At 45.2% G+C, this 243,793-nt stretch overlaps 1 long non-coding RNA gene across 1 annotated transcript; it reads right to left on the bottom strand.

Moving 5' to 3' along the window:
• Positions 1–334: 334 nt before the first annotated feature.
• Positions 335–140,907, bottom strand: LOC144753750 (uncharacterized). Its single transcript, XR_013594508.1, has 2 exons — positions 140,771–140,907; positions 335–2,650 (listed from the first exon to the last, which is right to left on the bottom strand). It is a non-coding gene; the product is annotated as an uncharacterized LOC144753750 (long non-coding RNA).
• Between the last annotated feature and the right edge of the window lie 102,886 nt (positions 140,908–243,793).

Raw genomic sequence — 243,793 nt, 5'->3', positions numbered from 1 at the left:
ATTTCAGAAAATATGTTTCTTAACTGCTTCAATGGCAGCTGATCGTAATCCATGAGGCAGATTTCTGGACATATACTCGGCTAATGTTTGCTTTGCTTTTCCTCAAAAGGTATTTTAAAGAGTTAATATTCTGTATTGAACAGCTGTGAGTAAATGGAAATAATTCCTTCTGAATGTAGTGAAATGCAATGTTAATTTAGCATAAGGACAACCATAACATTTTAAAGTGTTGTAGCTTTCCTGGATGTTAAACATACAATTGTTTTCTCTGTGACAAAAGGAAAATTGAATTTTCACCATTGTGGTTATTACATAATATTAAATAATTCTTCTCTGTACCATATTTTTATTTTTGAAGTTTCGCAAAGTTGTTTGGCAGTTATTCTACAAACAAGTATGCTGACACAGCACTCTCAAAACAATACCACTGTGAGTTCCAGTTGCCCTTCTTTTTTATCATACTTATTTTTCTTTTTATTCCAGTTTTTGCCTATGTTCAGGATAGTGGTATGCTAAATTCCCGTACCTTGTGTTGTTACTTATCCTCTTCAGTTCTGTTTGAAGTACATTTAGCATTCCCACAATAGTTTTGCAATGTTATCATTTTCTCACAATTATGTTTTTTGCATAAAGAAGTTAACATTCTTCTTTGTGTAAAATTACATCTATGCATTTAAAATTTTATTTACACAAGTATAAATATATTTGATAGCCTATTGAATATTTTCAAATATTTTCTTTGACTTTCTTTGATATAGTGATATACATTACTGTCACCTGATTTCTTTACTTGGCACAACCTGATCCATTTTTTCTTCCATTAGCTGTGACAACTGTTTAGTCAGCTGTCTAATTGACAGTTTAGATTGTTCAACACATGTCAATTACATTTTCTTTTTAAATCTTACATTGTGGTTTTTATTAGTAATTTATTCTTGTCATTTTTTTATTAAAAAGGCAAATGTAATATTTTTTTGATTTTTATTCTGATCCTTTTTCATATAGTTTTTTTTTTTTTTACAATTTAATGTTAGTTACCCTTTCCGGTGATTTCTACTACAATTAAACTCGTATGTATAATTCATGTTAGATTACATTTGTGGAATGATAACACCTAGAATCACTGAAACTATACCAGGGTGCTTTGTGGTACACATATACCACAACACACCCCGTTGTACTGCCATGGAGAGCCAGACTACTTTTAATCTAAATTGCCTAACCCGGGCCCTCAATCCAGCCCATTGCAGAGATTTATGATTTTGCTCTTTAGCATTACCACAAAATGTACAATGAACAGAAGCAGAAATAATGCATACTTTCTCTTAGGACACAAACACCCAATTCTAAATACAAAAAACGATGAATCCTTTAGCAGGTAGAAAATGACTTCAGTTCATTAGAACATAAAAGAAACTACAGATTTTTTTTTTAAAGTAATAATAACAAGTGCAGTATGTGAAGAGTCTTCGTTTTATGATAGTCCTTCACCTCTCCTTCCAATACAGAAACAGACTGGCAGCCAGTCGAAGGTGTTTGTAAGCATCTACAGTCGCATCTTTGCTGAGCAGGACATATACCAGTGGGTTCACAATGTTCCCCAGGGTCGTTAAGCCGAGGGTGATCTGGATATACAGTAATATAGATGCCTCGAGCCTGCAGAGCTCTGCTTGGTTGTTGATATTGATGATTTCCATTAGGTGCTTGTAGAAGCTGGTGACCTGGTAGGGCCCCATGATCAAGAAAAATGTCACAACAGTTAAGATTGTCAAAACAAAGATCCTTTTTTTCTCCTCCGGTGGAATAGACTCCACCTTTCTCAGCTTCAGAAGGATGCTGCTGTAAAAAAAAACACCATTAGGAGTGATGGAACAACAAAAGAAAGCCACACTGTGGATAATTTAAAGATTGTATAGTTCTTTCCAGTGGGATAGCCCTCATAGCACAATGTGGAGTTCTTGTGAACAGGGTCATTCCTCAAGATGATGTACCCAAGGGCGCACAACAGAGCTACTAACACCCAGGCACAAACACTGATTTGAGCAGCTCTCAGCAGAGTGTTCCAGCTGCGGTACCTCATCATGTGGACCACCCCAATGTACCTTTCCAAGGCTATGAGGCAAAGGAAGCCTTGCTTGGTATAGAGGTTGGTGACAAAGCCCAGGCCCACAGAAGCACAGGCTGCTGAGCCCATATCCCAGACGCGACTATGTTGGAAGTAGTAAATCCAAAATGGCAGTGTGATGAGTTGCAGGAGTTCCGCCAGAGCCATGTTGGTCATGTATACAAAGAGCACTATTTTCCTTCGGAACCCTGAGATGAGGACCCACAACGCAAGGCAGTTGAGTGGAAGTCCGATTGCCAAAACCAAAGAGTACAGGATGGTTAGAAAAACATCAGCAGTGGCAAAATCCAAGTCACAGGAGGTCACGTTAAAAGAATTCATGCTTTAAATGTCAGAACAGATGCGATGTAGCTTGTAGTTCTGTATGTATTGATTAATTGAAGTTCTGCAAGGCTTCTTTTTGAAGTGGATGCTTTTAAGTGCAGTCTGCCAATGCAATACAGCTGGGTGTTCTTATTTCAAAATCCCATTCAAGCTTTGCCTTGATGGTGTTTAATTATGAGAACTTTTCCCCAACGAAAGAACCTGCATGAAAGAAGAGAGGAAATAGGAGGAGGAATATTAACTGCCTTTGAAACTCTTTGTACATATGCATGCACCATCAACCCATGTGGCCATCCAAAACAAATAATATACCGAAGTTCTCATCACCAAGAGTAAATTCCCATAAGAAACGTGACCAGTAAATGAAATCAGCTTTCCGCAAAGTCTCGCTGAATTTGATAAAGACTATAATGATGCATTGGTTACCAAACTTGTGGAAATGTTTTTTAAAGCCTTAACTTTCTGTATCCAGTCTTTGGCCACTCATCACTCTGCTTCATAAACCTAACAAACCATATGCTGACCAGTGATCCTATCGCCTATTCACTCCAATAAGTACCAATAATAGGTTGCCGGCAGCAAGAACGAAACTAACTCCAGTAAAAGCCAATATTGATCTTTCCGGCTCAGCCTCATTTCATTTCAGGATTCGCAACACAGTAAATGTACCATGCACAAGATCGGTGTAGGGAATTATCTTCTCACTAGGGAAATTCCTAAGTAGTGCCACACTTGCTGGATTCAGGACTTTTGAAGTGATTTACAAACCTCTTACACTGTAGAGTAGGAGGTTTAAATAGGGTTGTCACCCATTCACTACTTTTTGCTGTGTCCATACTGCCCCTTAACTCTCTCAGTCTGCAACAAGCATATACACAGAGGTATTAAACCCATCGGCATGACTCAATAGTATAATCATATACTGATACTCTGTTATGGAGTCTTGAAAACACTGATAATAATACACTCCCCAATGTGGATAAACATGGAAAGTTAAGAATTACAAGTTGTCTCTTCTCGGATGCAACAGACTAGCACAAATACTCCACAAAATGGGGTATGGTCCACTCATAGGTCTAGTAACATTACTATCAGAAGAATTACAGAGTCACACTTGAACTGCTGAAAGTCATGGTACCCACCTAGGTCGCATTACATGTAGCCTTGATGGTCCTTGGTTAATTATTTAGGGACCTACGCTCTGCTCCACTTTCCCTCACTTTCATTGACATCTGCTGATCCTTCTTCATGATCTGAGTGACCTTGCGTTTTCAGATCCTGAGACCTTTCACTGATGGCTCAATGCGCTAAATAGTGAATTCACTATTAAGAGCACCTCTACCTTTGGTTTTAGGAAGGACAATTACTTAAGGGTTTACTATGTTCTATAGGGTGATACAACTCATGATGATAATAGGTATAGCATAACATAGCTTAGTTGCTACTAGAACAAATACTTTGAAAAATTATCAAGAAATCTGTAATGCTTCCCCACATAACCTTGATTTACTCTTTAGAACCCACATCATCTTGCCCATACATTGGAACCAGCATTTGTCATTCTTAGGGTATGTATACAGTCCTGAGGAAACCTGTTAATTAATAATAGATTATTCTTTTTATTTATAGGCATTGTTTTTGCAACACACTAATGCAACCAGTGGAAGCTGCAGAGTAGAGGATAGCCAAGGAAGAAAGGAAGAAAGAACCATATACCAGGTTGACAAGTCATTCAGGTACAAGTTGTTGGTGGAAAACGTAGGTTTCAGGCATTTGTTATACTAAGTGATGTCTGACGATGCTAAGGGGCCAATTACGAGTCTGGCAAGCCTCGGACCACCAGACTCATGGTGTGGTGCCGGTGTTGGTCTTGCCACCACCACATTACGACCATAGTGGTGGTGCCGCCCTGGGTCTGCTGAGACCGCCATTCCCAGGCAGTGGTGTGGTGGTCCTGATGCATCTATATGCTTGGTGGAACTGCCGTGATCCCGCCAAGCATATAAGGCGTTTCCTCTCTGCCAGGGTTTTTATTTCGGTTCCTTCTCCATGAAAACCCTGACGAAAAGGAAACCAAGGGGTCCCTAAAGGGCCCCCTTGTGCCTCATGCCCATGGATGCACACAGGAGGGCACATATGTTATGTTGTTATTGTTATTGTTAGGTAGTTTTATAAAGTGCGCAGCTGCCCCAGCAAAGGGGTGTCCCGGCGCCGACATATGTGTCCCCCTGTGTGCAAGCACAGATGTTCCAGCACATTGTGAACTTTTCAGTCCATGCCGTGCTGGAACTGTTTTTGAAGTTCCCATGGCGGTGCCTATTTTATAGGTACCGCCATGGGAACGCCATAGGAATCGTCCGCTAATGACTAAAAAAGTAATTATAGGGCGGACAGTTTTCATGCGGGTTTGGAGGTGCGGCGGCTGAGCGGTCCCGCCACAGCACCATCAAACCCGTAAGAGGCAATGGATGGGTGTTCTAGCTCATACTGTGTAGTAATCTTCCCCAATATCATTTGAATCTCTAAACTAAAAGTGGTTTACTGCTTTAAGCCCTTTTATGACCTTTCACGTCCATAGTTGCTTAAATACCTTGCTGTTTGAATGTTTATGTTTTTTTCTTTGGATATCGCCCTCACATGCAAGGTGCGTGTGTGTGTGCTTGTGTGCGTGTGTGTGTGTGTGTGTGTGTGTGTGTGTGCGCGCACGCATCCCCCTCTTTCAGTAAAGGTCATTATAAGACCCAGAGAACCCTGAGATCCTCAAATGCAAATCTGCTGAGGCCTCCTCCCTTTAGACTAAAAACTCGAGGTGGAAAGTCCTTCACGGTGTTAGGCACCAAAGCCTGGAACCAACTGCCAACCTATCTCTGTTTCATTGATGCAGAAGAAAAATTAAAATAATATTTAAAGACCTTGCTCAGATGCACTCTGCCACGCCCTTATTTATATTGATCCATCTAGGTTTCCATTAGGGTTCACAGTGTTCCATAGCATAGCGCTAATTACGAGTGGCAGTGCTCTTTAGAAATGCAACATTTATTCAAAGTGAATTGCATATAAATTTCATAGTTTTCAAATTAAATATATATAACGTAATACAAAAAAGTGTAGGGGTTATAGACTTTTTAGAGTGAGCTGCAAAATCGAGCTTTAAAATCTCTCAGCTGAATTGCCTATTACACTCTGCATTATGGTCTGATTTAGCAGGTAACAAACCAACGGGATCATTTAGATTTTTCCCAGTCTTAGTTACCCTTGCTGTTGTCCTGAGTATTGGCTAATGGGACAGTTTGGACAGTGTACTTCGTGCAGAGCTGGTCTAAACATGAGAGCCACTGACTGTGAATTCGATATTGGCTTCCTAAGACACAAACCTAAGAAAGTCTCCCTGCCTCTCACTCCCAGAGAATTTGGAGCTTTAACTGTCATAGAACCTGGGCTGTTGGCTGGTTCAGCTAAATTTGCTCTAAATGAAATTCTTCAACTTAATTATGGCCCGCGATGGAAACCTTGACGGACAGGATAGAGAGATGGCTGAAATTACCTCTGACAATGGCGGGGAGAATCGCCCTAATTAAACTGGTGGTTCTAGCGCAATTTTAATATGTATTTCAAAACATTCCAATATCCTTAAATAAGAATTTTTTCGCCACTCTTCGAACGCACTTAATACGGTTGGTATGAGGGGAAACAGCCCACGGTCAGATGGGAAGTTATGACACAACCTTATGAAAGGGGTGGGTTTGGTATCCCCAATTTCCAAATTTACTATTTGGTCACCCAATGCAGTTTCTCTAGACAATGGTTACAAGCTGACTCTCGTATACTTATCTTCGCCCAGAAGCTGACATTTCTTACCCTACTCCATTGTCTGCTCTGCTGCCAGTGGGTCTAGCTAGGGACCCACAAGATCTTCAAACGCTGTCAACGACTAGCTGGGCCTGGAAGCAATTGACCCGTACAACCGGGATGCAGCTTCTTTATTCTTCCTCGCTCCTACTATCTGGGAGCCTCCCCAGAAGAGAGCGGTAGAGCGCACTTTGTCTAAATATAATTTGGCTGCATTTGGTGATATGTTCCCGGACGGCCATATATACTCTAGGACAGAAGATATTCGCTTTAGAGATGGCACCTTCATGGATCAATTCACGCTTTGCAGATTGCAAAGAGCCTTTAGATCACAGTTACGTAGTTATCCTATAGAGCCCCCGGACTTCCCACCCAGGCCCGGTTCTAGCGGGTGGGCCGGGTGGGCCAGGCCCACCCAAATATGAGCCTGGCCCACCCAAGCAGGAGCCTTGGCCCTCGCAGTGAGGGCTTGAGGCAGGCGCGCAACGGCATTGTGTTCAAAGGGCTGTCTGTGTGTCTGTGCGCCCGGTTCAGACAGCTTCCCGAGACAGTTTTTGAGATGATCGCGCACCCGAGTACTTCACAGGGCATTAAAGACCATTTACATATTAACGAGGCGTTATTTATTTTTTCATCCTTTCATCTCTGCACGGCGAAAGGCAACAAATCCTTTCTTTGACATGAGTAACCTTTGCCTCCTGTCCTGCTGCGTTTATATTTCTTTTTCTATGCAGCGCAGGAGAAAAGAAGTTTGTTTATTTCTATTCACCTTTCCAAACCCCTGCAGTGGCTTATCACATCAGGCTGTGACACAAAGTTTGACTACTGGAGTAGGTAAGAGAATGTGTTACTACATTATTTTCTTTTTTAAATCTACGCAGGCCCAGCAGGACACATACTTCGTGTGTGCTCCATTTAAACAGTTTTTATCATTATCATGGCTAATGCAGGACAACAATAAGACAATAAAAAATGCCCAGATAATGCTGGTGATTAATGATCCTGCTGGAGAGCAATCATTTTTCTGTTAGTAGTTTTTAAATGCAGATGAACTATATTTTTTATTTGGATAGCTCAGTGGGTTATTGCCTTTGTCACAGAGATCCTTGTGTTACTTGCAGTTCAGAAGTTACAATCCTATCATAGGACGGTGACCTATGAACTGTCACCAAAGAGCTGCATACAAACATGAATGGTATAGTTAGGACTTCGCTTTTTTTGTTTTGTGATATAGTTAGAACTTCCCCAGTCTTTCATTATTCTAATGTTGGTAAAATGAGTATGTTTGGACAGATACACATTTTTATCAGTAAATCTGACCCCCATGGAAAACTCTTTAAATCCTAAGGTTGTGTTTTCCCAGACCAAACCCTCTTAAAATATACTGCCCACCAGTATGGATGACATGTGATTCCTACACCTTGTAATCCTCATTGGCTTTTGTGACATTCCCTGTAGACAGATTTACATACTTTCATGATTGATTGTCTCTGTATAATGTGTGCGTGGTGTAAAGTACTGACATACACTACACTGAAATGAGTAGCGCTATACAACAAATGAAATGCATATGAGAGAGGGGCTACGTAAAGATGAGGGGCGCTGCTGGAGGGTGGCAGTGAGGGAATCTGAAGAGGAGGTAGTGGGAGGGGCAATGGAGCGATGAGGGGCACTGTTGGAGGGTGGCAGTGAGGGAATCCGAGGAAGAGGTCATGACGTGGAGGGAGGAGCTAGGGAGAGATGACGGGCACTGATGGAGGGTGGTAGTGAGGGAGTCTGAGGAGGAGGTCATGAGGGGGAGGGGCTCCAGAGAGATGAGGGGCACTGGTGGAGGGTGGCAGTGAGGGAATCCGAGGAAGAAGTCAATAGGGAGGCCATGGAGGGATGAGGAGCACTGTTGGAAGGTGGTAGTAAAGGTATTTATGGAGAAAGAGGTTATTGGCAATGCACCAAAAAAGACTTACGCATCAGCGCTGAAGCCGGCGCTGTCATGGCCTTTCTGTTTTTGTTTATTTAATTAGCAGTCGGGCCATAAGGACTACTGCGGAACATACCTTGAAGTGTGTGCTAATTATATTTACTGCCATATTCAATGTTTTAAGAAGGTGATTTTACTAATGTTTTTACCGGGAATAATGAAAGTGGAGCCTGATGGTACCTGATATGGGGCTGGGGCCCAAGGTCATCTGTGAGATAGGCGCACTGGAGAGGAGTAATGGATAATCAAGCCTGTAAGGGAGTGCGTTGCGGAGTCCGTGGTCAGGTGCAGGTAGTAATGAAGAGGGATTCTGCCTGAAAGCTTGCACAGAGTATAAGCCCAAGAAATGTTACTTGCCTGATACTTCCACCTCAGAAACCTCCTCTTACCATCAAAGGAACATTACATGGGAAAAACACGTTTTGAGAGTGATAACATTAAATAGAGATTTGGAAAAGAGTGAGTTTTACTGGGCTTTGTACGACTAAGAAGAGATCAAGGAGGGCCCTGAAGCAGGCCTGCCTAGACATATATGCGACAAATTAAGCCCGCAGCGGCCCACCCAAATAAAAATTCCTGGAGCCGGGCCTGTTCCCACCACTGACGTTACTTATTAAGGACACTGAAGGGTGACACTTAATGTCCCAAATGTACTAATCTTCAATTGCACTACTCCCACCCAAGGACGACAAGACACGTTCGGCGTGGGAAACAGACTTAGGACAACCTATAACCGACTACATTTGGGGTTACAGCTGCGAACAAACGTGCAAAGTCTCCTTCAATCACAAACATAAAGTATTGCATTTTAAGTACATTAGGCGGCCATGTATTACATCAGCCAGAGTGCACCGCATGGACTCGGCACGCACACACACCTGCCCTAAGTGAAACTCCCAGATGGCTGATTTGGCACACATGACTTTGACATGTGGGGGGATAGCTAGATTCTAGGTAGAGGTGTTTGACGATTCATCACGAATGGTAGAAATCCCCATCCCACCCTCACCATTAATGGCTTTATTGGGATATGTAAAGACCCTCCCAAGATCTGTATGCCGCTTCTGTGCACTAGCGCTGCTGCTAGCAAAAAGAGAAGTAGCGTTGAAATGGGGAAGCCAGTACTTGCCAAAGGTGAAGGATTGGTTGTTTAGCATGTCATATTGTAATACGAACAGTGAGGTGTATGCACAGCTGCAACCCCCGAGGTCACGGCCTTTAGACATATGACAACCATACAAGTCATACTTGTGAAACTACATTAACCTCTGTGGGCTCGCAGACAGATCTTGACCTACCAGAGGGAAGCCCCTAGAGGAGATGTGAAGGGACTAGTCAAGGTGCAGGGAAGGTTGGGCGAGACGTCAGATGTGGTTTCTCTTTCGTACACTAGGACGTCAAAAACTGCATAATGCATCAATTGTAATGTATGTATGTGATTCGACTAACACTACCATGCTTGTTTGCTTTTGTTTTGGTTTTTGTTGTGGGACAATATAAATAAAACTTTTAAAAAAATAAAAAATGTGCTTAAATTTATGCCTTGGGTAATTATAACTTGTGCTAAGAAGAGTTGTCTTTGGAGGACTCTTCAAGAAGACTGGGGAAATGGATCTATGGGTCAATGTGTCGTGAGGAGTCCAAGCCAAGATCCTTCATGTTGTGTCCCTGCTGAGATTCAGGACTACAGGCTTTCCCCTATCTTTTCATGGTCTTTTTCCCAGAGTCAGAGGGGCACTCAGATGAGAAACCTGAAAACAGCACACACGGCAAGTGGCAGCCTGATCTATCTAGGCAGCGGGGTACAGGCAGAATCCTATAGTGTGCCCAACTCCTGCTTGTAAACAAGATAGATGTGCTCCACTGTGGGCATGGGGAGCCCGGCTGCACAGTGCGAAAAGGAATAACCGGGCATATTTACAAGGAATTGTCAGAGTGCGGCGCTGCAACAAATTTGGCAGAACAGCGCTCTGACATTTCCAAAACGCAGGGATGCACAGTATTTACAACAACACAGTGCACCCCTGTGTTTCGCCTAGCGCAGGCGCTAAAATGTGCTGCTTATCGCGAACGCAAGCACCTTTGCACCATAGTCCAAGGGTGCCTGTGTTGCAGGGAATGATTGTTTATTTGCAGAAAAGTTTTCCTTCCTGCACATAAATAATCAATAATGGTGATTTGTTACTTGTATGTGTGCTGCAGAATGCAGCACACATAAAAGTAGAAAATCATCATTATTTAATGATTGTTTATGTATAGGAAAGGACACCTTCCTGCACATAAATAATCATTCATGACATTTTGCTCTTTCTCGTGCAAAACCGAGGAGAAACGAAAATATTTCTCCTCGTTTCACCATTCTAACGCCTGATTTTGCATGGCGATAATTGTTGGCGCTGCCTTGGATTTACACATCCTTGTAAATCTGAGGCAGCATCAAAGAGCAATGGGTGTTGCGGTGGAGCACCCACAGCAACATCCATTGCATGTCCCTTTCACGCAAAGTGATGCGTGTAAAAGGCCATACTTACAAGGCAGCGTTAAGCCACAAAAAGTGGCTTAACACAGCTTTGTAAATATGGAGAAAGGCATAGCGCCACCAGAACGTCGCTAAAAGTGCCACTCTGGCGGCGCTATTCCCTTGTAAATATACCCCAAATGATTCTGGTGATGCCCCCGTGTATCCTGACAAAGGTAATTATTTGAAGGGTGTGGGAACGGGTGGGAGTGGAGAGGCAGCAGGAGTGAGTAGGAACCTGACCATGGAGAGGAAGTGGGAGGTGTCCATGAGGACTGCGTCCTCAAAGAAGAGCCTGCACAGCAGGGTCATAATATAGGGTACCACATTCCCGCACAAGTGAGGCTGAACAGGATATACCCGAGTAGGTCATCTGCATGCCCGAAATGTAAGAGTCCAGATACCTCATTGGGATATTTGGAGGCAGTAGTGACCAGATTATGGCTTGTGTCGGCCACTGGTATAGAGACCTCTAACAAACACAGGGGTTTATTTACAAGTCCCTTGCACCACTTTTGCGTCATTAGGTCTCACCTGAGCCAGCGCGCATGCGCTGCTCTGTGAGGCTTCTAGTAAGGTCTTTTAACTCGGAGCACACGCTTGTGCGTGTGCTTTTTTTTCTCACACGAGGCCTTTGCGTGTGTCTTTCTAAGAAAGAAAGACAGCACGCAATTGGCCAAAGGCAGGTGCATGTCCCGCCTTCTCTCTCTCCTGGTCTAGGGCTTGCGAGAGCGAGCATCAGCGCCATCGGTTTCCAATTATCGCGCCCACGTCTCGCGTTCTCGTTAATTGGAAACACATGGCGCTCGCGCTGGCCCTGGCTTTTTTCCCCTTTCAATGGCAGTCGCTTCACTTTTGTGGCTGCTTGTTCTTCCAAGGAGGTAGCGTGTGTGCTTTTGGTGTCGGTGCGCATGCTTTCATGTTTCATCACCTCGCAGCTGTATCAGCTTCTCCTTACTTTATTAATTGAACACGAGCGGCCAGTCTTATGCAGGGATTAGCTCAGATCAGAGCGACCACTGCCAGGCAGATACTTAATACCTGAGACTTGTAACGTAGATCACAAGAATGTGGCGGAGGGCAAGGCTTGCAAAATGAAAAAGAAACGCATTATCTCTCATCGGACTAATAAATTCAACTGGATTTTTAAGTGATAAAGGGGGAGATCAGCGCCTGGCAAACTTTCTTACACATCTCTTGGACCCCTGCTAAGATCCTCACCCTTGCATATGGACCCCTTGCCGGCTCAATCGGTGTTTATTTTAAAGACATTAACAGCTACATCCAGCAAGCTTTTTTTGTGTGCATGCCACATCGTGCTGCACTCATGTCACGTGACCTTCTAAATTACACCTTATTTCAAGAAATCAGTTAATGTCAGCGATCAGTGGCGTTTTATTTGTGTTACCACGCACCACCAAGGGAGACTGACCTTTCAAGCCACAGAAGCACATACATTATGCACTCTGCAATCCCTTTGTGAGGAGCAGTCAACGAGCTGGCAGTGAGTGCACCAGAAACATCTTTGAAGCGGGGACTGTGCATAGGCCAGCATAGAAAAATAAGAATGATTTTGGGAACACGGTCAGTTGACAGGACTGGTGTAAGAATGAAGAACTCTTACTTTTAATGTTTACTGGATGCACTGATCAAAATGCAGCCCAGCGCGTTCTTGTGGTGTAAAATCCCAGCCTAGTATATTCATTGTATAGAATACAATGTCCTGAAAGGTAAAAGTCAGTAGACAGTTATACATAGCATGCACATAGCATTGCTGAAGTAGACAAGAAGGAGATTATTCATTATTTATTTTTTAAGTAAAAAGACAGTTCGTCATTTTTAGGGAATGGCATTCATTTCATGGTTGGAATAATACAGTTGGGAACAGCACTGCATTAAATGTATTGACAACCGCAAAAAAAAACTTGGTGCAACAACAAACGTGAATAAATAGTGCAAGTGGCGACGCAAGTGAAAGAAAAGAGAACAGCGTGGTCGGCGCACTTTGTGTGACGTGCAGATTATCTACAGTGAGTGGCTAAGGGCGGCGCATGTGACATAGTGATATCACATAGGACACAATTAATTTGTTAGGTTTGGAGCCACTAAGGAGAAGTGCGCCTATTGTTTAGGCTGTTGGGTCGACGGCGTTTCGATCCGTACCATTTCGGATCATCATCAGGACTGGTTGTCTGAATGAAGTGGTGCTGTGAAGAAAGGGAAGGAGTGTTAGGACGGGGAAGGAGGTGTGGGTGGGCGGAAGGTGACGGGACAGGGGGGAGCACTTGGGCGGGCTCAGGGTTACCTTTTGCCATCCTTGTAAATTCGGAATCTTGCGCAATCCTTGAAAAGAACACGTTGTTGCTATATTCAAGCTACCACCCACGTGGATTACGAGATGGTCTACCCTATGGACAATTCCTCCGAATCCGCCGCAACTGTAAATGGAAAAAAGATTATTTCAGGGAAGCGGACGTATTGACCGAGAAAATAATACATCGTGGCTACCCCAAACGGTTGGTCACAAGAGCAAAGAAAAGAGCGTGGTATTGCCACAGGGAACATCTTTTAATCACTCAACCCAAGAAACCAATGTCAAGGATCCCGTTTGTCTCAAAATTCAACCCCCATAGCAACAAAATAAACAAAATTATCAGAAGAAATAGGTCTTTGTTACGCTCTCATGAACAATTTAAAGATGAACCTTTGTTCTCATACCAACGAGGTAGCAATCTAGCCAACCATTTGGTACATGCCATAACCTGGCCACAAACCCAACAAGACAGGAACACCATCACAGCTGCTTGGGGCCTCGACCCTATAGTAGGACATTACAAATGCCAATCTTGCAGCGTTTGCTGTCTCACCACTAACACCAAAGATTTTGTTGCCAACGGTCGAACCTACAAGCTTAAAAAACACACGAATTGCAGATCACATAATGTAATCTACGCCATCAGATGCCCTTGCGACCTGATCTATATTGGACAAACGACACAAATGATCAAACAGCGTATCATCCAGCACAAGAGCCGCATCAACTGTAAAACCATGTCACTGTAGATAATCTGCACGTCACACACACAAAGTGCGCCGACCACGCTGTTCTCTTTTCTTTCACTTGCGTCGCCACTTGCACTATTTATTCACGTTTGTTGTTGCACCAAGTTTTTTTGCGGTTGTCAATACATTTAATGCAGTGCTGTTCCCAACTGTATTATTCCAACCATGAAATGAATGCCATTCCCTAAAAATGACGAACTGTCTTTTTACTTAAAAAATAAATAATGAATAATCTCCTTCTTGTCTACTTCAGCAATGCTATGTGCATGCTATGTATAACTGTCTACTGACTTTTACCTTTCAGGACATTGTGTTATAGTTGTAACTTCCTACCCAGTCCTGACCTGGTCTATGGGTTTTACTCCTGTCTTATCTACAACATTGTATAGAATAGCATTATTAAAACACTGTCATTCACTCCGTATAAGTTAAGATACACCAGAACATATTATAATGGCACGATTCTTTAAAAAAAAAAAAATATTTCCAGTACTTGTCAATTACCGTGTATGATGAGCAGCAACGCCCTGAGTTAAAATGTTTTTAAAAAGAACATTTAAAAATGGTGTGTTATAGCGTTCGGAGTCAACACATCAATAAATAATATATTTTGCGACTGTTTATAGAATGGTATACAATATAGGATCACTTTCTCTTGAAACAAGATGCCCACACTGACACTCACTTCTAATGTTCAGTAGAATCGGCAGTCAGGACACACTCCATCCTCGAGTCCAATAGCTAATAGTTGCAGGGCCACCTAAACTGTGTCCCTGTCCAGCAGTCCCCAGAGTCTCCCCCTCTACCTGGGGGGGGCGCTCACATAGTGGCAGTTGTGCAGTGCATCGGCTCCCGAGCCCTCTGGGCTGCTTCCAGTCTCTTAATGGCCCCAAGGGGACTTGCGGTGTCCCCCAAGTATATGGAGCACTCTGCACCTCTGTGTACAATGGTGGCTGTCCATCATCCTCTGTGCTCCCACCATCTACTCTGTGGCCCAGGCCAGCTTACAGGCCAACCAGCAGCCCCCCCTTAGTCACAGTGCTGCACTCCTCCATCCAATGCGGCTGTCCACGGCCCCCGCAGATGGCCATTTGAACGGGTGGCCCTTTGGTGGCATTTGGGCACAAATGCCACCCTACTGGCCAAGGGATGGACTCAGGAAGGAGCCCTTTGCCGTCGGCGCGCTAGGCGCGTCACTTCCGGCGGACAAGGGTCGGGGGAGGGTACTTATACCTTCCCCCCACCTCTCTGGTGTCCTCTTTGTGCCAGACATGCAGTCTCCCACCCTACCACTTACCCTGCATGGGGTTGGCAGGCAATGTACGTAGAACGTTGTAATGTTTTCTTTTTTCATTGCAGGCGGAGTTACAGGGCGATCTGGAAGCAGACGGGTACAGTAAGGGTACCTCTGCGGCAGACGGGTACAGCCAGGGTACCTCTGCGCGACACAGTAAGGGTGCCAGAGCCAAAGACCTGGAGCCTCAGGGCAGGGTCAGGGCCGGACTGGGAACTAAAACCGGCCCTGGCAAAGTGCTCGGCCGGCCCCCCCGGGGGTGTTGGAGGTGCTGCCGAGCTCTTTGGCGGGGCCGGTTTTCGGGCGATTTTGTTGCAGGGCCGATTTTGCAGCTATGCTGCAAAAACTGCCCTGTAACAAAATCGGCCCCCAGGGGCTCAAAACCGGCCCAACCCTTCCGGCGCACCGGGGGATTGCCCAGGGCCCGCTATGGCCAGTCCGGGCCTGGGCAGGGTACTGGAAAACCGCGACGGCGCCCCGTTAGTCCTTCGGGCGGTTGGGTGCCTGACCAACGTGGGGTTTGCCCTGCTATGCTCTGCCCCGAAAAGGGCGTGAGTAATAAGAGACCAACGTGTCACGTGATCCGGAAGAGGATCACCAAAGGTGTAGCACTGTCTGGATGTCCACAGAGCTGGCTCATCAGGCGGACGGGGGCAGCATAGGTTGGTACAGCTGCCGGGCCTTGGATCGCCCATAAGGTAACCCACCATATTGCATACTTTGTATGGAATAAACCTGCAGCAATATTTTCCCAGGTGGGGGTAAGTTGCCGATAATGGCACTATGTTCAGTAGAATCCGGCCAGATTTTTCAATTTACTCACTTCAACTATGACCAGGTATTATTTTAAAACATGTATGATTTTATTGTGAAGTAGATGATGTTTCGTTCTAGGGCCGACACCTTTAAAACATCTACAAGTTCATATTTAAATCCGTCTCAACTGTTTTCTTTGCAGAGATAGATTGTGTTTTTAATAGTTCCAGCCAGCGAACAGGCGAAGGCACACACTAATGAAAGTCTGTTTGACAAAGGTAGCTTCCTCATTCATATTCATTGTTTGGTTTTATAAATGGGGCACGGTACTGTTGTTTTTACATAACGCTCTATATAACTGATGTTGTTTATACCTGTTCCCCCGTTCCAAAGATGTCATCTCTGGCTTTTATGTTACATCCCCTTTCACAAACAATCACCATTTTTGTATCCTAACGCAGCGACTTTAACACCATTCAGATGTTTAACAAATGAAAGGTTCAATCCCAACCCTACCGGCCTGTTCAAAATGATACGGTATTTACTTCTTGAACTTGCCGTGTCTCTGCCTTTTTTTGGGCGGGCATTTGGGGGCAGGGGTGATTTGTACGGGGAGAGCACAGCAAGACTTCTTGGACCCAGTTCACCAATTTCAAAGTAAGCAACTCTAATTTCTTCATTCTTTATCCCAAATAATTGTTATTTATGGCATCCCACTGCAAGTTTAGTAAGTACTGCAGCAATGAAAATACAGTATTTACATTTTTCATATAGGCATGTTTCTGCCAGTTTTTTTTAGAGGGGGCTGGCACGGGGAGAGCACGCCAAGACTTCAACCCAGTTCCTCTGTTCCAAAATCAACACAAGCCAAACCTAACCTTCAAACAGGTTCCCCTGTTCCAAAGAAGGCAGGTCTGGATGTTATGTTACATCCTATTTCCCAAACAATCTGCATTAATTGCATCCAAGCGCGGCAATTAAAAAAAAATCCAATGTTTAACAATTGACTGATTCAATCCCAGTCCTACCGTCCCTTTCAAAACCATACGGTATTTATAAGTTTGATATTGGCATGTTTCTGCCTTTTTGGGGGGATTGGCATGAGGACAGGATGCTAAGATTTTAACCTGGTTCCCAAATTCTAAAGTCTACAGCTCTGGTTGCTGTGCTGCATTCTTTCCTCTAACCAATCGTCCCCATGTATTCACCCGACGGTAATTTAGCAAGTATTGTCTACTGAGGTACAATATTTACATTTTTGATATCGGCATGTTTCTGCCTTTTTTAAGAGGGGGGTTTGGTAAGGAGAGAGTAAGCCGAGACTTACACCCGGTTCCAAAATCGGGCGCTCTGGATGTTATGTCACATTATCTGATCATTCCCAAATAATCGTCATTAGTTGCATCAAAAGCACGCTGACAAACCTGACTCTGGTTCCCTCAAGTCAGCAAGTCTGGATGTTATGTTTTCTTTTCAAACAGACGTCATTATTTGCATCCAAAGGTCACAACTTTAAAGGCATTTAAATGTTTAACAAATGACTGATTCTATCCCAGCCCTAGCGTCCCTTTCAAAACCATACGGTATCTATAGTTTTGATATCGTCATGTGTCTGCCTCTTTTTGGGGGCTGTCACGGGGAATAGGGTGACAAACTGGCATGGGTGCAAATTCAGGACAGTAAGTGTAAAAATTCAGGACAAAGGGTCAAAATTCAGGACAAAAATTCAGGACACAAGGTCAAAATTCAGGACAAAACTTCGGGACAAAAGGTAAGTTTTACAGACACATCAGAGGAAGTTGCACAATAGTATAAAAGTGAGTAAATAGACAACCATTTAAGTACTGGGTTGTCCAGTCCGATATTTTGTTTACAACTCATGGTCCTGAGCAGGCATGTTTGGTGAGATAAGTGGTCAGGAAGATCTGCCCGGATAGTCTTTGTTACTAGCATCTCATATCTGAGTGCCATTGTGAGATGTAATGCGGCACGCATAGGCCAACTAAAGGGAGGATTGCTGTGATGAACCCGCTGTAGGGAACGCATTATGGGTGTTTCAGCAAGTGGAAATTAAAATATGGAATTTGACTTTGCTCATGGGGGCTTCGCAGAGAGTTGCACTAGCTGGTGAAGTCACATTGGTGCTTTCCCCTGCAGCTTTCTTAAAGAAGGAACTGTCGATACACTATTACATCGTTTATTTTTTACGCTTTGCCTTTTGGTACAAACACAATATAAGCTCTCTTGTCCAAGGATCTAGCCATCCATCCTTCCATCAAACTCCTGATATCCACCATTTCAAATTTACATTTTGTCATCTATGAATTCTTTCATCCATCATTTAATCTTTCATCATTCATTCTGTCCTTCCATCTGTGTGCCCATCTATGTCCAAACATATTCAAACATTGGCAAACTTGTCCATCATCTATCCTTCCATCCATCATTTCACTCATCCATCCCTCCATCCACCCTTTCACTCATCCATCCATCATCCACCCACCCTTTCACCCAATCCATCCTTTCACTCATCCATCCACTTTTCCACCCATCCATCCACTCATCCATCCAGCCATTTACCCTTTCATCCAAGCCAACCTTTCACTCATCCATCCACTCTTCCATACATCCACTCACTCATCCATCCACCCATTTACCCTTTCACCCATCCAGCCATCCTTTCACTTACTTATCCATCACCCAGTCACTCATCCATATACCCATTCAACTTCTCACTCATCCATCCTTTCTCCCAGTTCTCCACCCTCCCTTTCACTCATGTATGCATTCTTTCACACATCCATCGTTACATTCCTCCTTTCACTCATCCAGACACCCATTCCCCCATCCATTCTGCCAATCATTCATCCATGCTTTAACTCATCCATCCATCTAGCCTCCCTTTCTCGCTCCATTCCCCTTTCACTTAGCCAGTCATCCTTCCATCCTCCCTTCACCTATCCACCCACTCATAAATCAATCCATTGACCCTATCACTCATCCATCCTTTCTCTCATCCATCCACCCTTTCACTCATCTATCCATCCTTTTTTCTATTCTCCCTTTTACTCGCTCATGCATCCACTTGTCCACCCATCCATCCATTCACTCATCCATCCAACCATTTACCCTTTCATCCACCCATCCATCCTTCCTCTTACTCATCCATCCACCCAGTCACTCAGCCATCTACCCATTCAACTTTTCACTCATCCATCCATCCTTTCTTCCAGCTCTCCAACCTCCCTTTCACTCATGTATGCTCCACATTCCAATGTTCTAATGTTATTTATTTCTTCTGCAAGCATAAGCAATGTGGAAAAAATAGCAAACATATTAAAAAGTAAAATAAAGGTGTTGCCTAGCAGCCCAGGTGCAAAGCCCAGGCACTGAAGCGCACCCCTTTTTGGGCTGTTGTGCACATATGATTTGTCACTTGCTGTGAAGAGACAGAGCCACTATGGGTTCACTCACTATGTATAAATTCATGTTTATGATAAACTTTTGAGAAAGCATGAGTTGGCCCAAACCTAAAACGAACGCATCATTTTGAGAAAGCATGAGTTGGGCCAAACCTAAAACGAACGCATCATTTAACGCGCAAGAGACAGCCAAGTCCAACAAAGGTGTTTACCAACCACAGCGTCCCGCAGAAGCACCAACTTCTCCCCAAAGCTTCCAATTGCCTTTAAGAAAATACACTTCAAGAAAGTTAGGGAGCATCCTTCATCAGTGTTTATTAACTAAGAGCCATTGATAGATTAATTCTAAAGCATCTGTGTATTGAAACTGGTGAGCACGGGGTCAACTGTTTACAGACCGAAAGTGCGGAACAGTTTGGAGGGGCAGGAAAGTATGAATTAACATCTCTTAAAAAATAACCATGAAGCCACAGATCACATCAGGCTTAAGAGTTGGATATGAAGTTATTAAAGCTAAAAACATGAGCGCATAATATTCAAAGGGAAGAACTGCCGTTTTGGGATCGAGAAAGCGTGTTGGAGGCAAATCTGGATGTTGGTGACCTGGTGAATCTGCAGCAGGCACCAATTGTGCGGGAGCAAGGTTTGTCAAATTATTTGATCAGCGCTGCTCCTGCCGCCCTGGCCAGCCTGAGTCAACTTGTGTGAAACACTGGGCATTAAACAGATTGCTCCAGGGTAGTCTTCACAGCATGTGCATAATGAGCGTAATCACGACACTCACAGGAAGAAGACCAGGGCAGACCAATGGGGGCAAAAGGACAGCTAAAGAGAGCAGGGTGTAACAGCTTAAACTGGCCCATTGTCATTCTGTATGGGGCAATCAGCCGCAGACAGAATGAGAATGGGCGGGGTGGGGCTGCTCTTATCCTCGAGGAAGAGTTCGAGGCGCCCCATCAGGGGCCTGAGGCTTCTCACAGGGAGCAGTGCTGCTCCCTGCAATGGCCAGAATTACGAACAAAAGGCGTCCGTAAAAAGGACTCTCACGGACAACGGACGTGAGGTCCAAATTATGGACCGTCCGTGAAATTTACGGACAATTGGTCACCCGAACGGGGAGAGCACACCGAGATTTCAATCGGGTTCTCCATTTCTAAAATTGTCAGCTCTGGATGGTATGCTACATTCTTTCTCCCAACTAATCGTAATTTTTCGAATCCAAATGCGATCATCCTGTGGGAATTTAGCAAGCAATGCCACAATCAAAATACAGTATTTTAATTTTTAATATCAGCATGTTTCTGCCTTTCTGTCTAAGGTGGAGGGTAGAAGGTCCCAAAGGCGAGACCTATTGGCTATGCAAAGGCTTGTTTTTAATATGGGAAAAGTAACGTACGGGTGGCGCAAGGGGCTTGTAAATAAGCCCCACTGTCTTCTAGAAATAACCCCTAAACCCAAGAAATAAAATGCAATATAGGTTTGCGGTGTTGGGTTGCTTCTGACGAAATGGAGGATTGCAAGATATTGGTTGTCCCTCAAGCGACTCACAATTCAAGTTTGGGAGAGGGATTTGTTGGAGCGGTCTCTGGCAGAGGGGAGAAGAATAAAGGAAGAATGATACAGTGGAACAGGATGTATAAGTATGGAACATTGGGCCAGATGTAGGTAATTTCAATTTAGCAAGTCCTTAGTTAATAGAGATTTTTACTGAATAGCTATTAAGGACTCGCTAAACTGAATGTAGGTAGGAATCGCAAAAATATTTGCGATTCCTTAATATTCCTTAATTGCAAATCGCAAATTGAGATTCTCAATCAAGGAATACCATCCCATTCTTTCCTATGGGCCAAGAGGCCCATATGAATGAATAGGATTTGCGCCCGCAATTTGGGAATAACAAAGAGGCACTCGCAAATTCCTGGCGCAATTTCGAGGGTGCAAGGGTTCCAAAAGGACACCGATGCACCCCTGGAATGTGACGCACATACATGCCCTAAGGGCATGAATGTGTGCCACATGGCACTTTTAAAAAAGCAAAAAAGTGCTTTTTTAAAGGAAATCGCTAATTACCATCAACTTGAAGTTGGCGGTAATTAGCGATTCCTTAAGGCTAAAGTGCACTTTCTTTTGTGCTACTTACATAGCATTTAAGTAATCGCAATATGCGATTCTGTAAATGCAATCGAAAAAAAAAGGAATCGCAATTGTTGCAATTCCTTATTTTGCGAGTAGGTTTAATCTTACCTACATTGCTCAAAGCCAAATTGCGATCGCAAAGACTGAAATTCTGTGATCGCTATTTGGCTTCCTACATCTGGCCCAATGTGATCAACAAACTAACTCAACATCTGCAGAATTACATGTCATCACAGATGATCAGGGGGAGGAGAGAGCAACTCTAGTGCTGAAGATAACTAATAGAGATGGAGATCCGGCGAAGATGGCTGACCTAGAACTGTCCAAAGATGGAATATTTTGATGGATGATGGGAGATTTCGTGGAATGAACTGTGTACGATGAAGTTGTTTATGCATATACGAGTAAAAGGGGGGCAAATGATGTATAAAGAAGTTTTTAAAAAGTTATAATGAGCCCTTGTGGGATGAGGATGAGCACAACGAAGAAGACGCTATTGAACGGAGCGTTTACCAGCATCAGGGGTGGAATGTGTGTTTCTCTTTCCAGCTTTGGTTTTTATGTTAGAGGACACGTTCGCTCATTGATACGTGTACGTCGAAGTCTGTGCAGCGACATCATGAGCCCTCTGACACCTGCCGAGGCCCTTCACCGTGGCGCTGCTGGCTGATTCCACCCAATCCCCGCTGTGTTTTCCACCCCGTCCCCACGCCTACTCCGGCCTTCTCCGTGATGGCTGTGCGTTGAATGAAGGTGAACTCCGCACCACTTCCTTCCTGTGCTTATTTATGTCTGGGTTGTCTGCCTTCGTTTGCGGCCTGAAAACAGGCAGCTCGGGCCACGGTCGATGCAAATTATACAGGGGACGTTTACATCTGCACGTACACAGAGAACGTGACATAAACTCCTGCAGACAAACGCATGCATGGTGAGACTGGCCCACAGGTGCACACACACACACACACACGCAAAACTAATACCGAAAAAACGGAGAATGCGAGGGGTGACGGTCTACATAACCTCGTACCTTATATCCCCTCATCAATTCATGCAGCCAAAGAGGGTCGGGGCTCTGCCTTCCCGCAACCAGGCATGCTCCATTGGACTAAAACGGCTCTGCTCCCCCCACGTCTCCCCATTGTCTTAGTACACACACGGCTCTTCAGCTGGTGCATGCTGGACTGCGCTGGAGATGGTGCCTCAGTGACACACGTGTGCAAATACTGTGCGGTTCGTCCGCAGTTTGAAGTCCATACAAAGTATGGGATCTTTATTAAAGTAATTAATGGGAAAAGCATTATATTTATTTTAGGAAAGTTCAGTTGGTTAATGCGATCAAGGCAGATGTCTGAGTATGTAACAAATCACGGCACTGAATTCTGGATGGTGCACTGGAGAAATGTATAATTATAGTGCTATTAAGGCCCCATCTTGCGACTGAAAGCACTGTAAATATCCAAGTTATTATTTTAAAACTGTAATTATACACAGTATAAAATAGGCTGCTTCAAAATGTACTGTAAGTACTAACATTTCGGGGGGGGGATTTTTGTGACACTAATATCGTCCAAAATATACAAAATATTGTTTTAAAAAAAATATAAATAGAGTTTAAAGTAGTAAATGTGAAATATTTCACTATATAAAAAATTGTTTTGTTTTTTTGTCCTCATCCCGCCATCTTTCTTGCTGACGCAGCTCTCATCAACACTATGGGAGAGGGTAAGCTTGTCCGCGCAAAGATCATGCTGTTTCCACCTTAATCTCCCTCATATACATCGAAAAGAGAAGGAGAAAGCAGAGACCTCCAGCATATATGGCTTTATCATTAGAACCTCTTGTTTGTTGCCAATTTACGTAGAGCCCCCAGAGCCTCTCCAAACTTTTCGGGTCGCTAGCAATAACAACTTGACTTTGGTGCTTAATTCTATTAAGGCAGTCTGTTATAAGTGGGGGATTTACATATTTCCAAAGCCTACATATCTCCCGTCTCACCAACAAAATCACAAAAATTACTTTTTTATTATGGGAGAGCATGCCCGCAAGTTTGCTTCTGGTTATAGCCCAAAAAATATAAGTTGAGGGCTTACCTCTATCTGATATTGAACCACCTCGCTGATAAAGTTCAATACTGATGTCCAAAACTGGGCTATCCTTAGACACTGCATAAACATATGTACATCATCCGCCATTGGGAACAAACACTTCGGGCATCCAATTGCTTTTCCGGTGACTCTTGAAAGATTGGCTATACCCTGTGTGTGGGAAACCGATGATTCCTCTTGAGTGAGGCAGGTTTCACCATTACATATAAAGTAGAAAAGGATACTTGCCAAATTAGCTTTAAATTTTCCTCCAAATCCCCCTCTTCCCATGTGTTGGTTATATCTGGCAAGCTCTTATCTGCTGCCTCTAAAAAGGCCCATTACCAGATCGAAACTTCCTTCTTGAAGGGACCGACTCTCATCACCTGTTCAAGCCGTGGTTAATCCTCTTCTTCAGCCCATTCTTGAAAAGCCCACCATGATCGCCGCTGACAGTAGTTTAATCTTATTAGCTGATCCTTGGTGCAATTCCTTAACACCTCCCACCCCACCATGCCTGACCCTGCTCTAAGATCCACCCAATAACTTAAACCTGCTGATTTTAAGAGTTGGCTGAGCTGGTCTGTCAAGCAATCTGGGATACCCGGGAAGATCTCAATTGGTGCGGAAGACGTATAATAAGGAATACCAAACCTCCTACGGACATATAGCCATGTTCTTAATATCATTTCAAAACCTTCAACCTGACTTTTTTAAAAAATACTTTGGGTCACTATATTTGAAGAAAAAGTGACTCTGGTCCAAGTCCTCAACATTGCCCCACAATGTCTCCCCACTGATGAAATATCAGGTATGTTTGCTAACATACGAACATTCTTAAAGTGGAAAGCATAACAATATATCAGCAGATCAGGCAGAGATAAACCCCCACCCCAAGCTTTCTCCTCAATTTTTTTCAGGCTATCCTAGGTCCCTCCACTTCCCAAATAAAACTCCCTATTTTGCCCTGCAACTGTCAAAAAAATAATCGGTATAGAATTAAAGAGAAATGTGATTTTTGGAAGAATAACCATCTTGATAAGGTTAATTCTGCCTTAGATGTTTAATGGTAAGTTGGCCCATCTTACCAGAAGTCTCTCCCTACCGCTTGGCAAACTTTTTTACAGTTGACCCGTGGAATATCATCCAACCTCTGAGTTATTAGAATGCCCAAATATCTCATTTGGGATTTCGCCCCCTGACTAATCATTCCCTGGTTCCAATACATAACTTCAGTTTTATCCACATAAACCTTATATCCTGATATTTTGTCAAAGCTTTCCGCCCTCGCCATCAGCCTGTGCATTGTCGTCTGTGGATTTGGTGTATATACCACAATATCATCTGCATACAGAGCTAGTTTAACCTCCAACCCTGCTGACTTAAAAGGGGTTATGGTGGTATCTGTTCTAATCTGATGGGCTAAAGGCACAATATAAAAGTTAAAAAGTAGAGGAGACCGGACAACCCTGTCTTGTACCTCTAGTAATGGGGAACCACTCTGAGAGCTCACAATTAACCAACACCCTTGCTATGGGCAACCTATACAGTTTTTGCACTGCAGTTACTAAATTTTGTGGGGATCCAAAGCTTTTAAGGGTTTCCCACAGATATTCCCAGTGTACCCTTTCAAAGGCTATAGCCGTGTCTACCGCCACTACTGTTAAGGGGGATTTCTGGACTTCCACCATATTGATGACCCCCTACATCAAATATGTGAGCTCATTTAGATGTCCTTCCGGGATAAAAGCCCTCTGATCTGTGTGAATAATGCTCTTGATAACCTTCGCTACCCTTGAAGCTAATATCCCAGAAAAGATCTTATAATCAGTATTCAATAGGGATATTGGTCTATATGATTCTGTTCTTACAGGGTCTTTATCATGTTTCAGAATGAGAACTACAGTTGCCTCTGACCAAGATGCAGGGCTTCTTCTAAATATTTTACAGTAAAAGCTCCCTTTAAATATGGGATTCACATCTCGATAATTCCTATATAGAGCTCTATTGGGAGCCCATCTGGACCTGCCGCCTTCCCACCCCTCATTTTCCTACATTGTATCCTTATCTCCCACTCAGTGATCTCCGACCCTAGTAGATCCACTTGCCCCCTAGTTAATTTTGGAAGCTCTATCGCCCTTAACCAAGCCCCTATACTCTCATTTCCTGGATGCAGATCCTCTCTATATAAACTACTCGTATACCTCTATGCTTACGCCCTGATATCTGCATTTGTTTTAAGAGCACCCCAGTCTCTAAATTCATCAGATTCTGTTTGAAATTCCTGGCTCTGTCTAGCGTAACCTTCCAGGCCAAAAGTGAGCTACACCTCTCGCCATAGGGGAAATGCTGTAGCTTGCTGACTTTCCATCTGTCTTGTATTCCTTTTGCCAATTGGGTTGTTATATTCTGTATAGGTACCCTATTTAGGCGCAGGTAACACTGCAACCTTTCACCCATATCCTTCCCTACATTACATACCTAACTGTTCATAGGGACTGACCTTTTACCTAGATACGACACTGCATTCAAAACGCAGGTTTTTCCCTAGTTCGAAACTCATACATTATGCATGAGGCTTCTTGGAAGCACAGCAGGACGACCATCTTGTGTATAATATCTATGTATAAAGTTCAAGCCCAACGTTATTCTTTAGGACGACACAGTAACACAACGAGGTAGGACCCCTGGGGAGACCTGTGGGTATATATACATCATGTCTTGCTTAGATAGACAGAGGCGACCGTGACTTCCCGGCTGACACACTGACCAGAGACGCTGAGGTTCCTGCATGGAGACACTCGAGCTTGCAGTGGTCAAACATCCCTCACGGGGTCTCCAACTCGAGACCAGGACGGGGTCCCATATTCTCTCCTTTCTCAGGTAATGGGGTTGACTAGACCTTAGAGAGATTCTTGGCATAACACCTATACAGATGATAGGTATATTTAGGTACATCTGGTTAGGAGGCATTATAGGAGTACGCACCTTCTTATCATGTGGTCTATGTACTTGTATACATTCATGAATACTACAAAATGGTACAACTGTACCATCCCTTTACTTCCATTGTACTGATAATCATATATCTCTGCTACTGTCTATTGGTTGTTACAACAAATCTAGTCTACACTAAAATAACAACTATTCAATAAATCCTTATTGAAACACACAGACTGGTTTATTCTGTGTATCTCTGAGACAATCTCAGGGAGCCTGAGTGAGTGAGCGAAAAGTAGTTTATTGTTTCCACGATCCTGGGGGATCAGGGTTGTCATGTTCTCAGGTTTCCAGAAACTATTCTCTCCCCGATAAGAGGAGATTCTAGTGGTACTGTGAGCTAGCTTATGCAAACAGGCTAACATATTCAGTGTGGGTGCTCGCAAACAGTCTGCCACTAAACCCACAGTTAATGTTATCCAAACGTGCAGATCCTGTATAGGATATATAGGAACTACACAACAGGGTCTCATACTCTGCTTGCAGGTCCTCTAATTCTCTTTGGAGCGTTGGTATCCTTTATGTTCCCTCTAATGAGGACTTCTGAAGTTCGATTTCTTTCATCTTGATTTCTGCTATAACACCCTCATCTCTCACCCAGCTCGCCTCTTACCTATCATTATGGCACTTATTATTGCCCTTAAGTATGCTCTGTATGAGTCCCACACAATTTGTGGCTTAGCAGGATCTATTTTAAAATGGAAGAAATCGACTTTCTCATCTGCCAGGCCTACTACCACCCCTACCTCTAACAATATAGTTCTGTCTAGGGTCCACCTTCTCTGCCCGAGTTATTTACGGTCCTCTAAAAATAGAACCACAGGAGAAGGATCAGAAAGCACAGCAGGAACAGGGACCACAGACTCAACCTCATCGTTCAGGGCCTGATCCACCAAGAAATAATCTATGAGCGAGTGGTGGCCAAATTTTTTACTATAAAACGTAAAGCCTCTAACTGCACCCATCCTTCTGCGCCAGATGTCTGTGAGGAGAAAAACTGGATAGTATTGCGAAGCATACTGCAACTCTCGAGGAAGATGTGAAGGTCCTGTCAGCAGGGGTGAGCCAGGCTTCTTGAGACATTGAGGCACTGAAAATGCAAAATAAAACGTTGCAAGAGGATGTGGAAAGACTGGAAACCCAATTCAGGTGAATTAACCAGAGGGTACTTAACATCCCAGAAGGTGCAGAAAAGGGAGACATGAAAGGTTTACTTTGTAAACTAATAAGAGAGGGGATTTTACTAGACAGGAAGGATGTCAATCTCGAAAATGAAATCCAAAGAGCGCATAGAGATCTGTATACCACCACACTTTGAACAGTGGACCACTCAAAGAAAGAAAAAGGCACCAATCCTAATATCACCAAATACATTTGTTTACAAAATCCAGCGTGCACTTTCCAAATGCTCCCTGTCCCAAGAGCATCACCCAATCCTAGGGTAAAGAGTCAATTTTTGTCCTGGATGGAAAAGCACTGCTATACAAGTTGGTCTCTTCCAGTTACCAGAGACTATTCAACTTTTCAATTGTCCTCATATATAAACGCTGAGTCGTGATGTATAGTTGCAATACTCATTTAATAATCCATTCAGTGAAAAAACATCAGCCAACGCGTTTCGTTCTGAAACCAGAACTTTTTCAGGGCGCAATAGTTATATCGAGGCGTGGTTGGTTTCCAAATTCGGTGTTTATCACAATCGATAGAAGCAAAGACTTATATGTCTTTTCTCTCTTCTAATTTAATTTTCTATTTTTTATTTTCCAGCCTTTGAAATAATTCCATGAAACGGAAATCCTTGGTTTTCCCACAAGTTTTGTTATATATTTTATCTTAAGCGAAAATAATCCGTCCTGTGTAATTATTATCTTTCGTCTCTTATTTATTCCAGAGATGCTAGGTATCCTTATGGTAGTTGCCTGGTATGTTGATCCCGATAAGTCAACCCTTCGGCGTCTTACTATCCCGACACGCCGTCGTCTCCACCGCCCCAAGGATTTCCGTTTCCTGGAATTATTTCAAAGGCTGGAAAATAAAAAATAGAAAATTAAAATTCTGGCCTGTCTCCCCACTGAATAAAGAGAAATTCCCCTATGGCCTTATGATTACATATGCGACATAGTTCAAACTATAATGATATATATAAATAGAATCCCAAATGACACACAAATTACATGAGCAACTATTTTTTATTACTTTCTTTTATTCATTTACTTTTTTTGCGCATGAGTTACCTTCATTTTCTACTTTTTTTTGTGTTAAGCATATTCATCGTATACAAAATCAATAAATACTATACATAATCATAAAAAAATTTTTTAAACAATACTAAAGGAAAAACCCTGTTATCCACACATACAACAACAATCACTCACTATTCATGCATACTTGATACTGTTACCCACACAACATACAATACAATCAAACATTTTCTGTGCATGAGGTAGTCCAGATGGCTTAGAGGACTAAGTACGCCAGGTCTACGCGTTTCGGTGGATTGACACCACCTTCCTCAGGACCAACAGATTTTCTCCCTTAAAATCTCGTGGAGACAGGGTTTCTATAATATCTCAGGAAGAAATTGAATCAGGGAAGGTGAATATGCTTAACACAAAAAAAAGTAGAAAATGAAGGTAACTCATGCGCAAAAAAAGTAAATGAATAAAAGAAAGTAATAAAAAATAGTTGCTCATGTAATTTGTGTGTCATTTGGGATTCTATTTATATATATCATTATAGTTTGAACTATGTCGCATATGTAATCATAAGGCCATAGGGGAATTTCTCTTTATTCTGTTTATATTGTCCTCTCTCTTCCCTGGCCAAAAGTAAGTCTCAGAGGGGGTCCCATTATTTTGCTGCTGTCTCCCCACTGACCCAGAGAGGTTGTATTGTTTATCCTTATCTTTTTTCTTTTTTATACACCGTGTAGTACCGAGCACTTTTAGGTCCTGAAGAATTGCCAACCAGGCAAGAAACAAGTCGACCACTGTAGAGGGTTGAGTCTCTTGCAGTCCCTATCTCCCCTCCCACCCTTTTAACCTAGGGAGCCAGCCACGCGAATAAAAGTCTTTGTGGACTGACTCACCTAATTTTAAATCACCCCACCTTCACGACTACACCTTCACCAGACCCCTCACATGCACTCAACCATTGGCTGGAACAAAAGTACAGTCCAGCCCGAACTGCCAAGCCATGTCTTCCCAGGACCGGAAACACTCATCCTGGGACCGGTTTCGGGTTCATAACCCTCATCAGCCAGGCTATCTTGAATCTAGTGGCAAAGTGAGCAAGGGACAGAGAAAAGGTGGTCAGGTCCAGGTGAAATTCCCAGCGATGTTAAACATCATGTGGAGGAATAAGATGTACAACATCCGTGACCCTGAGGAGGTGGATACTTCCTTAGAGGGTAATGAAAAATGAATAAAGTAGGAAAGATTCAAATTACAACCTGGAATGTTAATGGTTTGAAATCTAGGAAGAAGCTGGCATTGGTGGCAGAATATCTCAAGAATAGTGGGGCACACATCATAATGCTCCAGGAGACTAATTTGGAGTGGGCATAGTGTAGGTCCACTTTTAGTAAATTACGTTGGGTACAGAATGTAGGGTGTTCGGATCAGAGAGGTACTGCCAGAGGAGTGAACTTAGTTATAAGGAAAACTTCAGAAAATAAAGTTACTGAAGCATGACTCGGATATTTCTGGTAGATGGCTGGTGGCTAACATATTGATTCAGGATAGGCTGATATCGTGTGCAGCTTATTATGGTCCAAATAACGATACTCCAGAAGCTCTGGAGAAGCTACAATCCTGTGTGAGGCCACACCCCTTTAGGGTGTTTGTGTTCAATGAAAAAACAATAAAAGCACGAACACAGCACAAAGTCGTCATGTCCTTAGTTGAAGCGTGTCCATGATTAAGGGGCGTTCCAAGCCTCGAAACGCGTCGGATGGCAAGAATTGAATCAAAGCAGTCTGCAACCAAGCAACAGCGAGGCTTATACAGCTGGATGGTGAGAGGCAGCGTCGTGTTCCCTCCCAAGCTCGAGGGCGTTTGCATAAACAATTAATACACGGCTGCCCTGGCCGTGGGGAGGTGCACCAGTTTCTCCGAGGACTACACTGTCAAACGAGGAATGGCTTCGGAAATGAACTTTTCATCTCCGTGATGCGCGCTATCTCCAAAGGGGGATTGTACTTGGATGCAAACAGCTTTGTCCTACTCAAGGTGAAATACAAAGCGCTAACAAAAACAACTGAGGAACTGAGCCTACTCAAGGTCAATACTTACTTTGTGCCGTTTTGGACTCCAAACACCAGCATGCCAGGCGGCATGTGTGAGGCCACACCCCCTTAGGGTGTTTGTGTTCAATGAAAAAACAATAAAAGCACGAACACAGCACAAAGTCGTCATGTCCTTAGTTGAAGCGTGTCCATGATTAAGGGGCGTTCCAAGCCTCGAAACGCGTCGGATGGCAAGAATTGAATCAAAGCAGTCTGCAACCAAGCAACAGCGAGGCTTATACAGCTGGATGGTGAGAGGCAGCGTCGTGTTCCCTCCCAAGCTCGAGGGCGTTTGCATAAACAATTAATACACGGCTGCCCTGGCCGTGGGGAGGTGAACCAGTTTCTCCGAGGACTACACTGTCAAACGAGGAATGGCTTCGGAAATGAACTTTTCATCTCCGTGATGCGCGCTATCTCCAAAGGGGGATTGTACTTGGATGCAAACAGCTTTGTCCTACTCAAGGTGAAATACAAAGCGCTAACAAAAACAACTGAGGAACTGAGCCTACTCAAGGTCAATACTTACTTTGTGCCGTTTTGGACTCCAAACACCAGCATGCCAGGCGGCATGTGTGAGGCCACACCCCTTTAGGGTGTTTGTGTTCAATGAAAAAACAATAAAAGCACGAACACAGCACAAAGTCGTCATGTCCTTAGTTGAAGCGTGTCCATGATTAAGGGGCGTTCCAAGCCTCGAAACGCGTCGGATGGCAAGAATTGAATCAAAGCAGTCTGCAACCAAGCAACAGCGAGGCTTATACAGCTGGATGGTGAGAGGCAGCGTCGTGTTCCCTCCCAAGCTCGAGGGCGTTTGCATAAACAATTAATACACGGCTTCCCTGGCCGTGGGGAGGTTAACCAGTTTCTCCGAGGACTACACTGTCAAACGAGGAATGGCTTCGGAAATGAACTTTTCATCTCCGTGATGCGCGCTATCTCCAAAGGGGGATTGTACTTGGATGCAAACAGCTTTGTCCTACTCAAGGTGAAATACAAAGCGCTAACAAAAACAACTGAGGAACTGAGCCTACTCAAGGTCAATACTTACTTTGTGCCGTTTTGGACTCCAAACACCAGCATGCCAGGCGGCATGTGTGAGGCCACACCCCTTTAGGGTGTTTGTGTTCAATGAAAAAACAATAAAAGCACGAACACAGCACAAAGTCGTCATGTCCTTAGTTGAAGCGTGTCCATGATTAAGGGGCGTTCCAAGCCTCGAAACGCGTCGGATGGCAAGAATTGAATCAAAGCAGTCTGCAACCAAGCAACAGCGAGGCTTATACAGCTGGATGGTGAGAGGCAGCGTCGTGTTCCCTCCCAAGCTCGAGGGCGTTTGCATAAACAATTAATACACGGCTGCCCTGGCCGTGGGGAGGTGAACCAGTTTCTCCGAGGACTACACTGTCAAACGAGGAATGGCTTCGGAAATGAACTTTTCATCTCCGTGATGCGCGCTATCTCCAAAGGGGGATTGTACTTGGATGCAAACAGCTTTGTCCTACTCAAGGTGAAATACAAAGCGCTAACAAAAACAACTGAGGAACTGAGCCTACTCAAGGTCAATACTTACTTTGTGCTGTTTTGGACTCCAAACACCAGCATGCCAGGCGGCATGTGTGAGGCCACACCCCTTTAGGGTGTTTGTGTTCAATGAAAAAACAATAAAAGCACGAACACAGCACAAAGTCGTCATGTCCTTAGTTGAAGCGTGTCCATGATTAAGGGGCGTTCCAAGCCTCGAAACGCGTCGGATGGCAAGAATTGAATCAAAGCAGTCTGCAACCAAGCAACAGCGAGGCTTATACAGCTGGATGGTGAGAGGCAGCGTCGTGTTCCCTCCCAAGCTCGAGGGCGTTTGCATAAACAATTAATACACGGCTGCCCTGGCCGTGGGGAGGTGAACCAGTTTCTCCGAGGACTACACTGTCAAACGAGGAATGGCTTCGGAAATGAACTTTTCATCTCCGTGATGCGCGCTATCTCCAAAGGGGGATTGTACTTGGATGCAAACAGCTTTGTCCTACTCAAGGTGAAATACAAAGCGCTAACAAAAACAACTGAGGAACTGAGCCTACTCAAGGTCAATACTTACTTTGTGCCGTTTTGGACTCCAAACACCAGCATGCCAGGCGGCATGTGTGAGGCCACACCCCTTTAGGGTGTTTGTGTTCAATGAAAAAACAATAAAAGCACGAACACAGCACAAAGTCGTCATGTCCTTAGTTGAAGCGTGTCCATGATTAAGGGGCGTTCCAAGCCTCGAAACGCGTCGGATGGCAAGAATTGAATCAAAGCAGTCTGCAACCAAGCAACAGCGAGGCTTATACAGCTGGATGGTGAGAGGCAGCGTCGTGTTCCCTCCCAAGCTCGAGGGCGTTTGCATAAACAATTAATACACGGCTGCCCTGGCCGTGGGGAGGTGAACCAGTTTCTCCGAGGACTACACTGTCAAACGAGGAATGGCTTCGGAAATGAACTTTTCATCTCCGTGATGCGCGCTATCTCCAAAGGGGGATTGTACTTGGATGCAAACAGCTTTGTCCTACTCAAGGTGAAATACAAAGCGCTAACAAAAACAACTGAGGAACTGAGCCTACTCAAGGTCAATACTTACTTTGTGCCGTTTTGGACTCCAAACACCAGCATGCCAGGCGGCATGTGTGAGGCCACACCCCTTTAGGGTGTTTGTGTTCAATGAAAAAACAATAAAAGCACGAACACAGCACAAAGTCGTCATGTCCTTAGTTGAAGCGTGTCCATGATTAAGGGGCGTTCCAAGCCTCGAAACGCGTCGGATGGCAAGAATTGAATCAAAGCAGTCTGCAACCAAGCAACAGCGAGGCTTATACAGCTGGATGGTGAGAGGCAGCGTCGTGTTCCCTCCCAAGCTCGAGGGCGTTTGCATAAACAATTAATACACGGCTGCCCTGGCCGTGGGGAGGTGAACCAGTTTCTCCGAGGACTACACTGTCAAACGAGGAATGGCTTCGGAAATGAACTTTTCATCTCCGTGATGCGCGCTATCTCCAAAGGGGGATTGTACTTGGATGCAAACAGCTTTGTCCTACTCAAGGTGAAATACAAAGCGCTAACAAAAACAACTGAGGAACTGAGCCTACTCAAGGTCAATACTTACTTTGTGCCGTTTTGGACTCCAAACACCAGCATGCCAGGCGGCATGTGTGAGGCCACACCCCTTTAGGGTGTTTGTGTTCAATGAAAAAACAATAAAAGCACGAACACAGCACAAAGTCGTCATGTCCTTAGTTGAAGCGTGTCCATGATTAAGGGGCGTTCCAAGCCTCGAAACGCGTCGGATGGCAAGAATTGAATCAAAGCAGTCTGCAACCAAGCAACAGCGAGGCTTATACAGCTGGATGGTGAGAGGCAGCGTCGTGTTCCCTCCCAAGCTCGAGGGCGTTTGCATAAACAATTAATACACGGCTGCCCTGGCCGTGGGGAGGTGAACCAGTTTCTCCGAGGACTACACTGTCAAACGAGGAATGGCTTCGGAAATGAACTTTTCATCTCCGTGATGCGCGCTATCTCCAAAGGGGGATTGTACTTGGATGCAAACAGCTTTGTCCTACTCAAGGTGAAATACAAAGCGCTAACAAAAACAACTGAGGAACTGAGCCTACTCAAGGTCAATACTTACTTTGTGCCGTTTTGGACTCCAAACACCAGCATGCCAGGCGGCATGTGTGAGGCCACACCCCTTTAGGGTGTTTGTGTTCAATGAAAAAACAATAAAAGCACGAACACAGCACAAAGTCGTCATGTCCTTAGTTGAAGCGTGTCCATGATTAAGGGGCGTTCCAAGCCTCGAAACGCGTCGGATGGCAAGAATTGAATCAAAGCAGTCTGCAACCAAGCAACAGCGAGGCTTATACAGCTGGATGGTGAGAGGCAGCGTCGTGTTCCCTCCCAAGCTCGAGGGCGTTTGCATAAACAATATATATATATATATATATATATATATATTCATAGTATTACATTTTAAATATTGAAAAAAGAATATGTATATAGAAATGAATTAAAAAAATTAAAACATCAATATAATGTGCAAAAATATTTGTAGTAATTATGTTACCATATATATATATATATATATATATGTATCACTGAATGACTCCTTGCAAAACCAGGAATGACTACGCCATGTGTGGTGCTTCAAATCTCTTTATTCAGCCCCAGTCTAACGCGTTTAGGAGCTCTGTGCTCCTTGCTCACCGACAAAAGAGGTTAGAAAAGCGGCCATTTTTCAATGTGCCTTTTACGTGTCACGTAAAACTACAAACCCATAGAGAGTGAAAACAGACCTGTAGTTTTTATATAGTTCCCCATACTTTAGCATAATTTCGTGCCAAATTTAAAAATACTTTGTGTATTTCATTGCAAAAATTATACAATTTTTACATACATTTCAACTTTATAAAACCTAAACAAAATGAATATTTATATTGTACATACAGTTTGTAAATCCTGGTTTTACATGGAGCAATTCAGTGATTTTACCGACCTACTACCTGGGTGTCCGACAGACCGACGCAACGCTCGATTTGGAGGCGGCGATTTTTGTTGAGGGAGAAAATAAAAGGAATTTTTATATATATATATATATATCACGCTCAGTTTCTCACCAATCAAGGTTTAGAAATAGGCACTCACGGGGTTATACAGCCATCATCATAGGTTTATTTTCATAATTTTCAGGCACAAAACATGAAAAACAACGCGTTTCGGCTACGCCTTAGTCTTGTATTTCATCAATTAGATGCCATTGAAGCATACATTTTGAAGCTCAGCATCATTACGGCCACATAATTGGAACATTATAGCAATCATAAAAGGACTAACAAATTAATTCCATAGCGGCCATCTTAGCATTGTGCAATGTAACTTTATCAGTAAACCCAAATGATAACAGTAGCATGATTTTACAAGTTTATTTCTCGTTTTCATCAATGTCTACCTGCCCGACTATCGGGCCCCTTGAACTGGTTATTGTTCAAAAGACAAACTTGATTTTGCCGTGTATCGGCGAAAGTTCGCTAGCACTTTAGATAATTTAGCCGTGTATCGGCAGGCCCTACTGAATAACCATCAATTGTTAACCAATAAGCTTTTTGACCCAAAAAATGGTTAAACATATAATGTAGTGAATGTGACCCATAATTATAGACATTTAGCAGATAACTATTTTCAATGTGTTACATATATCAACATTATAGATGTAAATTACCCGGTAGCAAGGCATTTTGGTGAGAAACATAACAGCAATAGGGAGCTATTGCATCATTATGAGGTAGATCACGTTCCATCTAACATAAGAGGGGGAGACAGAGTCAGGAAACTCCGTAGGCTGGAATTGAGATACATAATAGACCTAGGAACTAAGACTCCAAAAGGGTTAAATATGAGTGAAGAAATGACGGTTCACTTAGGAGACTAGGAAATACTGGGTCTATAATGTTGATATATGTAACACATTGAAAATAGTTATCTGCTAAATGTCTATAATTATGGGTCACATTCACTACATTATATGTTTAACAATTTTTTGGGTCAAAAAGCTTATTGGTTAACAATTGATGGTTATTCAGTAGGGCCTGCCGATACACGGCTAAATTATCTATAGAAATTGGCAAATCATCAAAAGCGACCCTGTTATTGGCTCCAAAGTAGCTAGAGTTCCGCCTATCACCTTTAGGAAAGCGAAGTCAATGCACAGCAAATTAGTGCGCAATGCACCAAGAGTTAAGAAAGGGATAGATTGGCTAATAACACGCAGGGGCTTTCAAGAGTGTTCTAAATGTAAGGCCTGTCACCACAGGGTGCACACATAACAGGTAGTAACCCCATTTAGGAAAAGACCTTTTGAAATTCGTGGCAGCTTCACCTGTAAAAGTGATTTCGCGGTGTACATCTTACAATGTACCTGTAACAAAAAGTATGTGGGGTCCACACTACATCCCGTTCATGTAAGGATCCTACAGCACCTGTGGGCTATCACTAACAACGACTCCAGTTACCCAGTCACCAGACACATTAACTTATATCATGGTGGCAATACAAAGAACTTAACCTACTTTGTAATCGACTTCATCCCCAAGAACCCCAAAGGTGGCAATAGACAATTGGCATTTAGGAGTTTGGAATCTAGATATATTCTAATGATGAAGTCTAAGATTCAGTTTGAGATGAATGCAGATGAAGCGCTATCAGTCCACTTGTAACCTGCTCACAGTCTTTCTCTCTCTCTCCTGTATGACCCCTGTGGGTTTTGTAAAAATGATGCCCATATTTTTAATATTCACATATTTAGATAATATTTAGGTTTAATTTTGTAATTTTGCCTGTGGGTAGTTTTTTTATTAATTACGTTAGCACTTACTCTTAGTTGACAGCCTTCTTAGCCCACTTAGGCAATATCGAGTTGCCCCTTTTCCCTTTATGCACGACCAAGCAGTCCACTGTGACCTGACATTACGCACATGCACTATGTATTAAGGGAATAGATATTCCAATCTTGACATCTTGTATTCTTTCGTATCGAACACAAGCACCTGCTGAGTCACAGTATTCTCGGGCCGACATAAGGCCTATCATTATAGCAATAGAGTACGCGCTTCACGTACAGTCTTTATATTACCCTCTTATCTACAGTTGCTTTACACGCAAAGAGTAGACTGATGTTAAGTCTTTCTTTCTTCCTCAGTTTTTTCCTAAATAAAGTGTTTTATGCTATTCACTAATTTACTGCATATACTGAGAATTATATCCCTGTATGCTGTATAACTTGCATTTTATGTTCACTAATTTTCTTTATATCAAAGGTTAAACCTTTATGTCCATTATAACTTGCGGTTGCTGTGACAACCCTGTTCAGTGACTTTGTATTTAAGGATGGATTTCAATGGTACCCAACATTGTGAGATAGGCGGTCCGCCACCGAAACGCATCAAGGCTTTTATTTTGTGAATAATAAATCACAGTGTCAGATCTCCACGGTCTCGGCGCCTATCATTTGGATGAAAGGATAGGTTTGGTTGTATGTATTGTATTCTATTGTATTGTAATTGCATTTATATAGCGCTTACTACCCCTGACGAGGCATCGAAGCGCTTTTTCGGCAGGTAGCACGCTACTCTGGGACCCATAGAGGATTAGTGTTGAATTAGTATAGTGAAACTTGCAAGTACATTTTAAGTGGTGGATAGGTTAGAGGGCGCTAGAGGGCCCACGTACAGAATGGCCGCCTTCTGGTGAGGCTCCTGTAACCTGGATCTATCATCCTACAATAATCCTTCTTAACTGGGTCGCGACTCGGCAGTAATGCAACCTGACTGCTAAGCATACCGTCCTCCACCCTCGGCGAAAGTTTGGCTCGGATCGGCTGCTGCATGTCCGAGAACGGAGGCGAGGACGTTTTGCCGGGGAAGACGCTGGCGCTGTGACCATTAGGCAGAGCGGATTCGAACGACAGGAAACTCCGTGGTCCCCACGAGGTCAGTAGGCCTCAACGGTCCGAGTCGCACATTGCGGAGGCAGGGGCTACGAACTCCCAACAAAGAGGGACCGTTGTTGGCGCACCACCGGTCAGCTACGACGCTGCAGCATAGCATTTCACACTTACACGGTGAGAGAGAGGTGGAATCAAGCGGCGACATGGGGACTTGAGCACGGCTGTTGATAATTACTGTAAGGGCCTGAAGCGCGATACGCAGGCTGCGACATCGCCGCACAGCAGGAGAGAGTGAAGCCGGACAAAAAGCCCCCCCGCGACGACATAAGGGACTGATCGTTTGTGGCGCCAAACAGCTCCCTGCAGCACCGTCTACCCCCACTGCGACGGAGGCTGCTCGGAGTGCTGAATGTTCTGGGCTTACACGAAAAGACGGGACTGTACTACTGACGGTGTCTGGTTCTTCATATACATATATTGATTGGACATGTGGGTGTGCTGAGGCTCTACAACTGTGGTGGGTTTCCATCGTGTAGGGTTGCCGTTCTAAGCTACTGCCAACAGCGACGTAGGAACTGTGACCTCACACTAAAAAGTGACTACACTGTCTCTATCTCACTTACCTGTTGATGTATTGCAGCTGAGGAGCCACACAGTGAATGGGCGCCCCTGATAAATAGGCTTCCGGTGCTAGTTTTTTACAAACAGGGGACTGCTATGCGCCCGGATATCATATATAAGCTGCCTGTCTCTTTTATACCTCTACACTGGCGGTGGTGCGCCCAAGAGGCCTTGGGACCAGCGACAGGATGGTGAGACAAGATAATCGCCAACCGAAGCTGTCATTTGAGGCTGGGAAAAAAAGTTCGAAAACGAATCCAGCGGGTGCCGAGAAAGTCACTGGTGAAATGGCGGGAGGCAGTGACGCATCCTCGGACTTGGATATGCGACAGCTTCTGCAAGAAATGAGACAGGGGTTTGCCACAGTGGTTGATAAGGTAGATAGAATGCCCTCCAGAATGGATGCCATAGTCCACAAAGTAGACCAGCATGAAGAGAGACTCGTGGAAACCGAAAGGCGCATCTCGGACAATGATGACACAACTGCAAGACACACGACACAACTTGCACGTATGGATAACCTGCTCCGCACCATAGCTGCGAAAAACGAGGATTTGGAAGCTCGCAGTCGGCATAATAATATACGCGTCACGGGAGTACCAGAATCCACATACACAGGCCGGATGGAAGAGTACATAGAGAAACTACTCCTGGCTTCCATTGGAGCTGAGGCCTTCTCTGCGCAATTTATTGTTGAGTGAGCGCATAGGTCCCTAGGGCCTATACCAAAACCCGGGACCCCGCCGAGGCCTATCATTGCGAGGCTACTAAATACCAGGGACCGCGATGTGGCACTGAGGGCAGCGCGTACCAAACAACACTTGACATATAACGGAGTGACTTTCTCGATTTTCCCGGATTTTACTCCTCTGGTACGAGAAGAAAGGCGCAAGTTCCTAGGCGTAAAAAAGAAGCTGCGCAAAGCTCAAGTCGATTATGCGCTGCTATACCCTGCACGACTGCGGGTGACGCACCAAGGGAAACAACGTTTCTTTACAAATCCGCAACAGGTGGAGGACTATCTACGTACTCTGAGGAAGTCGCAACGTGGAGTAAATGATCGTGATCCTACCCAGCGGGGCGCTGTGCGAGACACAGATGAGGAAGCTTGATATGGAGATCTCCTTGCACGTGCTGCTTCTTAGTCACACCGAATAGCTTACACGAACTAATGCAGAGTGGAGAGGTGGGGGACTTTACAAAGAGGACTTGCTGAGGACTTTGTGATATACCCAGTGGTAATGTATCCCAGGGCCCACTATCCCTCCTCGGGCGTGGTCAAGGGACAGGACAGTTTTGGAGTTTGAGGAGGAGGTAGTGGTTGTGTTGCACTCTAGTAGTTCCCCCAACGGGTAAACCCAAATGTTGAAATATGTCACTCGGGGTCTGTTGAATAATGTTTGGGGTGTGGGGGGATTGTTGGTAGGGATTGTGGGGAGGGGGTGGGATACTGTTTCTGGCAAGTTGGGGATGCTTCAGTGGGTGAGGCTAGACAGCGGAAGATATGGAGGGTGGCAATTGGGGGTGTTTGGTCAGCACTGAATGCACCTGTGGACACTGTACATGAATTTGAAAGATGGGCAGAAGATGTCGTTGTGCAGTCTGGATGGTATCGTTTGCATATTGATGTAACTCTTTGGTAGGGGCGAGTCACCTAACAAAACCCTGGGGGTCTTGTCCTGGAATGTCAGGGGTCTTAATGATGCTCGTAAATGCAGGCAGGTACTGTTGGATGTATGACATTACAACGCATGCTTTTACATTGCATGCTTTTACAACACGGTTTTTACAACGCATACCATTACAACGCATAGTGCTTTTAGGCGCTGGATAGTGAATTGTTTAATTTACTATTACAACTCCAGTCCCCATGGATAGTAGGGAAGGTGTTGGATAGTACATTAAACCTATTCCCTATCCTAGAGCGCCCCCAGCGCAATGCGTTGTAATGGTTTGCGTTGTAAAAGTTGCGTTGTAAAGGCCTTGCGTGGTAAAAGTTGCGTTGTAAGGGTTGTTTACTGGTACTGTCGTATCTGGATCGACATAAAGCACAAGTGGTATTATTGCAGGAAACGCACATCTCTAGGCAGACAAATCCCTCCTTTGCTAGCAGATGGGCTGTTAACAGATATTTTTCATCGTACTCTTCTTATGCTAGGGGTGTTGCAATATTGATTAAAAAAGCTGTTCCATTCACACCCTTTGGTCATCAGGCCGATGCAGAAGGGCGTTATTTGCTTGTGTGGGGGAGGCTGGGTGATAGCATGGTAACCATTGTCAATTGCTACGCTCCCAATACTGATACCCCAGATTTTTTCATGGTGCTATGGGAAAAAATCCTTGATATAGGCTCTACACACATAATATGGGGTGGGGACTTCAATGTAGCATTAACTCCGACGTTGGATAGGGCAGACGGGCTGGCACAATACCATCCAAAGGCGAGGGAAGCCCTAAAGGGTATCATAGAAGAAGGTTCCTTGGTAGACGGTTGGAGACATAAACATCCAACACAGCTGGAGGGCACACACTTTACGTCATACACAGGCACATGGGAGCGTCTGGACTACTTTCTATTGACGCAGGGGTTGGCGGCCGGGGTGTCAGCTGCGGGGCATCTCGCTCACACTTATGGTCCTGTGTGGGTCACACTGGTAATACCTGGATTTGAATGCCCGAGGCCGCCCTGGCGGCTACAACCCTCGGCTTTGCTTGATACAGCCTTTAGAGAAGAACTGCGTACAGACATACAGGATTTTTTCCCACGCAACAAGGATACTGTAGATAGCGTGGAGGTAGTTTGGGAGGGTTTTAAAGTTACGTAGCGTGGATGGTGTATAGCGAAAGGGTTCGGTGTATTACGAGATATCCAACACACTCTTAAACGATTGGAGGGAGACCTAAAAGACTTAGAGAAGAAAATGCGCAGTGGGGACGAGGGTGAGGTGCATACCGAGTTCCGGACTAAATTGTCGGAATTGGAGGAGGAAGCAAACTGGGAATTGAAATTTCGAAACAAGTATTGGGTCGCCCGTAAATATGGGGAAGGTGAGCGACCAGGAAAGGCTTTAGCTGGCACCATAAGGAACACACGGGGCTCCAGAGCTATACTTGAACTTGCTGACACTAATGGGGGGATTTGTGGAGATAATGCACATATTATGGAAACACTCGTTGAACACTATCAGAAACTATACACCTCACGAGGCTCTGGTAGTGGAGATTTCGATGGCTTTCTCGGTGACGTGGCCTTGTGCTGGCTAAGTGATGTACACAGGCGGTTTTTGAGTGCTCCACTGGAGATAGATGAGATTAGGGAAGCAATTATGTCCCTGAGCAATGGGAATGCACCGGGATTAGACGGTATACCGGCTGAATTCTACAAATGTTATATAGATATTATGGCCCCGGTGCTGCGCGAAGTGTTTGAAGACTCCTTTGAAACGGGCATTTTGCCACAGTCTATGCGGGAGGTGGTGATCACTTCTCTCCTGAAACCAGGTAAAAATCCCAAGGAATGTGATTCTTTCCGCCCCTTGTCTCTTCTAAACTGCGATGCTAAAATACTGGCCAAAGTATTGGCTACAAGGCTGTCGTTGCTGATGACACAAATAGTGTTGCCAGATCAATCAGGATTCGTCCCATCCAGAGTAACCAGTCATAACCTCCGGACCCTCTTGTCTCTCACGCAGACCGTAGCGCCAGAACTCCCACTAGCTGCTGTCTTTTTGGATGCCTCTAAGGATTTCGACTCCGTGGAGTGGCGATACCTCTTTACCGTGCTGAACAAAATGGGCCTTCCGCCTGTGTTTATAGCGTGGGTCCAATTATTATATAACAAACCTACTGCGAAAATCCTGGTTAATGGTCAGCTCTCGACTGCAGTCTCTATATCCAGAGGCACACGACAGGGGTGCCCGCTCTCTCCCCTCCTTTTTGCTATTGCGATAGAGCCTCTGGCTTGTAGGAAACGGCAATTGCATAGTGATAGTGCCTTCCGTTGTCTTCAAAGACAGATATCGATCTCGCTCTACGCGGACGACGTGACGCTATATGTCACTGATCCACGGAATAGATTAAACACCCTGTTGAGGGAATTCTTGTTTTTTTGCGGGCTGTCAAGCATTACAGTAAACTGGAACAAATCGCAGATCTTCCCACTTACACCAGCGGTGACTGAATTCCCATTAGACTATCCTATTGAATGGTGCCATTCTGATCTCAAATACTTAGGGATCAGAGTATCGAGAGACAAAGATGAGATGTTACGGAATAATTATGGCACGGCGGTGATGAAATTAGCTGATACCGTTACCCGGTGGATAGCACTGCCGCTCACCATGGCGGGCAGGGTCTCACTGATTAAAATGGTTGTACTGCCTAGGTTTTTATATTTCTTCCTTAATATACCGTATTATCCTGGGGCGTTCTTTTTCAAAACAATAAAAACGGAAATGACTGCAATGGGATGTTATGACACAGCCGTATAGCAAAGGGGGCTTCGGTATGCCAGAGTTCGAAGTATATTACCTGAATTGTCAGGCGCACTATCTCTATCATTGGGTGCGGCCGACAAAGTATATGCCCCAGATAGCGGTCGAGGACTGGATTGTACAGCCACTACCCCTCAGTGGGGTTGTTCATGGACCTGCCACGGCCCTGGAGACACCACCAACCACGGTATCATGCACCATTGATGCCTGGCAGCGGATGGTGCATAAGTTACTGCTCCCCGTGCTGTATGCGCCGATGCTGCCCCTGACGTATCACCCGACAGTGTCCGTTATACAGGAAACTGGTTTCCAGAAACTACGCAAGCGTCTTCTCCTGGCAACGTGGGGAGACTTATTTGTAAATGGAACATTTCGCACTCAGGAACAATTCTTTGGTGATATCGCACAGAGTCCTCTAGACCTTTTTTATTATGTACGGCTGCGGGAGGGTATAAAGCAGCCGCGGGCCGTGGAGGGAGTTACGGTGGGGCAAGGAGGCGGGGAGGGGGAGGGGCGGGGTGGAGGTTGCTAAAAACAGGCATATGGATCATTGCAGGTAAGTACACAATTTAATTAATAAAACGAAATTCGTAGCACGCACTGCATGGCAAAAAGCAATGCTGTGCGCACTACGAATTTCGTTTTATTAATTAAATTGTGTACTTACCTGCAATGATCCATATGCCTGTTTTTAGCACCCTCCACCCCGCCCCTCCCCCTCCCCGCCTCCCTGCCCCACCGTAACTCCCTCCACGGCCCGCGGCTGGTATAAAGGCCCTCATACCTGACTATCACCGGGAACCGGAGACTACACCACCACTGAAAGTTCTATTAGGTAGCACTGACGGCAAGCATCTGGTATCAGGCATGTACAATAGCTTCCGTAGTCATGCCCCGATCGTTCAGAGCTCGGCCAGACGGCACTGGAGTACAGACCTAGGGCAAGACATTACGGATGACCAGTGGGAGTACTGCTGCGAGATGACAGGGCGCATTACATCTAGTAGTAGATTCAAAATCATACATTACAAATTTCTACATAGAACTTATTATACGCCAGTCAGGAAATATAGATTTCGGCTCTCAGACTCAGATTGTTGCGAACGAAGGAAATGTCCGGGCGCAGGGTTTTATCACCTGGCTTGGGACTGTCCACAGATAGCGCTATACTGGGACACGGTGCATACCGCATTGGAGAGTATGTTGGTTTCGAGAAAAGGCCACTCACTATGCTTCTAGGTTACACGGCACATATACCCAGGAGTGGCAGGAAATTCATGGACACTGCGTTATTGCTGGCTAAACGGAAAATCGCTTGCAGGTGGGGGAGGGGGAGAGCTCCTAAATTTAAGGATTGGCTAGAGGATATGACTTATTGTCAGGATTACTACCGGGATACCTTTAATAAGGTTCACGGCACCGACAGTTCCTTCGTCCGTGTTCCATACTCCTCTTGGCAACTTATACAGATGCTACCCGGCAGTGCGCTCATATCCACATAAGGAACCCCCAGTATACAGGACCTACCACAGCCCTTTGGGGTTAAGAACTCTTATTCGTCTTGTTTACAAGCACTACCTATTCCCACACACGGAGGAACGGACTGGAATTCTCCTTGGGATATCACCTTTTATGAAGGTACTGGACAGTCGGTATTTGATAACAGTTCGTCTGCGCCTACAGTGAGCCTTTCCCTTCAACCACGGGATCGAGACGATGAAATTATTGCCCTGACGAAATTCCCAAGGCACATAAAAAAGGGAATGAAACGCGTTGGCTGTGCCTCTGCATTTTGTAAAGAACAGAAATAAAGAAACGAATAAAGAAGGAACGGAAGATCCATATTAATTCAAAAACATTTGTCTGTTAATCACATTATTGAGTGCTCCTCTCATATTTTGATAGTGTTTTGCGACAAATAGACATCCTTGGCAGTGGATGTGGAGAGCGGGAGCACCACAACAACATAAGAAACAGAGGAAGTTAATGTGCTCAACCTTGGTCATCTGCTGTTGACTTGTGTTTTTACATAATTATTTTACATGTTTTATAAAGTAATACACAAAGATAGGTACATATCTATAGTGAAAACAAATGCTTATATACAGAGGGATATGCTGTAAATTTCTGTTGCCGTACGGTGCTTATGTGGGGAAGAGCCAGATCTTGAGTACTTTTCTGAAGATAAGGTGGTTGTCGGTGGATCTTATGTTGGGGGTAAAGAGTTCCATAGTTTGGCTGCTTGAACAGAGAAGGATGTGCCACCCATGGGTTTTTTCTTGTCTGGTGGGATTTTGAGGAGAGATGCTACTTTAGAGCGGAGGTTCCTTTGTTGAATGTGTTTGGTGATTTTATTCCTGATGAAGAGTGGTCCTATTACATGTATTGCTTTGTGAGTAATACAAAGCAGCTTGAACGTGGATCTTCTGGCAACCGGTAACCAATGCAGGGCTTTCAAGGCAGGGGAGATGTGGTCTTGTGGTTTGATATGCAAGAGTAGTTTGGCAGCCGAGTTCTGAATCCGTTGTAGTCTGTTCATGGTCGTTAAATGTGATCCGTGGTAGAGGCTATTGGCGTAATCGAATTTGGATAGAACAAGGGAGATGGTAGCTTGGACCTTGTGTGGAAATCCCAAATGAGGGAAAATTCATCACAGCGTTTTTATAGTAGCAAAGCTTGATCTTGCTAGTTTATCTACTTGGACATTCATCGACAGCTTGGATTCCATGGTCATTCCGAGGTTTCTTACTTCCTTCGATACTTTAGGCAGTGATCCCAGTTCATCAGGCCATGCGGCAAGCGGGTTGTAATTTTTCCAATCGCCACACGTGAGTATTTCAGTTTTTGAAGCATTCAATTTGAGACGGCTCCAAGTCATCCACTGATCCACGGCTCTGAGACAGCTGAAAATTGGTGATTTTCCAATGTCTTTGGGGCATTATAGTTGAAAGAGTATTTGCATGTGATCTGCACTTCCTTCCACTCATTAGAAGATGGACTAACCCCCTCCAGTTTATGTACAATACTAGCAAGTGTGGCGGCCATTTTATAACGTGCAAAGTTCATTCAATGCATATAGAACTCTTAGGCCATAAATATATTTAACATGTATACAATCAATACATTTGATGTATTAAGTCTCAGTTAATGATGAAGAGTGATCCCGTGCATATTGCTGCCATTTGAGGATATTATGCAGGAGTCAATCTATAGCATGCAGCAAGTCGCAATTATGGCGGCCTCGCCCAAGTGGGCATGAAAAAGAGGAATCCAATGCATAGTTCTGGTACTTTGGAATACTGTACAGAAAACAATCTTTTCTCTGCAAAGAAACACAATCGTAACGTCTAGCCCAAGTGGGCCAATGCCTAATACGTATTAAAAGGCATAGTAATAGGGGAATAGCCCAACAGTATGGCCCATGTGGGCATTAATATACATCAAGTCCTAGTTATTGTAATCCAAAGTGTCCCAGTAAGTTCATCATCATATGCACAAAGCGAAATTAGTCACATATGGTTCTTTAAACAGTTGATAGGTGAAGTGCCCAAACCCAAAATATAAGAGATTAAAATTACTAAAATCGAAAACTGCTGCTATATACATAAATTTAGTTCAACATTATTAGTCATACAGATGGATTGCCAATTCCTCACTTGAATTTAAACCTTTGGATGACATACTCTCAAGGTAAATAATATACTATGATTCAAGCTTTCTTAGTGAAAGTTCCCTATTGGCCCTTCTGATTCCCAGGGTCACTGAGTCAATGACAACAATACGGACAACAGTCTCATCTTGAAAGTGACAGGCATGAAAATGGCGAGCTACGGGGTATTGCTTGTTGTTAGTCCTTATTGCACAAATGTGCTCCAGTACCCATTTCTTAGCCCGATGTATCGTGCTCCCCACATACCATTTATTGCAGGGACAGATCAACACATATACACAATAAGCTGTATTGCACATTAATGATTTTCTAATCACAAACTCCCTCTTGGAGTTGGGTACCAACAGCCTGTCACAGTCAATACTACCTTTGCATGCTTTACAGTTCCTGCAATATCTAAATCCAGGTGGCCCGCAGTGCCCCCTCTCGCTGCTTCTGTGACATGATTGTGGCTCAGCTCTTCTCTTAATGAGCAGCTTTTTCTGAAAGTGATCTGTAGATTACCACCAGGATTTTTCTTCAGATGATCATCTATCAATAATACATGCCAATGTTTCTTAAAAATCCTGTGCACTTCACTGGCCTGACCTGAAAACGTAGTTATGAATCGTATACATTCACTTCTCCCTTCCTTTCTGGTGGGAAGTAGCAGTTTGTTCCTAGTCACACTTTCTACTCTGGATACAGCCTCAGAGATGATTTTCGCACTGTATCCCTGTTCCTTAAACCGTTTGCACATGATGTCCTCCTCACACTTATAAGCAGCACCAGAGCTACAGTTTCTTTTGGCGCGTAACAGTGCCTAATAGGGGATACTTTATGAGGTTGCGAGGGTGTGGGCTATTGGCACTGAGAATACTATTCCCATTGTGCTCCGGCCCTGGTCCACCACAGCTGACGCTGCTTGAGTGGAGGGTGGACACACACGGCTTGACACACCCCCCTGGCACTTCTGACGATTGTTGCTAGACTGAGGTGGACTAGTATTTAAACCGGCATGAGACGAGAGCGCAGCGGGCACGCCAAAGCCAAGCCCGTCTGCGCCCGTACGAGCCCGACCGGGACCAGGGGCCACAACCCCTGGTTCTCACGAGGGGGCACCCCGTCTATACAAGGCTTAACAGCTGGCCTGCCTTAGGGGTACACAGGTTTGCCACCACAGCCTTTGGCCTCCTTCTAACTAACAAATGCCTGCACTGCCCCCTAGTTCTTGACTCTGGTCACTCAGACGATAAGACCCCTCCACCTAACCTAGATTTTAAAATGCTTCTGCTTAAATGTCGATCAATGACCAAACATGCCATAGAGATTAGGCTAATCCTGGAAGAAAAGAGCCCAGATGTGATGTTTCTGACAGAAACATGGCTCAACAATTGGTCAGATCCAGTGGTAGTCCAGGCACGTCTACCAGGCTATGCCATACAAAGGCAAGATCGCTTACTTAGCAGAGGAGGGGGTCTCGCCATTATACATAGGGATACATTTAGCTGCCGTCTGCATGAGGGGTCAATTCGTGATTGTGAAAATCTCTCTTTCGCGATCGGCTTTTCGCAAACATGCACCTTTTTTGGGGTCCTAATCTACCAACCCCCAGGAGCCTCTGGAAACTTTAACACTGAACTTCCTGAAAACATAGCTATCTTAGCAAGCTCCCTGTCCAACTTCTCAGTACCGTAGATCTGAATATTCATTTTGATGATGCCTCCTCAGCTAGTGTAGAGAAATTGATTGACAACCTAGGGGCCCTATCCCTTAACCTGAAAGTGAATGGCCCGACCCGCCTCAAAGGACATTTACTTGACCCTATTTTCACTAACACCAACCTATTAGTAGATAGCCCCATCCCTCTACCCTGGAGTGACCACTATCTGATACCCTTTACTTGGTGTGCACCGACCAGCGATCGGACTGAGGCTTCCCTAAAGAAACTTAGTCGGAATTGGTCTAGGATTCCTGTTGAGCCTTGGGCAGATATCCTTAATAACACTCGACGAACTTTAAAAGGTGACCCAAAATTAGCAAACCTTGAACTTAATGGATGGCTTGAAGCCTCCTTTGACGTGGTGGCCCCCAAGAAGTTTAGGATCAATAAAAAGGGCCTGAAAAAGATAACGTGGTATACTCCCGCCCTGAGGTAACTGAAACTGAAGTGTAAACAAATAGAAAGACTGGTGAGGAAAGATTTCTCAGAGGAAAAAAAGCAAATTTACAGAGAAGCTGTAAAATTGTACAAATTAGATATCTGCAAAAACCAAGCCAAGTATTATGAAACTAAAATCTCTTCAGCCTCTAATGTCCCGCGAGAAATGTTTAGGATTTTTAAAACACTCACTATCCCTGTACCACCATCACCACTTGTAGCTGACACACTAAAACGCTGCAATGATATAGCAGAATTCTTCGACATCAAGATTCAATCCATTTACCTAACATTTCCATCAGCTACCACCCCCCAAAATCCCCCTCAGATGGACAATGGGGGTAGCCGGTTAGCAACAGATCTGAAGGTCTTTCCACCCTTGGATCTGGAATCTCTTAAAATCTACTTGAATAAATTAAAATCAGGCTCCCCGAGAGACATGGCCCCACCTACTGTTCTGAATCAAGTCTCCCATACAGTCGCCCTTACTATATTAGAACTCATTAATGTATCCTTGAGCACAGGGAAGGTCCCATCCTCATGGAAACAAGTCATGGTTAGAGCACTGCTTAAAAAAGCAGGAGTCGACCCAGAAGTATTCTCAAATTATCGCCCCATTTCATTGCTGCCAGGGATTGCAAAAATCGCAGAGAAACGTGTAAATTCCATCCTGTCCACATATCTGGAAGAGAACGGCTGTTTTCACTCTACGCAAACAGGATTTAGACCCCAGCAGGGCAGAGAGACAGCCTTGATTGCTGTCACTGAGGAAACAAGTAAAATTATGGACTCTGGAGGCTCGGCAGCAATTATCCTCCAGGACCTGAGTGCAGCCTTCGATACCATTAACCATCATCTGCTGATCTCTAGGATTAGAGAGGCAGGGATATCGGGAGCTGCACTGAGGTAGCTGGAGTCTTTCCTAGACGGCCGCTCGTCCAGGTCTTCGAGGAAAACTGCACCTCCAGAAGCATGCCTTTGAGGTGTGGGGTGCCACAAGGCTCATCGCGAAGCCCCACCCTTTTTAATATTTATATGAGCCCCCTGGCCAAAATGGTTGAGCCCTTTGGCATCGTTACAATCTAGCCAATTGTCTCAAAACAATCTCAGCCTGGATGGAGCGCTCCTTCCTTCAACTAAATGGAGCAAAAACAGAATTGATGCTTCTGGGTAAACCTCTCCGAGGGGGGTCCACTCCCCTATGGCCTAATTGTTTGGGCAGCGCACCAACACCCAAAGACCAAATAAAAAGTCTGGGATTTTGGCTGGACAAGAAACTAAACATGAAGGTCTAAGCGCAGCAGGTTGCAGGATGCTGCTTTGGATTACTAAGGATGATGAGGAAAGTTTTTCCGATATTGTCCTGGGAGGCTAAGAAACTAGTAGTTCAAGCTTGAATCCTCTACCGCTTGGACTACGCGAATGCCCTTTATGTCGGATCACCACGATCCACAATAATGAGACTCCAGGCAGTGCAGATTTGTGCAGCCAGATTGATTCTGAATATTCCCCGCAGAGAATCAGCTCAAGCAGCTATAGCTTCGCTGCACTAACTGCCTGTTGCGGAGAGGATTTAGTTTAGAGCCCTCGGTGTCACCCACAAGCTTATGGCTGCTAAAAGCCCGCCAATTTTACAATCAATTATTGTCCCATATCATCCCAATAGAGCTCTGCGCTCTGGAAACAAATGCATGCCTACCGTCTAGAGAATTCACAAGACCATAAGTGGAGGTCAGCAATTCTCTTATGTTGCCTCCAGAAGGTGGAACACTTTTCCTGACTATATTCAGTTGGAAGAAGACCATCTGGCTTTCCGTAGGCAGTTGAAGAGGTTCTTATTCCCATCTAGTTAAGGTGCGCACTCGCAGGCTAGGTTCTTAGCACTGGGAGGCCTTATGGTAGCCATGCGCTTTATAAGTACCATTTTCCTTTCATTTCTTTTTTCGAAACAATCTTGTTACTAAGGTTTCATCTTTCACCTCTAGGTGTACATCCAAAAATTCCATGGGCCTCTTACTGATATGTTCAGTGAAGGAAAGGTTAAACGTATTCACATTCACAGTCAACTTATCAATTAAGCATCTCGGTGACTTTTCATCTTCCGCTATTGTGAGGTCACCTGCTCCTCCCACCAGCACCTGAGTATATTCGAATAGCTGGGGGCGAAGCAGGGGCCCATCGCAGTGCCCTGTGACTGCCTGTAGATGGTGTTATCGAAGATAAAAAAGTTGTTAATCAAACAAAACTCAATCATGTTTAAAATCTTCTGAGAGTGGTGAAGCAATGAAATAAATTGTGTTTTAAAAAATGTCGGATAACCTGAAGTCCTAGCTCGTGTTGAATACTGGTATACAAACTACTCACATCAAGAGTAACTAAGGTGTAATTGTTCTCCCAATGTATCCCATCAATAATGGTCAGAAAATGTGTAGTGTCTCTGAGGTAGGCGGGCAGTGCTACTACATACGGTCTAAGGTAGTGGTCGATGAACATGCAAGTATTCTCCAGTAATTAACCCATAGAAGAAACTATGGGTCTCCATGGGGGACTCTGGGTATCTTTATGTAGTTTCGGGAGTAGGTAAAGAATGGGGATCCTAGGGGTGTGCACACTGGAGGTAGTTGTACTCTTCCCACTCTAACAGTTCCTTGTCTCTCCATTCTACCAATAATTCTCTGTAGTGTTAGATCTTAATATTTCCGCCATGCTAGATTCACAGTAGCATTTCACATCACTCATCTGTCTTTTCCCTTCCGCCAAGTACTTGTGTTTGTCTAAAACCACCACGTTCCCACTCTTATCCGACTGGCGGATTACAATGCTGTTGTCGGCTTTCAGGTTATATATATATATATATATATATATATATATATATATATATATATATATATATATATGTATATATATATATTTTCTCCAATCCTGTCACATAGCATTTAGCAAACAGGCACTGACTCCGTGGGGTCTTTCTTCAGAAACAAAGTTTATTTTCTTTTAGTGCACAGATCGACGCGTTTCGACGGTCACAGCCGTCTTGCTCACAATACAGATAAACATTACGTCAGTGCTTTTAACATGTCAGGTGCTCATTGGATCATATGGTGGTTTACCTGTCGTCATGACAACCAGTTTTTCAAGCTCACTGGAAAAATACAGCGTTATTTTCGTTTTTAACACAATTGTTGCTTTAATCAGCTTCTCTTACATTTTCCGCCGCTAAATTTAGCATCAACTTAAATAAAAGACAATTATATTATCATTGTCGATTACTAACAAATACATAATTATTGTTTTGCCAATTGTTACCCATTTATGTACAAATTCTTATGTTACAATGTGTTCGGGTTATTCATTCAGTTACCGCATTATCGCATTATATATAATATATAAATACGGGTGGTGGTAGGGTTATATAGGGTCTAGTGCCCGATTGAAATAATTAATTTGGAAACCCTCCTTTGCAAAGGATTACTATAATAAAGCCCAAGTGGGCATAAATCTATTGATTGCAGTATCGAACCCAAATGTAATACTTTCTCCTCTGTACATTTCCTTTATCTTAGTGAATGCCTGCAAAAAGAAGCTAAATCTTGGAAACCATCAATAAAAGTTTGTGAACATGTATAATATTTCTTATGACAGCTGACATGTATTTATTAAATCACATTCATTTATACGATTCTGCTCACGGAGGAAAGGTTAGGGGAACACTTGGAAGCTACTATGTAGCCAGATTAACTTTTTGTGTTTACAAATGTACACTTAGCGCTTCGTCCGCATTCAAACCTTGTGGAGCCTTACTGTCTAAGAGAATAATATATCTCGATTCTAATCTTCGGAGGGCTAGTTGTCTATTTCCCCCTCTAATGCTTTTCTTCACATGGTCTATGACGAAGTAATTGATGTTTTCTGCTTTACCCTCATGTTTCAGATTGATGTGTCTTGCCACCGGATACGTTGGGTCATTATTTTTGAAGGCCCTGAGATGCTGAAGCACTCTCACGTGGACAGGATGTATTGTGCTTCCCACGTATCTTTTTTTGCAACTACATTGCAAAACATAGACTGCAAAGTCTGTCTTGCAAGTGTAGTTTGCTCGTATCTCTAGTGGTTTTTTCCTATATGGGACATCTACCGTAGTGACATTAGTTCCATATTGGCAGGCTTTACATTTTGTACATTTGTAAAAACCATTTTTGGTTTTTAGCCATGGTGATTCTTTTTTCTTTAACACTGGGGCATTGTCTACCAATTCTTCCCTCATACTTTTGGCTTTCCTAAAAGTAAGTTGCGGTACTTTGTTGCAACTTCTTCCTATCACAGGGTCATTGCGGACTATTGGCCAATGTCTATAGATTATGTTTCTTAATTGCTTGTGATATGCATTGTACCCTGTGATTAGACGTGGAGTCCCTGTATTCTGTTCAATTTTGGGTTTTTCAGTTTTGGCGGGAAACAATAGGTCTTTCCTCTCCCTCAGGTCACATTTCTGTTCTGCTGCTTTCAATGTGGTTTCTCGATAGCCCCTGAGTCTGAGCCTGCTGAATAGATTTGTCTTAGAATTCCTGTAGCTTGTGGTTGTGCTACAATTTCTTTTCATTCTAAGACATTCTGCATAGGGGATGTTGTCTATTAAATTAGGAGGATGGAAACTGGTGGCGTGCAAGATTGTGTTTCCCGCGGTGGGTTTACGGTAGGTATTAGTTTGTATTTCATTGTCTACCACCCGTAATTCTAAATCTAAGAAATTTATCTTGTCTTTACTGATATCGCAGGTGAACTTCAAATTCAGGCTATTTTGATTAAGTTGTTCAGCAAAATCTCTTGCACTTTCTTCACTTCCTTTCCAAATTACAAAGATGTCATCTATGTAACGACTGTAAAGTGTTACATTATGCGTCATTTCCTCCATATGTTTCACCCTGAGTACTTGCTCCTCCCACCAGGCCATATGCAAATTAGCATAGCTGGGGGCGAAGCAAGTACCCATGGCAGTCCCCTGTGTCTGTCTGTACAGCAGTTTATTAAAGGTAAAAGTATTATTCTCCAAACACCACTCCGTCATATGGAGCAACATTTGCGAATGTTTGTACATATCAAGGCTTCTACGTCCCAAGTAATACTTGATGGCATGTAAACCATCATGGTGTCTTATACTTGTGTATAGGCTTTGAACATCCAAAGTCATAAAAACAAAATCTGATTCCCATTTTACATCATAGATTTTTTTTCAGAAAATCTCCACTGTCTCTTGTGTATGATGGTAGAGTTTTTACAAAGGGCTGTAGAAAGGAGTCCACAAATCGGCTGGTGTTTTCAAAAAGGCCCCCTATAGCGGAAATTATGGGTCTACCAGGAGGGCAGGTTGGATTTTTGTGCACCTTAGGAATTAGGTATAGGTTAGGGATAACTGGATAATTGTTCTTCAAAAATTCAAATTCGTTCTTTGAGATAGTTCCCGCACTTTTCCAGTCATACAAACTCCTATGATATCTCTCTTGGATATTGAGGATATTGGTCTCACTAATCCTTTGGTAACATTCTTTTTCGGATAATTGTGATAACGCTTCAGTATTATACATGTCCAGAGGCCAAAGGACTACGTTACCACCTTTATCTGACCAGCGCACAACTACATCGCTTCTTCCCTTTATTTTGGTCATAACTTTTTCATATGCTGATCTTTCATTAGCATGTGTCTTGAAAAAATCATTACTGCTTGTCCACGATAAGGATTTTAGTTCACTTATGACTTTATCAGAAAAGATGTCAATGCAGTCTTTGGGCATGATGGGACAAAACGAGGATCTTGGTTTGAATTGTGTTCTCGATGTACCCGCAATATAAACTCCAGCGTATTCTGCCGCATCTTGAGTATTCATCATGCCATTAGTTCCATCTTGATCCAGGTCCACCATTTCCCTGATGAAAGGCATATCATTAATTTGCCAGTTTGTGTCTCCTGTAGTTCCCTTTTCAGTGTTATTCATCTCTTTACAGTTAAAGAAATGTTTTCTCAATTTCAGTTTACGTGTGAACTGATGCAAGTCTATCCGAGTTTGAGTGTAATTAAAATTGGTTCGTTTACAGAAGGATAATCCTAGTGATAAAGTTTTTTCTTCTTCGCTTGTTAAGGCCATATTAGTTAGATTGATTACTGTGTTTTTGTCTTTTTCTTCTTCCTCATTTCGTGTGTCCATTATCGTTTGTAGTTCCGTCTGTAGTTCTGTTTCTTTGTATTGTCTTTTGGCTGTCTTACATTTTCCCCATCTCCTGTTTTTCCGTTTCCTGCTTTTTGTATTGATGTTTTGTCCTTGGTGGAATTCTGTCGACCTCGCAGTGGTCTTAGGGTTCTCAGTCTCTCTTCGCGTAAAAAAGCAAACTCATCTGCAGGTGTGGGTACTACTTCGCCTGCGGCCATCGATCCCGATGTGCCCGGTTCTGATTCTGCTCCAGAACTTACTTCGGATTCCTCAGGTGTTCTATTGTCCTCAACATTTGAGGTTGTTTGTTTTCTTTGTCTTATGCCATCATATTTTCTCGCAAACGTATAAATGCGCCCTTTCATGTAGTCTGCGCGGTCCCTTTGGAATTTTTCAGCTTTACGTTCCTTTATCGTTTGCTCATATTTATTCACACGTGTTTGGATGTCACTCATTTGTTTAGATATGTAATCTTGATCTTCTTGTTTTTCAAGTTCATGTGCAACATTGGCTAATTGCGCCAAAAGTTTTTCTCTATCCGTTACAGCATACTTTACTAATATTTCCAACATATTTTTAGATGACTGTGCATTGTTATTAGCCCACTCTTCCAACATTTTCGGATCCGGGTTGTCATATGTTGGTGCGATAAGAACTCTCAGGCCTCTCGGTACTCTATTTACTTCTAAGTACCTCCGCAATGAAGTACACTCCCACCACTTTGAGATTTCTCGTTTTCGAAGTTTTTCATACTCTCTTAGCATTGTTTTGGTATCGGATTCCTTGGTTGATGGTTTACTTTTACTACTTCCCTTTCCAGTGTTTATGTCTTTGTCAACATCTTCAAAGATATCACGCGCTGCTTCCATGCGCTCTCGTTCCCATTTCTCCGCCATCCTGCACTTAGTTTTTCAAAAATTGCAGTCGTTTCTGACACCCACTGTCCCCTTGGGTCTTGCGTGCAAGCTCCTCTTTAGACTACCTCTCCCATAAGCCACCTGGTCGGATACGCAATGCGCTAGCTCTCAGCACTCGCAGGCTTACCTGGATTCTCCGATGCCCTCCGGCACACAAAGGATCCCGCTCACCGTGTCCGTGCCGAGTGCCCTCGCGGTCTTTATCCGATGCGTTCTGGCTTGGGGGGCACTTCCCTTTCCTCTCCTCGAAGAGTTTACAAAAATCGTTCTGCCCGTCAGAGAAGTGCTCCAAATCGAGGTGGGTCAGCGTGCGGGAATCAGGCTTTTCCCGTAATACTTTCTCCAATCCTGTCACATAGCATTTAGCAAACAGGCGCTGACTCCGTGGGGTCTTTCTTCAGAAACAAAGTTTATTTTCTTTTAGTGCACAGATCGACGCGTTTCGACGGTCACAGCCGTCTTGCTCACAATACAGATAAACATTACGTCAGTGCTTTTAACATGTCAGGTGCTCATTGGATCATATGGTGGTTTACCTGTCGTCATGACAACCAGTTTTTCAAGCTCACTGGAAAAATACAGCGTTATTTTCGTTTTTAACACAATTGTTGCTTTAATCAGCTTCTCTTACATTTTCCGCTGCTAAATTTAGCATCAACTTAAATAAAAGACAATTATATTATCATTGTCGATTACTAACAAATACATAATTATTGTTTTGGCAATTGTTACCCATTTATGTACAAATTCTTATGTTACAATGTGTTCGGGTTATTCATTCAGTTACCGCATTATCGCATTATATATAATATATAAATACGGGTGGTGGTATGGTTATATAGGGTCTAGTGCCCGATTGAAATAATTAATTTGGAAACCCTCCTTTGCAAAGGATTACTATAATAAAGCCCAAGTGGGCATAAATCTATTGATTGCAGTATCGAACCCAAATGTAATACTTTCTCCTCTGTACATTTCCTTTATCTTAGTGAATGCCTGCAAAAAGAAGCTAAATCTTGGAAACCATCAATAAAAGTTTGTGAACATGTATAATATTTCTTATGACAGCTGACATGTATTTATTAAATCACATTCATTTATACGATTCTGCTCACGGAGGAAAGGTTAGGGGAACACTTGGAAGCTACTATGTAGCCAGATTAACTTTTTGTGTTTACAAATGTACACTTAGCGCTTCGTCCGCATTCAAACCTTGTGGAGCCTTACTGTCTAAGAGAATAATATATCTCGATTCTAATCTTCGGAGGGCTAGTTGTCTATTTCCCCCTCTAATGCTTTTCTTCACATGGTCTATGAGGAAGTAATTGATGTTTTCTGCTTTACCCTCATGTTTCAGATTGATGTGTCTTGCCACCGGATACGTTGGGTCATTATTTTTGATGGCCCTGAGATGCTGAAGCACTCTCACGTGGACAGGATGTATTGTGCTTCCGACGTATCTTTTTTTGCAACTACATTGCAAAACATAGACTGCAAAGTCTGTCTTGCAAGTGTAGTTTGCTCGTATCTCTAGTGGTTTTTTCCTATATGGGACATCTACCGTAGTGACATTAGTTTCATATTGGCAGACTTTACATTTTGTACATTTGTAAAAACCATTTTTGGTTTTTAGCCATGGTGATTCTTTTTTCTTTAACACTGGGGCATTGTCTACCAATTCTTCCCTCATACTTTTGGCTTTCCTAAAAGTAAGTTGCGGTACTTTGTTGCAACTTCTTCCTATCACAGGGTCATTGCGGACTATTGGCCAATGTCTATAGATTATGTTTCTTAATTGCTTGTGATAGGCATTGTACCCTGGGATTAGACGTGGAGTCCCTGTATTCTGTTCAATTTTGGGGTTTTCAGTTTTGGCGGGAAACAATAGGTCTTTCCTCTCCCTCAGGTCACATTTCTGTTCTGCTGCTTTCAATGTGGTTTCTCGATAGCCCCTGAGTCTGAGCCTGCTGAATAGATTTGTCTTAGAATTCCTGTAGCTTGTGGTTGTGCTACAATTTCTTTTCATTCTAAGACATTCTGCATAGGGGATGTTGTCTATTAAATTAGGAGGATGGAAACTGGTGGCGTGCAAGATTGTGTTTCCCGCGGAGGGTTTACGGTAGGTATTAGTTTGTATTTCATTGTCTACCACCCGTAATTCTAAATCTAAGAAATGTATCTTGTCTTTACTGATATCGCAGGTGAACTTCAAATTCAGGCTATTTTGATTAAGTTGTTCAGCAAAATCTCTTGCACTTTCTTCACTTCCTTTCCAAATTACAAAGATGTCATCTATGTAACGACTGTAAAGTGTTACATTATGCGTCATTTCCTCCATATGTTTCACCCTGAGTACTTGCTCCTCCCACCAGCCCATATGCAAATTAGCATAGCTGGGGGCGAAGCAAGTACCCATGGCAGTCCCCTGTGTCTGTCTGTACAGCAGTTTATTAAAGGTAAAAGTATTGTTCTCCAAACACCACTCCGTCATATGGAGCAACATTTGCGAATGTTTGTACATATCAAGGCTTCTATGTCCCAAGTAATACTTGATGGCATGTAAACCATCATGGTGTCTTATACTTGTGTATAGGCTTTGAACATCCAAAGTCATAAAAACAAAATCTGATTCCCATTTTACATCATAGATTTTTTTCCGAAAATCTCCACTGTCTCTTGTGTATGATGGTAGAGTTTTTACAAAGGGCTGTAGAAAGGAGTCGACAAATCGACTGGTGTTTTCAAAAAGGCCCCCTATACTATAGCGGAAATTATGGGTCTACCAGGAGGGCAGGTTGGATTTATATATATATATATATATATATCTATATCTATATATATATATATATCTATATCTATATATATATATATATAGATATAGATATATATATATATATATAGATATAGATATATATATATATAGATATAGATATAGATATAGATATAGATATGTGTGTGTGTGTGTGTTCACTGAAAAAACCATAGGTTTCACACATGTTATAGTTAGCTGGACATTTCACTCATACAAAACCATTGAAATTCCCCCGTTATAGTTAGTTCAGCTAACTATAACCTGCACTGCTGATGACGTCACATATTACATCTATAGCCAAAATGATGCACAAAGTTCCCCAGGGGGTAATGTTAGTATGATGGGGTGGTCTCTCTTCCTCTCTCTAAATAAAGGTATATCCAAGGGTCAGGGAGAGGTATCCCTTATCGGAACTAGGGATGCCTCACACAACTTGCTAGCTTAACGGCTGTTGTCATTTTGCCAGCTAGTTGTCTCATTTCATCATCGGCTTCCTGCTCCAACGTCAAGCCGGCGCTGCAATGCCTGACGGGTAGCACACAGTGCTACACTTTTGTGGAGTTCTTTTGTTCCTGGCCGTTGATCGAGTGCGTGTGAGGGGCCCAAGTAGTGAAGTAGTGAGCGTGAGGGGATGTGTGTTAAAAAAGGTCAGTGTAGTCTAATCCGATCAATTTATTCATGTAGCTAACTACCTTGCTAAAATAGGTGAAGGGAGGGGTACCGGGACTCAAACAAGTTATGTGGATTGGTCCCGTTCAACCCTCGTCTGTGATCAGGTCAACATGTTTCATGCCCTTTCGGCAATTCTTCAGGACCTAGGTTGTGCTCATAAAACTTGTGGTGAGCCCAATGTGGGCTGAGGAGTGTGTGGAATATACAACCTGGGGGGTCGAAGACCGGAGCAGGAGGAGTTCCTGCGTAGGAATCCACCCCTCAGTACCTGGTGCTGGTCCCCACAGACTGTTCTCGTGGGACCTGCGCTGTAAGGTAAGTATCTTTGTAGCGCGAGGACGTTACCTCTCTACACCTAATCCCACACACCGACGTGGCTCGGCACGTAGACCAGCTGGCACATATTACATCACTCATGACATGGTCAGTGACATCACTCATGACATCACTGATGACATCTCAAATGACATCACTGATAACATCATTGATGACATCATCCAGTGAATGTGTGTCTTTCTCAAAAATAAATATTTTTTATATATGAATATCTAAAGGTCGATGGAAGAATAAATGGGTAAATAAGTGTTTAAATGAATTATTTTGTGTAAAATTGATTGTATAACAGACTTATTAAGTGTATCTTAGTGAATACATGTATTAGCGAGTAATGTTTAAATATGTAAATATTGTATCAGTGTCTCACCTTGTGTATAAGTGGCTGCATGGGTTGGTGAGTAGCTACATGAGTGTCTATATGGGTTATTAGTTGTTTTTTTGAGTGTCAGTATGAGTGTCTGAATGGTTTGGTTGGGGGTATTACTTAGCGTATAGATCAGTGGTTCCCAAACTTTTTTAACCTGTGGCTCCCTTGACCTAATTGGTAGTTGGCCGTGGCTCCCCACCATTTTTTTACCGGTGGGCGGGTGGGGGGGGGGGTGTAAGCAAGACCTCGGGAATACTTCCTGTTGGCTTCCTTAAATTAATTGGGATGCAATGAAGGTATTAGGGATAACAAGCAATTGCAATGTAATAGGTCTCGCATTTGCAAAAGTTTGAGCTATTGGTATTGTAAATTACATTGAGGAAAGGAAAGAGGATAGTCCCACTCACTTGAGTGTGTGCTGTCTCTTTCTAGTAGTCCTGCATAGATAGCCAGGCCCATTTTCTGAAATGATGAGACCTGGCCTACAAAGGTGGAAGCACTTCTCCTGCGTCCAGCTCTTGTAATGTTAGGTTGTTATGAAAAGTTGTAAATTCTTTATGTAGTTCACATTCACCAATTACCTGGGCTGTCTCTGCTTTGGTATTGAATTTGTCTGCAGCTGTAGGTTGTTCCGTGGGGCACGCCTCAGTAGAGGGTTGCATGGGGGCTTGCCCTAGTTCCATGAGTAAGTGTGGTGTGGAATACGTAAAGGGCTTACCCTTCAGATGGAGTCTGTGTGGAGTGGGGTCTTGCGATCTGCCATCCAAACCTGGGTGGCAATTCGACTGGACATTGGTGTAATGGTGACCATACAAGCTTCTGAGAACAGGCTCTTGCACGATCATCAGTGTCACTAGCATCCAGCCCCAGGGACAGTCACTTGGACTTAAAATATATTATTATTACACAATTCAATGGACCTCGTTTTATTTACATTATAAAGGATGCTCTGGGGCAGCCATGCTGAGAGTAAATAATGACCTGCAGGCGCGCACAGTGCTCTGCAGCAGACCTGCCCTTTGAGTCAGCCACTGGCAGTGCCTGGCCTCTTCCACAGCACTGGGGCCCCTACGCTGGATCCCGGATGGAAAGTATCTGGAGCAAACAGAGATGCTAAACTTATTTTTCCCAAACAGTCCTCCACCGAGTAAACCGGGTGGTGGAATAAAGTTCACTGAGTAGAAAGGTGCGTAATCAGGAGGACACAGAGGTGTCGATTCCGATCCGGTAAAATGCGCTCCGAATGGTCATACGGAGAGTTTTTTCCCCGTACGAATCGTATCCGTAGACGTCCCGTACGTACGATGAAGTACGATCCGTACTAGGTGCCGAACTCCGTACGAGTCGTACAGGACTCCGTACGACTCAAATCTCCATACGAATCTCACTCGGAACCCGCTGTACGCGACATCGCGGCACGTTTTTACGACCCAGCAAGTACGATTCGTGTCGGGTACGCGCCGTACGACCCTTTTCCTACGGGAGCCGAAAACAGTCGTAAACGCAGAGTTCGCGCCGAAACAGGTACGGAACGCCCCCCCCGGGTACGGCACGTACCCCCCATGATCGCAGGGGTACGCGGCGTACCCCTCTGGTCATGCGGGGTACGTGCCGTACACCCAGCGTACATGGGGTACCCCATGTACAGTGGGTGTACGGCACGTACCCCATGTACGCTGGGTGTACGGCACGTACCCCGCATGACCACAGGGGTACGCCGCGTACCCCTGCGATCATGGGGGGTACGCACCGTACGGTGTGTAGGTGATCGTGCGCTTTTCCGTACGAATCGACGTGTACCGTACGAATCGCGTACGGGTCGGACGATCGGGATCGGAATCGTCCGGTCGTACGGCGTCTGTACGAGTCGTACGGAAACGGCTCCGGATACGATTCGTACGCCGGATTATTTTACCGGATCGGAATCGACCCCAGAGCTACCATTTCCTCCTGGGGTGATTTCTCCTTCCTATCCCTTACTATTCGGCAGACTGCCAGGAATTAGATTTATCACAGTGTAGTTTTTACAGTAAAATGTAGCGTTTCGTTTTCAATGATGTTTCCTTCAGCGACGCAAAAACAGATGTGTTGAGAAGCAAAACGCCTCTCAGTGCTGTGGTTCTGTGGTTCTCAGCCTCGGGGCACATCGTGCGTGGCGCCCCTGGCTACTGATAACGGCGCACCAGGGCGCCGCGGCGCACAGTTTGGGAACCACAGCCATAGATGCATGAATGACTGACTCACTGTATGTGTTTTGAAGACAGCATGTGTGCAGGACTATATGGGTGGATGAGTGTGTGTATGGGTGTGTTAGTGAGTGGATGACTGTCTCAATATTATCTTTATGAGTAACTACATATGTTTTAAACTAGTACATATGAGTATTGATGTATTTAAGTGAGTATATGTGAGAGTGAGCGATTGGAAGAGTTCCTGTATATGTAAGTATGTGTTTCTATAAGTGATTGTTTAAGAGAGTAAGTATGTGTACGTTTCTGTAGAAGTAAATGTAGGGGTGTGTGTATAGCTGAATATGCAAGTAAATGGATGTTTGATAGTTTATTTGCATGTGTGAGTATGTGTGTGAGTAACTCTATGGATGAGTACCGATGTGTAACAGGATGTATAGGTGTATGAGTACATATGATGAGTGAGTACATGTATGAGTGACTATATAGATCTGTTGGTGAATGAGTGGATGTGTATGTAGATGCTGTAATTACTGAATAGGTTGTTGTAACTGGCATTGGTATCTCCATTTTTTTAAAAATGTTAGTTTCTATTTTTGAATGTGTGTATCAAAGGTTATATTACGGTGAGAGGAGGTCGGCCACTCTTTCACAAGGATGATGTCATCAGTGATGTCATTTGAGATGTTATGAGTGATGTCATCAGTGATGTCACTGACCAAGTCATAAGTGATGTAATATGTGACGTCATCAGCAGTGCATTGCAGGCGCGCGAGTTATAGTTAGCTGAACTAACTTCAACGGGGGAATTTCAATGGTTTTGTATGAGTGAAATGTCCAGCTAACTATAACATGTGTGAAACCTATGTTTTTTTCTGTGAATTTCTAAGGTTTTTTAAATGCTAATTCCTAACTTTAACGTGGCTGAAACCTATGGTTTTTTCAGTGAATTTCTAAGGTTTTTTAAATGGTAATTCCTAACTATAACGTGGCTGAAACCTATGGTTTTTTCAATGAATTTCAAAGGTTTTGTAAATGATAATTTTTAAATGTATTGTTATATTTTTTTATACTGATTTACTACATTGTTTTAAAGTATTTATTTTTAGATTTTTTTTATTACATTACATATTTTTAATATAAATTGAAAAAAATGTTTTTAAAAATATTGAAATTGTAATATTTGCTTTTTTTATTTTAGATATTTTTTAATTTATATATATTTTATATAGCAGGCAATTATATCCTATGGAAGGAAATTCAAGTTACTGGTAAGTACGGTTAAAATTACTTTTCAGGATCAGTACTGGGCTGAAAGATGCAGCACTGAGGTCTCTCCTGATAACAGGTTAGTATATCGGAATTCGTAGTTTGGCTGATTTTAGAGGAATTTTTTAAAGCTCCAAAACTCCACACTTCGAAGAATTTCCAAGTGAAACCAGTCAATGTTAGCATATGGAAGGAAATTCAAGTTACTGTAAGTATGGTTAGAATTACTTTTCAGGATCAGTAGTGGGCTGAAAGATGCAGCACTGAGGTCTCACCTGATAACAGGTGAGTAAATCGAAATTCGTAGTTCGGCTGATTTTAGAGGAATTTTTTAAAGTTCCAAAACTCCACACTTAGAAGAATTTCCAAGTGAAACCAGTCAATGTTAGCCTATGGAAGGAAATTCAAGTTACTGTAAGTACGGTTAGAATTACTTTTCAGGATCAGTAGTGGGCTGAAAGATGCAGAACTGAGGTCTCTCCAGATAATAGGTGAGTAAATCGGAATTCGTAGTTCGGCTGATTTTAGAGGAATATTTGTACGTTTCAAAAATGGACACAAAAACGTTTCTGGTGAAAAACACACAATGGACTCCTATGGAAGGAAATACAATTAACTGGTAAGTACGCTTAGATTTACTTTTCAGGGTCCGTACTGGGCTCAAAGATGCAGCACTGACGTCTCTCGTGATAACAGGTAAGTAAATCGGAATTCGTAGTTCGGCTGATTTTAGAGGAATATTTTGCTCAATAGCGAAGGAAGGGGGCGGGCCTGAGGTGACATGTGTGCATTAATTCCTCTTCAATCCTGAGGTCCCCTGTGGGCCAACTAGCCCACTAGGTACCTCCAGTATTCGCGAGGGAGCTGCGTTGCAGAGGGGTGTTCAGAGGCAACGCCCCCTTTTTTTACAACACTCTGCAACGCAGCTCCGTGGTGCTTGCTGGAGGTACCTGTTGGGCTAGTTGGCCCCTAGGGGACCTCTGGATTGAAGAGGAATTAATTCCCCAACTTAAAACGCGCCACCGGGCATGTTTGCACACATATCACCTCAAGCCCCGCCCCCTACCTTCACCACTGTGCAAACGCGCCCTGTAGCACGTTCTAAGTTGGGGGATTAAGTCCCCTTGCATACTGGGGGTCCCTGGGGGCCACCTAGCCCACCAGGAACCTCCAGTATGTGCCGGGGGCTGCATTGCAGAGAGGTGTCAAAAGGAGCGTGGCCTCACTACACCTCTTTACAACGCAGCTCCCTGGTGCTTTTCCAGAGTGGGAACTAAACCCCCTTGAATACTGGGGGTCCCTGGGGGCCAACTAGCCCACAAAGAGCCTCCAGTATGCGCCAGGGGGCTGCGTTGTAGAGAGGTGTAAAAAGGGACATGGCCTCATTACACCTCTCTGCAACGCAGCCCCCTGGCACGTTTCCAGAGTAGGAACTAAATCCCCTTGAATACAGGGGGTCCCTGGGGGCCAACTAGCCCACCAGGAACCTCCAGTATGCGCCAAGGGGCTGCGTTGCAGAGAGGTGTAAAAGGGGGCATGGCCTATTTACACCTCTCTGCAACGCAGTCCCCTGGCACGTTTCCAGAGTGGGAACTAAATCCCCTTGAATACTGGGGGTCCCTGGGGGCAAACTAGCCCACCAGGAACCTCCAGTATGCGCCAGGGGGCTGCGTTGCAGAGAGGTGTAAAAAGGGGCGTGGCCTCATTTCACCTCTCTGCAATGCAGCCCCCTGGCGCGTTTCCAGAGGGGGAACTAAATCCCCTTGAATACTTGGGGTCCCTGGGCGCCAACTAGCCCACCAGGAAACTCCAGTATGCGCCAGGGGGCTGCGTTGCAGAGAGGTGTGAAAAGGGGCATGGCCTCATTACACAATTGAGTATTTAATTCCCAAATTATATTTAATTAATTATTGCTTAATTAATTTTCTACCATATACCCCTACAAATCTAACATCCTGCGACTAAAATATAAGTAAATTAAATAAGTATTTTATAAATTGCATAATTAAAAATCAAATAAATAATGAATTAACAATTAATAATAATTGTGAATTATTTACTTAATGAACGTTCCACCCTGGACCCCTACAGACCTAGCAGCCCATATCTAAAATATAATTAAAATAAATAAGTATTCCATAAATTACATAATTAAAAATCAAAATCAAATTTTATTATTAATGAACAATTAATAATTAATTGTTATTTAAATATTACTTAATTACCTTCCCATCCTATACCCCTACAAATCTAAGAGCCGACAATACCAAATCAAAATAAATTGGTATTACATATTTTACATAACTATCAATCATATAATTGCATGACATTCATTAAATAATTAATATTAATTATTACCTAGATAATTTCCTACCCTAACCCCCTGCAAACACAACACCCTCCGACACTATAAATTACTATTAATAATTATATGAAAAATTCTAATTCACTTAAAATCACAGGCTATATTTAAAAAAAATACCATTTAAATATACAATAGTAAAACAAAATAAATTAATATATCACTAAAATACATTAAAATAATTTTAAAACAATATTTGTAACCACTATATTACTGAAAGTAATATTAAAAACATCAATATTATTTAAAACGATAACTCCGCAAAAAACTATATTCATCTCAACGATATTCTTGCATCATGATATTTATGTCTCACAATATTTTATTTCTAATATTACTGTCTCCTGATATTTGCAACTAGATATTTTGTCCAAACACCTGGAAATATTCTGTAGTCCTTTGGCTCTAGCAAAGCACTCCTGGCACTCCAGGTGATGAGTTCAATATCCATGTGTGAATCCCTTGAGAAAGGCAAACCAAGAGGATAAATTATTAGTATCCAAGTGACCATCATCAGGGCGTCCCTCCATCATAGAGGTGACTCATCGCAAAGCTTGTGCCAATCTCCATGTACCGATCTTCAGAGGCCCTGATCCTAAAGGTGACTGATCTTTAGAACTGTGCCAGCCTTCCTGTGCCAATCTTTAGAGGCCCTCCATCCTAAAGAGGACTCTCTCTCTAGGCCTGTGTCAATCTCCAAGTACTAACCTTCAGAGGCCAGACCCTCGATGATATAGGCGACTCTGTCTAGACCTGTGCCGATCTCCATGTGTCATGAAGCTGACACCTGATGGAGAGTCTTTGGCTGTGGCCTAGTCCATTTTCACTGTCATTGTCTGCCAGAGGTGACCCTTTTCAGTAACCACTTTGCTGCTGACCATAAGTGCCTCCCATTAAAGGCCCTGAATGGAGGAAAAAGCCTGAAGGCAAAAAAACTCAGAGGTTAAATGGAAGTCCTGGACTGAAATGCTGCCCAATGCTGACTAGGACTCGAGGTCGGAGACACCACTGGCGAAAAAGAGATCCTTCGAGAAGAGTTCCAACGAATACTTGCGCTGCCTTGCGTTACTCCAGATTTACTAAGCCACACAGAGCCATGCAAGGTGATGCAATGGCAATGCATGGGCTTTGTAAATTTGTGCCTCAGTTGCTGCTCTGGATTGGATGAAAAATTTGTAAATTTGTGTCTTGGTTTATCCACAGAATCCAGAGTATTTAGTCCTAAATGGGGTGGGGGCGTGAGCTCTGAAGTAACTTTAGTACTGAAGTAACTTTACTACTGACTTAACTGCTCAAATTTGGTACTCTGTGTAGTTAACTTTTTTATTATGCCCCAATACAGGGAATTGCAATAACTCAAGTGTAAATCTGTGCAATGGCTGCCTTTTCGTCATAATCTCCCGTGTGTCCTCCAAGTAATGCTGGATGTCCACATCTCTTCATACTAGTTTATTATTGAGCAGTTTAGAAATGATGGAAAATTGAAGAACCCTTAATGACCACGCACATTGCTATAATTGAAGGGACTTTGTAAGAGTCGATGCAAATTTGTGGTCTCCCATCCTCAAGAAAGCACACAAACCTTTCAGTTATTTTACAATTTTAGTTGCAGCTGTAAAACCCTGGCTTGCTCGTTGCAACCCCAGTCACTTCCTTTGCAACCCCTGGCCTCAGAGCTTGAAAAAGCAGTGCCAAGAACACAGGCGAGGATCCACACTCCTTATTTTCTGCCCATTATTCATTACACTAATGGTGAACAATGTTGTAATGGTCACTACTAGTGTAATAAATAATGGAGCACAATTAACAGGAACAGCATGTACGCTGTGTGTGTGCTAATGGGTGAGAGTGTGCTTATGTGAGACAGAGAATGTGCATGTGCGAACATATGTGCTGGTATGTGTAAGCATGTGTGTGAGTGAAACTGAGAGAGTCAGTGACAAATAGTAAGTGAGAATGTGTTACATCGCATCTCAATAAGTGAGTATGAGTGAGTCAAGTCAAAATTTCCTTAGGGTGAGAACCCCCTAGAAGAGGTCCTGCTCACTTGCTTTGCTCACTACAATTCAGGGGGCGATTATGCCCCAAAACAGTCAAAGATCAAGTTAGGACCCTAAAATAGGTGCTATCGAAAGCAGACGTCTGTCTGTGTTGTGTAGTTATGTTTGATACATCGTTATTATGGAACTTCAGCTATGTCAATTATTGTGATATCATCGGGTTTACAGTCATGTAACCGAACATCCTGGAAAATAAAGCGTCAAGAATCATAAGCTGCCCCTTCCTGTGTGTCATTAACGTCAAACAGTATGGGGCCGATTCACAGAACTAATCTGAAATAAAATCCTAAACTTACTACTTTTAGTATTCATAGAAGGCATTTAGTAGTACTAAAGTTAGGACTCCTAACTTTACTACTACTAAACTGAGACAAAATCCTAAACTTACTACTTTTGGTATTCATTGAAGGCATTTAGTAGTAGTAAAGTTAGGACTCCTAACTTTACTACTCTTAAATGCCTTTTGTAAATACCGAAAGTCGTAAAGTCAGGATTTTCTCTCAGTTTAGTAGTAATAAAGTTAGGAGTCCTAACTTTACTACTACTAAATGCCTTCTGTGAATACCATAAGTAGTAAGTTTAGGATTTTATCTCAGATTAGTTCTGAGAATCGGCCCCTATGTGATTTCACCTCTGCTCATCCTGGCATGCTGGTGAATTCTCTCCAGGGTTAAATCGGGGTTATTTTCTTTATTTTACAGACGGCCTGGACTTACTTCTTGAGGTGAATATTCTGCTAATTATATGTCAAGTGTACATCAGGCATTTACTCAGAGTACCCACAGACTGCAGGTTTAAGTACTGGACTGCGGGGTACAGGATGAGTGCCGAACAGATACTTAGCACCAATACCAATGTAGTAGCATGGTGACTTCACTGAATCTCTGCGAAAGTTGGGCAATACACGTTCCACTTAAATCACTAGAAACATAATCACACTTATGCCATAAATGTAGCTCAGTAAGTTAAACTCCAGTCTCGGACATCTAGTCAACTGGAAATCAAGCTTTCCATCAATCCGAGGTCAATGAAGCAAGTGCCATTGAGTTGGATAATAGTATTCAGTGAGTTAAAATGCTTAGAAATGGCAAAACTGTTGTATGAAGCGCTACATAGAACACAAAAGGTTGCTATTACTATAAGGTGAGTATTGGTGGAACACGGCATGGAGAAAAGTAGACTAAGATTGCTGCAGGGCACAGACTACCCACATAATGGTCGGTTTGAGGTGGGGTCCAAACTTCCAAATACGTTTCCATTCATCAGAGCTGGACATTCAGCGGTAGGATTGTAGACACTTGACGACGACCTCGACAGATGGGATGAGATATCTGTCATAACAGGCTTGCTCATCTGTCAAAATTGCTGTGATGGTGTGTGTGAGGGATCAAATGCATTTCTAATAATAATAATAGTTTATTGTATGGTTTGTTTAAAACCTTTGCAGCTGTGTACAGAGACTAAAGGTCATTCATTAAATACTGCCTTTGACAATAAGGTTAAAAATGTTATTGTGTCATAAAATCTAAAAATTAATTAAATACTAGCTTTTAATTATTGGGAATTAAAAATAGAATAATTGTAACATAAAAGCCTCTATTACTGAGGCTAGGTCCAAGATGCTGTTTAGATTGTACTCGTTTAAACGAAGAGGGTACGGCATCTTCCTAAAAGAAGGGAGGGAAGTTATGGAGGGAGTCCTAACTTTACTACTACGAAATGCCTTCTGTGAATACCATAAGTAGTAAGTTTAGGATTTTATCTCAGATTAGTTCTGAGAATCGGCCCCTATGTGATTTCACCTCTGCTCATCCTGGCATGTTGGTGAATTCTCTCCAGGGTTAAATCTGGGTTCTTTTCTTTATTTTACAGACGGCCTGGACTTACTTCTTGAGGTGAATATTCTGCTAATTATATGTCAAGTGTACATCAGGCATTTACTCAGAGTACCCACAGACTGCAGGTTTAAGTACTGGACTGCGGGGTACAGGATGAGTGGCAAACAGATACTTAGCACCAATACCAATGTAGTAGCATGGTGACTTCACTGAATCTCTGTGAAAGTTAGGCAATACACGTTTCACTTAAATCACTAGAAACATAATCACACTTATGCCATAAATGTAGCTCAGTAAGTTAAACTCAAGTCTCGGACATCTAGTCAACTGGAAAGCAAGCTTTCTATCAATCCGAGGTCAATGAAGCAAGTGCCATTGCGTTGGATAATAGTATTCGGTCAGTTAAAATTATTAGAAATGGCAAAACTGTTGTATGAAGCGCTACATAGAACACAAAAGGTTGCTATTACTATAAGGCGAGTAGTGGTGGAACGCGGCATGGAGAAAAGTAGACTAAGATTGCTGCAGGGCACAGACTACCCACATAATGGTCGGTTTTGAGGTGGGGTCCAAACTTTCAAAAATGTTTCCATTCAACAGAGCTGGACATTCAGCGGTAGGATTGTAGACACTTGACGACGACCTCGACAGATGGGATGAGATATCTGTCATAACAGGCTTGCTCATCTATCAAAACTGCTGTGATGGTGTGTGTGAGGGATCAAATGCATTTCTAATAATAATAATAGTTTATTGTATGGTTTGTTTAAAACCTTTGCAGCTGTGTACAGAGACTAAAGGTCATTCATTAAATACTGCCTTTGGCAATAAGGTTAAAAATGTTATTGTGTCATAAAATCTAAAAATTAATTAAATAGTAGCTTTTAATTATTGGGAATTAAAAATAGAATCATTGTAACATAAAAGCCTCTATTACTGAGGCTAGGTCCAAGATGCTGTTTAGATTGTACTCGTTTAAACGAAGAGGGTACGGCATCTTCCTAAAAGAAGGGAGGGAAGTTATGGAGGGAGTCCTAACTTTACTACTACGAAATGCCTTCTGTGAATACCATAAGTAGTAAGTTTAGGATTTTATCTCAGATTAGTTCTGAGAATCGGCCCCTATGTGATTTCACCTCTGCTCATCCTGGCATGTTGGTGAATTCTCTCCAGGGTTCAATCTGGGTTCTTTTCTTTATTTTACAGACGGCCTGGACTTACTTCTTGAGGTGAATATTCTGCTAATTATATGTCAAGTGTACATCAGGCATTTACTCAGAGTACCCACAGACTGCAGGTTTAAGTACTGGACTGCGGGGTACAGGATGAGTGCCGAACAGATACTTAGCACCAATACCAATGTAGTAGCATGGTGACTTCACTGAATCTCTGTGAAAGTTAGGCAATACACGTTTCACTTAAATCACTAGAAACATAATCACACTTATGCCATAAATGTAGCTCAGTAAGTTAAACTCAAGTCTCGGACATCTAGTCAACTGGAAAGCAAGCTTTCTATCAATCCGAGGTCAATGAAGCAAGTGCCATTGCGTTGGATAATAGTATTCGGTCAGTTAAAATTATTAGAAATGGCAAAACTGTTGTATGAAGCGCTACATAGAACACAAAAGGTTGCTATTACTATAAGGCGAGTAGTGGTGGAACGCGGCATGGAGAAAAGTAGACTAAGATTGCTGCAGGGCACAGACTACCCACATAATAGTCGGTTTTGAGGTGGGGTCCAAACTTTCAAAAATGTTTCCATTCAACAGAGCTGGACATTCAGCGGTAGGATTGTAGACACTTGACGACGACCTCGACAGATGGGATGAGATATCTGTCATAACAGGCTTGCTCATCTGTCAAAACTGCTGTGATGGTGTGTGTGAGGGATCAAATGCATTTCTAATAATAATAATACTTTATTGTATGGTTTGTTAAAAACCTTTGCAACTGTGTACAGAGACTAAAGGTCATTCATTAAATACTGCCTTTGACAATAAGGTTAAAAATGTCATTGTGTCATAAAATAAAAAAATTCATTAAATACTAGCTTTTAATTATTGGGAATTAAAAATAGAATCATTGTAACATAAAAGCCTCTATTGCTGAGGCTAGGTCCAAGATGCTGTTTAGATTGTACTCGTTTAAAGAAGAGGGTACGGCATCTTCCTAAAAGAAGGGAGAGAAGTTATGGAGGGAGTCCTAACTTTACTACTACGAAATGCCTTCTGTGAATACCATAAGTAGTAAGTTTAGGATTTTATCTCAGATTAGTTCTGAGAATCGGCCCCTATATGATTTCACCTCTGCTCATCCTGGCATGTTGGTGAATTCTCTCCAGGGTTAAATCTGGGTTCTTTTCTTTATTTTACAGACGGCCTGGACTTACTTCTTGAGGTGAATATTCTGCTAATTATATGTCAAGTGTACATCAGGCATTTACTCAAAGTAGCCACAGACTGCAGGTTTAAGTACTGGACTGCGGGGTACAGGATGAGTGCCGAACAGATACTTAGCACCAATACCAATGTAGTAGCATGGTGACTTCACTGAATCTCTACGAAAGTTAGGCAATACACGTTCCACTTAAATCACTAGAAACATAATCACACTTATGCCATAAATGTAGCTCAGTAAGTTAAACTCCAGTCTCGGACAACTTGTCACCTGGAAAGCAAGCTTTCCATCAATCCGAGGTGAATGAAGCGAGTGCCATTGAGTTGGATAATAGTATTCAGTCAGTTAAAATGCTTAGAAATGGCAAAACTGTGGTATGAAGCGCTACATAGACCACAAAAGGTTGCTATTACTATAAGGCGAGTATTGGTGGAACACTGCATGGAGAAAAGTAGACTAAGATTGCTGCAGGGCACAGACTACCCACATAATGGTCGGTTTGAGGAGGGGTACAAACTTCCAAATACGTTTCCATTCATCAGAGCTGGACATTCAGCGGTAGGATTGTAGACACTTGACGACCACCTCGACAGATGGGATGAGATATCTGTCATAACAGGCTTGCTCATTTGTCAAAACTGCTGTGGCGTCATTTGAAGAAAGCTACACTCTTTGCCTACTATGGTGTGTGTGGGGGTTAAATGCATTTATAATAATATTACTTTATTGTGTGATTTGTTAAGAAACCTTTGAAACCGTGTACAGAGACTAAAGGTCATTCATTAAATACTGGCTTTGACAATAAGGTTAAAAATTTCATTGTGTCATAAAATCTAAAAATTCATTAAATACTAGTTTTTAATAATTAGAAATTAAAAATAGAATCCTTGTACCATAAAAGCCTCTATTGTATGAAGCTAGGTCCAAGATGCTGTTTAGATTGTACTCGTTTGGAAAAGACGGTGTGGCATCTTCCTAAAAGAAGTGAGAGAAGTTATGTGGAGAGAACAATTTGGACAGATAATCTCCTATTATGCCATGCACTGTTCGAAAGTGGAAAGCATATCTGTTGATCAGTAACCAGAGGCGATAGTCTCAGTGAGGGCGAGGGCACAAGTTGCCTGTCTGTCTGTTCCATTCACATCTCACCTCCTCTAACTTCTTGGAGAAGCGATCCATAAATCTGACCAATGCACAATTCAAAGTAGTGTTCAAGGGATCTTACAAGGCCGAGACCGCTCCTCTGCAGGATCTTACGTCTTTTGCAATCCAACCCCTTCGTAGCAGAGCCCTTCTATCTTCTGAGAGGTTGGGGCATAGACACACTACGTGTGTTATATCCTCCTTGTATTCGTTGCAGAGCCGACACATTTCCTGAGCGCAGTCTCTTTTCCATATTGGGTGGTGACAGGATAGGGGATGACCCCCATTCTCAGATTTATAAACTGTGGCTTCGTTTGTTGAAAGTATTCATTGGGTAGCACTGGGGTTTCAGTTGCATGAAAGCCTCTAAATGCATTTGGTTTATTCCTGAGAAGCACCAAGTTTGAGTCTTCTCTAATTTGTGCTGGCAAAGCAGTCCGCCTTTTAGCACCCTCAAGCCCATGTATCTTGCTCCACTAGTTGCTCTTAAACCAGCGGATCTGGAGCGCTTCCTGTCATGCAGAATTGGGGGATAATCCTTGTCAAGAGAAGCACATTTTCTTGCACCAATTTCACGGGGCTCTGGTATGAATCTTTTTGTGACTCATGCTTCATTATTGTGTGATCTGTGTGTGAAACCCTTCCGCTCAAATGATAGGCTGCACAGGGAGATCGGTAGACTGCCACCGAGCAGTCAGTCCCATGCTGCTCCTGCAGCCTGCTGCACCTGAGACGTGTCCCCTGGTGCCTCGTGACAGCCCCCACAAGGTCCCTCACTTGAGCTGTCTCTGGCTGTCCTGTGGCCTCCTGCCTTGTTACCCTTGAGTTATCCCAACCGTGACTCAGTCCACTCGCGCTCCTCTCCCAGCACATCACGCTTGCATGGAAAGGAGGTGCTGCCGCCATCTTTGGGATTTCCTGGCAATGGACATCCCACACAGAGCTTGTGCAGAGTTTCGAAGATGCACCCCTGGTAATCCGATGTTTTAATAATAATCCAATGGGTGCGTGCTATTGTGGTTGCACTTTATGTCCATAAGTGCTAATATAATGTGATCCGGGTTAGTCATCGGGGCAAGGGGTCTCCAGGAGCAAGTATTTTCACATCGCAATTTAGCAAGGAAAGGGGCCGGTAAGAGTCACATTTGTTCGCCGGTTTCCCGGGTTTCAATAGCGATGTAATAACTGCTACACGCATAGAGGGCGGCAAGTGGCCCACCTCAAGGGCATCTTCGTAGACCTCCCATAGTACCGGAGCCATAAAGTCTATGTACGTTTTATAAAACTCTATCGGGATCCCGTCTAGTCCCATAGCTTTTCCCGGCCGCATACTCATGATCGCGTCTCGCACCTCGTCCAACTCGAAAGGGGCACTCAAAAAGGCCCTCTGCGCATCACTAAGCCAACCAAGGGAAACATCGGCCAGATATTCTTGTAAGTGGAGGTCACCAGCCCTAGTGGAAGTGTATAGCGTGCTGTAGTGCGTCACAAAAGATTTGAGGATTTGTGCGGTGTCTTTAAACACCTCCCCCATCCGGGTTCTCGAGCTCTAGTATAATATTAGGTGCTCGTGCCAGTCTCATCGTCGCAGCCAAGGCCTTCCCTGGTCTCTCGCCTTCGCCATATCGACTAGCGATCCAATACTTGCCCCTAAATTTCGATTCCCTAGCGGCTTCATCAGTGTACTCAGAGATTTTCTCACGTATACTCGAGAGGGTGGCATCATCAGGACCTGTAGCCAATGACGCCTCAAGGCTTTTAAGTTCCGCCTCTAGTGTCGTCAATCGTGTCACGATGCTCTTTAAAACTCCGGATCCCTTAGCAATACAAAACCCTCTCAAAGTTACCTTGAACGCGTCCCAGATAGTTTCTACGTCATTAACAGAATCCTTATTCCTATTGAAAAATTCTAAACATTCATCGCGGAGCTCTTCCTGAAATGCAGCATCAAGTAACATTGTAGGTTGCAATCGCCAAGCAGTTGTCGGGGGGCCTAAGTCTGCCGAACGTAGAGTGATTTTCACAGGGGAGTGATCAGAGTACATTCTGGGGAGATGCTGTGATTTAACAAGTGAAGTATAAAGCTGTGGTGCTAGAAATATATAGTCAAGCCTCACCCATGAACGTGCTTGTGCCGTAAAATGTGTACCTTCCTGTGTGTCAATGTGCAAGTGTCTCCAGGTGTCTATCAAATTGTGATCCGCGAGTGCCGCACGCAGTGCCGTCCTTGCCCTAGTGTAATGGTGAGGGGATGGGTGCGACCTGTCCATGGCAGGGTCTAGGGTAGTGTTGAAATCTCCCCCCCCAGATGAGGTGTTGCGGACCCGTTCCCACAATTGCCGCCCACAGCTCCGTGAAGAACTGAGGATCATCAATGTTGGGACCATAGCAGCACACCAAGGTGACTGCAATGTGTCCTAGTCTGCCCCACATCATACAGTACCTCCCTTGAGCGTCCACCTTGGTACCAGCCATAGTAAAGGGCGTACATTTCTTTACCAGTATCGCTGTACCTCTAGCATATGTCGAGAAGGACGAGAATACCGTGTGAATCGCCCATATGTTGGCAAATGTGTGGGCAGTCTGTACCCTGAAGTGAGTTTCTAGGAGAAAGGCTATGTGCACCGAGTGGCGGTCCAGGTATGATAGAATTTGACGCCTTTTCCTAGGGTCTCCCAAGCCACTCACATTCCAAGTCAATACATTTAAATCAGTGTCCCCCATGAGTGGTGCGGTCTCTCAACACTAGGTGACCTATTTGGTACATCCATGAGGGCCTAAGGCCATGAGCAGCCGCTTCTGTGATCTGCTCTGTCACTGTAGGCCAATGATCAAGCATTCCGGGCCCTAAAGTAACATACATGCTAGTGCAGTCATGTGGATCAATGCTTGTGTGTACAAATTGCACCGCGAGAGTATTTTCCCGCATATCATCATCACGAAAGCCTGTCGGATCTAGGTGTAGCAACTCTTCGATAGTCATTGCGCCCAAATTTATATCGTAATCTGTAAACAACTACCCCTCCCCTTCCCCAATGAAACAACCCCAACACTCCAAAAGAAGAAACTCCAACTGCAGTTCTAATTGTTACTGCAATAAGTCCTACCCAATACAATGCAAAGTCTGTACCAGCGCTTTCAAACACCCCTCCCCCTCCCCCTCCCAGCTGAAACACCTCTAACTGGGCAATAGCAGAAACCTTCGGCAAATTGCATGTCTTAATTCCAGGAAACATATCACAAAGCAGTACAAGGTCTCGAGTCCTGCCCTGATCGCATAGAGGCAACTGTGGTCCTATTCCTCCTCCTCCTCCAATCCTAATGACCAAAACAATTGAAGCCCGAGGACTTGGCCTCTTCTTCCCACTTGCTAGTATGTTACGCTTCTCATTTTCGGACCATTTATAACCACAGATTCTTGACAGAGATACATCAATAACACTCCTGGAAGCATAAAGCTTTGAATCGTGCACAGAGGTCCCTCCCCCACCCACCTCCCACTGAAGCAGCCCCAACTTGCCAGAATCCCCATCCCACCATCCACCCCCAACAATAAGTAAACACCCCAACATCTGCAAGCAGTCAACATGTCCAATGGGGTACACCCTATGGGGGTCATCTAGGGTATGCACATAATCACCCCTACACCTTGCCCTTCGTCCTGTTCGGCCTCAGGTGGCCACAATCAAGGGAAGGGGATGGTGCCTGGAATACATTACCACCAACAGTCCAATACCTGTCCATGGTATTCTCGATCAGCAGCGGTGACTTTTCACAATTGAAGTCCTCCTGTGAGCCCCAGGCCAGTGGCAATGGGACATCACTGCACCTCATCAATCAACACTCCAGTTTAAATGTCTCCATTCAGCGATTGTTCATCTTCCTGCCCTTCGTCGCCATTGTTTCTATGCCCAGAACGGGCCCGCTGTAGAGTTTTCAAAAAATCGTCCACTTGTTGCGGATTCGTGAAGAAATGTTGCTTTGCTTGGTGGGTCACGCTTAGTTTTGCTGGGTACAGCAGCGCATAGTCAATTTGTAGTGCAAGAAGTTTTTTCTTGACATCCAGGAATTTACGTCACTGTTCCTGCACCATGGGCGTGAAATCTGGGTAAATGGAAAAGTTGACACCATCACATGTGAGATTTTGGTTGGTGCGTGCTGCCCTCAATGCAGTATCTCGGTCTCGGTAGTTTAAAAGCCGTGCAATGATGGGTCTTGGTGGGGCTCCAAGCTTAGGCCGAGGGCCAATCGAGCGGTGCACTCTTTCAGCGATGAATTGTTTAGAAAACGCTTCATGTCCGACTGCAGCAAGAAGTATCTTCTCCACGTATTCCTCCATGCGCCCCATGTTGGTGGATTCCGGCACGCCTAACATGCGAATGTTGTTTCGCCGGCTGCGAGCCTCCAAATCCTCATTTTTCGCAGCAATAACTCTTAGGACGTTGTCCATTCTCGAGATTCGCGTGGTATGCGAGGCCGTGGTGTCGTCATTATCAGATATTCGTCTTTCCGTTTCCGTGATGCGCTCTTCGTTGACGTCCATTTTCTGTGTGATGGCGTCCATCCTCGACGTGATCCGGTCGACTTGGTCTACTATTGTGGCAAACCCCTGCCGCATCTCCTGCATCAGTTGTTGAATGTCCGACGTTGAGGAGCTAGAACTCGCTCCAGTTGTCGATGGGTTTTGGGAGCCCCCTGTGTATGGCGCATTTCGCAGCCCTTTTTTGGGAGCGGTGGATTCAAATGTCAGCTTAGATTGCCGGTTATCTTGCTTACCCATAGTGGGTCTCTTGTAGGGACTTGCGGCGGTTGGTGAGGGTCGCTTTCCACGTTCTTCCCGGAGAGGGCAGGAGCCTGTACTCATGAGCACAGTGCAGTGCAACTGGGCGTCCCCACCACTAGTGTGCAGAGAAGTCTGAGCTGGTGATATTCGCCGTGGCGCGCAGGTGGGAAAAGAGGCTCAACACACTCCTTCTAGTAGAGTAATCTCAGCCTCATACAGCCCCGTGGTAATTATAACAGTGTCAGTGGGGGGGGTGGCTATAAAGGCAGCAAGTGACCCCTACCGCAATGTTACAGCAAATCAATGAGGCACCTGGAATAGTCGCTCACGGTCCAAGGCAGCAACTAGGGCTTGTCCACCCGGCACCTTAGGTAGCTTCTTCACGCCGTGGACGAATGAGGGAGTAATGTGGGTCATACGTTCGTAGGCCAATAAAGTGCGGCCAGAGCATGTAGAGCCCGAGTCACAATAGTACCTCCACTATGTCCGCATATGCCAGCACGTAGATTTGTAGCACCAGCAACGTGCGGTATTGCGAATGGTGTGCCACCACTGCCACTCCGCTTTATCAAGGCGTATCTCAGCTAATGTCCAGTGTTTCCTGGGCCCATCTGCACAGCCGCGGCACTGTGTCAGGCAGCGCCCTGGGGCATATGGCATCCCAAACTCGCGCCGGTGCATGGCGCTCCTCTCCTGCGCAATATCTCAGCTCCTGGGTGTAATCCGGCCGTTGAGGCTGCCAAAGCGCACATGCAGGGGTAGTGCAAAGTCACCTCATTGCCCCCACGTTACCTACCACTGTTGTAATAAAGCTCGTGTAGTCACCTTATCTAATTATTATTAGCCGCACCACGGCCGTGCATTGTCTCTGTGAAAGTGTTGCAGGCCCCTTCAGCGCGTATATCCTACTTTCAGCAGCTTTTCGCACCCCTTGTTACGCACACAGGCAGCTCAGACGTGCTGGGGCAGCACAGCAGGGGGGCCGCGTCGCGCTCAGATCAGCCCCCGCCAATGTTCAAAACCTGCTTATTGATTGCCAGTTGCGCGGGGGGGCAGCTATTTGTGTCTGTGCCCCATTGACTGCTGGCCGTCACCCAAGGTGTCGCCTTCCATTCGCGGTATGCAGCCGCCTGTAGTCACTCCCGTCGGCTGCGCTCCTCACCGCAGTCCTACGATGTCCAGCCTTGCACAGTGTAGTCGCCTGTTGTACAGGAGCCCCGCTGGGCGCCTTAACCAATATCGGCAGCCGGCAGTAGTGCTCCGGTGCCGTGTGATGTGACGTCCCTCCGCAGCGCCGAAAGGTGGGCGCTTTCCCGGCGTTCTGTCGTCCTGAGGCCTGTGCGCCTCTTGGAGCGCCGCGGTCTGGCGTAGTCTTCCGGTCCCCTCAGCTCTCCACGCCCAGCTCCAGCCCAGGTCTCGGGAAAAAATCCGCTGCCTCTAACTTTGTCGTAGTACGTCGTGGAGCTTCCAAACTTTCGCCGAGGCTACAAAATTGTATTCCCCGCACTCGTGTGTTGTTTCTGTCGGGTAAGGAGTCGGTTTAGCCGGATAAATGAAGGATTATTGTTCCAGGCTGCAGGAGCCTCACATTAGTGCGGCCATTCTGCGTGCGCGCCCTCTAGCGCCCCCATGGTGATTCCAACACCTTGTGTTAGAAATAGTGTTTCTGGTTGGCAGAGGTATGCGCCCTGTCCAAGCAGGAACCACAATCCTAGTCAGGGTGAGTCACAACCACAGAATAAAGAATATTTTGAATTATACTGTTAAAAGCATAAAGCATCAACCAGAACTATCTGGTTGTGCTAGACCGAGTCAAATCCAAAAGTTCAGGCCGACTGTGATGGATACAGGAACCAGCCTTGGCCTGCTGCCAAGCACCTTATTTGTGTCATTGAAAAAGCCGAGAAGCAAAGAGGTGGTGCGTTGACACCGAAACACAGGATGAAGGTGATGTGTCGCCATTAAACCACAGGATGAAGACAATGCATCTGCTCCAAGCCGTGCAAAATTGAGGATGCATCGGTGGTGTCAATGGTGCCAATGCGTTGATTTCTGCTGGATCATCACTTTATTCCCACGTCCACGGGCCCAGGACTTGGGTGCCACCACTTGGCAGGGCAAGACTCACAGATGGCAGTGTCCAGTTGCTGTAGCAGGAAAGTTGGAAGCCTTTGATGTCCATGAGACTTCAGAACAGGAGGCAAGCCAGCAAGGTCTTGGAATCATTTTGGTTCTGGGTTCAAGTGCTGTGCATCCAGTCCTTTTCACCCAGGCAAGGACGACAGCAAGCAGCAGGTATGCACAGCAGAAAAGCAGTTCTTCCAGAGCAGCAGTACAGCAGAGTGACAGTCCTTCAGCAGCACAACAGTCCCTCTTCCTAACAGAGTATCCGCAGGTCCAGAAATGTACTGAGTTGAAAGGGTCAGACGTCTATATCTTATACCCAGTGGTGCCTCAGAAGTGATGGAGACTTCAAAGAGGGGCTTTGAAGTGCACAGAGATCTCCCCTTCCTGCCCTGGCCCCAGACTCACTACATGTGGTTAAGCAGACCTTTGTGTAGAAAGAGGACTAGTCTTGGGGTATATTTGTTGATTACCCCTAGTTCTCCCTCTTTTCAATCCTGTCCTAGGAGACCATAGAATAAAATAGATACAGTTTTAACCATTTTTCTTTGCACTCTGCCCCACATTACCCCTATCCCTTCCTTAAAACACCTCAGTTCCTCTTCAAGCCCAGAAGAGTTGTAGCCCACATCAGTGACCTGGCGGTTCTGGCGTGAGGAGGGAACCCTATAATGAAGCATGCCACCCTTGGGCGAGTGAGGATTCTTGTCCTAAAATAGGTCTTCTCCCATGAATAGGGCACATTCTGGGACCAGTACCTTTACTACATCATAACCAGGGATTTTTCTTTCTTTCCCCTCTTTGCAATTTTTGAGATGTACTTTTAGTGAATTTACATTCAGACAGGGAGTAGTACTGTCTCCCATACAGGGCCTCTCCCCTTGATTCCTAGTGTGTATCAAAACGAACACGTTTGCCTCCCAGCTGAAAGTGGGGGGAGTTACCAAACCTCTTGGGAATTCTCATCACTAGAGGGGAAGAACCTTGAGAAACCATTGGCACTGGTGTGGTCTTACCCAGATCTGTGTTCCACTGTAAAGTCCATTCCCTGAAGGGAGATGGACCACATCAACAATTTTGGATTCTCACTCCTCATTGGCATGAGCCACCTGAGGGGACTGTGGTCTGTCTGAATCCAGAAGTGAGTACTAAACAGGTATGATCTCAACTTCTTGAGTGCCCAGGCCACATCAAAGGTTTCCTTTGCAATAACACTCCTCCTCTATTCCCTGGGAAGTAAATTCCGAAAGATGAAAGCTGCAGGTTGAGCTAGGCCTTCTTCATTAAGCTGTGAAAGTACTTCCCCTATGCATACTTTGAGTCATCCGTTTGAACAATTAATTCCCTGGAAAAGTCAGGGGCCTGGAGCACAGTGACTTTGCACATGGCCTGCTTTAGGGAGTCAAATGTTAATTGTATTGGATTTAATCAGCACATGGCTACCCAAACATGGACAGAAGGATGCTTTCCAGCATGCCTCTATCCATGTCACCACCTGGGCTGCTTCTTTGAAGTCGGCTCAGTCAAGGCTGCAATAATGGTGACATATCCCTTGTCAAACCCCCTGTAAGATCCTGAGAGACTTAAGGAGGCTCTCACCTCTGTATGAGTCTTTGGCATCTCCTTGGCTGTGATGGTTTCTATCTTGGCCTAGAGGGCTGCACCTTACCCCGCCCACCAGGTGTCCCAAGTACACCACAGACCCCTGCCCTTTCTGGCATTTACTGGCCTTGATAGTCAAGCCTGCATTTCGCATGGCTTGAAGTACTTCCTGCAGGTTTAAGAGGTGGTCCTTCTAGCTGTTATGTAAGACAGCTATGTAATCCAAGTAAGCAGCAATGAAGGCCTCCATACCAGCGAAAACCTAGTTCACCACCCTCTGGACATGTAGCAAGGGCATTCTTGAGTCCAAAGGGCATCATTCTAAATTAGAAGTGGCCCTCTGGAGTGGATCAGGCTGACCTTTCCTTGGCTCCTTCAATTAGGGCAACCTGCCAGTACCCTGAAGTAAGGTCAAAAGTACTCAGGAACTGGGCAGCCCCTAACCTGTCAATCAGCTCATCAACCTGGGGAATGGGATGAGCATCATTCTTGGTGACTCAATTCAGCCCTGTTATCTACACAGAACCTGAGTTCTGGTGTAGTGCCCAGTGGGGCAGCTTTTGGTACTAGCATCACATGGCCGAACCAGGGGCTACTGGAGGGTTCAATCACCCCTAACTCCAAATTCATGGATAACTCATCCTTGATGCTGGCCCTCACTTTGTCAGACAGCCTATAGATTTTATTCTTGACAGGGAGGCTGTCTCCTGTGCCCACATCATGGGTACACAGATGTGTAATCCCAGGAGTTAGAGAAAACAGATAAGGGAATTAGTCCAGCAACCAGTGACAGTCCCTCTGCTGTTCTGAATTCAGGGTAGGGGAAAGGTTTACTCCTTCCATTGACCCATCCTTCTAATTGGAGGCTAGGATGTCAGGGAGAGGCTCACTCTCCTCTTCCTTCCTACCATATGTCACCAACAACATTGTGACCTCAGACCTCTCAATGTGTGGTTTGAGATGATTGAGATAGAGAACCCTTAGGGGGTGCTTGGGGTTCTTGAAGGCCACCAAGTAGGTGGCCTCTCCCTTCCTTTCAACAATCTCATCGGGCCCAGTCCATTGGTCTTGGAGGGCCCTGGGCTCCATGGGCTATATCACCCACACCTCCAGCACATGCTGACATTTAACAGTGGCAGCCTTCTGGTCATACCACTGTTTAATCACCTCCTGGCTGACCTCTAAGTTTTCAGAAGCTCTCTCGCTTGCAAAACTTGGCCATCTTGCTCCAGAGGGCTAGCATGTAGCTAATCTCATCCTGGGGAGGTTTCCTAGGAGCTTGCTTCCACCACTCCTTGACCAGACCGAGAGGTCCCCTAACAGAATAACCATACAGAAGCTCAAAGGGGCTAAAGCCAACCCCTTCTGTGGTACCTCTCTGTAAACAAAGAATAGGTGTGGTAAGAGGATGTCCCACTTATGCCTCATGGCATCAGGCAGGCCTTTGATCATACCTTTGGGGGTCTTGTGGAATCTCTCAACAAACCCATTGGTTTGTGGATGATATGATGTGAAGAATGTGTAGGGAACATCACACTCCTTCCACTTGAACTGCATATATGCAGGCATGAGGTTGGTGCCCCTCTGGTAAAATTACCCATCAGGCCTCAGCCACTGGACGGTATAGCTGCAGTCCTCAGAGGTATGACATCTCTGTATCTTGTGGCATGATCCACCAGTACCAAGATAAACCTGTTACCTAAATCTGTCCGGGGATCTATGGGGCCTATAATGTCAATCCCCACCCTCTCAAAGGAGGTGCTAACAACAGGCAAGGGATTCAGGGGAGCTTCAGCTTCCGCCCCATCGTCCCGCTGGCCTGGCAGGTCACACAAGCCCTACAGAATGTATCTGAGGAAATCTTCATCTGGAGCCAATAAAAGTAGGGAACAAGCCTGCCAAAGGTCTTGTCTTGCCAAGGGTATCTCAAGGGCCAGTCCCAATAGGAAGGCCCTGTAGCATTGGAAAACTACCAGTGCCCTTGTTGCCCTATTCACAGGTGTCTTAGACTCACTATACAGATGTCCCTCCCAGTGCAAGTCGTGATTACCAGAGGCATCACCAGGAGTCTTGGCATCGGCCAGTTGTCCCATGCCCTCCAGGTTTAGGTAATCCTTCTGTGCCCTGCAGAACTCCTCCCAGGTGGGTCTCCCTTCTACTTGACATTCAGCAAGTTGAGGTAGGTCACCAAGAGAGGCCATGTCCTCCTCAGTGGGCTCCAGGGCAACCTCCTCTGGCGCCCCATCCACCTCAGCTGGAAGACATTCAGGTGTTGATTTCCCATGCCACTTGCCCTTCCCACTTTCGGCTGCTGTGTGGACCATTCTTCCAGGCTCCAGACTTCCTTGACTCACCACTAGGCAGCCATGGACCTTTTGATTGCAATAATCCACTCAGGCAACCCCAATATCTCCAGGTGTGACCTGAGCTCCACTTCCTTCCAAGTAGTGTCCTCCATGTTATTCCTTAAAAAAGAATCCACAGGCATGGCAGGGCTCATTGCAACTTTTAGAAACCTGACCCACCCCCACTCAAATGGAACAAGGGGCACTGGGTAGTGACCCTCACGGTTTTCATCTATTACAACCTGGTGGATTTTATTGGGTAAAATGTGCTCTGTGGCCACCAGCCGACTCCTAACCGTAGTCATCGTGACTCCTGTGTCCCTCAGAGCCTCAACATCTTGCCCATTAATGGTGGCTCACTGCCTATACTTTGTAGTATTGGAAGGCATGTGGGCTTTAGGAACCATCTCCATGTCATCGGGGACACTAGAGTAACCTCACTAACTCCCCTCCCACTGAGTGGGACAAACTCCCCCCCGAGCAGTATACTTGTCAACCCTAGCGTCCCACCCCCAGTGGGAGGCTATGCCCTCTTGGGACATTTGGGATCCCTCTTGTAATGCCATACTCATAGCACTCGGAGCACTCTAGGGATTTGTTCTGACTTTTGTCAGAGAAGCTCTTTTCTAGGTGGCCAAATTTTGGTTGCCCTGAGAACTGGTTTGGGGCCTTGTGAGAACTCCTTCTTTGTATCCCTCCCCTCCTTCTTTTGGTGGGAACCCTGACCACCATTTTGGGAGTCCCCGCAGATGCCTTCTTGGACTCTCTGGGCCTGACCCAGAGGTCTGCCACGTCAGCAAGGTTCCTGGGGTCGGTCATACTCATACATCAGGTAATAGTGCAGCTCTGGAAAACAAATATCAAACATGTGCTCCCTCAGAATGAGGTTGTACAGACCAATGAAATCATCTATCTTGCTGCACCTCATCCAGTCCTTCAGTGCCTTGCTAGAATAGTCCATGAAATCCACCCTGGTCTGTGCAGGCAGCATGTGGCTACCCCTGGAAACCTGCCTATATCTCTAAGAGGCTCCCCAAATTGCCTCATAGGAGTGTACTGTGTCTGGTCCTCCGGTGTAAGGAGTGTGTCTCTCCCTACAGTGGGCATGTACCTACACAAGATATCCCCCCAGTACTCTTCAAGAACCCTCTGCACCATCAGAGCCACTCCATGAGCTGAGAACCATTTGTCAATATCGTCTTGCACTAAATACATAGGCCACAAATCCTTTGGTATGCAAACCATTCCCTCTCCATGGGACACTGAAGGTATGCTGCCACCATTGCTGCTAAACTCCAACTGTTTGGCTTAGATGTCCTGATCCTTCAGTTTAAGTTCTTGTGCCATCCTTTTCTCTTCCATCTTTAATTTGGCTAGTTCTAGCTCCCATTTGAGCTTCCTCTGCTCCCTCCGGTCCTCCAGTTTCTTTGGGGATATGTCTCTAGCAGATACACTGCTCCCGACTCTATCCTGAGCATCAGGGGCATCCATGCCATCTACTGGGGATGGGTTGGGCTCGCCTCTGATAGTGTTCCCTCCTTCTCCTCATTGTCAACCACCTCATCCTCCTCTGAGGCAGCCTGCCATCTTTGCACCTCCTCAATGGCCCTGAGGACTAACTGCAGTTCCAGTTTCGTAGCCTTCTTGTCTGCTCTCCTCAATCCCTTCTGTGTGTAGAGTTTCAGCAGCTCAGGCTTGCTGAGGGTATCAAAATTGCAGGCATCCATGTTGCAAAAAGGAGCTTTGGGGGGGACCAGTTAAAAAACTTGGGAAAAATTAAAAAAAATATTAAATTGTCTTTAGATGTGGAACATTAGTGTTCACCAAGTCACTGTAAGGCACTGCACAAACACAAGTCCTATCCTCACCGCTGATCTCCAATGTTAGAATTTTGGTTTCTGATTAGCAGAGGTATGTACCTGCCCTAGCAGGAACCCTAAACTAATTGGTGTTCACCCCCTAGAAGCATTGTCACACAACAGTCAGGCTTCACTTAAGAGTCAATGTGTAAAGTATGTGTGCAACACTTTAAACAGTAAAACAGTGAAAACACCAAACAAAAAGATACCGCACATAGAGCTCAATTTACTGAATAAAAGAAGACCAAAATGACAAAAATCTAATAAGTAGGATTGGAGTTATGAATTTTGAAACAATATATAGAATTATAGTGTTTAAGAGCATAAGCTCCGGCCAAACATGATGGAGCAATGGTCACATACAGGGACCAGTCTTAGCCTGCTGCAAGGTATCTTAGTTGCGTCGTCGAAGGAGCCAAGATGTGAGAAGCAAAAAGCTGATGCATCCGTGTCAGACCACAGGATAAAGGCGACAAGTCATCTTCCAACCGCAAGACGAAGGAGATGCATCTGCTCCAAGCCACGCAGAGTTAAGGATATGCCGGAAATGGAGGTGATGCAACTCAGTCCGCGATGTACTTGATCCTAACGATGATGCATCAACATTGAAGGAGATGGGTGAATTGCTGATGGAGAAGCACCTTATATCCACTTCCAAGGGCCCAGGACTTAGTTGGCACCAGTACTCATAGATGGCAGAGTCCAGATGCCATAGCAGGAGAGTTGGAAGTCTTTGATGTCCCTTACACTTCAGAGCAGGAGGCAAGCCAGCATGCCCTTGTAGGCACTTTGGTTCTGGGTTCAAGTGATGTGAGTCCAGCCCTTTTGCCCAGTCAAGGACGACAGTAGGCAGCTGGTCAGCACAACAGAAAAGCAGTTCTTCAAGAGCAGCAGTCCAACAGAGTGACAGTCCTTCAGCAGCACAGCAGTCCTTCTTCCTGGCAGAGTATCTACAGGTCCAGAAGTTTACTGAGTAAGTAGGGTCAGAAGTCCAGTTCTTAACCCCTTCCACGCTCATGACGAGCTGGGCTCGTCATGAGGTAGCCTCCTCGCACGCTCATGACGAGCCCAGCTCGTCATGAAACATGGGAATGATCAAATCTCAGCACAGGAGGGGAAAATGCATAGCATCGATGTGGTTAAGTGGGTGAGACTTCAAAGAGATCCTTCCTGCCCTGGTCCAGACACTACAGGTGGTTACGCTGTACTTCGTGTGGGGACAGGACACAGCCTATTCAGGTGTATGTGTGAGGCTGTGCCCAGCTACTCCTGCCCAGAATGGCCCATCAGATATGGATGGCCCATAAGTCACACCTAAACTCCCTTTCTGTGTGGCTGTCGACAGGGAATGCACAAGGCCCAGCTGTCACCCATATCAGACGGGTACTGGAGACAGCTGTAGGCACAAAGGACAAAGAGAAGAAAAATGCAATCTTTCTAATAGTAAAAAACACAATTGATGGACGGAATGCCCGAACAATGTCAAACATTCATCCCAGTGCAGAGATCTGTGCCTAAATTCATTGTTCTTTTGCCCACCATGCCATTTCAGTTTGGACCCAATCATATGCAAAACAGTATTAACCATGCTTCCTATAGAGAGCAACGGACCCATGTCTGGGCACATCCATCCCACTCAGGGTGACAAAGAAAGAAAAATTGAGGGAAAGAATGCAGAACAACGTCAAACCTTCACCGCCAGTAATGAGATCTGGGCCTAAATCCATCCTTTCTTTGCTCACCATGCCATTCCAGTTTGGACCCAGCCGTATGCAAATCAGTCTTGACCGTGCTCCCTATGGGAATAGTCCAGCCACACTGCCAGGCCAGGACCTCCCTGGACCAGATGGGACAGGTTTCGAGGTATCATCCCTCATCAGCCAGGCTAGCTTGACTCCAGTGGCATGGAAAGCAAGGGACCCAAGTCTGGGCATACCCATCCCACTCAGGGTGACAAATGCAAAAAGAACAGTTGATGGATGTCATGCTGAACAATGTGAAACATTCACTCCCAGAAGAGGGATCTGGGCCTAAATCTATCATTTTTTACCTCACCATGCCATTCCAGTTTGGACCCAGACCTATGCAAATCAGTCTAGCCCTGCTCCCTATGGGACCAGTCCAGCCCAAACTGCCAGGCCAGATCCTTCTTGGATGGGAAACAAGCATCCTGGAACCGGTTTTGGGGTATCACCCCACATCAGCCAGGCTAGCTTGACTCTAGTGGCATGGAGAGCAAGGGACTCACATCTGGGCATACTCGTCCCAAGATGCTTTTTTTCTGGCCTGGCATTTCAGGCTGGACTGACCCAGATCTGTGACTGGGGGTGCCGGGACCTACCACAGCTGTCAAAATGTCCAATACCTGCCCTACTCTACGCGGACGACGCTGTAATTATGGCCCGTACACCAATGGGACTCCAACGGGCTATTGATAGCTATAATGAGTTTATGAGAAACCTAGGCCTGAGAATAAATATTTCTAAAACTTTTATAATGAGCTGTGGGGCAAGTGGCAAGAAGCAGAGGGACACCTACATAGAGAACAAAAAGATGGAATCCACTATAATCTACCCTTACTTAGGAATTTTAATTGACCATGAGGGCCAATGGTGTCAGGCTATCAAGGCTAGGAAACTCATTTTTATGAGAACAACAACAGCCCTTGTGAATTTCTCCAAGAGGCTAGGAAAGAGACCCCCAATAGAGCTGACCCATATGGATCAAGCTAAATGCCGCAGCACAGCCACCTTTGGTGCGAGGTTATGGGGGTACTGCGACGTAAATGTAATTCAGAGGGTGGAGAATGCTTTCTTAAGGTACCTGTTGGCGGATCCACGAGGCACATCAACCTACATCTGTCACACCGAGCTGGGGCTTCCATACATTACGGACATAATAAAAATACAACCAGTGCTGCTATGGCACTGGATCTCGACTAAAACAACGTTTAACCGCAATGTTTTAAGTTACAGTCTGAAACTAGAACACACATTAGACATCAGGTGACTGAAGTACATTAAAGTTTTTATGTCTGATTTAGGCATGCCAGAAGACTACCATAATCCCTCTCTGATGGGCACTATCTTGTGAAAAGCGCTCAAAAAACAATGCATGACCCATATGGAGGCCAACAGATTTGCCACCGAGGCATCGCGGCCATCGGTCCAAACTAATCATTTGATGAGGTCAACCATTTGCATGCCACCATACTTAGCCTACACATTAAGCGGGTACAATAGGTTTGTCCTTACACGTCTCAGACTCGATGTATTTCACAGTTTGGTAAGTTTTCAGACCATAAATGATGATTGGTCCAAAAACCTAACAAACTTCCCCCAGTGACGGAGTTTCCCCGCAAACATCAATTCACATAGTCCTGCTCTGTACATTTTATTTAGAACAAAGGAGAAGGTGGATCAAACCCATTTTAAAACTATGGGGTTTAAGGCAATGTCGTCCGACCTACCGTGCTCTGCAGCTTCTAGATAATTACTGTTTTACAAGATATATTGCCCTATTTCTGAAGTGTACCATGAAACATAGGAAGCATATATGATTTTTGTCCTACTTAAACGTTTGCTGTTATATCAGATTTTAATTATTTTTAGAATTTCAAAATGCTGCTAACATTTTTTTATAAATTGTATAATAATGTGAAATGTGATTTGTAAAATTGTGCTTTTATGGTTTTTCTGTGTTTTAAAATGAAAACCGAATAAAGCAAATTGTTGATTTGATTTGACTGGGGGTGAATGTTTGACAATGTTAAGCATTCCGTCCGTCATTGTATTTTTTTTTTGTGTTGCTATCTTTCTAAAAGTACTAAGAGGAAGGGGTCCCAATGAAATAGAAAACATGAATTGAAGCTAGATAAGAACAATAATCACGGAAAAAATAAATTTACCCACATTGTTTTAATCACAATGGGTACAACATGATCAAATAACATCAATCGTTAAATAATTAGTGAAGGTGGAGCAGGGCCCCGGAGAGAGGGAAAGGGGGGGTACGTGATGTGGTGAGGATTCAGTGATAGGAAAGGGTTGACAAGTGACAGAATAATCAGTTTTTCAAGCAAGTGATTTCGGTCTTTACAAATTATGTACAGAACACAAACTGAAAAGAATCTTAAATAAAGTAACACGACATCATACTCCAGACAGTACAGTCTATGAACAATTGGGGTGTGGAGTTGATGATTGAAACAAATAGTTGTCGACGTTTCGACCCTCGTAACTGAGCAGGTATAGTATTGTCCTTGCGGTGGGGTCTTCTTCAGGACAGGAAAAATGGGGGGTTGGACCACCTATTTGATGTATACAAATGCTAATATTAGTTAAATGATTGATTAGACTAGTGAAAATAGATCACCACCATTAATTGGAGAAAGCACAGGGGTTTGATAAAAATGGACAGGGAAGGCATGTGGGATTAAGGAAGCAATTTATCATTGATCAAGAATCACCCATGGTTGGTGTAATCTGCTTCAAGAAGCGCGGAGAAAATCAGAGAACCGCCACCAGGGGATGTATGATTGGCAAGGAGGTTCTGAGAAGGTACCAGGATTGTCAAGTCTATAATCGTGGGACTATATCGGTCAATGTCTTAAGAAGGGGTGTGTAATCCCCGTGATTGGATGGATAGTGAAGCATGCAGCAAAGATAGTGATCTGCCACCATCCAATGTGTAGTTCACACGTTATGTCTATTTGGGAAACTCGAAGATTACCTTATCGGAATGGTTTCGGGTATTGGGCCATCAAGGGGCACCAAATTGGAATTCCTAACCGGGAAAAACATATGATTAGATGTCACAATCAGTGAGTTGTAAACGGATTTCGTTGGCCGAGCGGGTTGCACTGCCAGACTAACCCCGTCAAGTTGTTTCCGTGATTATTGTTCTTATCTAGCTTCAATTCATGTTTTCTATTTCATTGGGACCCCTTCCTCTTAGTACTTAGTAACCCAGGTCCCACTGACTACTTTTGGGTATTACCCCCCTATACTATACTATATCTTTCTAAAAGTGGCATTTTTTTAATTATAATGGTAAACTGAATGTTACCATTAAAGAGGATTTATCATTCCAATTCCATATGTTCCAAATGAGAATTACAGCTTATTGAATGTAACAAGGAATCCCTAGTGTGGGGGATTTGGGGAACATGGCGGCCAACTAATAGCACGGTCAGGAGCTCCGGCATTCTGCAGCACCGCACAACATACGGGAAATATAATTGAATTATCAGATCTTACCGTTGGCTTTTTCAGCATAACAAGCAGCGGGCAAAGCGGTCTACCCTAGCGGAGAGTAAAAATTACCAAAATTAGACGCAAGAAGCAAAAGTAAACCTGTGGCGGATTATATGACTCTGCGGAGCCGGGTGTCCGAAAGCTTCCCTTGACCTTGGTGCGGCGGCAGAGCAAAGGAAGTGTGCGGCCACGGCCATAGTCGGTCTGTCGTGGTGGCGTGCGGCTCAGCTGTTGTGTGGGAGCCAGCGCGTGGTGGTGAGCCTGGACATCCGGGTCCGGCTCTCGGGAGGCGGAGCAGGCGGGATCTGTAGAGGCGGAGGCAGAGTGGGAGCAGGTCAGAAACAAGCACAAACCCAGGAACGGACGGGAGCACCACGCAGGGAGAGTAACGTGAGAAAGAGAGAAGTCTGAAGAGTGTAATTATCAGTCCAGGTGGGGGGAAGGACTGCTTGCAACATAAGGGAGTAACTATTGATTCCCCAGAATATTAGTAAGGGAGAATACCTGAATCACTGTGTGGACTGCCATATGACCCCAAAAAAAGGAGGCAGAGTGGTTTCAAAAAGTTAAAAATATATACAGATGGACATGGTGAAGTAGAGGGGGAAAGAGGGCTACTAGATCAATCAGGGCAAGGTAGAACAGTTAGGACAGGGGGAGGACGAACAATCCCTGAGACAATTTGCAAAACAACGTCTGAATTGGCCACCGGAACATTAAAATAACACTTATAAAGTCACTTCCAAAGTGGGTCCAACACATAGAAATACGGGCTCGGCAAAAAACAGATATTCCTTGAGGAATGCGGAATGTATGCAGTTGCTAACTGAAGGAGAAGGGGCCAAGATAAGGATAAGGGGATAGTTAGTGGTGCAGCATTGACTCGAGTTTCACCTCCCTTGGCAACACAAACACCCTTAAACCGACAACAAGACAGCGCAAATAAGCCGAAGAAAACTACAAGGCAAAATAAAATTTACACAGGGAAACCGAGAGTCACTCCAACCCTGAGGTCATATTTTAAATTAAAAGAAGCAGAACCCTAAGACATATCAACACAACTGAGGAATAAATCTGTGGGGTCATTATGGCAACTACGGCAACTATCCCGGGGGATAAGCAGACAGTGACTGAAACTAACTTAATCACCTCAAACAGATACTCTGTATTAGAACATAATATAGATGACACAGATATACCCGTGGAAAAACATCTGTTGTATATCTCTCCAGGAAGTGAATGCACAATAAATACCTGCAAGACGAACTTATGCCCAAACAATTAGACGGACGAATAAAGAAAAACTCTGTTGATGTAAGTTCAATGTTAGCTCAGCTTTCAAAGGAGATAAAAGATAAATTTTCCATATTGGAGAATAGTCAAATGAAAATACAGGAATCTTGTGGAATTTGGAAGCCAAAATGACTGCTATAACAGTAAGATTGACAGCAATGGAGACAGCGTTCGAGGGGCTACAAGAAAAGGTAAAGTTCAATCAAAGAGAGATTAAAACATTAAAAAGCAGCGAAAAGGAAATCAAGGATGAGCTGGAAGCGCTAGAAAACAATTCTAGACGGAACAATTTAAGATTCTTGAATGTTCCAGAAGGTATAGAAAAGAGGAATATAAAAGACTTTGTGGTGACCATCATTAAGGAGGCCATGCCAGAATTTCAATCTTGGGATCTGGAACGAGACATACAGAGGGCCCATAGGATCCCTTTAGACGGGATCCAAAAAGGGACAAACCAAGGAAAATATTAGTAAACTATCATACTTATGTCATCAAAGAGGCAATACTTTCAGCAGCCCTTAAAGCAAAAACATTCCAAAAAGATGACTGGTCCTACTCTATAAGATCAGACATAACCAGTACTACATTAAATCGACTGTGGAAGCTAGGGAAGCACATCAAAACCCTTGAGACACTAGGGGCAACAGCGTAATTGAAATTCCCTGCCACCTTGAAAGTCACGTGGAAGAATAACTTCAGAGAAGTCAAAGAGGTTGAGAACCTGATAGACCTCATAAATAGTAAAAAAGGCACACATTCAAATTAAGAAGAGATATGTATGTATGTATAGCGTACTTATATAGCGCATACTGTCACCCGGAGGGTATCCTGGAGATAGGAACGTCGGAGCTTCAAGGGGTGCAATGCAACACCCCGTATTGAAAAAGGGAGGGTTCCCTAGGGTGGGAGGAGGGGTTCATCGAGAAGAATGCACATTTTCACTTGTAATTAGGAGCATTGGGTGGGGAGCATTTGAAAGAAAAATAAAAAAAGATATCCTCATACATGACGCTAACAGACATCAGAAAGAAGGCTTTAAAGAAATAAGGCGAGGACAAAGGGGAGAAGAAAATGAATTGGAGTGGGTGCGGGGTTGTGGGTTTTCTTTGCTTTGATTTTGGGACTGTTGGGATGGGACTGCTGGGTGATGTTGGGCTCATCTGAACAGTTAAAATTGCTTGTGCTGTACTCACACTCACTTTTGCAAATCCTGATTCATGATTTGTGGATGGTTAGGTGGGGAGAGGGGGTCTGGGGAGGGCGGTGCATTGGGTTTGCCCCGCGTTATACTGGGGCCAGAGCTCTGATGTTCCGTGTTTACTGGTCCTCTTGACCTTTCTCTTCGATTTGCTGGGGTGGGGTTTTCGGGGGGGGGGTTGGGCGACAGGTGCAGATATTGTGGCCAGCACCTTACCTACCTTTACTTGGGCACCCCCTGAATTACAGTTCACCAAAGGTACTGTGTTGTGGGTGGGGTTGGGGTGGGGGGTCCGTGGGATTGCCCCGCAGTTCACTGGCATCTGGGTTTCGCTTTACCTGTTTGCTAGTAATCAGATTGCATCTCTTTACTGCCACTCCTGTCTTCCCCTGCTGCAGGAAAATGTATGACATTCCTCTCTGTTCAATGTCACTGTGTTTTCCCGATAATCACTTCTTCCTTGGTACCTGCGCACCGGGGGTTCCCGTGAGGACTCGACCGGCCTATATACCTAGCTCCCAACCTGCCCAAGTGTTGGCTGGGGATGACCAGTCTGCTTCCCGCGTGTTCCGCGCCCTTGTGTCACTGCTCGCCAACCGGCGTCATTCGGTATCTATCCTATTTGTTCAGAGACACATCGCTCCCACGTTGAGTAGTACATGACTGACACCATTTGTTGGACCTGGAACATCCGTGGTCTTAACGATGACCGGAAAGCTAGGCTCATCCACTCTCACTTGCCGCAACATAAGGTAGACATTCTCTAGTACTGCTGCTCTATACTGAAGATGGGCTCAACCCAGAAACACGTGTCTACACTTTAAATCAGAATGGTTACAGAAACTGCAAAGTGATTTGACCAGCTTTGTGTTGAAAAACAAAGCAGTGAGAATAGCATGAAAAAACGACGCAAAAAGAAAGTGGACTTGCCTTGCCGGATTTTAAACTATATCACTGGGCTTTCTTTTTTTAAAATATAAGGCATCTTCTTATGGACAATGTACAAAATTCTCCACCCCACTTACGGGTGTTAAAACTGAATCTCCCAGCGGAAGGAAATTTCCTCTTATTCAAATATGGTCATCCCAATTTTTTTTTAAAGATCAGGTTTAAGATTTTGCTAGCTGCCTGTGAGGTTTGGGTACAAATTAAACGAGTCATGGGTATACGATATTACAGTAGCAAAGCTCCAATCTGGAACTCCCCAGGCACACCAGAATGTCTCTCGGAAATCTTAGCCCTCCCTTTACTGAGGACAGGCCTGAAAACTTGAGGAGAGTTAATTGAAGGAAACTCTCCCATTGCTTGGGATACACTTGCCTCAAAAACGAACTACACCTTGGCAAGAATTAAATACCTTCAATTGTCAAGTTGGGCTCAGAACAAACAGCAGTTTAGCTCGGACTCAGAATGGGAGGGAGAATTCATGAAAGATCAAGTATTCAAAAAGGAAGTGTCCAAGTGGTACTGGATGCTAGTGGAAGCGGAGGATGACAAGCTACCTGCACCAGAGGAGATATGGAGAACGGACAGACCAGATGCTGACATCCACACTTAATGGCAAGTATCATATGCAGCACTTTGGTCAAATATCAGACCTGCACCTTTAAGAAGAAATCATCTTTTCACTCTATATAGAGCTTATTGGTCCGTAAAAAAGCTGGCCAAAATGGGAGGAAGCACGAGAAGATCCTGTCCTATGTGCGGGCTGGAAAATGCAGACGACGTGCACATGTTATGGCGATGTCCCGTAATCCAAGTCTTCTGGTGCGAGGCGGGTGAGTTTGCCTCCAAAACACTAGGAATTAAAGTCCAGGTAAGCCTTGAACTTGTTATTTTTGGGATAATGCACAGAGGCAACAAAAATTATTTAGCGAACATACCTCAAGCACATTTGTTATTTGCTTTAATAATCATGGCGAGTAGAGAAATATGCATGAAATGGGTAACACAGTCAGCACCATCATTAAGAGAATGGATTTTATATGTTAAAAATACTTGTAGGCTAGATTGTGCTAACGGTTTATATAGACGGATTAAAATGTGGAGACCAATTTGGGAGATGCTTCCAGCAGAAGCCACGTATGGGTGACTCATTATTTGGACATTTTTTTAAAGAGGAGACGATATAGTAAAGTCCAGTGATTAAGGCATATTAAACTTTGCTGGAGTTTGGTCAGATCGCATTTATCTCCAGATACATAGTTCAACTAGGCCTTGGCTTCCCAGGCAGAGGCGAAGTGCGGGTTACCCCAGTTAGTATTTATTTATGCAATTTTATATAGCGCGGACTTTACCCAAAGGTGTCAGAGCGCTTCACAAAAGGAACAGAAATGATACAGGATGAAAACATTACACGAGAACAGATTACAAAAGCAGCTGTTAAGTTACATACGGTACAGTGACAATTGTGAGCAAATAAAGATACATGAGGTAGTAAAAATTGTGAGCAACCAAAAATACATGAGGTAGTAAAAAGTGCACAAGAGTAAAAAAGTGACAAGTGTGCAGGTTACAAGAGAAAACAAAGTATAATTTGAGGTATAATACTGCAATATATGCTAGACACTCAGGCACAAGAACAAACGTTACGTAGGTGAAGGAGGCACTTGTGCAAGTATCAAAGGTAAAAACATGAGAGAGGTAGAAAACCGTGTGTGGCAAAGTGGTGAGTGCATGTTGCAAGAGGGTACCAAACACAAGACATGGATAATACTGCAGTAAAAGGCAAACACTCCAACCACAAGAACACACTGGGAAGGCACTTCCATGGTCATGGAAAGAAGAAATTTTCAGTAGTGGGAGGTCTTCCTTCCGGCCTCCTTCAAAACTGGGCAGGTCACCCCTCTGCTTCAGAGGGGACGTGAGTTACTTTTGGAGGTGTCTCTGGATGAGGAGAACTTTGAGGTCCCTTTTGAAGGCCTGGGCGGAGGCGGTGGTCCGGAGCTGAGGTGAAAAGGAGTTCCAGATTCTCACTGCGTTGCCTGAAAAGGATTGGGCCATCGTTCTTTCCTTCTTGAAAGTGGGAGGTTCAAGCAGTAGCTTCTCCGCATTGCGTGAGGGTCTAGAACCTCCAGAGAGTTTCAGTTTATTCACCAGGCAGCGAGGAGAGGAGGAGTGCAAGGCTTTGTGGGTGATACAAGCGGTCTTGTAGATAGCTCTAGCCTCTAGGGGAAGCCAGCGGAGGGTAGATAACATCGGTGTGATGTGATCGCTTCTTTTGGCCCCATAAATGAAACGAGCTGCTGAATGGAAAACAGACTTAAGTGGGGACAAGTGGGATTTGGGGAGGCCAGTAAGAAGAGAATTGCAGTAGTCTAGTCTGGAGAGGACCAGCGATTGCACCAGGGTTATAAGGTCCTGCTCCGGGAAGAAGCGACGGATTCCCCAAAGAAGGCACAGTTGGTATCGAGCAGATTTTGCAATGGAATTGATGTGTGGAATTAGATTGAGTTTTTTGTCCAGTATGACACCAAGGGATTTTGCGCTGTCGACAATGATGGGATTATTGGTTAGTAGATTCATCTGATCCATCCATGATTGAACCGGGGGAGGAGAGAGTGAGGAGGAGAAGAGGAGGAATTCAGTTTTGAAGGGATTCAGAATCAGTTGATGAGTTGACATCCAGTTTTGAATGGAGTCGAGAGTGGAGCTTAGGATGGAGAGATTGTGAGTGGAGGCTACCTTGAGGTAGAGTTGAGTGTCGTCTGCATAGAGATGATAGTGAATCGCTTATTTGCTTAGGAGATTTCCCAGTTGTTCTAAATGGAGATTGAACAATGTGGGTGCAAGTATAGAGCCTTGGGGAACACCTTGACCTACAGCCACAGGAGATGAAAGACTGTTCGCTATTTTGATCATTTGGGATCTGTCAGAAAGGAAGGATGCAAACCATTTAAGCACTGTGCCCTCCATGCCCATTCTCTGTTGAAGAATATTGAGGAGGGTGTTGTGATTGACAGTGTCAAAGGCTGCGGAAAGGTCAAGGAGAATTAGAAGACAGGACCCCCCTGAATCGAGTATCCTCAGCGCGTCATCAACCACTTGCAGTAGGGCTGTTTCAGTGCTGCAGTTTTAAATGAAGCCGGACTGACAATTGTCAAGAAGATCATTGTCCTTGATATGACGAGAGAGTTGTTTTGCTACACATCTTTCTGTGACCTTCGCAAGAAAGGGAAGGTTAGTGACGGGGCAGAAGTTGTTGAGGTCATTCGCGTCAGCAGTGGGTTTTTTAAGCAGAGGGGTGACCTGCCCAGTTTTGAAGGAGGCCGGAAGGGAGCCTTGCCAGAGGGAGAGGTTGATCAGAGTGGTCCATTAGGAAAGGGAATGGGTATAGAAGTCAATGGCAATGGCACTGGGGATAGGGTCAAGAGAATGGTTGGAGGGCTTTGTTTCGCGTATGCACTTGAGAAGGGCATCTTCAGATATTGGGTCAAAGCTCTGCCAAATGGCTAACGATTTGCACTCCTCTGGCGGGGTAGGTTGAGAGACCTGATCCACAAGTGATTTTACTTTTTCATCGAAGAAAATAGCAAAATCTGCTGCTCTCTTTGTAGAATCATCCACCTTGGAGGTTGGGGGAGAGCAGTCAGGAATCTTGATGAGATCGAAAAGTTTTTTGGGTCTATTTTTGGCGGAGTCAAGGAGGGTTTTGAAGTGCGCAGCTTTCCCAAGGAAGATGTGCTTGTGGTACTTGGATCTTGCTGAGCGAAGCATGGCCAAACTGTCGGTGGAGGGCACTTGCCTCCATTGTTTCTCCAGGAATCTTAGCTGCTTCCTTTCCTCATAAAGGGATTTGTTGAACCAAGGTGCTGAGGGAGTGGGCCTTAACCTTTTGCTTTTGAGTGGAGCGACATTATTAATTTCAGCTGCAAGAACTGTGAGGCATTGGGAGGTGAGTTCGTCAACATCTATGTTCGGGTCTAGCCTTGGAAGTGATAACAAAGCTGATTCACAGAGGGGACCGACATCAATATTTTTGGCATCACGGAACCATGAGATGGGTTGGCCAAGAGTTATAGAGTGTGAAAGTTGAAGAGAGAATGGGATGAGGAGGTGGTCAGACCAATCTACATGAATTGGGGTAGTGGTAGAAAGCATGTCTGCTTTGGAAATAACAAGGTCCAGGATTGCGCCCTTAGAGTGTGTTGATTCAGTGCAGTGTTGGATAAGATCATTTGCAGAGAGGAAGGTGGCCAGTGAGTTCGCAGAGGAGTCTTGCGGTACGCCCCAGTGGAGATTGAAGTCACCCACGAAGGTCTGATTGTCACTTCGTGAGTATTGGTCGCTGATGAAGTCAGTGAGTTCTTCCATAAACGAAGGGCCACTACGAGGCGGGCAGTAAATGACATGGAATCTGAGGGGTGAGCGGTGTTGCAATTGTAGCTCAAGAGAAAGGCATTCAAAGGTGTGGGAGGAGCTGTTAGGAGAGGCCTTAAGTTGGAGGGCGTTTCTAAAGATGACTGCAACACCTCCCCCCGTGTTGTCAGTTCTGTCATTCCTAAATAAAGAATAGCCTGGGGGTAATAGGAGATCAAATATAGAGTGAGAGGTATCTTTGAACCAAGTCTCTGTGAGGAAGAGCATGTCAATCTTGTGAAGGGGGATGGTATCGGAGATTTCAAGTTTGTGTTTTACTGCAGATCTGCAGTTGTGAAGCATGCAGCGCAGCTCTGTCAGGACTGTTTTGGTGACGGGGCACTTGGGCTCTGAAGGGTGATCGGGATATTGTACTTATGCGGGGGTGCTCGGGAGGGTTTAGGTGGATGCTTTGTTCTGACAGAGGTGATGGTCGGAATAGTGTAGATAGTGGGGTTGCTAGGGTATGCCTGTTGAAGAAGGGTGGCATTCAAGGGCTTGTGTGAGTTAATGAAGTTTTCAGACGACAGGTTGGGCTTGGCTGTATTGGTGTGAGGGGGCGAGGTGCATCTCGTGGGAAGTTGGGAAGGAGTAGAGATGCTTATAGGGGTAGAGATCTTAGAGCATAAGAGTGAAATGGCAGCTGTAAGTTGGGAGATGGAGGTGATAAGAGAGCCTAGCATATTTTCCAGTGAGAATGAGGCAGAGCACGGGAGGTTGGGTGGCTCGATTGAGACAAGGGGGGGTGGAATTGGTGGTGGAAGGCAGGGAGAGGTGGGGAGACCGGAGGTAAGTTGGGGTGTGGGGTTCATGATTGGGGAAAGGTGGAGGTTGGGTGCGGAAGTTAGTGAATCGGAGGTTAAGGGAGAGTTGTCTTTGTTGGTGTTGCAAGAGGGAGAGGAATTAAGGACAAATTTAGGGGGAGAGGGGTGCGGAACACGGCGGTCAGGTGGAAGGCGAGGGGAGGCCTGTGTGGAGTCATGAGAATATAGGAGGTTTGGGAGGAAAAGAGGTGGTGTGGTTGTGGAGGTCCTGCCAGCTAGGAGAGGTGGCTGTGAGGGAACGGGCATCTGGCAGAGTGAGGGGGGTTGAGAGAAAGGGAAGTTGAGGAAAGGAAGTGGTTCTGCTGGGCCCGAGGGAGGGAAATGGAAAGGGTTACTAGGAGGGGAAAGGGAGTAGTGCAGCATTACTGGAGGAGTAGGAGGGAGGAGAGAGATGCAGTGGGATTGTGGAGAAAATGGGGTGAATAACGAGGGGAGGAGGGGGTGGAGAGGAGGGATAAGGGGAGCATAGGGAAAGTTCACTGGGGGAGAGGGTTGGAGGAGAGGTGGACTAAAAAGGGGGGTCATGGGCAGGAAAATGGGGGAGGAGAAGAGATTGGAGAATCGGGATGGTGCAGATGGGACGAGGAGCGTATTGGCTAGTGGTAAGGCTGAAGTGATTTGGGAATGGACATACTGTGAGGGGGAGGAATAGGAGGGGAGGTTACAAGGGAGGGGGAGGGAAGAGGGCCGACCTGTGCTTCTCGAGAGAGCAGCCAATTGTAGTGAGGTGGGGTCGGCGGAGGAGAAAGGGAGTAATGGGTGGAGCAGGAAGGAGAGTCAGGGGGAAACCCGGTTGCAGAGGAGGGGAGTAGGGAGGGGAAGAGGTGGTCAAATAGCGCAAAGAGGTCAAAGAGTTAGTATACACACAGCCCCAGCCATATGTCGAATGCCATGTATGAGGACAAAAAAAAGAATCCCTAGTGTTAACCTACGCGAGGGGTATGCCTCATAGTAGTGAATAATGTACTTGGGGCTTTTTCACTACCAGGATATGAAAAAACGTAAAAGTACATGTCCTAGCTTTTAATTACACAGCATATTGACCTATGGGCTACCTAGGGCATACCTTAGGATTGACTTATATGTTATAAAAAGAAGGTTTAAGGCTTTACAAGGGATTTTAAATATGCCAATTATCGATAAGTCAATAAAACCATGTTTAGGAAGAGAGGACATGCACTTTAGAACTTGTTAGCTGTGGTAAAATGCCCAGAGTCATAAAACCGCTGGTTAATTTGTAAAACAATAAGTGCCATGGCTGTCGTCAGGAGGCAGCTTGCACAAGCCTATTGGCGTCGCCTAAAACAGAACCAACTACTAACCATGAAAGTGGGAAGAGGATGTAGCGTAATGGCCAGAGCTGCCGACTTTGTAGATGGGGAATCAGGTTCCAGTCTTGGCATTGCCTCAACATCCTGTGATTCTGGGCAAATCACTTAATTTCCCAGTAAGTGAATGTATCCTTACCTGGTGCTCATGAAAAGCACTGGTGTTGATGATTAAGTGTCATTGCTGACCACCGGAAACCACTGGTTCAAATTAAACACTGCCTAAAACCCACAAAACAAGATCAGCAAAGCTGGAGGCAAGGAGGCAGACATGTCTTAACACCTTGTAATCCTCATTATGTTATGTTACATTGCCTGAACATTTAATTCGTACTTGTATGAGTTATCGTGTCTCTGTGTGATGTAAAGCACTTTGCTACCCTATTCTAGGATGAGTGGAGCTATAAAGTAATTAAATGAAAAATAAATGAATAGTTGCTTTTTAAGTCCTTATTTGTTTAATTCCTCGTAGACACAGATACATCCTGTATTCTAAATTTTCATGCACATTTGTTACATATGAAATTGAACAAAGTGAAAAACAGGCCTCCAGGTCATCGTTTTTCTACAGTACTTGTACAGTGATAATCTATGTGTCTTTGTTTCCTTCCATTGCATTGTCATCTAGGTGTTAGGCTCCAGATGGCTGCCTGCACAGTGATATTCGAACAAAAGAAAGGCTAGTGTCCCTTTAATTCGGGCCTTTTGTTTAGGGCCCAGCTGGATGTGTAAAAACAGAAAGTTCCTTTTTTGCTACCTGGAAGTTGTTGCTGTGAAAGGAATGCGGACAAGATGCGAGAGCTGCAGAATTGTGTACCAAGGTGTTGGAAAATGACCCCAAAACCAATTCAGCATATTTCCCTGGGCCCAGAAATAGCTGCCACTGGGAACCATCGGGTTTTCCCTACTTTCCAGCACTGCGTAACTGTATTCTATCTCATGGGGGGGACGCTATTCTGCTTGAATATCAAGCGGCACATCACGATTGAAGACGATACTCCTCCGCCTTTGATGGGTTTAGGGCTAAACCGAGCACCTCCAAGGAGGCAGCAGTCAGGGCAGAGATGGGCTGTCCTTTCTTGCGTGCTCTTTGTGCCTCCCCGCTGCGCCTTGCGTGCATTGAAAGTAACCGTCCTTCCATTTATGGCTGATAAGAAGTGAGTTTATTACCCATCTCGCATTCTGCACTTTAAGGCCCGGTATTCTATTGTGTCCCAGATAACAAGAGCCATGACGCCGTTCAGCTGTACCACGGAACTGCCTATTTATAACCTGCCGGGAACGCTGTTTATTGCTGTAATAGTTATTACAAATACAATAATCGCAAAGGACGCTGCGTTAATGATTTGTAATATTGACAAACACTTAGACTGAAGATATGCAAATGGTAATGACTAGAAAGGTTGATATGACAAAACGAATAGTAAGTAACTATCCGCGCAATGCTTTTTACTCTGTGAACTGTTAATACTTAAAACAATAAAAATATATTTTATTAAAGACGGGATGATGGCCCCATGCAAATGAGATAATGACATTGGCCCTGGACTGCGCCATATTCCCGACGCAAGCGCACTGACAACAAGGCCTTCGCAGATGCGCTACTCTACCTCCTTTTAGATGGTGCATGTGTATAATGTAGCTCAATCAAAAAGTTGTCCCTCGAGAGCGGCATGGAGGGTCGAAGGGTAAATTTCATTGGTCTTACGCTCATGGGGAGGCACTTATATTTTGTTCCTTTTTAGGTCGAGCCTGGGCAACGCATACCCTGCTCTGTGAAGCATGCTGTATTGACCATACAGCCCATTTCCGGCCCATCTTTTCAATTGCCTTCTGTTACTGTCCTTGCAAAATCGTTGCTTTTCATTTGTGAATAGGCTTAGTAGTTCCTCCTTGGTACCGCCTTGTCTGCATTTGTAACCTCCCATAACGACTGGACTTTTCACTTGGGTTGTTACGCCGTCAGCTTTATAAGTTGGTGAGCACAATTTTTTGTAATTATCTTCCCCTATTCCACCCACGACATCGCAGCAGGCCGCCTGCTTTTATATTATTTGTATTTAAATTATAGCCCGGTCCGCTTTAACTTTAGCGGCCATGTTTATTTAATTATTTAATTTACTGCATGGGCCGCTTTCACTTTAGGGGCCGCACTTATTTCATTATTTAATTTACAACATGCGCTGCTTTCACCTTAGCGACTGCGCTTATTTATTTAGTTAATTAACAGTGCAGGCATCTTTCACCTTAGTGGTCATGCTGCAGAACCTTTTTTAAATTAATACATATTTTTTTGCTTTGGGTGAAAGCCCACCATACTTGCTTTCAGTCAAATGTTGGCCGCGTCCCTTTCTTTAGATGCTGTTCGTTGTAACCTGAATACGGCGAGCAGCGTCTAAAGAATGGGGCATAGCCACCATTAGAGTGGTCTCCTTTTTGCGAGAGTTTGAGCTATTGGCATTAAAAGTGACAATGCCTTTTATATATGTGTTGCTTTAAAAAACACATAAATGAAAGGCATTGTCATTTACAATACCAATAGCTTAAACGCTGCCAAATGCGAGACCTATTGCATTGAAAATGCTTGTTGTTGCTGGTGAAAGGTCCCTGGTTTCCTCCCAAAAACATGCTGGAATTTCCCGGACAGTGTAGCAGAACCCCTTATGTCAGTGTGTTTGCACAGGGGTCTGCAATACAGCATCTCAGTTGCGTTGTTAATACCACGTAAAGGGCCCAGAATGTGGCAGTGGTTCAAGACACCGATCCGCATTGCTCTCTTCAGTGTGGTGCACATTAGCCGATGCGTTGCAGGATGCTTCACTTTCACAAGCCCTGCACACAGTTGACATGCGCAGGGCGCTGCCTGTAGCGGGCACATGTATAGATAAGGGCGTTGCACCTGTAAGCTGTCTTACCCAGGGGCCTAGCTTCAGGAGGGGTGTTTGGGGTGTTACACCCCCCTAATAAATGTATTTTCTGATGAACAGTTGAGTTTCAGATGCTTTCAGTCAGGCATGGTGAAGTGCCTGTAGGATTTCACCTGGAGTTTTTACATGCACGCACTGACAAAAACATACACTCAATCAATCAATCAATCATTTGTAAAGCGCACCACATACCCGCGAGGGTCTTAAGGCGCTGGGGGGGGCGCTACTGATCGAACAGCCAGGTCTTGAGTATCCTCCTGAAGGTCAGCAGGTCATGGGTTTGTCATAGGCTCAGTGGGAGGGTGTTCCATGTCTTTGCGGCGAGGTGGGAGAATGATCTCCCACCGGTGGTTGTTCTTCGGATGCGCGGGACGGTGGCGAGTGAGAGGTCAGCGGAGTTTAGCTGGTGGTTGGGGATGTAGAAGGAGAGCCGTCTGTTGAGGTAGGCTGGGCCAGTCTTGTGGAGTGCCTTGTGTGCGTGGGTGAGGAGCTTGAAGGATATCCTCTTGTTGACGGGGAGCCAGTGCAGGTTTCGCAGGTGAGGGGTGATGTGGCCGTGGCATGGTACGTCGAGGTTCAGTAGTGCCGAGGTGTTTTGGATGCGTTGTAGTCGTTTGATGAGCTTGGTTGTGGCTACCGCATAGAAGGCGTTTCCGTAGTCGAGTCTGCTGCTGACGAGGGCCTGGGTGGCTGTCTTTCTTGTATCTGTCGGGATCCATCTGTAGAACTTGCGGAGCATGCGAGGGTAGTGAAGCAGGAGGAGGAGACGGCGTTGACTTGCTTGGTCATTGAGAGCGTTGAGTCGAAGATGATTCCCAGGTTGCGTGCGTGATCGGTGGGTGTTGGGGCTGCCCCCAGTGCCGTCGGCCACCAGGAGTTGTCCCAGACTGAAGGGTTGGAGCAGAGGATGAGGACCTCCGTCTTGTCCGAGTTCAGCTTCAGACGGCTGGTCTTCATCCAGTCGGCGACGGCCTTCATTCCTTCGTGGAGGTTGGCTTTGGCTGTGATGAGGGCCTTTGTGAGGGAGAGGATCAGCTGGCGTAGGAGATTATGTTGAGGTCGTACTATGTGTGCGAGCGGGGCCATGTAAATGTTGAACAGTGTTGGGCTGAGGGAGGATCCCTGGGGTACGCCGCAGATGATCTCGGTGGCTTTGGAACGGAATGGGGGAAGGCGGATGCTCTGGGTTCTGCCAGATAGGAAGGAGGTGGTCCAATCAAGAGCCTTGTCTCGGATCCCTGCGGCGTGGAGGCGTGCGAGTAGTGTGCGGTGGCAGACGGTGTCGAAGGCGGCAGAGAGGTCTAGGAGGATGAGTGCTGCATTCTTGCCGTTGTCTAGCAGGGTCCTGGAGAAGTGTGGCTCACTGGTTAGAGGAGGCAGACCTGGAAGCAGAGGTCAGCCCGGGACCAGGGTTCAATTCCCGGCTCTGCAGGGTCTTGAGTCCTAAAATGTCCATGGACTCGACAATTCTCGCCCCGGTGCCTCCTCGACTCACGGGTTCACACTCTGCGACTCTGGGCAATAGCTTGCTTAATCTCCACAACGGCCCCTCGCGGCGGGATGCCTGGCTTTCACCTTGCGGATACCCTGCTGGGGTTATCTCACAGGGGAATACCAGGACGGGTTCCCTAAGCAAGCGCTTAGAAACCGCTCGGTGATTTGCGCTATATAAATTCCTGTACATTTACATTTACATTTACATTTACATCCTGATGTCGTCAGTGGCGGCGATGAGGGCAGTCTCAGTGCTGTGGTTGCTGCGGAACCCTGACTGGGAAGGGTCCAGGATTCTTCTTTCTTCGAGGTATCGGGTTAGCTGTCTGTTGACGGTTTTCTCGATGAACTTGGCCGAGAAGGGGAGCAGAGATATGGGCCGGAAGTTCTTGAGGTCTCTTGGGTCTGCCTTAGGTTTTTTGAGTAGGGCGTTGATCTCGGCGTGTTTCCAGATCTCTGGGAAGGCCGCGGTCTCAAGGGAGAGACTGATGACGTTGCGCAGGTGGGGTGCGATGGTGCTGCTTGCTCTGTTGAAGACGTGGTGCGGGAATGGGTCTTACGGAGAGCCGGAGTGGATTGAGCGCATGGTCTTGAAGGTGTCATCGATGCTCACACTGGCCCAGGCTAGCAAGGGGTCGTGGTCGATAGTGTACGGAGAGTCTGTTGGGGCTGCCTGGGTGTTGAAGCTGTTGTGGATGTCTGCTATCTTGCAGTGGAAGAAGGTGGCGAGGGAGTCGCACAGGTGCTTGCGATGGCGGGATGTCGTTGGTGTTGGAGCTGGGGTTGGAGAATTCCTTCACGATGTTGAAGAGCTTCTTGCTATTGTGTGCGTTGTTGTCGAGGCGTGATGAGGTGGTGGTGGTTGCGGATGGCGTCTTTGTGTGCTGCGTGGCTGTCCGGAGTTTATTCACTGTGCCATTTCTTCACTAGTTTTCATCAGGCTTGCTTGGAGGCTAGGAGTTCTGGGGTGAACCAGCTGGCCCTCTTGCTGTTTTCTCTGTGGGGGGTTTCTTCAGCGGGGTGTGGGTGTTGGCACAGTCGTCTATCCAGCATCTGAGGCTGTGGGCAGCGTCGTCGGTGTTGTAGGGTTCGGTGGGTGGGCTGAGAGAGAGGTTTGCGTGTAGTTGGTCTTTGGTGATTTTGCTCCAGCAGCGGCGGGGAGTCTGTTGGGTGCGGTGGTGTGTGGTGAGTTTCTAGAAGGCGAAGTGGAAGTTGCGGAGGTCGGTCCAGAGGAGTTTGGTGGTGTGGCTGATGGAGATCTACTGGCTTGAGGATAAGACTGGGTCGAGCGTGTGGCCGGCGGAGTGGGTGGGCGTAGTGACTAGTTGCTTCAGTCCGAGGTTGGCGAGGTTATCGATCAGGGTTGTGGAGTTGTTGTCGTTTTTGTTTTCAAGGTGAAAGTTCAGGTCTCTGAGGAGGATGTAGTCGGTGGAGGTCAGGGCGTGCGTGCTGATCAAGTCGGCAATGGAGTCGCTGAACTGGGCGCGGGGTCCGGGGGGTCGGTAGACGAGGGTGCCTCTGAGGGTAGAATTAGGGTCTGTGTGGATCTGGAAATTAATGTGTTTGGCGGTGCGGAGCACGTCGTCGGTGCTAGTCGAGACCCTGGTGCTGTTCTTGTGGATGTATGACGTTACAACGCATACTTTTACAACGCATACGTTTACAATGCCTTTTTTACAACGCAACATCCATTACAACGCATTCCATTACAACGCATGCCATTACAACAAATTTTTAAAACTACCTTTACAACGCATTCCTTTACAACGCATACTACCTTTACAAAGCATACCATTACAACGCATAACATTACATTGCATGTATGGTAAGTATTGGATAGTGTAGGGGTAAAAATTACTATTCTAACTCCAGGGGGGTGCAACAGTAGGGTAAGTGTTGGATAGTGTGGGGGTAAAAATTACTATTCTAACTCCAGGGGGGTGCAACAGTAGGGTAAGTGTTGGATAGTGTAGGGGTAAAAATTACTATTCTAACTCCAGGGGGTGCAACAGTAGGGTAAGTGTTGGATAGTGTAAGGGTACTATGCGTTGTAATGTTATGCGCTGTAATGGTATGCGTTGTAATGTTATGCGTTGTAATGTTATGCGTTGTAGTGGTATGCTTTATAGTGTCATGTGTTGTAATGGTTGCGTTGTAATGGCATGCGATGTGATGGATGTTGCGTTGTAAATGTTTTGTTTAGTAGAAGCTGGGAGGCGGGAGGTGGGGCAGCGAATGGGCAGTGGACAGTCAGGGGGCGGGCCGCAGGGGACGCAGCGGCGAGGGTGGTGAGGGACAACGAAGGTAACAGGAGGAAAAAGGGGCACAAAAATCGAGGGTAAAACGAGTGGCACAGAGGGCAGAAAGGCACAAAAAACGAGGGGAAAACGAGTAGAACAGAGGGCAGAAAAGCACAAAAAACGAGGGAAAAAAGAGTGGATCAGAGGGCAGAAAGGCACAAAAAACTAGGGAAAAACGAGAGGAACAGAGGGCAGAAAGGCACAAAAGAATTAGGGGAAAACGAGTGGAACAGAGGGCAGAAAGGCACAAAAAACGAGGGAAAAACGAGTGGGACAGAGGGCAAAAAGGTACAAAAATCGAGGGAAAAACGAGTGGGACAGAGGGCAAAAAGGCACAAAAATGAGGGGGAAACGAGTGGCTCAGAGGGCAGAAGGGCACAAAAAACGAGTGGAACAGAGGGCACAAGGGCACAAAAAAACGAGGGAAAAACGAGTGGAACAGAGGGCAGAAAGGCACAAAAAACGAGGGAAAACGAGTGGAACAGAGGGCAGAACTCTCATTTCTGTTTTGAAAAACCTCAAAATTGTGGTTATTTTACAAAATATAGGGGCATATTATCAACACAGGCGATAAAATTATCGCTGCTTTTATCGGCAGAAAACTGCCGCAAAAGCGGCTTTAGCGGCAGTTTTCTGCCGCAAAAGCGGCTTTAGCGGCAGTTTTCTGCCGATAAAAGCAGCGATAATTTTATCGCCTGTGTTGATAATATGCCCCATTGTTTTTCTCCAACTTTGTATTCCTATCAATCTGCCTTCCTCTCCCATCCCTCTCATGCAGCCTGATAAGCCAGCCTGATTTTTGAGAAATCTGAAGGCCCCCCCCCCCCCCCATCTTACTGATCAAGCTATACCCCTGCCTGTACCTGGGCACAAATAAAGGCGGGGTGCTACTTGTACTCGGGCATACGCACAAATAAAGGCAGGGCGCCCCGCGCGCTGCTTGTACTCGGGCATACTCACAAATAAGGGCAGTGCACCCGTGCTCTGCCTGTGCCTGGCATATGCTATGAAATGTTCACCACCTGACACCTGTACAAATGAGGGTCGTGCACCAGCGCGCAGCCTCTCCCCGGGCACACACAATGACATGTCTACCAGCACACTTACGCGCTGAGTGACCAGGGAGCACAATGACGTCATTTGGTACAAATAACGGAAGTGCACCAGTGAGCGAATCCAGCTCAATGTCTTTCGGGCAGGACTTTATAGGGCTGCAGCGCTCTGGACTCTGCACAGAGAAGCGCAAAAAGGTACTTTCCAGTCGCAAAGAACAACCACATATCCAGTTTCGCAAGGTGTCTGATGCAACCAACCTGCACCCCTGCAATCGGCAATGGAAACGGGCTCTGTGCCATTCCATTACGGGAAGAATGTGCTCAGGGAGGTTCTGTAGTGAAAAAGAATCCAGCGATGGAAATGAACATGCAGCCTTGTATTCAGTTGTGAAAAGGGATTACTGGACCTCTCAGAATTCCAATATTTGTATTAACAGTTGAACACCACATATCTGGGGTATTTCACTAGCTGACTTTGAAGAAAACTGCCCTATTCGGTACGGAAAGTGACAGCTTCTGCAAGCTACTCCCACGAAACATGGAATGCCTATAATTACCTGGCCTCCGTTATCAGTCATTCTGGTGGAGGGGCGGGGTGTGTGTGTGTGTGTGGGGGGGGATTCTGGAGGTTATTCAGGGCCACTGTAATGTGGATCTGGGTTTACTTCAGGGAGGGGCATGAAAAAATATTTGGGGACACTTACATCATTTTCATAGTTTAGCCAGGAAAAAACAAGGACTATCATGGAACATACACCTTGGGGTCATGTTATCCATGTACCGTTTGATCCTCATCTAGATATGGAAAAGACCTTACAGAACCATCAAGGGTTCCTGGTCAGTGATTAGAACTGGGTTACTTACCTGACTACCAGGGAATAGAGATTGGCCCTAGACTTTCTACAAAATAGATGGATTCTATTTGGCCAGCTTAGCACCTGCAGTAATAAAAAAGATCCATTGTAGACGGAATTTACTTAAGAAAGAGGTATCTGCTGACATCTGCACACCTTCCGATGGTCAGGGTGATGGGGGCATCTAACCTCTTGTTGGACAGGCCCCACGAAGGGCTCGCTCCCTCCCCGCATGACAGGGCCCAGACATCGGCTCTCCGGGGGCTACCCGCAGAAGCAACCCGCAACCCGTCCCCCTCCGGGACGCCTGCCCCCGGACATCTCTGTGCCACGGGCCCAGGCCCCCGTCAACCCCATTGCCCGGCCCAGCCGCCATCTTGGACACTGCACCACGCGGCCGCGTGGCCTCGGCTCGACCCCAACCCTGGGCCTGGCCGGGCCCCGACATCCCGGCACCACCATCCACCCAGGAGGTGAACGGACCACTTGGCAGGTTAATGGGAGAAAGAAGTGTCGATGGCTCTCCCCCCGCCAGGGGCCGATCGCCCCCAGCCTCCCCGGGTGCTGGCTCCACCCCCCTGCTGGGTGTCTGGACTCCCTCATCCCGGACCTCCCGACCTCCCAGTGCGAGGATCCGGACATCAAAGGGCGCCAGACCTATAACTGAGGCAGCCCCAGAGCAGGAAGGAGTTGTATCCTGGAGTCGAGAGACACCGAGAAGAACTCATCCTTGACGGACTGCTGGTGCTGCCGCAGCCCTGCCTTGTGAACTATTGTCCTGCCTGCTGGCGCTGCCGCGGCCTTCTGCAACCTTCATCCTCGTGGGACCTGCTGGCGCTGCCGCGGCCCGTTGTAACCGTCATCCTCGTTGGGACCTGCTGGCGCTGCCGCGGCCCGTTGCCACCTACGACCTCTTCGGGACCTGCTGGCGCTGCCGCGGTCTGACCCGTCCGAACGCCGAGCTCGAGGATTGTGAGCTACCACCGTTTCACCTCAGTACCTGTAGGTACCAAGACTGTCCCGCTACCCCCTTTCCCTAATAGAGACTAGAATTGAGAGGATCATCGTGTCCTAATCTCCTTGTATCGTACCACCTTACTCAAAGAATTGCCTATAAAAGGTGTTAAGCTGATCTTCGTGTGGCATCCATCTGTGGGGGGGAAGTTACTCGTCTGTACGATCGCTGGAGACGGCCCTCACCGGAGGCCTCTCCCCTTGTGCTCGGCCGACCCTCCAGGTCCCCGTCTAACATTGGTGGCCAGCGGCGCGATCCGAACCAACGCGTAACCGTACAGAGAGTAACTCACCCTACGACTAATCCACAATGACGACCAGAGAGAGCGTATCTGCAGAGAAATTCCAGATGGAAAAACTGGAAGAGTACAACCACCGAGAGCTAAAACAATTTTGCATAGAACTAGGCATTGCTACCACCGGTCTGAGCACGAAAGAGGACTTCAAACACGCCCTAGAATCCTGGGCAGAGACGAATACCGCCGAAGCCCCGGAACCAAACACCACTCTGACAGAAGAAAGGAGAACGGATCTCTCCCGGGAAGAGATCCGAGAACGAGAGAAAAATAGACTTCACGAGTTAGAGCTGGCACGGCTCAAATTAGACGGAGAATTGAAACTGGCAGAACAAAAAATGAACTTAGAACACTTATGGCTCCAAGAAGAGCGAGAGGAGAAGCAGAGACAGAGAGAACTCGAAGAAAAAAGACTGGCATACGAACACGAGTGCAAGCTAGCGGAGATAGAGATGCGCAAACAGAACAAAGACCTCGGGGTGCCCGAACAACCGCGCCCCCCAGGTACTACCGAACAGAAGGTCCACATCCCCAAAGATGTGGTCCGGGAATATTTTCGGAACGACGACATACAGCAGTGGTTCAAGGCCTACGAGATCGCCATGACTGCCCACCGGATCGCTCGAAGTGACTGGGGAGCCGGTCTATGGGGGAGATTCGTCAATGAAGGCCGTGATGCCCTGCTGCAGCTTCCGGACCATCAAATGACGTCCTATGACCACATGAAGGCCGCCCTCCTCAGTCGATATGGGCTGACGTCCGAGATGTACCGCCAGAGGTTCCGCAACTGCACCCGCATCCCGGGTACAACCTGGATAGAATATGTGAACTATTTCAGCCGAGCCTTCGAGGGATGGATCAAGGGTAGCAACGTAACAACCTACGAACAGCTCTTCAACCTCATTGTGTGGGAGCACCTCTCCAACAACTGCTTCGTCGAGCTCAGGCAGCACCTCCTCGACAGTAAATTGACTGACCCCCGGCAGCTCGCCGCCGAGGCTGACCGATGGGAGAGCACCCGAGTGGCCCGAAGTGGGCCCAACGAGCAGAACAGAACCAACCAAGGTCATCATCGTCCCCGAGGAGGAGGAGGAGGCCCGGGCCGGGGGAGAGACGCCGTCCCAGCCGCTCCCGCAAACTACACCCCGCCCCCGGCCGGCCGGGGCAACCCCCCGATGCGCCCGGGGTTCCGAGCCAACGTTACGTGTCATCGATGCCAGCGAGTCGGCCACTATGCCAGTGACCCGACCTGCCCAAAGAACCAGACCCCCGGGCCCCGCCAGGTGGCTGCTGCCGCCCTAGGAGAAGAGCAAGTCTCCGAAGGACCTGAAGAGTACGAGCAGGAGCAGCCCGAGTGGGAACCTGCCGCCATGACCCTGGCCTACCTAGGGGGGAGAGACCTGATTCCGCGGGCTCCCCTACCAGCCAACACCAGGAAGTACAGCCAGTGGGTGAACATAAATGGGCGTAAGGCCGAAGCCCTGCGTGACACAGGGGCCAGTGTGACGGCCGTCCGTTGTCACCTGGTGACCCCAGAACAAATCCTGCCAAATGTTCTTTGCCCCGTCCGATCGGCCGACAATTCGGAGAGCCTGTGTCGGATGGCCTGCGTCACCTTCGAATGGGGAGGAGTGTCCGGGATGCTAAAAGTGACTGTCCGCGACGATGCCCCCGTGGACTGCCTCCTGGGGAACGATCTCGAGAGTTCCCCGTGGGCAGCCGTTGAAAGAAGAGAGCACCTGGGGATGTTAGGCCTCCCGGGCTGGGCGTGCGTAACAACCCGGTCCATGGCCGCCGACACCATCCCTAGATCTGAAGAACCCGCATGGCCAGCACCTCCTCCCCCGATCGCTCCGGAGGGAGACTCCATCCCTACCGACAACCCGGAACAATCCCAAGAAGAGCCCGCTCAGCCCCAAGACCTTCCGGACCTGGCTCAGTGGCGTCAGGAAGGGGGGCCCACCCAAGAACAATTCCGGCAAGAGCAAAAGACATGTCCCTCCCTCGAGGGACTGCGACAGCAAGCGCTCGCCCAGAGCGCAGGAGACACCGCAGGGGCCCACTGGATCTATTGGGACAATGACCTACTGTACAGCGAACAAAGAGTAGCGGAGCTGGGGACCAGTCGAGTGCTGGTGGTGCCCCTCCGCTTCAGAGACTTCCTTTTGAACCTGGCCCATGATGTCCCCCTGGCTGGACACTTGGGGCAAGACAAAACATACAACCGCCTGGTGACTCACTTTTACTGGCCGAGAATGAGAAATGACGTCTCCAACCACTGCCGGTCCTGCCCGACCTGCCAGGCCAGCGGGAAGAGCGGCCGCAAACTCAAGGCACCCCTGCAACCATTCCCCGTTGTGACCACCCCGTTCGAAAGGGTGGGAATAGACATTGTGGGGCCCCTGGACCCCCGAACAGCACAAGGGCATCGCTTCATCCTGGTCCTGGTGGACCACGCCACCCGCTATCCTGAGGCGGTTCCCCTTCGAACTGTAACAGCCCCCGTGGTAGGGCGAGCCTTAATGGGGATCTTCTCTCGAGTGGGCTTCCCCAGGGAGGTCGTCAGTGACAGGGGCACGAACTTTATTTCAAAATATATGAAATCCCTATGGCAACAGTGCGGAGTCACCTACCGATTCACAACCCCCTATCACCCGCAAGGAAACGGACTGGTCGAGCGATTCAACCGCACTCTCAAGGGGATGATCATGGGGCTGGAAGAACCCCTACGCCGCCAGTGGGACGTGCTACTACCGTGCCTCCTCTTCACCTACCGAGAAGTCCCCCAGAAGTCCCTCGGCTTCAGCCCCTTCGAACTCCTGTACGGACACCCTGTTCGCGGGCCTCTCAGCCTAGTTAAGGAGGAGTGGGAAATGGCCCCCCTGAACACCCCCCCAGACGTCTACAAGTACCTCCTGACCCTCCGCAATCAGACCCGGCGATTCAGAGAGCTCGCCAAAGCCAATCTTGAGGCCAGTCAGGAGGACATGAAGAAGTGGTACGATCAACATGCCTCCTCCATCGAATTCGAGCCTGGCCAGCAGGTATGGGTGATGTCCCCCATCGAACCCTGTGCCTTACAGGACAGGTGGACGGGGCCCTTCAAGGTGATCGAGCGTAAGAGCCCCGTCACCTACCTCATCGACATGGAATCCCCCCGGAACCCCCTCCGGGTCCTCCACGCCAACAGACTCAAACCCCACTTCGTGCGCTCGGAGCTCAGCCTGCTGATGGCCACAGACAGTGGAGCTGAAGAGGACTCCGAGCCCCTCCCTGACCTGCTGGGGACCGGGGAAAAAGATGGTTCAGTGGACGGGGTCCAACTCTCCGAGGCCCTGACCCCGGAGCAGCGCCAAGACTGTCGGGCCCTCCTGCTGCAATTTGCACGCCTATTCTCCCTCACACCCGGGGTCACCCCCTGGTGCCTGCACGACGTGGACACTGGCGACAGTCCTCCTATCCGACACCGGCCGTACCGAGTACCAGATCGGGTACGCACCTGCATCCAAGAAGAAGTCTCCAAGATGCTCGCCCTCGGAGTCATCGAACCCTCGGACAGCCCCTGGGCCAGCCCGGTTGTACTGGTCCCCAAAGCTGCGGCCCCGGGCACCACACCCGAGCTCCGGTTCTGCGTCGACTATCGGGGTCTGAATGCTGTCACCCGAACCGACGCTCACCCCATCCCCCGAGCCGACGAACTAGTTGACCGCATGGGGGCGGCCCGCTACCTCAGCATCTTCGACCTGACGGCGGGCTACTGGCAGATCGGCCTCACCCCCAGGGCACAAGAACGATCCGCTTTCTCCACCCCGGATGGACACTACCATTTCAGAGTGATGCCCTTCGGCATGAAAAACGCTCCAGCCACGTTTCAACGACTTGTGAACCAGGTATTGGCGGGCCTCGAAGAGTTCAGCGCCGCATACCTGGACGACATCGCGGTGTATAGCCGCCACTGGTCTGACCACCTCCGCCACCTCCGAGGGGTCCTGCAGGCCCTCCAACAGGCCGGCCTCACAATCAAGGCCAGCAAGTGCCAAATAGGCCAGGGGTCCGTGACCTACCTCGGACACCAAGTGGGGAGCGGTCTGGTGGCCCCCCTCCAGCTCAAGATCGCTGCCATCCAGTCCTGGCGGCCCCCCGTAACTCAAACCGAGGTCCGAGCCTTCCTGGGGCTCACCGGATACTATCGGCGGTTCGTGAAGGACTATGGCAGCATTGTTCGGCCCCTCACGGAACTCACATCCAAGACCAACCCAAAAAACGTCAACTGGACCCCCGACTGTCAAGCGGCCTTCGAGAGGCTGAAAGCCGCCATGTGCACCGCCCCTGTGCTCCAGGCCCCCGACTACAGCCGTGAGTTCATCGTCCAGACTGATGCCTCAGACCATGGCATCGGGGCCGTCCTCTCCCAACTGAACCCCGAGGGAGTCGACCAACCAGTGGCCTTCCTCAGCAGACGCCTCCTGCCCCGAGAACAGCGCTGGAGTACCATTGAGCGAGAGGCCTTCGCAGTAGTATGGGCCCTCAAGAAGCTCCGGCCTTACCTCTTCGGAACCCACTTCCGGGTACAAACAGATCATCGGCCCCTGCAGTGGCTAATGCAAATGCGGGGAGAGAACCCCAAACTATTGCGATGGTCCATCTCCCTGCAGGGGATGGACTTCACTGTGGAGCATCGCCCTGGCCAAGACCACGCCAACGCGGATGGCCTGTCCCGCTTTTTCCGCCTCGACGAGGAGAGTCCCCAAGAGGATGGGTGACTCTCCCCGCCTTCAGCTGGGGGGGACGCATGTTGGACAGGCCCCACGAAGGGCTTGCTCCCTCCCCGCATGACAGGGCCCAGACATCGGCTCTCCGGGGGCTACCCGCAGAAGCAACCCGCAACCCGTCCCCCTCCGGGACGCCTGCCCCCGGACATCTCTGTGCCACGGGCCCAGGCCCCCGTCAACCCCATTGCCCGGCCCAGCCGCCATCTTGGACACTGCACCACGCGGCCGCGTGGCCTCGGCTCGACCCCAACCCTGGGCCTGGCCGGGCCCCGACATCCCGGCACCACCATCCACCCAGGAGGTGAACGGACCACTTGGCAGGTTAATGGGAGAAAGAAGTGTCGATGGCTCTCCCCCCGCCAGGGGCCGATCGCCCCCAGCCTCCCCGGGTGCTGGCTCCACCCCCCTGCTGGGTGTCTGGACTCCCTCATCCCGGACCTCCCGACCTCCCAGTGTGAGGGTCCGGACATCAAAGGGCGCCAGACCTATAACTGAGGCAGCCCCAGAGCAGGAAGGAGTTGTATCCTGGAGTCGAGAGACACTGAGAAGAACTCATCCTTGACGGACTGCTGGCGCTGCCGCAGCCCTGCCTTGTGAACTATTGTCCTGCCTGCTGGCGCTGCCGCGGCCTTCTGCAACCTTCATCCTCGTGGGACCTGCTGGCGCTGCCGCGGCCCATTGTAACCGTCATCCTCGTTGAGACCTGCTGGCGCTGCCGCGGCCCGTTGCCACCTACGACCTCTTCGGGACCTGCTGGCGCTGCAGCGGTCTGACCCGTCCGAACGCCGAGCTCGAGGATTGTGAGCTACCACCGTTTCACCTCAGTACCTGTAGGTACCAAGACTGTCCCGCTACCCCCTTTCCCTAATAGAGACTAGAATTGAGAGGATCATCGTGTCCTAATCTCCTTGTATCGTACCACCTTACTCAAAGAATTGCCTATAAAAGGTGTTAAGCTGATCTTCGTGTGGCGTCCATCTGTGGGGGGGAAGTTACTCGTCTGTACGATCGCTGGAGACGGCCCTCACCGGAGGCCTCTCCCCTTGTGCTCGGCCGACCCTCCAGGTCCCCGTCTAACACCTCTCATATGGTCTGATTATTTATTTAGCAGTGTTAGATAGTAGTCCTGCAGTAAAACGGTATTAGAGTGGTTTACAAATAATACTTTGAATCACATCGTAGAAGTAAATATAACATGAGAGCAAACATAGGGTATAATGCACTTGTAATAAAGCAGATGTGACAGCCACCACATGTCTGATGAAGCACCAAACTCACAATCAGGCTCAGTTGTGTGTCAGTTAATTGTTAGATAAACACAGATACATGAGCCATCTTTGATGAGGAGATTCAATACTTCCAGAAGAGACAGAAAAGATGGGGTCCTAGGCATCTCCTAAAGTTAAGAAGGATGGGTGTTGCTCTATTATCAAGTGACAGGGAGGTCCAAGCAGAGGCCGGCTTCGCAGGGCAGATAATATTATTTGAGATTCGGATTGAGTATGGAGCCTCGTACATAAATCCGTAATGTCATAGTTTTAGGCATGCCGTAACTTGAATGTCAACTCCCCTTGCTCATGGACACACTGTATTCCGAATATGAACGAACTCCCATGCGGTGCGGTACACAGACATAATATCGACTCCAAAATATCGTTTGGACATAATATCGACTCCAAAATATCGTTTGGAGAAAATATCGACAGGACAGAATATCGAGAGCCAAAATATCATTTTTAAGGTAAGTGAAGTAATATCGTTTTTAAGGTAAGTGAAGTAATATCGTTTTTATTTTTAGGGTTCAGGGTCAGTTTTGGGTTTTTGGGTAAAGGGGTATTTTTAGGGTTCAGGGTTAGTTTTGGGTTTTTGGGTAAAGGGGTATTTTTAGGGTTCAGGGTCAGTTTTGGGTTTTTGGGTAAAGGGGTATTTTTAGGGTTCAGGGTCAGTTTTCAGTTTTTGGGTAAAGGGGTATTTTTAGGGTTCAGGGTCAGTTTTCAGTTTTTGGGTAAAGGGGTATTTTTAGGGTTCAGGGTCAGTTTTCAGTTTTTGGGTATTATTTTATTATATTTTATTACTATATATATATGTTTAATAAATATGAAATACAAAAATATTTATTTAACTTTCATTAATTATTTAATTATTATAAGTTAATTTAAGTGATTTTAAGTATATTTTAGTAATTAATTATTAATATTAATTTAATTTAACACTGTTTTTAGTAAATACGATATTTTTTACAACTATATTTTTGTAAACGATATTTTTAACTCGATATTTTTGTACTTACTTCTTTGTAGATAGAAACTCGATATTTTGACTGTCGATATTTTCTCAACGATATTTTTGATGGTCGATATTCTTTCAGTCGATATTCTTTCAGTGATCCATGCGGTGCATATGGACACTGTACCCCGAATAAGAACAAACTCCCAAGCTCAGCACATTGACACAATGCACCCTGCATTCAAAAACCTCCCCATGCTCTGCAGAGGTACACTCTGTACCCCGAACATTAATGAACTCCCATGCTGTGCATATGGAAATGCAGTACCCCGAATATGAACAAACTCCCATGCTCTGAACATGGACGCACTGTATCCCGAAGATGAACATACTCCCATGCTCTGCACATGGACACTGTACCCCGAATATGAACAAACTCCCATGGTCTTCACATGGACGCACTGTACCCCGAATAAGAACAAATTCTCATGCTCTTTACATGGACGCACTGTACCCCGAATAAGAACAGACTCCCTTGCTCTTCACATGGACGCACTGTACCCCGAATATGAACAAACTCCTATGCTCTGCACATAGGCGCACTGTACCCCGAATATGAACTAACTCCCATTCTCTGCTCATGACGCACTGTACCCAGAATATGAACAAACTGCCATGCTCTGCACATGGACGCACTGTACCCCACTTATTAACAAACTCCAATGCTCTGCACATCGATGCACTGTACCCCGAATATGAGAAAATTCCCATGCTCTGCACATGGACGCTCTGTATCCCAAATATGAACAAACTCTCATGCTCAGCATATGGACACACTGTACCCCAAATATGAACAAACTCCCATGCTCTGCACATGGACGCTCTGTACCCCAAATATGAACAAACTCCCATGCTCAGCACACAGACACACTGTACCCCGAATATGAACAAACTCCCATGCTCTACACATGGACACACTGTACCCCAAATACAGACAAACTCCCATACTCGGCACATGGACACTCGGTACCCCAAATACGAACAAACTCCCATGCTCTGCACATGGACACACTGTACCCTGCATACGAACAAACTTCCCATGCTCTGCAGAGGGACACTCTGTACCCCAAATATGAATGAACTCCCATGCTGTGCGTATGGAAACTCAGTACCCCGAATATGAACAAACTCCCATGCTCTGCACATGGACACACTGTACCCTGAATATGAACAAACTCCCATGCTCTGCACATGGACACTCTGTACCTCGAATATGAACAAACTCCCATACTCTGCATATGGACGCACTGTACCCCAAATATGAACAAACTCCCATGCCCTGCACATGGACGCTCTGTACCCCAAATATGAACAAACTCCCATGCTCAGCACATAGACACACTGTACCCCGAATATGAACAAACTCCCATACTCTACACATGGACACACTGTACCCTGCATACGAACAAACTTCCCATGCTCTGCAGAGGGACACTCTGTACCCCAAATATGAATGAACTCCCATGCTGTGCGTATGGAAACTCAGTACCCCGAATATGAACAAACCCCATGCTCAGCACATGATTACTCTGTACCCCGAATATGAACAAACTCCCATGCTCTGCACATGGACACACTGTACCCCGAATATGAACAAACTCCCATACCCTGCATATGGACGCACTGTACCCCAAATATGAACAAACTCCCATGCTTTGCACATGGACGGGCTGTACCCCGAATAAGAACAAACTCCCATGCTCTCCCAATGGGCACACTGTACCCCGAATATGAGCAAACTCCCATGCTCTGCACATGGACGCACTCTACCCCGAATATGGGCAAACTCCCATGCTTTGCACATAGACACTCTGTACCCAGAATATGAACAAACTCCCATGCTCTGCACATGGACACGCTGTACCCCGAAAATGGGCAAACTCCCATGCTCTGCACATAGACACTCTGTACCCCGAATATGAACAAACTCCCTTGCTCTGCAATTAGAGGCACTCTACCCTGAATATGAGCAAACTCCCATGCTCTGCACATGGACGCTCTGTACCCCGAATATGAACAAAATCCCATGCTCTGCACATGGACACACTGTACCCAGAATATGAAGAAACTCCCATGCTCAGTACATGGACGCACTGTATCCCGAATATGAACACACTCACTTGCTCTGCACATGGATGCTCTGTACCCCAAATACAGACAAAATCCCATGCTCTGCACATGGATGCTCTGTCCCCCAAATATGAGCAAACTCCAATGCTCTGCACATGGACACACTGTACCCAGAATATGAACAAACTCCCATGCTCAGTACATGGACGCACTGTAACCCGAATATGAACAAAATCCAATGCTCAGCACATGGACATACTGTACCCCGAATATGAACACACTCACTTGCTCTGCACATGGATGCTCTGTACCCCAAATACAGACAAACTCCCATGCTCTGCACATTGACACACTGTACCCAGAATATGTACAAACTCCCATGCTCAGTACATGGACGCACTGTACCCCGAATATGAATAAACTCTCATGCTCTGCACATGGACACACTGTACCCCGAACATGAACAAACACCCATGCTCTGCACATGGACGCACTGTACCCCGAATATGAACAAAACTCCCTTGCTCTGCACACGGACACACTGTACCAAGAATATGAACGAACTCCCATGCTCAGTACATGGACGCACTGCACCGCGAATATGAACAAACTCTCATGCTCTGCACATGGACAATCTGTACCCCGAATACAGAAAAACTCCCATGCTTTGCACATGGACGCACTGTACCCCGAATATGAACAAACTTTCATGCTGTGCACATGGACACTCTGTACCCCAAATACAGACAAACTCCCATGCTCTGCCAATGGATGCTCTGTCCCCATAATATGAACAAACTCCCATGCTCTGCACATGGACGCAGCGTACCTCGAATATGAACAAACTCACTTGCTCTGCACATGTACACACTGTACCCAGAATATGAACAAACTTCCATGCTCAGCACATGGACTCTCTGTACCCTGAATATGAACAAATCCCCCCATGCTCTGCACATGGACACACTGTACTCCAAATATGAACAAACTCCCATGATCTGCACATGGACATACTGTACCCCGAATATGAACACACTCAGTTGCTCTGCACATGGATGCTCTGTACCACAAATACAGACAAACTCCCATGCTCTGCACATGGACGTTCTGTACCCCGAATATGAACAAACTCCCATGCTCAGCACATGGACATACGGTAAACCGAATATGAACACACTCACTTGCTCTGTACATGGACGCTCTGTACCCCAAATACAGACAAACTCCCATGCTCTGCACATGGAGACTCTGTACCCCGAATACAGACGGACTCCCATACTTTGCACATGGATGCACTGAATCCTGAATATAAACACACTCACTTGCTCTGCACATGGACACTCTGTACCCCAAATACAGACAAACTCCCATGCTCTGCACATGGACGCACAGTACCCCGAATATGAACAAACTCCCATGCTCAGCACATGGACACACTGTACCCCGAATATAAACAAACTCCCTTGGTCTGCAGATGGACACTCTGTACCCCTAATATGAACAAACTCCCTTGCTCTGCACATGGATGCACTGTACCCTGAATATGAGCAAACTCCCGTGCTCTGCACATGAGCGCTCAGTACTCCGCATATGAACAAACTCCCATGCTCAGCACATGGACATACTATACCCCGAATATGAACACACTCCCTTGCTCTGCACATGGACGCTCTGTACCCCAAATACAGACAAACTCCCATGCTCTGCACATGGATGCTCTGCCCCCCAAATATGAACAAACTCCCATGCTCTGCACATGGACACACTGTACCCTGAATATGAGCAAACTTCCATGCTCAGCACATGGGCGCACTGTACCCCGAATGTGAACAAACTCTCATGCTGTGCACATGGACACACTGTACCCCAAATATGATCAAATTCCCATGCTCAGCGAATGGGCGCACTGTACCCCGTATATGAACAAGCTCTCATGTTCTGCACATGGACACACTGTACCCCGAATATGAACAAACTCCCATGCTCTGCACATGGACGCACTGTACCCCGAATATGAACAAAACTCCCTTGTTCTGCACATGGACACACTGTACCCAGAATATGAACAAACTGCCATGCTCAGTACATGGACGCACTGTACCCTGAATATGAACAAGCTCTCATTCTCTGCACATGGACACTCTGTACTCCAAACACAGACAAACTCCCATGCTTTGCACATGGACGCACTGTATCCTGAATATGAACACACTCACTTGCTCTGCACATGGACACTCTGTACCCCAAATACAGACAAACTCCCATGCTCTGCACATGGATGCTCTGTCCCCCAAATATGAACAAACTCCCATGCTCTGCACATAGACGTAGTGTACCCCAAATATGAACAAACTCCCATGCTCTCCCAATGGGCACACTGTACCCCGAATATGAGAAAACTCCCATGCTCTGCACATGGATGCTCTGTCCCCCAAATATGAAAAAAACCTCCCATGCTCTGCACATGGACGCAGTGTACCGCGAATATAAACAAACTCCCTTGCTCTGCACATGGACACACTGTACCCGGAATATGAACAAACTCCCATGCTCAGTACATGGACGCACTGCACCCCGAATATGAACAAACTCTCATGCTCTGCACATGGACACACTGTACCTCGAATACAGACAAACTCCCATGATCTGCACATGGACACACTGTACCCCAAATATAAACAAACTCCCATGCTCTGCACATGGACGCAGTGCACCGCGAATATGAACAAACTCCCTTGCTCTGCACATGGACACACTGTACCCGGAATATGAACAAACTCCCATGATCTGCACATGGACACAATGCATCCCGAATACAGACAAACTCCTGTGCTCTGCACATGGACCCACTGTATCCCAAATATGAACAAACTCCCATGCTCTGAACATGGACACACTGTACCCTACATAAGAACAAACTCCCCATGCGCTGCAGAGGAACTCTCTGTACCCCGAATATGAATGAACTCCCATGCTTTACACATGGACGGGCAGTACCCCGAATAAGAACAAACTCCCATGCTCTCCCAATGGGCACACTGTACCCCGAATATGAACAAACTCCCATGCTCTGCACATGGACGCACTCTACCCGGAATATGGGCAAACTCCCATGCTTTGCACATAGACACTCTGTACCCAGAATATGAACAAACTCCCATGCTCTGCACATGGACATACTGTACCCCGAATATGAACACACTCACTTGCTCTGCACATGGATGCTCTGTACCCCAAATACAGACAAACTCCCATGCTCTGCACATGGACACACTGTACCCAGAATATGTACAAACTCCCATGCTCAGTACATGGACGCACTGTACCCCGAATATGAACAAACTCTCATGCTCTGCACATGGACACACTGTACCCCGAATATGAACAAACACCCATGCTCTGCACATGGACGCACTGTACCCCGAATATGAACAAAACTCCCTTGCTCTGCACATGGACACACTGTACCCAGAATATGAACGAACTCCCATGCTCAGTACATGGACGCACTGTACCTCGAATATGAACAAACTCTCATGCTCTGCACATGGACAATCTGTACCCCGAATACAAACAAACTCCCATGCTTTGCACATGGACGCACTGTACCCCGAATATGAACAAACTCTCATGCTCTGCATATGGACACTCTGTACCCCAAATACAGACAAACTCCCATGCTCTGCCAATGGATGCTCTGTCCCCATAATATGAACAAACTCCCATGCTCTGTACATGGACGCAGCGTACCCCGAACATGAACAAACTCACTTGCTCTGCACATGTACACACTGTACCCAGAATATGAACAAACTTCCATGCTCAGCACATGGACGCTCTGTACCCTGAATATGAACAAATCCCCCCATGCTCTGCACATGCACACACTGTACTCCAAATATGAACAAACTCCCATGATCTGCACATGGACATACTGTACCCCGAATATGAACACACTAACTTGCTCTGCACATGGATGCTCTGTACCACAAATACAGACAAACTCCCATGCTCTGCACATGGACGCTCTGTACCCCGAATATGAACAAACTCCCATGCTCAGCACATGGACATACGGTACCCCGAATATGAACACACTCACTTGCTCTGTACATGGACGCTCTGTACCCCAAATACAGACAAACTCCCATGCTCTGCACATAGAGACTCTGTACCCCGAATACAGACGAACTCCCATACTTTGCACATGGATGCACTGTATCCTGAATATGAACACACTCACTTGCTCTGCACATGGACACTCTGTACCCCAAATACGGACAAACTCCCATGCTCTGCACATGGACGCACAGTACCCCGAATATGAACAAACTCCCATGCTCAGCACATGGACACACTGTACCCCGAATATAAACAAACTCACTTGGTCTGCACATGGACACTCTGTACCCCGAATATGAACAAACTCCCTTGCTCTGCACATAGATGCAATGTACCCTGAATATGAGCAAACTCCCGTGCTCTGCACATGAGCGCTCTGTACTCCGAATAAGAACAAACTCCCATGCTCAGCACATGGACATACTATACCCCGAATATGAACACACTCCCTTGCTCTGCACATGGACGCTCTGTGCCCCAAATACAGACAAACTCCCATGCTCTGCACATGGATGCTCTGTCCCCCAAATATGAACAAACTCCCATGCTCTGCACATGGACACACTGTACCCCGAATATGAACAAACTCCCTTGTTCTGCACATGGACGCACTGTACCCTGAATATGAGCAAACTTCCATGCTCAGCACATGGGCGCACTGTACCCCGAACGTGAACAAACTCTCATGCTCTGCACATGGACACACTGTACCCCAAATATGAACAAACTCCCATGCTCAGCACATGGGCGCACTGTACCCCGAATATGAACAAACTCTCGTGCTCTGCACATGGACACACTGTACCCCGAATATGAACAAACTCCCATGCTCTGCACATGGACGCACTGTACCCCGAATATGAACAAAACTCCCTTGTTCTGCACATGGACACACTGTACCCAGAATATGAACAAACTGCCATGCTCAGTACATGGACGCACTGTACCCTGAATATGAACAAACTCTCATTCTCTGCACATGGACACTCTGTACCCCAAACACAGACAAACTCCCATGCTTTGCACATGGACGCACTGTATCCGGAATATGAACACACTCACTTGCTCTGCACATGGACACTCTGTACCCCAAATACAGACAAACTCCCTTGCTCTGCACATGGACACACTGTACCCAGAATATGAACAAACTCCCATGCTCTGCACATGGATGCTCTGTCCCCCAAATATGAACAAACTGCCATGCTCTGCACATGGACGCAGTGTACCGCGAATATGAACAAACTCCCTTGCTCTGCACATGGACACACTGTACCCGGAATATGAACAAACTCCCATGCTCAGTACATGGACGCACTGCACCGCGAATATGAACAAACTCTCATGCTCTGCACATGGACACACTGTACGTCGAATAAGACAAACTCCCATGATCTGCATATGGACACACTGTACCCCAAATATGAACAAACTCCCATGCTCTGCACATGGACGCAGTGCACCGCGAATATGAACAAATTCCCTTGCTCTGCACATGGACACACTGTACCTGGAATGTGAACGAACTCCCATGCTCAGTACATGGACTCACTGCACCCCGAATATGAACAAACTCTCATGCTCTGCACATGGACACACTGTACCTCGAATACCGACAAACTCCCATGATCTGCACATGGACGCACTGTACCTCGAATAAGAACAAACTCCCATGCTCAGCTAATGGACACACTGTGCCCCGAATATGAACAAACTCCCATGCTCAGCTAATGGACACACTGTACCCCGAATATGAACAAACTCCCATGCCCAGCTAATGGACACATTGTGCCCCAAATATGAACAAACTCCCATGCTCTGAACATGGACACACTGTACCCTACATACGAACAAACTCCCCATGCGCTGCAGAGGAACACTCTGTACCCCGAATATGAATGAACTCCCATGCTTTGCACATGGACGGGCTGTACCCCGAATAAGAACAAACTCCCATGCTCTCCCCATGGGCACACTGTACCCCGAATATGAACAAACTCCCATGCTCTGCACATGGACGCACTCTACCCCGAATATGGGCAAACTCCCATGCTTTGCACATAGACACTCTGTACCCAGAATATGAACAAACTCCCATGCTCTGCACATGGACACACTGTACCCCGAATATGGGCAAACTCCCATGCTCTGCACATAGACACTCTTTACCCCGAATATGAACAAACTCCCTTGCTCTGCAATTAGATGCACTCTACCCTGAATATGAACACACTCACTTGCTCTGCACATGGATGCTCTGTACCCCAAATACAGACAAAATCCCATGCTCTGCACATGGATGCTCTGTCCCCCAAATATGAGCAAACTCCAATGCTCTGCACATGGACACACTGTACCCAGAATATGAACAAACTCCCATGCTCAGTACATGGACGCACTGTAACCCGAATATGTACAAAATCCCATGCCCAGCATATGGACATACTGTACCCCGAATATGAAGACACTCACTTGCTCTGCACATGGATGCTCTGTACCCCAAATACAGACAAACTCCCATGCTCTGCACATGGACACACTGTACCCAGAATATGTACAAACTCCCATGCTCAGTACATAGACGCACTGTACCCCGAATATGAATAAACTCTGATGCTCTGCACGTGGACACACTGTACCCCGAATATGAACAAACACCCATGCTCTCCACATGGACGCACTGTACCCCGAATATAAACAAAACTCCCTTGCTCTGCACACGGACACACTGTACCCAGAATATGAACGAACTCCCATGCTTAGTACATGGACCACTGTACCCCGAATATGAACAAACTCTCATGCTCTGCACATGGAGAAGTGTGGCTCACTGGTTAGAGGAGGCAGACCTGGAAGCAGAGGTCAGCCCGGGACCAGGGTTCAATTCCCGGCTCGGCGGGGTCTTGAGTCCTAAAATGTCCATGGACTCGACAATTCTCGCTCCGGTGCCTACTCGATTCACGGGTTCACACTCTGCGACTCTGGGCAATAGCTTGCTTAATCTCCACAACGGCCCCTCGCGGCGGGATGCCTGGCTTTCACCTTGCGGATACCCTGCCGGGGTTATCTCACAGGGGAATACCAGGACGGGTTCCCTAAGCAAGCGCTTAGAAACCGCTTGGTGATTTGCGCTATATAAATTCCTGTACATTTACATGGACAAACTGTACCCCGAATACAGACAAACTCCCATGCTTTGCACATGGACGCACTGTATCCTGAATATGAACACACTCACTTGTTCTGCACATGGACACTCTGTACCCCAAATACAGACAAACTCTCATGTTCTGCCAATGGATGCTCTGTCCCCAAAATATGAACAAACTCCCATGCTCTGCATATGTACACACTGTACCCAGAATATGAACTAACTTCCATGCTCAGCACATGGACGCTCTGTACCCTGAATATGAACAAATCCCCCCATGCTCTGCACATGGACACACTGTACTCCAAATATGAACAAACTCCCATGATCTGCACATGGACATACTGTACCCCGAATATGAACACACTAACTTGCTCTGCACATGGATGCTCTGTACCACAAATACAGACAAACTCCCATGCTCTGCACATGAAGACTCTGTACCCCGAATACAGACGAACTCCCATACTTTGCACATGGATGCACTGTATCCTGAATATGAACACACTCACTTGCTCTGCACATGGACACTCTTTACCCCAAATACAGACAAACTCCCATGCTCTGCACATGGACGCACAGTACCCCGAATATGAGCAAACTTCCATGCTCAGCACATGGGCGCACTGTACCCCGAATGTGAACAAACTCTCATGCTGTGCACATGGACACACTGTACCCCAAATATGATCAAATTCCCATGCTCAGCACATGGGCGCACTGTACCCCGTATATGAACAAGCTCTCATGCTCTGCACATGGACACACTGTACCCCGAATATGAACAAACTCCCATGCTCTGCACATGGACGCACTGTACCCCGAATATGAACAAAACTCCCTTGTTCTGCACATGGACACACTGTACCCAGAATATGAACAAACTGCCATGCTCAGTACATGGACGCACTGTACCCTGAATATGAACAAGCTCTCATTCTCTGCACATGGACACTCTGTACTCCAAACACAGACAAACTCCCATGCTTTGCACATGGACGCACTGTATCCTGAATATGAACACACTCACTTGCTCTGCACATGGACACTCTGTACCCCAAATACAGACAAACTCCCATGCTCTGCACATGGATGCTCTGTCCCCCAAATATGAACAAACTCCCATGCTCTGCACATAGACGTAGTGTACCCCGAATATGAACAAACTCCCATGCTCTCCCAATGGGCACACTGTACCCCGAATATGAGAAAACTCCCATGCTCTGCACATGGATGCTCTGTCCCCCAAATATGAAAAAAACCTCCCATGCTCTGCACATGGACGCAGTGTACCGCGAATATAAACAAACTCCCTTGCTCTGCACATGGACACACTGTACCCGGAATATGAACAAACTCCCATGCTCAGTACATGGACGCACTGCACCCCGAATATGAACAAACTCTCATGCTCTGCACATGGACACACTGTACCTCGAATACAGACAAACTCCCATGATCTGCACATGGACACACTGTACCCCAAATATAAACAAACTCCCATGCTCTGCACATGGACGCAGTGCACCGCGAATATGAACAAACTCCCTTGCTCTGCACATGGACACACTGTACCCGGAATATGAACAAACTCCCATGATCTGCACATGGACACAATGCATCCCGAATACAGACAAACTCCTGTGCTCTGCACATGGACCCACTGTATCCCAAATATGAACAAACTCCCATGCTCTGAACATGGACACACTGTACCCTACATAAGAACAAACTCCCCATGCGCTGCAGAGGAACTCTCTGTACCCCGAATATGAATGAACTCCCATGCTTTACACATGGACGGGCAGTACCCCGAATAAGAACAAACTCCCATGCTCTCCCAATGGGCACACTGTACCCCGAATATGAACAAACTCCCATGCTCTGCACATGGACGCACTCTACCCGGAATATGGGCAAACTCCCATGCTTTGCACATAGACACTCTGTACCCAGAATATGAACAAACTCCCATGCTCTGCACATGGACATACTGTACCCCGAATATGAACACACTCACTTGCTCTGCACATGGATGCTCTGTACCCAGAATATGAACGAACTCCCATGCTCAGTACATGGACGCACTGTACCTCGAATATGAACAAACTCTCATGCTCTGCACATGGACAATCTTTACCCCGAATACAAACAAACTCCCATGCTTTGCACATGGACGCACTGTACCCCGAATATGAACAAACTCTCATGCTCTGCAAATGGACACTCTGTACCCCAAATACAGACAAACTCCCATGCTCTGCCAATGGATGCTCTGTCCCCATAATATGAACAAACTCCCATGCTCTGCACATGGACGCAGCGTACCCCGAATATGAACAAACTCTCATGCTCTGCATATGGACACTCTGTACCCCAAATACAGACAAACTCCCATGCTCTGCCAATGGATGCTCTGTCCCCATAATATGAACAAACTCACTTGCTCTGCACATGTACACACTGTACCCAGAATATGAACAAACTTCCATGCTCAGCACATGGACGCTCTGTACCCTGAATATGAACAAATCCCCCCATGCTCTGCACATGCACACACTGTACTCCAAATATGAACAAACTCCCATGATCTGCACATGGACATACTGTACCCCGAATATGAACACACTAACTTGCTCTGCACATGGATGCTCTGTACCACAAATACAGACAAACTCCCATGCTCTGCACATGGACGCTCTGTACCCCGAATATGAACAAACTCCCATGCTCAGCACATGGACATACGGTACCCCGAATATGAACACACTCACTTGCTCTGTACATGGACGCTCTGTACCCCAAATACAGACAAACTCCCATGCTCTGCACATAGAGACTCTGTACCCCGAATACAGACGAACTCCCATACTTTGCACATGGATGCACTGTATCCTGAATATGAACACACTCACTTGCTCTGCACATGGACACTCTGTACCCCAAATACAGACAAACTCCCATGCTCTGCACATGGACGCACAGTACCCCGAATATGAACAAACTCCCATGCTCAGCACATGGACACACTGTACCCCGAATATAAACAAACTCACTTGGTCTGCACATGGACACTCTGTACCCCGAATATGAACAAACTCCCTTGCTCTGCACATAGATGCAATGTACCCTGAATATGAGCAAACTCCCGTGCTCTGCACATGAGCGCTCTGTACTCCGAATAAGAACAAACTCCCATGCTCAGCACATGGACATACTATACCCCGAATATGAACACACTCCCTTGCTCTGCACATGGACGCTCTGTGCCCCAAATACAGACAAACTCCCATGCTCTGCACATGGATGCTCTGTCCCCCAAATATGAACAAACTCCCATGCTCTGCACATGGACACACTGTACCCCGAATATGAACAAACTCCCTTGTTCTGCACATGGACGCACTGTACCCTGAATATGAGCAAACTTCCATGCTCAGCACATGGGCGCACTGTACCCCGAACGTGAACAAACTCTCATGCTCTGCACATGGACACACTGTACCCCAAATATGAACAAACTCCCATGCTCAGCACATGGGCGCACTGTACCCCGAATATGAACAAACTCTCGTGCTCTGCACATGGACACACTGTACCCCGAATATGAACAAACTCCCATGCTCTGCACATGGACGCACTGTACCCCGAATATGAACAAAACTCCCTTGTTCTGCACATGGACACACTGTACCCAGAATATGAACAAACTGCCATGCTCAGTACATGGACGCACTGTACCCTGAATATGAACAAACTCTCATTCTCTGCACATGGACACTCTGTACCCCAAACACAGACAAACTCCCATGCTTTGCACATGGACGCACTGTATCCGGAATATGAACACACTCACTTGCTCTGCACATGGACACTCTGTACCCCAAATACAGACAAACTCCCTTGCTCTGCACATGGACACACTGTACCCAGAATATGAACAAACTCCCATGCTCTGCACATGGATGCTCTGTCCCCCAAATATGAACAAACTGCCATGCTCTGCACATGGACGCAGTGTACCGCGAATATGAACAAACTCCCTTGCTCTGCACATGGACACACTGTACCCGGAATATGAACAAACTCCCATGCTCAGTACATGGATGCACTGCACCGCGAATATGAACAAACTCTCATGCTCTGCACATGGACACACTGTACGTCGAATAAGACAAACTCCCATGATCTGCATATGGACACACTGTACCCCAAATATGAACAAACTCCCATGCTCTGCACATGGACGCAGTGCACCGCGAATATGAACAAATTCCCTTGCTCTGCACATGGACACACTATACCTGGAATGTGAACGAACTCCCATGCTCAGTACATGGACTCACTGCACCCCGAATATGAACAAACTCTCATGCTCTGCACATGGACACACTGTACCTCGAATACCGACAAACTCCCATGATCTGCACATGGACGCACTGTACCTCGAATAAGAACAAACTCCCATGCTCAGCTAATGGACACACTGTGCCCCGAATATGAACAAACTCCCATGCTCAGCTAATGGACACACTGTACCCCGAATATGAACAAACTCCCATGCCCAGCTAATGGACACATTGTGCCCCAAATATGAACAAACTCCCATGCTCTGAACATGGACACACTGTACCCTACATACGAACAAACTCCCCATGCGCTGCAGAGGAACACTCTGTACCCCGAATATGAATGAACTCCCATGCTTTGCACATGGACGGGCTGTACCCCGAATAAGAACAAACTCCCATGCTCTCCCCATGGGCACACTGTACCACGAATATGAACAAACTCCCATGCTCTGCACATGGACGCACTCTACCCCGAATATGGGCAAACTCCCATGCTTTGCACATAGACACTCTGTACCCAGAATATGAACAAACTCCCATGCTCTGCACATGGACACACTGTACCCCGAATATGGTCAAACTCCCATGCTCTGCACATAGACACTCTTTACCCCGAATATGAACAAACTCCCTTGCTCTGCAATTAGATGCACTCTACCCTGAATATGAACACACTCACTTGCTCTGCACATGGATGCTCTGTACCCCAAATACAGACAAAATCCCATGCTCTGCACATGGATGCTCTGTCCCCCAAATATGAGCAAACTCCAATGCTCTGCACATGGACACACTGTACCCAGAATATGAACAAACTCCCATGCTCAGTACATGGACGCACTGTAACCCGAATATGTACAAAATCCCATGCCCAGCATATGGACATACTGTACCCCGAATATGAAGACACTCACTTGCTCTGCACATGGATGCTCTGTACCCCAAATACAGACAAACTCCCATGCTCTGCACATGGACACACTGTACCCAGAATATGTACAAACTCCCATGCTCAGTACATAGACGCACTGTACCCCGAATATGAATAAACTCTCATGCTCTGCACGTGGACACACTGTACCCCGAATATGAACAAACACCCATGCTCTCCACATGGACGCACTGTACCCCGAATATAAACAAAACTCCCTTGCTCTGCACACGGACACACTGTACCCAGAATATGAACGAACTCCCATGCTTAGTACATGGACCACTGTACCCCGAATATGAACAAACTCTCATGCTCTGCACATGGAGAAGTGTGGCTCACTGGTTAGAGGAGGCAGACCTGGAAGCAGAGGTCAGCCCGGGACCAGGGTTCAATTACCGGCTCGGCGGGGTCTTGAATCCTAAAATGTCCATGGACTCGACAATTCTCGCTCCGGTGCCTACTCGATTCACGGGTTCACACTCTGCGACTCTGGGCAATAGCTTGCTTAATCTCCACAACGGCCCCTCGCGGCGGGATGCCTGGCTTTCACCTTGCGGATACCCTGCCGGGGTTATCTCACAGGGGAATACCAGGACGGGTTCCCTAAGCAAGCGCTTAGAAACCGCTTGGTGATTTGCGCTATATAAATTCCTGTACATTTACATGGACAAACTGTACCCCGAATACAGACAAACTCCCATGCTTTGCACATGGACGCACTGTACCCCAAATACAGACAAACTCTCATGTTCTGCCAATGGATGCTCTGTCCCCAAAATATGAACAAACTCCCATGCTCTGCACATGGACGCAGCGTACCCCGAATATGAACAAACTCACTTGCTCTGCATATGTACACACTGTACCCAGAATATGAACTAACTTCCATGCTCAGCACATGGACGCTCTGTACCCTGAATATGAACAAATCCCCCCATGCTCTGCACATGGACACACTGTACTCCAAATATGAACAAACTCCCATGATCTGCACATGGACATACTGTACCCCGAATATGAACACACTAACTTGCTCTGCACATGGATGCTCTGTACCACAAATACAGACAAACTCCCATGCTCTGCACATGAAGACTCTGTACCCCGAATACAGACGAACTCCCATACTTTGCACATGGATGCACTGTATCCTGAATATGAACACACTCACTTGCTCTGCACATGGACACTCTGTACCCCAAATACAGACAAACTCCCATGCTCTGCACATGGACGCACAGTACCCCGAATATGAATAAACCCCCATGCTCAGCACATGGACACACTGTACCCCGAATATAAACAAACTCCCTTGGTCTGCACATGGACACTCTGTACCCCGAATATGAACAAACTCCCTTGCTCTGCACATAGATGCACTGTACCCTGAATATGAGCAAACTCCCGTGCTCTGCACATGAGCACGCTGTACTCCGAATATGAACAAACTCCCATGCTCAGCACATGGACATACTATACCCCGAATATGAACACACTCCCATGCTCTGCACATGGACACACTGTACCCAGAATATGTACAAACTCCCATGCTCTGCACATGGACACACTGTACCCCGAATTTGAACAAACTCCCTTGTTCTGCACATGGACACACTGTACCCTGAATATGAGCAAACTTCCATGCTCAGCACATGGGTGCACTGTACCCCGAACGTGAACAAACTCTCATGCTCTGCACATGGACACACTGTACCCCAAATATGAACAAACTCCCATGCTCAGCACATGGGCGCACTGTACCCCGAATGTGAACAAACTCTCATGCTCTGCACATGGACACACTGTACCCCGAATATGAACAAACTCCCATGCTCTGCACATGGATGCACTGTACCCCGAATATGAACAAAACTCCCTTGTTCTGCACATGGACACACTGTACCCAGAATATGAACAAACTGCCATGCTCAGTACATGGACGCACTTTACCCTGAATATGAACAAACTCTCATTCTCTGCACATGGACACTCTGTACCCCAAACACAGACAAACTCCCATGCTTTGCACATGGACGCACTGTATCCTGAATATGAACACACTCACTTGCTCTGCACATGGACACTCTGTACCCCAACTACAGACAAACTCCCATGCTCTGCACATGGATGCTCTGTCCCCCAAATATGAACAAACTCCCATGCTCTGCACATAGACGTAGTGTACCCGGAATATGAACAAACTCCCTTGCTCTGCACATGGACACACTGTACCCAGAATATGAACAAACTCCCATACTCTGGACATGGATGCTCTGTCCCCCAAATATGAACAAACTCCCATGCTCTGCACATGGACGCAGTGTACCGCGAATATGAACAAACTCCCTTGCTCTGCACATGGACACACTGTACCCGGAATATGAACAAACTCCCATGCTCAGTACATGGACGCACTGCACCCCGAATATGAACAAACTCTCATGCTCTGCACATGGACACACTGTACGTCGAATAAGACAAACTCCCATGATCTGCACATGGACACACTGTACCCCAAATATGAACAAACTCCCATGCTCTGCACATGGACGCAGTGCACCACGAATATGAACAAACTCCCTTAGCTCTGCACATGGACACACTGTACCTGGAATGTGAACAAACTCCCATGCTCAGTACATGGACGCACTGCACCCCGAATATGAACAAACTCTCATGCTCTGCACATGGACACACTATACCTCGAATACCGACAAACTCCCATGATCTGCACATGGACGCACTGTACCTCGAATAAGAACAAACTCCCATGCTCAGCTAATGGACATACTGTGCCCCGAATATGAACAAACTCCCATGCTCAGCTAATGGACACACTGTACCCCGAATATGAACAAACTCCCATGCTCAGCTAATGGAAACACTGTACCCCGAATATGAACAAACTCCCATGCTCAGCTAATGGACACACTATACCCCGAATATGAACAAACTCTCATGCTCTGCACATGGACACTCTGTACCTCGAATACAGACAAACTCCATTGCTCTGCTCATGGCCACACTGTCGCTGAATATAAATAAGTTTCCTATGCTCTGAATACGGTCGCTCCCTGTGCTGCATATGGATTGTGCAATGCATGTGGGCTAACTGTGTGATGCATCAATGTTCACTGCGCCCTGCATATGGTGTTAGCGGATCACTGACATAATATCGATGTCATAAATATCGATGTAGCAAAATATCGATTAAAAAATATATAATACCAAAATATCGACTTCCTATCTCCAAACAGGTAAGTACAAAAATATCGAATCAAAAATATCGATGTAAAAAATATAGTTAGTCAAAATATCAAAATTTTAAAATATCTTAAAAGTAATGTAAAAGTAATGAAATAATAAATATAATTAACTTAAACATACTTAAAATACTTAAATAACCTTAAAATTAATAAATAATTAATTTAAGTTAAAAATAAATAAACATACAATTAAATTTTGTAACACATATATATATATAAACATAATAGTAATAAAAAATATACTATATTTTTACCATAGGGTAGCAGGAGAGTAACATTTACTATTACCACTCCAGTAAATACAACAGTAGAAAAAGCGTTGGATAGCGTAGGGGTAAAAATTACTATTACCACTCTAGAGAGTGCAACAGTAGAGAAAGCATTGGATAGCGGGAGGGTAGAAATTACTATTCCCACTCCAGAGAGTGCAACAGTAGGGAAAGCGTTGGATAGCGGGAAAGTTAAAATTACTATTCCCACTCCAAAGAGTGCAACAGTAGGGAAAGCATTGGATAGCGTAGGGGTAAAAATTACTATTCCCACTCCAGAAAGTGCAACAGTAGGGAAAGCGTTGGATAGCGGGAGGGTTAAAATTACCCTTCCCACTCCAGAGAGTGCAACAGTAGGGAAAGTGTTGGATAGCGTTGGGGTAAAAATTACTATTCCCACTCCAGTGAGTGCAACAGTAGGGAAAGCGTTGGATAGCGTAGGGGTAAAAATTACTAATCCCACTCCAGAGAGTGCAACAGTAGGGAAAGCGTTGGATAGCGGGAGAGTTAAAATTACTATTCCCACTCCAAAGAGTGCAACAGTAGGGAAAGCATTGGATAGCGTAGGGGTAAAAATTACTATTCCCACTCCAGAAAGTGACACAGTAGGGAAAGCGTTGGATAGCGGGAGGGTTAAAATTACTATTCCCACTCCAGAGAGTGCAACAGTAGGGAAAGTGTTGGATAGCGTAGGGCTAAAAATTACTATTCCCACTCCAGTGAGTGCAACAGTAGGGAAAGCGTTGGATAGCGTAGGGGTAAAAATTACTATTCCCACTCCAAAGAGTGCAACAGTAGCGAAAGTGTTGGATAGCGTAGGGGTAAAAATTACTATTCCCACTCCAAAGAATGCAACAGTAGGGAAAGCATTGGATAGCGTAGGGGTAAAAATAACTATTCCCACTCCAGAAAGTGCAACAGTAGGGAAAGCATTGGATAGCGGGAGGGTTAAAATTATTATTCCCACTCCAGAGAGTGCAACAGTAGGGAAAGTGTTTGAATAGCGTAGGAGTAAAAATTACTTTTCCCAATTCAGTGAGTGCAACAGTAGGGAAAGCGTTGGATAGCGTAGGGGTAAAAATTACTATTCACACTCCAGAGAGTGCAACAGTAGAGAAAGCGTTGGATAGCGGGAGGGTAAAAATTACTATTCCCACTCCAGAGAGTGCAACAGTAGGGAAAGCGTTGGATAGCGGGAAAGTTAAAATTACTATTCACACTCCAGAGAGTGCAACAGTAGGGAAAGTGTTGGATAGCGTAGGGGTAAAAATTACTATTCCCACTCCAGTGAGTGCAACAGTAGGGAAAGCGTTGGATAGCGTAGGAGTACAAATTATTTTTCCCAATTCAGTGAGTGCAACAGTAGGGAAAGCGTTGGATAGCGTAGGGGTAAAAATTACTATTCACACTCCAGAGAGTGCAACAGTAGAGAAAGCGTTGGATAGCGTAGGGGTAAAAATTACTATTCCCACTCCAGAAAGTGCAACAGTAGGGAAAGTGTTTGAATAGCGTAGGAGTAAAAATTACTTTTCCCAATTCAGTGAGTGCAACAGTAGGGAAAGCGTTGGATAGCGTAGCGGTAAAAATTACTATTCACACTCCAGAGAGTGCAACAGTAGAGAAAGCGTTGGATAGCGGGAGGGTAAAAATTACTATTCCCACTCCAGAAAGTGCAACAGTAGGGAAAGCGTTGGATAGCGGGAGGGTTAACATTACTATTCCCACTCCATAGAGTGCAACAGGAGGGAAAGTGTTGGATAGCGGGAGAGTTAAAATTACTATTCCCACTCCAAAGAGTGCAACAGTAGGGAAAGCATTGGATAGCATAGGGGTAAAAATTTCTATTCCCACTCGAGAAAGTGCAACAGTAGGGAAAACGTTGGATAGTGGGAGGGTTAAAATTACTATTCCCACTCCAGAGAGTGCAACAGTAGGGAAAGTGTTGGATAGCGTAGGGGTAAAAAATACTATTCCCACTCCAGTGATTGCAACAGTAGGGAAAGCGTTGGATAGCGTAGGGGTAAAAGTTACTATTCCCACTCCAAAGAGAGCAACTGTAGAGAAAGTGTTGGATAGCGTAGGGGTAAAAATTACTATTCCCACTCCAAAGAGTGCAACAGTAGGGAAAGCATTGGATAGCGTAGGGGTAAAAATAACTATTCCCACTCCAGTAAGTGCAACAGTAGGGAAAGCATTGGATAGCGGGAGGGTTAATATTACTATTCCCACTCCAGAGAGTGCAACAGTAGGGAAAGTGTTGGATAGCGTAGGAGTAAAAATTACTTTTCCCAATTCAGTGAGTGCAACAGTAGGGAAAGCGTTGGATAGAGTAGGGGTAAAAATTACTATTCACACTCCAGAGAGTGCAACAGTAGGGAAAGTAAATACTTCATATATGAATAAAAATAAATTAAATATTAATACCAAATACAAATTAATTAAAAGTAATTAACAATTGTATATAATATAATAATTAATCAATTAAAAATACCCCCAAAAATATTACACATAATTACCTGTTAATACAAATTATTTACTAATTAACAATTAAAAAATTATAAAAAATTACAACAAAACAAAACCAATAAATAAATAACAATATTTAATTAATTACAATTAAATTACTTCCCACCCTATTCCCCTATAGACCCACAACCCACTACAGAAAATACATTAATAAAATGTACATAATTATCAATTAATCAATTAATTAAAATTAAATACCAATTATATTTTAATTAATTACCAATTAAACATTTTAATATCAATTAATTCAAAATAAATACCAATTAAATACATTTAAAAATTTTAATATTTATATTTAAATTACTTCTCACCCTATTCCCCTATAAACCCACAACCCGCTACAGAAAATACATTAAGAAAATTAACATAATTATCAATTAAACAATTAATTAAAATAATTACCAATTATATTGTAATTAATTACCAATTAATTATTAATTAACAATTAATTCAAAATAAATACCAATAAATAAATTACCATATTTAATTAATTATAATTAAATTACTTCCCACCCTATTCCCCTATAAGCCCACAACCCGCTACAGAATTATATTACGCAAAAATTAAATACCAAACAAATAATTAATTAAAATAAATTATAAAATAAATATACACTTTTCACACATATACTAACATAAAAAATACTTTAAAAAATTAATATTAACTTACTTACCTCAAATTCGATATTTTTGTTGTCTATATTCTGTCCATTCTATATATTTGTTGTCTATATTCTGTCCATTCTATATTTTGTCCATTCTATATTTTTGATTCGATATTAATGCTATTCTATTAGATATTTTTGTAGTCTATATTCTGTCCATTCGATATTGTGTCCATTCCATATTTTTAACTCGATATTAATGTAACTCGATATTAAAAACTCGATATTTTGTGTGTATACCGGTGTGGGCATGCTGCACATTCTGACTTACTGTTCCCTATATATGCCCTCACTGTCCCTTTCAAAGGAATTTCAGAAGCTCAAGCATACGGACTCAATGCACTGTGCCTGTGCTGTGGACTGACTACCTACATCCTGCGTATGGACTCACTCACTGTGCCCTTCGTAAGACGTTTTCTCCTCTAGTCCCCAGCACTCGCTCTTGCACCAATATTTGGAACTCAACCACAGACGTCCGTTCATTGACTTTTAAAATGTTGCGCCCTATATGACCCCTCATTTATCACATGAAGCTCCAGTATTCCACCTCGTCGCGTGCCCCCTTCGCCTTGCTTCCAGAGAACCCGCGCGCGTCGCCTCAGCTGCGCCCTTCTCTCTCACCTCGCGCCCCTCCTCACGCCCCAGACGTACCTCTGCTCATCTCCACAAGGTATCTTGCATGTGGCCCCGCCGGTTATGGCGCCACGCACGAGCCGTGCTGCGTGTTGCTTTTTGTTTCCCTTTCTCATGTCGCCGAGTGTCCCGCGGCGCCAGATGTCACAGAACTCACCGCTCGCAGGCGTCTCTTCCCCTGGAAGTGGTCAGGTGAATGAGCAGTCAGTTTGCATAGCGGGCGGGGGCTGCAGCGGTTCCCTCTTAAACAAACATTCTACCTACCTTGGCCTTGTTTGCGACAACAAGCATCACCGCGGTTGTGCTGCAGACACTTCAATGTGACACGTCTGCCCTGAAAGAAATATACCCAGTAATCCTTACAACTACCCCAGATATGGCACTTGTATTGAATAAATCCTATCCTCTACCCTCTCCTAAATAGTGACTGAGGGGCTTATTTACAAGCCCCTTGATCCACTTTTGCGTCAATTTTACAATGTTAAAAGGGACGCAAAAGTGGCGCAAGGGCCTTGTAAATAAGCCCCTGAGGTTTTTTCTGAGCTCTGTGGCAGTCTTTGGATGTTCCTGTTTTGGCTGCTGGACTGACCTGTAACGGGTACTCTCAGTTACCACTGGTATCCTAGTACTGCAGATACTCCCGCACCTCGGTTGGATAACCTTCCTCCCCTTGGGACCCTTGGCTCTCCGTGGTAGGGATGTTGCGCAGTGAAGGCGGCACCCTTAGGTGGTAGTCTTTCTGGTTTTAAATTTCACACGCTTGTGTTAGTTTGTCTTCATTTACCAGTAGCCTCACCTGTAGGGGATACATCTAGTATAATGGGGTAACCCAGTGCCCCTCAGAACCTCCGTGTGAACATAGGTAGGAATGTTGGTTCTGTCGGGTATTCTCAACAGAACCAACATTATCACCTGTAGGGGAGTCTGTAGGGCGGAGGCGGGATTTGCTGGAACCAAGTTTGTGTTTTTCTTTGGCCTCTCGTTCTCACCGCCTTCTGGCGTTTTGACATTTGCATGGTCAGGTCACTCCCACAGCCACGACCACAGGTTGGCCTACTGGATGACCATGCGGACACGTGCAGCATGCGCGCTGCTGGTGTGCCAAAGGCGTATCAAAGGCAAGCCCGTCTCTGTCCATCCGTACACGGTCCACGCCAAGCGCCAGGACCCCTGGCCGTTTGAGCTCGTACACTAAACAGGAACTTCTGGTCATTGGTCAGTGCAGTTAAGTTTAAGCACTGTGAGCATTTTGATTGCAACAGGACCGCTAGCTCTTTTAAATGCCCCAAATGTGGGTTATTCCTGGGCCTGGTTCTTAAGGATAACTTGGTTCAGACAGAGTCGACACCAGTTACTCATTACCCACAACTGCTAGGGAGTCGTACTAACCCCCCCCGCTTTATACGTTTGAATGTCAGATCATTGGTAAGGAAGAACAAGGAATTCACAGAGTTTGTATCTTTTCATTCACCCAATCAGGTGTTTCTTACTGAAACTTGGTTGGCTACTTCATCTGACCCAGATTTGGAAACTGCTATACCATAAGGATACAAAGTATCGAGTAGATAGACGATACGGAAGGGGTGGGGGAATTGCAGTAATTTATTGTAATCACTTTAAATTCTCCTTTAGTCCTGTCCCTCTCTTGCGCAATGAAGCCTTGCTGTTCTCTTTCAGTTTCAATGAAGCTTCTACCTTTACTGGGGAACCAGCCTATCGCCCGCCTAGCCCTCACATGTGTTTTATTTCAGCTGTCCAGAATATTATGGAATCTCACTTTGAGTTTACTAACTTTACTCTATTAGTAGTTTTTAACTTTCATTAAAAAAATGTAGAATGCCCAGATTAAGCTCATCTGCGTTATTGTTTAAAGAGAATTGATTGGGATCAATTAGTGAATCAGTCCACCCACATAGCCACCACATTTTGGTTGGATTTTTTACGAGTAATCCAGAGCTATGATTTGATAAAGTAATTTCCCTGGCCTGGACAGACCACTATGCGGTCTGTTTTAACCTGAATATCACCACTAAAGATATTGGCATCTCTTATTCCTTGAAGATTATTAATAAATGTCTTTGGCAGAAATTGGATGGCAGAGCTTTTGATCAGGTACTGAATCAACAAAAAACAGACCTTAATGGTAATATTGATGTTGTGATTGATAATTTCAATAATTGGCTAGACTCGATATCCCCTAAGAGTGCACCGCCAAAAATTACTAAATGTTTTCAGAAAATTTCTACTGCTCCACGGTACTCCCTGGAGTTGCAAAAACTCAAACAAAAATGTAGGGCACTGGAAAGAAAATGGAGAATTGGCTTTGAGAAGAGTTAAAAAGTGCAATACAAAGCAGCACTAGTTGAGTATAAAAAACTGATTACGGTGGAGAAATCTGAATATTTCACAGAGAAAAACTGCTTGCCCAAAGACTCTACCAAAGAATTTTTTAAGACAATCACATTTCTATCCAACTATAATAATTATCAGCCTATTGCTCCGACACAGGAGCTTTGTAATAGCTTGGCAGAATATTTCCAATCTAAGGTGTCAGGAGTTTACGATTAATTTTCTATCATTTCTAATAGATCTTGTCTAGAGAAGGCAGTTGGTCCCTATCTCCCCTCTCAAGGCAATCAATCCAATCCCTCATTGCTAGATCATTTTAACCCTTTCTCTCAGGAAAGGGCCGTGTTTTTTTTTGGAACTATTAAATCGGGGTCTCCTTTTGATCGATGCCCTCCCTCAATCTTGCATTTAATATCAGTAATGGTGGCTGAGCAGCTCACCATTTTATTTAATCAAATGTTAATATCAGATGTGCACTCTACTAAATGGAAGCTGGAAACAATTTGCCCACTGCTGAAAAAACCTACTCTGGTACCTAATAATACTAAAAGATACCGACCGATATATAGATTGCCTGCTAAAATCTTGGAAAAAGCACTCAATTTGGAATTAATGGCCTTTCTTGATACCCAGAATATCTTGGGTCTTTCTCTGCATGGTTTCAAGCCATCTCACAGAACTGAATCATCCCTACTGGTTGCTACAGAGGATATCCACAGACAAGTGGACTCAGGCAGACAGGCTGCGTTGGTTCTCCTCGACCTCTCAGCCGAATTCGATACAGTGAACCACTCTGTGTAAATCAATAGGCTTGAGAAGATGGGGGTTAAAGGAAAAGCCCTCACCACCATGAGGTGTTTTCTTTCAGGCAGGGAAAACACTGTGGCTCTTGGAGACTTTACCTCAGGTTCGTTCATCTTGCCTTGTGGGATAACCCAGTCTATGTCTATAGCAGGTAATAATAATAAACTGAGACTTGTGGAGTGCACGGCTACCTCCGCTGAGGTGTCCCGGCACTAATAACGGCTTCAGTGGGGGAGTTGCGCTGGTAAGTTAAGACTACTTAAAAAGCCAGGGTTTTCGAGCTTTCCTAAAAGCCTGTTCTGATTCCAACATGCGGAGGTGGACAAGCATAGCATTCCACAGTTTTGCTGTTTTTACAGTGAAAGATCTGCCACCTTTCCTGGGTTTAAGAAAACATGGCACCCACAGAAGTCGCAGGTGGTTTGATCTCACATCCTTTAAGGTATACAATTATAAAAGCTCAAGCTGACTTACTTTCTGGAAAGGTATTCACAATTTGATCAGCAGTCAAAAACGAACCTTGAATTAAAGTATCCGTCTGGTACCTCAATTACGAAGAAATTTTTCAAGATTGACTAATCACACTTCTTGCCTTTAGCACACCTTCACCAATGCCCCTTTCTCAGTCACCAACCTTACATTAACATCCACACAAATTTTAATCAAAGTCAATATTTCTGTTTTTACACAAGATTCCCCAACAACTCCTCTGAAGCCAAAAGTCAATGAGCTCAACCATACTCCCAGGCCCTACAAAATCTCTACACTGGTAGAAAACTGTTAGAACTCGAGGTCTCTAGTTGGCAATGGTATACACCTCTGTCCAAATAGGGACTCTTGTCTCTAAATCAGGGAAAGGGGATTACACTACTGGATAACCCCTGCGCACCCCCTTGGTAGCTTGGCACAAGCAGACAGTCTTACCTCAGAGGCAGTGTGTTAAGCATTCGTGAACACATACAGTAATACAGTGAAAACACAACAGACGGACACCACACCGGGTTGTATAAAAATAAGTATTCTTTATATATACTTATCACAAGACCACAAACGACAAAAATCCACAATAGTGTAATCACAATTAATACTTCGCGATAGTAAAAGTAATTCAAAAATAGCTCATTCACTTAATCAGTCTTTAGCAACAGATAACCCCAACGGGAGTTATCACGGCGTCAAGGTCATAGAGTTCCCAAACAACGGCGCTGACCGTGAGGTGAGCAGCATCAGGCCCGGAGTCAAAACAGACCCACAGAGAACAGAACCTTGGAAAGCGAAACAAAGACGGGGAGATGCGGTGTTGTTGGCGCAATGCAGCTTTGGTTCCTTGCTTCGGGGGAGAGGATGCGTCGGTGTCCTGGATGCTTGCACAGGCAGGGGAGGCGTTGGTTCCTGACCAGAGAGGAGGTGACGTTACGATGGCGCCAAAACCACAGTTCCTTATGATGTCACGGTGTCGATGAGTTCTTGGCCACCTTCGTCGAGGACCGGCTCCGCGATGATGTCGGCTTCGGAGTCGATACGGCACAGCAGAAGGCGTCGGTCTATGTGTATAAATCGGAGCAGCGCTCACGACTTCGATGCAGATTGTGGCGATGTTTGCTGGCGTTCGTGTTGCAGATTCCTTCGGTAGCGATTGAAACAGCAAGTTCCAGAAGCAAGCAAACAGAAGTGGTGAAGTCTTTTGTATCCCTGAGACTTCAGACAGGAGGCAAGCTCAGTTCAAGCCCTAGGAGAAATATTCTGCAAGATGATGAAAGTTCTGTAAAAATTCCTCTCCTTTCCTCCGCAATGAAGACACCACTGCAAGCCAACCCAACAACAGCACACTGGCAGAGGGGCAGTCCAAACTCCTGCAGCTTCCTTTGGTTCTTCTCCTCGACAAAGGTTCATCTTGTGTTCCCAGAAGTGATCTAACTTCTTGGGGTCTGGGTCCCCATATTTATACTCAGAAATCCTTTGTCCTCTGAAGTCAGAGGGTCCTGTACATAGTCCAAACCAGTTCTGGGTGCATTCTGCCAATGCACAATTTCTTCCTTTGTCAGAGTAGGCCAGGGTCATGAGACGCACCACAGGAGGTGGAGCCAGCATTGTGGGAGACAGGCATAGCTCTATTCATGCCCAGGTGCTACTACTCCCACCACTCCTCAGGTAGATCGGCCTATTCAGCCTAGTGCTGACTCACCCTGTTTCCTGGAGCCTCCCAAGACTCTGTCACTCACAAAACCAGACACACAATACATACGCTAGCAGGCAGGCTGGATGGTTAGGTAAGAAAATACTGACTTACTAAAAGTCAGACACAGAATGCTAAAACCAACTTCACTAAAAGATGCATTTTATCATTCTGAGTTCAGGCATACTAAACTTGAATCTCTACCTCGTCCCCCGGATCAGTTAGGATTATAAGATGTTATAAACAAACCGCCCGTTCTGGCCTATGTGGACAGGTAGCCTTGCAATAGTGAAAAATGAAATAGGCTGTAATTCACTATCTGGCGCTATCATGCCACACACCTCAGGGCATGTCCTACCTTTTACATACTACGCACTCTGCCCAAAGGCCTACCGTAGGGGTTACTGATATGCAGAAAAGGGAAGGTTTAAGGACTGGCACGTGGGTGCACTCGCCAAGTCAACTACTGCAGTACGAGACTGCAGACAGGTTCTGCAGTGGCAGGCCCGAGTTGCATTTTACGGGCTGCTTCGTGGGTGGCAAAATCGGTGCTGCAAACCCACCAGCAGCATTTGATTTACAAGCCGCGGGCACATGCGGTGCACGATACAAGGGTCTGATAGTAAGCCAAATAAGTCAATCATGGAGTCACTAATCAAAATATCATTTTAACACAGGGAGCACTTGCACTGTGGAACTGAAGAGCAGTGGCATAATGCCCAAAGCATTTAAACCAGCAAAACATATCAAAAACAGAGGAGACAATTAGTAAATAAATGGAAGGGAGACTCACGTCAATGGTACCAGGTCTAACAAAAACTAAAATACACCCCACGATCTCTGTTGTCACCAATTCTCCCTCCTGGGAGACATAGGGTGAAACTTTTTGCCCATCTCAGGTGGATTACGTTAGTCCCACTAGTGCCCCTGGGGGCCTTACACTTCCTAGACTTTTCTGTGACGCTCTAGTCTTCTGGGGCACCACCTCAGGCCGTGTGGACATTAAAAACACCTAAGGTTTACTGGTCACTGCTTCGCTGGGCCAGTAAGTTTATATTTTTGTTTCTTATAAAACTTTTGATGTGCCTGCCTGGCTGGTGTGTTCCTCGTGTGAGAGACCTACTTCCCCTTAAACCCTTACCTGTGGCTGTAGGTGGCCAGGCAGAGAGGTGGCCTCTATGGGTGTGGGAAATAAGGCAACAGAACTCCCCACCCCTGGAGCACCTCTGCAAAAGGCCACCCAGGGAAGCTCTCTGGGCTTTCCAGGTGAGTATATGATGCTGGTGCCTTCATTTGTAAGTAGGTGGGTCAAATTAGATAACCAGCATGGATGAGGTTCGGTACCCCAGGAGGCCCTGACAGATCACAGGCTCCCTTGGGGCTGACTCCTGACCCGGGTAGGGATTTGCCATTGTGGTATATGCCCATTATCCCCAGGCACCTCCAGCATAGATGTAAGCACCACATACAAGCAGCTTTGTCTTTTTCTACTTTTTCAAATCCCGAGGGGCTAATTTGCATAGGGATTGTTTACTCTGATCTTCTGGCGGCACAATCCTGCCACCAGTAGTAAGCATATGGTACCTCCTGACCCTTAAATGTCTGAATGTTAGCCGGTGTTTTGTCTATGCCTCTGGCATGCTGCTGTCACTTACTGTGCAGAAGTGGGCTGTAGATCTGCCGTCCTGTCCAGCGCCGCTGGGGTTTGGTTCTGTGCTCTTCCTTGACGGAGCCCCAGGAGTGCTTTAGGCAGACTCCTGTCCCTGCCTGCACTCACCACGCAACCGGCCTGTGTGACAAGCAGGACCCGTGGTCGTGGCCAGTCGCCCTAAAGCCTGTCCAAAGGGACCACTTTTGGAGCGCGCCCTCTTATGAGCCAGGCTCCACCGAGGTCTAGTTTCTTCCTTCCAAAACTTCAAAGAAACCCTCCGTGGGTCCGAGAGGCCTTAACCTGTCATCCAAAGATGTAACACTGAGGCCCTCAGCGAGGAGGCCCCGATGAATCCCGATTTAACTGCCAATAGGGGTACGGGCCGAATATGAGGGGGGAGGGGGGGGGGGGGGTGAGGAATAACCAAGGGCCTTAATTGCAGATTCTCTTAGTCATTCCTCATTCGTAAAATGGCGGCCGGAGTTGCTCTTGCAATCGCAGGTAGCTACATCCTTCACAGTACCAGATGTCCTGTAGGCCCGGGGTGGGAGCAAGAGTGAGATCCTGTAATGAACCTGTAAGAGCCTCGTATGGGCAGACATGCGGCGGCAGTTTTTACGACTTTGTCAAACTGTGCTAAAGCCACATTGAAAAGCAAAATAGCGCATATATGTGTGTGTACACGTCACTAAATCGCACCAGTTCACACTATGCAACTTCATGTTATTAAAATCAATAACGCATTAATGCTGAACGCTAAGAACAGCGGACAGATTGGTTTTGTTAATGTGTGTTACATTATATTTAAATTGTCTTTTGTTTGTCGCTGTTCCTCTAGCCCTGTGAGAAGCTCAGCCGCATCCGCCACGAGGCCGCACCGCTCGGCTTCTCTAAGAAGCTTCCCTGCTTTAACCCCTTCAGTGCTAATGACAAGGGTAACTCGTCATGGAGTTTCCATTGATTTCAATGGAAATTACATGAAGAAGAGCAAATAGGCTTAGCATCCAAGTGGTTAAGGGAGCTTATCCCGCCCTGCCTCGGTGGGCAGAGCCCAGCGAGACACGCTTTTGTGTCCTTGCAGCGGGCAGGAACGCTGTGCCAATGGGCAGTGACTTTGGACTGAGTGCAGGAACTGTTATGTTCTGGGCCCATGATCCGCCCCTGGCGTAAGGGGCGTGCAGTGTTAGAAGTCATGTGACCTGATATAATAAAGGGAAGCTCCGCACGCACGTACGCTATTCTGAGACGGGCGCACGGAGAGCCAGCAAGTTATTCCCAGTGTCTGATTCCTTTATTTCTAGGGTCACGTGTTAGGCCTAGTGCCGATTAGCTAGGCTGTTCCAGCCACGCTACAGGACGCAACAATTGGCGACGAGGGTGGCTGCTGAATCCTCGCTGGGTGAGGGTATCTGCCTCCTGCCCCGTGTGGCGGCCGCGAGCCTGTCCTTCGGCTCGTGGTGCTCGTGCCGTGCGGCGTACCCCACCCCCGCGCGGACCGCCGGGAGGAGCGGACTGGTGCATGGACGTCGAGTAGGTGCTTCCAACCCGAGCGCCGCACAGCTCACATCTGCACGGTGATCCGAGCGGTGCCCTGTTTCAGCACACGCATCAGGTGGTCGCGCGGAGTGCCTGATCCAGCACGACTGGGAGGATGGCGACGATTCCGCCCATTGAACCCTTTGTGGTGGAGGGTGCGCCCTCAGCGCTCGCTCCCAAATGGAAGGAGTGGGTGGATAGACTCCTAGTATTCTTCGAAGCTACGAAAACGCACAAGGAACAGAAACGGGCCATGGTGTTACATCTCGGCGGCAAGGACATCCATTCCATTGCTCGGACCCTCCCGGAGGCGACCCCCAGAACACATCACACGCTGATTAATGCCCTCAATGCCCACTTTGAGCCCATGGCCAATCAAGATTATGAACGATTTGTGTTCAGACAAGCGCGCCAGTTGCCCGAGGAATCGCTGGACACATATCACACCAGGCTCAAAAGGTTGGCGCTCACGTGCGGGTTTCAAGATACCACTGAGGAGATTCGGGGACAAATCATACAGGGATGTGCGTCGGCCAAACTGAGGGAACGGATTCTAGAGGAGTCTGGCAAGCCGCTGACGGACATCCTAACTCTTGGCCGCACGAAAGAACTCTCCAAAGCTAGAGCTGCGCACATGGAAGCTGCTTTGCAGGCATCGGTCAAAGTGGAACCGGTTAACAAGATACAGACACACACACCCACCAAGTGGCACAAGAGACCGCCCACTCAGGGTGGAGCGTCGGGACAGTCATGCGGTTATTGTGGAGGTCCGGGACACCAGATGGCAGAATGCCCAGCACGGGGTAAGCGGTGTTCGGGATGTGGCAGGCAAAATCACTTTGAAAAGGTGTGCCGGTCGAAGAAATTCCGCAAACCACGCCCCGCTGTGCAGGCCATAACGGAGGGGGAACAGAGCCACAGCGACATGGATGACGATGAAGAAGAAGAACGGTCGGTGCACAAGGTGCACATGATCGGCACCGCTGCCCGCCGTACCAGGCCACTGCCTCAATGCGCCATACAGGTGGCGGACCAAGATCTAATAGCAGTAGTGGACACGGGCGCATCCATAAACCTTATGAGTGTTTCCCTTTACAGGACCATGACCACGCCTCCGGCGCTGCGTCCCACCCCCATCACCGTCTTCGCGTATGGGCAAGACACCCCTCTCAAGATTCGAGGGAAATTCAGAGCGGTAATCCGCCATGGGAACAAGACCATCAAAACCAACATCTTTGTGTCGGAAGAAGGCCAAGGTATGCTGCTGAGTTGCAAAGCGGCCGAAGACCTGGGTGTGGTGACATTTGCCTTTGGGGTCCATGAGGAATCCGTTCAACATCTCCTCATGGAATACCCGGACCTTTTTGAGGGCATTGGCAAATTCAAAGGTCGAGAAATTCATCTACACATTGATCCAACGGTACAGCCGGTGGCTCTGCGACACCGCCGCATTGCGTTCCATCTACGGCCGCTGGTGGAAGAGGAACTCCACAAACTGGAAGCGGCGGGCATAATCGAAAAGGTCTCGGGTCCCACCCCCTGGGTCTCGCCCATCGTGGTCACCCGGAAGCCGAAGCAACCCGGAGCGGTCAGGATCTGCGTGGACATGCGCCTCCCGAATGCCGCCATAAAACGGGAGCGTCACATTACGCCCACTATAGATGACCTCATCGGAGAGATGGCAGGTGCCCGCTGGTTTTCCAAGCTGGACTTGCGATCAGGGTATCACCAGTTGGTGTTGGACATGGAGTCGCGCAACATCACTACTTTCTCCACCCACATCGGCCTTCGACGATACACTCGGCTCAGTTTCGGAATTTCCAGTGCAGCGGAGGTATTCCAGAATGTCATTCAGGAGCTAATTGCCGGAATACCTGGAGTGATAAATGTCAGTGATGACATAATGATACATGCCCGCACCATCCCGGAGCACAATCAATGGCTGGCCCAAGTATTTCGAAGACTCAAAGACGCAGGACTAACGCTCCACCGAGAAAAGTGTGAATTCCTGCGGGACCGGATAGGGTTTTTTGGATACATCTTCTCAGCCGATGGTGTCAACCCGGATCCGGACAAAGTGAAAGACATTAAAGACGCGCCACCCCCGCAGACCGTCACTGAAGTCCGGAGCTTCCTGGGGATGGTCAACTATTGTGGCCGGTTCATCAGAGACTTGGCTAATCTCATGATCCCCCTACGGGACCTCACCAAAGACTCCACTCCCTGGCACTGGGGACCTGGGCAAGAAAAAGCTTTCCGAGACATCAAAGATTCCCTGTCCAACAATACCACCCTCGCCTTCTTTGACCCACGTAACTTCACGCTCATTGCAGTGGATGCTGGGCCTGCCGGACTGGGAGCGGTTCTCATGCAAAGGAAGAGGGACGACATCGACTGGACGCCTGTTGCTTTTGCGAGCAGATCTCTCACGGACACGGAACAACGGTACTCGCAGATTGAGAAAGAAGCAATCGCCATTCATTGGGGGTGCCGACACTTTCACCTATACATCTATGGCAAACCATTCACTGTGGTGACCGACCACAAACCCTTGCTATCTCTGTTTGCGGGAACCTCATCTAAACCCCCGCCTCGCATAGAGAAGTGGCTGCTCCAACTGCAGGAGTACAACTGTACAATTGAGTATCAGCCCGGAGCAAGGAACCCGGCAGACTATCTGTCACGACATCCCAGACCAGCCACGGCCGAGGAGATGGAGGAGGCTGAAGAAACGGAGGCCTATGTCAGGTGGGTGGTGGCGCGATCTTGCCCTCGTCCCATCTCTATCAGTGACATTGTGAGTGCCACAGCACAGGACGCATGCCTCCAGAGGGCCAAAGAACTTATTCACACGACTAACTGGCATCGGGCCAAGGAGGGGTGGAAGATGCTCACGTCCGAAGCTCAGAAAATAATGGAAAGCCTGTATCACGTCCGGGAGGAGCTCAATGAGGATGAAGCAGGATGCCTTCTGCGGGGACATCGTTTGGTGATACCTTCAGCCCTCACTGATCAAGTAATACAGTTAGCGCATGTAGGTCACCAAGGAATAGTCAAAACCAAGGCACGCTTACGGACAAAGGTGTGGTTTCCCCTGATGGATGACATGGTGGAGCAGGTGGTGAGGACATGCGCTGCGTGTCAAGTGACCGGGGAAGCTCCTCGTGAAGCCCCGATTGCCGTGGAACCTCGCCCACAACAGCCATGGGAAAAGGTCAGCATGGACTTTGGCAGTCTTCCGGATGGAAAGTACACGCTGGTCATGATTGATGACCATTCTAAGTATCCTGAAGTAGAAATAATAGCCCGCACCAGTGCCGAGTGTGTAATCCCGAAAGTAGAAAAGATCATTGCCACACATGGGGCCATGTGTGAAATCCGCACAGACAATGGACCCCCATTTCAAGGACAGGAATTGGCCACCTATCTATCATCTCTGGGCATTCGGCATCGACGTATCACTCCCCGATGGCCACAAGCGAATGGGGAAGCGGAACGCTTCATGAGGACCCTCAATAAAGTGATTCGCATTGCCCATGACAAAGGACAGTCCGTGGAAATGGCCATCTTCACTTTTCTCCGCAGCTACCGGCAAACCCCACATTCAACTACGGGGATAGCCCCGGCGCATCTCTTGATGGGACGGATAATACCCGATTCCATTCCTCACCATCCCCAATGGGCACCAGCAACCGCGAATGAAGAAACAATTGCACGCAAACGAAAGACTGTTTTTGCTAAAATTAGTCAAAAGAGAAGAGCCATGGTGACACAATTCAGCAGAGGAGATGTGGTACTTCTCCGCAACAGGGTGACCAGTGGAAAGTTCCGGTTGAACTATGAAAGAAGACCGTGGCGAGTAATTGGTGTGAAAGGAACCCGCATCACTGTGGTCAGAGGAAGAGAGACTGTAACCAGGAATGTGTCGCACTTTAAACATTTCCATGGGGGTTTGAGAGCATCTGATTCACCAACTCTGTCGACAGAAACTGAAACTGCACAGGACTTGCCAGGCAGGAAGCCGACGCCTAGTCTCGAGGTCACCCAGAGTAACACTCCGAGGGCGGTGATCAAGGAGACTGAGGGCGGCGCGGAGGCCCAGGAGGGGGTGTCAGATCCGGAGGAGCCCGACATGGAGGCGCCTGAGACCAGCACCGCCCCAGAAACAGACTGTTCAAGCCAGAGGGGCGTGGATCAAAGGCTGAGAAGAAACCCGACGCCTTCCTGCCGACTACGCGATTACCTCACGTAAGACTGTTTCATGTATCAGTATTGAGTACAATGTTCAGTAATGTGTCCTACTTGGTGGTAGTGGTTTCGGAAAGCGGACTCGAGGTCTATGAAGATCATTGCAATAGACTGTCCATCGAGACTGCAGGGTTGCAGCTGTTTTTGAGTTTATCTTTGAGTTTTTCTTGTTTTAGGAGGAATGTTATGTTCTGGGCCCATGATCCGCCCCTGGCGTAAGGGGCATGCAGTGTTAGAAGTCATGTGACCTGATATAATAAAGGGAAGCTCCGCACGCACGTACGCTATTCTGAGACGGGCGCACGGAGAGCCAGCAAGTTATTCCCAGTGTCTGATTCCTTTATTTCTAGGGTCACGTGTTAGGCCTAGTGCCGATTAGCTAGGCTGTTCCAGCCACGCTACAGGACACAACAGGAACCACCTGCGATTTAGTCGGCGGAAGACTCTGCAATTTAGTTTGCGAGGAGTGAGTTGTAAATTGTACTCCTGAGCTAGAGAATTGTTCTGCTGCTCAGCTCTGTTGACATGTAACAAGGTCAACCGATGAGGGCGAATTACATGGGGGATTAGTGTCCATCTGCTCCCCAGCCCCCAGGCACTCACAAGGGCACCACCAGCCAGCTCACCGGGGCATTCAAGCCTTGCCGCCGGGGCACAAGCAGCTCGCTGAGCTAGCTGCATTCAGCCCAACGGAGCTCTTCCTAGGCAACGTGCAGGCAGCTAAAGACGGGTGCAGGGCCACAAGGTGAGTCAGGATCGTACCTCTTAGAAAGCACTTAGATCTTCTTGGGGTTCCGGGGTACCAGGTGTCCCAGCTACCAAACTAAGAAGTCCCCCTCTGTCGATGACTGAGAGGATGATCGGTTGAGTCGATTCTGCCGTAATTCAAATGAGCGACCTACAGATATCGCAGGAGCAGGCACATCAACTCACTCAGCTACCTCACCCGGGTCAGTATCACCAGATAGCGTTAACCTACAGGAGAATTGCAAGATTTCTTCAGCAGGTGAGTGCCTCTGAAAACGAAAGTAGATGCTGGGTAGGGGAGTAGTGCTTGCCTGTATCAGCTCCAGCAGGTTGTTGGCTTATGTTATGTGTGGCATTAACCTAGTATGGGAACGTAAGCCACCGAACGTTAATGGCGGCGAGGAGGAGATCGGGCGCTTCGAGGAGTTTTCACATCTGATTTACAAATTCTCATGCCTCCCAGTCTGATGTTTAGGCAGTGTGAGGTTGAGCTATTGTTTTAGTAGCCACACAAATGTCTTGTTCAATTGTCCGGGTTTAGAACACAGGTCCCATTGTCAGCAATTTAGTACTGAGCCCGTATGTCGGATTTCTCACTGGCAAGGTTGCATGAAGGTGTATTTTTTGTGAGAATATCAGTCGATTACGAGTTTAGGTGCTATTTATCGCACTTGATAAATAACAATACCAGAGAATACACCGGCTATTTAGAATGCCCGACCCCTACGGCGGTATTTCACTGGCACTGCTCATTGCACTTGGTGTTGGATTGCACCCCAGGTGGGCGCTCCTTTAGAGTGCTCGCACCCAAGCTGTGGAACTCTCTTCCTGCCCATATTCGTGCCATGGATGAGCTACTTGCATTTAGGAGAGATGTGAAAACTTTTATTTTTCCTATTGGATCTTAGGACTCTATTTTTAATTCTCTGCCTTTACTGAGTTGTGTTTCTTCCCCAGGTACAGCGCCGGGACGCCCCTTTGCTGGGGCAGCTGTACGCTCTAGAAATGGAAATAACATAACATAACATAACATAACCCAACCCATCGCTGCACATGGCCCAAGGCCACAGGCAACAGTGTTCAGGGCACTTGCCCACGCTGGGCGCAGCTTTTGGTTGTGCACGGTCTGGAGTTGCTGGCCTCCAAGACACATGCACTGGAAGTGAAACCCCATGAAAATTCTACAATACCTGTTCCAAACTCATCCTGACAGGAACATGTGAGCACCCAGGAGTAGTAGAATATAAATATGCTGAACTCATCCCAATATAATCTCCAGACACCAGGACACATTCAGCAGCACCTGCATGTTGTCTGCTTTAGTTCTGAGCAACAACATGCAGGCGAGGGCGCTTTGTTATTTTAAATTCCAGCTGGGTCCAAAACAAAGGCCTCCTATTGTTGGAGTATCCTTGCTGGGAGTAATCTGAAGTCTCACACCTAGATGCAAATGCATTGGAGGGAAAATAAAGGCACACATCTTGTTATTACTTCACAAGTACTTAAGAGAAGCATGCTTTTGACTCCCCCCTATCCAGTGCTTTAAATGGAAAAAAACAAGTGCAGGTACTCATTAAAACAAGCTAGAGGTGTAATGAGGGGGTGGGGCTAGGGGGGTGCTAAGCGCAAGACATGATGAAACTTAACAACTGCTATATTAGTTGCAGCACACAACAAAACACATACGAAATGTGTTTATATAAACAAAGCAGGTTAACTCATTACAAAAAATGAAAAAGAAATGAGATAATGTGTTAACGTGTCTTTTTTTTGCAATAGTTGCACCTTCTTAATGTCATACTGTTAATTGCTGTTGTTTGGCACAATACTTTATATTTTTGAGCATGCGAATAAAATAAACTGAAAATACTACGTCGCACCAAAGCTCTTATGACACCAAGCAAATGAATCAACTCATCATGACCCTCCCCAGAAGATATGTCTTGTCTCTTCCATCAAGCTATCCATTCATCCTTTCACCCTTCCCTTCACACCTCTCACGCTCACATGCCCCTCTCTCTATCTCACACCCAAATGTGCTCTCTCTTCAATCCTCTCTTTCTCATGTTCACTCTGTATCTCTCGGTAGCCTCTGTAGCTGACGTCGTCACCCTTGCCTCGATCCCAGCTGCTTCTCTTTCTGTCTTTCACTGGCACCCCTCCCCTCCTGTTTTACACACGCCAGGAGCCCTTCTCTGTGTCTTTCACATCTCTTTCGTTTTCATTTACACATCGGATTCTTTACCTGCTTCGCGCTCTTTCGCTGTCCACCCTCTCTCACCTCTCTGCTAGCCTGAACGAACCCTGCTCCATCAAGCACATCACAGCGTGATGGCGAGCACCTGGACCATATTCAAAGGAGCCCTGCTGAATAGGTCAGCAGGGGCTCAGATCGGCGAGACAGAAGCGGAGCCTTGGCTGCCAGAGACACGTTCCACTCCTGCTCCCCAGCACAGCCAGTGGGCCTACCTTTTTCATGAGTACCAGTACTCTCAAGGGCAGTAGAGAAGTGCCGGTACTCAGAGTGATCATTCTAAGAAGTGCCGGTACTCAGTACCGGTGAGTACCGGCCCATTTAAAGCACTGCCCCTACCAAGTCCCTGTATATGAGAGATTTGCATGCACTGTGGGAATGATAGAGGAAGTTAGACTTCGTATATTTGTGTGCTCCCAAATGATTATCACTATCACAACAGGCAAACTAATCTAGCATGAGGCTATATAAATTGCCTCAGTATCTTTGTTATAGGATAATGCAACTCTACTTGAGAACACACCTATGCCCCTACTACCAAGATACAAGTTTAAAGGAATATATTATGAATAAGACAATAATTGTATTAAGTGTATAGCGATCAGTATCCATACTCATATACAACCCATGTTTGCAACGTTACATTTGGGAAAACTCTAACCATTCCAAAATGGCCCCCACAGATGTTGTTTGGACTATGTTGAAGTTTGGCCTTAGTCCTTCATCTATGTTGATGTACTTAATTTGTACTGGGCGCGCTTTTTCAAATTTACTGTGTGCTATTTATATGTGAATGAGTCCATTCCCACGCTGACAGTGAGCAAGGGCGTTCACGCCCGAAACGCGTCTGTTCGACGTTTTTTGCACCCCTGCACTTTATGTTTGAAAAATAAAAGCAAGAAGCATAACCTGAAGACTGGCTTGGACATTTTTATCGTTGTCTGCGTACTGGAGAACGTGCATGAGGTGTTGTTTGCACAGTGACCAGTTGGAGTTACATATATACACTTGGTGTCTGTTACCAATTGATAAATCTGGCTATACTACTTTCTTTTCCCCAGCGATAAGCAGAGGGAAGGGTAGACCAGCAGGAGGTCTTTTAGTCTGGTTAAGAATTGATCTAGATTGGGACATGGTTTCCAATGACACTCAGTGTAATGACTTAATGCACCTTTCTTCTAGGGGTCACATCGAGGGGATTAGGCTTGAACTTTTTAATGTGTATGCTAGAGGGGCTGCGGGGGATAATACTTCAGCAACCATAACGAGCCTAGATTCTGCTCTAGCTAATTGCCCTCCCTCAGCCAGAATTATGGCGGGTGGTGATTTTAATTGTACGTTCGAACCCCTTCTTGGTGACGATCCCCTAGGCACTGAGGAGGACGACTCCAGGTGGTCTATCCCCCCCTTGACGGTACCCCCCATTCGGAAATGGTCTGCTAGGGCAATCCAATTGAATGCCCTTACCAGGGAGCACAAATTAAGAGCCCTCAATGGTAGGACCCGGTCTGATATATCAGGCGCAATGACTTTTAACAGGCTATCGGCCCCGTCCAGAATTGACTACATTTTAATGAGCGTTAGTATGTGGTTTGACCTTATTGATATGGAGGTGGTACCCACCCTGGATAGCGACCATAACCCGCTTTGTAGCAAATTTAAATGGGGCAAAAGTAAAGAGAAAGGGGTGAGTGCGCCATTGAAATTAACCAAAGAGATCATCCCTTACGAAAACAATCGTAGATTGAAATGGGATAAGGCTCAGTTAAATGTAGACCAACTAGGGACCATTAAATCTACCATCGAAGACCTGCACAGGGACTTGGAGGCAATGGAACGGGTGGTTGCTAGTTTTCCGAACCTTTCCTCAAGCCTCGATTCTGCTTACAAAGGCATGATAGACCAAGTGAGTCACTATTTTACCTCTAAAAGGAAATCCTCTAGACCAAACAGGACCCCCCCCATCTCCAGCAATCCATGGTATTCGGCGGACTGCAAGGGGAAGAGGAAAAGTTTGTCAGTTGCCTTGCTCTCAAGGAATCCTACTCTGGTTAGAGCGGCCAGGAGGGAGTACTTGAGAGCAATAGCACTGGCAAAGCGCGATTGGGAGGAGGAGTACTGGAGGGAAATAACAGACGCTGTGAGCAGGAGGGATTCGACGTTATTTTGGGATTTAATCAATAGAGCTAGGCAGGGTAAAACCCAGCCCTTAGCAACCCATATAACTAGCCTGCAATGGTTTAATCACTTCTCAGCTCTATATGACGGCAGTGAAGATACAACTGGCCCCTTGGTTGCTTGTGGGGAGGGAAGGGAACCTGGCGGGGAGACTGAGTGCTTATTCACGGCCTCTGAAGTAGTGGCAGCAATTAAACATTTGACCCCTAAGAAGGCAGCTGGGCCGGATGGGATCCCTGGGGACCTTCTGATCGCTGAACCCCTAGCCTGGGCCAATCTTATAGCTACCATAATGAATTTGTTAGTAAAGGGACACCCCGTGCCAGATTCATGGAAGGGTGCCGAGGTGGTCTCAGTGTATAAGAAGGGGGCAAGAGATGACCCTGCCAACTACAGACCGATTAGTCTGATAGACATAATCCAGAAAGTGGTTGGCAGGGTCATTATCTCCAGGGTAGGCGACTGGATGGAGGAGGAATGTATTCTCTCTCATCTGCAGGCCGGATTTCGCCAGAGGGTGGGCACGATGGACCAGGTCTTTCGGCTGTTTGGGATCTATTGGAAGGCAGTTACCATCAAGAAGGGCAGCCTGTATATGGCCTTCATAGATCTCAAGACGGCCTTTGACCTGGTCCCCCGTGCTAAACTGTGGGAGATTCTGGAAAGTATGGGCTTCCCTGGCTCACTCTTGAGATTAATTGTAAGACTCCATGAGGGGACATATGCTAGGATCAGATGGGGTACACAGGGCCAACTGACAGACAGGGTACCAGTGAGGAGTGGAGTCCGTCAAGGGTGTGTCATGGCCCCGACTCTCTTCTCCTTGTTTGTGAATGGAGTGGTGGACCATCTGAGAGGAGAAGAGATGGATGCCCCAACCCTGGCGGGGGAAAAGATTCAGACTCTGCTCTTCGCTGATGACACCTTACTGATAGCTAAATCCCCGATAGGCCTGCAAAAACTTTTGCAGCGATTCACCTCATTTTGTACAGATAGAGGCCTAACCATCAATACCACCAAAACCAAACTGATGGCCTTTTCGCCCTCCAAAAATTTTAAAAATAATTTTCTGCTTAACGGGACCCCCCTGGAGTTGGTCGAGGCATTCGACTATTTAGGGGTCCGGATAAATAGCCGAATGACCTGGAAGGATCACCTGGCTAAAATGCTATTGGGCCACAAAAGAGTGTCGGGGGTGACCTTGCGAGAGTACCGGGCATCAATTAGTAAACCAGTGTCTCCGGTAATGGCCATCTACGATGGCCAGATACTCCCGGCTGCACTATACGACTCCGAATTATGGGGGTTCGACAATGTTAATGAGCTAACCTTAGCAGAAAATAAGTTTTTGAGAGATGTGGTGGCCCTCCCTGTTGCCACCCCGCTGATCCCCCTGCGGTTAGACCTTGGTAGACGTGCCTTAAAGGATATAGTGAGGCTGCGCCCACTGCTCTTTTGGGTCCGCCTAAGAAGGACTAAGGAGCTGGCCAAATATGCCGAAGGTCTGGATGACCTAATTTTACTAGATACTGGGTTCAAAATTGGCTGGTTGAAAAATGTGAGGCTATTAGTCTCCCAATTGGGTTTGAGAGATGTATGGGAGTCCCAAGCTCCCCCGCCCAAAATGGTGATCAAGAAACTATATTGGGATTGGGTTCAGGCCGAAGCATCACGCAGTATAACAGGGGGTTCACTTACTGAGTGTTTTCTTGAGTTCAAGTGGGCAAGGAAATTTGAACCCTTTTTTGACCTTATAACCAAGCCACTAGACAGGGCCCTCTATTTAAAATTAAGGTACGGCACCCTCCCGGTACACGAATTTACTTCAAGATGGTCCAATCAGGACGGCCCCTCACGATCTTGTCCCGGTTGTGCGGCTCCCAAAGAGTCTGTGGCCCATCTCTTTTTTGCCTGCCCCGCGTATAAAGTGGCTCGGAAAAACTGGCTGAAACCAGTTTGTAAAGGACTGGGGATGAGGTGCCATCGTTCGGCCCTACGAGTGATTTCAACGGATCTATCATCTACCTCATTGATATGCGGGGTGGCAAAGTTTTTAAGTAGTGCCTGGCTTACTAGATCAAGATCTCTGGGAATGATTGCCAGGCCACTATCTACTCAGAGTGGAGTTATCTGAAGCCACCTACTCTGAGTGTCCGGAGTACTTTTGCCCGTGGTCTTATTAATTGTGACAGTGTTCAGTTATATTTTAATTATGGTTATCCCTTGTTGCTGTTAGTACATCTTGATGAAATGTATTTTAAAATGTATATTGTTGTCTTTTATGGTGAGCAATTTTACCGAATAAAGATTTACATCGAAAAAAATAAATATATATATATATATATATATATATATATATATATATATATATAAATACCATATATGAGATAACCTCACACTCCACCCTGGGTGTCATGCTTCATCATTGGTAATACCGGTGTAAGAGACTTTACTGGTTCTTACATCCAACAGGGTCAACATGTTTAAGCCCTCATAGTGGCCAAATGAGCCCAGGGCTTTCTTGAGGACCGGAGTGGAGATTCGTAGGGAGGAGAACAAATGCACAAGTAGGTTGGCAAACAGGAGAGACCTTTGACGAATGTGTGACTACAAGGATCATCTCATTATTTCCTACATAATGCTTGAAAATCCTATAATGAGGGACCTCATGAATACTAATTGATGAGTGAATCTCCACTCCCCAGCAAAACATACTCTTTGGTACTATATGTATGTGTGCTGGTGATGTGTGCATGTAGCTAGGGACTCATTTTAGGGAAAGTAGGATTCCGGTCCTGATAAAGCCCTGGGGCATGTTGGGCCACTATGAGGGCTGACCCAGTTGGATGTAAAAACCAGTAATGTCTCTTAGACATCCCATATCCCCTTTTTAACTGCCTCTTCACCACCTGTTTAATGAAATGGAATAACCTAAGAGTAGGCTCAATTCATTTCAATTCATGGCATTCTTAGAGTACACAGTTGTCTCCTAGGAGGTGTCCAGGTGTTGGCTGAGAGTTCCTAAGAAAATGGAAGGAACTATCAGTCTACACATCCATTAGACAGGTGTCAACAAGTAGGGTTTTGAGATGATGTCTTAAAACTGTGATTTTCATTTTCTATCTGGATCCTTCACATCTTCTTCCCTATAGGTACCCTCAATGCAGCCAAGGGCCACCCACCATTAGAGGATACTTTAGGGAGCACAGGATGACCGATGATGAAGCATGTGAGGTCAATCGGTATACCGGTCTACTTAACGAGGATAGACGGTCTCTCAGATCTCATGAACGCACTTGGAGATCAGTCCCATATTCTGATCACCTCAAGTTACTAAGGAAAAAGAGAAATGCTTATTATAGAAAGATCAAGCGCACGAAAGCTGACTTTTTCAGCCACCAACTAGACCAAGCAAGAAATCGCCCCAGAAAACGTTTTGAGCTAATCAGAACACAATCTAAGGACGCCCCTGAACGGATTCAAGACATAGCCCGCCCACAACCAAATTGTGCCTTCTTTAAGCAAAAGACTGAAAACATCAAGAAGGATCTCCTAAATGACTGATTACTACTCTGCGACCCTGCTACAAACACCTCTCCTTCACTCCCATCTGCACAACATCAAATCCCCTTTAAGCTTGACCTAAAAAACGACGCAGCCTGGTCATCCTTTACTACTTACACTGAAGAAGCTTTAGGCAAGATTCTTATGGCCCTGAAGCCGGCCAATCACCTCACTGATTCCCTTCCGGCTAATGCTATTAAAGACTTAACCCCTTGGCTTCTGCCTCTATGGACCAAAATTATTAACAGTTCCCTCCAACAAGGCTGCATCCCAGACTCCCTCAAAGTCGGACAGGTATCACCCATCCTAAAGAAACCTACAGCCGACCCCACTGACTTAAGCAACTATTGTCCTCTCTCCAATATTCCTACCTTGGGCAAACTACTCAAAAAATGTGTACACCACCAATTGACTAAACATATTGATCACTTTGACCTCCTTAACAAACACCAATCAGACTTCAGAGCAGGTCACAGCACAGAATCAGCCCTGACGTACATCATTGACGATGCGCTACAAATCCTTGATCAGAACAGATCATGCCTTCTCATCCTGCTAGACGTATCCTCAGCCTTTTATACGGTCAAACACGATAATTTGATAGACCTGCTGCAACATAGAATGGGTTTATCGGGATCAGTGCTAAACTGGTTTACTTCGTTTCTCCATAACCGGATGCAAAAATTCAAGGTCAACAACACTCTTTCCAAGCCCGTACCAGTAACTTTGGGGGTACCGCAAGGGTCCTCACTGTCTCTGACATTGTTTAACCTGTTTCTGGAGCCTCTCACCGAAATGCTACATGCTTCGTACGTGCAATATCATATGTACTCCGACGACACACAACTCTACCTCAAGATCCACACCCTTGAAGACATTAAAGTGCTTAACACAACACTCCGGAACACCCAGACTTGGCTGGCAGAAACCATCTCAAATTGAATGCTTTGAAGACCAAATTCTTCCTTATAGCCCCTCCCGCCAAAGTCCCCATTATGCAAGACCTGATCAAACTTATTACTGCACTCAGCGTTCAACCAAACTCAGCGAAATCCCTAGGAATAACTCTTGACAGCAACCTCACTATGCAGAAACACATTAGTAATGCTACAAGGGGAGCTAACTTCCAGATAAACACATTGAGGAAACTGAAACCGTTTCTGCCAGTCAATGACTTTAAGCTGGCAGTACAAGCGCTAGTTATCCCTCGAGTCTAATACGGAATTGTCTCTCTGTGTGGCCTCCCAAAAGCTACAACAGCACCCCTTAGAGCCTCAATAAATGCGGCAGCGAGACTCATCACTGGCTCGAAAAGAAGCTCCCACATTTCCCCAGACCTAAAAGCTCTAAATTGGCTACCATTTGAACCCAGAATTCACCTAAAATAGCGTGCATGACCCATAAGGCTATACATCACAAGACTCCCAGCTATCTAGCACAGAAGCTGACGATATCTGGTGGGACTGGATCCTCAAGAAGTGTGGAAAACCTGCTGTTGAAACCACATAGATTCAGAAAGATCACATATAAACAGAAAGAAAACATATAAAGAAACCTTCTCTGGGATGGCGCCCAGGATATGGAATAGTTTCCCCCCAGAAACCAGACTGAATGCCTCTATCGCATCGTTCAAAAAGGAAGTAAAAGCAATTCTTATGGCAAAATTCTTCGGATCTTAGACCAAAGAAACTCTGAGTTTATTCGTACCCTTACTGGTAATCCTCAATGCGACAAGGGTCCATTCATTCACTCTAGTCACTTTATCTGACGCTACTTGATTCAGTGGACTTTCTGTTTCTGTTTGTACCCTACTGCCTCCCTTTGCACGAGTTTTTTTGTAAATATTACTTACATGCATCTATCCTTTTTTTATAATAACCCTGATGTAACGTAAAGCGCTCTGATATCCGCAAGGATCTTGTTCGCGCTCTATAAAACTTTCAAATAAATAAATAAAAATAAATAAAATCCATATATATTTTTTATAAATATCCTAGGGTCTTGTATCTTGGCATTAAAGGCATAGGAGCATCCTCAAGGAAAGTGGTATTATCCTATGTTAGAGCATTGGAATGTGGAGAGCTCCATTGTAGACAAGAGAGTGCTTCGGGTTTCTAATGGCCGGTAAACGCCCGGAATTACAACATTTTAATGCTTGTTGTTCACAGTGTTGCTGTGAACAAAGGCCACAGTGAGCCAGAGGGGATTTAGATCCCCTCAAGCACACTGAGGCCTTTGCTATTTGTTAGAACATTCTGACCTCTAATGTTCTAATAGTCTTATAGCCCACTGCCTTCGGCTTGGGCCTTTAACATTAAAGCGGGCCTTTAATGGCCAGGATAGCCCACTACGGTGGTCTACATGGCTATAATAAGGACAGTGAGACAATTTACTTAGCTGCATACTAGATACGTTTGTCTGTTGTGATACTGGTGCACTGTAAGAATGCCCGATGTGTTGGTCTGTCCAAATATTTGCAAAAATAACAATTTAACTATCACTATTTTGTGTTATTTCTTTTATAGCACTACTCATCACAATGCAGAGTGTCAGAGCTCTTTACACCATACATACATATTGTACATTGACAAAAGTGTGTAAATCAATATACATGATGTGTTACATAACACAGTGAGGGTTCCAAGGTGGAGGAATTGAATTGAATTGAAATTATATTACTTGTCCTTCATAGCTCACTTTGTTATATTAGAGGGATTACAGTTTATGAACTGCAAGTAACAAAATGATATCTGTGCTAAAAGCAGTAACCCATTTACCCTTTTTCATAACATAAATATCTGCCATCTGTGAGTTGCATGATGTGCTTTGCAAGAGACATATTGACCCATATTGATGCTTTTTTAGTTCAAAACTGAGAGTAGACAAAACACAGATCTCTCCAGCAAATATGTTAACCACCAGAGTTATCTTACCATTATTATTATTATCTGAGATTTACTGGACACACAAAGATCCCTGATGCAGGTGCCTTAACCCCATAAGATATAATAAAATGCAGACTCTGTAACCAATTAGGCACAACAGATTTACTATGAATATTGTGGCCGGGTTTGCAGTCACCTGGACACAAGCATGCACAGCTTAAATGATATACTTCATTTTTTCAGAACCTGAACCATATTACATTGAACAATACAACAGTATTTAATAGCACACATGCCAGAATCAGGGGTGCAACAGGGTTTACAGAATCTAGAATACCGAATCGGTAAAATTCAGTATTCTAGAGTCGGTAAATCAGATTTACCTACATCGGGCCCTTAATGTTCAGTCAATGATGAGAGGTTTGATGAAGTTTTTAAAATTGATTCGTATTTTTGTTCTTTTATTCAGGTTAGTCAAATAAATCAGTTTACAGAAATAGTAAATACAATATTGTAATTTATTTATTTATTTATTTATTTAAAACACTTATAAAGCGCAGCTGTCACCTAACAGGTATCTTGGCGCTGATGAGCTTACTCCTAAGGTAGATAGAGACGGGAGGCTAAAAAGGAATTAGAGGTGAGCGGACTTGGGGAAGAGCCAAGTTTTAATTCGTTTTCTGAATGGCAGGAGTTGTGGGGTTTGGCGAATGTCGACCGGCAGACTGTTCCATAGTTTGGCGGCGGCCACTCTGAAGGATCTTCCCCCGGTCCTAACCTTGTTAAATCTGGGTACCAACACAAGGCATGCTGAGGTGGATCGGAGAGTTCTAGTGGGGGTGTACCAAGAGCACATTTTTTGTAGGGATCTGGGACCCATTCCGTGTAGTGCCTTGAATACAAGGCAGAGTGCTTTAAAAGCTATTCGCTGCTTCAAAGGTAGCCAGTGTAGTTCGGCTAGGGCTGCTGTGGCCGAAGATCTCCTGGTCCAACCAAGGGCCAGTTTGGCAGCGGCCGACTGGACTCTTTGGAGTCTGTCCAGAAGAATGGCTGGGGACTCGAGTAAAAGAGCATTACAGTAGTCAAGGCGACTGAGGATAGTACACCTGACTATTAGTGCTCGGGCCTGGGTGGGGAGTAATGGCATGATTTTACGTAGAGAACGCAATAGGGCCGAGCAGGTAGAGACTGTTTTGGTTACCTGCGTTTGCATGCTAAGGTTGTTGTTTAGCATGACCCCCAGATTGCAGACATTAGTGACCGGCAGTGGTTTTTCTAAATTTTCCGGGGGCCAGAATTCAGTAGGAAACAGACGAGGAATCCGGCTCCCAGAGCAGAATAGAACCTCGGTTTTGGAGGAATTGAATTGCAGAGAATTCGAGTGCAGCCAGCCGGCTGTGTCTCTTAAACAGTCATGGAACGATTCCATAGGGATTGAGTCTTCCCCCTCCCAGGATAGGATGAGCTGGGTGTCTTCCGCGTAGTTTACAGTTTTCAATTTGTGGGATTTGATTAAGGTGACCAGTGGTTTTAGGTAAACGTTAAAAAGGATCGGGCTGATGGACGAGCCCTGGGGTACACCGTGAAGCACTGGAGAGAAGGCGGATTGAAAAGGGGGGAGGGACACAGCCTGTTTCCTGTCCCTCAGGTATGAATGGAACCAAAGCAAGGCGATGCCGTCGACCCCTGCCTCTCTGAGCCTTTTCAGCAGAATCCCATGGTTAACCGTATCGAATGCGGCAGACAGGTCCAGTAAGATCACATAAGAGACAGCATACAAAATACCAGCATGTTCCATTAAAAAATGTGCCTGTATCTTAATCTAATGGGCCTAACCTACCCTAGCAAGAGCCCATAGAGATTTTCTTTGGAAAAGATCAAGTACATTTAAGAAAAAGCTAATAGTTATGAAGGGGGGAACTCCTCATAAAGAGTAGTTCTGGAAACACAGCCAAACTCACTAGTAGCTGCCGTAGCAACCTGTAAATTAAGTAAAAGAAATATTCACAGCAGTAGCTATGATTAGCATAAAGATTGGAAAACTCCTCACAAAGGGTAAGGAAATCAAGGAAAATCACCGTTAACAATAGCTGACAACAATCCTGGGCTAGAGTAGCACAATACAATGCAAAGGGGCATTGCAAGAAAGATGTGCATAGAAAACATTGACTCTCTAGCTAGGAACATGTACTATATAGAAAAGCACAAATCATGTTGCAAAATTGAATTGTTGACTTCATCCTTGGTCATTCCGAAAGGTTCTTCCGCTGGTCTGTCATCTTCTTCCTTGATTCCCACGGTAAACGTCCATGTCGACATGTTGCTGTTTGAAAGTGGCAACAAAATGTTACAAAAGATACATCTAGGAAAGTTCTCATGAGAACCTTCAGCAAGCATACTCTGTCAGCTGTTCAGTGTCCCATAGTGTAAACATAGTCTGCTCTATCAATATGAACCATTAATATGTGGCATGTCATAGTTAGATCATGAAAATCACAGCTTATAGCAAGCATCTTCTTTCGTTAATATACATGTTAATTATAAGCATGTGGCAGAGAAAACTATCTAAATTTGATGAAATCCTATTGTGTGAGGTGAAATAAAATCCATTTTCCTGCAAACAGCACATTTCATGAAGATGTCAAGTTCTGCAGTTCAATTCTAACGTTAATTCAGCATTTAAAGAAAATCATTTTTTATTATAATGGAACAGTAAAGAAGGAAAATAATTTTGAGGGCAAGTAGAAAGAACAACAGAAATGGGAGCTTTCTGCAAAAAAAAAACCCTGCTTTTTTTATGGGACATGTTTAATAAAAAAGCATTTTCTCCTACCACTAAATGGACAGGTAATTCCGACGTTAACATTAAAGCACATTTCTATATTATTAATAGGCTAAATTTAGGTAAAAATGGTAAACTTCCACAATAGCATCCCTGTAATCTTTTTTTTTTTCACTGAAATTCTATGGTTTAAAAAAATGATTCCCTTACGATAATGCCCCTGTAACCTTGGTTTTTTAAAATATAAATTGTCCCACAATTATGTACTACGAGTGTGTATTGTGCCCAAGTACGTAGCCACCCTGGTCTGAACACAAGACCACCAAACGGCCAGAGGGAAGGCCATCACACTGACTAAGAGGGGCTAGGTCACTGGAACACATACGAACCATCACCCACAAGTGGCACTGGCGGGAGCCAAGACAAGGACAAGGACAATCAGAGAGCCCTGCAGGTTCCGACTTGAAGGACTAGGCCCAAAACAACAAAGGGTCGACAGGCTCCATACATTCCTAGCCAGAAGAGGGGTCGCAAAGATGGCAGGACAAGACGGCAAACCCAACAACGACACCAAAAAGGTGCGGAAAGACACACTGAAATCCCCGTCAAAGCTTAACCGCATGCGTGCGGGCGGAATTCCGCCCGTACGCTGGGTTTTTAAAAATCGCATGTTACGTGACGAGCTGGGCTCGTCATGAGCGTGCGAGGAGGCTACGCCATGACGAGCCCAGCTCGTCATGAGCGTCGAAGGGGTTAAGATCAATCAGAACAGCGAAACCACTCTAGACACACTCCTTAAAAAAAATAACCGAAGGAAATGAGCTCGCTAAAGCCACGAAGAAGACAATAGACAATATGCAGCTGGAATTAGCGGCCATAAGAGCAGATCAAAGAAAAACTAATGAAAGGCTGACAGCAGCAGAAAAAAGGGTCATCAACCTAGAGGATAATAGCGGGCAAACGCGCAGAGAGCTGACACAGGTAGCAAAGACCACAGACTACCTCCAAAAAATGACGGCAGAGCAAGACGACAGGAATAGGAGGGGAAACATACGCCTCCTGGGCATCCCGGAAGGAGAGGAGGACCGGACCGGATCCTGCGTGGCACTACTAGAAACACTACTGCCACAACTAACAGGAATAAAGTTTGATAGGCAGTTTGAAATCTATAAGGCATATAGAATACCGGCCCACAAACCCCAACATGGCCGAGGACCGCGCCCAATCATTTGCAAACCGCTTCGCAGCCACCATACAGAAACAATTTTCGCCATCGCAAGGAAGAACCAAAATTTGACATGGAACGGGAATAAAATCATAATTACACAAGACTTCTCCAAGCTAACAGTGGAAACCAGGAAGGGCTTTCTGGCCCTAAGAGACAGGATGAGAAGAGAAGGCATAACCTTCAGCTTCGCAGGCCCGCCGAGAATGAAGATCATGGACAGGAAGGGCACCACGCTGTTCGACGACCCGGGTAAGCTCAGGAGATATCTGCAAGGCCCCACCACGGAGGAAATGGAGGCCCAAAGCACCGGCACCGGAAAAAGACGGGCCCCATCGGACAACGGCGAAGAAGACAACAACGCCATATGACCACGAACACTTCCACTAGCTAAAACTCAAGCCGACACTACCTCGTGGCCCTGCGCCACCCTCTAAACTAAGACATACTCAGGAAGACGCATCTACCTCAAGACTGTTTCAGCTCTTCACTGAGTGAACAAGGAAGCTATACGCACACACAGCCAACATACCTACCTCAGCACTGAAAATGAACAGACCTACCTCAAGATATGCTCCATACCAGCGACAGTCCCAAGGGAAAAAAGACTAGGACTCCCTGCCCCCAGACGATGGGTGCAGGGATGTATATCCTTTTGAATATGCTAAGCAATCATTATAGCTGCTCATTACCGGAACAATTAAGGGGTAGAGACTCTGAATAACTGAACATTTATGCCTAGCGGGACCATCTCAAAGTCTAATCTCGGGGAGGGGGAGAGGGGATCATCACTGTCGCACGCCTACAGTACGAAGCACGGGGGTGGGGGGAGGGCGGGGAGGGGGGGAGAATGGGAGGGGGCTTCTACGAGTACGGTGGTACACCACTATTGATTTCTATGCCTATTTTCTCTTTTCTTTCCTCTTTCCTATCCAAGACTTTCTATCCTTACACCACACTCATCTCAGAGACAGAACTGACAGCGCAGCGACTTGGCTCAAGAACAGGGGGCAGAGACCTAGAGCGCTGAAACCAGGGACGAATAAAAGGAGGAGGCACAGGCACGACCGACTTACGGGATACACACAACTAGACCGCGGTAAACACACAAATACATGGCAACAATAACACAGACACCTAGCCAGCTGAACTCAGACATCAAGGTACTGTCCCTAAATGTCAAAGGCCTCAACCATCCCGTCAAGCGTAGAAAAACACTAGAACACCTGGCAAAGCTCAAGGCGGACGTGTACGTCCTCCAGGAGACTAAACTCTCAGAAGAAGATGCGCTGCGCCTCAGGGCGAGCTGGATAAGTGGCACCTTCTGCTCACCAGCCGTACGGAAATAAAGAAGAGTCATCACACTGATACATAAGAAAAGTAACTTAGCCATACATGAATGCCACAATAACGAGCCTTAAAAAAGGGGATGAGACCATACACATAGCCAATGTCTACGGCCCTAACGCTGAAAACAAGGAGTTCTGGACTGATATAGGGAGCAGGTTAGACAAACTCCCACACGACGACCTGGTATTATTGGCCGGAGACATGAATGAGGTACTAGACCAAGCCATTGACAGACACCCAACCACGCAAAGCCACAGAACTCAAGAGCAGAGCACCCTGCAAAACCTATGCGCAAAGCTACACCTTAGAGACCCCTGGAGGTTACAACACCCAGACGCGAGGGAATACACTTTCTACTCGCACCCCCACAACTCATACAGCAGAATAGACTACATATTCATGTCAGCCACACACACGCACCTCATTGACCACACAGACATAGCACCCATAACAAATCTCAGACCACGCACACATCAGTCTCTCCCTCAGCGGCAGGCACAACGAACGCCCAAGCCGCAGATGGAGGCTAAACAATGACATACTGCAGAACCCCACACATGCCACAGAGATTGAAGAAGCGATTAAGGAGTACCTGTCCTTCAATGACAATGCAAAGGTGGACAAAGGCGTCATGTGGGACGCCCTCAAAGCCACCCTCAGAGAGAAGTTCCTTAGTATCAAGGCCAAGATGAATAGAGAAAGGAACAAAAAGATCAAAGACCTCGAGAACGAAATCAGAGTCCTAGAGACAGGCCACTGTGCAAATCTCACAGACGCAAACACGTTGACTGCCCTTACAAAAAAGAAATAGGAACTAAACAGAATCCTGAGTGAAAGGGCAGGCACGTGGATAAACAAATACAAAGCAATTAACTTGTGCACGGCCAACAAAGCAGGGAGAGCACTAGCGTCTTACCTAAAAGCAAAACAGAGGCAGCACTCCATAGTCGCAATCACCGACAGGGCGAAAAAGACCCACACGGCCAACAAAGAGATTTTGGAAACATTCAAAGACTTCTATGGCAACCTGTACAAGGCGGACAATAACCTACAGCAGACGGGGGTGGGGCAGACCTTCTAAGCAAACTAGACCTACCCACACATCACCAAAGGTCGCTACTAGACCAAAACATAACAGGGGCGGAGATTGAAAAAGCGGTAGAGTCCCTCAAAGTCAACAAGGCACCAGGGCCAGATGGATACACAGCGAGCTTCTACAAGCTCTACCTCCAACAGCTGAAGTCCACCCTGGTAGAAGTATTCACACACTGTGCGCAGAAGGGACAAATGACAGACACCATGGCGGAGGCCAACATTATAGTAATAGCAAAAGATGGCAAAGACCCACAACACCCACAAAACTACAGACCAATCTCGCTGATTAATGTAGACTGCAAAATTTACGCTAAAATTCTAGCAAGCCGACTGAATAACTATCTCCCCCACCTCATACACAACTCACAAGTAGGCTACATCAAGAATAGACTCTCCCAGGACAACACAAGACTTCTCTGCCACCTGATCAACCGTATGGCCACCAGTACAGACCCAGCGGTCATGATAGCACTGGACGCCGAAAAGGCCTTTGACAGAGTGTCGTGGCCAATCCTAGAACAGTGCATGAAGAAGTTTGGTCTAGGTGGGGCCTACAGAGGGATGGTGATGGCCCTTTACAACAAACCCAAAGCAAGAGTGGTAGTTGTAATAATGTGGAATATACACAGTATTGTGTCCAATTGGTTATATTTATTCAGCCCCAACCAACAGTCAGCTCACAACTGACAATCCTGGAATGACCAGTTATGGGAACCTTGGTGTCATGTGGTTCCAAGCACTAGGTTCCAACATGGAACCAGAATACAGAGGAAGACAGGTCATCACACTTCTCCCTCTTAAACATTAAACAGGTTTACATGTCCAGCAATGAAGTAGACAACAAAAAGATAAGAAAAACAAAGCAGAAACTACCTAGACATAATCACGTAAGTGAACAGGAGGCTTGCATACTCTCACACTCTTGCGAGAATGATTAGAACGCAGATCAGGAACAGCAACAATATCATCACATTTCCCTTTTCCCCCAAAATGAGAAACACGACTATTGTTCCAGATACGACCATCCTCCGTCTTTACAGCATTTTTGAAAATTTTTACAATGATTCTAGGAACAGAAAACTTCGACCAATTTTGACAGCCCACAGGAGCCCTGATCTTAACAACCTCCCCCACCACGAATTTGGAATCCTTTGCAGAATTTCTCCTATCCACATATATTTTCCTTTTCCTCTGTAGTTCCAATTCCGTTTCTCTCCATGCACCCACCTCATTATTTTTTACACCCTTGTCTGCAGCCATCCAGGCAGGACATAAACAAGTGTTAGGTGCCCTACCCTTAAAAAGTTCAAACGGAGTTTTTCCTGTAGTTGAGTGAGGAGAGAATCGATATGCTGAAATTCTATTCTGTAACTCCTTTCTCCAGTCCAAATTGTTGACCCTAGCCAACTGAATGCTTTCCTTCAAAGTTTTGTTGAGTCTCTCCAAAGCACCATTTGCCTCAGGATGATACAAAGAAATCTTCTTGTGAATAATGCCGCACTTACTGAGATACTCCTCAACTTTCCCTGAACAAAATTGTGGCCCATTGTCAGAAAGTATGGAGTTCGGAAAACTCTCACGTTTAAATACTGGCTCCAAAAAGGAAATAACAGATTCACTTGTAATCTCCCTTACCAAACTAACCTCAACCCATCTAGAATACAAATCCAATAAAACCAACATAAAAGGAGTTTGATGCTCACCATGTAAAGGCCCCACAATATCAATTGCGATTTCATCCCAGGGGGACCTAGGCAACCTCCTGCAAACCATTGGAGAAGACCTAGTCCTCAAAACTTTATCACTCGCCTGACAAGAAGAGCAATCTCTAACAGTGCGTTCCACCAACAAATCGATACCAGGCCACCAGAAATCCATTCGTATGCGTTCTTTCGTCCTTGAAATACCCAAGTGTCCCTCATGAGACATGTCCACCAGCACACTTCTGAGATTAACTGGAGGGACTAACCTAGTACCTCTCATGAGTAAACCATCTACCACTGCCAACTCATCAGCAATCAAAGACCAAGGTTTCTTTAAAGAACGAGACCTACCACCTTCCAACAATTTAATGACTTCCTTCAAATCCTCATCCTTACTCAGCTCATCTCTCCAAGCATCTTCCTTCACCGCCCCCAAGGTAACATCACACACCTTTAATTCACTCTCAAAATCGTCTGTTAAAGCTTCCTCAACATTGTCTACAACATCCACCAGCCTAGATAGGCAATCTGCTGAGACATTAGTTTTTCCTGGGATATACTCGAACCTGAACACAAACTCCTGCAAAGAAATTACCCATCTCCTTATTCTTGCCGAGATGGAGTCTAACCCCTTTTTTTCAAACACTTCCTTTAGTGGTTTGTGATCAGACCCGACGGTAAAAGAGGAACCCCAACAAACTTCCTGAATTTATTCACAGCCCAATATATACCTAGCGCCTCTTTCTCTATGACAGAGTAATTCAACTCTGCTCCCTTCAAACATCTCGAAGCACAAGCTATCAAGACCTCCTTGTCTTTCCTCACCTGTAACAACAAAGTACCCAGACCCTTACTGCTAGCATCTGTTACAATAAACGTCGGATCCCCTGGAACAAACGCCTGTAAATTTGGTGCATTCCTCAGATCCATCTTCACCTGAACAAACTCTCTGCTGCACTCCTCAGTCCAATTAAACACAACATTTTTATACATGATTTTCCTCAGATTGACAGTCTTATCTGCGAAGTTTCTGACAAACTTATTGTAAAATTCTGCCATGCCCAAAAATTATGAAACCTCTTCTTTTGAACATGGTTCCTTCAATTTTTCAATAGTTTCCACAAGATCCTTCTTTGGAGATATGCCCTTCCTTGAAATGTGGTGGCCCAAATAATCTAGCTCATTGACACCAAACTTGCACTTGCTCTGACGCAGACTTAAACCAACTTCCAACATTTTCTTCAACACCAGGCAAACTCTCTCATCATGTTCCTGTTCATTCTTACCAGAAATGAGAACATCATCCTGATAACATCTTACCCCCGGTATTCCTTTGAACAGGTCTTCCATAATTCTCTGGAATACCGAGGCAGCTGAAACCAGCCCAAAAGGCATTCTTAAGAACTTGAATGCACCCATAGGTGTAATGAAACTAGTAAGCTCTTGACACTCCTTTTTTAACGGAACTTGGTGATAGGCCGAAGCCATATCTAAGGTGGTGAAATAGCATGCACCATCTAATGTAGAAACCAACTCCTCTATGTTTGGCAAAGGGTACTTGTCAACTATCACCTCTTTATTTAAAGCACGAAGGTCAACACACAGCCGAATCTCATTATTAGGCTTTCTAGCGACCACAATTGGTGCGAGCCACTCAGTAGCTTCTACTGGTTGTATAACCCCAGTTGCCAACAACTTCTCAATTTCTTTACCCACGGCATCCTTTACACAAATTGGAATGCGTCTTACTTTAGCAGCCACAGGCACCGCACCCAACTTCAGTTTGATGTTGTGATTGTACCCCTTTATACATCCCAGTTTTTCACTGAATAACTCTTTGAAGTTCTTTATGAACTTGTTCTCCACATTGTCTACAGCTTGTACTTGAATAACAGGATGAGCATTTGGATTGAGGCTTACACCCAACCTTGCCTGATGAGACCAACTCAACAAGTTGTCCCCCCTGTTTACCACATAAACTTTTGCTTCTGTGTACCTCCCCTTATATTCAATGCAGTCAAAAAAGTAACCCATTATTTTTATGGGATGTTCCTGATAACCTGTTGGTCTTATATCTGGTTTACACAAAGACTTTTCCTTTCCAAACACATTTTCAAACACCTCGTTTGAAATAAAAGTAACATGTGAGCATGAATCAAATTTCATCAACACACTTGCTTTCCCAATCAACACATAATCAGAAGGATGTTCAAAGACATCATCATTAATCTGAAAGCTAACCAATTTAGTCTCAGTCTTCATATCTCTCCCAACTCTTGTTCTGCAATTTCTACCAATGTGTCCCTTTCTACCACACACATTGCAATTGAATTTAAGAGCAGGACACTCTCTCGCATTAGCCATATGTCCATATCTCCCACATCTATAACAAGTTCCTTGAAAAGGAGTTGTGAACTTCCTACTTGTCTGTATTTTAGAAGCACCACCATCAACCTCCCCTTTCAACTTTTCCTCCACACACACTTCTTTTTTTTTCTTCTCATCCTCTCTCTTCACAGCCTGACACACCACTTCCTGCGTTGAAGAACTACTTGACTTTTCCTCCTTTTTTTCCTTGCTTAGTTCTCCAACGCATTTTAACATGTGCTCAACCCTTTTTGCAATACCTACCACCTCTTCCAATGCAGGTTCATCCTTTAGCCACAACTCTTCCCTTATCTTATCACTCACACATCTCAAAACAAACTGATCTCTAATTCGTTCTTCCACCAAACCCCCAAACTTGCAACTTGAAGCTAACTTTCTTAGTGCAGTAATGTACTCCTCAACACTCTCTTCCTTACCCTGCTCCCGTAACCCGAAATAGTACCTTTCCATGATTGTACTCACTTTAGGAAGATAATGTAAATCCAACTGCCTAGCACACACCTCATACTCATTCAATCCTCTTTGTTCTGCTTGAGGAATGACTGGAAGAGTCTCCAAAATCTCCTGGACTTCTCCGCCCAAACAATGCATCAATAAAGCATGCTTCCTTTCACCACTCAAATTTGCACCACACACCCTTGCGTAATTTTCAAATATTTTTTTCCATTTTTTCCACCTAATGAGTGGTTCTCCTGGTTCCATCAGAAAGAAGGGGGGTGCAGTTACATTCTGCATTTTACTGCCCAAGCTCCACTCAAAACTCTTACTCTTATTCCACTTTTTAACCACAAACAACAATGATCCCCCACCCTTCCCTCAAAGGTGTGCCTATCACCGTCGACAGGCTTCAAATTCCACAATGTAGAACTTAAAAAAATGAGTCTGATTTTCCTTTTCGGCAGTTCTCAGTACTACTCCAAGTTCGAGTCACTTACTCCATCAACCTTGCTCTCACAACTTTTCTCTTCTTCCAGTTTTCATTCGCTTTCCTTGCAACAGGTCCTTCTGTCCTCCTTCACCATTGAGGATGATACCCTTTTAATGTCTCACTCCAAACTGTTGTTTCACCGGATGCAATCCTCTTGAAATATCAGAAAAACGAGAAAAAAAAACGATAAAAAAAATCCAAGATGGCCGCCACTAATCCATCACAAACAAACAGTCTTGTTTCCAAAGTGAATTGGGCTTTCTTTTCCACTTTTTCCCAAACCAAGTCAAAATGGCCGCCACAACATTAAATGTTTCTTTCTTTGGCTATTCGAGCTTGTTTTTTTTTATTCTTGAAACTTGCCCATTCCAAGATGTCCGCCAACTTTTCTTCAAAACAATAGATTTTTTTCTAAGGGAAATCACCCTCGAAAACTGGTGTCAGTTACAAACTTCGTTTTTTTCTTAATTTCTTCCAAAAATCATTGTAAAAGTCTACCTTTGCCGATTTTCGTCGCGTTTTCGACGTTCTCCACCTCCTTCACTGCGTTTTCTTCGCTGGGTGACAGCTGTACCATGGAGATGTTGATCAATCTTCCTTCATCGACATACCAGTCACGTGAGGTTTTCTCTTAGTATTTAGCTAATCTCCTGTTGTTGAGGCTGTCCTGCACGAGTAGATCCCATCCACAAGCGTCGCCAGTGTAATAATGTGGAATATACACAGTATTGTGTCCAATTGGTTATATTTATTCAGCCCCAACCAACAGTCAGCTCACAACTGACAATCCTGGAATGACCAGTTATGGGAACCTTGGTGTCATGTGGTTCCAAGCACTAGGTTCCAACATGGAACCAGAATACAGAGGAAGACAGGTCATCACAGTAGTCAATGGGGGAACATCGGAGCAATTAGTACTAGAGAGGGGAACGAGACAAGGCTGCCCACTATCACCAGCCCTCTTCCTACTGGCAATAGAACCACTCCTCAGCATGATCAGGAACAACCCCGACATTGCAGGGGCAGACACACACGGGTTGACAGTGAAACTGGCTGCATACGCTGACGACGTCTTGATAATAACTAAGAAGCCAACAGAATCTAGTTTTGAACTGGGATGGTGCAGTGAGCTAAAAAACGGTGATGGATCAAGCCCTGATCTGTTGACTGGGTAGGAGTGTTCTGATTAACTCAGATACTCTGTCCATCACCACCCCCTTTTTGTAATTAACAGAATCTATTGCGGCACTAATGAATACCATTGAGACTTACGCAAAAGTCTCCGGGTACAGACTCAATAGGGACAAGTCTGAATGTAAACCTATGAACGTCCATACAACGAGGGGGGTCCTGGGAGATTCAGGTGTAGCATGGCAAAGGAAGCTCCTTAAATACCTAGGTCTATACTTCGGGAGGGACCTCAGAGACACCTTAGAAAACAATGAGAACACCACCCTAAAAAAGGTCAAGGATAAACTGACCGCCTGGTTGCCCAAATATATTAGCTGGTGGGGAAGAGTAGAATCCATCAAGATGATGATAACACCTCTAATCAACTACCTGGTAGGAATGCTTCCACTTACACTCACAATAGACTTCCACAAACAACTAGACGCCATGATTAACAAATTCATATGGAAGGATAAAAAGCCCAGGATAAGTCTGCACAAACTAAGGCTGAGTAGAAACTTAGGTGGACTCAACATATCCAACTTTAAGACATTCCAAACCGCGTGCTTAGCCAGACAAGGGACCAGGGCTAGCCCCTGATGAGAATTACACACCAGTATGGTTATAGCTAGAGAGAGCCATGCTAGGAGGTCTGGACTCCATAGCATTGCTTACGGCGAAAAAACACCCAGAGGCCGACAACACCATCCTTAAAAACACTGAAATAGCCCTATTAAAGGTAGACAAAAAAATGGACCAGAGCATATGCGACACGAAATGGGAGTCCATATGGTACAACCCCAAAATTAACAACAAGGGGAAAGCCCTAGCCAACACCACCTGGGCTGGGAAGGGCATATCCACCCCTCAACAGCTGGAAAAGAACAACACTCCCCTGACCTTCGAGGCCCTAAAAAACATTAACAACCTAAAGGAGGTAGACTTCTATGAGTTCCTCAAAATCAAAGCTGCCATCAAGAAAGCCAAATTGAACAAGAATACACCCTCAATCATACAATACATGAGGAACCTGAACAAGCTAGGCCACCACACTTCCCACCTATACAAACTACTAAGTCCTACAACGTCAAAACTCAACAACAAGACAATAGGATTCTGGGAAGAGCTCCTAGGGAGACAACTAAACGAGAGAGAAAAGAGGCGCTTGTGGCTGTCCACATCCCAAAATAAAATATCACCCCAACTCGAAAAGACAAAATACTGGCTGATACACAAAGCTTACTGGACGCCAGCCAGACTCGCAGAGGTAGGAGTCAGTGAAACGGTCACCTGCTGGAACTGCAAGAGAGAGAAGGGAGACCTTGCACATCTAATCTTCCACTGCACCCGAGTCAGAACCTTTTGGGCCAGAATCACTGATTTCATCACAGAAGTGGTAGGAAGGGACATACAGCCAGGCTTTGTAGGTCTAGCGACGGCTTTCATGGCCCCAGAAATCCAATCAAAAGAGGACGGCGACCTGATAGACCTCCTCCTCACGACAGCAGTCAAAATGATACTGGCTAATTGGAAGAACACAGGGAAAGCCACATTCAAGGGCTGGGTTAACTGGATTACCTTCCTGAGGGGGGGAGACAACATAGCGGCAGCACACGCCCACAACCACACGGCGAGAGGCGGAATGTGGACATCCCTAGACAGACACCTGGGAACTTACGAACCCCTGTGAGATGGCCAGATGGGGGACCCCCACCCCACCGCCGACCACCTGTGTTTTTTGCACAGCATAACCAAGCGACAATCTGTCTCTATCGTCACCCCTTTCCTTTCCTTTCACCCTATTCTTTTCATCTCTTCATTTCCATGTACAAGGGTGCAACAACTCAAAAGCGTGCATATACAATCGAGCCCGCCAAGCCCGTTGTAACCCCTACGTAGCCCGCGAGGCAAAGCTACCACTGTACTGTATGTATATATGAAAAATTTGCTAATAAAAACTGTTGAAATAAAAATAAAAAAATAAAAAATATATATATTTATTCTCACATTTATTATTATTATACTTCTTAAAAGTAACAATTCACAATTGAAGGTAATCTGAGTTATATAGTGTTTTTGTATATGCAGTAAAACAAGTTTTTCTCCTTTTTCTAATCATTGTATGGATCTGCGGATCTGCTGCGAATTTGAGAAAGGAGCCCATATGGCTACTCTATGGTTACTAGTTCCTGTGACAAAATTGCTGCAAATCCGTGTTTTTCGTTAAAAAAAAAAATGAATTACATACAGACCTCTCAAATATTAACATTGACATGGAGAAGCGTGGCTCAGTGGTTAGAGGCGGCAGATCCAGAAGCTGAGATTGGCCATGGACCAGGGTTCGATTCCCTGCCTTGGCGGGTCTCGGGCTCAAAAATTCCACGGACTCAACAATTCTCACTCCGGTGCCTACTTGACTCATGGGGTCACACTCTGCGACTCTGGGCAATAGCTTGCTTAATCTCCACTACGGCCCCTCGTGGTGGGATGCCTGGCTTTCACCTTGTGGATACCCTGCTGGGGTATCTCACAGGGGAATACCAGGACGGGTTCCCTAAGCAAGCGCCTTGATGCCTTCGGGTGATACGTGCGTTATATAAGTCGCAATACATACATCAGAAAAAACATATGCATTCATTAGGGTCAAATCTACCAATTTCTCATGCAGCACAGTGTAGAAGCTGCAAATGCTGCACAGCACTGGGAGAGCAGGGAGAGCAGGAGAGTGCAAAATTTCCTGAAATAAGGCACTCTCCTCCCCTCTCCCTAGTGCCAGTGCTGAAATTAGCTGTTGTGTGCCACTTCGACATCTCTGCGCCATAGTGTAAGGGTGTCACTGTGAGTCAAGCATAGGTTTCGTACTGTACAAGTGTGGTATTTGTGGAACTCAGCCGCAAAGTCAGATAATGATACTTACTCTGGCTGATGATTATGGATTGTATATTATATACTCAATGATCATTCCAAGTGTGCCATATAGCAAAGTCAGACAATGATACTTAGTCTATATTTCTGATATGTCATTAATGCATGCAAATTTTAGGAGTAGAGTTGCATGCGACAGACTCAAAAATGTCTTCAAAGTTTTACCATAACATGACAATAGGGGTCTGTTTAAACACAGGAATATCATGGGGAAACGTTTTTCTACCATAACATAGAATATTCATCAAACCCAGACTATATTATTGTGTACTATGTGAGAATTGCTACCTAGTAGGAATATGTTTGTAAGATAACACGATTCACCAATGAATGATGCTTTAATTCAAGGTTTACAAATCATAACTACGATTTCCACAATGCTCATAATGGGAGTAGTGGGAGAAAGGTATACAATGGTAAAAGTAAAGATGTACTAATGCTATGTACCGTGACCAAGACCTGGGTGTTTGAAATGCGTAGGTGGAGTGAGATGGTTTGCACATAAATGAAATTACCAAATACCCAGGAGAGTGCGGCGTTATCCTTGTCTTTGGTGAACAATATATATATTCACTGGGAAAAAAACAAGGTCAAAATGACATTATAATTAGGAGTTGAAATAAGCCAAGAAGTAACATTTAAAACCCAACATACCCCTGAAATTAGCCAGTTATAGTTTACTGAACTAACTATAACTTGCACCCCTGTCATGCACTGCTTATGATTTCATATTACATCACTCATGACATGTTAAATGGCATCCCTGATTATTTTATCCATGGTACTACTATTCACATGACTCCAAAAGCACTTACATCTTTAAAAAAAAAGAAAGTTGGTAGTAAAGGGCTAATAGTCATATGCAGCATAGAGTTACTGTGTGTACTCGTGTGTTTGCATCGAATGGACATAGCATGATCCCTGGGGCAAGTGTGGTTGTTGTATTTTGAAAATTATATGATGGTCTGTTTAAAAAACGCAATATTTGGGGCACTCCATGTTAAAAAAGATAACGGTTTTGTGTGTCTGATGTGGGTTGCAGAGGCATGTTTCAAAATAGGTTGTGGCTTAAAGCCAACGCATGTCCCTAATATATATATTATCCAGCAATTAACAGATGCATACTCATGTAAATAGTTGATAGACTGTGCTATAGACAAATTCTATGTGTAAGGACATTAATACGTTATGGATGTTTATTTCCATAATTTTGCTGAAGAGTTTGAGGCATTGCAAATTGTGGACAAATGAAAAATATAGGGAGATGGTTTATCTCATATTGTGTTTGCAAGCATGGCTCTAAGGCTGCACCCCATTGTGCTCATCTCACGAATATGTGCAGTGTCGGTACTGTATTGTAGCAAGCTATATGGAGGGATTGTTCATAGGGCCTAGCAAAAGGTGTCTTATCAGTGGTATATGCATACCTGTCAACCACTTGACTTAAAATTGTGGGTCATGTGAATTCTTTAGGAAGGTGGTCCATTTAAGGTGAGAAGAGTAAAAACATTTTCGGGAGGGTGTTTGAGGTGTAAAAAGGGGTGACCCCATTAAAGCCTATGGAGGCATTTTGTTTTTTTATGTGGGTGAAAATCAGTAAAAAGAGTGTACCATCCACCAAATTATGCACAGATATGCTATGTGCCTAGCATGTGTCCAGTATGTGGTCAAAGGTTATGTCAGGCTTTTCCTTCCAGCATCCTCAGGACAATGCTGATGCGCAAGGGGGTCCACCTCTCGACTGCCCCAAGTCTGGAATATAAATACACACGGGTGAACGAAAGGGTAGGAACAGGTTGGAGGGAGATCTGAGGATGACACAACAATACCAGGTAAGTACTTTGATTGAGTACCCAAACAACACAGGTTATCGAGACGCCAACATTTGAATCATATTTTAGCCTGGTTCACACTACCTGTTAAGGAAGAGGGTGAGTGAACGATGCCAGAAGAGAGAGAGGGAGTTTGCAAATGTCCAACACGTAACTATAACAATAGAAAACAAATATTAAAATAAACAGGTCCTATCCTGATATAGTTTAAGAACGTTGTGAACAGGAAACAGAACCACCTCCACACCTACCAAGGGTCAACTGTGGAGTAGCTTGGAGTGCAAGGCAGAGATCTACTGCAACCCTCTATCTTTCCTCACTCCGAGACAAGAAAAGAATAACCAAAAAACGTAAAAAAGTAATAACAGGGCAGAGTAGTTACTATAAATATGGAGCTCAGGTTTGTTTCAAATCACAATACCACGAGGCAAGTCCTGAAGTCTTCTGCGCTTCAGAATACTTGATCCTCTGCTCTCCTTCTAATTGAACCTTAGGGAGAGGAGGTCCAAATCTAAATGAGCAATAAAACCTTTTTTTCTTTTGTACAGGGAAACTCAAAGGTCATCAATAAAGTTTTGAAAGAAAGGTGCTTTGCGTTTACCACTTCAACAGGATGTAATATCCAATAGGGGCTCCACGAAAAGTGTTCTGTCGGTATTCACTATAGGCCGTACGGTACGGTCTGCTCGTTTTCACTATTCTCCCCACATAAGACCGCCAACGGGGCAAGTCTCGCCAACAGGGAGAATACGAGGATACTACCAAGCCCCAGGCCGGGAGATACAAGCGCTCCTCTGCAAGAGAGAGCTCAAACCGCACTCTCGTCCAACAGAGGAGGGATGAATATGCCAGTGAGGAGAATTCCTACCATCCAACACAAAACGAATGTCTGGCTGTCGGAGAATAGTGCCAATGCACTCTTACCGCCTCTGGTCAAAGGAAATCGACGGGAACACTGGAGGTAATCCGCCAGGATAATCGGCGGCGCTCCGAGCTTCTGCTGCTGTGTTATTGAATTTCCGGCATTGTGTCCGAGTCACGTTGGGTGTGACATGCACAATGAATGCCGGGAATTGTAGTCTGGTACTCTTTGACGTTACCCGATGCCGCACAAAGAGCAGTCAGTGCGTCACCACAATTTAGACTCTGACAGGACATTTTCCTCCCGGGGACACTGACTGCCCATAGGTTTACCAATCCGGGCAGATGAACCCCCTCAGCCGGTTCCCATGAGTCCTCCTCAGGCCCATAGCCATTCCATGCAACCAAGTATTTCAGTTTCCCACGCACCCACTTGAAGTTCAGTATCCCTTTGACCTCATACTCCTGATCCTGCTGTACCCAAATGGGCATGGGCTTCTTCTTTACGGGGCAGTGAGAGGGCTTCAACAGAGAAACATGGAAAACCGGATGGATACGGAAATGCGCCGGTAGCTGTAGCTTCACAGCCACCGGATTTATGTGTCTGATCACTGGGTAAGGATCTATGAATTTGGGGTTGAAAACACTATACTTCTTACATTTGATGTGTCTCATTGACAGCCACACCCTGTCCCCTTTCTTACACATAAGACCCGGCCTTCGGTGTTTGTCAGCCTGGGTTTTGTACCTTCCCTTGGCACGGAGCAGATTGTCTCGTGTCTCAAGTAAGGTTTTACCAATATAGGACAACCTCTTGTGCAGATCAGGAAGTTTGGTATTTGCAGTAGGAAGGATCAAAGCGGTGAAACGGGGATGGAACCTATACGTACTGAAGAAAGAAGTTTGTTGTGTAGAGGAATGTTTGGCACTGTTGTACGCTATCTCAGCCACCCACAACCACTCTACCCACGCTTCAGTATTGTGGTTAACATAGCACCTCAGGAACTAAAGGGTTTGATTTAGCCTCTCCGTTTGGCTGTCGGTCTGAGGGTGAAAGCTAGTGGATAGGGAAGGGGCTATCTGTAGTTCGGAACACCAGGTTTTCTAAAAAAGAGCGGTGAATTGGGCCTCTCTATCGGAAACAATAACTTTGGGAAAGCCATGAAGTAGTACAATGTTAGTCAATAGTAACCTAGCTGGCTGCCCAGCGGATGGTACTTGCTTGCATGCGATGAAGTGACCCATTTTGGATAGGTAGTAAATAACCACCACAATCGCTGTGCATCCCTGGTCCTTGGGCAACCCTATAATAATGTCTACTGTGAAGCTTTCCCATGGTGCATCTGGTGAGGGCATAAGTTAGAGAAGTCCCTGAGACTGCCAGTGGCCGGTTTTCATCTGGGAACATGTAGAACATCTCTTCACCCATGAAATGATGTCCGGGCGGACTGTTGGCCACCAGAATTGTCTCAATACTTTCTCCAATGTTTTCATTCCACCATTTCGTCCTGCGCAAGGAAGGTCATGAAACCAGGAAAACTCAGTTTTGCGTAAACTGACGATAGGGTTCAGAACTTGTTGACTTTTCATGGGGAAGCCTTGGTGTAGTCGCTAACCCAGGTGGAATATAAGCCAGTTTTTCCAGGTAAAAGACCGTATACACTGCTTGATTTGCTGCAGGAATTTGTGAGTTTGTACAACACATAGCACTCTGCTAGGTTCTATAATAGCAATTTCTAAAGCGATGGATTGATGCATAGGGTTCTCCTGTCTTGTGAGGGCGTCTGCCTTTTTATTGTCAATGCCTGGTCGAAAAGTGACAATAAAGTGGTATTCTGCAAAAAACAACATCCAACGGAGTTGGCGTGGAGTGAGATGTCGTGCGGCTCGCATGAACTGGAGGTTGCGATGGTCCGAGTAAACCGTCACCTTATGTGTGGCTCCCAACAACCAGTGTCTCCGCTCCAGAAATGCATCCCGTATAGCCAGAAGTTCCTTTTCATCTATAGTGTACTTCTGTTCTGCGGCATTAAGCTTCCTGGACATAAACGCGATGGGGTGAAGAAATCCCGTGGTCTCGTGTAGTTGGGATAGTACTGCACCGACCGCTATTACAGATGCATCAGCCTCTACCACGAAGGGTTTATCAAGGTTGGCATGCGTGAGAACCTGGGCCGACGTAAAGGCCTTTTTTAGGAGATCAAAAGCTTTCTGGGATTTTCTCTCCATATGAAGGGCGTCTTTTTCCTAGTTAATCGGGTAAGGTGTGTCACCAAATCGGAGAATTGCCAGATAAACCCTCTGTAAAAGTTGGCAAACCCCAGCAGACTTTGAAAGTCTTTTAAGTTCTGTGGACGCAGCCATTCAACGATTGTTTTAACCTTCCTTTCCGCCATGATTTGGCTAGATGGGCTGAGTATGACCCCTAGGAATTCCACGGTGGTCACGTGGAACTCACAATTGGTGATTTTACAAAATAACCGATGTTCAGGTAATGCTTGTAGTATCCGACACACATAGATAACGTGTTCTACTTCGTTTACAGAATATATCAGAATATCATCGATATAAACCACAACGAAGTGATCCAGTATTCTCTGAGGACTTTGTTGAGGAAAAATTGGAAGGTTGCAGGGGCGGTGCAGTGCCCGAAGGGCATCATGAGATATTCAAATAACCCATACCGCGTCTTGAAAGCTGTCTTCCACTCATCGCCTTCACACATCCGGACCATATGATACGCCCCTCTGAGATCTAATTTGGTGTATATACCAGCTGCTCTCACCTGTTCAAGATGAACAGGGATCAATGGAAGTGGTATTGATTCTTAACGGTGATGTTATTCAACGCTCTGTAATCTATACAACATCTCAGATCCCCATTAGCCTTTGGAATGAAAATGAGGGGAGAAGCCGCAGGAGACCTGGAAGGGCGAATAAACCCCAATGCAAGGTGTTTGTCCAAATAAGCCCGCATAGGTAAGGTCTCAGGTGTCGTAAGGACATATATTCGGCCGCATGGAACCACAGATCCTGGAACCAAATCGATCCGACAATCATAATCCCTATGTGGGGGAAGCTCTTCTGCCATGATGTCGCTGAAGACATCAGTATAAGCTTTGTAACACATGGGTCTTTTCTGCTGCCGTCGCTATGTGGTGTCTAGCCGCCAGGACCTTGGATGGATGAGTGGGTAGCTGGTTACAATGGTTTTGACAATAAGTAGACCGTAACTGCAAAGTCTTGCTGGACCAATCTATGGTAGGTTCATGTTTTTGTAACCAGGAATGGCCTAGTGTCACTCCGTATTGGGGGGCCTGAATGATGTTGAATGATAACCGTTCTCGATGGTATCCATCATAGGTAAGCTCGTATTCTGGTGTGGTGTGGCTTATTGGTCCTGATTCCAGCTCTTTACCATCAACTGCATACACCAGTTCAGGGGTTTGTTTGCAAATGAGTTGCACCCCTAAACTTTGTGCTTCCTTTCTGTCCATAAAACATCCTGTGGCCCCAGAATCCACCATGAATCATATTTGTTTTTGTTCTTGATTAATTCCCATTTCTAATGGGATAAAAAAGTGGTTTGATTCTTTGAAAGCAAAGAGGTTTACTGAAGGGATAGTACTTCTGCTTGAGGGTTTCTCTTCTTGTGCCCTCAAGCGTTGTAGTTTTCCACCCCTTTGTCTGCTATTATCATAGCTACTTATCCTTGTCTGAAATGTCCGTACTCCGGTTTAACAGGACAGTCACAGAGGTAATGCCCTTTTCTCCCAGAATACAGACATAAGCCATGTTTGCGTCGGTGGTCCCTCTCGCTTAGTGTTAATGATGCCCTTACCGCCCCTATCTTCATAGGTTCGGGCTTTGCTGAAGTTTGCTCTAAGGGATGAGCATGATCATACAGAGGGGCATATCTCTCCTTCCATTTGGGTTCCCCCTTCCGTTCTCATAGTCTGTGGTCCAGTCGTAGAGTCAGCTCGATGAGGGCCTCACAGGTTCGAGGTTGGGGGTCAATTTGGGCAAGTACGTCATTCAACTCGTCCTTGAGTCCCTGATAGAAAATGGCAGCTTGCTTGGTTTCTGGCCAATCGGTTTCTGCTATCAGTCTTCTAAAGTTATTTAGGTAACTGACCAATTCCGAGTTGCCCTTTCTGAGTTCCAACAAGTCCCTGTCTGCTGAGAACGTTTCTGCACGACGATCAAACATCTTCTCGAATACTACCCCAAATTCATCCCAGTCATACAGCAAGCGGTTGTCCCTTCTTACTATGGGGACTGCCCACTGCTCTGCCTCGCCACCCAAATAGGAGATCAGAATGCTACCTGTGACTGATTTGTTGTGAACGTCTTGGGTTTGCAGGTGAAGTGTAGTAGGGCTTGTGTCATGCATACCTGCACTTTCTTGATATTGATGGAGCGAGATAGAAAACAAAATTTTGTTTAAACTCGCAAAGTCACATTTCCATAACATGAATAATAATATTAATGATTTGTGATGTATTGTATTAATACAACCTAGATTAAACTTTACACATGGGGGGACTAACATGTGTGCTCATAAACGTGCATAAATGTTGCATCTTTTGTTCGTGCAAAATAATAAAAAATAATTTGTCGTTTTCGTTTTTGTCATTACTAACTGCAACAAACTTAAAGAAGCATGTGCTTATTTTGCTTTTCCTTGTCTATGTGATGTCATTTCTACTATTCTAGGTGCACATAAGTCTCATGGATTAATGAAGACTGGTAGATATAAACGCTGCTTTATTTGTTTGCATTTGCTAGGTAACATTAGACTAATCGGGAGGGTTAATTAATTAGTAGACTTAGGGTGGATACAGAATCAACATTATTTCTTACATTAATACTTTTCTTGTGTTTGTTTTATACTAGAAAGCATAAGTTGCCTGCTTTTGGGCCTAGTTTACTCGAGTTTACTAAAGCTGAATTTTACTTCTGCACAAGTCACGAGAAGCCCATTCTGAAAAAAGTGTTCGTCAAAGCTGCATTCACAAAGCAAAAAAACTGATGTGCTGTCATCATTCTGTCGGACGTGGCCAAGGACGGATATGTGATAAAGGACAATTTTGTCAGCTTTAACTTGGCATCCGCGGAAACGAAATGAACACTGTGAGAATATTGATTTACAATTGTTGCAAACCAAGGAAGCTCCTGGTTGCATTCGGAAAAGACAATGGTCTTTAAGAAACGTGACCTAATGGAACTTTTGAAAAGTGGGTGACATGTCACTTGTCACTCTCAACCAATGGGACTTCGAGGATTTTTGAAAACTTTCCTTTGCTCAGTTTAGCTAGCATAGAAAGGTATAAAAAGTCATGCCCCTAGGGATGGGCTGGCTGCTGCTTTCTGACTTTCCGATGAGGGTGAAGTGCTGCTGGACTTTGTGTGGAGCACGTAAGAATCCTCAAAGAACTTTTCTATATTTTCTCTTTTATTTAGCTTAGCTAGGGACTTAGGCTTTAGAAATGCTAAACTTTTAAAATCTTACTTAAACTTTGAATTTCTTACTAAATTGTATTTTTCTTATGAAACTTTTCAAACATGCTTACTTTAATGCTAATAAAAATGTATTTATAAAATTACATTTTGAAATACCATAATTTAGTAAATAAAATCTTACTTTTGACAAACAAGCTGGTCTTAGTTATTCAGAAGTACAGGTTACTATTAGCTAGATCCCATCGCCAATGGTGGTCGTTTAAATGGTTAGGATTTATTCTAATGACAATATTCTTTCCACAGATGTATAAAATTGTATATAGTTTGTAGATAATGTGTATAAAGATTTAGTCTGACCACCTGATTCAGTAGGCCCAAAATATGTCATGTTTATAAATGGGTCCATAAGTTAGTGTAGAATTTTGTGTATAGGTTATGAAGTTGGGTAGCGTTGTTTATGATATATTTTCTATAGGCCGCTGGATCAATTCTCTGGTAGCAGAAATTGATGGTTGCTAAGGGTAACCAAGGTAATATGTTGGTTGCTAAGGGTTACTAAAGTGTTATGGTATGGAAATAGGATCGATGTTTTAACACATGTCGAGTTCGTTTTTCGTGCTATCTGTAAGCTATACCGGTATAGATTGTGTGGCGAGAAATTAGTCACGCAAGTCATCTGTTCTGTTTGCAGTGATATCGCCGAGTATCACAAGAGGTATCGCCGTGTACCATAGTGTTGTCGCCGTGCAGCACAGTTTTAGGGCTAGGTATGAATCTTGTATAGTGAGGGTTTTCTAAGAAATTAGAGCAGCATGAGAATAGGGACAAAGCGCCTTCCATAAAACTCACTGTGATAAAAGTATTAGTTATATCCGAGCTTGAATGAAGGGTAGGATAACGTCGGTGCATGATTATCTATAAACAGGTTAGAGTCCTGTAGGGGTACATGTTTTATATCTATAAACAGGTTAGAGTCCTGTACGGATAACGTCGTTATTTTGCTAACGGTGCATGATTTCTATAAACAGGTGAGAGTCCTGTACGGATTTCATGTGTGTTTGAAATTAGGGAATTTTCCGTGTGAAAGTGCGAATTTGATTTGTAATTTATGTTCAAGTGGAACTCTTAGAACTGTCACTTCGCGGTGCGTTCAGAGGAAAACGAGTTCATAATTTTACGTGTTAGAAGGGTGGGGTAAGAGTTACTCTACTGACAATTGAAAATTATCCTTAGTGTGAATAGCGCCGACTATTCCGAAGTGTGGATACTTGAATGTATGTAAACTATCCTAAATAGTGAAACGAACAGATGAGTCCTTATTGTCATTGTTAAAGAATTAATTTACACTGAAAAGTGCCCTTAAAATGGCGCTGTGAAAAGATTTTGTGAAGGAGGGGTAAGCGCTAGGAGTGAGAAGCGAGAAACCGCAGCTGCTGTGTACGTCACAGAGCCGCGCTGGGATTGGGTGACCTACGTCACAAGCTATATTCTGATTGGCTCTTGAGTCTCTGACGACCTGTAAGCTGATTGGTCCTTCAGAAAAACTCCAATTTTATTCGTTGAGCAGGAAACTGACGTAGCTCAACTGTTATTGGCTTGTTGGTGTGTTTCGCGCACGGATTGGTTGCTTTGCGGAACATCCCGGAAAATTTTACGAACGATTTTGCGAATTAAATTTAACTTTTAAAAATGAGTTATCATTTTAAACATGTTGAGAAAAAGCCAACATTATTTCAGAAACTTAAAAACTTATTCTCACCTGACAAGAAAATCGAAACGCGAGGTGGTAAATTACTTCATAAGTATAAAACACCTGCAGCGTACATGGAAGGTGAATATGGATATCATACCGTTTTATGGTTTGATAGCTGGAAACGTTATACTAAGAACGACGGTATTTTAACTTGGCCTGATGATGGTTCATTTAATGTAAAAGTCTTGAGAAATTTACGAGAGAAAATGAATGCTCTTATTCCAAAACCGAGACCAACTCAATTTGAAGCTTTAGTTGAGTGGGAAGATGAGATGTATCAGTTACAAAGAGAAGCTAGTGGAATCAAAAGACCTACTAAAACTCCACCTTGGAGAAGAGAAACTCATGAAGACAGATTGCGAATGTGGAGGCAGGGAAACATGAGTGAAGGATTATATTTAATTCAGGAAATGGTTATGGGTACTCCTGCTGGGAAATCTATAGAAAGCGAATCTGAAGATGCAGTTATGGAAGAAATATACACTACAGCTAGAAAGAATCAACCTTTGAGACCTCCTAGATCATGGTCTACTCCGGTGGTTTCTACTGAAACTTCACCGAGTGCACCTCCAATTAATGAAGCTCCAAAACTTTATCCAAATAATTGTGAAATTATTGAAACCCCAAGAAGAACAGAATTTGATAATGTTCGAAATGAAGGTAGACATTTTGCAATGACCCCAAGAGCAAGAGAAGCTCCAAAAGACTATGCAAGAGAAACAAGAAATGTTGAGGCTGTTGATTCTGCTGAATATTTTAAATCTAAAGAAGAATTAATTAAACGAATGACAAAAAGCATGGAAGCTGTGACAGTTCCAGTAACGATTGGTCCTGTTCAGCCTGTATTTGACCAAAGAGAATCAAACAAAACAGGGTTAACTATTCCTTTAAATGCAGAAATTCAAAAAGCTGCTGAAAAATTTTACTCAGACATATCCGAAATAAACTCTTCGAGATCGAGAATGCCAGATTTAACTTTTAATGAAGATTTATCTCCAAAAACACCAATGGGTGCTATTTCAGACGTAGGGAGTCCTGAAGTTAGGGTAACTACTCCAAAACTTGATGTGGCTAAATTAAAAGCAAATATCGAAGAATTAATATTTGGAACAATTGGTCCAGATAGTTTAAACTATTATCGAGATGATGAACTACTGTTCATTTGTAAAAGTATACAGTGGAAAACTAAAAATAAATATGATCAATTAGAAGATCTAGCAGCGGAACTTGAAATTGATGTGAGTAAACAAAAGAATTTTGCAAAACATTACAGACTAGACTTTTCAGAAAGTGACATTGAGAGTTTGAACTCAATGGGAAGAATAGTACATATAAAAGATTTGATTGTTTACATCAAAAAGCTGGGAGAACTCAATAAGTGGAGAGTAAAATGGACGAAAAAGAAGGAAGATGAAAGATTGGAAAAATTGTCAAAACAATTTCCAATGAGAGAGATTGCAGGTGGAGGATATGTTCATGTCCCTTGGTCAAGACAGGACATACTGCTATTTACAAACGATTTTCCAAAATTGAGGGAGAAACCGGTAGAGTGGTATAGACAAGTGGATAGATTTATCAAAGTGTCAAAAGTTCTGTGGATTGATTTAGATGGATTTTTCGACATTGTCGTACCATCAGATCTTTGGACAGAATGTAAAATATCAATAAGTTGGCCAAAAACAGAACCTGAACGAATCAAAGAAACAGGTGCCCCAAATCCTCTTGTAATGGATTTTTACGAAAAAGTGATCGTTTGGATGAAAAACAAAATTCCACCCAAAGAAGTTGATTGGGTTAAAATAGAAAGGACAAATCAGGAAACAAAAGAATCAGTTCATTCCTTTTATGAGAGGTTACTGTTAATTTTTAAACAATACAGTGGCTATGAAAAATTAGATGAAAAGGACATGAGTCATTTTATCTATAGATTCGTTTATGGACTAAAACCTGAAATTGCAGACATGATCAGGAATAGCATTGTAGGATGGCAATCACTTTCTGTGGATGATATTCTGAGAAAAGCTAAGTATTGTAGCGATGAATTAGAGTTAAGACAAAAGAAGCTCAAGGAGAAAGCCATGTGGGCTCAGGTAAAAGTAGCTGAGCAACAAATTGCCAGCATGGGTAATAAGAACACAAATTTTGTTCAAACTGGAAATACGAACCAGATACAAGGAAAGCTTAAAGGTAATATTTTTCCAAGAAAATTTAGCCCAAAGATTGAGGAATTGAAACAAAGATTACCTTGTTTTAATTGTGGCGAAATTGGACATTGGAGAGACGAGTGTCCTAAACCTCCTAGAAACTTAAAGAATCCCTTATTAAATCCACAGATGCAGAATGGTGTTGACCTGCAGCAACAGCTACAGATGCAACAGGGGTTAAACGAGTTAAACATTCAGCGACAGCAACAACAACAGGTGAATAACTGCCAGGATCAATTGCCACAACCACCATTTCCAAATTGTGGGGGAGTCCAAAAATATAATCCAAATGTGGGATTTCAGGGAAATGAACAGGTAATAAGACCGCAAAAACAGCAAAAGCAACAAAGGGTGCAAATGCAAAATGTTTCACAACAATTTTTGTTAACAGAAAGCCAAGACAGTGATTCTGATGATTATTGCTGAAGGTGCCCGAGAGAGGAGGAAGAGTGTGTTGTTGGAGCCACTCTTGAGGTTGACCAGTCCGGTCCATTTGTAAATGGGAAAGTTAACGATGTAGACATCACTTTTCTAGTGGACACTGGTGCTACCCGTTCTACTGTTAGATCAGTAGAAATTGAAAACCTACCTCTCTCTGGGGATACCATCCAAGTTGTTGGAGTAAGCAATCAACAAATTAAAACTGATTTAACTGATCCAGTTCCAGTTGAAATTGGAAATTATAGAGACAAACACAGATTTGTGGTTTGTAATAGTAGTCCAGTAAATTTACTAGGCAGAGATATTCTGTGTAAAATGAATTGCAGAATATATTGTTCTCCTGATGGAGTTGAGTTACAAACAATGGAGGAAGATGGTTTGTACAGAATGACAATGATGATGATGGAAGCAGAAGAAACAAAATTGTTTCCTGCATTTGAAGAGAAAGATTTGCCTGAAGAGCTCAAGGAAACAGTAAAATCTGATATATGGGATTTTACTGGAAACGAGATGGGTCTGATGAAAAACGTAGATCCAGTAAAAATTACATTGAAACAGGGAATAGAATTTCCTAACATTCCACAGTATAAAATGAAAGCAGAAACAATCGAAGGTATTACACCTATAATTGAAAAATTAATCAAACAAGATGTATTAAAAGAAATGGAGAGTAGTCCTTGTAATTCACCAATAATGGGAGTTAAAAATTCAAATGGAACATTTAGAATCGTACAAGATTTGAGAAAGGTTAATCAAATAGTTGTTCCATGTTGTCCTGTGGTTCCAAATCCAGCAGTAATTCTGTACCAGATTCCACATGATGTTGAATGGTACACAGTCATAGATCTTTGCAATGCATTCTTTACTGTTCCCTTACATCCAGATAGTTATGAAATCTTTGCTTTCAGATTCCAAGGTAAGACCCTCGGATGGTCAAGAATCCCACAGGGCTATACAGAAAGTCCTTCAATCTTTAATGAGTTGTTAAAAAGATCTTTGGAAAACTTGGACTTACCAGGTAGGTCTACGTTAGTGCAGTATATTGACGACTTGTTGATAGCTGCAAAGACAAGAAAAAATTGTGTGACAGACACAATAATACTGTTAAATCGCCTTGCAGAAGAGGGACATAAAGTGTCTCCAACAAAATTACAATTTTGCAAACAAGAAGTAAAATATCTTGGTCACAGAATTGCAAAGGGAAAAAGACAAGTAACAATTGAGAGAATAAAAATGATACAAGCAATGTTACCTCCAAGAACACAGAGACAGGTCAGAATGTTCTTAGGAATGGTTGGTTACTGTCGACAATGGATAAGTGGATTCTCAGTAATTGCAAAACCACTACAAAGACTGACAAAATCAGATGTAAAAGATCCAATTATTCTCAATGATGCTGAGATGGAATCTTTTGAGAACCTGAAAAAGAGCTTATGTCAAGCTCCTGCTTTAGGTATGCCGAATTATGAGAAAGATTTTGAACTGTATTGCAGTGAGAGAGAAGGATGTGCATTGTCTGTATTGATTCAGAGACATGGGAATTTAAAGAAGCCTATTGCATACTTCTCTGCAGTCCTAGATCCCATTGCAAAAGCATTACCAGGTTGTTTAAAAGCAGTTGCAGCTACAAGTGTTAGTCTTGAACAGAGTGAAGGAATCATTATGGGATTTCCTGTAAAAGTTTTTGTGCCTCATTCAGTTGAAATATTGCTGACAAGAGGTAAAACTCAGCATCTGACAAGTAGCAGATTGACAAAGTATGAGAAAATCATACTAGGAGCAGATAATGTTTCAATTTCAAGATGTTTGAATCTGAACCCTTCTACATTACTGCCTGATTCTGAGATCATTGATAACATCGAAACAGAACATGAATGTTTAGATGTTATGGAATTCTGCACGAAACCAAGACATGATATCAAAGATAGACCTCTACCTGAATCAGATTTTGTCTACTTTGTGGATGGCTCTTGTTTAAGATCAGAAGGAGGTGTCTTGAAAGCCTCATATTCAGTCTGTACAGTTAAAGAGGTTGAAGAAGCATCATGTCTTGAAGGAGTTCGTTCAGCACAAGTGGCTGAATTAATTGCTTTAATTCGTGCTTGTGAAGTATCAAAGGATATAAGAGTTACCATCATTACTGATAGTCAGTATGGGTATGGAGTTGTACATGATTATGGACAACTCTGGTCTCAGAGAGGATATATGACATCAGCAGGATCTCCGATTAAAAATGCAGTTTTCATAAGGAGATTAATTGAAGCAATACAATTGCCGAAAGAAATCGCAATTGTCAAGTGTGCAGCGCACACTAAAGGAGTTGATTATATCTCAAAAGGCAATGCATTTGCAGATGAAACGGCAAAGTTCTGTGCAAGAAAAGGTTATTCTTACAATCGGGAAAGGAGTAAAGAAACTGATTCAAATTCATTAATGCTAACAACAGTTGTAGAAACATGGAATGAGATTAGAGAATTACAAAATGAAGCAGATGATGAGGAAAAAGATCTGTGGTTAAGATCAGATTGTAGACCACGTGAAGAAGATGGAGTGTGGGTTTACAAAGATGGCAGAATAGTCTTACCAAATTGTTTAATTGCAGATATGGCCAGATTATATCATGGTCCAGCACATCTTGGAAGAGATTCTATGATTAGACTTTTCAGAGAAACTTGGTTCAATACTAAATTCAGAACAATTGCAGAATCTTTTTGTCAAAGGTGTTTGTCTTGCCAACAAATGAATCCAAACAGAAAATCATTGGTGGGGACAGGAATAATTGGTCGAGAGGGTGGTCCTTTTACCAGGTTACAGATGGATTTCATTGAAATGCCCTTACACAATTGCTTAAAATATGTTCTTGTAATCGTTTGTTTATTTTCAAGATGGGTAGAAGCATTTCCTACAAGACATTGTGATTCAATTACAGTAGCAAAACTACTGCTCAGAGAAATTATCCCAAGGTACGGTTTTCAAGTCACTATTGAGAGTGATGGAGGAAGCCATTTCGATAACAAACTAATGAAATTAATTTGTGAAGCTTTGAGCATTGAGCAGAAAATACACTGTGCATACAGACCAGAGGCATCAGGGGTAGTTGAACAGATTAATGGAACAATTAAAAACAGAATTGGAAAAATGTGTCTTGAAACAGGTATAAAGTGGACAGATGCTCTTCCACTTGTTTTGATGTCATTAAGAAGTACACCAGATAAAAAGACAGGTTTGAGTCCTCATGAAATTTTAATGGGAAGAGTTATGAGGCAAGCTTTTGTACCTGTAGGTAAACTGTTGAGCATAAATGACAGTGCTATTTTGGATTACTGTAAAAGGTTATCTGATATAGTGACTTCTGTGTCTAATCAGGTGGGAACTGAAGCACAATCAAATGAGAAAGTTTTGACACATGACCTGAGACCTGGTGACTGGGTCAGAACAAAAGTACATCGGAGAAGAAATTGTTTGGCTCCTAGATGGCAGAAACCTAGGCAAATAATTTTGATCACTACTAATGCTGTAAAATGCAAAGGATTGAAACGTTGGATTCATCCTAGTCATACTATTCCAGTACCAACTCCTGAGAGTTCTGATGTTGAAAGTGATACTACAGATGATTCTGATTCTGAAGCAGAAGGTGAAATAAATCCAGATCCTGAAGATCGACAAGAAGGTCGACATCTGGAACCTGTATCTGTGAATGAAAATTCAACAAGAAAAGACTTGGAAATTATTGAAATAGATTCTGAAGGTGAAGAGAATCTGTTAAAAGGAAAGATAACTGAAGATTCAGTTATTTCTATTGAAGACAGAGAAGAGGAACAAAAAGAAGTTTCAGACCAGGAGAGTATCGAAAAGCAGAAAACAAGCTCTGAAGTAAGGAACAGAAATCCAAAGTCTGGGAAGTTGGAGGTAATTGAAGAAGAAGAAGAAGACGAATTACCAAGTACCAGTATTGGAAATCAGAGAAGTGTTCCTGAAGGAGTAAAACTGCCGAATAGAGAAGTTCCTGAGTCAATTGAAATTTCAGACAACGAATCTGAAGAAAGTGACGTGGATGGTGCAAGTGAAAACAGAAAGAAAAGGGCTTGGAAGTCAGAATCAAATGCTTCTGAACCAAAGAAGAAATACGTGAGAAAAGCAGACTACTGGCCTGGTGGAAGATTGAGAGTTAGGTTGATCAAGAAACCTAAAGAGCAAGTGGAAGAAATCAGTAGTCAAAAGAGTCCTGGAAAGGAAGTGGGAGTTGGAAGGAAAATTGAAGTGGTGTCGAGAAAAGGAAAAAGAATAGTGAGACCAAACCAGAAATACAAGTCTCCTGAGTGGACTTATTTAGTAATTCCACCCGTTATTGACATTTATGGTAGTAGTGAAGAAGAAAACGAAATAGAGGAAATTAGTGAAAATGATTGAAGTACAGAAATTTTAATTTGGCAAAAGGCTGAAGAAATTTTGTTAGCTGACATAAGGTCGAAGAAAAACTGTTTAGTTGAAGAAATCTTATGTATGACATAAGGTCGAAGAAAACTTGTTTAGGGTTTTAAAAATAAAATTATTTTAAAAGGGGGGTATAAATAGTTTAAGTCAATTTTAAAATTAATTTTCTTTTTAATTTTGTGGCAAAACTAAAACTAACCAAAAATGCCTTATGTTAAGGAGAGCACTTCAAAGTGTTCTGTTTTTAAGAGATGCTGTAAGATGACTCTGGTGTGTCTGCTCATTTTAATACTGCTCTGGTTAGTTTTAGCTGTGATCATCCCATTAGAGATGAATAGAGAATTACACAAAGTTAACATGACAAGAAAAGCTTTAGTTAGTCAAACTAAACATAGTGCATCTGCTAAAGTTATTGATCATCAACCTAACTTTCATCAAGATAAATCTATTAGTGATTTTTCAAGTAATACATTCACAAAGCTTTTGAGTGAATATGTCAAGGTAATGGATGCAAAAGACTGCTATGTCTGTGTCAAGTTACCTGCTTCTGTTTCTGAGGGAGTGACATACAATATGCTTCCTCTCACATATGGTGTAACATGTAGTGTGTTAACTAGCTTATTTTATCAAACTGGACGCTTAGAATATTACTATTCAGATTTTGACGAGATTTTTGCGAATATAAAGATTGATGGTGCTTTAAATAAGCACAAGAAAGCAAAACAAATGAGAGAATTTTTCCTTGTTACTAATGAACTCACTTACGAGTATGCTTACAAGAATAATCTAACATGCAAATTGAGTGCTGGGGAAAGAAATTTTTGAATATGGTTGAAGAGAGAAGAGCAATTTACAAAAGAAATGAATTAGTCAAGCAGACTAAGTCAAAATTCTGGCAAAAAGAGGATGAGAAATTAAATGGCAAAATGCTTGAAAATGTTGCTATTCACATAGATAAACCAGTTAGTGGAAAGCTTTGCATTAGAAGAGATAATACACTTTTTGATAATTATTTTGTAGGTGCAAGTAACTGTGAAGATACTTATCAGATATTGGGAGGTTGGGGATTCAAAGGTGGAAAAGATCCAATCTTCCCTGGGATTTATTTTGTTTGTGGTGACAAAGCCTACTACAACCTTCCAGACCATTGGTATGGAACTTGTTATGTGGGAATTGTTTTTCCTAAAATGTTTCATGTTGATAGAGATTCAGAAGGATTGTTCAAAATTCATAATTATGTAAATAGAGTCAAAAGAGAAACTTTTACAGAAGTTCTGGGAGATATTTTTCAAGCAGTGATACCTTTTGTTGGTATAACCCTAAATGCAGGGAGAATTAGAAAATTGTCCACAATTGTTGACAGATTGTCAACAGACACTGCTGATGGATTCCAATTAGTGAATGTTGAAGTAGTTGCAATCAGATCTATGGTAATTCAAGATCGTCTTGCTTTAGACATACTCCTAGCAAAAGAGGGAGGAGTCTGTGGCATTTTACATGTACAACATTGTTGCACATATATACCTGATGAAAGTAAGAATATTGAGATGTACATTAAAAACATTACACAAATGCATTCAGAGATAATTCCTTTAGAAGAAGATGATTTTACAGGGAAACTTTCAAAAAGATTCCAAGCTATTAAAAATTGGTTTCATGATATTGGTAGTTCAATTCTTGGCAAGATTTTGGCACCTTTGATTATAATAGTATTCATTTTTATTTTGACAAAAATAGGTTGTTTGTTGCATAAGAGAAAGAAGCAGTTGAAAGAAAAGAAAAGAATCTATAAACTTAGAAAAGAAGAAGAAAGGGAGATCGAATTACAGGAGTTACATAGAGAGCGTTATGCTAATTCCAAAGATTATGCAGAAACAGATTTTTAGGATTATTGATACAAATGAATTTGAATCAATTTCTCGGAAATCTAAATTACCAAAATTTTGGGTGTTGGTGTGGTGATTTGTTAATCACCAGATGAGGGAGTTGATGGAGCGAGATAGAAAACAAAATTTTGTTTAAACTCGCAAAGTCACATTTCCATAACATGAATAATAATATTAATGATTTGTGATGTATTGTATTAATACAACCTAGATTAAACTTTACACATGGGGGGACTAACATGTGTGCTCATAAACGTGCATAAATGTTGCATCTTTTGTTCGTGCAAAATAATAAAAAATAATTTGTCGTTTTCGTTTTTGTCATTACTAACTGCAACAAACTTAAAGAAGCATGTGCTTATTTTGCTTTTCCTTGTCTATGTGATGTCATTTCTACTATTCTAGGTGCACATAAGTCTCATGGATTAATGAAGACTGGTAGATATAAACGCTGCTTTATTTGTTTGCATTTGCTAGGTAACATTAGACTAATCGGGAGGGTTAATTAATTAGTAGACTTAGGGTGGATACAGAATCAACATTATTTCTTACATTAATACTTTTCTTGTGTTTGTTTTATACTAGAAAGCATAAGTTGCCTGCTTTTGGGCCTAGTTTACTCGAGTTTACTAAAGCTGAATTTTACTTCTGCACAAGTCACGAGAAGCCCATTCTGAAAAAAGTGTTCGTCAAAGCTGCATTCACAAAGCAAAAAAACTGATGTGCTGTCATCATTCTGTCGGACGTGGCCAAGGACGGATATGTGATAAAGGACAATTTTGTCAGCTTTAACTTGGCATCCGCGGAAACGAAATGAACACTGTGAGAATATTGATTTACAATTGTTGCAAACCAAGGAAGCTCCTGGTTGCATTCGGAAAAGACAATGGTCTTTAAGAAACGTGACCTAATGGAACTTTTGAAAAGTGGGTGACATGTCACTTGTCACTCTCAACCAATGGGACTTCGAGGATTTTTGAAAACTTTCCTTTGCTCAGTTTAGCTAGCATAGAAAGGTATAAAAAGTCATGCCCCTAGGGATGGGCTGGCTGCTGCTTTCTGACTTTCCGATGAGGGTGAAGTGCTGCTGGACTTTGTGTGGAGCACGTAAGAATCCTCAAAGAACTTTTCTATATTTTCTCTTTTATTTAGCTTAGCTAGGGACTTAGGCTTTAGAAATGCTAAACTTTTAAAATCTTACTTAAACTTTGAATTTCTTACTAAATTGTATTTTTCTTATGAAACTTTTCAAACATGCTTACTTTAATGCTAATAAAAATGTATTTATAAAATTACATTTTGAAATACCATAATTCAGTAAATAAAATCTTACTTTTGACAAACAAGCTGGTCTTAGTTATTCAGAAGTACAGGTTACTATTAGCTAGATCCCATCGCCAATGGTGGTCGTTTAAATGGTTAGGATTTATTCTAATGACAATATTCTTTCCACAGATGTATAAAATTGTATATAGTTTGTAGATAATGTGTATAAAGATTTAGTCTGACCACCTGATTCAGTAGGCCCAAAATATGTCATGTTTATAAATGGGTCCATAAGTTAGTGTAGAATTTTGTTTATAGGTTATGAAGTTGGGTAGCGTTGTTTATGATATATTTTCTATAGGCCGCTGGATCAATATCCCCGTAAAACCTATCGGGGGGGCTAACAGAGCCTAAACCGGCATTTCAACCACTACTGGAAGAGGTGTCGGGGTTGGGTTCCCCCTGCATCGAAAGGGTCCCTGTGCATTCTGTCTACCCTAGCCTGTAATGCTGCTGTTTTAGTGCGCAAGGCAACAAGTTCCGTCTGAACCAGAGCCAGTGCCTCTAAGACATCCTCTAAGGTGGCCATCCTTGACACCAGCACACCCAAGAGGAATAGAATTCGTGGGCCGCTCATTCTGTCAGGCTTTTCCTTCCAGAATCCTTGGGACCTTGCAGATGCTCAAGGGGGTCCACCTCTCGACTGCCCCAAGTCCGGAATATAAATACACACGGGTGAACGAAAGGGTAGGAACAGCTTGGAGGGAGATCTGAGGATGACACAACAATACCAGGTAAGTACTTTGAATGAGTACCCAAACAACACAGGTTATCGGGACGACAACATTTGAATAATATTTGAGCCTGTTTCACACTACCTGTAAAGGAAGAGGGTGAGTGAACGATGCCAGAAGAGAGAGAGGGAGTTTGCAAATGTCCAACACATAACTATAACAATAGAAAACAAATATTGAAATAAACAGGTCCTATCCTGATATAGTTTAAGAACGTTGTGAACAGGAAACAGATCCGCCCCCACACCTACCAAGGGTCACCTGTGGAGTAGCTTGGAGTGCAAGGCAGAGATCTTCTGCAACCCTCTATCTTTCCTCTCTCCTAGACACGAAAAGAATAAACAAATATTTTTTTAAAGTAATAACAGGGCAGAGTAGTTACTATAAACATGGAGCTCAGGTTTGCTTAAAATCACAATACAACTCCTGAAGTCTTCTGCGCTTCAGAATACTTGATCCTCTACTCTTGTTGAACCTTAGGGAGAGGGGGTCCAAATCTAAATGAGCAATAAAACCTTTTTCCTTTGGGCGGGGAAACTCAAAGGTCAGCAGTAAAGTTTTGAAAGAAAGGTGCTTTGCGTTTACCCCTTCAACAGGATGTAATATCCAATAGGGGCTCCACGAAAAGAGTTCTGTCGGTATTCACTATAGGCAGTACGGTACAGTCTACTCGTTTTCGATATTCTCCCGCATTAAACCGCCAATGGGGCAAGTCTCGCCAACAGGGAGAATACGAGGATACTACCAAGCCCCAGGCAGGGAGATACAAGCGCTCCTCTGCAAGAGAGTGGTCGAACCGCACTCTCATCCAACAGAGGAGGGAGGAATATGCCAGTGAGGAGAATTCCTACGAGCCAACACAAAACGAAAGTCTGGTGGTTGGAGAACAGTGCGGATGCACTCTTACCGCCTCTGGTCGAAGGAAATCCATGGGAACACTGGAGGTAATCCGCTGGGATAATTGGCGGCATTATGAGCTTCTGCTGCTGTGTTATTGGATTTCCGGAGTTTCGTCCGAGTCACATGGGGTGTGACTCTCGCAATGAATGGCAGGAATTGTAGTCTGGTACTCTTCGTCGCTACCCGATGCCGCACAAAGAGCAGTCAGTGTGTCACCGGTATTCAGACCCTGACAGGTTATGCCCCTTTTCACGTGACTGGTGATGGAAAATTGGACATATGTGTAGCGTATTGAATTGCTTCAAGTAATATAGCAAAGTGAAGATCTCTATCAACTAGAACCTGAAGGTACCCTGCTGTGGTGCCCTCTGAAGTTAGAGTACTGCTAAGTATTATACTTTGCTGGACCTCTTCTGCCCTTTCTTAGTAATATAACAGTATGTATCTGAATTCAAGCCCCAACCAGACTAGGACGTCCATGGCTGTAATCGATATTACTAAAAAAACTCAGTCTACTCTATCATGGACCAGTGTGGGAGTACCAGTGAGGTTGAGCTGACTGATAACTGTGGTGACTGCCTTGCAAACATAGTACCTCCCTCTATCAATGGTATTGTGGCAGAATATCAGTGTCTAAATATAATTTAACAAAATATCGCCCTATTGAAATTATCAATAGAAAATCTACACCCAATGGAACTATATTTTGTAAATAACAGTTATGCCATGAAATTTATGTCAGTGGATATTTTCTATTGATGTTCTGATACACAGCTGTACCATAGCTCTCTCTGTTCATGGAATGCACCCCACCCACTTGTCCTGTCCTGAAATCACTGGTTGTAATCTTTGTCAGTATAGGTCTTGCACTACGATTAGGTCATGGGTCCCAGGAAAAGCTCCAAAGAAGTCATGAATGGTCCCTGGATGTGCTTTCTGTGACTGTAGGCCCACACCCTAATTGACCATGAGGGTCAGACTCTTGCCAACCCACTCCAATACCAAAATCTGCACCTCCATTCATAGCTATACACAAGGAACATGTTAAATACATGATAAATACCAAATAGATTGACCTTAAAATGATTCTATACTTGATGGGCCTTCATCTTATCAAATTATACATTGCCATGACACATTAGCTATAATTATTACATTACCATGCTACCTTGGCAAGTGGTATTACAACTAAAAAGTTAATATTATCTATCCAATCCACCACCGTTGCCCAATCCAGAGTTCCCCGCTTTCTCTGCTCTCCAGGTGATACATAGTCAGCAATCTGGCTATCCATTGATGATATGTAGGGAGTTCCGGCTTCAGCCAAGGTGTGCAGATGCTGATATGAGCCACTGCCAAGGCCATAACAATGAAATATAGTTTCCTTTTGTCATTAGCGAAACCTTCACTAACCCCACCACTCACATTTAACTACCCCCACTTGCATCACACACACCACACATAGTCCAACTCTAAGTGCTCCCGCGTAGTCGTAGGTCGCAGCACGCCGCATCCCGTTAGAGGGGTGCGAAGACCCCAATGATGAAGCATGACACCAAGGGGCCTGTTGGTGTGTGAGGGGTATTTAACACAACACTGAGTGTACCCACACTTGTGGTACACTCGCCGTCCCCTTCACTGTGAGTAGGATTCTTTTTCTTTATGTAACAGTGCCCGTGGAGTAAGAATCCTACATCTACACTCTACCTCCCTCCAATTGTTTTGTTTATATTGATAGAAGACCTCAGATAGCTACGAATTCCATTCTTATTGGCCCCCAGTTTTACACAATTGCAAAAAGTGTTTGTTAGATCCGCTTCATTACCTCCACATCAGGGGCAACAAGAGTCAGGCATTTTCCCCCAGTTATACATCTTAGCAGATGTTTAAAATAGCCTTAAAGCCTTCAGTAGCAGGCTCTACCGGGCATTAAAGGTCTGCCACAGCGTTATAGGCCAGAGTCAAAGGCAAGGGCCTTTAACAAGGGAGCGGTCTTTAGTGGCCGGTAGACCCCGATACAGAGGGCTCTCAGGCTATTAGAACATTCCGTCCATAGAGGGCAGAATGTTCTAAATAGTAAAGCAAAGGCCCCGCGAAGCTTGAGGGGATTGAAATCCCGCAGGCTCTGTAAGGCCTTTTGTTCACAGCAGGAGCTGTGAACAAGCATTGGGTTGTTGGAGGATCTGGGCTTCTACGCCGGTTAGAAGCCTGGAGCAACCTTCCAATGTTCTAATAAACATTAAATACTGTTTTATAATGTTGGCTCTTCAATCCTGCTGATAATGGAACCTCCTGGCCCACCTCCAATGATTTCTGGAAATTTATATTACTAACAAATAATCTCCAGGCCCAGTTTTCTGCTTGCATTTCTGGATCATCTGGCTTTCAATCAATTAATAGTCTATAAATAGGGCTCCCAGTTTTATGGTATTTACTTTTTTAACACTTCCGTCTATATTTATCCATATTTAGTTTTTTGCATTATTATTGGTATTTATCCATATTTATTTTGTGTTTGGGAATACATGGAGTGGTAAAATGGTATGTTTCCACATTAATTTACCTGATAAACAGGCTCTCATACTTTGATACCTGTCGTGTATTAGCAAATTCAACAACCAAATATAGCAAAAAACTACACACATCTGCAAATATTAGCAGTATGTACAAATATAAGTTACCATATGCATTTGTCTAGGGAAGTATAATCCTGGTTTTAACTACCCATGTTATCTATCTGCTCAGCTGTTGGCCTGGAATTCACGAAAGCCATCATGGATATTCACTCAAACAAAGCACAATTTGCTGTATTTTTCCACCTAAAAAAAATTAATATTGACATGAAACACATTGTTTTCTGTCTGTATTTACCCGTAAAAATCATTAAAAACAAAAAACTGGAATCTTTGTTTATAAATAAGCCTAACCCTACCTCCCCTATACGACTTAGTGATTCAACAAGTGGAACCGGCTCTGGTGAAAACAAATTATTGTCTAAACCCCTAATATGCAGATACTTAAAGAAACTTTGTGTGGTCAAACCAAATTTCTGCTGCAGTTCCTCATACACATGGTCCAGACTCAATAAATCACCTGCTTGCTCCTAAATTAGACAATTATTTTCCTAGTTGGGAAAATTAATGAACCCCAGAGGGGCGTATAATAATTATATATTTTTTTGTAACATATTTTTAATGGCATTTAACGGTTACATTTATAGAGTACACTTGGACATCATACATTGCATTGTAATACTTTCCATTGTTATATGGTACAGTGCTATTCATGCTCTACTTAGTTCATTATTCTGGCAATGGTGGGGCGCTGAGTCAGTTGACTGCCATGTAAAACTGGAATAAGAAACTGGGGTTGGTCATGGAATTCTCTGTACTGTTGTCGGAGGAAGATAGGGGCATTGTATACACAGTGTTCGGTGCAGCCATGTCCCACTAGGGAGAACGGGGATCCACACGTTGACGCAGCCCGGCGTCTGGCATTCAGATGTGACGTGATGTAAGGCACTATGAGTTAGTGACTCTGCGTGAATGCAAAGAGAGGGGAGCCAGGGTGTGCATTTGTGGGTTGGTTTGGTGGTTGTGAAGCCCGAGGAACTTGTGTGTCGTGATCTGGGTCATCATGGGGCGGGGACTGTTTGAATTGGTGCAACAATAGCGCCCATTCCATGGAAATGGGGATCTTGCGTATCCCTTTCACCTCTTCCTTGGGCAATGTTTCTTCCTCTGCCGCAGCTCATTTGAGTACTTCTCCCACCCATGCCGCAATCGGGGGACCCGTGGGGGAACGCCAGTGCATGGTTATGCTTTGTTTGGCCAATAAAATGGCCAGTGAGATAAATCTTGTGGGTACTTTGTGTCGCTTCTGCTTCCGGAAGATGCCCAGGGCACAGGATTCCCAGGTGGTCAGGTGTGTGAGCCCAGTGAGTTCGCCAAGTGTTTTGTGAATATTTTGCCAGTATGTTTGTAGATTGGGGCAGCTCCAAAACATATGGAAATCTGCTTCCTGTGTGTGACATCTAGGGCAGAGGAATCGGGTATCAGGGTAAAATCTTTGGAGGCGGGCCAGTGTCAAATATGCCCTGTGTAAGATAAGAATTGTATATTTTTGAATTGTGCGTTCGTGGAGACTTTCTTAGGGAATTCAAGTTCCCTCTCCCATTCCTTCTCATGTAGGGGGCACCATATTTCTTTCTCCCAAATGGTCCTTAAGGTCTCTAGGGGTCTGTTAGTGAGTTCCCGTATGGCTTTGTACAGCCATGTGGTTAGATGTCGTCCCACCCCCATGTGTAATATTGTGTGGATGACCGGGTGTGTGGTTGGTTCCCCCGACGATAGGTCATGGTACTGTCAGTAGATTTCGAGTATTTGGCGATGGAGTAAAAACCTGGCCAGGGGGAGATCATAGTCGTCTATGAGTAGTTGGAACGGTCTAAGTTGTCCGCCTTCAAATAGCAACTCTGCTTCGGTGATACCACAGGTCGTCCATGTGCGGAGTATGTTGGGTGTGTAATAGTGTTTGTGTTTGGGCCAGTCGACTAGCGACAGCAGGGGTGAGATACCAGGGCCTTCCTGGTGACATACGATGTATTCTTTGCATGCACTTACAGGCCGCCGCTACTTGTAGGGAGTATGTCCGTCTTGGTGTTGAACCTGGCATTAGTAGACGGCATAATACCGGAGTGGGTACCCGCCAGTTGTGGTGTATGTCTCGCCTAGGTGTCTGCCTGCTGTCCAGTAGGACAGCCACTGCAGCTGTGCCGCAAGGAAGTAGGATTCGAAGGACGGGGCTCCTTGGGTGGTGGGTTGTTTCAGCTTAGCTAATGCTATCCTATGTCTGCTTTTCCCCCATATTAGTGAGCTGAGGAGTGAGTCTAGGTCTCTGAAAAAGGTTCTGGGCGGAATTATTTGTAGGTTAGTGAAATGGTATAGGAGTCTTGGGACTATTACCATTTTGGCTAGGGCCACCTCTCCACTCGGGGCAAATGGGCGATTTCTCCAGAATTCAACCGCCGACCTTATATCGACCAGTGCCCTACGGTGATTGCCCTCGAATATGTTGGTTGGAGAATGGTAAAGACGGATCCTAAGGTATCGGGGGGCCTCTGCGGTCCAGGCCACTTTCTGTTCCCCGAACCATACGTCCTGGGGGGGAAGGTTCGGATCCTGTGGGGTATACTGTGTATTTATCCCAATTCACCCGCAGCCCTGAGGCATCTGCAAATTCTGTGAGCGCTGCCCAAATGGGAGTGAGATCTGCAGTGATATACCGAACATAGAGAAGGAGGTCATCAGCGTACATGGACACGCTGTGCACGGTGTCTGCGAGTGAAATGCCCCAGTGCTGTCCCTCCTGGCGCAGCCGTATGGCTAAGGGCTCCACCACTTGCGCAAAGAGCAAGGGTGAGAGCGGGCAGCCCTGTCTCGTGCCTCTCTGTACCATGAACTCTGACGAGATGTACCGCCCAATTCGAACGAGTGAAGTGAGTTTGGTGTACAAAAGCCGCGTATACGCTATGAGGGTGGGTCCCAGTCCTACTCGGTGTAGGACCGAGAAGAGGAATTGCCATGTAAGGGTATTAAAGGCCTTCTCGAGGTCCAGGATCAGACAGGCCTCTCGAGGGTACTTGTCACTGACTTGATCTTGAACATGGAATAGTCAGCGTATATTTTGGGATGTATTCCTGCCTGGGACAAAACCGCATTGGTCTGGGTGTACCAATGGTCATATGATTTGCGAGTATCTGTCCGCTAGAATCTTACCTAGTATCTTCCAGTCGGTGGACAGAAGTGTGATAGGACGGTAGGAGACATTTGCTGAGGTTCGCGGTTTGGCTTCAGGAAAGTCGCGATAACGGACTCCCGAAGGGATCTTGTCAATTCTCCAGTCTCCAGTGTGACCGCGAACATTGCCACCAGTTGGGGGACCAGTAAGTTGGAGAAGGTGGTGTAATATTCTAGGGGGAACCCGTATGGACCTGTAGCCTTATTGCGAGCTAGGGAGTGAAGGGCTTGTGTGATGTCGGTAGACTGTATCTTCGCATCTAATGTTGTTCGGTCTGCCTCTGATATTTTGGGGATCGTAAGAGCATCTAGAAATCTGCCTGGTGCGCCCTGCGCGGTCGGTACTGGGTTACGATAAACCTCTGAGTAATAACATCCTCTACCTGGGTCTTCCTGAATATCTGCTGACCCACCTGCAGATAGTCCAAAATTCGGCAGCCAGGGCAATCTTTGGTCTTACCAGAAGGGCCAGGGCGAGCAACCTCCTTGTGACTCTGCACTGGCTGCCGATTCGGAAGCGCATCGCTTTTAAGACCTTAACTACAGCCTTTAAGGCGCTTCACAATTTCGGCGCTGGTTATTTGCAGAAAAGGGTCAACTTCTATCTACCATCTAGACCCTTGAGGTCGGCTGCCCAGGCCAATGCCATTGTGCCGGCAGTGAGACGTGTGCGCTGTGGAGGCCGCTCTTTTAGCTACCTTGCCCCCCGTCTCTGGAACACTCTGCCCCTGACGTTGCGAACGTGCTCCAATTTGTTTGCTTTTAGAAAGGGACTTAAAACCTATCTCTTTGCCCTGTAAGCTGTTTTGTGGTGTTTGGTGCCGTAGGGCTGTTTTTTGTTAGTTGCTGGTGTTTGTGTGAGGATCTATAGCGCCGGGACGCTCTTTGAGCAGCTGAGCGCTTTACAAAACCCCCAGTAACATAACATAACATAACAATATCGATGAAACACCAGAAGGATCTCATCCTGGGACCTTACCAGATTTCCGAGGGGGTCTAATATTTCGGTTATGGGCCGCGTGTCAGTGTCTTGTTTGGCTAACCATGCCAACAATGTGCCAGTTTTATCACGTTCCTTGTGCATCCGGGTAGCGTATACTCTAAAGTTATATCGCCGGAGGTCTGCACAGGCTGCTTGGTACCCTGTCTTGGCATTAGCCACTAGTGTCACCGTATCAATGGAGGTGTCGCCTCATTTAGTAGCAGTAGCAAGCTGCGTTTCGGCCTTGGCAGGGGCTTGTTCTAGTGTCCGCTTTACCCCGGCTCTTTGTTTGATGCATTCTCCTCTAGCCACCACCTTGAATGTGTCCCACTCTACTAATGTCGAGGACACTATCCCCGTGTTATGGGCAAAGTAGTCTTGGATACTTAGTACTTGTTTGTGTGTAAAGGTTTGGTCTATTAAGCAGTCCCGTGGTAGCCGCCTTGTGGGGGCGGGGGGTTGTGGAGGTCTCCAATTAAGTCTCAGGACCTGGGTGTCATGGTCAGAGATGATCCTACCCATGTAATCCGAGTGGTGGATTTTGGGGAGTATCGCCGCTGAGCATAAGAACCGATCTAAGCGAACCTGTAGGTTATGTGGGATGGAATGGAACAAGTACAGCCGAGTTTTTGGATGTTGCAGTCTCCATGCGTCTGTGAGTACCCTTTCTGTGACGCAGCCCTTAAACCTTTCAGTTGGTCTAAATGTGGAGGAGTGCGCAAGAGGGGGGTGGGATCAGTCCAAGTTGGGGTCCAGTATACAGTTGTAGTCCCCCCTAGGATCCATGGAATTGGGCAAAAGCCTTTGTGAGGTGGTCCCAGAACTTTTCCTGTCCGACACTCGGGGCGTATATGCTACCGAGTAGAACAGCCTGCCCATCCAGGAGTCCCTCTAACAGGGCATATCTAACCTTCTTTATCTACCACCCGTCTGATTTCCTGGAATGGGGTCCCTGGACGAACCCAAATCAGTGCCCCGCGGGCGAACACCGAGTATGACGTGGCACATATGGTTCCTCGCCATTTGGCCTGTAGTTTGCTCACCTCTACCGAAGTGAGGTGTGTCTCTTGCAGAAACACAATCCGTGCTTTCTGGCGCTTTGTGTATGAATATACAGCATAGCGTTTGCTCGGTGTGTGTAGGCCTCGAGCATTGAGCGTGAGGATACTTTTGTCTGTGTTCTGTGTCATCTTTGCTATGTATGGTTGTTATCGCGCGCTAGCGGGGTAGTATCCACCAGGCCGTGTTGGCCAGTGAACCCCCCAGTGGTGTGATGCACCTGTGTGACATACATTGTCACCTCTATGTACTTTGCGGGTACCCTGTTATATGAAGTTCCATGAAGGGACGGGATATTTCTAAACAGGGGTAGTAAACAATGGGGTCGGGAAACAGTCCCAATACTGAGGACCCATAGTTGGCGACGATGCATCCAAACTAGCTCCCTCGAGAGAACGGGGGGAGGGCAGTACTACAATATGTGATGGGGTTGGCAGTGCATGAATGCGAGGCGGGCTGCTGATCGGGCTTTGGGAGGATCACTGTGCGTCACCTGAGATGTGTCAGGCGGTGTCAAGGCAGTGTGTGCTCAACAGAGGAGCCTCGTCGAGGCAAGTTCTCACTGTAGTCTTCATCGGATCGACTCATGGCAAGGGGTTAGACCTGTGGTTCCCAAAGTGTGCGCCGCGGCGCCCTGGTGCGCCGTGATTAGAAGCCAGGGGCGCCGCGGCGCCGCGCAGGATGTGGGTCGTGGAAACTGCTGCCGCAATTCCTCCCCCTCCTTTGTGCTGCCAGGTCACTCTGCATCTCAATTAGTGATTGATGGAGAAAGCCTTTAATTCTCACACGTGGCAGACATTGCCCCAGGGCACGCATCTCCCAGTGTTTTCTTCTCGCTCCTATCTGGACTGTTTCTCTGAGCACGGTGCAGCAGCCTGTCCTGTTTCTCTGAGCTCCTATGTAGCTAACTGTCCTGCTTCTGGGACCCTGTGGAGCAGCCTGTTCTTTTCTGTACCTCGGTGGAGCAGCCTGTCCTTTTCTGTGAGCCCGATTGCGCTGCCTGTCCTGTTTCTCTGCCCCCAGTGCAGTTCTTTCTGTGAGTCCAGTAAAGCTGCCTATCCTGTTTCTGTGCCACAAGTCAAAATATAATTCCCTTTGGGCGAATTACCGTAGAAAGACAAGTTCTTACAGACAGGCACATATAGACTCACCAATACCAAATCATAACAAGGAAGCAATATGAACAATATAAAAAATGGTGAAAACACTATAATAAAAGTAAATCTAGACAGTTTATTGACATACACTATATTTTGTTAAAAATGGGAAACCTATACAAGACGAAACACTATAAAATAAATACATCCAACATTTCAATAAAAAAGGAGCTACAGGTAAAGGACTAAATTCCAACAGAAATTCCGAATTTTCCTTAATTTCTTATTCCAGTATTTCTCCTTAGGCATCGACGCGTTTCGGTGGAGTAGTTAATGTTTAACCACCTTCATCAGGACAATTGCAATAAATGTTTCCCAATGGTTCTGAAAATTCAAACAGAACCAATCTTAATTACACATAATAATGACATAACATTTTCTTTTTTTTTAAAAACCATAATGTATATTGATATTAACATCCCTAAACATACAATAACATTGCTTCCATGTTACACTAAACAGACAATACATCCTGTTACAACATAACAATATAACAAAAAAAAATCATAAACAATACATTCATTTAATTTGGTTACATAAGGATATTCCTCATGTTGGCAATATCTCATAAAGCTTATATATATTTTGAGCTTCAAACTTAACGTTCCCTGCACAGTGCTCCAATCACTAAATCAACAGCATCAAATCCACATTGATCTGTTATGTAAAAACACACTTGAGCTAAAAAAGTTTATTTTGGACAAGAGAGGCGGCTGTTGAGATGAACATGATATATCGCCTACCTCAGTTATTAAATGTCACTCAGTATATGATAAGGGGTGCTCTGCCTCCTTCTCAGTCAAAAAAAGATATTCGTCCAGCGAATTATCTTCTCAACGTTAAAAACAGTGTTATCCTATATAGGGTAGATAAGCAACTTATTTTATTATCAGCGAACCCCAATGTGTAAAAAAAGATGATGCTTATTAACAAACTCTGATATATTCCAAAAGCTTGCGAGTTCTATTAAATAGTAGCCCAAGAGATATATGCGCATCAGACTCCTAATGGACTGTACTAATGACAGTCTTTACATAGGTTTAGAGGTAACAATATCGTACCTGCGGCTTTTAGATTTAATGTCACAATATCTCGTACAGTGTATGCATGCTAGTAATCTAAAGATCAATGCCCTACATACTGCTCCAGTCACTAGAGGCTAGCGAATTTTAGCCTCGTCGAATTTCTGTCAGACCGAAAGGACAGGTTAGACAGCTCCGATAATACGATCCCATTCTTCTCTCGAGTTAAGACCCCTTCTTACTGTATCGAGATAGGAGATATACCATTGTTCTCTTTCTTTCCTTCTGGAAACAATGTTGCCACCTCTCTTGCCTATTTTGATTTTTTCCAAGATAAACCAGCTGAAATCTGATTCTCCATGTCCTTTTTCCAAGAAATGGGCCACAATTGGGGAATTCGAAATATTTTTTGCGGCATCAAAGTAAAAAATTTTAAAACCAAAAACTTTCGGTATAACTTCCGGGTCAAGTCGGGCAGAATCAGCATAAAAGCGCCGACCTAGAGAATTAGTTTACCCTTTGAATGAACACGAAGGCGAACGCACGGAGGAACAGTAAAGGACTAAATTCCAACAGAAATTCCGAATTTTCCTTAATTTCTTATTCCAGTATTTCTCCTTAGGCATCGACGCGTTTCGGTGGAGTAGTTAATGTTTAACCACCTTCATCAGGACAATTGCAATAAATGTTTCCCAATGGTTCTGAAAATTCAAACAGAACCAATCTTAATTACACATAATAATGACATAACATTTTCTTTTAAAAAAAAAACATAATGTATATTGATATTAACATCCCTAAACATACAATAACATTGCTTCCATGTTACACTAAACAGACAATACATCCTGTTACAACATAACAATATAACAAAAAAAATCATAAACAATACATTCATTTAATTTGGTTACATAAGGATATTCCTCATGTTGGCAATATCTCATAAAGCTTATATATATTTTGAGCTTCAAACTTAACGTTCCCTGCACAGTGCTCCAATCACTAAATCAACAGCATCAAATCCACATTGATCTGTTATGTAAAAACACACTTGAGCTAAAAAAGTTTATTTTGGACAAGAGAGGCGGCTGTTGAGATGAACATGATATATCGCCTACCTCAGTTATTAAATGTCACTCAGTATATGATAAGGGGTGCTCTGCCTCCTTCTCAGTCAAAAAAAGATATTCGTCCAGCGAATTATCTTCTCAACGTTAAAAACAGTGTTATCCTATATAGGGTAGATAAGCAACTTATTTTATTATCAGCAAACCCCAATGTGTAAAAAAAGATGATGCTTATTAACAAACTCTGATATATTCCAAAAGCTTGCGAGTTCTATTAAATAGTAGCCCAAGAGATATATGCGCATCAGACTCCTAATGGACTGTACTAATGACAGTCTTTACATAGGTTTAGAGGTAACAATATCGTACCTGCGGCTTTTAGATTTAATGTCACAATATCTCGTACAGTGTATGCATGCTAGTAATCTAAAGATCAATGCCCTACATACTGCTCCAGTCACTAGAGGCTAGCGAATTTTAGCCTCGTCGAATTTCTGTCAGACCGAAAGGACAGGTTAGACAGCTCCGATAATACGATCCCATTCTTCTCTCGAGTTAAGACCCCTTCTTACTGTATCGAGATAGGAGATATACCATTGTTCTCTTTCTTTCCTTCTGGAAACAATGTTGCCACCTCTCTTGCCTATTTTGATTTTTTCCAAGATAAACCAGCTGAAATCTGATTCTCCATGTCCTTTTCCCAAGAAATGGGCCACAATTGGGGAATTCGAAATATTTTTTGCGGCATCAAAGTAAAAAATTTTAAAACCAAAAACTTTCGGTATAACTTCCGGGTCAAGTCGGGCAGAATCAGCATAAAAGCGCCGACCTAGAGAATTAGTTTACCCTTTGAATGAACACGAAGGCGAACGCACAGAGGAACAGGGAGGCCGTCAGAAAAACTACAGGTATGTGAATGTGTAGTGTTCCTAGTTAAGAAAAACGGGAAAAGTAAGGGGGTAATTATGACCGTTTAAGAAAGAGACCATACCTCTAGATATAGAAGGGGAACTCAGTCCTTTGGAATAATAGACCTCAACTCTAGAACTTTATTAGAATAAGATTGGCATATTGTATGTGGGAAGGATACAAACGTCTAGGGATATCTTCCCTAGTGAAGCCTTTCTAGAATCGATGGGCGTTTACAGGAAGAAATTCAGGATGTCTCACATGAGAGCCTAGACAATGCTAACTAATGCACAAAAATATACCACTCTTTATGAGGCATAGCCAAAAACCATGAGATGATGAATACACAACCCCTGTATAAAATAAAAAATAGTGAAAAAAGAAAGGAAGGAGTAAATAATACTGATCAGGTAGAACATAAATATATAAAAAATCTTTTCCCTGTAGACATCGCTATCCTGGAAAATTAGACCACCAAGTGGAGGTGCACAATTGAAAGAGCACACCGCCACACCTAACCAATCCCGGGTTGGTGAGTATTTTTTGGAGGGACTATAAGTATCCCCTTCCCCCCCCTAACAAAGCCCCACCCCCTCCCCCCCCACCCCCCGTTTTTCCTTTTTTCTTTCTTTTCTTTCTTCCCCCCTTTTTCTTCACTTTTTCTCCAACCCCCCCCCCCCCCCCTTCTCCCTCCCTTCCTTCCCCTCCCTCTTTGTTCCTTTAAGTTAACTGAGGGAAGTCATGTGTTCCTTTATCCACATAGGGTAATAAAAATATCCTGACTTTAGAGATCCTTTTTACCAAGAACCGGTGGTTCCTCCGTGCAACGAGAAAACGATGTGGCTAAAAACATAAGGTAATTGGTCCATTGAGAATTCTTAAGTCATTAACATATAATGAATTGAGATTTGACACTAGAGCAAACACAGGATTCTGTTGCTATAATACATCCTTTTATACTTCTTGTACTTTCTAAACGTGGTACAATCATCATAATAAAGTCCACGTCGAGATAAAAGACTTGAAGAAATTGATAACCTTTAGTCTGTAGCCGCAATACAGGTATTTGAACTCTTTTCACGAATCGCAATATAGTGAAAATATGCAGAATTGTGGGGAATGAGAAAACTGCACAGGTGACACGGTGGCTCTGTGAATGGTGACAGGTAGCCTTAAGGGGATGTGAATAGACTTAAATAAATTGAGCAAGCTGTGTTGCAATAAAAAGAGAGACATAGAATGGCACTAAATCTCTGTTGTTTAATTTATAGATACTCCAAAATATTTTTGTTTGTCCTGATGAAGGTGTAAAGACTGAAAGACACCGAAACGCCGCGTCGACTTTTTTGGAAATTTTACTGTAAATGATTGAATGTGATACCTTTCAGAAAAGGTTTTTTAGTTGATTTTAAGTATATTTTAGATTGTAACCCAGTTGGGAGGTTTGAATAAATTTCGAAATTAATTTTATTTCTTGTATGTGCCCATTATTTAGTCACAGTGCATCTCTGTTGCTTGCATATAGTGGATTGTTGTTTAGGTCACCTCTTGAATTGTGCAGAAACCCCTCAGGGATTGTTTTCCCTCAGCAATTATAGGCTGCCACGTACTACAGGGATTTTCTTGATACATGAGCGTTGGATGGGTACAGGGTCAGAGGCCTGGTGGAGAGCGTTGGGTGGGTGGGTGCGGGGTCAGGGGCCTGGTGGAGAGCGTTGGGTGGGTAGGTGCAGGGTGAGGGGACTGGTGGAGAGCGTTGGGTGGGTACAGGATCAGACACCTGGTGGAGAGCGTTGGGTGGGTACAGGGTCAGAGGCCTTGTGGAGAGCGTTGGGCAGGTGGGTGCGGGGTCAGGGGCCTGGTGGAGAGCATTGGGTGGGTGCAGGGCCAGGGGCCTGGTGGAGAGCGTTGGGTGGGTGCAGGTTCAGGGGCCTGGTGGAGAGCGTTGGGTGGGTGGGTACAGAGGGGAGAAGGGTGCAAGGCAGAGGGGAGAAGGGTGCAAGGCAGAGGGGAGAAGGGTGCAAGGCAGAGGGGAGAAGGGTGCAAGGCAGAGGGGAGTAGGGTGAAAGGCAGAGGAGAGAAGGGTGCAAGGCTGAGGTGAAGTAGGGTACAAGGGGAAGGGGTAGAAGGGTGCAAGGGGGAGGGCGAGAAGGGTGTAAGGCAGAGGCGGAAGGGTGCAAGGGGGATGGTGATGATGTTAAAAATTCCCCCCCCCCCGAAAAAATTTCTGCGGATGCCCATGATCAGAGCCCACCTCTCGTAAACTTCTTGTAACGCCACAGAGCTCCTTGAGCCTTTCTCTAGCCTGGTTACTTTTAGTGGGAGTGCTTTAAGCTACTCTATGATGGTGTTGTATGCATTGAGATGTACTTTATAAGATCTTTGTGATTGCAAATAAGGTTTTATGACAGTGATGGCTACTCTCTGAATCCTTCATCACCTCTTGAATTGTGCAGAAACCCCTCAGGGATTGTTTTCCCTCAGCAATTATAGGCTGCCACGTACTACAGGGATTTTCTTGATACATGAGCGTTGGATGGGTACAGGGTCAGAGGCCTGGTGGAGAGCGTTGGGTGGGTGGGTGCGGGGTCAGGGGCCTGGTGGAGAGCGTTGGGTGGGTAGGTGCAGGGTGAGGGGACTGGTGGAGAGCGTTGGGTGGGTACAGGATCAGACACCTGGTGGAGAGCGTTGGGTGGGTACAGGGTCAGAGGCCTTGTGGAGAGCGTTGGGCAGGTGGGTGCGGGGTCAGGGGCCTGGTGGAGAGCATTGGGTGGGTGCAGGGCCAGGGGCCTGGTGGAGAGCGTTGGGTGGGTGCAGGTTCAGGGGCCTGGTGGAGAGCGTTGGGTGGGTGGGTACAGAGGGTAGAAGGGTGCAAGGCAGAGGGGAGAAGGGTGCAAGGAAGAGGGGAGAAGGGTGCAAGGCAGAGGGGAGAATGGTGTAAGGCAGAGGGGAGAAGGGTGCAAGGCAGAGAGGAGAAGGGTGCAAGGCAGAGGGGAGAAGGGTGCAAGGCAGAGAGGAGAAGGGTGCAAGGCAGAGGTGAGAAGGGTGCAAGGCAGAGGGGAGAATGGTGCAAGGCAGAGGGGAGAAGGGTGCAAGGCAGAGAGGAGAAGGGTGCAAGGCAGAGGGGAGAAGTGTGCAAGGCAGAGAGGAGAAGGGTGCAAGGCAGAGGGGAGAAGGGTGCAAGGCAGAGAGGAGAAGGGTGCAAGGCAGAGAGGAGAAGGGTGCAAGGCAGAGGGGAGAAGGGTGCAAGGCAGAGAGGAGAAGGGTGCAAGGCAGATAGGGGAATGGTGCAAGGCAGAGGGGAGAAGGGTGCAAGGCAGAGGGGAGAAGGGTGCAAGGCAGAGGGGAGAAGGGTGCAAGGCAGAGGGGAGAAGGGTGCAAGGCAGAGGGGAGTAGGGTGAAAGGCAGAGGAGAGAAGGGTGCAAGGCTGAGGTGAAGTAGTGTACAAGGGGAAGGGGTAGAAGGGTGCAAGGGGGAGGGCGAGAAGGGTGTAAGGCAGAGGGGGAAGGGTGCAAGGGGGATGGTGATGATGTTAAAATTCCCCCCCCCCCGAAAACATTTCTGCGGATGCCCATGATCAGAGCCCACCTCACATAAACTTCTTGTAACGCCACAGAGCTCCTTGAGCCTTTCTCTAGCCTGGTTACTTTTAGTGGGAGTGCTTTAAGCTACTCTATGATGGTGTTGTATGCATTGAGATGTACTTTATAAGATCTTTGTGATTGCAAATAAGGTTTTATGACAGTGATGGCTACTCTCTGAATCCTTCATCACGTCTAGACTTGATTCTTCATGTAGACCAGTGGTTCCCAAAGGGTGTGCCGCGGCACCCCGGTGTGCGGGTAAAAAAATGGTGGGGAGCCATGGCCAACTGCCAATTAGGTCAAGGGAGCCACGGGTCAAAAAAGATTGGGAACCACTGGGTTAGACGATTGTCCATCCAATATGGCATCTGCTGTCTGAGGGGTGACCAGGGGGGGTGTGACCGAGTCCACTGCAGACAGTGTTCCGTCGCTGTCCTCCTCCCCATCCGATGAAAAGATGTGTTGGGGTCGATCTATGTCCTCCGTGTCGGGGGAAATCTGCAGGTCAATCACCACCTGCAAAACCTCCCGGCTTTACTTCATGATCTGTTCTAGATCTGGAGAGTCTTGTGTGCCAGTAACTTTGTTTGATCTGCCACGCTGCCGGTTCGCGTTGCTGGTTCGGGTTGCGTCTCCTGGTGCGTGGCGCCTTGAAGGGCGAGCCTCGTGTTGTCTCAGTACTGGGTTGCTGCGCGCAGTGTTGATCCGCCCATTCATGTGCTTCCTCAGCGTTTGCAAAAAAGATGGCGGAGCCATTGAAAAGGCGGGCTGGAAAGAGCAAGGAATATTGTATGTTATTCCCTCGCAATTGACGTTTCACTTCCAAGAATGTTGATCGTTGTTTTTGCACCACTCACGCGTAGTCAGGGAAGACCATTACCTGCTTATTCTCCACCCTTAGGGGTGCCGCTTGCCTGGCCACCTGAAGCACTGCGTCTCGATCTCGGAAGTGTAAGAATTTCACCAGCATCCGGCTGGGAGCTGATCCCGGTGAAGGTTTACGGGCTGGCACTATGTGGGCGCGTTCTAGGGAGAACAATATTGTTCGGTCAGACGTGGGGGTGAAGGTTTTCACTCATGCTTCTAGATACTCCAACGTGTTTGCGCCTTTGACGCCCTCGGGGAGATCCAGTACGCGTATGTTGCAGCACCTCGGGCGTCCCTCCAAATCATTTGCGCTTTCCTCCACTGCAGATAGGCGGCTCAGGACATCTTGCAGTGTCTTCTGGTGTGCCTTGATAGTAGGCTGCATGTCAGCTAGTGTCTTCTCGTCTTCTCTCACTTTGTCTGCCAATTTACGGTAGCCATCTCTGATTAGGTTGACATCTGTCGGAAGGGTGCTGAGTCGCTCCTCCATGGATAAACTGGTTGGCATGTTTTCTGGGGCGGTCTCAGGAACCGCGGTGTGTTGCGATGTTCTCGGTTTCCCCATTGTTGCGGCGACTGAAGGAGTGCAACCCAGTGTGGTGCCCACTGCGTGTATGCAGGGTTGCGTGGACCTAGAGAAGGAGTGGTGTCCTCCTGTGGGAAGAGGGAGCACGCAGCTGACTGGGAGCGCAGGGGGGTCCTCGCTCTGGTCACCTCAGTGTTGCTCTTACCAATTTGTCATCGCAGGGGGAGGCGGGTGCTGCCCAGGATGCTGTGGCACAGTTTGCGGGCTGGGCAGACTTTGGAGAGACCCCACGTGATCAAGAACTGGTTTGCGTGTTTCTCCAGTACCCCAATGGGTTACAGGGCCGCCATTTTAGGGTCAGGCAGTTACCCTCGTGGAGCCTGCATGCCTTTGTAGCAGGATGAGAAAGTCTCTCTGGATGTGCCCCTGGTTATGTGCAGTCCGCTCACCTTACTCTCCTTGATGCCCCCAGGAGCGCCCAGGTGTTCAGAAACTGCTCTGGTGGTCGCGGTCAGTGTTGGGTGCCATTTTGAGGTCAGGTGGGTCAATCGGGGGTTAACTCACGTTTCCCCGCGATGTTGAGGACCATGAATGATCCTCCACTGTAGAAGTTGCCGCTAGATTGCGTGTGGTGCCTCAGCTGTGTTCTGTAGGGTTACGGGGTTGCTGATTTACTGTGCCCAGACCGCAACAGCCAAAATGGCGTGACGTCACCAATCTCCGTTGATCTCCGCCGCACTTCTCAGAGCTCCTAGTGGACTGTGGTGCTATCGGAGAGCCTCTGCTCCCCTGCCGCTCCCTTGCTGCACCCCCACCGCAACGTGCAACTGTGGCTGCAGATAGACGGCACGGGACACCGGCCCGCACTCCTCAAGTTCACGGTCAGAGGTCCGCGGGCGCCATTTTACTGCCGGGGGCCTGCAGGCGGGTTTTCCCTGTCGTCATCCTCTTATAGTGCAGGAAGCGCCTCCAGATGCTGTTCGTCAACGGGCCTTCATACAGTGAGTGTTCCGACACAACAATGGCTGCATTTTATATCCATATTTTCACTAAGCCCGCGCAGCGGATCTTAGCGCTGCGGCGGGAATATCATCAAACAACTTCTTGCCGCCATTACCGGCACACTTGATGGCCACGCCCCATTTTTGAAGCCACGCCCCCTGCCCTAACTACAAAAGACGCTGAATGCTAGCGTCAGGCAGAAGTCAGTTTCTCCTGAGGCGGAAAGCCGGGAGCTTGACGAGCGATATTTTTTAATCTTTTGAGAGTCACTGTTGTGTTGTATTGTTATTAAATCCCTCACCTGACCCACAGACCTCGCTCTTCACTAAGCCCGCGCAGCGGATCTTAGCGCTGCGGCGAGAATATCATCAAACAACTTCTTGCCGCCATTACCGGCACACTTGATGGCCACGCCCCTTTTTTTAAGCCACGCCCCCCGCCCTAACTACAAAAGACGCTGAATGCTAGCGTCAGGCAGAAGTCAGTTTCTCCTAAGGCGGAAAGCCGGGAGCTTGACGAGCGATATTTTTTAATCTTTTGAGAGTCACTGTTGTGTTGTATTGTTGTTAAATCCCTTACCTGACCCACAGACCTCGCTCTTCACTAAGCCCGCGCAGCGGATCTTAGCGCTGCGGCGAGAATATCATCAAACAACTTCTTGCCGCCATTACCGGCACACTTGATGGCCACGCCCCTTTTTGAAGCCACGCCCCCCCGCCCTAACTACAAAAGACGCTGAATGCTAGCGTCAGGCAGAAGTCAGTTTCTCCTGAGGCGGAAAGCCGGGAGCTTGACGAGCGATATTTTTTAATCTTTTGAGAGTCACTGTTGTGTTGTATTGTTATTAAATCCCTTACCTGACCCACAGACCTCGCTCTTCACTCAGCCCGCGCAGCGGATCTTAGCGCTGCGGCGGGAATATCATCAAACAACTTCTTGCCGCCATTACGGCACACTTGATGGCCACGCCTTTTTTTTGAAGCCACGCCCCCCGCCCTAACTACAAAAGACGCTGAATGCTAGCGTCAGGCAGAAGTCAGTTTCTCCTGAGGCGGAAAGCCGGGAGCTTGACGAGCGATATTTTTTAATCTTTTCAGAGTCACTGTTGTGTTGTATTGTTATTAAATCCATTACCTGACCCACAGACCTCGCTCTTCACTAAGCCCGCGCAGCGGATCTTAGCGCTGCGGCGGGAATATCATCAAACAACTTCTTGCCGCCATTACCGGCACACTTGATGGCCACGCCCCTTTTTTGAAGCCATGCCCCCCGCCCTAACTACAAAAGACGCTGAATGCTAGCGTCATTCAGAAGTCAGTTTCTCCTGAGGCGGAAAGCCGGGAGCTTGACGAGCGATATTTTTTAATCTTTTGAGAGTACTGTTGTGTTGTATTGTTATTAAATCCCTTACCTGACCCACAGACCTCGCTCTTCACTAAGCCCGCGCAGCGGATCTTAGCGCTGCGGCGGGAATATCATCAAACAACTTCTTGCCGCCATTACCGGCACACTTGATGGCCACGCCCCTTTTTTAAAGCCACGCCCCCTGGCTGTCCCCAATCAACATAAATTATGTGCTTTTTTCGTACGCGCAGCGGACGAGTGCAGCGGGCGTGTCGTTTGCGCGCCGAAGGCGTGCCTAAGGCAAGCTCGTCTGCGCCCGTCCGCGCCAGCTCCGTGCCTAGGGCCAGCCATGCTGTTAGTCCGCTCCCCGCCCAGAGACTAACATGGACCAGAACACAGCTCCTAGATCTTGGTAAGACATCCTGCTCATCTCCTACGTCTTGCAACTTCCCCCTACCCAGCCCTTTTCTCCACAAATGCCTAAACTGCCCTTTTTCTCTATGCCCCGATTGGACCCACCCCGCAAACCCGCAAACAATATGTCCCCTCCCACCAAAACCTACTCTATGGGATTAGTGAACTGCCGCTCACTATCCTGCCACGCCAATGACATCTGGCTTTTATTGTCCTCCACATCCTGGGACGCATTATTCTTAACTGAGACCTGGATTAAAGACTCCTCCAACCCTGACATTGCCCTAGCAATTCCTACTGGGTACAGCTTCACTGGATTAAACCGTGAAGGCTCCAAACTAGGTGGAGGAATCGCTGTGATTCTAAAGAATCACCTGAAAATTACTTCTAGGAATATTACAAACATCAAGCCTATAGAAGCCCTTTATTTCTCAATCACGGACTCCACCACCGCCATCTCCTCAGGGATCTTGGTTTATAACCCCCCCAACACTCCCCAACCTGCCATTCTAGAGCTACTGGCAGTCACGGCTGATCTCTCCCTTAAACACCCTCACTTCATGGTACTGGGAGACTTCAACCATCATGTGAATATTAGCAGCTGCAACCGTGCCTCTCAGCTCTTGGAATCTATGCAAAACCTAAATCTGCTACAAAAGGTAAAATGCCCCACTCATACCGCCGGGCACACCCTTGACCTTATCTTTTCAAACTACGAGAAACTTAAAACCCTCCCCCCCTTACCTTTGACCTGGTCCGACCATTACTTAATACCTTTTGAGGTTCCCTTAGCCCAAATTGTCAAACAGGTATCCGCCATTAGGACACAAGGCAGAAAATGGCACAAGCTTTCCTTAACAGCCCTAGAGCAAAAATACCTCAACAGTCTCAACCCGCTACCGGACGATCTTGACGCAGCGGTGCGCACACTTAACAAAGACCTCACAACCGCCATAGAGAAAATCGTCCCATTACATACCCTTACTTCCCGCAGACTAAAACCCTCTGCCCCATGGTTCACACAAGAACTTAGGGCACACAGAAGCATGTGCAAAAAGTTGGAACGACTCTGGAGACAGAACTATGACCCGGGAGCCAAGGCACAGTACAAACAAGGCCTTAAAGAGTTTCGCAAACTCAAACACCACTCCATGAGCACCTATTTTTCCGACACTATTGCCAAAGCAAAAAACTCCACCAAGGCCCTTTTCAATATAGTGAAAGATTTCACTCATCCCAGTGCATTGACGGCTCCAGTACCCACGTCCCAAGCACTGAGTGAAAATCTATCTAACTTCTTTGAAGAAAAAATAGCCAACATTGCGGCAACTATCCTTCAGAACGATTCCAACAGTAACGAAAACTTGGACACGAACTGCAAACATACATTCACAGCATTCCAACCACTTACTAAGGAACATGCCATGAAATTATTTTTGGAATGTAAATCAGGTTCTCCCCTGGACCCAGCTCCAGCCTTAATCTTGAATGAAATTGCCCCCTTAATCATTAACCCCCTACTCGAAATCTGGAACTCCTCCTTAACCACTGGTGTAGTCCCTTCAGCCTGGAAACACGCATTACTAATCCCAATTAAAAAAAAACAGGCATAGATCCTCATTGTCTAAGCAACTACCGACCAATTTCACTTCTGCCCAAACCTGCCACAGTACTTGAGAAAGCTGCTCAAATACAACTATCGTGCTACCTTGAATCAAACTCCTTGTTTCACGATACCCAATCAGGCTTCAGACCGGACTATAGTACCGAGTCGGCGCTCCTTGAGGTATCTGAGTCAATCCGTGAATGCACGGATAGGGGTGAGGAGGCCATGTTGGTCCTCCTCGACCTATCCGCTGCATTCGACACCATCTCGCACGACAAACTACTGACTCGTCTACAAGAGTTAGGTATCAGCGGGCCCCCCCTTTCATGGGTAAAATCATTTCTCACAAACAGAACCCAACAAGTGATGCTGGGATCCTTTCTTTCCTCCAAAAAACCACTGATTTGGGGAGTTCCGCAGGGTTCCTCCCTAGCCCGCTCCTTTTCAACGTGTACCTCAAACCACTGGCAAAAGTGGTCGAATCCTGTGGCGTCAAAGTTACCTTCTACGCCGACGACACCCAACTGGTGTTCTCCTTCAAAAACCACGCTGAAAAATCATTCGACAACTTTCGCCAATGTATGCTGAATATCGCCTCATGGATGTCTGAGAACAACCTTACGCTCAATACTGATAAGACTGAAGTCTTATTTTTTAACCAGAAATCACCCTTACCTCCCAATCTCTGGTGGCCGGCCAAACTCAACCCTCCTCCAGAACCAGTCCAAGCCGCCCGAAACCTAGGCTTTCAATTTGACACTGCCCTCTCCTGCAAAACCCAAATCAACAAAGTTACCTCAGCCTGCTTCGTGAAACTACGAATGTTAAAAAAAATCATCCCCTACCTACCGCTAGACTCTCGAAAAACAGTAGTCCATGCCCTGATCACTTCCCACCTGGACTACTCCAACAGCTTGTATGTAGGCGCTCCTACATACCTCATTAACCAACTGCAGAGAGTACAGAACGCAGCAGCCAGGCTGATTTGCAATATCCCTTATCGCCACTCAATTTCACCACACCTGATCAGACTCCACTGGCTCCCAATAAGACTGCGCATCCAATTCAAAGACTTAACTCTGGCTTTTAGAGCCCTCAATGACCGAGGCCCTACATACCTACGTCGCAGAATGAGGTTCTCACAAGCACCGCGTAACCTCAGATCTAACCATCTCCACCTCATGAAATGCCCCCGTTTTCGTCTTGCACGAACGGGAGGAAGGGCCCTTGCAGTTGTCACCTCCAAACTTTGGAATCAGCTGCCCACAGAGTTAAGATTTCTGACGTCAGAACCCCTATTCCGGAAAAAACGAAAGACCTGTTTTTTTTCCCAGATCTAATTCTACCTCCTCCTCACACTCCCCCGACCCTCCTGAGATAATGTCTTCAGCGCCGGGACACCTCCGTCGGAGGTAGCTGCGCGCTCTACAAAATACTAAATAAATATATTTTAAGTAGGGGTGTGTGTAATTTATGTAATTCCGTGTAGAATGATCACACTGAATTTCCTAAGAATTCCCCGAGATTATGCTGAAATTTCACAATACAAGTAATTCTGAATTTGGTACTCTTTCATAGTGCAAAAATACCCCCCCCCCCTGCATCCAAAATGTATTTGAGGATTCATTTTGCGCTAAGAAATAGCGCTAAATGCAACCAAACCCGAATAACGAGTGTGACTGGCTGCTTGTGCTCGCTAAATGTGCTCTTGGTATAGGATTTTTCCCCAACTTACTACCGACATTCAGTGCTATTTTCTTATCATAAAATACCCCTCCCATCCAATATGGATGCAAGGATGCATTTTGCGCTCAAAAACAGCACTAAATGCAGCAGAACACGAAAACAAGTGCGAGCTGTCTCTTCCGCTCAGTAACTGTGTTCTTGCAGTAGGATTTTCCTTCCAAATTACTCTAATTCAAGGAATGAGGAATAATCGTGTAATTATCTGTGATTCTCCGATTACTGCAGCATAATTGAAATTCGACCCAGGTACGATAACTGTGCTATGATGCACATACTCTCAACCTCTAAGCCACCTCCTTTGAACTTGGCTTCACTGCTCGTCCAACACTCATGGAAACTAAGGAAGCCATCTTTCCACCACAGACAAAGCCCAGTTTCCTAATTTGTAAGAAACTCTTACAATCTCCTTGTTGATACTGCCTAGTGGTTCCTGTGACTCTGGGGTCGAGGAAAAAAATCTGGAAAATTAATGTGAGAAAATCTGTGTTAATTGGCATTCAGCACAATTACGTTTCTCTTCTCTCTTAGGTTGTTTTTGGCTTTGAAAGTCTAAAAAAGTATTCTCATAGGGAAAGGGTTACAATGAGAAAACATCAGGAATAAGACAACCAATGAAATGGAATAGGATGGAACAACTGGAAGGCTGAAGGTAATAAGCAGAGCTCAAAACAACAACTGAAGCTATCCAGTAAGGAATAAAAAAATAGTACATAAGACAGGAAGAAGTAAGACAACCAGAGGTGGTAAACAATATGACGGGATGAAAGAGCAATATTGAGAAGAGATAGATAGACTGTGTAGAAAATTGCATGGAGGCGAAATGAAGGAAAAAGTAACAGAAAAGAAAGGTGGATACACTCTTCCTCTCCTACTGTTTTTGGGAGGCCTCTCCTCCGGCTCCATGTTCCTCCTTCCTAAACTATCTTCTTCTTGCAGGTGCCAAGTACCGTTATGTCAGTGAACCTGATGGAAGATACAGAGGACGTGCCCGTGAGAGACACTGACTCAAAAGTAGCTGTAATCAGGGCCATCCAAGGTAAGAAGAAAGAATGGCCATTACAAAATTAGCGATCAGAATAATATGTATACTACCTTACTAGAAATCTAACTAGACATTAAAACGTCACAGATTCAATATCTCTATTTCTGATCATCCCAAAAAACAATGGGACATATTACCAACAACGGGCGCTAATTACTGCTATGCGCGAGTAGCACGATGTTAATTATCGCTGGATTTTATCGCCTGGGTAGTGCATTATTAACACCGATTATCATCCAGGCGATAAAAATCCAGCAATAGCCGGCGAAATGCGGGAATATCGCAGGAAATCCAGCGATATTCCTGCTGCGATAGGGAATTACTTACTGAATAGCCCATGGTGGTTGTAGCCTGAGATTCCACCCCCATTACACATATAGCTAAGTCTGAATTTCAGCATATGTTAGCTTTCAGCGATAACTGCAGTAAGCGCGGGTTTTGACATCGCTATGTGTGTCAGGGTAGGCCTTGTAAATACCGCGATGTGCAATTAGCGACTTATTCCCTGTGGTTTTGCTTGGGAACGCCTACTTTGCATCTCATTAGAGATGCGTTGCAAGGCGTAAGCAAATCCGGTGCTACGACAAGGAAACACGCGCTAGCGTGTCCTTGCTGATACTGCAATGCCATTATCGCCACTTTGCGGCCAAAAACGGATGCTAAAGCGGCGATAATGGGCTTGTTAATATGCCCCTATATAAAGTGTTTCCTGTGCCTCTTAAGGCACCAGCTGGGCGCAATTCAAGGCACCCTCCCCTTTTACTGGGAAGCTGGAGAGCCCTGGGTGAGGCACATGGAGGCATGTCTCATTCTGCTAAGCACCAACCCTGCCTCTCCCTGAGGACCAGCACGTTAATGATCGACCAAGCACCACCCATCGACTGGGGACAGCATCACTCAGTTGAGGGACCTTCTTGAACAGTGATATTGCACATTAAAATTAAAAACACTGACAAAACCTTACAGAAAATGGAGGGAAGGCAAGGGATCCCTCTGGTAAATAAAAGAACATATACCTACGTGGTGTTTGGGCCGTGTTGGTGTAGTTGGTTAACTGTGGAGATGCCACGTTTGTACCAGGAGTGCATGTCTAGTGTTCTGTCTCTGTATTTGATTCTGGGGTTGTGCCATATGGACTCCAGCTGCGACTTCTTCACGCTTGTGTCTAGTAGCCTGTCTATCTTAAGGAGGGCCATCCTAGTGTTCCTTAGTATAGGGTTCTGCCTAATTGCGGGGTGTCTGGTTGCGGTGAGTAGTGGCAGGGGGGGAGGGAGGGAGAAACAGAAGACTATCGAATGGAGGGCATGAACTAACGAAGGAACAGACTGCTGGAACTGCACAGGCGCAATCAAAAGTTTTATTTGCCAAAGATAATCGAATTATGTGCCTCCCTACAACATTCCCCTCCGGGCGTTTTTCTCCTTTTTCTTTTCTCTGTGAATTACCTTCCCATGTATATGTTACGCACCATGTAAATATAATTTTCAATAAAAATTTACTGAAATTAAAAAAAGAACATATACATAACTATAATGTTACACCACATCACACATAGAATAAAACACAATGGACCAAAATCAATATTAACATCAGATCAAAGCAATAATATTGGTCCATAATGAATGTCAAAACTATAAAAATCATAGAAACTAGATTTTAATTCCCTTAAAAATGTATCTCCTGCAATTAATGTTTTAATGATTGATACACCTGGAAATATCACATGTGCCCACTACTGGTGGATTACATGGCTGGAGTGTGTCATGGTTCAAGTCCAGCTAAAGTTGAGGCCATATAGAATAACTCTTTCCCAAGAACAGAAACAGTTTTTTTTGCCTGACTTACGTGGCTGTCTTCCCCTATGGCAGGTTAGTTAGTGATGAAGGAATTCTGGATCTCTGAGATCCAGGAATAACCTGATGAGTTGAAATATTCCGTATTTGTTCTGCTAGATTTATGTTCAGAAGTCTTTGGTAAGCGGGTGGGGGCAGGGCTGATCCAAGACAATGGCAGATGTGTAGTGTAGCCTCATATCTTCATCTCTCTTTATACTTTGGTACATAAATCCAAACGGGCAGCGGTTGATCTAGAATGCTTGTTTATTATTTGAGCCATTGTAATGATACAATATTATTTGATTGAATTTATGTCACAGTTCAAGGTGATAACTCTGAATTAGTTCAGCTATTTTGGTTGTGCTAAAATAATTTTGGTTCGAGGCTCCATTGCTGCTTGGGAACTTAACGATGACCAGGGAGCACGAATAGTGATACCGATAATCTTGGCCGTGGTCAGTAGTAAAGGCTGGTGGAATGGAGTGTGTACCACCAATTGTTCAAGACATAGGTGCAGAAGAAGAGACATGTCCAGACATTCACCGTAAATTCAACTCAAGACGCACTGTAACCAAAATGCTCCTGGATGTTTCAGTAGGAGATGCAATGGCGATACACACTTGTTTCACTTTTTATTGAAGGTCATACTTGTTTACATTTACATGCAACTCATTTACACTGCGGTTTGCTTCTTGCCTCTACTTCCATAAGTATCTCTTGAAAATTGGAAAGAATGCATTTCACGTGTGTTTTTGGGGGAGTATTAGGAAGTCCAACATTATTCATTAGTCAAGTTAATTTCAAGGTGATAAAGTTCAAGGTGGTAAATATCAAGCTTAACTGTTTTGACATTAATTATTAATAATTTTGTTAGTTCAATCAGCTATTAATATCTTTTCGTGTCTTGTGTGTTAATTTACATGCAATTTACTGTAGTCTAATGTTATTGTTTTATATTGTTATATTTATGGAGGCGATTTCCTGCCTTCCGCTCAATTGTGGTGTAGGTTTCTTTTTTATATAATTATTTTATTTATTTTTCACTTTCACTTTTTCACTTATTTTTCAGCTATTAATATCTTTTCGTGTCTTGTGTGTTACTTTACATGCAATTTACTGTAGTCTAATGTTATTGTTTTATATTGTTATATTTATGGAGGCGATTTCCTGCCTTCCGCTCAATTGTGGTGTAGGTTTCTTTTTTATATAATTATTTTATTTATTTTTCACTTTTGTATTTTAAAGTTTCTATTTTGTTGGGTTTTACTTTTTTTTTTTTTACTTTTGTAAGTTCCGACAATTCCCTCCTCACTTAACTTTGGCTTCTTTACTTTACCCTCACCCATCCATTATGCTTTGCCCCTTCCTTAACTAATCTCTTTCTCTTTACACTTACATATCTTTCCCTACCCATTTCCTTTTAATGTACCATATTTTTGGGGGTGTTCGGCATGCTCTTGCCCTGACGTTTATGTTTCCCAATTTTGTTCATCCTATGTTATCCGATGTCATAGCACAACAGTTCCTCTCAGCATTGAATGCCAGTCTTAAAGTACTGAGTTTCAATGGGTTTACTGCCAGGGCTCTGTGTGGGACTCCTACGCTGAGCTGAAGATTTGACCATCATATAGACGTTCTAGGTGATCTAATCCTTGGTTCATCCGGTTCTAGAAGGTTGCATGGGCGTATCCTCTTGACAAAGCGCATGGCATGGTGGCACTAAGGCTTATATTAAAAGTTACATGGGAAACACAAGTCAAGGGAGTAGATGCATACCCTTGTGGACAGATGCTCCATTTCCGTGGGCACAAAATCTGCCCTTCCAGCTTTGAATTATACAATACTGAGGAGAGTTCTATCTTCAACCTGATGGTCACTGGCTCACATAGCATATCTATGATCATAATTGCGTTAAAAATCAAGGATGATGAGTGGGGGAGGCGAGTTGCTGAAAAAGCAGTTGATGCGTCAGTTCCTTTCTGCAATGCAGGTCGTTGGCAGGGTGACTCTTGGGGACAGTGCGTTGCACAGAGGAGGTAAGGTGTCACTTGTAGCAAGGGATGCGTTGGTTCCTTAAGGTGGTGCAGAGTCATTGAGCCATCCACGTCCTGGGACGATGCATGGCGCAGGGGAGGTGAAGCATCATTTATGGGCACAGTACCTTGGTTCCTTACTGCGGTGCGGTGTCAATGATAAAATTGGCACCCGGTGTCTATGCGTCGATGCAGCGTTGAAAGTCAAGTTTGGCTGTGTCTTAGCATGCCCTGCTACAGAGTCTGCACATTGTGTCAAGGACTTCAGTGATGCTCGAGACTCATGCAGTGGTGATTCTTCGCTGTGAAAAGTTGGGCCTGTGTTGTGAGTTGCACTCCTTGCGTCAAGCTGGTACCATGCCTTAGTGTAGGCAGCGGCGATGCGTCCAGTTTTGCCGATGATGTGCCTGTTCTGATCATCACTTGGAGTTGATGCGTTGATTTTTCTTCTTGTTGTACCAGAACTCACTTCCTACGGGGTCAGGAACTGGATTTGGCACCACTTGGCAGGGTAGGACTCACAACAGCAGGGTCCAGGTGGTGGTTTTAGATGAGGAGATGTGGTTTAGGAGAATGGTGATAGTAGCTTTTCTTTTTGATGTAGGGTTTTTCACCATCATTTTCCTTGTTTGGAGTTGTTTATTTTCTATTTGTATGGTCTTATGGGTATACAACCTTTACAATGCAACTTTTACAATGCACTACCATTACAACGAAGCTTTTACAATGCAAAATCCAATACAACGCATGCATTTACAACGCAGTCATTACAACGCATGACACTACAACGCACACCACTACAACGCATGCCATTACAACTCAGTCATTACAACGCATACCATTACAACGCATAACTTACCATCCAACACTTACCCTACTGTTGCACCCCCTGGAGTTAGAATAGTAATTTTTACCCCTACACTATCCAACACTTACCCTACTGTTGCACCCCCTGGAGTTAGAATAGTAATTTTTACCCCTACACTATCCAACACTTACCTTATATGCAATGTAATGTAATGCGTTGTAATGATATGTGTTGTAAATATAGTATGCGTTGTAGTGGAATGCGTTGTAAAGGTAGTTTCAAAGAATTCGTTGTAATGGCATGCGTTGTAATGGTGTGCGTTGTAATGGATGTTGCGGTGTAAAAAATGCGTTGTAAAGGTAGGCATTGTAAAAGTATGCGTTGTAACGTCATACATCCGGTCTTATGACTGTCACAGTGTATATGGCATAGGGTTTTGGGTTGTGTGTTTTCAGGGTTTCATCTGCCATCGGCATTGCATTGTAATGTGCAGCTCAGTATGTGGGTTGGAAGCAGACAGTGGGATTGGAACTTTAAGAGAAGGCCAGGGTCTGGTTGACTTAACCCATTTGGACGGTCCTTGAACTATCTCTTTTGTTGTCTCTGTTTGACATGTGTGATGGACCGGCATTACAACAATAAGGCCACAAAAGTCCATAAATATGGGAGAGAGTTGGCCATATTTTATTTATTTTTTATTTTATATTCTTATATAGCGCCTGACTAAACTCCCGAAGGGGTATCTCTGCGCTTTTGCAGGTGGTAGAATATAGCTCATAGTGACCATGAAACAATGAGGGATTATTGCTCAGGGAGATTATTTGCTTGTGAATAGGTGAGTTTTAAGATTCTTTCGAAAGGCCAGATGGTTAGTGTATGATCTCAGTGTGAGAGGAAGTGAATTCCAGAGCTTTGGCCCTGCATGGGCCAGAGCACGGCCTCCTTGCCTTACTTTTTTTATTCTAGGAACCTGTAGCAGCTGAAGGCTGCTTGATCGTAAAGAACGTCCAGGAACATAAGGTTGAAAGATTTTAGTCAGGTATTTGGGGCCGGTGCCTATTAGACACTTATGAATAGTGCATAGGGTCTTAAATTGTACCCGTTTTCGCACTGGAAGCCAGTGGAGTTTAGTCAGCAGGGGGCGGGAGGGAGTCCTAGGTGGAACATTCAGGACAATCCTTGCCGCAGTGTTTTGAACTACCTGTAGCTTATTGAGTTGTTCTTCGTTTGCTTCTAAGAGCAGACCATTACAGTAGTCCACTCTGCTAATGACTAGCGCCTGGACGAGTGTCTTTCTGTGACAGTCTGGCAAGTAAGGGAAGACCCTCCTTAGCAATCCAATGGCCCGAAAGCATGTACCAGCCACTTGGTTAACGTGATCTTTTAGTGTGAGTGCCTGATCTAATAGCACCCCCAAGTTTTTGACAGTATGTTTAGGACTGGGAACAGGTCCCAGTTCCGGGGGCCACCACTCAGGGGACCAAAGTATTGATGCTTGTCCAAACAGCATGACTTCTGTTTTCCCTACATTGCACTGAAGGCAATTTGATGACATCCACTCCTATACTGCCCTCATTCCGTCAGCAAATGATTTTTTTAGTGCAGGCGTCAAGATTTTAAAGGGAAACAGAAGTTGGGTGTCGTCAGCGTACGACACCGGGGTTAACCCAAAAGATCTTACCAAGTCGGCCAAGGGGGCCACATACACATTGAATAGTGTAGGGCTCAGGCATGAGCCCTGTGGTACTCCCTTGTTGAGCTCCCTAGAGGTGGATTTATGGGAGCCCAGCCTGACTTCTTGAGAGCGGCCGGACAGAAAACTCTCCATCCAGGACAGAGCTACGCCCCCCCAGGCCTACATCCCTTAGACGGTCGAGAAGCACCTTATGTGACACCGTATCAAAAGCAGCGGAAAGATCCAACAGCACCAGAATCATAGAGCTTCCATTACTTCCATAGTCTCCATTACTATGAATATGTTTCTTTCCGATTGGTTCTGAGGTGTATTGCTTGATGTTTCCTGTGTTTGGGAGGCCAAACAAGGCTTCTATCACGGTTTTAAGGTTGAGGCCCCGAGTAGGATGATATACCAGAGGATGGCATTGTTTTAATTGGCACAAAGTTGATGTGTCATAATATTAAAAATACATTATCACAGATCATCCTACATCCCAAAATGGTGGACTGAAATTGAAACCTACTTTTGTTAAAGAGATACATAAAGATGCTTTGTTCCTATGAACTCAATACCACAGAAGGTCCAATGTTTTCATCTTTCTCCTTTCAAATTTCTATATAAACTGTTATTGATCAATGATGTATCATTGGTGTCTGTTCTAATTTCTTCTATTCTGTTTTTAAAGATGTTTTGGTGAGTCCAGCACCCCACAAGCATTTGAAGACAGTAACAATGAAAGGTGAATATATATATCTACACATCTATGTCTCTTTGGCCGGTCCATACACTATTGAAATATGAATATATATTGGCAATGTGTTTCTCATTTGTCAAGCATCTTATCTACGGAAAGTTGATGTTATGTTGTTTTGACAATCTGTCTCTCTATTCGAAGATACATTACTACATATATACACTGAAAGTCCCAGGTAGGTAGTTATAGTTAGGACCTAGTTTCCATAGGAAAATAATGTTTTGTTTTGCTAATAACTATGCTACTGTTTGACAACACTCACTCAAAAACTTACTCACACACCCACACAATCATTCACATATCCATGCAGCCACTCACATACCTTCTCAGAAGCCCAAACACTACTCACACACCCATACAGCTGCTCACACACCCACTCAGAGACCCACCACACAGACACAGGCACTCACATACCCACTCACACATCCATGTTCACATCCATGCAACCATTCACATACCCACTCACACACCTGTACAGTTACACGCACACAACTCACAGAGCTACACAGCCAGCCATACACACACACTCACACATCTACTCACACACCCACACAAACAAACAAACACCTGCTCACACACCCATACATCTACTCACACATCCACTCAGAGATGCAGAAAACCATTCACACAGCCGAACAGCCAACAGCCACTTACACACCCATTCAGAGTCCAAGACAACTACTCACACATGCACTTACAGACTCAAACAGACCCACAGAACCACTCACACACCTTCTCACAGACTGAGAGAGGCACTCACACACCCACCCATACAGCCACTCACACACCCACTTACAGACCCACACAACCACTCACACACCCACTCAAAGACCCACACAGCCAATCACACATAATCTGACATACCTATCACACACTCACATACCTACTTACACACCCACATACCCACTCACACACCCAGGTAACAGGGACATTATAGGTAGGAAATAGCATTAAAGAACGTAGAAATTCACTGAAAAATACAACAGTCACAGGGACATTATAGTTAGGAAATAGCATTAAAAAATAGAAATTCACTGAAAAAACCAAAGGTTACAGGGACGTTATGGTTAGGAAATACAATTTTAAAACCTTAGAAATTCACTAAAAAACAAATCTTCACAAAATGTGTAAAACTCGTGTGCCAGTCACTTCAGCTGCTGTCTGGAAAGTTTTGGGGTGATTAGTCAAGTGGGGGTCAAGAAAAAGTGCGGATCCCAAAATGTATTTTCCTCATGTAATTTCATTCAGGGTTTTTAGACACAACTACAGCCCGAACCACTGCATGGAATTACACCAAATTTGGTAGAGAGGTAGATCTTGGTCTAGAAAGAGTGCTTTTTGTAATTTGGTGTGGATCTGTTAATTAGTTTTGGAGCTATTAAAGAAAAAAAGATGTATATATCTAGAAACACTGATCAATTGTGATGGATCTGCCAACAGCAGTGCCGTGATTGGCTGGCTGCAACCTGAAAGAAATGGGGGGAGAAAATAGAATGTAAAGGGTCAGGATACAAGTGGCATGACCCTATGGGACTGATGGAGGGGTCTTTGAGGGACCCCTTATGGGCATGAAATTGTCCCCAAAAAAGTTTGTACGAGTATCCACAGATCCACCGCGGCACTCATTGCAGCCCGCACCATGAAAATCCATGACGGATCCGGGTCCTAGTTAAAGATACACCCACTCAGACCCACTCAAACACTCACTCAAAAACTTACTCACACACCCACACAATCATTCACATATCCATGCAGCCACTCACATACCTTCTCAGAAGCCCAAACACTACTCACACACCCATACAGCTGCTCACACACCCACTCAGAGACCCACCACACAGACACAGGCACTCACATACCCACTCACACATCCATGTTCACATCCATGCAACCATTCACATACCCACTCACACACCTGTACAGTCACACGCACACAACTCACAGAGCTACACAGCCAGCCATACACACACACTCACACATCTACTCACACACCCACACAAACAAACAAACACCTGCTCACACACCCATACATCTACTCACACATCCACTCAGAGATGCAGAAAACCATTCACACAGCCGAACAGCCAACAGCCACTTACACACCCATTCAGAGTCCAAGACAACTACTCACACATGCACTTACAGACTCATACAGCCACTTACATACCCACTCAGAGACCCACAGAACCACTCACACACCTTCTCACAGACTGAGAGAGGCACTCACACACCCACCCATACAGCCACTCACACACCCACTTACAGACCCACACAACCACTCACACACCCACTCAAAGACCCACACAGCCAATCACACATAATCTGACATACCTATCACACACTCACATACCTACTTACACACCCACATACCCACTCACACACCCAGGTAACAGGGACATTATAGGTAGGAAATAGCATTAAAGAACGTAGAAATTCACTGAAAAATACAACAGTCACAGGGACATTATAGTTAGGAAATAGCATTAAAAAATAGAAATTCACTGAAAAAACCAAAGGTTACAGGGACGTTATGGTTAGGAAATACAATTTTAAAACCTTAGAAATTCACTAAAAAACAAAGGCTCATAGTTAGATTCAGATTTTGTACACACAAAACCATAGAAATTCAGCAGTTATAGTTATCTAAAGTAACTATAGCTCATGCCCTAAGGTTACTACAGCAAGCATCCTCAGCATGCACTGCTAATTACACCGCATATTACATCACTCATGACATATTCAATTGCATCGTCGATAATATCAATGCAACATTTGCAGTGAAACTATTGTTGAGAAAACTGTGCATGGCGGGGGCACAAGTTATAGTTACCCTAGGGCACGTTACTTGAGATAACTATAACTGTAACTTCTGAATTTCTGTGGCTTTGTGGGTGTAAAATATGGACCAAACTATACGATCCCTGTAACCTGTAGTTTTTTAGTGAATATATGTATATATACATTTTTGTTACCAGTAGGCAGTTATAGTTAGGACCATGTTTCCAAATTAATTTTTTGACTTGCCTATATCTTTCGCGTCATTTGATGAATCTTCACTAAATTTTACCCCAAAAAGGTCTGTGCCAGGGATTCTAGTTGCACATGGCAAGTTTTGGGGGATGATCCATCAAGTGGGGGCTAAGAAAAAGGGGAGGTAATAAAAAGTGTATTTCCTATTTTAATTCCCATAGGAGTTTTGAACAAGGCAGCAACCCGAACAACTGCACGAAATGACAGTGAATTTGGCAGAATGGTAGATTTTGTTCCACAGATCATGCTTTTAGTTATTTTGTGTAAATCCATATAGTAGTTGTCAAAGAATTAAACAAAACCCACATTTGCATATGTACGATCATGAAGCCTTTCCTAATAATGAGATGTGCTTGTTTAAAAAAGGGCCCCTGCGTGGGCCAGGTCCAGAGGGCATTTTATTAGAAAAGGAGGGGGCGAATGGAGCCCCTCTCCTGAGCCCCAGTGACCTCCCCGGGGCTTTATTTTAAGTAAAGGAGAGGGGCTGTGCGGACACCTGTCCATGGGCTCAAATGAGCCCTGGGGATCACCACCTCCACGGGGCTTTAATGAATTAATGGGGGGGTTGCCCAGACCCTCCTCCTGGGCTGTTTCAATCCCCGGGGACCACCACCTCCCTGGGACTAATACAATTATAGTGCAGGGGGGCCACGGTGACTGCCACCTTCCCGGGGCTAATGTAATAATAGTGAGGGGGGTTGCGTGTACCCCCCTACCCCCAATAAATCAATCGATCAATCAGAGTACTTGTAGAGCGCGCTACTTACCTGTGAGGGTCCCAAGGCGCTGAGGGGAGGGGGGGTGTTGCTACTGCTCGAAGAGCCAGGTCTTGAGGAGTCTTCTGAAGGCGAGTAGGTCTTGGGTCTGTCGTATGTGTGTAGGGAGGGTGTTTCAGGTCTTGGCAGCGAGGTAGGAGAAGGATCTGCCGTCGGAGGTCGTTCGTTGGATGCAGGGGACAGTGGCGAGTGCGAGGCTGGCGGAGCGGAGCTGGCGGGTGGGGGTGTAGAAGCTGAGTCTGCTGTTCAGGTAGGCTGGTCCGGCATTGTGGAGTGCTTTGTGTGCGTTGGTGAGGAGCTTGAAGGTGAACCTCTTGTCAACGGGGAGCCAGTGTAGGTCTCTCAGGTGGGGGGTGATGTGGATGCGGCGGGGGACGTTGAGGATCATTCGGGCAGAGGCGTTTTGGATACATTGTAGTCGTCTTAGGTGTTTGGCTGGGATTCCTGCGTAGAGTGCGTTGCCGTAGTCCAGTCTGCTGCTGACGAGAGCCTGTGTAACCGTTTTTCGTGTTTTGGTTGGGATCCACTTGTAGATCCTGCGGAGCATGCAGAGGGTGTTGTAGCAGGAGGAGGAGATGGCGTTAATCTGCTTAGACATGGAGAGGGAGAAGTCGAGGATGACTCCTAGGTTGCGTGCATGGTCGGTGGGTGTAGGTGCTGTTCCCAGTGTGGTCGGCCACCAGGAGTCGTCCCAGGCTGAGGGGGTGGGTCCGAAGATGAGGACCTCCATCTTGTCCGAGTTCCGCTTCAGACAGCTGCTCCTCATCCAGTCGGCAACGGCTTCATTCCCTCGTGAAGGTTGGTTTTGGCGGTGTGTGGGTCCTTGGTGAGGGAGAGGATGAGCTGGGTCTCGTCGGGCTGAGGGATGAGCCCTGGGGGACGCCGCAGATGATGTCGGTGGCTTCGGATTGGAAGGGTGGGAGGCGGACGCTCTGCGTTCTGCCGGAGAGGAAGGACGTGGTCCAGTCAAGGGCCTTCTCTTGGATTCCGGCTTCTAGGAGGCGTGTCTTTAGAGTGCGATGGCAGACCGCGTGGAAGGTGGCCGACAGGTCCAGGAGGATGAGGGCTGATGTTTCACCGTTGTCTAGTTGGTGCCTGATGTCGTCTGTGGCGGCGAAGAGGGCTGTCTCGGTGCTGTGGTTTCGTCTGAATCCAGATTGGGATGGGTCCAGGATGTTGTAGTCTTCCAGGTGGCGGGCCAGTTGCTTGTTGACGATTTTTTCGATGACCTTTGCCGGTAACGGGAGCAGGGAGATGGGCTGGAAGTTCTTGAGGTCCTTGGGGTCCGCCTTGGGCTTCTTGAGGAGGGCGTTAATTTCGGCGTGCTTCCAGCTTTCTGGGAATGTCGCTGTTTCGAAGGAGATGTTGATGACCTTCCGTAGTTGGGGTGCGATGGCTGCGTCTGCTTTGTTGAATACGTGGTGTGGGCACGGGTCTGACGGAGACCCTGAGTGGATGGAGTTCATGACGTTGCGTGCCTCATCGTCATTGACGTTGGACCAGGAGGTCAGGTGGATGGCGCTGGTGGTGTTCACAGGGGAGGTGGAGTCTGGCGTAGTCGGGGCAGTCGTGGTGTTGAAGCTGTTGTGGATGTCAGCGATCTTGCGATGGAAGAAGATGGCTAGTGAGTCACACAGTTCTTGCGGGGGCGGGATCGCGTTGGTGTTGGCGCTGGGATTGGAGAGTTCCCAGGCACTACCACCTCACTAGGGCCAAAACCAGATTTTGAAACCATATAGGCCCTGTGGGCCACCACCTGCGTGGATGTGGCCTGCTAACTAAGGAGGGGGGCCGTTTGAACCCGCTCCTGGAGTCATATATGGCCCTGAGGATCACCACCCCAGGGCTGGCTCCCGCTATGTCCTGGCAGTGCCCACACCCGGGACATAGCTGTTTGCTTTTGCTTAGCGGGAGCATTGCGGGGGCATAAGTTGTAGTTAGCCCAGGTAAGTATAACTGCTGAATTTCTATGGTTTGTATGAGTGAAATCTGAGCTTAACTATAATGTTCCTGTAATCTTTCTTTTTTCAGTGAATATATATATATATATTATATATATATATATATATATATATATATATATATATATATATATATATATATATATATATATATATATATATATATATATATATATATATATATATATATATATATACACCAGAGGTGGAAAAAGTGATTGTAGTTATGGTTAGGTCACAGTTTGCATTGAAAAGGCATTTCCTAATAACTTTTGCACTATTCAATGAATCTGCATGTAAACTTTCCAAAAAGAAAAGTAGATATGGACATCAACTTTAAGTTCGTCTTGGCAAGTTTCATGCAGATCCATCAAGCAAAAGGCAAAAGAAAGGGTGGGTCCTAAAGTGACTTTTCCTATTTTGGCTCCCATAATATGTTTTGCTCTTGAATACACAGAATATGCTGAGCAAAAATACATTTTACATAATTCTTGACTGTAACTCGTGCATCCTCTGTTAATGCATAAGTCATCAGAGAATTCATAATTCCAGTTCGAAACATTAAAGGCACACTATTGGACCAGGGAGCTTTTTCACCCATCTTGCTTTAATGATTAATGATCCTGCCACCGAATTTGAAAATCCAATGCAATCTGAACAACTGGTCTTCACCGAGAAATTTCTGTTGAAGCCATCATTAGCCAGCACAATGCACCAAGCAACATGTTGGAAAAAAAGAATAAAGGGGTATATTGAGCCTACTCTGAGGTCAACGTCTCTGAGGTCAAAGCCCATTTAGGCAGTCACAAGGGCAACCAACCAACCACAAAATAAATATGTAAAAAAATTATTATTTTCATCACAGAATTTGCTTACCCTGACCACACCTGGGGACCCGTAGACCTAGCCGGGCCACAGATTTTGCAAATCCAATACAGAATGCGTCATTCATAAAATGAGGGGAACAAAGAAATCATCCCACTACTGCTACAGTAGGCCAAAGACCATTCGCAGGGGTGACTGCACATGAAATTTAGGAGCATGACCGTACGCAAAGGGGGTGGCTGTCCGTGGCAGGTGGGACTCAGAGTCTAACGGCAGGCCGGTCCCTGCTGCTAACCCCCACTGTGAACATATTTGACTCTGTGTGACATGGATTGGCTGCTTACAGTGTTTTCACCATAGGGACTGGCTGCAGACAAGTCCTTGTAGCCAAAGCCCCCGGCACATGGCAGAAGGGGGACACTTTCTGGCAGCCTTACCTTGCCGTGAGGGAAATGGCCGACTTCTTGCGACATCCCAGCCGTGAGGGGAATGACCAGCATCGAGTACATCTCTGCCGGTTACAGCGGGACCAGCCGCGCCAGAGGGACTTCATCCCCCAGCAGCCCCGGCACCCCGGTGCTCCCGTGATGCTCCTGCTGCGCCCGCAGGCGCTATAACAACGCAGAACATCTCCCGCATCACGGGACGCGCGCGGGACTGCGCCGGGCAAAGCCCGGGCAAAGGGCGAGCAGTCTGTGGCAGTCAGGGGCTGTCCAGGGCTGGGCTGGGCTCCTCCCTTGGCTGTTGCAGAAGAGACGACCTTCGGACTAAAGTGAGACTTTTGATTATTGTGAACCCCTGACAGTTATTAATTAATCGAGGTTGATTCATTTGCTGGCCTAATCTTACCAGTATTTCTAATTCATGAAAGCTTTTTGTTTTTAACTCAAATTCATCTTACACGTTCCGTGAGTTATACATTTGTAGTAAATTATATAATGTCTAAACAGAAGGCTACTAAAAAAAAAACCAGTGTTGGCCACTATGGACAATTATTTGGTGAAAGTGGTCAGTAAAATCAATAAGGAGCGAAGGATGTCATTAGGTAAGGAGAGCTCCCCACCCAAATGCCCAATTCTGCCTGATTCACATGCTGTCTTACAAATAGCCGACACTCCTGATATCGATAACCCTGATATCTCGACTGAAATTAATGTCCAATCTGTAGATACCCAGGATATTTCTGATGCACCAAGTGTGTCCCCTGTCCAGTGCTCACCGGCACCTAGAGCGCTGAGAGCTTGTAGAAAAGCACCAACTAATCGGGGGGGGGGAATCGTACCCGTAATAAAAGAAGAGGTGAAACTCTACCTAAATGTAATGTAGGGGACGTGGAGTTAACAGCCAAGAATCTTACAACTATTATGAATAAGGAACAATTTGATCTTTTAATTAGCATTATAGATGCCAAGGTCGATAAGATTATCAAACCCCTTGTGGCAAACTTAGACCAGATTTCAACTGAAGTAATTAGATTAGGTGGTCTCCTTGATTCCCATATCGCTCTGGTTGAAAAGTATAGGCCTTTCGATAAGGGTCTAATACCCATCAAAGTAGCCCCAAAACAGCTAACAGGGGGAAGATTAGTAAAAGATGCTGTTAACATCGGTCCCCCCACTTTCTGACCCATCGCCCACTATCTGTCAGAATAAGCAAGCTGCCATAGCAGTGGTTTCATCGAACCCAGCTGGAGCTATTGAAACTAGGAGAAAACGTCCTATTAATCTGCCCCCAGACTGTGCACCATATGTGGTCGTTTTAACCAATGTTCCATCTTTTGAGAAAGACCCTATTCGGCCTCAGCAGGAATCTCATGATTCGTTAAAAAATAAAACTGTTTCATGGTTGCATAATCACTGCAGATTTCCAACTACCTATTCCGATCAAATTTTAACTACCAGAAGGGCAGACTGGATAGGTACTTCTAGTAAGACGTGCAGGGGTGATTGTGTAATCGTCAACTTTAAACACCCCCAGCATGTGGCCACAGTTTTGTGAAGGGCAGCTTCTTTAATCCCCAGCGAAGATAGAATATACGTTCGCCCACTTGGCTATTTCTATAGCCATTTAACTAAAATGCCCCCGCATAACAATGGAAACAGAAATTCCCCACTCACCCATTACCCGGCGTTCGGGGTCTCCACGCAAAATAGATTCCAAGCCTTAAGCTCTTTGGACTCTAATGACTGACTCGCCCAGGTAGGTGAACCTGCTCCATGCGTGCCCGCAACTGCCCAGGTGTTTAATCATAGTGAAATGTTTTCTAACTCTGATGAGACCTGGCTGGAGGGCCAACACCTGACCAGTGGCACTAGTTCCATAACAGCTGGGAATCCTAATGAAGGGGAAGAGGTAGATGGTACTATTCCCCCGAATATTTCAAGTGTCAAGGCACATAAGGGTATATCGATAGTCAGCTGGAACATCGCCGGACTTAAATCAAAGGGGGATGCCCTGGGCTGGAAGGATTTTATTAATACCCACAACATACTCTGTTTCCAGGAAACCTGGAGTAGGGTGGAGTTACATTTTGAGGGGTTTGTATCTTATAATTTGCTGGCACTAAGATCTGCATCGGGGAGAGCTAAAGGGGGCCTTTTGATTTGGTCTCTAACAATAGGCGGATCAAGGTTATAAAATACCTGACTGTGGGGGTCACACGTACAGATTCTATGGCTCCGTAATGACCAGGGCCGAAATGTTCTTCTAATTAATTACTACAATAACATTTTTGATGATAGTAGGACATCTGTAGTCAAAAACTTAGCTAGCACCATTGATAACTTAATTGACCAATCTAATGCTTTCTTTGACTATATCTGGATGGGTGACTTTAATATTTCATTATGTGAATTGTCATCCAAGAAACCTTGTGGGGTTGTGAATAATGCTGGAGGTGAAGATCTCCATTTTAGGCATAATAGCTATGAAGAAATGCTGTATAAATTTATTAGCTACTATGACCTGGAAATCTTGGATTTTGCTAAAGATGTAAATGGGCAGACCATCCCTACTTTTAAAAACTGGAGGACTAGCTCAGTAATCGATCATGTAATTGTCTCCTCTAGCATCAGTTCTTATTGTGTAGCCCCTAGGATTGAAGTTACATCTGTGAGCGATCACAATTATATCATCTTAGAATGTTCTCTATGGAGTGAGAGTCCCGTAGCCGTGGGCCATACTGTCACTAATGTGGAACCTTACAGACCAAACAGAGTTAGAGTCAGATGGATTGGGGAAAGAGCAAATGAATTAATAGGCTCTATGGTTTCTGAATGTTTGTTACACATTACCCTTATCCTCGAAAATAATACTGACTGTGAATGTGTTCTAACAGCTTTTAAAAACATAAATTTATCTATCGATGCCAGGTTCACCAGACCAATAAGAGACAAGTGCAGCCACGGACTAGGTTGGTTTGACCA

The sequence above is a fragment of the Lissotriton helveticus genome, chromosome 5_1 (assembly GCF_964261635.1).
Source record: "Lissotriton helveticus chromosome 5_1, aLisHel1.1, whole genome shotgun sequence".
Classification (NCBI taxonomy): domain Eukaryota; kingdom Metazoa; phylum Chordata; class Amphibia; order Caudata; family Salamandridae; genus Lissotriton; species Lissotriton helveticus.
This window is presented reverse-complemented; position numbering and strand designations above follow the sequence as displayed.